Below are 243,793 nucleotides of genomic sequence, written 5' to 3'. Positions count from 1 at the left end.
GGAGAAACAGGTGACAGGGGCAGTGCTGTAAATGGGTATTAGCCCCTGTGAAGACTGAACTCCCCCTTAGTTACTTCTGTGGAGTGATGCTTCTACATTCAAAGTGCCACCCCTTTCCCTGCCTAACACCTCAAACTTTATTGTGGTTATCTGCACTTGTGGCAATCGGAGATCCAGCTGGATTTTAAAAGTAATGAATTCACAAGAGGAGACCCGTGGAATGGACATTTTTAAATAGGGATGAGTGAGAGGACAAAGTGAATTTTCTGGGGGAAGGCAGACTTGGCAATACAGACAACAGTAAAGTTCTAGGGCCCTAGAAGTGGGAGAATGGCACTAGAAAACAGGTGAGGAATGCCAGAAAGGGGAGGGTCAGGGATTTTCTTTCCAAAGGGTAAACTTATTTAGAGGTGGGGTCTTGCTCAGACTGGCCTCCAGCTCCCAGGCTGAAATGATCCTCACGTTAGCTGGGACTAGAGGTACGTGCCATCACTCCAGGCTTTTACTTCCCAAAGCTCATTTACTTCAGACTTATCCTTTATATATGTAAAGCAATTAAGATAATGGATTGCATAAAATCAAGTTGCTAGGATAAAATTTCTAATTTCATTCATGTTAAAGATTTGGATAGGCTTGGGAAAACTGTTCTAAGCCTACCTAAAGAGGGATAGCCTTATTTTATTTTCTCAAATAGGTAGCAAATAATTAAATGTATAAGAATACAATAAACATATCTCAAAAAAGAATGATACAACTTTTATTTTCCATGGATTTTCAAGATACTTTTGCTACACAGTTTATGTATTCTTATGAGATTATATTTTACCATTTGTATGAAGTTTAATCTTATACAATTTTAAGGTGATATGTTTGGTAGTGTATCTATAACCTTTAAAAAGTTTAGAGTTTTTGGAATGTACAGTATATGAGGTAAAATCAAGATTACATTAAAAATTGTTTTCTCCTCTGCACTAATTTTGCAGTGAGGCTCAAATGGCAAGTACACTATTAAATGACATTTACTATCAAAAATAGGAGTTCATTTGAATTACTATGAAAAACATAAGCCACTGTAACTTGTCACAGTGGCACATTTTACCATTTTAGACATTCAACTATATAGAAATCTCTGGGCTCTTACACTCAAACTCATTTGTACTGCCAAATGTGGCACTTTTAAGAATAAGTTTCTAGAAAACAATCGCAATTGCTGTTGTTTTGGGGGAAGGTTATTACCCTATACATAAGAGATTAAATAAAATGTAAACATACAGTATATTATAGTGACAGATCATTCTTACCACTCGGAAAGGCCAAGTTTATCCGTTTCTTTTTTGAACAAAGTTAATGTTTTTTTCTACAGCACAGATCATTTGACAAAACAGTTACAATACATGCCCATTCTATTAAGGGAAAGTCTTCAGAGATCTTCAAAGCACAAAACGTATGTTCCTTTTTTTCAAAGACTGACAGAAGTGCTTAGTAATCACTAAAATGCTAACTTCAGCAACTAAAAATTAGTGATTCACTATCCTAAAATTCAAATAATAAATTAAAAAAGCTAGTTACAGGTGTTTTACAGATAACAGATGTGATAAAACAAGAATTTTAGATAGTTTCATTACAAACTGTATTATTACTGGCAGTCATCAACATCTAAGCAAGATGTACAATGTGATACTCGACAAGATTCAATCTGATCATCCAATAACTCACAAATGCAAGCTCACAAAACATTAATGAATTATGCAATTGCAAAGTGCTCTAATGCAACATTAACCACATGCAATCAACATTTGGAACAGTATCCAAACAGACATTACACATTAAACATTAGTTTTTCAAGAAAGAAAGCAGCTTGAAGTTTACTGGTGCAAATTAATTTTGTCTTCAGATTTGGTGCCCCAAATAAAAAAGGTTAGGTTTGATTATGAATTTTGATGGTGATGGCAGTAGTTATAGGAGAAGCAGCAAAATTTATGGGAGTTCTTCAAAATTAGCCTATACCAGAGAGGTGGAAGAGATGTGTGTATATATATTTCTACACTAGGTCTGTATAGTTTATATATATGCCATATATGTATGTGTATGCCTTTACAAACCATACATATAGTCCAAAGGCTCACAAAACAAGCCGAGTACGTTTGAAATTCAGAGTTGGTTTTATGATGATTTTTTTTTTTTTAAGTTACTACCTAAAAGTCTCTTTTTCCATGTTCTCAAGACTTGAAGAGGTACTTTTGGAGTAAACATTGAAATATTTTTAGGCCAAGTAAACTGCCTGTGCTTTCTTTAAGTGACTTATCTGTGAAGCCATGAATATATACTTGTAATGAAGAACTCCACATTTATCAAACAAGAAGGTTCCTTTTCACACATATTCTTTCATCCAGTTTTTGCTAAGCCCCTCCAGTTATTCATCATAATCCCACTTACCAAATAATTAAGACAAATGAGGAGGTAGAAATATAGCACTAGATTGCTTTCACAGCATCAGACTTTAACATTTTAATATAGCACATTAGTGTAAATTCTAGTCATTCTGAATTTTTCACTTGGTAATAATCTTTATCAGGTTATCATTGTTTCGCTCATGGTGACTGGTCAAAATTATCAATTATAAATTGTTGTCTCTTAGAAAGTTTGTTTTATAAGAAGGCGTGTCAAAAAAAAAAAAAAAAAAAAAAAAAAAAAAAAGAGAGAGAGAAAAAGAGAGAGAAATAGGAGAAGTCAAAGTACCAACCAAAAGCCCACCCCAAATTGATATTTCTGTGGCTTGCATTCTAATAAAGTGCCAGCCTCTACCTAACAATATGAGCACTGAAAATGGCAAAAAATGATGTGCTATAGTTTCAATGCCAGTGCTAAATGCCATCGTTTTTGTAAAAGCGTTACAGAAATAATTTTAGTACATGACAAAATAAAATGTAATACAGTGTTAAAATAAAGTTATATTTTCACTTGATTACAAAGTACTGAATGATAAAGGCAATCAAAATGGAAAAAAAAGCAAACAGCACAAGGATGACAGCAGCACACTGCTCATCACTAAGTGTGCGCCGGGTCCGGGTGCTTTCCACAGTGTCTCTGTTGGTGCTGGCTGGTGGTTCTGTCCTCTGAGAGATGAAGAGCACCGTGGTGCTGTAGGGACCTACTAGGTCCTGGTGCCCCATAGGATCTTGGCACTGGCGAATGGCACACACTCTGAAGCGATATTCACAGTTCAGTTGGAGGCTGGAATACCGGAAGGAAGAGTCGGGACCTTTGTAAATCTGTCAATGAAATATTAAAAGGAAGAATTGTGTGGAGTTTGGCCAGAAAATGTGTTAACAATGACTAGTTTTAGAATTATTTTTGACACGAAAGCTAGTAAATATCATTGATTTTATTTTTTGCAATACTGGGGATCGAACCCAGGAGCGCTATACCACTGAACTATATGCCCAGTCCTATTTTTATACTTTGAGACAGGGTCTTTCTTGCTAACTTGCTAAGATCCTGTCTGGGAATGTGGCTCAGTGGTAAAGTGCTCCTGGGTTCAATCCCCAGTACCAAACCAATAAACAACACATAAAATAAAACAAAACAAAACAAAACAAAACAACCCCACACATCCTACCTCCAAAAAAAAAAAAAAAAAAAAAAAAAAAAAAAAAAAAAAAAAATCAGAGATCTGTCAGAAAGGAGAAATATCTTAACTATATTCATTATAGTTCATTATATTCATTATAGTTAACTATATTCATTATAGTTATGGTTAGAGCTAATTTAAGGAGGTTAATATACTTATTAATGAATATAGTTAGAAATTTAGGTAGGTTTAATGTAAGAGGGGCCACTTTAGGAGTATAACATTAAAATAGTATTAAAGGAATTCTGATCATGTTGTGTGAAGGACTGAAGGGACCTGGATAGGACATAGGCTCTTGCTGTACATAGGGCTATGACATCCTGATGTAGTCCTCCCACCCCCTTTTCTGGTACTGGGGATGGAACACTGAGTCACATCCCCAGCCCAATTTTTTAATTTTGAGGCAGGGTCTAGCTAAGTTGCCTAGATTGGTCTCAAACTTGCATTCCTCCTGCCTCAGTCTCCTGATGAACTGGGATTACAGGCATGTACTACTGATCTCAGCCTGATGTATTTTTTGTGAACCTAGAAATGACTTTTGAAAGAGCTGGGTGCAGGGGGCTGGGTGGTAGAGCGCTTGCCTCTTATGTGGGAAGCACTGGGTTTGATCCCCAGCACCACATAAAAATAATAAAGATGTGTCCACCTAGAACTAAAAATATACATATAAGAAAAAGGACATATACTATTAAAGAAAAAAAAAGAGCTGGTAGGAAAGAAAGAAAAAAGACTATATATATATATGTTATAGATGGACATAACACCTTTATTTTACTTATTTTTATGTGGTGCGAGGATGGAACCTAGTGCCTCACACATGCTAGGCAAGTGCAACCACAGTCCCAGGACCAAGATGATCTTGTCGATGCCCATGATACTAATGAAGTGAGGAAGAAGTTGGAAAAAAGAAATTAGAAAGACGATGATATCGAGTTTTCTCAATTTTGTGTTTCAAAACGTTGGGAAGATCTGAAGGGAGACATCTTCTAAATAGCTGGAGATACAGGATTAAAGAGAACCGATTAACTTGCTAGAGCTAATTTAAGGAGGTTAATATACTTAAGAGAAGCGATTCAAATAAGCCTCATGCTTGAGATGAGCTGGGTTGTATTTTAAAATGAGAAGTAAAAATTAAAATGAATAACACCACTTCTATCCTTCCCCCCTCATTACACGTTTGACCTTAAAAGAGAAAATAAAAATTTGAAATTCAAAAATTTTTTGGTTGTTAGCTACTATTCAGATAAATTACATATAATTCAAACAACATAGCCCTTTGTATTTGTTGTGAATTTATTATCTATTCACAGATAGAATGAGGCAAATATTAACATAGATTTACAGTTAAGGGAATACCAAGTAAGAGATTACCTGGTAATTAACTTTGCATTTTAATAGGGAACTACAGATTAAAATGTAAGCTTATGAAGTTTGTACGTGTCCAGTTAGCCAAGAACTTTCAAACAGTATGCCAAGTGCAATTGAACTTTACAGGGAAACCTTCAAAGAAATTTAAAATTTCATAAATTGATATCTATTTTAGTATCATAAATATTTTGTACTATAAAGAAAATAACAATTGAAGAATTAGGATCAAGAAAAATGAATCTGGTATCTTACCTGATTTTATCTATCTCTACATTCTAAAAACCCATTTCATTGGCTAAACTTAATTTACCAAGTACTCATACTAAAATTCAAAATAGTTATCTTCTGAAGACAAGTGCATGTGTTTATCATCAAAGGTATCAGCTTTTGAGGCTGTTTTTAAACAGAGGAACAGATTTTAACTACCACTACTTCCTGTGTGTATTACATAGCCATATCTGGTTTTGCAGTGAATCATATGCACAATAAATATTATAGTTTAAGACAATAAGTTTAGCAACATATTACTTCTGAATTGAGTACAACTTAAGTCATCCCTTAACATATATTATGTATTTGATTAATCAAAAATAATTATAAGAACATATATGGCACATGTTGTCATATAATGATACATACAGTTACATGTGATTCTTGTTTAATTTGTTAAATTATAATTGTAAATAATTGTTTCATGGTGAGCAATACATTAAAACAGTAAAAATCCTCATAACTAAATACAGAAAAATAACCAGCAGCTTGTCTATCTTCTGTCTCCTTTATTACTGAGAAGGGAACTGTAAGCAGAGTCTTTTGAGCAGTTATAAAATTTACCATGCATGAATTCTAAAGTTTTTTGTGATAGGAACCATGTGAAACTTAAAACAAAACAAAACAAAACAAAACAGAATTATGCACTGGATTAGGCAAAGGAGAATGAAGGGGAAGGGAGGGAGGATGGAAACAGGAAAGAGAGTATAATGAATGGGACAGAACTTTCCTATGTTCATATATGAATACACGACCAGAGTAACTCCACATCATGTACAACCACAGAAATGGGAAGTTATACTCCATGTGTATGTCAAAATACATTCTACTGTCATGTGTAACTAAAAGAACAAATAAAAAATATAAAAAATAAATAAAGCAAAACCACTCCCCCAAAACAAAAAACAAACAAAAACATAATCAGAATTGTGGGCTCCATTCTCAGATAGTCAGTCATTAGGTCTGTAAGCCACTCTGAGAACCCAGGTCCTGACAATCTGAATTTGGAAGCTTATGAAAGGAAGAAGTAGATTCTGTATGAATCCACGGTGTCAACAATTTTTCCTGCTATGATAGCATGTGCTAACTTGACTGGGCTAAGGGGATGCCCAGACAGTAGGAGAACACCGCTTCAGAGTATGTTTGTGAGGGCCTTTCTGAAACAGATTAGGCTATGAATTGGTTCAGTGAGTAAAGAAGGTAGTTTCCATCAAGGTGTTTGGAATCATCCAATCTTTAAATAGAACAAAAAGGCAAGTATGTTCTCTCTGGTTGGCTGGAACACCATTTTTCCTGTTCTTGGACTCTGGTGTTCATAGTCCTTGGGCCTTTGGATTCTTAGGAATTAGGGTTTGAACTGCAACTATACTACTGGCTTTCCTCAGCCCCAGGCTTACAGATGACAGACTGTGGAACTTAGCAGCCTCTGTAATTGAGCAAACCAATCCATCAAAATAAAATCATTTCTGAGATACTTCTATCTAAAGGGCCTGTTGGTTCTATTTAGACCCCTCACCTACCAATACCAAAAGTGCTCTAATTTTTGAAAGGGGTGTCAAACTCTCTCCACTACTCAAGTCCATGTACAAGGAGAGGCTGGCCTCATTCTTAGCTCCAAAGGTGGACTCTGGTTGGTTTAAGCCCTAGCATAGTCATTGGTCTTTGAAATTTTAGTGCTTTCTTTAAGTGCATGAGTCAAATTCTCTACTGCTAGGTGAAGACACTGAAGACAGTGAGAGAAACCAAGTCCCTGATGATTTCATTCAGTTATTGGAGCAACCAAGTCTGCCTACCTTTTTGGTTTTTCCCTATGAGGATTTACACTTAGTTGCTCAAACGCCAGCTCTTAGTTTTCCTGGTACTTGCAAAACTCCCAGCTTGTTGATCAGCTTTGAAAGTGGCTCTATTGCCTTCCAAACTTTCCACACCACCTTGTTACACCATCTAAAATGCCGTTTTTGGTTAGAAAGCATTTGCTTTTAAAAACGAATACACTTATGAGAAGCTTAAAGAGTCAGTAGATATTTGACACATAAATTTCCCAAAGTGTGTTTCTCCTAATAACTAGTAAGGTCAGTTATATATGTATATAGGAATTAGCATGTATGTGAGGGAGGAAGGGAAGAGTACAGATCATGGAGAACTGGGGCAATTCCAGATGAAGTGCTATTGACAGGCACAGGGCAAGAAGACACCACAGGTTTGGAGGAAAGTCATTGATGAAAAATGGATGAAGAAAGGTAAGAAAGTAAAGCAATCGATTTGTTTCTAAGCTTGGCTCAGGGTCATAGATACTTGCTGCCAGGCTAATTTCTCCACCTTAAAGATATCAACAATTCTTACTGCTAAAGAATGAAGACCCATCCATACCTGGCTTTTTCCACAACATACTCCATCCTTGAGCCTCCTGAAGTCACACTTTAAAGTTCATGGTTCCCTTTAAGTACTCCAGTCCCTGGAGTATTAGTTATATGACACTACTTTTGGAAATATTCCAAAGTCCAGCTGGAATTAATTATTATTCTTTGTAAAACAAGTTTTATATTTATTATGACCTTTCACTGGTTAAGTAAAATGTTATTGTAAAATTTCTGCATGCTTGCTAGAATCTAAATGATTTTCTTAAAATTAAAATGGTTAGGGGCTAGAGTTGTGGCTCAGTGGTACAGCACTTGCCTAGCATGTGTGAGACACTGGGTTCAATTCTCAGTACATATATATATAAATAAAATAAAGATCCATTGACAACTGAAAAAAAATAAACCAGTTAATATGGTCTCCCTATAATTCCTTGTACTTAACATTTTATGTGTTGAATATCAAATAAATTATAAATAAAATGCTAAACTCCATAAAATAAACTGGCCTCTTAAATGGCTTTTAAACTTCTGGAATACAAGTTGTAAGTTGTAAAATTTTATAAATTTTTAAAGAGATTTAGATGAGCATCTATAGGATGAAGTTCTAAGGAAATCTTAAGTTTTACAATGTATAATCTAAAGTAAGTTTAGTGAAGAAAGGGTTAATTTAGCTTTTAAGTTATATTAGAATTAGCACTGGTGTTTCATGTAGTGACATTAACTCATTAAAATTCATATACTACTCAAATGTGGGGTCCCTATTTCCTTTAAACATGATAATAAAATTATATTTTCTTTAATATTAATTTTGCTTCCTCCTTGGAAGGAAACTTGCTTATCTGAAAATTACATTTCAAATCTAATTACTGTGTAAATTTGCAGATGGCTTAATAAAGAAAAACAATCATGTGCTGAATTTAATCTAACTCTTTGGACCTTTCGTAATCCTAGTTAAGATGTTATGTGTCTATATTTAACACAATTTGAAAGAAAAATATATACTAAAAATTCTATTAATAATTAGAACAGCACAGGATGGAATAAAACAGATGGCTGATTTTCTAGTGGGAAAATAAAATATAAGATACAGTACATTTAAAACAGCCCACATTAAGAGTTCTCAAAAATGAAGGTTGACAGCAAAAAAGGACAGTAAGATGAAATGCTTACAGACATTGTCAGAGTCATATTTATTTTAAATCAGAATGGACAGAATGCCCTTATTTATTTTTATGTGATGCTAAGGATCTAACCCAGTGCTTCATACTGCTAGGCAAGTGCTCTGCCACTGAGCTACGGCCTGAGCCCACGAGTCATATATATATATTTTTTTATAACACTGACAACTCCCCACTCTACCTAGGAAGTTATCTTCAAAATTTCTCCGCTAAGAAGGCAACACTTCCTCTAGATTTCCATTAACAACTGTTTTACTGCTATATTTAAGCACTATATAATAATGATGATTATTACTATTATTGTAAAAGCCTCCTTATTGGTCTCCTGCTTCTGCCCCTGTCCCGCTCCAGTTTCAACACTATATTCTGGTCAAAATCCTCCACTTGCTTCTGAAATCACATGGAGTTAAAGTTACTCTATAGCCTTTAATGTCTGTCCTACATGACATTCCTATAATCTTCACATCACATTGGCTTCCTTATAGTTCATTTTCCAAAAGGAGCGTCATTTAACTGTCTTTAGAGCTTGAAGTGCTTAGGAGGGACCCTGAATTCTTAAGTGTGGCTTCAGTAAGGCTCAAGAAGGGAGTAAGTAACTGAGGAGGCAGGTCTTGGTAGGTCTTTATTCTCTAGCAGTAGCAAAACTGTTGACTACCATTAGCCACCAGACTTCATCAGCAATTCTCTCTAGGGTTCCCTCTGTCTCACTCATATTGGCCTTCTTATTGTTCGTCAAATTTAACAAACATGTTCTTGCCTCAGAGCTTATTCTTGGAACACTTTTCTCCTCGGTTTCTCTTGGATCCTTCTCCCTGTGGTACTATTTCTTTTACCCTATTTTATTTTTTCTCCAATGCTCTTAGAACTGTCTGACATACTATATATACTGATGGTGTTTATTTGCCTTTAATATGTCTTCCTCCAAAAGAATGTAAACTCCATGGACTAAAGACTTTTTGTTCAGTGCTATACACTGACAGTTTAGCAGAATTCAATGAAGAGTTGTAGAATAAATGAATAACCTGTTCTAGTGAAGCTCATGTCCCAAATATTCTGAATCCTAAGATCTTTGGAACATACTCTATATTGAAAAATATTTCTAAATCAAAATGGTAAAGATGGTCAAATCTTGTACTGAAAATACATAAAAATGAAAAAAAGATAAAATAGATATCCATGAAATTGTATCTTGACACATACCTGTTTGAAATCTGAATCTTTTCCCATCATAACTTGAAGACTGTAAATAACTGGATCACCTTTCATTGGCTGTAAACATTCCCAAGTAATTTCACAAATGTGATCATTTAATTTCTCTATTTTGGGGGCTATAGGGAAGAAATATAAATAAGATGTGCTGATCCATTTATTTTTTAAAAAATATTTTTATTTGTAGATGGACATAATACTTTTATTTATTTTTATGCGGTTCTGAGGATTGAACCCCACTGCCTCACACATGCCAGGCAAGCACTCTACCACTGAGCTACAACCCCACCCACTTGATTTTTAACTTCATATATCATACTTGCTTTAATAAACATAAACAAACCTATAAAACCCAATAAACAAAATAAATATCAGTAAATTTTTGGTATCTGCATACAAAGAAGTTAAGAAAATCAGTATGTTTTTTCTTTTCTGTGGTATTGGGATTTTAACCCAGGGGTGCTCTACCACTGAGCTACATACACCCCAATCCTTTTATACATTTATTTTGATACAGGGTCTTGCTAAGTTGTTGAGGGTGGTCTTGAAGTATCTGAAATCCTTCTGCCTCAGCTTCATGAACTGCTGGGATTATAGGCATGCACCAACAAACCTGGCTAAAATCAACACTAAACTGGATGAGGGAACAGAATAATATTCCCAGTGAAACTCATCAAAATTATTAGAAAGACTATTCAAGAAGAATCCCGTTAATTCTAGATCTGCTTAACAAATGAGCTCTTGATGATCCAGGATACTGTCCTAGAAGTCTTTGTGATGAGTCCTTGGAGTTCAAAGAACTTAAGTATTTTGGCTAAATGCACAAAATGCAATCCTTGCAAGGCTCATTTTAAAAAGAGTACTTTGAAATTAGATTTATGTATACACAAATGTGTGTGTATATGTGTACATGTTTGTGTATAAATCTGATTGAAAAATCCAAGCAAAGCAAGTAAAAATTTGTTTTACTTAGCAGAAGACTTGCCTCTCCCTCTGAATGATCTGAATGAATAAAACAGCCATGATTTAAAACAATCATATTATGCTTTTCTTCCCTTAAGTAACAAAAGCAGAAACAGAAAACGAGCCTATTAGAAAACTAGTCTATTCAGGTTAGCATTTTTAATTGTTAAAGTGACCAGTGACAAAATCCAGTACTTGTTTAAGTATTAACGTGTCAGATAAAATAGCCTTTATTATTGAAGAAAACTCCCGGTAGGTAGGCTTGTCTGTGTTAGACATATACTCAGTACTAAGTTTTAATAAAAGTAAACAAAACACTTTATGAAAATGTAAAATTGATTTATTATTAAAGAAAAGAACAGCAAGATGTATAACTTACCTTTCAAAGCAGCTGGGACAGATTTTGGAGTAGTGAAAATATATTCTTGGGAGAAGGGGCCTTCTCCAGCTTCATTACAAGCTTGAATACAGAATTTATAGGATGTTGACTCAGTAAGTCTTTGTACTTTATATGTATGACATGGTCCTCTGTACAAGGATACAAACCTAAAATGGAAATAACTCTTTATTAAATAAACAGACTTTTATAAAAATGTTTTCAAAATTACTAAAAAAGTACAGTTGGGTACATTATTTAGAAATAAGAAGTTACTGCAAAAATTTAAAGCCAGAATTGTTTGTCACTCCAAACATATCATCTTTTTTGTTTTTCATCATCATCAGATGAAAATCACAGATTGATAGATTCCCAATTTGACTGAAAGTCTCTTACTAAATTTCATGTCCAACTACTCTTTTTTTTCGTTACTGGGGATTGAACCCAGGAGTGCTTAACCACTGAGCAATATCCCCAGCCTTTTTATTTTGTATTTTGAGACAGGGTCTTGTTAAGCTGCTCAAGGCTGCACTAAGTTGCTGAGGGTGACTTTGAACTTGTGATCCTCCTGCCTCAGCCTCCTGAGTGGCTGGGATTACAGGTGTGTGTCGCTGTGCCCAGCTGTGTCCAACCATTCTAAATTGGTTTTTCCTCAGGCATCTGGTAACCATGACTTTGTTTCTGATTGTAGTCTTCTAATATATACTTCCACAACATGTTTCTATTTTTATTTTTCTTGTCTTTAACTGGGAAAAAACAGAACACTTAATTTCTAGGCAAAATTTTAGTTGATTTACATTTTCTGGAGATTTATAATAATTTGAGAAAATATGAAATTTCAAATAAATTATACACTTGGAATTGTTTGGTGGAAGTTTAATATTACATATTCTAATATTTTATCTATAAGCCAAGTGTTTCCCAATATTTTTGATTGTCTATTTCTAAAATTTTTGGAAGTTGGGGAACAAATAATGAATGCTTTTATAGTGCTAACAGTATGAAAATTGTAGTCAGGTTAAAAATGAAGAAACATTTAACGACCTGAAGTAACAGTATTTCCAAGCAGCAATTATTAGATAAGTTTTGTCTTTTTTTGAAAGGACTGGCTATTTTTTACTTTTGCAGCATGGAACTTAGAATGTCTAGATTCATGACTGGACATTCATCTTGCCAAACCAACAAATTAGCCACACTGCTATATGGCCAGCTTTTTAAATGCAGCTTACATAGGCTTCATTTTGCTATCTTTGTCTCAATCTTTTGCTAAATTTTAGCACTCTGCTCTTAGAACAGAATGTAAATATTTTATTCGTTCTTTTGTAACGCTTAAAAAAACCCTGTAAGATTAAAGTCGATACCCTTTAAAAAGAAAAGGAAAAAATTTGAGATAAAAAGCTTGAGCTAAACTGGGCATGATGGTGCATGCCTGTAATTCCAACTGCTTAGGAGACTGAAGCAGGAGGATCACAAGTTCAAAGCCAGCCTTAGCAATTTAGTGAGGCCTTAAGCAACGTAGGGAGTCCCTGTCTCTAAATGAAATATAAAAAAAAGAGCTGGGGTAGCTCAGTGATAGAGCACCCCTGGGTTCAATTCCCAGTACAAAAAAGACAAAATTCTAATAAACTGAGTGAAAAGTAAAAAACCAAAATTCAAAAGTCTTAAAATATTATAATAGCTGTGGAGGGTATATGACATTGTTTATATGGGGTAAAAACGTGAACAAGCAACCCTAAATTGGTATTTGAATAATAACTATTACAAATATTTTCAATAACATTATAACTCAAACGCAGGGTTTAGCTGGGCAGCATATATGGTATAACTGGAAATAGTATAACATGTACATGAAAATGTAAAAGACAGAAACCCATATAAGAACCAGAATGAAAGGGAGAATAGCAAAGAGACTAGATTAATCACAGGATTTACCCAAGACTGAACAGTAAGGAGCTGAACTGTGTTCACCTAGCGTGTAGGTCCTTCTGTCAGGAATGTGGAGGAGAGTAAGACATAATCCCTGCCCTTTAGGATCTCAGAGATCTTAAAGTAAATCACAGTCAGTTGCTGTGAAATTATGCCCTGCTGAAAATAACTTCAGAGTTATTTTGTAGACAAGATTACATTTTATGAAGCAAGTAAATGGGTTGGAGAAGAGATCCAAAGGAAAGCCCACTTAATTTTTTTCTAATTTAGCATTCCACTCAAATTATGAAGTTATCTTCTAATATTCTGTTTTATTTTTAATTTTTTTTTTTAGTTATTGATGGACCTTTATTTTATTCATTTATTTATATGTGGTGCTGAGAATCGAACCCAGTGACTCACACATGCTAGGCAAGTGCTCTACCACTGAGCCACAATCCCAGCTCTCTTCCAATATTCTGAACACAGTACACTTAAAAAGGATTTCTTATGATAACTGCAACTGTTTCTGCAACCTTATTTACTTCTATAATTTATAAAAATTTATATATACTTAAAACCTAAAAAAACTATATTAAAAAAGTTAACGACCTACCTTCCATTCTTATCCTCCATCTGAAGGTGATACTGGATAGAATCTGTTGACAATGTCTTTGGGGTTCCTTCTCCCCATTTCAGCTTAAGGTTCTGGTGGTTAAAGGCAACACATTCCAGACGAGGTGGGTCAGGAGGGAGGGGCTTAGTTTTCAATTTTATCATATGGCTGAAAGGACCAGCTCCAAGGCTATTCAAGGCTTGAATTCGTATTCTAAGTTCCACATTAAAAAAAAAGAAAAAATTAAGTTTATGATCACTTTATTTAAAGTGTTTCTCTGGTCTAGGCAAAAATGAACATCTTTTAGAGTGTACCTGTATGTTGTATCTGGTTGTAAATTGTGTATTACATAGCTTGTAATCTTTCCCACTGTCAAGGGCTGTTTATCTCCAAAGTCTATGCTGTAGGCAAGGATTTCTGAACCATGATCACAAGGCTTTTCCCAGCTTATTGCAAGGGATGTAGAAGGTGAATAATGGAGATTTTCTATATCATCATCACTTATTTCTTGAAGACAAGTCACAATGGCAGGAACTGATGGTGGAGTCACACAAGCTACTACTTCACTGAAAGGGCCTGCACCCACAACACTCAGAGCCTACAAAGCAACAAAGCCTCCAGGTTAACAAAGACACAACCATGAAAATGCTCATGAAACAGAAAACTCTGGACGGAGTACAGGACAAGGAACCAATCACTTTTACCTGGACTCTGCAATAATAGGTGGTTGCTGGTGAAAGTCCCTTTAATTCATAACTGAGGCCAGGCCCACAATAACATATCTGCATACTTCCTTCAACTCCGCCCCACTCCAAACGATACTCGGTGACATCGGTTCCATTACTCAAAGGAATCTAAGTTAAGAAAAAGTATAAAGTTCTTAGCCTTTATATTGGCTAAATAACTTTTGGGCAAAAATGTTCTTTCCCTAAGCATATTAAAAACTCAATTATTTTTTAATTATTTAAGGAGTTAATTGAATTTTTCTTTGTTCTAATTAGGTATACATGACAGTAGAATGCATTTTGACACATCATACATAAATGGAGTATAACTTCTCATTCTTCTGGTTGCACATGATGTACAGTTACACGGGTCCTGTAATCACATACGCACATAGGGTAAGGTCTGATTCATTCTACTATCATTTATTTTTTAACTTATTTAAAACATTCAAACACAATCAAAACTTCATTTATATATTCTTATTTATTGAAACTCTGAATTTAAGACTGGTCAAAATTATAACTTGAATTAGAAGTAGAAATATGATCAGGAGTCACTTTAGAAAGAGTATTTTAAGGTAAATATATTTCAAATAATTATATTAGGTAATATAAAATGTTAAACCACATACTAACATTTTTCTTGTTACATTTCAAAGGAAACTGCAGATATGTTTATCATTACTGATTAATACTATGTACAATAAAATACCCTAGAGATAACCAATATAGGAGAAATAGCATTATACCAATTCCTATGAATGTTTGTTCTGAACATTAAGTTCACTACTGGCTGAAGTAGTTCAGCACTGAGACAAAGCCTTTCATAAAAATATAAAGCACATCATGAACAAGAGTCCAAAAACTTGAAGATATACCTACTCAAATGTTTCAAAGAGGAAGCAAAATTCACTTCGTATCATATGAATTTAACTAGAACTAATTATGTGTAATAATTTAGGAGGCAAAAAAGAATTATTCTTTTATGTAAACTATTCATTGCACTCATTTAGGAAAGTAAACATGTGTCAATGGAAATTACAATACCTCCCAATTCACTTGTGCACAAGTAGCAGATCTGCATGTTACTTGCGGGGGTTTGCATTGATCTGGTGGTCCAGGGGCTGTAGTAATATCACATTTTTCTGAAAATGGTCCAAACTAGAAAAACAACATAACCAGCATTTTTATTTTTCACCCTTTAATGTCTACTGATTACACAGAATTCCTTATTTAAGGATTCACTAATAATTAAGTTCATCTTCCCTGCCTTTCAAGATTAATTTGGTCATAACATAAATCTACAAGTAATCACAGAAAGTAAAAAGATTTAATAATCATGAAGTGAAGGAGTGGGGAATTTTAAAGTTTCATTCACTATACTTTCTTCTGTCCCTCATTCACTCCATGAATTTGTTGTTGTTTATTTTTTTGAGGTGCTGAGGCTCAAACCCAGCGCCTCTCAAGTGCTAGGCAAGTGCTCTACCACTTAGCCACGACCTCAGCCCCTCATGAATTAGTTTTTGTAAGCAGGGCAAGGCATTAAGGAATTCAGCAGGTGAAAATAAGAAGGAATTATGTAAGGGATGAAGAAATGGATATCAACTAAAGGCATGGGGGATGGTAAGCATAAATTACATCTTAAAATCTGGAATAGCTCTAGAAGGGTCAAAAATGTATATTCTTTGGAAATATAGAAAGCAAATACATAATTTTTTATATTTATTTTTAGATGTTGATAGACCTTTATTTTATTCATTTATTTATATGTGGTGCTGAGTATCAAACCCAGTGCCTCACAAATGCTAGGCAATAGCTCTATCACTGAGCCACAACCCCAGCCCCTAGAAGGCATAAATTAAGATACATAAAACATAAATTAAGATATTAGTATTAAACATGCTATCACAAGATGCCCTTCATATAGAAAAGAATGACATTAAGAACTGCCCACAAAGTCTATAAATTTGTCATGGAAGAAATTTAAAAATGAGTTAACAGAGATAAATACAGAACTCAGTTGGAGCTAGGATATGAAATGTAGTACAGCCCACTAAAATCCGAAATGGGGAAAGGAGACTTGTCATTTAATTTGTAAAGTTTTAATTACTAAATAGTTCACAAAGACAGTGTCACCCCTTTAAGTAAGAAATTATTGCTTTGTCCTTAGGGAAAAACTGCCTTAATGAATAGAGAGAAGAAGTGCCATACTTTTTGTTTTTTTTGGTACTGGGGACTGAACCCAAGGACATTTTACCACAGAGCTACATCCCCAGTTCTTTTTATTTGAGACAGGGTCTCACCAAGTTGCTTAGGGCCTTGCTACTTTGCTGAGGCTGGCCTTGAACTAGTGATCCTCCTGCCTCAACCTCCTAAGTCACTGGGATTACAGGTGTGTGCCACTGCATTTGTTAAGAAGTATCATACTTGGGTAGAAAGACCTTTGGCTCTGGAGTCTGACAAGCCTGGGTTTGTAGCTCACTCTGTTATTTGTGTGTGTGATTATGGGCAAGGTACTTGTGAGCTATGGAGGTTATCACAACTTTTGTTCATTTTATAAAACTATATAGACACATAGGTAATATTTTAAAAATAATTCACACAAAACTAGAAATGCTTAAAATATAAGACCCCACCCTTAGGCAAAATATAAATCACAACTGTTTTCAATTTGAAGTAAATGCTGTGTATAATCAGCCTATGGATGAAGTAACCTTATTGGCATTGGCCTGAAAGGTAAACTTTAACACCACTGAAGAAGTCCCAAGTGTCACAATTCTTTTAAAAAACAAAACAAAACAAAAAAAAACCCTTTATTTAGTATTGACAGTTATTATTATTATGTGGGCTAAGGACTGAACCCAGTGTATCACATGTGCTAGGCAAGTGCTCTACCACTGAGCCCGAGCCCCCAGCCCCAGTTCCCCAAGTATAATTCTAAGTGAGGTCTGAAAATAATAATTCCCTAACAAGTTACAGGGACATAATACATTTTTCTTATTATCATACAGTATTATTAAAAACTGTAAAATTTAGAGTCATGTTGAAATTGAAATTGCAAAATAATGGGTGGGTTGATACTGATAAAATGAAAACACTATTATAATTAGGATTCAGTCAACATGGTCTTCTCACCCCCATTTTGTTAGCTGCACGCAGTCTAAAGCTGTACATCTTTCCAGGAAGAAGGCCGCTCACTGTACATTCCAATTCAGAGCCTTGGTACACTTCTCTGGGTTCATCTTTTTCTGGAGAAGACATTTCCACACCATAATAGGAAATAGGTGATCCACCATCAGCTAGAGGGGGTCCTAAGTGTGGAAAGATTTATGCAATTTATGTGATTTAACAAGATGAACACTTAAAGTGCTAACAATTGTAATTTACTACCAAAATGAAAATTACCCCATCGTAACTGTATTTCTTTTGCTTTGGGTCTACCCTGTAATCTTGGAGGGAGGCATGGGCCGGGAGGTACAGCTGGAGTCTGCACAAGTAAAGATTCAGAGACCTGCCAAAACAAAAGCAAAACAAAAACAAAAATGCCACAAACCAAATAACCAGACTGCTTTGATAAATGAAAAGAACACAAACATAAAGACCATAACCAATAATTTGAAATAATACTTGACTATCAAACGAAAAGGATGAACGTTCTGCATGAAATAAAATTTAATGATCAAAATCACCAAAACCAAAATTTTATATACAAAGACAGGTACCATGTGACTACTATACCCAAAGCAAGTTACTGGAAAAACCCACCAATAAACCCTTCCTTGCTTTATCTAGTTAAAAAACAGTAGGGTTATGGTGGTATATGCTGTAATTCCAGTTACTTTGGAGACTGAAGCAGGAGAATCTCAAGTTTGAGGCCAGTGCTGTCAAAACCCTGACTCAAAAATTAAAATAAAAAGGTCCCGGGATGCACATAGATGGCAGAGCACTTGCCTACCATGTTGAGGGCCCTGAGTTTAATCCCTGGTACTGCAAACCAAAAACAAAAACAACAAACAACCATAAAAACCCAACAAAAAACAAACTACCCAAAACAAACCAAAACAAAACCCACAGATATAAATAAGCAAGTTTTTATTCTGTTGAAAAGGATTCACAAAATCTCTTCTAAGGAGAGGATGTTTTGAATGTTCTCTAAATGCTGCCTGTCTTATTTTCAGGAGGTTTAGACTCTAACAGCTCCTATATTTTAACTTAAATGCTAGTTTATTTATTAAAAACAAAAATCAAAAACTTCCTTTATTTCCACCTAAAAATAATTATAAAATCAGATAAAACTATCTAGGTATTGGAATCTTTCTAGGTATTGCTTTCAGTTTCTATTCCATATACGTACTTGAAAGTCTTAGTTTATTTTATTTATTATTTTTTGTTTTTCAGTCTTTTAATCAGGAAAGAAGTCACTTTGGTCCTAATGAACTTGAAATCTTGATACTTCAATACACAGAGGGCTGTTTTCAGTATTGCTACCACCAAGCCTTTAAACACCCATGTCACAAGGAACTAGAAATGAACTTTATATGAGTACAAAATAGGGAAAATAAAATTGATGACCACTTGACATTAGTCGTTTAGGCATGACCTTTAGAAGTAAAAGGTAAAGGAGGAATTATAATATATTTACGAAGGTAATTTTCTTTAGCTAATATTTTGGGGATACAAGAGGAAATCTCCTTTTGTTGTTCTTGCCACTTGAGTATATTTTCTGCCAGTTCTTCTGTCTCAGTCACCAAAGTATCCATCTTGAAAAAGTCGTGGCCTCATTTTCTTCAGATTTGCATCTAAACGAGGATAATTCTAATTGTTTTCAAGACGGGTTTCCAATCCCTCAATGAAAGTCACAGCCAGCTCCAGCAAATGTACCAAACATCTGTGATAAAAAGCTTCCATAGCTAAGTTTTCCTGGCACATGGGTTTCAACAGTCCTTTGCCTGAGGGACCTCTTCTCTCTTAGCACAGCTCTAGATGATTATTCATACTTTGTAGATCATGATACTTTGAACCAAATAGAAAGGATGAACAATGCTCGCATCTTTTTCTAGTTTTAGAAGTTCAATTTTCAGGCTTTGTTAGATTTCAGCTTGAATATTTGCTGATATGCTGTAGTCTAGAGAATTTCTCAAGCAAGGAGCTGTTTTCCTTTAGATATATTTAACATATCCTCAGTGACATGAAGTGGCTCAACTTCAGCCCTTCCGAGTTTGGCATGGAAGCTGGATCCCATGGGCTGGCAGCAGTCATGGCTCTGACACACTTCCCCGCTTGGCACTGGGAGTGAGCTTGTCTTAGTTTTATTTTAAAAAATATTCTCTTAAAAAGACTTTTATAAATTCAGTGCCACATTCCTTAATTCTGCCATATTAAGGTTTACACAACATTTTTAAACATAAAATATTTGGTTATTGCTTTATTCAAAAAGTCATCCTTACGTAAGAATACTATGATGCTGGAGCTGGGGTTGTCGCTCAGTAGTAGAGCACTTGCCTAGCACACGGGAGGCACTGGGTTGGATTCTTAGCACCACATATAAGTAAAATAAAGGTCCATCAACAACTACAAAAATTTATAAAAAAAAAAAAGAGTGCTATAATTCTGTATTAGCATAACAGGATTTACTGTGTGTATGTGTTTTTGTAAAACTAAGGCGATTTTCTTTCTTTTTTTCCTTTGCAGTGCTGGGAATTGAACCCAGGGCCACAGGTGTGGCTCTACCTTTGAACTACACCTCCAGCCTCAGGGAGATTTTTTTACTGGATTAAATGAAGCAACTGGATCACAAGCCTACTGGGCAGGACTCACACTCAATTTCACAATACTCACATTTTATTTCTTTAGTCTTTTTTTGTGAGGGTAGGGGCGAAGGCAGGTACTGGGGATTGAACCCAGGGATGCTTGACCACTGAGCTGCATCCCTAAATCTTTTTTGAGACAAGATCTTGCTAAATTTCACGGGCTGGCCTTGATCTTAAGATCCTTTTGCCTCAGCGTCTGGAGTTTCTGGAACCACAGGCATGTGCCACTGTACCATGCTTACAATATTCACATTTTCAACAAAATGATCATAATTTGTTCTTTTTTTAGAAGAGCACTTCGTGTTAAATTCCATTTGAAAAATAATAATTATATATAAATGCTCCAAGAAATTATTCTTGGTTAAATTCATTTCAAAAATCATTCTTATTTTTAAAAAAAGTACCTCTCCAGAATAGTGTAAGTTTCTTATATATAATCAATGCACATTTAAATCCACTTTGGTTACTGGGTCTCTAAAATAAAATGGTCAACTTTCCTGAAATAAGTGAAATATTATAACATGTAATATAATAACATTAAATGATACTTAATGGTTTTCCCTGACACACAGTTTATAGGGCAGTAAATCAGTGTACAATTATTTTATTTCTATTTCTGCTTGGTATGGTTATTGAGCATCATCCTAAAATTTAGCTTTATAAAATTTCTTTCAGTGTTCTCATAGCTAAACACCAATGAGACAATAGAAAAGCATTACCGCACTCTGTCCTCCATCACTAATGCAGTAAACTCGTAAACGATAGTAACAGCCTGGATTCAGCCGATCACAAAGATGTTCCCTAGTAGCGCCACTGTATATCATATCCCATTTGTTTCCTGTAAGATGAAGAATTGTGTTCACACACCTACGAGGTAATGTTTAACACTGTGGTATCATGGACACGGCAGGTATCCTAGTTTTACTAAATAAGTGTTTATGTAATTTGACAGAACAATTTAAGCTTGTTACGAATTTCCTGGAAATGATCTAATTGTCTTTATGTGTGCAGCTTCCTAGACAAATATGCATGGCTTTGTTGGAAGTAAAATATCTCTGTAACTGTACAGACTTTGACTTAGATTGATAACTTGCTTTTAATTGAGCATTTTAAATGTGTTTACTGGCCCAGTAATAACGTTATAACAAACAAAACGTAGAAAGAATCAATATCATAGGAAGTTCAGTCTTAATTAAAATATATTCTCATTTTGGGCAGGAAATAGGTCATTTCATAGAAGTAAAAACTATTAAATGTGTGATTCAAGAAACTAAAATAATGTGAGTTAAATTTTAGAAGGAAAATTTTCTCTGGTCCTTATGGGTATAAATCTAACTGAATAATCTTTAGAAGACATCATATCATAGTATCTAATGACTTAAGTCTGGGTATTCTGGAACTGAGCAATGTAAACAAGTGAGAAAAAAAGATAAGAAAATGTAAACATAATATAGGTAATACAGCAGTCTTACATTTGATTTACTGTATTTCTGGAGATCACAATTTGAAGTGGGTGATTAACATGCAAAATCCTAACTGCTAACAACAAATAAACAAACAATCAAGGACAGTCCACAGTGACTGAAGTATCTTTCCAAGGAAGCAAATGAAAAGTAAGAGAAAAGATATAAAATGTAAAATCATGACAAGTAGAGACAAACTAGAATAAATCTATCAATTTTTAATAGCTTTTCTTACCATTAGAACCTTCTGCCATCTCCACTACATACTTATTGATGGGTGCTCCTCCATTGTCTTTTGGTGGATCTATCCAAAGAAACAAGTGGTGTCAGGCAAAGTTCAATACAATGTAAAAATGACAGAAAACCCTATTAAGCAGAATACCAAACTCAAGATTGTTTAAAAAGAAATGAAGTTTTATTATTAATACCTATACCTCATTACTGTATGCTATTGTCTCCTGCTTTTCAGTTAATTTACCATATTTTCCCATGGTTATAAATTTGGCTCTCTATAAGAATTTTGATTTACTATTTATTTATTTTGTGGTACTGGAGATTAAATCTAGAAGACTTTGTTCCTAAGAGACAGCCTCAGCCTTGTTTATTTTCTGAGAGAGGGTCTTGCTAAATAGCCCAGGCTGGACTTGAACTTGTGATCCTCCTGTTTTAGCTTCCCAAATTGCTGGGATTACAGGCATGCATGGGAGATTATATTAGAATTATTGAATTTATGATTATGCTTTCTGTGAGGAAATAGGAATTCAGGAAATTGTGTAGATTATTAGTGTTGTTTTCTATTATTATTCTTGTTATTGCTATTATTTGTAGTGCTGGGGATCAAAACCAGGACCATGTGAATGACAGGCAAATGCTCCATCACTACGAGTCTTTGATGTTGCTTTCTTCTTATTTTTAGAATGTAAGAATGTTTTTATTAAAACTTTTTTTACCGGTATATTATTATCATATATATTAGTGGGCTTTGTTGTTTCATATTCATACATATATACACCATATTTGGTCAGTTTCATTCCCCAAGTGTTGCTTCTGAATGAACAATGTTCTATGAGTCTGGCCTTTCCTCCTACAGGCTGGTACAACACCGTTAAACCACATGAAGAACCACAGTCAGTCTGAGCTTGGCTGAAAACCATGGTCTTCTTGTGGCAATGTGGACACTATACATCTGTAACATAAGAATTTAGACTCTGAATTAGTTGTTTTATCTTCTCTCTAGCCGAAGTTAAAAGACCAACCCATCTAGATAACTTTCAAATATCTTGTTATCTTCATATTCAAATTATTTTATTCAAATATAAAAGCAATAATATTATGTACAAATATGCATAATATCTTACCCCAAGTTATTTTAAAACTGTGTGAATGTATCTTTCCTTTAACTGAAGGTTTTACAGGTACTCCTGGTTTATCAGGGCAGGTAGTAAATTCTACCACTTCACTCGGATTACTTTTACCTTCTGGTTATAAGCAATAACCTGTGATGATGAACATAAAGACTTAAAATGACATGTTTGTATTCTAATGATACTGGTTTAATGAACACAAATAAAAAAGTTTCCATTAAATGATAAATAAAACACATTTTCAGAGTGTTGATAGTTTGTTTCTTGAGAACTGCTTGTCAAATAGGAATTGGGACACAAAGAATATGCAAGTGTACTTCCCCCTTAGAGTCAGTATGGGAATACAAGTGCAATTTTAACATTTTGATGCTAAAACAACAGTCATCAAAGGAACAAGCTGTAACGGATGATTCTTGAAGTGCTTTAGGCATGTGTACTTATTTTTTGATGCTTTAAAAGATGCCCCACAAATTTGAATATTCTTTCTTCAAAAGGTGAAAGCTCATTCCCCTTTCCTTGGGTGTGATGAGTACTTAGTGACCCCCTGTAACAAAAAGAATGTAGCAAAAATGACAGTGTGCCTTTGGATGACTATAATCCCAGTTATGTATTAACTACAATCTCCTGGACATCAGACATATTCACCCAACTAAACTGGTTCTGAATTCCTGACTTGTAGAAATCAAGATAAAGCAATATTCGTTTTTATCAAGTTATGGGGTAATTTGTTATACAGCGATAGTGAAATGTAATTAACATCTAGATTTCATTTATATGGCTTTAGAAATTCATTTACACTTATATTTTTACCTCATATAGGCAGGAACTATGATAGTATACCTAGAGATGAGGATTTACTTAGTACATCTACCACTCCAATAACTCATGCAGCCCATGAGAACTAGTAAATTAAAAATTTAGTTCAATTTTTCAATTTTGCTTAGGCTTCTTCAGCTTTTCACATGGTCAGATGGATTTTTCAGGATTTATTTTCTCACTCTGCTGCTTTACAAATGAGACTAAAGGGGTTTTAAAACACTCCTCAATGTTGTGGCAGAGTGTCTACCTAAACTTAAACTTTAAGAACAGTATCCCTAAAAGACATAAAGATCATATAATTATTTTTTAAATACCTCTATATATTTCATCATTGACCCTTTTATTGTAGGGCACCTTTTCAATTAGCCACTAAGGCAATTAAAGGCAAGAAATCATAATCTTTTTTTTCTCCCTAATTTTACAAATAATCAGAACATTCATTTAGTGCTTACCACATAGGGAGCCTTTGCAATGAATTGTAGGTGTGATAATCCTTATCTTTAACGAGTTGAGAATATTTTTTTTTTTTTTTTTCATCTTTTGAGACAGGGGTCTTGCTATGTTGCCCAGGCTGGCCTTAAAACTCCTGGGCTGAGGTGACCCTCTTGCCTCAGGCTCCCAGAGCATCTGGGACTACTGGCATGAGTTGCTGCACCTGGCTCTGCTTTTTGACTATTATGAATAATGCTATGAATATTTGTGTACTTTTTTTTCTTCCAGTGCTAGTGACTTAATCAAGGGCCTTGCACCTACTGGTCAAGTTCTGCCCTAGCTAAAGAGTTAGTTAGAATCTTTATGTAGCAGATAGCAATACACATATTAAATAAATGGGAGGAGAACAGATTGCTGAAGAGTTCATGAGGTGCTCAAGGCAAACGCAATGAAAGAGAAGTTTGGGTAAGAGAGGACAGAAAGCCCTTAGCATCAAGAGGTAGAAGTGAAGAGTAAACAGTTAGGTCTACTCAGGGAAGGATGAGTAGTTCTACTCAATCTGGTGAGGTAGCCGGTCTAAGTAAAATCGAAGCCAGTAAATTTTAAAAGGATAATCTCATGTTGAACTACAGGAATGAAAGTAGTAAGTTTTAAAAATGGATAATTTTATGTTGAACTAAGGGACTTAGGGAAACCTATTTTTCAGAAGATTAGGTATAGAATAAAACTGTGATGGGAAGGTGAGAGAAGTAGTTACATATGAAATATGTTTGGAGATTCAGTACTCCTCAGTTCAGAAGTTACAGCTGGCATAAGGCAAAGAGATGACACATGAAAGTGAGAAAGCACTTAAAGAGTTAAGGCCTTAGCTGAGGGCACACTTCAATTAGGGCAGAGGAAAAAGGGAAGAGATTATAAATTGACCCTAGACAAGATGAGAAATAGAAAGGGAACATGATTATGTATTGTCACACATGTTGACATAATACAGGAACAGGCCACTTGCCTCAAAAGCCTTTCATGCTTCTTGTGAAAATTAGGAAATAATAGTAAAATTAAGACCCTTATACCTTCATCTAGTTTGAAAAATGTAGCATTTTCTTATTGTATTCTTTAAACCTTTTTATTTTTCCTGGGTTTTTTCTTTTTCCCTTAATAAATGAGACATATAATGGGGGCAGAGGGAAGGGCTGTCCTTCTTTTTAAAAAAATCTGGATACCAGGTCCCCATTCAGTGTCTAGTGTACCATTTGATAATTAGACTTGTTGTTTATCACTCTCAATTTTAGAATTCTGATTGCTTTGTTATGTTTTAAAATTGTATTTTCATTCATCTTTTGGACTTAAATTTTTTCATTGTCCCTAATTTTTAGTATCTTGAACATCCTAGGTTACCTTCAATGTAGAACCCTGAACTCTAGTATTTGGCTAATATGAGAAATTCATTTTCTGTTAATCATATTCTTATTGTCTCTTAGGAATAATATGCTATCTAGTCATTACTTCCTGGAGTATATTTTTAATATTTCTGCTTAGTGTTGTAAGATTTTTATAAATATTAAAATTTATTTTGATAGATTGCTTGAAAGAAGATTCTGCAATGCCAAGTTAAAAAAGGAAGACTAAGACATGACAATGGGATTTAATGATTTGAAACTACCTCAGCATGGTTCTTATGGCTGAGCTCTAAATAAATGTCTGAACTCTCAGAATTTCATAAAGGTATCATTTCTTATTTTCTGCACCCCCATTTCTATATTAGTGGATCTCAAATTTTAGCAAGCATCAGAATATACTAGACGTATCCTACAACACAGATAGGCCTCTAGAAATTTCTGATTTAGTTGGCTGGAATGAGGACTGAGAACTTAAAAACTTCCACAAGTTCCCAGATAATGCTGATAGAATGATCTGTAGAGCTTATCACTATTTTAATTTGTTACTTAATAAGCCTTTCTATAATTGAGTGATGTGTGAAGAGGTGGTTTATAGATGTGTATGCCCACTCTTGACCCTGTATTTGGAGTGGGCTTTTGAGAACTGCTGTCTGTCTCCTTGGAGATTCTGATTCCTTTCCTCCCTGCAATTTGAGATTGACTTCTATACTGAAACAGCAATCTGATTTGCTTACAGTGAATCAGTAAAACGACACATATTTATGTGTATGTGGTGTGTTGTGTATTCAGTGGCAATGACATCTTGGTGTCACATGGTAAAACTTAACAAATTATAAGACATAATCAAATTCCTGCTTAGAAGACCTGTTGGGCAAGATAATCATTACTAAACCAAAAATACAATTTAACATCACCATAAAAACTAAACTGAAAGTGTGTATTCCCAAGTATTTTATGAATTTTTGCAAATATAAAAACTGCATTTGGAAATTAAAATGAACTAGTCATATAAAATAAAGCATAATGAATGTGATTATTATGCACTATGTAATTAAATTTCCCACTATTAAGGTTATTTGTAAGATTCTCAAGGGGTACTAAAATTTATCCTTGATTTTTAATAATGAACATAATTTACAGTGGCCTCTATTATTTGAAATGATAAGCACTGCTAAGAAAATTTAGATGTTGAATCCATCAACTAATAAGCATCCTATTATGTTCTTGGGAAAATTTCTGTATAATATTTAGGCTCACTTATATTATCTTGTATATTAACTAGTTCAAGTACTGTCTGCCAAGAAATAGCAATGTATTTATTGCTAGTACCCTAGAATGATGCCATAGTAGCAAAGATAAATTTTAGAAGTCTCCACAGAAGAATCTTCAAAGTCTGCCACTGCCTCAAATGACAAGAATAATATAAACAAAGAATTATAAAATTAAAAAATCATTAGTTGGCACCATCAATTATAGTAATTCCTGATTCAGGTGGGACAATTAATGGGTACTAAAACTAGTATGAAAATTTGATAAGGAGTAAGATGTTTACAATAGTACATAGTACTTACAAAACATTTATTACAAAAGGAAAAAGGAAAATTTTACAGTGAAGAAACATGATAGGTATTGTCTCCCTCAAATGATTATCAGATGGGACAAACTGAAATTGTGTACCACTCTGTATGATGCACTGAGCATTACCTTTTTGATATCACTGTCCGAAAAGCATGTTAAGTATATTTTAAGAACATTATATTTAAAACATGTTTGTTCACATTATGCAAGTAAGAGTTCCCCCAAAACATTGAAACTTGTTTTGAATTTATATATATATAAAGTTTGAGAAGCATTATGATGTAATACAAAAGTAAACAAAAAAGCTCTTTAGAATACCTCAATTATTTATGATTTAAAACCAAAGGAATGAAGTATGTACTTAAGAACAATAAAAACAAGAAACAAATTTTAAGGGCTTTGAAAGCTTACCTTAAATGCAAATTTGCTAAAATGAAACCTGTTATTCTGTATGATCAACATACACTTATTAAAAAAAAGCCTACCTTAAATTTATACTTTGTACTACGTCTGAGATTTTTCACAGTGTAAGCAAGATCTTCTCCGTCATACTTAGGCTTAAAACCATATCCCTAGAAGAGGAAAACAAACCTTCATCAGCTGTCTCACAGCAGAAATACAGGGAATAACAAATATGTGAAAAGGACCCAGGTTTCTCTTCATTTCCTGTTAGGTGCAATGTGATTCATGCTCTGTTGAGTGTAATTCTCATGTCGATGCTTCTACCCTGAGTGGATGACCCAGAAATGCTACTGGACTGTTGCAGAATGATCAAGGCGATTACTTATTTCAATAAATACAGCAGCTAAGAGAAGACATTGTGTTGAGGAAAAAAAGGGGTCAAAGGCAACTTTGCCATCAGTTATTTATCCCAAGAACTATAGGAAATTTTGCAGATGTTACAAGAGTTAATCGGCCTACAACTATTTCATAGTTTAATTTGCCCTGATGTATTGTGTTCAGGTGAATAAATCAATGGTTGGTTTAACTGGCAGGGTGAGGATACTACTCAGGTTTAAGACTGCTATTTACAGTTTTTTTTTTTTTTTTATTGTAAACAAATGGGATACATGTTGTTTCTCTGTTTGTACATGGCATAAAGGCATACCATTTGTGTAATCATAAATTTACATAGAGTAATGTTGTTTGATTCATTCTGTTATTTTTTCCCTTTCCCCCACCCCTATTTACAGTTTTAGTGACAATGCTGATGCTACCATGTTTAAGATTTTTAAGAACTGACATAAAATTCACATATAAAATTCCACCATTTCATAGTAATATAATTCAAAGGTGGACAAGATTGTGTAGCCATTACCTAATCCCTAATTCCAGAATGAAGCCTGTCCTTTTTTGGTTAGCAGTTATTTTCCCATCTTTTCATCCATTTTCTGCCTCCATCAATTTATCAATATTTATATAAGTGGAATCACACAGTATTTGGTCTTTTGTGACTAGCTTCTTTTACTTAGTATAATGATTTGAAGACTCATTCCTGTTGTGGTATGTCATCAGTATTCCCTTTTTATGGCTGAATGATATTTCACTGCACTGGGTATACCACATTTTTTTATTCATTTATCTACTTATGGACATGAGTTGCTTCCACTTCCTATTTTTGTTTTTTGAGATGGGGTCTTGCTACATTGTCTAGGTAACTTTAAACGCTTGGGCTCAACCAAAACGCCTATCTCACCCTCCAGAGTAGCTGGGACCATAGAGGTGAGCCACTGTTCCTGGCTCTGCTTCAGTTTTTGGCTAGCGTGAAAAATGCTATGAACATTTATGTACTTGTTATTATTTTTTTTGTAGTGATAAGGATAAAACCCAGGGCCTCATGCATGGTAGGCAAGAACTCTACTATTGTGCTATACACCTTATCCTGTGTACAAATTTTTGTTATCAACATGTGTTTTTGGATTTCCCCGAGTATATATATATGGAGTGCACTATTGCTATTTTTGACTCATATTGTTTCAAAGTAGTTTTGAAATAACAGAAGATACCCTAACTCTCACTTACTCAGCAAGGTTCTAACTCACATAAGATGAGCAATAAGTATCTATTTGGGCTACACTACTGGTCTCATGTGGGACTCTTAAATCTTCTGTGGCACTTTGAGAAGCAGTATGCAATTACTAGCTGCCTAGTAGGAGGTTGTGATCTTCCCCTATCCCCAAACTATTTCTCCCCAAATGGATATATTTTCTTGTTCTTTTTTTGAAGTGCATGCTAGGTAAGTGCTCTACCATTGAGCTATAATCCCAGCTGCCAAATGAATACATTTAATCTATGTTTTTTTCCAGACATATACACTCACAAAAAAACAAATGTCTTTTTACATTTGAGGAAAACAAGACTGAGTTCTCCCTCATTCCCAATCCCTCCCAAACAATAATAAACCAAGGCCTGAAGGGACCTGGGGAAGGAGCTAACTACTGTATGACAATATTTACTTATCTGAAGGAATGCTACACCAAAATGTTGTCGATACCCTATTTAAAATATTTATTCATACTTACTGAAGTTTCTTCTTCCATCTCTAAAATATAAGAAATTCCTTCATCTGATGGTGTTCCTGAGGGTTTACTCCACTGTAAGGACAACCAAGTAACTCCAGCTTTTGCTAATACAGGACTCGCTGGCATAGAAGGGCACAGCCTGAGGTGTAATATAAAACTTCTTCACTAAACCACTGTTGAAACAAACGGATTTAAAAAAGAATAAAAAGAATCATTTTTACCACTAGGGAAACAAATTTTTGACTAATGTTATTGTTTTGAAAATAAATTTTTTTTTTGCAGTGTTGGGGGGGGAGGGTCAAGCCCAGAGCCTTGAACATACTAGCAAGCACCCAACCCCAGAAAATAAAAAGTTTTGATAATTATAATCCAAATAATTTATCTTGGATTTGATAATATTCTTAAGGTAACTAGTTTAAATATCAGAAAGTGAATTAGTATTCTTTAAAAAATGCAGTGTTAGAGCTGGCTGTGGTGATGCATGTGGTAATTCCAGTGACTTGGGAACATGAGGCAGGAGGATCCCAAGTTCGAGGCCAGCCTTAGCAACTTAGTGAGACCCTAAGCAACTTAGCAAGATTCTGTCTCAAAATAAATAAAAAGAGCTGGGAGGTAGTGCCACGGTAATGCCCGAGTTCAATCCCCATTATCAAGGGTTCAGGGGAGGCAATGTTAGCTGGGTATGGTAGTGGAAGCTATAATCTCAGCTATTTAGGAAGCTGAAGCAAGAGAATCTAAAGTTCAAGGTAGCCTGGGCAACTCAGCAAGACACTGTCTAAATAAAAAGAAAGGGGCAATAGCTCAGAGCTTGCCTCACAAGAGGCCTTGCGTTCAATTTCCAATATTACCAAAAAACCAAAATCAAAATCAAAACCAAAACCAAAACACGCCCCCCGCAAAAAAAAAAAAAAAAAACCAGAAAAAACAAAAACCAATAACAAATTACAGTACTTTCAGAATTTTTAAGCTTTTCTAATTTTTTTTTTTTTTTTTGTGGTGCTAGGCATTGAACTCAGGGCCTCAGTATGCTAGGCAAATGCACTACTGCTGCGTTACATCCCCAACCCAAGACTGTATCTTAATTATCCAGTCAGTGAGAAATACACAAATTACCTTATATGAAAGGTATGAACTTAGTAATAGCCTTTTATTGGTATAAACATACTTTCATATAATGCCATTTATACAAAACAAAAAATGCAAATTCTTGGTATGTAATTAAACATACCTGACCTCATAAAGATGAGCAAGGTTATCTCTAGAATAAAGGTAATTTCAATATGACTCTTGAAAGGTTTTGTATTTAAATCATATATTCTCTTGAAATTTACCAGACTTTAAACAATGAAAGCACATATGCTGAGGATTAATACAAAAACTGCTTAGTCACAGGTAAATGTTTAATTTATATTTGAAATTGGAAAAGTTGCTAACTTTAAACTTTCCTGTGGTACTTCACAAAACTAAGAAAGTCTCTTATAGCTTTTGCTAATATGGTAACTACTAAGTATTATTATGGTAACAACAAAGTACAGCAGAATTTCTAGTTGATAACTTGGACTGAATAAGCAAGCATCTGAAGCTGACTAGAATCTTCAATATTTACATTATTTTATAAAATGTGTCTTACCTTGTACCATAGTCATTTTTGGCTGACAGTCTAAATTTACAACCCATTGCTGGTGACAGTTTAGTAATTTTAAATTGCTTCTGTAAACCCATGTAACACTGACAAAATTCTCCATTTCCTTTTCCCTAAAAGAAATGGCTAATTATTATACATCCTGCACATTACTTTAGAAAAAGGCAAATCCACATCAATTCCTTCTAATATTAGCTAGTACACATTAAAAATTATTTATTACATGTAAGTTGTGGATCTTAAGTAAAGGTTGAGATATCACACACACACACACACACACACACACACACACACACACATCATACATACTTCATTTAGTGTAAAATCAAAGAATTAGAAAGTAGGTATATTTGTATAGCTTTTTGACTTATGTACCATGTTTTAGACAATGCTAAAATTAGTCATAATAAGAGAAACTGTCTCTAGGTATGGACCTTACAATCTTCATAGGGGCCTGGTAATAGTGAAACAGCATGGCAATTAAACTGGCAGCTTTCCTTTTCTTTAACCTATGAAAAGTTCTATGCAAACAGGCCCCCGCCTCCCACCTTCTTGGCACTGAAGAATGAACCCAGGAGCACTTTATGACTGAGCTACATCCCCAGCATGCCCCCACCCCCAGTCTCCCACCTTAAAAACATTTTTTTTTTTTTTTTTTTTAAATTTTGAGACAGGGTCTCACTATGTGGCTTAGGACCTTGCTTAGTTGCTGAGGCTGGCTTTGAACTTGTAATCCTCCTGCCTTAGTTGTTTGGATCACAGGCAAGCATAACCAGGTTTGGTGAATGCAAACAGCTTGAAGAAAAGGTCTCTACTTATCCCCAAACCTCATCCTAGATACTGCTAAGTACTTTTAAATAAAGATTTGGAGGTGCTACTGATTATAGACTTAGCACTGAAAAAAATCCTAGCAACACTGAAGAAAGAGTAGTTCAATTAAAGGCAATAAAGAAGGAAGAAATATCAGGCTCAGGACAAGAGTTTTACAAACTTATCGTACTGAATAAAATAACAAGTTTCTTGTTCTCTACCCATTTTTCTTTATTGGGTTAATGGAGGTAAATAGTGGCTAGGATGACTCTTAAAAACTTTAGTCTATACCTAGCTGTTTTACAGAACTCTCTTATTAGTTTTAATGGTACTTAGTTAAGTCTACTGAGTGGTGTAAGTAGAAAATCATCTTTACATGATAATTTTGCTTCCCAGAACAGATACTGTGGCTGTAACCTCCTGTTTTAGTTTCAAGTCATACAGCATCAACTATCATTTCCTGAATAATGTTAAATACAGTTGTGGATAACTGGAAACTTTGACTTGTTTTTGCTTTGACCAGAAATACTTTACTGATTAGTGATGGCAAAAAAATTATCAAATTAGGAATTACTTTTCTATTTCTACTGGGTGTTAAATTTTACCAAATACTTTTTCATCATTTATCATGACAATATGGTTTCCCTTCCATATTAATGTGATTCTGTTAATGTTAACCGAAGTTCAAATTCTGGAATAAAAACTTTCTTGATTGTGTTTTATTAATCTTTAATTATAACTGTTGTAGTCCCAAATTATCAGTGGTATTTCTTTTTCTCTTCTGACCCCTTCTCTTGGCTTGGTATAAGCAACAGGAAAAGAGAGAACAGGATCATCAAGAGCAAAACAATGTACTTAACAATAAAGCCAAATATGCTTGCTGTGCTGGGCTGAATTATGGCTTCCAAAGATATACAGGTCCTAATCCCTAGAACCTGTGAATGTTATCCTTATGATGGTGACAGGACTGAACAATGTGACTAAGTTAAGAATCTTGAGATGGGAGATGATCCTAGATTATCTGGGTAGACCATACATGGAATCACAAATGATCTTGTAAGAGGGAGGCAGAGAGAGAGACGAAGGCAGACGATGGAGAGGGTGAAGTGACAGTGGACGCATGGGGAGAATAAGCAAAGATATCTGGCTATGAATCAAGTCATGAGGATAGTTTCCAGAAGCTGGTCAAAACGAAGATGTGGAATCTATGCTAGAGACTCTGGAGGCCACAGCTAGGCTGACAATTTCCTTTTGGCCCAGTGAAACCCACTTTAGATTTCTGATCTCCCAAACTGTAAGAGAATATATGCGGTTTCAAGTCATCAAGTTACACGTTTTACTGTAACAGAAGACATTCTATTAGTCTGTTAGAGCAGTTGTAGGAAATGAATGTCCTTGTCATTAAGGCTGATATGGGGGAAAATGCCTTTATCAAGGTAATTCCATGACAGTTTTGATGGTGATTCAGTTAAAACAAAAGGGACAGGTTTAGTTAGTAATGTTTTCTAAGAACACTATCAATCCACTCATGTACCACATAAAATCATTCATATTGTTTCTAAGAAAAAAATTAGTAAAAACAGACACATAATTTTAACTAAAAAGATTCAATTTACTTACCTCATCCCATTCTAAAATAAAGCTTTGGATTTTAGAACCATTGTCACTAGGTGCCTACAACAAACACCAAAACAACAACAAAAAGAATATAAATTAATACTTTCATAAATGATACTGTGATCTAATCTAAGGGATGTATTTTATGTTGCAGATATACTTACTCTGTGACTTAGTCCTAGAAAAATATCCATAGAAAAACAAAACAAGAGGCTTTTCAAGTTTTCGTGAACACTGAATAATCTTTTAGCAAGAACTATCTGAATATTTATAATCCTTAAAAAAAGGTCACTTTGACCTTCTTTCAGGTGTTCTTAGTTTTCAGTTCCTTTTGCTCAATCACATCATTTTAACAAAAAAGCACCCTAAAATCTATATGGAATACTGTATAATATACCAAAGAGTGAAGAACTAGGGTGCTGAAAGGAACTGAGAGGAACTCTGGATACCTACGCCTAGATTAAAAAAGCCCATCACCTAAGATCAACCACATAGTAATCTGCTTATTTTTAGGGAGTTAAAACTAGAGTCTCCATTGGCATTGTACTGCAGTATTTAATTGCTCTTGAAATTAAGAATCTCAACCGTATTTCTAACTAAGTTTAAGTTTTTGAAATGGTTCTGCAGAGAATTTACCTCTATAATCTTCTGAAATCTATCCAGTTTTTATATAATATGTCAATTATGTAAACAGCAATCAAGAATCACTAAATTTTTATTAGTGATAAACATGGTGGTCTAAATTATTATATTAACACAGACCTTTCATTTAAAAAATTTAAGCATACTATATAATTTAAAGCAATATTCAACTCACTGGTACAGCACTTAAAGGTGAATAAAATGAGAAGGGGGCAAAGAAAGGGTTGTTGGGAGACTCGTAACTTTTACATAGCAGAGAAAAAGAATTCAAGGAGACTGCAAGGCTCAGCAGGAAAAGAGGGGTGTAAAACTACATTTCCCAAGAGTTAATGACTGCAAGTTGCTCTTGTCTATAGTTGTTAAAAGTCTCACATTTACCTTTTACTTTAAAAACAAATTTTTTTTGGTAAGGCTACTAAAATGTCTACCTTCAACAACCTGGGATCTTCCAGCTTTCTCCATGTTGGAGGAGAAACTATGTTTACCTTAACTCATTTAATCATCACAGCAACTCCAATATACTATTATCCAAACTTTACGAAAGAGGAAATGGGGACTTGAAAGAACACAAGTAAATTGTTCTAAATCACAAAAAGTCATCCGATTGAAGCAGAACTGATTTTGGTCTGTCTGACCTCCAAAACAATATTCCTACCAAACAGTATTCCAGAGGCTGAGCAGATTAGCCTAGCTCCTGGAAATTAAGAGAGTAAGAGCCCAACCTCAGTTTTTATAGTCACCACAATGGCAATTCTAAACATCAGTGGATAAAATACTTCTTTCAACCGCTACCCTGAGTGTCAATTCATGTTGCTGTTCTTACTCCACGTTAATTTCCATTGAAATGGTTTTAGATTATGCAAGGCAGCAGAGTCAAAAGACAGTATAGTCAAGTTGCTAACCTAATCAAATTTTCTTCATCTTTAAAATTAAACAAAAACAATAGCATTATGCTATTTGTATTTTTAAGGCATAACAAAACATAACAAATTATCAGTTTAATCCTCTCAGCAACTCTGAGGTATATAATGTTATGCCCAATAATAGTAACAATGACAGCTCTTTCCTCAACAACCCAGATTACGGTTTATTTATTTACAGGGCCATTTCTAGGAGAGTCCAAGTCTGTTTAACTTGAACAAGAAAGCACTTGCTGCTTGCATAGGGCTGTTGGTATATTGGTAAAGGTAGACATTTCAGAACTGATCTGAATTGTCATCTTCAGAATAAAGAGTAGTAAAGGGCATGAAGCTTCCCCAAATGCCATACCAATTGGCAGGGCCTAAGCATATTTGTAAGTAAAAGGTTTTGCTACTGATAAAATGATATGGAATAAAGTCAGTTATACTTTTTATTACAATGGAAATGTGTATATATTTGATTTGCATATACTTTAGTATTTTTTTTTTTTTTTACTCCACAAAGCATTAAATATCCTCAGAACTAGGGGTGAACAAAGCTACTAATCCAGTAGTAAGACACAAATTCTCAAAACTTTCAGAGGAAAATTATCAGTGAGTTTTGTTCTAGTGTTAAGAGTAGATAATTAAATCATGGTAAGTGTTATAGCTCACTGCAAATCAATGGTTGCTAACGGGGGTATTTCCTTGTAGAGGGTGTTTTGGAAATTTGTAGGGGAGGTGTCTAACCTGATAACAATATGCAGGGGGAATAGGGGCTGATAGTTGCAGAGTACTAAGAGTGCTGTAGGATGTTGGGCAAATCAGACCAATAAAGAATTACTTGCTCCTTTCCTCTAGCACTTCTGGATGTCCTGTTAGATGCCCACGTAGGTGAAATATCTGACTGTAATTATCAGAGTATAGAATCTAATTACATTTGTTAAGGTATTTTTTGTACAGTTTAAAGAGACCCTGACTTTCCCCAACATGCAACTACTATGCACTTTGGGAGAGACTATTTAATTTTATTCTGAAATTTACCAAGACCTGCACACTATATATAAGAAAATCATGTCACAAATGACAGTGCTGCTTGTGGTATCTGAATAATCAATTCCACATATACGTGTTTGTCTATATTATCTTTGTGTGTAGTTGGGCCCAAACACTGATATATTAGAACACGCAGTATCTTAAAGAATAACTTTGTTTCTCCCTTTAAGGCATCACACTGATATTTAAAAAACTGAGTCCAGTTACTATGAATCTGATTTAGGATAATATTTAGGATATAAAGGTATCATTATAAACTATCATAAACAGGAGGAGTAAAGAATTATTGCTACGAATCTCAGTGTCATCACATGTACAAATAATAGAAAAAACCTGTAAGAGAATTATCTGAAGGTATTATGTCTATTTCTTACATTTAAAGAGCAAGTTAGTTTAAAGATCTTTCAGTCTTCAAAAACAATTGACATTTCATACCGCGGGCCAAGGGCAAAATATACAGTTAGAACTACTTTACAAAATATTCTTACCTTCCATTGCAAAGTAAGTGAATTTTTGGTTCGATTGGCTATCCTTGGTGGATTAGGTACATCAGGTTCACAGCTTAAGGTAGTAAAGCTTTCAGCTTCTGAAGGAGTTCCCTTTATAGAATTGGACTCTGCCTGTACTCTAAGGTGATAAAATAGTTTTACTCCATGAAATCACTGTATTTTATTTTCAAAAACATAATTTTAAAGTATTTTCAAGTTAATAAGGCAGTTTCTAAATGGTCTATCAAGAAAATATGAAGGGATGGTCCTTAAAAAAACATTACAGACCAGTGGTTTTTATTTTACTGCAACCCAAAGAAATACATTTTAAATTGAGACATACCTGTGTTTGTAAGAAGAGTTTCTTAAAATAATAGTTTTCTGGAACAACATTATTAATATACTGATATTTTTTATTCCATTTGATTCTATTTTTTTAAAAAAAATGTTGGATATAACCCACAAAATTAAATTCATGACTTAATAATGGTGGCAATCCATAGTTTGAAAAATGTTTGGCTGGACAATACTTTGGGTTTAACCATGGAAAATTTACTTGAAGATGTATCAGTTTAATAGGAATAATCCCAACCACAAAAGACTTTAAAAACTAAATGATTAACTAAAAGTTATATTGGGCCCTAGATGGGGAAGCCCTAGAATTTATAAAATTTTGGCAATATATATTGGAAGAACTGTAAAACATTATCTGAGTTACTCTAATTAAATTTCAGATTCTGTGATTTATTATTTTATACTCTTTCCAAAATGCAATGTAGTAAAGTATGTAAGAATAAACCAAGTATTATTTGGTTCTGTTAACAAAAATTTTGAAAGCTGGGACAATTCTCCAGTACCAAATTAGATATTGTAGCTATATTCTACAGATGCGTTTCAAACCCTAGATACTATAAACTCATTAATTAAATCTTTCCTTACTATAACACTAAAGTTAAATGCTTTTGGTTATTTTGGGAAAAATGTTGATAGTTGTGCCAAAAGAAAAAAAAACAGTCCACGTTTTTAGTCCAAAATTAATAAATCACATTCTATACTTATAAGAAAACAGTTTAAAACAAAAAACCCAAACCATAATTCTGCTTTATATCAAAAAGGCAACATGCAGGAGTTCCTTACTTTGCATGGTAATCTGTAGCTGGTTTGAGATCATTTAAAGTGACACTTGTTTCTTCTCCTCTGGGGGTGGAAGAAGAATAATATTTCAGTGTTTGACAAATAAAGCATTTCCAAAGGATGTGCATTATAATGTTCCTTTCTTTTTGGTACCAGGGATTGAACCAAGTGGGGCTTTAACCACTAAGCCACATTCTCAGCCCTTTTTATTTTGACACCGGTCTCCCTAAATTGCTTAGGGCCTCACACTAAAGTGCTCTGAACTTGCAATCCTCCTGCCTCAGCCTCCCAAGTTCCTGGGATTACAGGTATGCCCCATGGTGCCCAGCCTACTCTTGCTTTCTTTACCAACTAAAATCATATTCAGATATCACTAATATAGAATGATTACTATTTTAAAAAAAGAAAGTATGTTAAGCAAATCAAATGTGTACACTGGACTTTTTTTTGATGTAGAGTTAGAAGACATTTAACTTACTGAGGAAATGGAATCATTACTAAAGAATTTATTACTAAAAAGTCCATTTTGTACACAAAATACCAAATAAAATGTGCTACTGAAAGGAAAACTGCCAGATTTTTACAAAGAATTGATCACCATATTTCATTTTATTAGAAAATAACATGACTTTATTTACATATATCACAGTTAAGTTTAATGAGTAGATAAGAAAAAAAAGTGAATTGCAATTTAAAGTAAAGCATTTTCTGTGTCCACTATTATACTATTATACAGCAGCATATATCCTAAAATAATCATTTGCTAAAGCCTGTTCTCCATTTTTGACTCCTTCCTTCCTTTTTTTTTTTTTGTAGAGCTGGGGATGGAACCCAAGGTTTGGCACAAGCTAGGTAAGGGTTTTACCACGGAGTTATACCCCCCAGCCCTATCTCTCCTGGAAATCACTGTTCCCAGGGGCTGGGATTGTGGCTCAGTGGTAGAGTGCTTGCATAGAGTGTGAGGCACTGGGTGCGATCCTCAGCACCACATAAAAATAAATAAATAAAATAAAGGTATTGTGTATATCTACAACTAAAAAGAAATAATTTTAAATAATATTGGGTGTGGTGGCAAACACCTGAGTGACTCTGGAGGCTAAGGCAGGAGGATCATAAGTTCCAGACCAGCCAGGCCAGCTTAGGAAACTTAGAGAGACCCTGTCTTAAAATTTAAAAAGTCTGGGGATATAGCTCAGTGGTACAGTGAACCTAGGTTCAACCTTGGAACTGCCAAAAACAAGCAAAACAAAACAAAACAAAACAAAAAACATGTTACCTATTTCATTTCTTTCAACCAAATCTCTCCTATTTTACAGATTTCTTTCCCACCCTATGCCTCTCAGTTAACCTGTTTCTTAAATCAAAACCAATAAATATGATGAAAAATAATGTCTTATCAAAGTATATTTTAATAAACTGGGCAATGATAGTAGCATCCTCAGAAAAAGACTTTAAGGGTGTAGGATAGTGGAGATTACTATTGTGTTCCCTGACTAGGAACACTACAAATGGAAATAAATCCTTCTTAGTAAACAGTCATATCTAACTAGAAACAATCATTAATACCAAATTAGAACTAAACACAAGAAAATCTAGAGAGGAGGCAGGACATTTTATAGTTGTATGTGATGAAATGACATACTTTCTTCTTACCAGCTACTTTTTGAAAAAAAGATACCAAGGCGGATGATGTCAGTGTTCCTGGTCATGATCATTTAAATGACTAACCACCTCCTTAATCATCTTTATGGTGCTTAAATTGTAAGATATAATTGGCTTTGGGTTGGGGTTATGGCTCAGTGGTAAAGTTCTTGCCTAGCATGTATGAGGAACTGGGTTCGATCCTCAGTACCACATATAAATAAATAAAATAAAAAAATACATTGACAACTAAAAAAGAAATAATTGACTTTACCTTTCATATTTTCCATTAGAATAAACACTTTCTATATTAAAAAGGGAGAAAAGTAATTTCTGATACTAAGTTCATTTTATAATAGATTGTATGTGTAAAAGACTTAAATCGAAGTCCACAGAGGAGCAACGTAATATCTCCTGAGTTCACAATTCAAAGTTCTCCATTTCTAGGTCCTGGGTTCTATACTACATATAATAATTTATATTTAACGCATCAAGAATATATGAACTTCAGACATCTATTAGGGAGCTGATGGGGGACAAGATGAATGTGGCCAATGAAAAAGATAGTTCTGAGGGAGTATAGACAGAAATGTGTATCAGCCTTCATTAGAATACAGCGAAATCACTATTGCTGGCCAACTTAAAGATCAAAATAAAAACATGAAGAGGGAAAATAGAACCAAATAAGAAATAACCTATTTATGATCAACCATTGACATAATGTGAGGGAACAAAACTAACAAATACCTACACGTAAAGACTTTTGTATTTCCCATCTTTTCCAGTACTTGAGACAAGAATTTCGTAACTGTAGGGCTCTGGCACAGTAGCCTCATCTGCTTCCCCGTTAATGAAGCTTGAAGGTGGTGACCAGGTAAGTACTACTGTCCTTGCCTGAATGTCAGAGGCCTGCAAAAACACAACGTGCCACATTCAGTGATTTTCAACTGTTGGTCACTGTTTGTAATACTGTCTGTGAACTACCATCCCCTGTTCACAAAGCCCAATGCACAACTTTTCCTTTAAATTTTAGTTCATTCATCCTTGCCTAGGAAAATTTCCCTAACATTCCTGCCGATGTTTAATTCTCCTATTACACACTGACAACACTCTCTTTGGCACTTCAGTTATAATTTTACATTTACTGCATGACGCTGTCCATGAAACTAAGCTCTGAGTCAGGGGCCATGTTTGTGCTCTCCATTCTATCACAGTGGCATTATAAAGGACAGATATACACAAACAACTGGAAAGAGGACTGGAAGAAAACTCAAACTGTTAAGCATAAGGAAGCTGAAGGAGTGGGTGATAGGAGATTTATTTTTATTCTATATATTTCTATATTATATCTTTCACCATAAGACTTAACATACTAGTAGTAAACATTCAGGATTCAATCTAAATCACCGGCACTTCTGTGACCTTGCTTTCAAAATGGAGTGAAGTTATAGCTCTTTAAAAAGTAGAGAAAAAAAAAAGATTAATCAGAACAATTACTGTGGTAGTTTGGTATTTTCCTGTCTAGTCATTTCTTAAATTCCTTATAGACAGACTATAATTATGGTGTTCAAACAGTATGGTCCTCAGTGTTCCTTTTTCCTGACTTCTATAAGAACATCTTCAAATATTTCTGAATTATTATTGTCATATTTTTTAACAGCTCTATCATTTTGTCCAGTAAAAAAATGCCATGATTTAATTATACTTTCCTTTAGTTGTCTCACTTTTTGCTAATGTTAATGATGCTTTTTTTTTTGTTGTTGCTTGTGTAGCTTTTTATGGAGAAATGGGACCTCACACAATATCAGAGGAGACTGTTTGTGTTTCTCTTGATTATCAATGAAGAATCCTTTGTACTCTTAATGGGTTTAAAAAATTCAATTTGAGCCAGATGTACTGATACATGCCTATAATCCTAACTACCTGAGAGGGTGAGGTAGGACTGCAAGTTTGAGGCCAGCTTGGGTAATTTAGCAAGACTGTGTCTCTAAATAAAAACACAAAGGACTGGGATATAGCTCAGTAGTGGAGTGTTTGCCTAGCATGTGTGAGACCCTGGGTTCAATATTCAATACTACGAAAAAAAGGTCAACTGTATGAACACTTAATATTAATCTTCTGTCATACCTGATGTAAATATTTTCCTTAGTAGGTTATAGTCTTTATTTTTCATTAGTTCATTATAATTATACATATATGGGGTTCATTTTGACATATTCATAAATGCAAATAACATAGATTGCTTCACTTCAATTCCCAGTACTTTTTTCCTCCCCTCTTTCCTTCCCGATTCCCTTCCTTTACTCTATTGGTCTTCCTTCTATTATTTATTTATTTGGTACCAGGGATTGGACCCAGGGTGGTTAGCCACTGAGTCACATGCCTAACTCTATTTTTTATTTTGTCAGGGTCTTACTAAAGCTTAGGGTTTATAAGTTGCTGAAGCTGGCTTTGAACTTGCAATCCTCCTGCTTCAGCCTCCTGAGCCTCTGGAATTACAGACATGTGCCATTGCACCTGGCTCTTCATTTATTTTTCAATTTTTATTTTCATTATGGCTATATAAAAAATTAGAATGCATTGTGATCTACTCATACATGCAGAAAGCATAATTTGGTCAGTTTCATTCCTCTTTCCCTCCTGTTTCCACTCTACTGATCTCCCTTCTATTCTTGCAAGATCTCCTTTTTTAAAATTCCTTTTTTCTCTCCAGTTTCCACATGAGGAAAAACATTCACCCCTTGATTTTCTCATTTTGGCTTATTTCACTTAGTATGATGTTCTCTAGTTCTATCTACTTACCAGCATGACCCACAGTTTCATTCTTCTTTATGGTTGAGTAGAACTCAATTGTATATGTACGTCACATTTTATTTATCCATTTGTTGGTTGACAGGGACCTAGGCTGGTCCTATAACTTGGCTACTATGAATTGTGCTGTAATCACTGGTATGCATGTATCACTACAGCATGCTAATTTTAGTTCTTCTGGATAAATACTGAGGATTGGGATAGCTGGGTCATATGGTAGGCAGGTTCTGTCTTTATAAAGACTATTTTAAATGTGTATAGATAATTTTATGTAAGCCACACATTTTTCTGATTTATTATATCTATACTTGTAAAGAGCTGGGAAATACTGTCTTTTAGCTTTTCTATTATTTGATTTTAACTCATTTTGCTTCTAAAGTTAACTGGATATACTTTATGTGGAAATAATATAAATGGATTAAAGCTGTGATACTCAATGTACTCACATTATCAGATCTATGCCTATTCCAATGATGTGTCATATCATTTAGTAAACATTGTATCCTTGTTTAAAAACTGAATGCTTCTCTCAATATTCTGCTTCACTAATCAATGTTATTTTTCCTTAGGTCAAATCCATGATGACACATTACTGACCTCACATTTCTTTTAAGTTTTAAATAAAGCCTGAATGAAAGTATAACAAATCAAACTCACCCTATATATATGTATGTCAAGAAAATATGAGATACTCACCACCGGTTTAATAATGTTGGAAAGAAGTGCTTCAAATGCTTTAGTTTCTTCATCTTTTTCTTAAAATAAAACAAGATAAAATAAAATAAACTTAAATTCAATTCTTTCTTCTCTCAAATATATCTTCTGAAACTAGGATGGTACTTGAGATTGTTTTCTATTTCAAAAAAATTTTTTTAGTTGTAGATGGACACAATGCCTTTATTTTATGTGTTTATTTTTATGTGGTGTTGAGGATCAAACCCAGTGCCTCACACATGCTAGGCAAGTGCTCTACCACTGAGCTACAATCCCAGCCCCCTTATTCTCCAGTTTTTATACTTAGTTTTATACAGAGCATTTGTAGTCCTTTAGTATTTGGCTACTTCAATTTCTATTTTAAGTTTAACCACGATTATTAATTATATACATATATTTACACATATTATCTACGAAGTATATATACACACACAAAACACGCATATACACATACATATGTGAACAGTAAGCATTTCTTATAAAAATATATTTCTATTTCAAAGTATAAAAAATACTCTCTTCTTCAGGAAGTTTTCATTTGCCAATCTTGAACCTCTTAATAAATTAACTAACAATTTTTTGTGCCATGCCATAACTGTGGTTTCCCTAAATAAGAATATAATTTGCTTGACCATAACTTACTGATACCATTAGCATACATGAAACTTTAGCTTAACTCTTTTGAAACATCTATGCTGAAAAGAATAATCAGGAAGTCTCAAAAGTGAAGAACATTTTTGTAGATGTTATTAATATATAGGCCATTATTTAAAATTTGTTAGTGAGGAATGAAAATCTTAAGGAAAAGGAAGATAGGATGAGTTAACAAGGCTAGTATTTTGAAATTTCCCTCAAAGCTGAAAGCATCTGAGCTCTAGTCAAATATTAGCTACATTATTTGATAATTCAACATACTAAGAATTAGGAGTGTAAGTTTAGATAAACATATTCAAGAACTGAGAGAATTGTGGTATTAGTATTTATGAAGGGGCATGTTAGTATGCGTCATCGTGTCTGATGAAACCGTTTTAAATCTTGGCCTGATATACCAGTAGAAATGAAAGGAGATACAGTCAGTGTCAAAGAAACCCCAAAGAACATACATACAGGAACTCCAGAAGTCAAGACAAATAGTAGAGAGGATTAATTTTATAGTTAAAAGTACTTGGGTACTAACTTGATGTTGTAGGCATAATGGAAGACAGGGTATTTGCTAATCCAGTTTATATTTAGCTTATAGAGATCAAGTCTAGTATGTATAAAAAGTAGTGCTCAGAGTTCATATGGTGGAGGTCACAGACTAGGGGAAGGATGGAAGGTAAAGGGTATTTTAAAAGAAAAAAACTTTTGAAAGAAAGGAATGGAGAATAACTATGTAGAAGAATTGGCTAAGGACATAACTAGTTAATATTGGGGATTTACACATAAAGAAGTTGGGAGAAATAAAATTTTGATAAAAACCAAGATAACCTTATCAAAGATCTAGAAACAGAAGAAATGGAACCTGGGTTAATGTTATCTGAGTTTGCTTATCAATCAGTAAATTTTTTTTTTTTTTTTTTAGTCCAGCTATAGGAAATTACATTGGTAATTCTAGGAATAAAACTTTCTAGGGAAATTATATGGTCTGTTGGCTAGTCTTAACCTAGTTTCTTTTTTATCTTTATTTTTATGTATATATATGATTACATGAATGATGTGAATCTACATTGTGTACAACCATAGAAATGAAAAGTTGTACTCCATTTGTGTACAATGAATCAAAAAAGTCTGTAAAAATAAAAAAAATATTTTAATAACAAAATCAATCAGTAAAATTTATGATACATGTGAAATTACTGAGATTTCCAAATTGTCAAAAACAGCAGTCTGGTAACAATTCAGGTTCTAAAACCTTTCTCATATTTGGGAAAAGTTAGGAGTATGAATCTAGTTTACTTGGACCAGGACAAAATGACTGAAAGGTTAGAATATATTTTTAGTAGGTTAATCAGTGATATAAAGTATCAATGACAATGCCTGAGTATTTTAAATCCTTACCTTCTATTTCTGTATCCACTTGTGCACCACCTTTCACTTTTCCTGATTTGTTTTTTGCTGATCCTGTGTTTACACCACTGGCATTCTGCCCTTTTACAAGCCCATTATGTTCATTTATGGGAGAAGGGCATTTCTGGGGTGATGATGGCGGACTGTTCATCTTATCTTTCTGTGTTCCTTGGCGATCCTTTAATTTTTTCTGCAAACGTTCATACGTTTTGCTAGATCTTTCATCTCTAAAGTTGGATCTTCCATGTGTAGAGTGACCGTCTAGGAAGAAATAGAGCCAATGTTAAGATCACTTTCCCCCCAAAAATTTATGATATGAGAACAGATTGGAAAATGTCTATTATGTAAAGCTTATAAAATATTATGAAGAATAATTTTGTAAAACAAAGCTATTTCTATGTCACCACTGGTTGAAAAATAAAGCTTTATGACTTGATTATAATTATAATTATATACATCAAGTAAATTTATACAGACATTCCTTTCTTTCATTATTCCCAACTACTGATCATAGAAACAGCTTGGTGGTATGCTATGATTATCACAGGTGAAAAATGAGACTTGAACGTACATGTTCGCAATTATTTGTCTTTTACTCTTCTGTAAGCAGTTGCTTTTTGTGTCTCTTTAAATTTCAAACATATAAAATAAGTAAAAACACTGCCTGACTAAACTCCCTTGTGACCAGAAATCATCACTGAAAAAGATTTAGAGTTAGCAAAAAGAAAAAAGTTGAACTGTTTAATAACAATCTACATAAAGTATTACAACCTCAGATCCCTACATCACCCACATACTATAATTAGCTCAAACAAGTCGAGGGCCCAAATGTAAGAACTAAAACTATAAAACTCTTAGAAGGAAACAAAGGTCTGCTTGATTTATTTTGGACTAGGCAACAGTTTAGTTTCTTAGATAAGAACCGAAATAAGAGCAAACAAAACAATAAATTGGAATTTATCAAAATTAAAAACTTTTCTTTATCAAAGGCTGCCATGAGGAAAATGAAAAGATGAAAGGAGAGAAAATACCTACAAATCATGTATCTGATAAGAAACTGTATCTAGAATATGTAAAGCAAAATTCAATAATAAAAACAGTATGAAAAAACACTAGTAAAGAGCCAGGCGTGATGGCACACGCCTGCAATATCAAGTTACTTGGGAGGATAAAGCAGAACGATCCCAGGTTTGAGACAGCCTGGGCAACTTAGTGAGACCTTGTCTTTAAAAAAAAAAAAAAGGACTGAGGGGGTGTAGTTCAGTGGTAAAGCACCTGTGGGTTCAACTCCCAGTGCCAAAAAGAAAGGAGAGAAGGGGGGGGGAGAGGGAGGGAGGAAGGGAAAGGGAGAGAGAGGGAGAGAGAGGAAGAGAGAGGGAAAGAGAGAGGGAGAGGGAGAGGGAAAGAGAGAGGGAGAGGGAGAGAGAGAGAGAGAGAGAAAAGATGGGGGTGAAGAACAGTGAACTTTCTCTGCAGAAGACACAAATGGCCAGTGAGCACAAAAAAGATGTTCAACATCAGTAGTCATTAGGGAAAAGCAAATCAAAACTATAATGAGATAAAACTTCACTTGTGAACAGGTTGGCTATAAACAAAATTTGAGACAATAACAAGTTTTGTCAAGGATGTGGAGAAATTTGAATCCTCATATACTCCTAGTGGGGAATACTAATGATGCAATTGCTGAGGGAAAGTATGCTTGTTTCACAATTAGTTGAAAACAATTGACACATGATCCAGAAATTTCATGCTAAGGTATATACTCAGAAGTGAAAACAAGTCAATACAAAATACTGTTCACAAAAACTGAAAATAATCCAAATGTCCATCAACTAAAGAATGAATAAACAAAATGTGCTGCATCCACTTAACGCAATATATACTGAAATATAAGGAGTGAAAAAATACTTTGTGATAATACAAACAAACATCAAAAATATGTTAAGTGAAAAAACCTAGACACAAAAGAAACCACATAGTATATAAGCATTTTTTTTTTTTTTTTGTGCTGGGAATTAAACCCAGGGGTGCTCTACCACTGAACTACATCCCCAGCTCTTTTTATTTTTAGACAGGATATTATTACATTGCTAAGCGTTTTGTTAACTTACTGAGGCTAGCCATGAACTTGAGATCTTCCTGCCTTAGTCTCCATAGTCACTGGAATTATACCCAGGCACGCACCACCAAGCCTTACCGGCTGTGTGAACATTTTAATGAAAATTTCATATGCAATACATATATTGTATATACATTTAAATGACACATTACAAAAGACACAAATCCATAGATTTTTAGGTTGGGAGGGAAAGAGAAAATGGGACAATTGATAGGTATAAAGTTTCTTTTGGGGATGAAAAAAATGTTCTAGAATGAGATAGTGGTAGTGAATGTAGTATACTGACTATCCTTAATTCAAAAATCTGAAATCTGAAATGCTCCAAAATCTGGAACTTGGAGTGTTGATCAAGACACCACAAGTGGAAAATTCCACACCTGACTTCATGGATGCGTTGCACAAAATTATTATGGTATTGTATAAAAAAAATCACCTTCAAATTATGTATATAAGGTATACATGAAACAGGTGAATTTTCTGTTTAGCGTTGGGTCCCGTTCCCAAGACATCTCATTATATATATGAAAATATTCCAGAATCTGAAATACTTCTGGTCCCAAGCATTTTGAATATGGAATACTCAACTTGAAGAGTCTATGCTAAAAACCACTGAAATGTACAGTTTAAAATGGTAAACTCTGTTATGTGAATAAGACTTAAAAATGTAATCAATTAGTATATACATTTAAATTGTGGTTATTCAAATGCTTTACATTTTATTTCTCAAGAAACAAAAATGTTACAGTGGTAGAGCACGAATTTTATTGTCAAACAGATCTAAGATGGTTGAAATTCTCAGTAACTAACTTGTATGACCTTGTAAAAATTATTTAGCATTTCTCAATCTCAGTTTTCTCTTCTGTTTTTGCAGAATTTTGAGGATTAAGTGAGATAAATTTAAAATAATAATAATATGCTCATAATAAATTTATGAGCATACTGCCTAGCTAAGTTCAGGCTTGATAATGGTATGACTGACAAAGAAATGTTCCTTCAGGTCTCACTTTACGAATTCACACAAAATGTGCACAGAAAAGGGATTCTCTGGCTAGGAAACCAGCACCATCAGTTATCAGGATCCAGTGGTAGATTTCCTGGTTTATAAACGTAAATACAATAAGAATCTTGCCTTCCACCATTGGATGATTGGTTAGGGATTTTAACAATGCAAAATACTAATAACTGTGATATCCAGTTATCCTTTTTTTTTTCCCCCTCAAACACATTTAAAAATTGTCAAAATTAACAATACAGAGAAAAGGATGGGACTTATTTGTAGCATAAACTCTTGCTACTGTAAAGTATGTTTGGGGTTGGGGGCATAACTCAGTGGTACAGCACTTGCTTAACATTCATGAGGCCCTGGGTTCCATCCTCAGCACCAGGTGTGTTGGGGGGAGATGTCAAAAGTATATTTGTTGGACCACCACATGAGCACAACTTGGGAGGTTGTTAGAAATGTAGAATCTCATGCCCCATCTAGACTTACTGGATCAATCTGCATTAGGTGGGCAATGGATAGGTTTGGGAAAAAAAATACAATGTATCCATTACTTACAGGCTGTGTTGCATAACTTAAATTTTTATTTAGAGTTATTTTCTCTACAAATTTACTGAGCATAAGTGGCAGGCACTGAACAACACTGATTGATAAACCAGACTGAAGTCTTAGGGAGTTTATAGTCAAATAAAGGAAACAAGACATACAAATTGACAAAAACAAAAACAAACAAAAAAACCCCAAACAAACAAACAAAAAAAAAATAAAGAAAAGAAAATAGAAATTGTCTTTAAGCTCTGTGAATTCTGTGAAAGAAATAAATAGATTTCAGTGCTAGAGACTGACAACGTAAGGTTAGGGAGGATACCCTGGAAAGCTGAAGTTTAAAAGAAAAGGGGAAACCTAAAGAAAATGGGAAAGACCATTCTTGGCATAGAGGACACAATGTGCAGAGATCCTGAGGCAAGAAAGGGCTTTAAGGTTTTGAAAAACTGAAAAAATGGGGGGGGCGGGCAATAATAGAATAAGACAGGGGCCACGGGGCCAGGGGACAAATGGCAAGATCGGGAGACAATTTTAGATGTTAAAATGGGACATAGGGAATGTGCTGAAGCTGTGTCCTACTGTGATCTAGTGGATAAAGCTCAGGGAGCCTACTAAACCTGCTACCATGTGCAGTTTTGTTCCCCTCAACAAAGACTTATCTGTTTCAAAACATCGATGGCAACCCTGATCTAGGGGAAGGGTTTGGAATACAATGGGAAGTCGCCGAAATGTTTTAAATAGGATATGATCAAGTTAATACTTAAAAAGGGGTTACTGTTGCTGAAGTGAATTATTAGGGGTAAGAATAAAAACAAAAACCAAAAAAACTGAGTGGAAGAATGCTACTTCAGTTGTCCTGGAAAGAACTAATGGTGGACTGGATTTGAGTAGCAGTAGAGAAGAAGTAGATAATTTGGCAGTCTTTCAAAAACAAAAGAGATACTAATTCATCTGACCATCAGGCTTTAATTTTAGCAAACTGGTTAGTGATACCATCTACTGAGATGAATAAGACAGAGGAAAAACAGATTCTGGGGTCCAAAACTGAGAATGATATCACATACACTATAGCTGTCATACAGGAGACATCCAAGTGGGGTTATCAAAATGGTAGCAAAACTGGGACTGGGGTTGTGGCTCAGTGGTAGAGAGCTTGCCTAGCACATGTGAGGCACTGGGTTCAATCCTCAGCACCACATAAAAATAAATAAGTAAAATAAAGATATAGGGTCTATCTACAACTAAAAAAAAATTAAATATTAAAAAAAAAAAAAAGACAGTAGCAAGAAATGGATGTCTGGGGCTCAGAGGAGAATTTTTTTTTTTTGGTACTGGGGATTGAACTGCAGAGCACACAACCACTGAGCCACAACCCAGCCCATTTTGTATTTTATTTAGAAATAGTGTCTCACTGAGTTGCTTAGAACCTTGTGCTATTGCAGAGGCTGGCTTTGAACTCACAATCCTCCTGTCTCAGCCTCCCTAGCTGCTGGGATTACAGGAGGAATTTTGATTGAAAATAAACATTTGAGAGCTGTCAGTATACATAAGTGGTGTTTAAAGTCGTAAGAAGGAATAAAATTATTACTTCATATGTGTGTGGTAGTCTACTGTTCCCAACAATCTATTAACTCCCCCAGAGAAGAAGTTATGGATCATTCTGGCTTTTTTTCAATCACTCAAGGAACTTAATAACTTTGTGTAGTAGCATCATAGACTTCAGAATTTATCAATGATATGACCATTCCTGGTTGAAAATTTCCACAGAGTCTGCACTGCAGGACACTGGCAAAGACCTCTTGTTTGATGTGATCCCATTAAATATTGTTGTATGATATAATTACTTCTCTTGATTTTCTGTTTACTCATCTGCCTTAAAGGGTGATCATGAGAATGAAGCATTTAACATACTGCTTGGGCAACAGAATTGTGTTATCTTTACTATGTGTTGTTTCTTTTATACAATATGATGATCACAATCTCTTATATCTGAGCAAAGAATATCCAACTCAATAAAGTAGGGTTTTTTAAGATGTCTTACCTACATCTCCATAAACTTGTGAAGACTGATATTGTGGCATATACTGTGTTGCCATGTCTCCAGCGCCAGTCACTGGTGAGTACATATGGCGTGGTGGAGGGGGCATCATGGTTGGGACAGGAATGAAACCAGGCAGAGGAGGATGTGGAGAACGGTGGATGACTGTGTGACCACCAGGGTGAAACTCTGGTGCCTGAGGAACCACAACAACTCTTCGGACACCATTGTCTTCAATAACCTACAAAATGAATTATTAGATTAAAAGCAGGATATGAGCAATTCTTTTCAAATATGTTAGAGTAAGAACTTTTATATGACTAGAAGTCAAATATAAATTTTAGAGGGTCAATATGAAAACATTTATTAAATACATTTAGGTACGTATGAATTAACATAATAACATAAAACAATTTTTGTTATATAATTCAATATAAATCTTAAAATACTGATTAGAATGGCCCAAAATTATAAATGATAAGCAATAATACCAGGTGTTAAGTGTTACATGCACCTAGTTATGCAGTAATTTTGGTTTAGACATAACAGGGTCAGGAATTTCCTTTTCCACATTACGGCATAGGGTGGAGGAAAAACAAATTGTAGAAAGATCAAAAAGAAAAAAAACCCTGGATCTGGATTTCTAAAGATTTAACTGTATATCAGAGTTTAGGGACAAAACTCTATGACTATAACAAGGACAATTTAAACAGTTTATCATTTCAAGTAAAGCAAACACCAAATATTAACTCCCAGTTTAAAAAAAAAATCTGTTGCTTTGACGCTTAGAAATTATGCTTTTTTCCCTTTTAAACAGGAATACAACTGAAGGAATTTTTTTTTCTTCAAATGAGAGATTACCCTTTGAACCTCACTGGTGCTATAAGGACACGTAGGAAAGCCTCAAATGCCATAAGATTTGATCTCAAAATTAGGAATCCCTCCACTATGGTAAGGCCCTTACTCTTAAGCTGAAATGATAACTATCAAAGTAGAATAAATGGCTAACAATATCTTTCTCCATGAAACAAAAAGATTACAATGTAAACTGCTAATTTAAATAGCAGTTTACAAATCTTCTTTATTATGCATAAGGATGGCAAATTTTGTATGTTTGTATATATACAAATCTATATTATATATGTTTGGTAGGTATATTAAAAACACTTATTTGGGTATAGATAAATCTAAATTACAGGACCAGGTGTGGTGCCGCATGTCTGTTATCCCAGTGGCTTGGGAAGTTGAGGCAGGAGGATCCCAAGTCAAAGCCAGCCTCAGTAATTTAGTGAGGCCCTTGCAACTTAGCAAAACCCTGACTCGGAATTAAAAAGCCTGGGGATGTGCAGTTAAGCACTCCTGGGTTGAAGCCCCAGTCCACAAACCATCAAAAAATACCTAAATTACAAATATTAATAAGATTATATTAAACTCATCTACTGGAGAGTGATATGACTGTTCTGTAACATGGGACTGAAAAACCAAATGAATACCTGTTTATATATGTCAGGTCTAGCACCACAATGCCTTGTTTCGAGTAAAATGGATGTCTCATTCTCTGACCTTTTCCCTACTTAACTTGGTTTTGAATTTAAGTCTTAAGCATGCGCAAAGAGTTGATGGAAACTGAATCACATCTGGAACCCTACTGAAAGGAATCTACAAAGTATTTACAGGTTTTTATCTCAAAACTACAGGAAAGGACATTAGAAGTTTGGAATGGATTTTGAATGAGCTAAACCCTGGTATCTGTCACAATACCACTTTAACCTTTATCAATGATTGACAAATCTTCAGACTTCTCATTTCTGATAGGATTATAGTTCATATTCATTCAATCTGGTTCCAACCTACCTTCTTAGTCATATCTTTCTTCTGTACCAAATCCTGAACCCCTAACTGCAGTCAGACTGGTATACTAAAAAAAAACCTGTCTTTGCACTGACCTATACCTTTCTGTATCTGGTATATTTGTTTCCATTATTTTTCTCTTCATTTTGCTTCCCCTTAATCTATAAGCATGCAAATTCTATCTATCCTAAATCTAGCTGACTAGTCCTTTTCCAATGATTAAAAAAAATTGTTTTTGAACAAATAAAAATAATTTAAAAGAGAGGAAAAAACCTTAGAAGTATTATATATGTGAGGGCCTCATACTAACACAACAAAAAGAACAAACACAAGAAAAGTGAATTACTAATCATGTTACAAGATGACAAATTTTCTGAATAAAAGTACTGCAGGTAAGGGTGCTTTTACATATGGGAGGGTCATAGGTTGCAGAGTAAAAGAGAGATCAGAATAAGTTATATTGGTAAAGCAAATTTGAGCAGAGACTTGAAGGAAGTAGATGAATTAACCACACAGAAATACAGAATGCTATTCTGGGTAGAGGGAACAGTTATTTCTGAGTTCCTAATGTAGAAGTGCGTGTGACTATATGCAAGGAATGGAAGGAAGCCAGTGTGACCAAATGAGCATTTACAGAAGTGAAAGGGCAGCAGACAGGTCATAGAGAGAAACGGGATATAGGATGTTAGTGTCAGGCAGAGCCATACAGCCAAGTAAGGACTAGGACTTCAGGATTTACTCTCAGTGAAATGGGAGTCATCAGAATTTTGGGCAGAAGAATGATGTAAACTACTATTTCCCAAACCAGGGGTGACTATGCCTCCTAGAAGACATTTGATTGTGTCTTGGAGGCATTTTTGGCTTGGAAACTGTCACAACTCAGTGGCACCTAGTGGGCAGAGTGAGGCCAGGATGCTGCTAAACATTCTGTAAGAATGACAAACTCCTGCAACAAAAATTATCTGGTCCAAAATGTCTATAGTAGCAAGGCTGAAAAATCCTGATATAATCTTGTATTTGACAGACTTAACTTTGGGGAACGAGACAAGGGCAAAAGCAAGGAAACTATTCAGAAAGCCACTGCATAATGTAGTTGCATTGACCTGGAGTGCTAGTAGTGAAGGTGGTTAGACCATGATCCACTTTCTGCATGCATTTAAAGGTAGAACAAAAAGCTTAGTTGACGATTCCACGTGGAAAGTAAGAAAAAGTATTTGTGGAGGGATGGTGTTTTATAAACTGTAACAGGGAAAGCTGAAGGGTAGAAAAAATGCGGGGGGGGGGGAGATGGATTTGAAGTTTCAGGTTGCAGACATTTGAGTTTCATAAGTTTATGAGACACTGAAGTGGAAATGTTGAGCAGATTGATTATATCAGTCTGTAGTTTCAGAAAGATAAAGAAAGGACATCTAAGTGCGGTAGGTGGAAAACCAAGTATGCAGTCTGAAAGCTGGGTGAAGTTGGGTATTAAGGAGGAAGGATCAACTGTGTTAAAAGCTGCTGATATATCAAGTAAGATGAAGGTAAAGAAATGACCATGCATTTAGCAAAGTGGACATCACTGTGACCTTGATGAGAACAGTTTTGGTATAATCACAGATGTAAAGCCTAACTGGGGTAGGTTTTAAGAAAGAAAATGGGAGATTTACAGAAAGATAATAGCACAATTTTGGGAAGTTTTATTGTAAAGGAGAATAATGAAATAGGGTATGGCTGGTAGTGGAATCAAGAAAACATCTATTTGTGTTTTGTTTTTGTTTTTAGTGAGAGCAATTACTACATATGATATACTAATAAGGGTGATCCACTTGAGTAAGAAAATGATGATGTATCAGAGGAAAAATGCTAACGTAAAACCCTTGAACATGCAAAGAGGATGGGCTCCAGTACTCCAGTAGAGGTACATATGAGGAAGCAGAGTTTGTGGGTCATGTAACTGCAGGTGATGACAGAGATATGGGTATCCTTCTGACTGCTCCTCCATGGATATTTTCTGAGCATTATAATCTACTGGTGATCTGTTCTTCCTGTAATTTCTGTTCCATTTACTCTAAGTAACTTGTTTGTTAACACTGCAGTGTTTGGTAATTTTTTCTGATGCGTATGTCTTATTCTAAAATAAAACTATTTCTCAAGGAATCAGTATGAACTAATACTACAAAAAGGTATTATTGTTATTTCTATTTTTAGATAGGAAACTGAGGCATACAGATGGTGAATAACTTGCCCAGGGTCATACAGGTAGCAAGAACAGGAACTAGAATTTGAACTCAGGTCTGGTTTTAGATTCCATGCTCTTGTCCACTTTATGAATATGGACTTCACAGGTCTTTTACTCTTGTTTTACAATACAAGTTAATATCTCGTTTGGTTAAAGGAGAAATGGCTAAATAACTTATGGAATTAGTATTTCTGCTAAGAATGAACATTTAAAACAGGGGAGGGGAGTTAGAGGAGGAAAGCTGGACACAGTGGTGCACATCTGTAATCCCAGGGCTCGGGAGACTGAGGCAGGAGGATCACAAGTTCAAGGTCAGTCTCATCAACTTAGCATGGCCCTAAGCAAAGTAGTGAGACCCTGTCTCAAAATGAAAAACAAAAAAAGGGCTGGGAATGTGGCTCAGTGGTTTAAGTGTTCCTGGGTTCAATCTCTGGTACCAAAAAAAAAAAAAAAAAAAAAAAAGAAAAAGGAGGGAGAATGAGGAGTTATTGGTTCACAGATTCAGTTTTCAGCAAGGTGAAGGGTTCTTTGGATAGATGGCGGTGACAGTAGTAAAACAATGTCAACATATTCATTCAATACTGATTTGTCGACATGAACATGGTCAAGAAGGTAAATTTTATGCTATGTGTATGTTACATTTTCAGCACTCCATCCCCCCTCCCCCAAAAAACCCTAAGATGTACAGGAGGAGGAAAAAAAAAAAAAAAAAAAAAAAAAAAAGAGCCAGACTTTACCACTTCAAGTAATGGTCTAAGCAGCCAGTAACTTTAGCCAGAGACCTCAAGTCTTGGCTAAGACTAGTTCCTCTACTTACTACCTGTGTGACCCTGGGCAATTTATTCAACATTTTTTTGCCTTTGTTTCCCCATCTAAAATGGAGACAGTAACAATACCTACTTGCAGTATTATGAAGAGTCAATAGTTAATATTGGTTCCCTGAGAAATATTTAAGTTGTAGAGTAAAACATATGCATATGAAAAATTAACAAACACTATGGTGTTAAATAGAAATATCTATTAAGTCTTCAGAGGCCTAGCTGCTAAGAAGTAGTCAAACAGAGACACCAGGGCCGGGGATATAGCTCAGTTGGTAGAGTGTTTGCCTTGCAAGCACAAGGCTTTGGGTTCAATCCCCAGTACCGCCAAAAACAAAACAAAACAACAAAAAACATGGAGACATCGAATTTCATACCAACAGGGTATTCTAATGGTGACGACTAAAATAAAATCAAGTTGTGAAAAAAAAAAAAAAAAGATGAAATACAATTCAATTTCATCTGTTAATAAAAATTAAAACAAACAAAACAGTGAAAAATGTATCAATGTGTCTGATTCCTTAACCACAAATGCCACCTAATTTCTAATTAGGCAAAGTCCTGCTTTGTTTCCTTTACTGAATGCAGAAATAAAACTAAGCAAAACTGCAGAGAGAGGAGTCTGTGTTTACAACCTGACATTTTATATTGTTTGTGTGTCTTCCCCACCAGAATGTAAGTCCTATGATAAATCTGTTTTGCTGTTTTCTTTTCAGTATCTGAAACAATATTTAAGTTATGGAAGATGCTACAAAAGTATTTGTTGAATGACCAGAAATGTATGTATTCTTAGTTCCAATAGTATGTAACATTCTTCTCTTCCCTCTTAACATCACAAAAGTATTAGGTTCTGTGATTTGCCTCAATTCCTACAACTATTTCTATTGCCTAAATCTAGAACTACTCCAACTTTAAGATTTTAATACAGCTATTTCTAACTATTCATGCAACAAATAATTTAATATAGTCAACCACATACACATGATGTCAGTAAGCAAGCACAACCATCTTTTTCCCTAGCTCTTACTATACTACTTTACTACTTCATGTTCATCTGAACCTTAGTCTCCCACCTACCTTCCAGTTTCCCAAACCCCTTGCCTCTTCCTTTTGGCTGTTTAACCCCAAGAGAGACAGAGAAAAGATTGACATCAGATTGGTTTACAAAATCTTAAAAAAAAAAAAATGCACTGACCTTACCACTGGGTGAGAACATAAGGCAAAGTGAAATAGGAAACAAAGCTCAAAGGTATAATACAAACCTTTTCTTTAAATTGATACAAGCCTTTTCCCCACATTTTGAGATTTACAATCCCCTTCCTGTTAGGACTCTCTCATCTCCATAAAAACCCGCATTCCATAAAAAAGCAGTTTATGAAGCCATTACAAGAAAGACAGCAAGACTTCTGATGTTGTCTTTCAGGAGTCCCGTTCAGATAATTTATAAACTTTGATAAGCCATTAACTTCATCACTAAACTATCAAATGTGAATTCTACCTTGCAAAGCAATGTTCTTAGGGACTACCAGTACTTTGGCAGTGAATTAAAGTTCCTTCCACTCTTGTCACCATTTGCTTTCTATGTCATTATTTGCTTTGTGTTCATATTTCACAATTTACTCTTTCATTTCTCCATTTGACAGCTTAATTGGCATATATTTCTGCCTCGATGTAGTATGTCTATCTCTCACAACCTTCCCTTTCTTCCTATTTAGCAATAATAAACCTTATTAACATTATGCCTAGAGAAAGAAGGGCCAGGCCCCAGAAATGGCTATGGAACTTATCTAAAAGTGAAGTGCATAACCTTGGTTTACAGACTATATACAATCTTTTCTAAATAGTTTGTTATCTCTCAGAGCTTTTCCTCCCCACTATTCTTAAAAAACAAACATACCTGGAATGTAACAATTGAGGTTTCTGATTAAATACAAGTAGAAAAAAAGTCTGACGATAGGTGAAATGATGTTATTTAGAAGTTGCTAAAAATTCCAGTAATTTTAAAAAGAGGATATGTGTGATAAAGTAACAATGGCAATCTGTTGATAATTGTTAAGTTGGTTCATGGGTACAAGACAGGTTAATGATACTACTCATTCATTCTACTTCTGTATAAGTTTGAAAATGTCCATCATAAAGAAGAAATTATATATATAAGAAAGTAACAGTAATTTATATATACTAATAATTAATATTGGAGAGGTTAAAGCCAACTGTTACACATTTTGTGGGAATGTAAAACTGATATGAACTTCACTTGAAAGGATGTTATTATGTATCCAAAACTTTAAAAAGTTCAAATACTTTGAATTAATAATGCCATTTCCAAAAATTTCTTCTAAGGAAATAAGAAACGATACCAAGATTTGTGCATGTATTCACTGTACCTTTATAATCACAAAAGAAAAACCAGGAGTCTAATCACATAATACAAATAATCAAAGATATTGATACAATGGATTATACAGCTTCTAAAACTTTTATAGTTTTGAAACACATTAATGACATAAGGAAATGATCATATCAAGTATAAACATCATACATATTTAAGATTTATAATTTGTAATTGGATAAAAGGGAAATATCCTAATTTACCTTTTGCATATTTTCCAAGTTTATATAAGTAGGATCATAAAAACAAGTATACTGCTATATTTGTTCTTTATTACTAAATATTTTTTCTATACTTTTGTTTGCAAAAGTAATATTTCTTTAAATTTAAGCCTGTGGTGAGCAATTTCACTTCTTTCAGCATATCATTTTAATTAGTTTTAGGTCTCCCTATTTTGTTGGATGGCATCTTACACAATGTCATGTTTAATAATTTTTTTCTTATAACAATGATTTTTAAAAAGATAATCTATTTTTGATCCAACAACTAAAGCCATGTACGTAACTGAAGAATTAAGCATATTTTTACTGTTTAAAAGCTGTTACTATTCACAAATAGAAAAGGTTAAAATAGTCCCTAGAAGCCCTATCAAAAATCATTCTATACCTACATAATATCTACTTTCTCTTCAAGACCAAAGGTCAACAGAACAATCTATTTTCCCATTACTACTGAGTATAATACTAAAGTATCAGAACAATAAGGCACGAAGATTACAAACAAGAAACATCACAGAATTCTTGAATAAGAATGTAAAGGCAGGGGCTGGGGTTGTAGCTCAGTGATAGAACACTTGCCTAGCATGTGTGAGGCACTGGGTTTGATCCTCAGCACCAAATAAAAATAAATAAGACAAAGGTATTGTGTCCATCTACAACTTAAAAAAAATGTAAAGGCAGTGTAATGTAATAAGTAGCTTGTATGGGTTTTGAACCTTTCAAAGGAGAAAAAAATAAAACCAATTACTCCCAAAGTAATTCAATATCTGATGCCTGGCTATCTAATGTTACTCTTAAATATGAACTGAAAAAGAAGAGAGAGATGGGTATAGTGATGCTTGCCTATAATCCCAGTGACTTTGGAGGTTGAGGACAGGAGGACTCCAAGTTTGAGGTCAGCCTCAGTAACTGTGAGATCAAGTACCCCAAAAAAGGATGAGAAGAGTGAGTTCATGTTTGAAGTATCTGTAAACTTAATAGGGATATGAAATTGGTACCAACATGATAAATTTGAAGGTTAATATATACTGCATAAATCATGTTTTCATCATGTGTTTCTCCTAAAAGTACTTTCAATTAATCTTTATCTTATGGGGGGTTGGGTAGGGAAGAATGAAGGAACTTTGGAATATGCAGAGGGGAGTGAGGAAAGGGGTGGAGTGGTAGGGATGGGGAAAAAAAAAATCTTCATCTAAAATCAAGATCTATCTGCCTGATATGGTGGTGGTACATGCCTGTAAACCCAGTGACTTGGGAGGCTGAGGCAGAAGGATCAAAATTTTAAGGCTAGTCTCAGCAACTAAATCAGATCCCTGTCACCAAATTAAAAAAAAAAAAAAAAAAAAAAAAAAAAAATATATATATATATATATATATATATAAAGGGCTGGGGATGTAGCTCAACGATATAGCACCCTTTGGTTTAATCCCCAGTACCAAAAAAAAAAAAAAAAAGAAAGAAAAGAAAAAAAGAAAGAAAAAGCAAACAAACAAACAAACAAACAAAAACCCAAACTAAAAAGATCTATCTTCTGGTTCTTTTACTTTTCTGTCACAAAATGCTCTTAGGTAGCATTCTCATTTCCTCAGTGGTGGATTGAAGTGGTCCCAACACTGAATTTTAATTTTTGCAGTTCTTGCTTGCTTGAGCCAACCTGTTAGGACACACAAATTTGCTGAACTGTTAGTATACACTGAATTGTTACAAACACGATGACACAGCAAAACCTTTCTTAGGTTACTAGCCTTAAATGACATATGTGTAAGAGCAAGGGATGGATGTTATAAAACTTCTTGCTATGTGGGGAGAATCAAGTGTATAAAAGTCTAAAAGGAAACTAGATAATAGCTATTCAAGTGTGTGCTCTTGGATCTTGCTGAGCCAAATACAACTTGTATATTATTAAAGCCATCTATATATTTTAATCTTGGTTAAACTCATAGCTTCTTGATTGCCAACATTATGATTGTGTGTCAAGTTTTGGACAATGTGTCAAGTGTTAACTCAGCTGTACTGAGAACTTGGATTTTTTTGTGTGTGGGATTGAAACCAGGGGCACTTCATCACTGAGCCACATCCCCAGGCCTTTTTAATATTAAATTTAGAGACAGGGTCTTGCTAAGTTACTTAGTGCCTTGCTAGGTTGCTGAGGCTGGTTTTGAACTTGTGACCCTCCTACCTTGGCTTCCTGAGCCGGGTGAGCCACTGCGCCTGACCTAGAAGTTGGATTTTAATGATAAATGTTTACCAACAGAAACTGTGTGTATTAGGGAATGGAGTTGTTTTGACAGTGATGTGAAAATGTAAGAATATAGTCTTATATACTGGGTAGTTAAATTATTTAAATAATGATGAGACTAAACTTTTATCTTTAAATTATTCCATGTGCTTGGAAGTAATACATTTCTTGAGATAATCTTGATTTAAAGATTAATAACAGGTCTGCTAGCCTTATATATCCCATCTAAATATGATTGCAGTTTAAATTAATTAATTTATTTGACAACTATTTATGGGACACCTACTACAATTGAGTTACCACAAGAATGCAAAAATAATTAAAAGGCTACTCCTATCTTTGAGGAACCTAAATCCTACAGGAATTTAAAGCACACACAATTATAATATTTGGTGGTATGTACTACAACCAAAAAGTGGTATAAATAACTTGGTCTAGGTCCTTAAGGACAGATAAAATTTCAGAAGGCCAAAAAGGGGGAATGAATAACATTCCCTAAATAAGAGCTTTTACAAAACAATGGAGAAAGGAAAAGACCATGTGAGCACTTGAGAAGTCATGCAAAAATGGATACATGATGGAAGTTATGAAGAGAACAAGGGTGTAAAGGCCAACTAAGACAGAACTATGTAAGGCCTTAAATGTCAAGACAACTATACTTTATCGAATGAACAAGTCAACTAAAGGTTGTTTATGTCCAAAGAAGTGAGAAGATCAAAAAATGTTATGAGAAAGTTATTTAGTGATTCTTTTCTAAAGATGATAGTACCTCAATCTAGATGATTATTTCCTTGTTTGTAAATATGTATTGAGCTCCTACTATGCAGCCACTGTACATAGAACTAAGGATAAAATAAGAACAGAAAGTCCTACACATGATCGAGTCCAGTTAACTCTTTGACCACATTCTCTACTGTTATTCTGTCCTGACAACTCACTGTTCTCACGTATGGAGCATGTTCTCATTTTAGGCCATTTGCACTATTTCTAGAACCCTCCTTCTTCAGATAAATGCAAGGTGAATCCCACTTATCTTTCAAGAGTTGGTTCAAATGTCTCCTTTCAATGAGGTCTGTCCTAACATCCTATTTTAAAATGTAACCAGCTCTATCCCCCCCGCAACATCACTTCCACCTAATATTAATCTAGCTGTTGATTATGCTTTGTTTTCCTCTCCCTCAAGAATGTAAACTTCAGAAGGAACAAGAGTCTATGTCTCTTTTACTTATACATGTATCCCAAGCACTCAAGAGTACTCAACACATATTTGTGTGGAACATTGATAAATATAGTGTTTAAGAAGTCATAATCTTCCTAGGAAAGACAATTAGTTAACAAACTGATAAATGCATTAAGACACACACACACACACACACACACACACACACACATTATATACTAAGAGAGTCCAAAAGGAGAGGTAACCTGGAAAGGCCTAGAGGAAACCTGCTTCTAGAAGTTATTGAATGAAATGAGATGGGAAGAGTTTGTTATAAACATAAAACGAAAAGGTATTATAAGATGAGACTATCAGATGCCCTATAATGGAAATAATGTCTTAATCATCTTTTGTGTCTCTTGTACCCAGCACAGATTTTGGCACAAGACACCACTCAATAAATGTTGAACTTAATGCTAGAGAACAGTCTTTGTGTAACTGAACAAAGTTCTGAAGAGCTACCACAGAGAAGAAGTACAAAAAATAAAAACATACAAGAAAATCTGGGATAAAATCATATCAATGGTGTCAGATTTTTAGAGGTCAGAGAATCAGGCTGGAAAAAAGTCCTTTAGATATGGTATACGGTAGGGAGAAAGGTAATATAGGCAGAACGCAGACTGTAATAAATTGAGGAGTCAAAGTGTTAAAAGTAGAGATACCAAGCAGAGACTATTCTAAAAGATTACAATGTACTTCATTTTAAAATATTATTTGATTGGTTCTTATTAGTTATACATGATAGTAAATCCATTTTGATAAAATTATATAACCATAGGGGATGTATTATTTTAATTGGGACCCCATTCGTGGTAATTTCATGTGCACAAAGGAATCTTATGTTAGATTTATTCTTTATGTCTTTCCTAGTCCTATCCCCACCTCCCTTCCCTTCATTCCCCTTTGTCTAATTAACTGAACTTCTCTTCTTCCTCTCCCCAGTTTATTATGGTTTAGCTTCCACATATACCAGTGAAGACATATGACCTTTGTTTTATGGGGACTGGCTTATTTCACTTAGCATGACAGTCTCTAGATCCATCCATTTACTGGCAAATGTGATAAAGTCATTCTTCTTTATGGCTGAGTAATAGTCTATTGTGTATATATACCACAATTTCTTTATCCATTCATCTGTTGATGGGCATCTAGGTTGGTTCCATAGCTTATCTATTGTGAACTGTGCTGCTATAAAAACTGATGTGGCAGTGTCACTGTTGTATGATTTTTTAAAATCTTTTGGATACATTCTGATGAGTGGGATAATTGGGTCAAGTGGTGGTTTCATTTCTAGTTTTCTGAGGAATCTCCACACTGCTTTCCAGAGGAGCTGCACCTATTTGCAGTTCCACCAGCAATGTACAAGCATACCCTTTTCCCCACATCCTCGCCAAGATTTGTTGTTACTTGTATTCTTGGTAACTGCCATTCTGACTGGAGTGAGATGGAATCTTAATGTAGTTTTAATATGCATTTCTCTAATTGCTAGAGATACTGAATTTTTATTTTTTATATATTGTTGATCATTCTTATTTGTTTTGAGAAGGGTCTGTTCAGTTCCTTTGCTCACTGTACTTTGAACTGTGTTATCTCATGTTATCATCTTATCTTACAATAAGGGCACTGAGATTCAAGGAAGGTGATTTGTCCAAGGTCTGGCAGACAGCAAGTGTTTGAAGATATGGATCCACTTTTCTGACTCTCAATTTCAGATTTACTTCCCTTCTCCCCACCAGCAACTACTTTTTATTTTTTTCTTTCTGTTGTTCATATAGTGGTGTGCTTCATGGAATAAGCCAAGAATCTACCACAATATCTTACCAATATTCTGCCATGATTAGGGAGGCAAAAAAAGAGAGGGTCTGAACAAAACTGAAATGTAAATTCAGTGCTAGGAAGAGAAAGTGAGTCTTTTTCAAAAGGGACCCAAGGCAATAAATGCAGACTAGATAGAATCTCAGTACTCAATACTTGGCAAATCTATAGTTTAATTCAGTTTGCTGTGTATGTAACTTAACTATACTTGATTATTCTTTTTTTTTTAACCAGTGTCTTTCTTTTTTGTGGTGCTGGGGACTAAACCTGGGTTTCATGCATCCTAGGCAAGTGTTCTACCACTGAGACACATCCCAGCCCCATATTTCATTCTTTAAGACAGAGCTTGCCAATACGTGAGCAGATAAGGATTATAGTTGGGCAGTAATATTGATCCCTTTGGCCCTTAGGGTTGCAGATTTAAATTCTATTTACCACAGTATGCCACATAATTGCTATCAGTATCTGAAAGTCACTGTATAAACAAGGTTAGAAATACTGTCTTGGCTTACTTCTAAGCAAATGATTAATTAAAAAAAAAATATGACAGCAGAGGCACCTCGACAGCTCAAATAATTATTAACATTAGTTACATACTCAGGGAGATAAAAACTTCCAAATGAATTTTCTTTTGTAATTCAATACCTAAAGATAAGACCAAATGGTGAGCATTGCCAATATGCTTTTTTTCTCTTTTCCAAATGTACTGAAGTACTTGATATATGGATTTATCAAAGATGTGTCAGCACTTACATTATATTTTTCCCCCATGAGATCCAGTTAAAAAGAGTAACATTACTGGGGATATGAGTGTAGCTTAGTGGCACAGCCTCATGCAAGAGACCCTGGGTTCAATCCCAAGCAATGTACTCCCTCCCTGGAAAAGAGAGTAACATCATCACTATTATATATAAATAAAAAGAAAAATATCATAAAAACATACCTGTGGGGCATATCCAGGAGGCACATAAATAGGAGGCACAGAACCATTTGGGGACATCATTGGAACCTGAGCAGGACCTAGATGAGTTAGAGAAATGATTCATTAATACATGACTGTGTAGCAAGCAAAGTTGAAAACAACTACCTATTTCATCTAAACACTAAAGCCAACAGTAACTATATTACTATAAAAAGAAACCTAGGTGACTAACTTGTTATAAATGTTTACCTCATAAAATGCACCTTTTACCTATACTTGCATTTCTCAAGTGATAACAGTCACTTGGGAACTTATTAAAACATAATATTAACAGTCTCTCCTAGAGATTCTTATTGGTATGCCTACAATCCTGAATCATTATATTTACTTTATAAATATTCCAGGTGACTCTCATGATTGTGCAAGCTGGAAACACTGACTGAGAAAAACAAACAGAATTGTGTATATACATATAAAAAAAAAAATCAATAAAAGACAAAAGTCAAATTCTCAAAAATAACAGGGGAAAAAAATCAAGAAAAAGGGAAGAGAAGAATAGTTAAAAGAGAAGTGTGCTTTATTAAAGACTCTTGTGTAATATATATGTCATGTCTGGGGTGCTGAAGAACAAAGAGAAATGCCATATATGGATATTTACCCCTAAGTATTTGTTTTTTTATGCCAAGTTCGTGTTATGCTTTCCAAGTAAGTTTTATAAATATTATCACTTGTTTACCTTCTCACCTTTGTGGGAGAAATATAAGCATTTTTGGAAGTGGTTTGTTCTTTATAGAAATTCAAATCTTACTTGCTTTATGTAACTTTTTAGAAAAGTATCTCACTTTCAGATTGTTTCTTTTTGTAACTTTAGACTACAGCATCCTTTTACTTACCAGTTTTAATCACTTGAAATGAAACCTTTTCAAAGAGTTTGATGAAGAATGTAATGGGGAAAGGATCATTTTTTACATGCAGAAGTTAAATCTACCAGTGAATGTTACCACAGGTAACATTATACATACAATAAAGAGCATGGAGGTTCCAGCAAATCCAGATTCCAGCCTTTCTAGGGAAGGGGGAGGGGTGAGGACAAAACAATACAGTGGTGATGGGGGAGGGGAGGGTTGAGGAAGAGGTAGGCAGGAAAAGAGAGAATGTAAAAAGGGGGTGCAAGAGGTGAAATGCTGAGCAGTGGTGAGAAGGCGGTGGGGACAGAAGGAAAGGGAAGGAGAGGAGAGAGGCAAGAGGGGAAAGGAAGAGAAAGGTAAGAAGAGAAAGGGGAGGGATAAGGGAGGCTCCTGGAGGAACAGTGAAGAGGAAGGCTGGGAGGGAAGATGGAGGGGAAAACAGAAGGGATAGAGAGGGAGAAAAAGGAAAAGGGCAGAAGAATAGAATAGAAGGAAGGGGTAGAAGAAAGGAAAATAAATACTGAAGTGGTTAAGATAAAGTAAGAAGGGGCAAGGAATGTATACTACCGAATTATACTACATAATATCTGGCTATGAAAATAACTTCTCAACAAAATACTTCTCTGAACCAAAACAAGCTCACCAAATACCTAAAGATGTTCAGAATATCTTAATTGTATGCAGCTAATACTAACATACTATATGCCAGGCCTTTTATATAGTTTTTCTTCTCATAATCATTTTATCAGAGAAATATTATTACCACCACCCTCATTTTCCAGATGTGGAAAATGAGGCACAGAAAAGTTATGCTTGTTCAAGTGATAGAACTGGGATTCAAGACAGTTTCTTTTTTTCTTCTTCTTTTGCAGTACTGGGGATCAAATTCAGGTCTGCATGTGTGCTAAGCAAGCACTCTATCAATAAGCTACATTCCTGGCCCTTTTAAAAAAAATACAAAAACTTTTATTTACAGACAGAGTTCTTCTACATTGCCCAAGCTAGCCGTGTTTATTTTCTTTTCCTTTTTTTTTTTTCTTCTTCCTTTTTGTGGTGCTGGGGATTGAACCTAGGACCTTGTGCATGGAAGGAAAGCACTCTACCAACTGAGCTATATCCCCAGCCCAGATAGCCTTGAACTTGGGATCCTCCTCTCAGTAGCTGGGATTACAGGTGTGTGTCAACATGTGTGGCTCAGTTTCATTTCTGAGGATATAATCTCTACTACATAAATTTTAAAATACCATGCATATTGGCAATTGATGTAATTTAAGTCTTAAAAGCTAGGCTCCAATGTCTCGAAGGGGAATGTAAGGCTGACTTTGTTATATTTCCTTGATAAACATGAGAGAACAAAATTTTCTAAGTTTAACCAAGTATTACTTATTAATTTACTACATAAAACTCATGAGCTGCTTTACACCTCTATGCAGAAAGGTTTCTTTCAAAATACACCTTTTGGATGGGTGCCAGGGAATCTGGAGACTGAGGCAAAAGGACTCCAAATTTGAGGTCAGCCTCAGCAACTTAGCAAGATCCTGTCCCAAAATAAAAAGGGGACAGATACAGCTCAGATATAAAGAGTCCCTTAGTTCTATCCCCAGTAGAAAAACAACTGTAAGAAAGAAAAAAAAAAGAAACAACAACAACAATAACAACAACCCCCCTCCCCCCAAAAAGCAACCTTTCAAGTTCTATATTCTGGGCTCAAAAGAAGTAAAGTTTTATTCTACTGCTTATTTACTTCAATTGGTTAATTTATAGAAATTATTATCAATTAGTTTTCTAAATCCTAAGAGCTGGCTTAGTTATTCACAATGTGTGAAAGTTAGCAGAAAACCAGAAAAATAATTTATTGAAAACCGTAAGCGGGCGAATAGCTCACCCAGTAGAGTGCTTGCTGAGTGTGTGCACAGGCCCGGGGTTAGAATCCCCGGCACCTTGGAAGAAAGCAAAAAGTGAAAACTTATTTACAATCTGAATAAAGGAAATTAGTATCTTTTGAGATTTTAACCATATGAATCCTGGACTGTGGGCTCTTCCAAATGTTGTCAAGTTAACTTATGTCCAGTCATTAGGTCAGGTGGTTGTTTTTTGGAGGGGATTTGGGGTAATTTATCACTAAGATACATCTCTAGTTCTTTTTATTTTTTAATTAAGGTCTCATCACTAAGTTGCTTCAGTCCTGCTAAATTGATGAGTCTGGCCTTGAACTCCTCCTGTCTCAGCCTCCTAAGCTGCTGGGATTACACAGAGTGCCACTGTGTCTGGTGGTGTTTTTGTTTTTATTTAGCCATGAGAGTAATGTTATTGCTGATAACATTTAAAATGGTAAAACTGCATAACTGCATTGTTACCCTCCTTTAAGAGAAACATGACTATAGAAATACTTGTAACTATAATTCAAACCATGTTACTTTTGATAGCACCTAAAATGGTTTATGATTTTAATTATATTTAAGTGTGATACTGAAAACAGAACAAACTTAACCTAAAGTAAACCAATAGTAGTGAGGAATAATACTGATTAACTCACTTCTCTATGAAGTAATCATTTCACCCTAGCAAGTATATTTTCTTATTCTGAGGCAGAAATGATACATGATTAAGTTTTTTAAAAATGCAATTTCATCAGTACCATATTTAATATTTAAAACACTAGTGTGAAATATCATTCAACACCAAACATGTAAACCCCCAATAAATATAGTAAATATGAGTACTGATGTTCAGAACAATTATTTACAGCACCATTTTTGTTGCTATTACTGTGTTTATGGTAGTAAAACCCTAGATAAGGACTTGCATATTTAACAATGCAAATGTTTGACTGCTTCCTTTGTTCCAACAATGTTTTTTTAATTTAGGAAGTTCTAAAAGACAACTACACATTGACATAAATTTGTCTGCAGCAAGGGAGATTTGGCCCCATGGAAGAAGCTAAATATAATATAGACTGTACCATTAAATGCACACCTCACACAAGAAGAGCAAGGTATACTGAAACAACTGTGGATACACTGAACAGCTCCTTCAGATTCTACCTGTTTTGAGCAAATTACAGAGTTAATCATTATTTTTTAGGGGTACATTGCCTATCCTAAAAACCAGGAGAAGAGAAAACAACTGCATTCACCAATGCCTTAAATTTGGGAAGCTCCCCACCCCAATTTTAAAAGTGCCACCAATGATTTAATACATAAGGTATTTCTTCTATAAGTAAAATTCTTCTTTATTTTTCCTTGTTAATATACATTCATATTTAAGTTTTTTTTTTTTAAAAAACTCCGAATTTGTCAAAGCGTTTAAATTCTTAAAATGCAACGGGCTGCTGACGTGCTACACATTCTCTTTACAAGCAAGCTTTCACAATGGCTTCCAAATAATCTGATGCCAATTTTCATATTTTTGTTTTAAAAGGAAAAACCTAGTAAAATAAAGGGTCCAGAATGGGTTATTCTATGGAATATAAAATAAGCCTAACTCTATATAGAGTCTAATCTGTTTAAAACTACATAGCAACAATTTAAAATATTTTATAGCGATTATATTTGGCATCTATTTTAAAAACCAAGCCGCGAGACTTTAGATTAATACAATGTCTTTTTATATTTTAAAATAAAAGCAAAATTTTCAAAACCAGCAAATCTTACCACTCATTTTGTTTTTACAGTAGCAGCAGAGAACAAGAAAATCCAACAAGGAAACAGCGTAGTACACGTTAACAGCTTTAATTGGAGAACGGCTTCACTTTTTTTTTTTTTTAAAAGCTCCAAGAGGAAAAGATCCTTTGACCGAGTCACGTGATAGATGTCACGTGATCTCCTGTGCCGGGAGAGCAAAAGGGAATGGGGGAGGAAACATTCCTTCTAGCACCGTTTCTGACACAGAAAATTATTCAATGATTTTTACTTTGCCGTTCCCCTGAGTGTGACCATCTTTCAGAATTCCTTATGAAACAATTTAAAAGCTCATCAAAATATACCTTACAGAAATAAATATTTAATGTAAAGCAGTGCTCTTGTATTCACTGATAATAGCCTGAAGGCATGATTTTCTACTTTATTCATCCATCCTGCTGCTGGTTTTCACTTACTAAGTTTGGGATAAATGTAACTATTTATTGATTTAAAGGATTTTGTCTAAAATGCCATTGTGTAACTTAATCCACTCTACATATTCAATCCTTAAGGAATGTCAACAACACACAAAGAATTGTATACAGAATATAGGCCTGACTGGCATGTTCCTCAAAGGTGGGATTTATATATTGCAGGCTGGTATTTGAGTCTCTCTCTACCAAAGGCTTTTATTGTTTGTCTTTCTTTCTCCTTTTTCTGTTTTTTAAACATTTAACCCGGATATTAAAATAGATAATTTGTAGGTGGCATTCTCACCCCTGTAGATGGCATTCTCATCCCAATAAGTAGAGACGAGGAAGGAGACTAATATTTAGCTGCAAGAAAAGAAGACTGTAAGAACTTTTAGGATGATTTTTACTACTTTATGGTATTGTAAGTTCAGAGGAAATTTATTAGCTAAAACAAATATACAAGTAATGCTTGTGATTTATAATAAATTGCACAGTGGAAGAAAATGGATTTTGGTATCAAAACAAATATTTTAGTAACAGCTTTAATATTTATTACCAAGACTACTTATTGCTCTTCTTTGGATCTTAGTTTCTTTCTGTGAAAAGATTAGAATAACCAACCTCACACCATTGTGAGAATGCAGTTGGATAAATTTAAGCACCAAGTACACTGGATGGTGCCACTCAATAAAGGATAGTTCTAATAGATAAAGAATGATCATCATATGTTTTCAAAAAATGATAATTATATAATGCTGAATATGTGCCAGGCATCATTTAGAGTGCTTTGCTTATGTCTGCGAACTTAATCTTCACGACTGAAGTAGGCATCACTAACAGGTAGGAAGCAAACTTAAGTAACTTGGCAAAGGCACACAGTGAGGGAAAGGCGCACTTATCTAATGATAAGATTATATTTTAAAAAGGGTATGTCAAGGGCCCTGTCTCCTAAAAAGGTGGAAAAAACCGTGAGGAGATAACTTGGAGGAATAGGTAGAGAGCTCCCAGAGGAGATAGAGACCACAATAGACTATTTTTTACAAATGGGGAAGGGTAATTGTTAACTTCCAAGTTCCCAATGAATGGTAGGGCTGCCCTAAGAGGAAGACTATGGAGCAGTTTCATAATCAAAGTTAGACCAAGACTCTGTAAATCTAACCATGCCTCTGACCACCCACTCCTAAAACAAGACACAAGCTTCTGGAGTCCACTTTCTCATTTTGGCTCACATTCACACAGCTACATTTTCATTTCTTGAATCTCTTCAGCTGATAATATCTTTCTCAATTCTTCCCACTGTGCTCACTGGAACCCTTTCCCCCACTACAAATAAATTCCCTTGTAACCTTTACCTTAATACAGACCATCATCCCTGTGCTGCCTTTATGAAACCTGGCTGCCCCAGCACACTTTCCCCAGCAGCTTCCTATCCTCTCCTGAGGAAGAGGCGGCAGCTTCCAGATAGAGGCTGCTTCTCATTACCATTATTCCTGTTTTAGGCTAAAGTCTCTTTTCCCTTGCAATCCCTGAATGTGTGTATGCCACCTTCTTTCCATTTTCGCAGCTGTCATACTCAGTCTAGTTTATTGAGAACTTTGACAATGAGTTAAGTTTTTTTTCTCTATTTCAACTTGCCCATCAAAACAATGACTATAATGCTCAAAAAGGGAGCTTAAGGGGGAGGGGGAGGGGATAGAAAGGGGAAATACTGGGCAATGATATTGGTCAAATTATATTGCTATATTGTGTGCATGTACAAATATGTAACAACTTATCTCCCCACTATTTACAACTCTAATGCACCAATTAAAAAAATGGGACCCCTTCCCAGGTTCTGGACTAGGGATGTGACTGTGATAGAGTGCTACTTGTCTGAAATGCATGAGGACTTGGATTTGATTCCCAGCACCACAAAACAAATGAATAAACAAACAAAAACAAACAAGATTCCCTTCAACAACAAAAACCCTATGCTTAAAACTTCTTGAACTCAGTTCTTTCATGTTTTTAGTAAGTTATGTTCAAAGACATATCTTGGAACTTATTACTTAGAATTCCATCATCTCATCTTTAAAATCAGACTGTCATGTTTTACAGTTTCAGGTCACATTATCTTTCATCTCTGTGGTTCTCTTTCTTTTATAACTTTTATTCTTCCTCATAATGATCTCCTCTTTTCTCCTGGTAACATTGCCTTTACAACCTGCTGGCTTCCTTTCCCATTCATGTCTTCCTTTCACCACTTCTCTCCACAAAATTTCCAATCTTAATCAGTCTCATAAGTACCTTCTCTTTTCTAAAACCTGAACTACAGAAATAAAATGTTATTCAGATTGGCATATTTGTTAATTTGGCATCTTCAACCTTATCGTACTGCTTGAGAATCATTTCAGCAATCTATCCCTGGTCCCTATCTTGTTTTCTAGGGTGTTTATTAGAAATCTTCACTACTCTTGAAGATCTCCCCATCTGACCTCAACCATATCTCTCAACATGTAACTGAACTCTTTCAAGGTTATTTAAAAACTTTTCTTATCTCTTTCCTCTATTTTCAAAAGTGTTGTCCTTTTATTAGATCAAAGGTATCTCCCTACTTCTACTTTTATCTGATCCTGTGCTACATCCCTGGTCTCTGTTGGGTCCTACATTTTCACTTTCTCCTGCTCAACTTCTCTATGCCCACAAAAAGATAAAGTTTCAAATATACACTACCCATCTCCAACAAATAGCACTTTTTTCCTCTGCCCTGTGATACCATCAGCTACTACTCTTCATCTTACTTTTTTTTTTTTTTTTTGGTAGCAGGGATTGAAGCCAGGGGTGCTTACACACTGAACCACACTCTCAGCCCTTTTTATATTTTATTTTGAGACACTGTCTCACTAAGTTACTTAGGGCCTCACTAAATTGCTGAGGCTGGTTTTAAACTTGTAATGCTCCTGCCTCAGATTCTCAAGTCTCTAGAATTACAGATGTGTACCACTGCCACCCAGCTTTAATCAACCTTCTAAAAATTAAGATGAACAGATTTTATTTTCTGACCTTATATTCACATTAATAACATTTTATTTCTGACCTTATATTCACATTTATATTCACATTAATAACATTTTATTTGATATATACAAAGAAAATAATGGAAGTCATTAGACACATTAAAGTGACTACCTGATACCTACTATCCAAGCCAAAAAACAGACCACACAGTGTTGTGTCCATTTACTCCTTCCCCAGTTATTCACTTTGTGCAGTCTCCACTATTCTGAATTATTATTTTTATTATTACCTTTCTTTTACAAATAGTTTTCTATGTTAGGGGTATGGTTAAATGGTAGAATGCTTACCTAGCACGCATGATGCTCTGGGTTTGAGCCCCAAGGGGGAAAATTTCTAAAAAGAAATCATGTATACCTCTAAACAATGTTAATTTGCTTGCTTTTGAGTCATATAAAAATTAAATAGTATAGTCTTCAGTAACTTGCTTTTTTATACAATATTATATTCCTAAGATTTATTCATGTAAGGTCATATAGTTGTAGTTTCCTCACTTTCATTTTCTACTTCATGTAAATAACTATAATTTCTTTATTGTACCACTAACTTTTGGGATTTTTCCAGTTTTAAGAAAAATTTTGTTGTTTGTTGTCATTCACTTACTGTTCATCAACAAACACATAGAATGTCTACAATGTGCCAGATACTGTTTTGTATACTTTGGATATGTCAAGTGAAAAAGGACAAAAATCCCTGCCCTTGTAGAGTTTACACTGGGGGAAGAAAATAATTAATACCATGATAAATAAATAAATCATATCCAAGTAAATCATATATGTTCAAGAAACATGTATGTTGTTAACATGTTTGAAGGTGATAAAGCTATGAAGTGGGGGGGGGAGACCAGGGTGAACATGACTGTGAGTACCAAGATAAGCTGGTGGTGATGGGGGAGACTGAGAATTGCAACTTAAAATATAGATATCAGTTGAAGTTTCACTGAGAAGGGAAGGTGACTTTTAAGTAGACTAGAAAGAAGAGTGGGAGGGAATGAGTCATGTGAATGTCTGAAGGAAGATTATTCTATACAGTGGGTGCAAACCAGTGCAAAGGCTCTAAGGTGGGAGCATGAAGTAGCATGTTCAAGCCATAGCACCAACACCAGTGTCACGAGAGCAGAATAACGGAAGAGGAAAAAAGGAGTACGGTAATACTGGGAAAGATGGAAGCGAATGAGATTCTATCAGGCCCTTATAGGTTACTGTGAGGACTTTGAAATGGGTAGCCATGGCTGAATTTTAAAACATTATCTAAATTATATTTTTAAAAAATTCACCTGACTCATACATAGTGCTGGTGGCAATAAAGTACAATATTTGGGAAAATTGGCAGAGTTGAACGAATGCATGCCTTATACTTCTACTAAGTATACAGGCAATGAAAATGCTTACACATATCACCAAAAGATAGGATTTAGAATGTTCATGGTATTATTATTTGTAAAAGCACCAAACTGAATGAAACAGACTGGGGAAAAATCAGGTGTTCAGATTTGGATGTGCTACATTTGAAATGTCTAGTAGGCATCTAAATGGAGATCTCCTGTAGCAGGTTGTGGGTTTAATTGTTTGAAAATCCAAGGAGATGCCTGGTATGGAGATATAAATTCCAGTCTTTGGCAGATGGGCTTTTAACCCATGATACTTAATGACATCACTAAAGAAGTAAAAGAGAGGAAGAGAAGAATCTAATGCTTTAGACAGAAGATTGCTGCTATTTCTGTATATCTCTTAGCCCATGTTTAAGGTACTCTGTATACCTAGGAGGAGAAATGCTGGGTCTTAGCATAATGGGAATATTAATTTTCATAAGACAGTGTCAAATAATTTTACTGAGTATATCAATTTATATTCCCATTAGTCAACTATGTATAACAGGTTCTACTGATTCAGTCTCACCACTACTTGATTTAAAAATTTACTAAAATTTAAATCTACTCAGATTTTAAAATTTTTCCAATCTCATTTTGGTCTTATTTTACATTACCTCATCCATTTTTTTTTTTTACATTTAAAAAATTTTTCTTTAGTTGTAGATGGACACAATATCTTTATTTTTTATTTATTTTTATGTGGTGCTAAGGATTTAACCCAGTGCCTCACATGTGCAAGACAAGGGCTCTACCACTCAGCCACAACCCCAGCCCCCAGTCCATGTTTATAATCCATTTTTTCTATTCTTTTAAAAATAGACTGGTAAGTTTTTGTGTTTTCTGGGTATCCATTTTTTTTTGGGTTAAACTGGCTGCAAGTATGTTCTTTCTACTTTACACTTTGTTTTTCATATTTTATGATGTACAGAAATTCTTAATTGTAATGGAATCAAACATACTAATATTTTAATAGCATTGTGTCTGTGTCTAAAGAAATCTCTCTGTATTCCATAATAAGATAATCTCCTTTTAAAAAAGTTATTATTATTTATTTATTTGGTATTGGGAATTGAACCTAGGGATGCTTTGTCACCAAGCCATATTCCCAGTCTTTTCTATTTTTTGAGACACAGTCTTGCTAAATTGCTGAGACTGGCCTTGAACCTGTGATCCTCCTATCTCAGGCTCCTGAATCACTGGGATTACATGAATGCATTACCATGCCAGGCTTCCTTTGTTACTATTTTTACATTTACTCTTTCATATGTAATTCTTCAAGAACTGACTTTTGGTAAGGTCTAAGGAAAGGGTCTGATTCCATTTTAATCAAAATGGATCACCAATTGACTCAGCAAATTATTTCATGTTCCCCAACTCTTGGGATGAGCTTCTTTCTTCTTGTGGGCAAAGCAATGCAATTAAAATTATCTTATGGAAGATCTTGTTTTATAGAAGATTTCCCAGAGCATCCAGTCTACCAATGAAACGGAAATCTTCAAATCACATGTCAACCAACTGCAATCAGGCCCAGAACACTCTGAGATTATAGTTGTGAAGGCGACAAAGATAGAATTCTTACTTGCCAAATTCAATTGTCATTGATGACAACTCTCAAATGATTCCTCCTTAACATTTGAAATACTAGTCTTTCCTTTTGATCACACCCCTTTCAACTCCTTAATGACTTCTTGTCCTCTGTTCTTTAAGTTTTGGTTTTCCTGGGAGCTTTGTTTTAGGCTTGCTTCTTCTGTTACTCTACATGATCTCTCAAGATGACCTCATTTACTCTCCTGAAAATGTATAGTTCTGTATCTCATTCAGACCTTTCTCATGAGCTTTAGGTCTGTGAACAATCAGTCCATATGAAACTCAAAAAGTTATTCTTCCACCAATATTCATTTTGCTATTTTTTTTAAATGATAAGGTTAAAGTTTTACCTCAACACAGAAACTTGAGAGTTCCTAAACTTTTATTTCCCCCTCACTTTCCATAGCAGCGGATTGGAAGTTCTCATGGTCTTCCAAATATTTTTCAAATCCCTGTTTTCTTATTCTATTGCTAGTGTCTTAGCAACACTCATGTCTTTCTAGAACTATTCTAGCATTCTCCCAATGAAGTTCTTAACCCCAGTCCCTAGCAATCAATACATCTCACATTAGTGCTAAAGTGATCTAAAAAACAAATCTGTTTTCAGCTCTGCTTAAAACACACAACTAATTCTTTATTATTTATGAGACAAAGTCTAAGCAACTGACTATGGCCTGGCTAAAGTTGCCATGAACCAGGTGGTGTCACTTAAGCTGGTAAAATACTAGCCTATACTTGTCAATACTGAGTGAATCACATTTTTTTCACTTGCATCATAATATTTTCAAGTGAATTTTGGTATTACTGTGCTATTTTACCATTCATTTTACTATAATTTGTAATATTTGTTATATCCTCAACAACAGAAGCAGCATAAGAAATGGTGAGAAGCATGAACTTCTGAGCTAGCTCATTTAACTCTAACGACAGCTTATGGCTATGAGACCTTGCAAATTACTTGATCTTTTTGTATTTTAGTTTCCTCACCTGTGAAGTGGAATAAGATATATTATAGTTATCTATAATTATATATTATATATAATAGTCATATATATTCATAATAATATAATGCAGACTGAATGTTCTCTTATTTGTAAAGTAACCAGAGTGCTTAGTACACAATTGAGTGTATAAGCAATGTTACCCAAGAACAGTGTTAGTGCTTGTCTTGACAAGTCTACCTGAAAATCAATAGTTCAAGGAACTGTGATCAATGTGCCAAAGTATATGAAAAAGTTCAAACAACTGCTATGATATATTACACTATTAATAAAAGTCTCTGCAAAATACTTGAGACAATGTTATGAAAATAAAAAGCAGGTACATTTTTTATATTAATTTTCTCTTTAATCTGTCATCAATTGTGTTTTGTGTTTTTCCTGCCTTTTGGTTTTGCTATGTGTACCTCTTCAGTTACCTTTCAGAACAAGTTTGGCCATTAAGAAATTCACTGCTTATGAATTACTGAAGTTTGCTACAATTGTCATAATCAGACAAGAATGAGAAAATGAAAAATATGCAACCATAAGGTTCTCAATGCATCCTCTAAGATTTTTCCTATAGGAAAATTGCTGGATGCAGTTATTTAATTAACAAGGCCTTAGGGAAAAAAAAAAAAACATACAATTACATTTTCCTTAGTATTACTGAAAGGTCCACTGAAGTCGGGACCTTGTCAGTAATACTGAGTATTAGAGCTCACTGGTAACTGTAAAAATAGGGAAGGTACAGAGGTAAGTTTTGTTAGAATGGTACAGAAGGTAGGCACAAGTCCTAGAACACATGAAGCACACTAAAAGTCCTGCCATTTGGATAAAAGATCCAACACAATTCACCTCAAATATATGTCAGCTACATATAATTATAACAAAGCAAAATGTACCCAAATATGTCTCACTGAAACTGTTGTAAAGAAAGAGTCTAAATTTCTAATAAGAAAAATATGTATGGAAATGATATAGTATGGAAAATAGTCAATGAATTACTTAATGGCCAAATTTTTCTCGAAGACACTGAAGGTGACACTTAAGGGATACAGCACCAAACCAAAAAGCACAAAACATAATTGATGACAAATTAAAAGGGAAACTTAACATAGAAAAAATAATAAAAATAAGAAGTGAGGTGGGTCTTATGCCATAACTAGAACTGGTCTATAAATGTACTCTGGTTTGTGTGAGATGAAATGCTTTGATTAAAATTAAATGCACTGTCAAACTAGTCCTCTGCAGATCAAATATGGCTCACATTGCCATAGAGCATGACCCTAATGGCTTGGCTGGGGAAAAAAAAAAAACAAAACTAAAGTGGGAAAAATTCAGTAAAGCATTAATTAATGTCCAACACTTTAAGCAATGTACCCTCCAAAAGAGTTGCAAAATAAACATCTACGAGTCAAATTAGGTGACTTGCAGAAACAACTGTTAAAAAGTTGAAATGATTTTTTTTCCTGGCAATAAGTAAACAAGATCAGCTACTTATTACGGCTGCACTTTAACTGTAATACAAAGTCTCACTCATCTGCATGTCAGAAAATTTAAGCAGGAGACTCATACAGTTTAGAAAAGAATAACTTTGGATGAATAAGATATAAAAGGGCAGGGATGTAAAATGCATCCCTCTTTCTCCTCTACTGATTTTCATCTGATCCTTCAAAGGACTGACTCTATTACCATGACCCTGATTCTTGAGGCAGCATTAAGGTGTAATTTCTGCGTTATGTATTTAAACAACATGTGTTAAGGTCAAGCAGCTCGGACCATAACTGATGCATGTTTAAAGAGCCAAAGTACCAAGAGAGGCCACTGAATACTACTAACCAAGTGCTCCATGGGAGGATGTCTATTGCTGGGAGATGAATGACAATGATAATGACTTCAGGAAGATAAAGAGAGCAAAGGATAAGAACCTATAATTTTGTCCTTGGGCACAAACCAAATCTTGTTCCTTGTCCTTTTAAATCTTTGCCATGTTTTTCCTCTTTTTGCCTTTCAGGGTCCTTAGTCTCCTTGCAGATCTGGCCTCATAGTTTCTTTCCCTATAATCTTCTCCTTTACTTAAATTATACTAAAGTATTAATTTAATAAAATTTTTACTTTATATACCAACAGAAAGCTAAAGTGAGAATCATTCTAAAGCCAGATACATTATAGATGAAATGGGGGATGAGGGAGGCTAGATGAGGTTAGGAGACTAGGTATTAACTAGAGAATTGTCAATACAGATGGCTATCTTCTAATGTACTATGTCCTAGGCATTGATTTTTTTTCCAGTGAAAATTTCAAAATGAAGTCTAGCAAATCATCAATCACTTTTTAAAATTAGGCCAAGTAAAGATATTAAAAGGAAAGAAGAAATCAAACAGAAGGGAGTCTATCCTGTTTATACCACATCACCTCACAATGAGAGAATATTTTAACTTCAAATATTGTAGCTTCAGGATGTATTTAACTTCAGAATTAAAAAAAAAAAAAAGACTTTTAAGTTGAAGAAATTTTGCTTAATGAAAAAGATCACATTATCCTTATTTTTCCCATTTCTTAGACTGATGAGATTTCCCCAAATTTATGGACAAAGATTTGGGAATAACTCCTTAAAGGAAAAAGAGGAATTTATTCTAATGGCTTATTGAGCTCTGGTGATGGGGAGAGAGGAAATAGACCAGAGTTGGATAATGGTTACCACTCTAGTTCAATTTGGGACACTTCTGAAAGGAAAATAGGAAGCTAAAAATCATTAAAATTATGTAATTTCAGCTATTACCTTACTGATTTTTATTTTATTTTATTAAGATATGTGAAAAATAATTCTATTAAAAATACTTTAAAAATGCTTTATTAAAAAACATGCAAATATATTAAACAGCATTCAAAGGATGTCTATGCATTGAGTGTATGAATTTTTTAGAGTATATGAATACTAAAAGTAACATAACTCTTTACACATATTCAAATTTAATCAACTTACCTCTGTTTAATACCTGATATGTAAATATCAGTGACAACTGGTATTTAACTGAAAAATTTCTTCTTTCAGTATAGCCTTTATATTTTTTTCATAAAACTGTCCATACTGTGGTATCTTATGGTTAATAAATTTGAACTGCTGATACTTCAACTGAATCTTCAATATTTTAAGATTATAATGTTTATATTGAAAATATTTTTGTTTCTGAGGTGCTGTCTGGTAAGCCTGGAATAAATTCTAAGTGGAGGATATTATCATTGCTAATTTTTTCTTACTGAAATGCACAAATATTTAGGTCTGAACATTTCCGGTCTACCCCACGGACAATAAAATACCTTCAACTATTTTTACAAACAAATTTCAGTGACCTTTTTTTTTTTTTGGTAAAGTTTTTACTGGCATCATAATTATACATAGTAGCGGGATTCGTTGTTACATATTCATACATGCACACAACATAATTCAGTCAATTTAATTCCCTAGTGCTTAATTTAGTTATGATTCTTTTAAGAATTTCACCAAGTTTAGACCTGTTTTTTGGAGCTCATTATTGCCCAAAGTGTTCACTGCAAAATAATAAAGCACTATCAAGTAATATAATCATGGATTTATAAAATAAATGAAAAAACATTCAGAACTTTTTATATAACCATGGCAGGAGTATTTAGATTTATTTCTTGCATGTAGTTCACATTCTTGTAACGTATGATTTCCACCCGTTTCTCCAGTGTCTACTGACACCAAGTGGCCAACAGGGGCAGCGGCATCAAATACTTCTGCAACTACTACCATGAGACTGAATGAAGTTCCTGGGACTTCTTTCTATCTCAGTGCTAAGGTTTCAAACTGTCCCCTTAAAATTTATGTGTTTGAAATTTAATCTCCAAATTCATATGTTGATGGCACTTGGAGGTGGGGTCTTTGGGAGGTAAATAGGAATAGATGAAGCCATGAGGGTAGGCTCCCCAGGATGGGACTATGGTTTTTAAAAAAAGAGAAAACCCTGAGCTGGCATGACAGTCTCTTGCCATGTGATGGTTGATGGTGGTGCCATCCACCATGATACGATGCTGAAAGAAGGCCTTCATTGGATGCAGACACTCAACCATGGACTTCAAAGACTCCAGAAAAAATAATGTATATTTTTTATTTCTACATTACTCTAGTCTGAGGTACTGAGTAACAAAAAATGGGCTAAGACACGCACTTTAATTGCTATCTTTGACATTCTTCTGCAAGGATCAGGAAAAGAGATTTATCCTGGTTGTCTTTAAGATTTAACCACAAGTTAAAGCGAACACTCAAAAGATAGAAGAACTATTTACTAGATGAGGATAAGGCAGAAGCTGAACCTTCAAAATGGTGGTCAACCTAATCTATGACAGTTTATCTTAATGGAATTACTAATAATTCTGTTAAAAACAACAAATCTGAGACAAATGTTAAACCAGTCAGATAACAAGATGAGAGGTATAAACCAGAACTGTTCTAGATAAACTGGAACACACGGTCACTTTATTAATAGGGGATGCTTATTTATTAATAAGGTTATATAACAACTGGCAACATTTATTCACATGTGACAGGCCATTAGTACAGGCCTCCAGCCTAGGAATTAACAACATAGTGACTACAATTGGGAGTAGAATGAGGCAGGAAGTTATTGAAGAGAGAGAAAAAAAATCAAGATTATTATTTATGCTTACATGTTTAGAGGCTTTTCTTTACCTTAGGGAAAAAAATTACTCTTTAATAAATTACTAGTCAGAGTGTAATTCAGAATTATGGATAATTTCATCTACATACAGGTAACTGAAAATGTCTATAATTAGATTGTGCATTTGGATGTATTAGACATCTAAATATGTGATAAACACATTATGTAGAGTAAGTCTGAAGAATGTTTATCATATTATGGTTAAAATCTACTGTTGGCATTAAACTGAACTGCATATAAATAGAGAATTTGAAGTAGGAGACGTGTTTACCAAGCACCTGCTTATAAACACGAAGTTAACTTTATTGTTCTTGTTGGAAATCTGCAGGCTGTGATATTGATGTGCATGGATGAGCAGGCAGGTTGTGAATACTACTATTTTTAGTGCCAGTCTAATGTGAAAAAAAGATGAATCATTCTTTGTTATTCTAGTAGGAAACAGTACTTGGGATTTACTGCAGCACATTAGGTTAACCATGTTTCAATAACTAAACACCCACACGTTGACATCACACAGCAGCGATATGGATCAATGACGCAAATCCTGTCAGGATCAAACATTAAGGCCAGAGAGGTTAGAAAAAAAAAAAGTGCCCAAGTGACAGGGCAAACCAGTCACTGCACCAAGCAGACTGCATTAAATCAATATGGCTAGTCTCGAAAGGGTTGTGCTTGGTTCTTTTTTTAACATAATAGCTAAGCTATTTTAATTACAGATTTTCTATATAACAAACTCTATGTTTAAGGCTCTTCATAGCTACTGCGGTTTAAGGTCTGGACCTTTAAAAACATGTCTTAACGGCTGAGCAGTCAAATGAATTATATGGCAAATGGTCTTTTAGCCAGATTTTTTTTTTTTTTTTTTGACACTCCTGTGCAGAAGAGTCACCATTTATTAAGCATTTTATATAACATATTGTTCTTGACAATAACATTTAGATTCAGATTTGGCGCACTACACTAGGACCTCACAATTCATTGCAATCTAGGGGTCTTCTTTTCATGATCTTCTTTTTAGGGTCTTTATGATTTCAGTTTTAGTATTTTTGGATATCAAAATATTCACTTTTTAAAAGGCTACAGTTAGATTAGAGTAGTGGTTTATGAGAAATCACATACGTTTTACAATATTTCAACACACCAACGGAGTATTGGAAATCTCCTGTAACAGGAACAGAAACTACTCCTGGAGGGTTGCACAGAATGTTCATATCCTATGTAGGTTCCCCTGAAAAGAAACTATGCCTGTACACTTAAAATATTATCCCTTCCTTTCATCTTATTTTCTCCTCAAAGACTTTTACTTCCCAGAAGAACTGGAAAGCCAAAGGGAGATGAGAGCCGGAGGTGTCAACATGCCAAGAACCATTTGCCATACCCTCAGGCACTTGCTTTGGTGTTGTTTCTTTTAACCAGGGCTGTTTCTTATAAAAATTGTTGTTGTTTTTTAAACGGTAAAAAGCAAAGGCGGTTCCTCATTCTAAAGTTCCTTTCTCTTTTTTTTTGAACTGCTAATCATCTGAAAGAAATATCTGCAAAATGTAAGAACTGCTGAGACAGATGTCTTCATAGTTTTGAGGGATAATTTTTAAATTTAGATTTTCCATAGCAGAAACCAAATAGTATTTCACAGAAACATTGAAAAACATTCTATACTCTTTCACTGTATGCCAACTTTCATCAGAAGTTTGGATTAAAGACCTTAATATTCTCTTAATATGATTTTATATATTTTGATCATCTGTTGTTGCTCCTTATTTTGGCCTACTCACTCCAACCTCTTCAGGATAAGTCACTACCACCTAGGATGGTCTTAAAATGGGAAAAAACTGTGTCAAATGTATGGTAAAAATTGAGAGGAGCCGGGTACGGTGATGCACACATCTTTTAATCCCAGCAACTCAGGAGGCTGTGGGCAGGAGGATTCCAAGTTTGAGACCAACTTCAGCAACTTAGCAAGGCCCTGTCTCAAAATAAAACATTAAAAAAAAGGGCTATACCAAAAACAAACAAACAAACAAAACAAAACTCAAAACCCAAAACAACAACAAAACTGAGCAGAGGTAGGACAAAATACAAAATCCCACAAAGGCTAACAGAGGATTCTCTTCCTTTCATTCTCTTCAATTTCAAACATTACCAGACTAGGAAGCAGAACTTTATGTGGATCATCTATGATTAGATTAAACAGAGAAAGATAAAGGACAGAACTTTTTTCCAGGCTTTTTGCTTGGGGTTATGAGATATTTAGGAGATATTCTAATTAGAAGTTTGAGTCTTTCCTTTACAACTTGGTCCCCTAGTTATATAGTTTCCCTCTCAAAGGCAACCATTCTTTTTTTGTCTCTTCTAAATCTTTTAGAGATATTTTATGAATTTTAAAGCAATGTATATATTTCTTTAAAAAATACAAGCAGTGTTCTGTATCTTAATATATCTTAAACATCTTTCCCTACTGGTACATACAGATATGCTACAGTCTCAATAGCTGCACAGTATTCCTGTTAAGAATATACCATAACTTAGTGATTCCCCTATTGATACTCACATTTTCAACCTTTTGCTATTACAATACTGCAATAAATATCACTGTACAAAAAAATGTCACATTGGTGTATCTGCAGGAGAAATTACTACAAATGGAACTGTTGTGTCAAAGAGAATTTACAGTTTTTGTATTACTGAATCTCTAGAGTATTTGTACTTATATATATCCTCATCTACATACACCCTCAATAGTTAACAATCTTTTTGATAAATGCTAATCTGAAAGGTGAAAACAGTATACCACTGTAGATTAAGTGTATTTTTTTTTATTTTTTATTTTTTATTTTTTTTATTTTTTATTTTTTTGTGGTGCTGGGAATCGAACCCAGGGCCTTGTGCTTGCAAGGCAAGCACTCTACCGACTGAGCTATCTCCCCAGCCCAGTATACCACTGTACTTCAGTTTGCATTTTCTTTTTTATCTGTGGTGTTGAGAATTGAAGACAGGATCTTGTGCACACTAGGCAAGTGGTCTACTATGAAGCCACACCCTCAACCCCTGCATTTTCTTTCTTCTTTTGGTATGTGGGATTGAACCCAGGGGCACTTAACCACTGAGTCACATCCCCATTTATTATTTTGAGATAGGGTCTCTCTAAATTGCTTAGGGCCTCACTAAGTTGCTGACGCTGGCTTTGAACTGACTATCCTCCTCCTGCCTCAACTTCCCAATAAATTTTCTTTTAAGTAAGGTTGACTATCTGTATGTTTAAGAGCCATTTATTTTTCCTTTTCTTGATTTGTCTGTTCCTAGCCCTTGCCCATTTTTGTATTGGATTTGCAGGGGTTCTTTATACATTTTAGAAGGTAGATCTCTGTGGTATGCTGCAAATATTTCTATTTCTTTGTCTTTTACCTAAGTTGTTCTTTTCCTTCTCTCCCTAGAGTAAAGTGATGTATATCTATATGTTTATTTTTGGATGCTAAGAAGGTGGGTTAGTGATGAGTCTCAAAACATTAGAAGTTGGGCCGGACATGGTGATATATGCCTGTAATTCCAGCAATTTGAGAAGGTGAAGCAGAAACATCACAAGTTCAAAGCCAGCTTCAGCAATTCAGAGCCTGTCTCAAAATAAAAAATAAAAAGGGTTGGGAATGTAGTTCAGTGGTGAAGTACCCCTGAGTTCAATCTCTATTACTGTGAAAAACAAAAACACCCCATCAAAACAAAACCTCACAAAAAACATTAGAAATGGAAGCTGAAACTTCAGAGAATTTGCTCAAGGATATGATTTCTGAAAATGTGTTCTATAAAATTTGGTTTTATAATGTGCTTCTGGAAAAAGGTTCCAAACTCTTATGAATATACTACCAATGATGACCACTTTTTTTTTTTTTTTTTTGTTCTGGGGATTGAACTCAGGGGCACTCGACCCCTGAACCACATCTCTAGTCCTATTTTGTGTTTTATTTAGAGACAGGGTCTCAATGAGTTGCTTAGCACCTCACTTTTGCTGAGGCTGCCTTTGAACTTGAGATCCTCCTGAGCCACCGGACTACAGGTGTGCGCCGCCCAGCAACAACCACTTCTTGAAAATTCGTAATGAGTATCTGCAAGTTAAAGTCATTGGTAAGGCCTATAGCAAATCTTTTGTGTTTTCCTTAACACCCAACTTATGGGCCTTCCCCCTCCTATAATATCTACGAACATTCTATTGTACCCGTTGTACTGTCCTACCCACAGAAGGACTGAAAAAGGAGTCCTGCATGTTTCCCTATGTGCACCCTTTTTTCCTATCCCTTAAATAATTCTCTCATGACCCCAACTCCAATCTTTACCTTTGTACTCCACATTTTTTCTTGGAAAAGTATATTCATATTTCATGACTTCAAATTACATATTAATGAATTGGTATTTCCATTCCAAGTCTTTCTAATGAGTAAGGCCAATAAATTAAAAGGTATTTAAAACCTAATATGTTCAGAAAATCATTTATAGCTAACCTTTTCTTACCTAACATTGATTCTTTTCTTTCTCCTGTATTCTTTTCTTTTCTTTTTTTTAGGGTACTGGGGATTGAATTCAGGGGCACTCAACCACTGAGCCTTACTCTGTATTTCATTTAGAGACAGGGTCTCACTAAATTGCTTAGTGCCTCACGTTTGCTGAGGCTGGCTTTGAATTCGTGATTCTCCTATCTCAGCCTCCTAAGCAGCTGGAATTAAGGCATGCACCATGGCACCCAGCTCTTTTTTTATTTTTTTGAGCGGTGATCTCACTAAGTTGCCAAGGATGGATCTCAGTAAGTTGCTAGGTAGCATGGAATTTATAAAACTCCTGCCTCAGTCTCAAGTAGCTGGGATTACAGGTGTGCACCACCACACCCAGCTCTCCTGTATTCTTTAGCATAGTGAGAGTCACCATCATTTATCTTTCTACCAAAATAACTATTGAATTTGTAAATTCCTATCTTGTTCTCAACTTCCACAGTGAGTTCCCAAGGCTCATTCTTATTACTATTGTTTTGGTTATTTCTTTGCTTAAAATCCTTCAGTAATTCCCTGTTCCTTTTAGGATAAAATCTGAAGCCTCCCTCCCTCCCTTCCTTCCTACTGGGGATGGAACCCAGGGGCACTTAACCACTAAGTTACATCCCAGGCTGTTTTTATTTTTAAAATTTTGAGACAGGGTCTTGAAAAATTGCAGAAACTGGCAATTAAAATCCAAAAAAAATTTATTTATTTATTTATTTATTTATTTATATTTTTGGTGCGAATGAATGAACTCAGGGTCTCACACATGCTAGGAAAGCACTCTACTGAAGTTATACCTGCAGCCCCAAATATAAAATCTTTAGCATAAACTATATTGTATTTGGAATATAGCCTATATTTTCATTTGTAATCTAACTTTCAGTCATCCCCTTAGCCCCCCTATCCTCCTCTCTAATGGTAACTTTTCAGCCTCCTCTAATCTCTGTGTAGTCCACCTTTGAACATCCTACTCCTTCTGCCTCAAAGATTGTTCTTTATTTTTCCCATCTAGTTAACTACTTCTTTTTCTTTAAACGCCATCCTTTCCTGAAGTACTGAATGACTTCCCCTTGCTGGCTTAGGTGTTACGGACACTGACCTCCTATGTGTACCTAGGCACATCTAATTCCATCATAGTTTTTTATCAATGCCTGTTTTAACTGTAGGTTACCTGCTTATTTCCCTAATTGGTGTAAGGCAGGGCCTAAGTCTTTCAAGTAACTGTTAAAAGTGAGTTAACCTTCAGGATAGGAAAAGAGATTTTAGGGCAAAGAAAAGTGCATGCATTTAGCAATGGAGTTTCAAGTGTTCTGACAAGTGCCAGAAACTGGGTACAAAAAGGAATTTCAACACACCGAGACTAAAAATGTTCAAATATTGAAAATAAGATGGCATTTCATTGAAATAATAAAGGACTTTCCAAAAAATGTGTAAGAATTTTATAATATAATGAAACGGAAGGGGTTGTCAAAGATAGAAAACTTTATTAAACCACAAAGAATGAAAACTATATTTGATTAAAATTTAACCCTCTTAAAAGTGAACTGACATCTTTAAATAATATTGTGCTGGTTTGGGGATCAAAGGGCCCTGTGTTAAAATTATAACTCTCAAAGAGCCATAGAGAAATGCATACATACCTGGGAGGAAATCCTCTCCTGCCACCATTATTATGTTTTGTGACTCTTATGGTTAATGGGGGCATGTTTGGATGTGCCTTAATACAAGATTATAACCACAGTCAGGAGTACAAGTAACCCTCTGTAGACAACAGGAAAAGGGTTTTTTGAGAGAAGTTGGGAAATGACTTTTCCACCTCTATGTATATGGGTAGGAACTAAAAATCACATCCAACATTTTGCTATACAAAGAAAGGAACCAGGAAAGATTTTTGTTTCCTGGGACATTCCCTGCCGACAGTACAAGGTTAACTTCATGGTAGCTTCTTTATGACTTTATATAAATAATCTCTGAACATCTTAGCCTTATACCAGCTATGCTTTCACAAATAAATTGTATGTCTGGGCTAGATTACTTAATTAGTACTTTCCTGAGTCCAAAAAATATGGTACCCCTTACTACAGGCTAACCTAAGGTAAACCTTTGTATTTATGATTTATTACTCCTCTCATCAGGAGATTATTCTACTGAAGCTAACTTCGGAAAGTCCATTTTTATTTTTAATAAAGAAGATTATCTTTTTGGGTATTCTTTCATAGGGTTAAGAAAATGTACATAAAGCACAAAGTAGGTTTGTAGTAAATAGAGGTTTATTTTCCCAGCATTCCTTCACAGAATGATTTGATTAAACAGAAAAAAATTCAAACAAATTTATCTTTAATAAATACAGTCTGGTTTATATTAACTCTTTTCTGGGTCAACAAAATCCTCAATGTCTCCTCAGATTCTATGCCCTGGGTTTCTTATCTGTTCCTTCTCATCAGATTTTTTTGTGCTACTTCTATATTATAATATTAAACATCACTTTTTTTTATCTCCTTGATGTTCAGAAAATTGATGCACTATTATTATGTACTTAAAAGTTTGGTATGTTCCTTTTCCTAGGTTTTACTAGTTTAAAAATCCATGTATCTGCACTCAAAATATGGTATTCAATCTATACTCGAAATACCATTTTCCTAACTGGGCTCAGGGTCTAAATTTTAAAGAAAAAAAAAAACTAATATTTTATGAAATAAAGTCAAATTAAACAATATAAAAGGGGTAAAACATTAATGACTTACACAATTCACACTTGTCAAAGTTATGAGATTATATAGAAAGCAAAAAGAAAAAACTATAGTCCTGCCACACGCTTCAATGAAATATACCAAACTGATTTCTATGCATCTTCATTCATGACAAGTAAGTTTTTCTTCCCTCATAAAGAGTTAATTGTCAGGGCTGGGGTTGTGGCTCAGTGGTAGAGCGTTTGCCTAGCACACTGAGGCACTGGGTTTGATACCCAGCACCACCACATAAAACTAAATAAACCAAATAAAGGTATTGTGTTCATCTGCAACTAAAAATATATATTAAAAGTTAATTGTGTTGATATCATTAATAATGTAAGTAAATCAATGGTCCTGATTAAATAAAGATTTCAATTTAACAAAATTTTTAATCTTTCCTTTTTTTCTTTTTGGAACCAGGGCTTGAACCCAGGGGCACTTCACCACTGAGCCGAATCCCCAGTCCTTTTTTTTTTTTTTTTTTGAGATAGGGTTTCACTAAGTTGTTGAGGTTGGCTTTGAACTTGAAATCCTCCTGCCTCAGCCTCCGGAGTCACTGGGATTACAGTTGTGCACTACTGCACCCAGCTAATCTTCCATTTTTAAAAGTATACATATTTTTAAAGAATTTAACCTTTATTTTATTTATTTATTTTTATATGGTGCTGAGGATTGAACCAAGCGCCTTACCTGTGCTAGGCAAGCGCTGTACCACTGACCTACAACCTCAGCCCTAATCTTCCATTTTTGAGAGGAAAAAAGTAGAAGGCTCATTCTTTGAGTGTCCTCCAGGAAGTGTGTCCTAGTTCTGGCCTGGTTTGGCTACTCCTGTGACAGATAAGCTTGCATAGCTCCCTTCCTGTTCTTTTTCAATCACTGTACTTTTCTCATTTCACTGAATTCCTAAATCTCCTGTCTTTCCTGGGAGAACAGAAACTTCATGGGAGTCAGGGATAGAACTATGTTGCTCACTGCTAAATCTCCAGTGTTTCAGAATAGTACATGCATATATTAAATTAATTATTTAAACAAAAGAAAGGGTTAAGCAACCTCTAGGCCATATTTTAATCTAGACTTAATAATCTATTCGACTCAATCTTCTATACAACCTACAACTATAGTATAATCAGTATTGGTAGTTATACTCAGTATTGGTAGTTACTGGGGACCTAGAAGACTGAGTTATTTTCATATATTCTGTTTACCACGACTGAATTTAAGTGTTGTTTTGAAAATGTTTTTAGTAAAAGGAGTTGGAAAAAGGCGTCCTGGTTTTCAGTCAATCAGAAAGGTATTTCATAAGCATACCTTGCAGATAGATTCATTACTATACTAAAACAAACCAGAAAACCTTGCCTTCTGCATTTTGTGTAGCATAGAACCCTTAGTCTAATTTTGTAGGCACCTCCTCCCCTTATTCCAATCTTCCTACATTGAATTCCAGAAATCTCCTACTACTCCAGATATTCCAGGCTTACTAGATACTCTAGAATATTTCTTGCAGACATCTCCTTCATACCTTTGTTCACATTGTTCTTTCTTAGAAAACTCACACACAGGTACGCCCATGTGAACATACACACAGACTTTCTGAATCTTTCTAACCCTTGAAAGCCCAATACTAGCTATATCTATTTTGAGACTCACTTTCTGGCCACCCCAATGTTAAAAAGTGCTCCTTAATTTCCTGTTGTATATAAGGTCTGGCCTATACATCTAAACTGGCATATGTTATTTATTGGTCTATATTTTTACTTATCATTTTTTCTGTCTTAAGTTCATCATTAATAATATATGTTCATTATCTACAAGGATTATGCTGTAAGGATTGCATTAATTTTATTTAAACCTTGAATGAGGAACTTAAGTCTCATAGTTAGTTACTGGTGATCTGGGACTCAAATGAGAAAAGGCAGAGGGAATGACTGCAACTTAATTAGCACATATGATACTAGCTAATGGCTATTGAACAATCATTCTACCAATTACTAGAGTAAGCACGCTGCATGTAATTAACCTATTTAACCTTCCAACTACCATGAGAGATAGCTATTTTCTTCATTTTATATAAAGAAAATTGAAACACAGGTTAGCAATTTGTCCAGTTACCAGGTACTGAGAGGCTCAGTTGGGACCTGAACTTACCAGTCTGGTTGCAGAGGACACACTTAAAAAGAAAAAGAAAAGAAAAAAAAAAAGATTTAAATCATTAATTTGCTGAGGCTGTCCCTAAACTTGCAATTGCCATGCGCAGCCTCCCAAGTTGCTGGAATTATAGGTATGCAGCACCACGCCTGGCTTCACACTTTTAACAGTTATTGTCCAGTCATTTCCCAAATACATAATACCTAAGATGATGTTCAACAACTATATACTGTCTCCCTGAAATGTTTTAATAAAAATACTTCAAGGTCATTTAAAATTATATACTAGAAACTAGAGTATTTTAAACCAACTACTATAAACCAAGAACTACACTCACAAATGCATCCTTAAATCCTAGGATGACTTGGTTAACTAAGCTATAGCTCAGGATTAGACATGGGACCATCTCATTTTAGGTACTATATGAATATAGGCAAAATGAATTTCCCTATAATTTTCCTTTTTAACATAAATGTTGTAATTTTCTTTTAACTAAGTCATACGTAACATAGTTTCTCTTGAAAAGTAACATTTAATAGCTTAGAGGGACAACCTGGGACTATAACCGGAAATACCCAGGAAGAGCCAGTCATTTTCCTAGGCTAAAATGGGCTAAATTTATGAATGGATGATTTGTTACAATTCATTTGCACAACCATGACTTATTAAAGTTTCAAAACTAGTTTTTTGGGCCTCTCTAATGAAATTGATGTTTTCATCAGGAGGGGAAATATAAAGAGTAAATTTTTAAATACAATAACATGATTTCCACCAGTATGAGAAATAGTTACTGATGTTTTAAGGCTGTTAAGATTTTCTAAGTAACATATAAAGGATATAACTTCTCCACAGTTTTGCTAATTATGAAAAAAGTTAATAACGCCTACTCATGGGAACGAATATCACCACACTGTTTTAAGTCAAGTTACTTATTATTTCAGTAGAACCTAAAAAATTAATCAAGTTCAGTCAAATTTCTGAAAAAAAGTCAGTGGACAAAAGACAGGGGACTTGAAAACATTCTTTAGAATATCGAGTTCCCTATTATTAAAACAAATTTAAGATATGATAAAATTATCATAGTTATGAATTTTGTAAATATCTAAGGGCTAATGAGCGGTAGCTAATTACCACTGGCCATCCTTATTTCATATATGTATAAAACAATGACTGAATTTAAGTAATCTACCTAAGGCAACAGAATTACATTATTTCAGGCTTGTGAAGAAGCTTTATAGGCATCAACTAGAGCTATTCACTCAAAAAGAAAGAGCCAGAATATGCACTTATTCAGATGGACAAGGAACTGATTACTCCTAACCCTCTTTTACAGATCTGTTTATTACAAAGTTCTTCCTTATGCTCAGTTAAAATCTATTTTTTTCCCCTAACTCCCACCCACTGGTTCTAGAATACAGGTCAACTTATTTATTCCTAGATTTGGGCCTTTAACAATACACCGTTAATTCCATCACATATTTTGCTATTTCTTTAAAGTTTTATTGTTGTGTGACTTTAGGATGAAAAATTATATGGGTGTGTTGTATATGTATGTGTGCATATATGTACATATGTACGTAATATTTCATCCTTCTAGGTATAGTAACTACAGCAAAAAGTTGTGGCCATGATATATACAACAATAGACAATGAACTACTGATAAACTTCAGAGTTTATTTTTTGTTACTGTTTGGTACCGGGGATTGAACCACTGAGTCACATTTCCAGCCACTATATTAATATACATTATATATATTATATATATATAATATATATATATATATACACATATTATTTAGAGACAGGGTCTCACTGAGTTGCTTAGGGCTTCGCTAAGTTGCTGAGGCTGGCTTTGAACTTGGGATCCTCCTGCCTCAGCCTCCTGAGCCACGGGATTACAGGCATACACTGCCATCTCACCTGGCTCAGAATTATTTTTAATATTAAAGCCCTGATACACCAAACAAGGGTCGTGGGATTCTAGAATATCACAGTAGATGACTAGAAGTTTTACTTGTATGAAGATTCTGAATCCTTCTTTTGTCCCCCACAGAGATATCCTGGGAGAAGATGGGTTTGATTAGATTTTATGGGCATAAAGACTCAGACATAAAAAAAGAAAAAAAAAAAAAAAAAAAAAAAAAAAAAGGACAACACTAGGAGCTCCAACTTTTGTGGGTAAAAGAACTCACTCCAAGGCAATAGAGTTGAGATTAACAGAACATGGGGCTTATGAGTATTTAACAAAATACTGACAGATCTCAAAAGTCATCTGGCTTAGTCTAGGGGACTTGCTAAAAAATGCTCTGCAAAGGAGACAGCAAGGAAATGACAAATATGAAAGAGCGGAAAAACCATGGAGAGGGAGAATGGCTATCTGGTCATACTCACCATGATCCCAGAACACACAGAAAGTGAGAAAATGGTACTTACTGTTTGAAACGAACTTTCCCTTCCTTTCAAAAACTGCAGTAATGGAGGGAAAGTCAAGATGAAGTACTTGAAGAGATAATATCAGAGAGCAGAAAAACACTGATGAATAGATGTAGCAGTGAAGAGAAGAAAAATGGGAACAAAAGGGCTGAAAATTAACCACAGTTCTTGAAAGGGGGGCAGTAAAAGAAGGGCCAACTAGACCCCCACTGGCAGAATGGAAAACCATACCAGCAGCAACATGATGAAAAAAAATAATAATTGATGAGAAGCAGGTCTGAGCCACTTGGAACCAAAACAGAAAGTAACAGGTGGGGGTTAATGTTATTCTAACTCTAGACGGTGATCACCACCAACATACTCTGGGATTGTTAAATAGGTTCTTGGGTTCCCTAAGGCAAACTATGAGGAAACCAAGGAGATCTGGCAAGGCAAATGTGAATTCACCTTGATACTTTTTCTATACATAAGAGTCAAATCACAGAAAATAAGCAGAAATTCAGGATTTTCTGTTAAATGGGCAACATTCAGGTGATTATCAATAGCTCACTATTCACACACTAAAATTATTATTTCCAAATAGCTGCAGAATCTTAACTGGTGCTCATACTGAAGACTGATATTGAGATTCTACAATATCCCAAGTATGAAAAGACTATTTTTTTGGTATAGAGAAGTTATCATCAAGAGAAATGAATACCCACTACACTTTAAGATATTTTAGCAGTTCATTTTATATATCAACGGAATACCTGCTAAGCAAGCAAATGGCATTATTCTAGCACAAAGAATCAGATGAAAAGAGATAATTTCTGTTGTTAAGGAAACAAAATGGGAGATAACATTTCTGAAACACTTTAGTTAAATAAGGTTTTATGTACCATGATAAAGAGCATAATTGTTCCTGCCCCTAAAAGATTCAGAAGTTTAGTGCAAGTTTCTCTTTCAATTGCCCATCACTATTATGTATTAGTAAATTAACTACCTGGCATTCTGTTTATAGGTCTATTATGAGCAATAACCATTCACTAGCTCAATTACTTTATGAACTGTGTCTGTGCCCAACTGTAATTGTTAAATTTAAGATTCTCATTCATAGTACTCATTCCCACAATTTATTAAAGAGATTTCAGTTTAATTAACAGATTATTCTAGAATCAAAGAATCTTATAATGAATGCTAGAATTCATCTAATCAAACTTCTCTTCCTATGCAGAAATTGCGTTAGTACCATCCAAAAAGTGCATGAATACATATAATAAACGATGATTCCATTTATATACATTCATATCTGTTATAGTTTTTCCCTGAGTCAAAATCTGCTTCCTTTAATTTCACCTACTGGTGTAAATTCTGCCCTCCAGAGAAACGTGGAACAATGTCTTCCTAGTCACAGTTCTTTTTTCTAGGTTAAACATCCTTCATGTGTTTCTATAGTCTTTTAAAAGAATAATTTCACGCTTCTATTCTCTGCTGACTACCTTCTCTGGGACAACCCAAGTTTGCCAATACTTCTTTTTTAAACATGCTAACAAAACCATCTAACCCACACACACCATCATCTATTTTGTACTTTATTTCTGCAATCCAAGATTTAATTTGTTTTCTCTTCAGCAAATTAGATTCAATAGACAATTCATATTTAACTCTAATTCTGCTAAACTGAGTTCTATTTATAAAGTTAAGGTCTCCTCTCTTTACACTGTAGTGGACACTGTCATTTGTTTTGGTCACAGGATCTCAAGTTCCTTTGTGGGTTTGAGGAGTCAACCTAGTAAAGACTATCACTCCTATAGGTGCTGATAATCTAGTAGGCACTGGTGGGAAGCTATAAAATTCCTGTTACAGAACTGGTCTATGTGTTGGAAGCAAGTAATATTGAATTTTTTAGTGAAGAACTGGCAGAAGTACCATCATGGTATTAATGATCATTTCCTAATTAGATCACTTCTTTGTGAATGCCTTTTTTAAACCCCACTTGGGTTCTGATTATCCACTCCACAAAACCCCATCATATGGGTGGTCTGAATGTGCTGGAGCTTCTATAACCCAACTTCACTCTTGCCTGAGCTCCATGCTGGACCACCCTACGGTGTCAATGGGTTTGTCAACCTACTCAGGTTCTTACACCACATACTATGCTATGCCTTTCAGCCTACTTAGACTCTGACTCTGCACCAGGATGCCTTACTGTATGAATTCTCTCCTTATTCTGCTTGGGTCTGTCTTCCTCAACTTGGTTCTTCTCCTGTGTAATGTGCTTCTCATTCAATTTGGGTATTGAATCCCACTCTGAGGAACTGCATCTTGCCTCTCTCATTCCACTGGAATACTGCCTATAGTCTCTACCCCAACTAAGGGCTTCAGGATTGAACTGTCAGGGAGGAAAGAGAATCTTAATAAACTTTTGTGTTAATAGGCAAGAGTCAGCTTCATTAAAAGAAATGTAGAACTTTATTACTTCTATTAAATTTCATCCTATTTATTTTGACTTATTTCAAGATGTTCTGATTTTTTTGAGCTTGACATTTACTTAATGTTTTAAGTTATCCTTTGTAACTTTCTGACTTAAAAATTTCATGAACATCTTTTATTTTTGTCAAAGCTACTAATTAAAAATGATCAAAAAAGCCCTAGAAAACAAAGCCCTAGATAACACAATGAGATAAAACTGTTTTTTGGCAATCGTCTGGTGAACAAATTTCATTTTGCCTTTACACAAAGATGTAAGGCAAATACGTGGAGTTTAAGAGTACTAGCTTATTCATTTTTGTCTCTTGCTGAATACTGAATGAATGAATGGATAAAGAATATAAGATAATTCTAGATGGAGAAAAATGGAAAGCATTCCCTCTAAAAACTGGAATAAGACAAGGATGCCCTCTTTCACCACATTTACTCAACACTGTCCTTGAAATTCTAGCCAGAGCCATCAGACAGACAAAAAGAAATTTAAGGTATACAAATAGGTAAAGAAGAACTCAAACTATCACTATTTGCTAATGACATGATTCTATATTTAGAAGATCCAAAAAATCTACTGAAAAACTTCTATAACTAATAAATGAATTCAGCAAAGTAACAGGATATAAAATCAATACCCATAAATCAAACACATTCCTATATATCAGTACTGAATCCACTGACAGAGAAAGAAAACTATCTCATTCGCAGTAGCCTCAAAAACAACAACAACAAGAACGAAAAAAAAAAAAAAAAAAACCTGGGGATCAATCTAATAAGAGGCGAAAGACCTCTCATGCTCTTGGATAAGCAGAATTAATACTGTCAAAATGGCCATACTACCACAAAAACGTTATACAAATTTGATGCAATTCCTATTAAAATCCCAATGGTATTCTTCATAGAATTAGAAAAAGCGTCATGAAATTAATTTGGAAAAATAAGAGACCCAGAATAGCCAAAGCAATCCTTAGCAAGAAAATTGAAGTAGGAGGCGTCACAATACCAGATCTCAAACTATACTACAGAGCAACAGTAACAAAAACAGTATGGAACTGGCATCAAAACAGACATGTAGACCAATGGTACAGAACAGAAGACACAAAGACAAACCCACATATAAATACAGTTATCTCATACTAGACAAAGGCACCAAAAACATACATTGGAGAAAAAATAAACTATTCAACAAATGGTGCAATGAAAAATGAAAATCCATATGTAACAAAATGAAATTAAACCTCTATCTCTTACCCTGCACAAAACTAACTCAAAGTGGATCAAAGACTTAGGCACTAGAACAAAGACCCTTGTAGGTACTAGAAGAAAAAGCAGGCCCAAGTCTTCACTCTGTTGCCCTAGGATCTGACTTCCTTAACAAGACCTCTAAAGCGCAAAAAGTTAAAATCAAGAATCAATAAATGGGAAGAATTCAAACTAAAAAGGTTCTTCTCAGCAAAAACAAAAAAACTGAGAAAAACAAAAACAACAAGAAAAAACAATCAATAATGTGAAGAGAGCCTACAGAATAGGAAAAAATCTTTACCACATGCACCTCAGAAAGAGCATTAATCTTCAGGATATATAAAGAACTAAAAAAACTTAACACCAAAAAAACAAACACCCCAACTAAAATATGGGCTAAGGAACTCAGCAGACACTTCACAGAAGAAGATATACAATTGATCAACAAATAAATGAAAAAACATCACTAGTAATTAGAGAAATGTAAATCAAAACTATTCTAAGATTTCATCTCACTCCAGTCAGAATGGCAATTATCAAGAATATAAGCAACAATAAATGTTGGTGAGGATGTGGGGAAAAAGGTACACTCATAATTACTGGTGGGAATGCAAATGGGTGCAACCACTATGGAAAGCAGTATGGAGATTCCTAAGAAAACTTGGAATGGACTCACCATTTGACCTAGTCATCCCACTCCTTGGTTTATATCCAAAGGACTTAAAATCAGCATACTACAGTAATGCAGCCACATCAATGTTTATAGCAGCTCAACTCACAATAGCTAAACTATGGAAGCAACCTAGATGACCTTCAACAGACGAATGGATAAGGAAAATGTGATTCATATGATAGAATATTACACATTTATATATGATGGAATATTACTCAGCTTTAAAGAAGAATGAAATTATGGTATTTGCTGGTAAATGGATGGAATTGGAGAATAACATGCTAAGTGAAATAAGCCAAACCCAAACAACCAAAGGCTGAATGTTTTCTCTGACATGCAGATGCTAATTCACAATAAGGAGGAGGGCTAGGGAAGAACAGAGTTACTTCATATTAGATAGAGTAGGAAGGGAGGGAAGGGGTATAAGTGCAGGAAAGTAATAAAGAGTGAAACAGACGTGAAACAGACATTATAACTTCATGTACATATATGACTGCATGACGGACATGATCCTAAATATGTATAATCAGGAAAATGAGAAATTATACCTTAATTATGTATGGTTTATCAAGATGTATAAATGTATTCTACTGTCATGCACAACTAATTAGAACAAATAACAAAATTAAACTAAAAAAAGAATATAAGGTTCTCATTTTTGCTGAAATGCAATTGTAGCACCTATGTTGTAAAAAAATAATAATGTAGATCTTGTGAATTCATGATCAACATAATTAGGGGCTACTTATCTGACATATGTCTTGGGTCGTATGGTGCCACAGACATAAACAACATGTCCAAAGAAGCAGAAATGTTATAAAATGCAAAACTACTAAATATTTAATTGACATTCTTTTTCTTTAGTCCCATTTATTATTTTTTGAGATGTCACGGAAAAGAGAAAAATAAAGCTGTATCTACCTCTCACTAAGGAGGATATTTAGTGAAAATTATTTGTCTACATAGATTCCATTTGCTTGACACATAGAAATGCTCACGAAATGTTTTCTTCGTCATTCAACTTAAACATTTATTGAGCATTCTCTATACGCTGGGTCCTATAAAAGGCTTCTGACAGATATAAATATTTGTAAAACTTAAATCCTGACTTCAGTTTTTTTTTATAGGTATACCCAAGGCTAAAAGAGGAGAGAAACTGAAGTAAGCACTTCAAAGAACAGATGATATCTATATGTGGGTACCAATTTATCAGCTGGAGAATCAACTGTATGACATAGATCTTAATAGTTTATCACATACTCTCTATGGAATATGCCTCTATAACTTTTCTAGTAATCAAATTTAGAAACTGCCTAAGTTCCTCTTCTGCTTACCTTTCCACCAGAAAAAAAAAGAGAGAGAGAGAGAGAGAGAAGGTCAGTCTTTAATATGTTACAAAGATTTGTTAATTCTAAACCAAAAACTGTACTCATTTAATAAATGTTTACTTTCTTAGGTACACGTGACCAAGCAAAAAAGATCTTAAATTTCACAGTATATATATCATCATAGAAGACAATCTGTTAACATGCTAATAAAAGCATTTCACTACAAAAAAAAAAAAGAAAGAAAGAAAAAAGAAAACCCATGAAATTGTTAGATTGGTTTCAAAATACAAGAAATATTTTAGAATAGAAAAAAACTGAGACAGATTCATGGTAATATTCTCATTCAAAAAATAATGATGTATTTGTGCTGAAACCAATGATTTGCAACTAAAAAAAAGATAGTAAAAATGAAGTACTGAAGCTGGGGATACAGCAGTGACAGCATGCTTGCATTGGTTTGAACCCAGGTTCTGAGGCCCTACTTTCAATCCCCCAGCACTGTTTAAAAAAAAAAAAAAGTATGGGTCCAAATTAGGCAGTATAAATAAACCTAACCAAAGAACATAAGGGCAAACTGGAAAGTGGTCAATGGCACTGAACTTTTACATAAGTAAGAGTGGAACAAGGTAAAGTTCTAAAGGATGACAGAATTCATCAATGAGAACTCAGAAAGAATGGTATGAGACAATAAAAATCATCAAATCAAATGAACAGAGTATATATTTTTACTTTTTTCACTCTGTTTCTTGTTTTGGGCAGTGAAGGGGATACAAAGAAATTCAGCCATGTATTTAAAAGACTTTGTTATATTTTATTGAACATCTCTAGATGTTTACAGTCGGAAGATTTATGGGCCAACAGACACCAAATATTAATAGAACAAAAAGTGTCATTAGGATACAAGATGGTGGACTGAAGGGAGCCTGCGTTCCTTGTCGCTCCGTAATTCCAGTTTGAAGCAGAGGATATCTGTTTCTTGGTGAGGCAGTTTTTGCTGCTTATCGATCCCCTGCTGTTTACCCCATTTGTCTGCTGTGATCACCTGCAGTCTGCCAGCATATTGATGCCTTTTTTGAATGCAGATTGCTCACTGTCAGGCACCCATCATCCGCCATTTGCCTGCCTCTTGCCTGTCCATCATCCACCACATGAGGTTCACCTCCCGATCGTTCGACAACAGTCAGCAAACTGACTGCAGACGGCCAGTGGAGCGCCAGCTACCTGCTGTTGCCTGGAGTTGTGTCACAGTACCTGCAGGTGTGATTACACGTGGCTGCCGCCATTTTGAGACAACAGCCAGGCCCCGTAGGACCCCTGGCCGTCTCTAGGAGCCCTCAGCCCAACCAATCACTTCCTGCCTCCGGGGCCCTCGCATCGACTGACTGCTCCCTGCTGCCAGGACCCCAGACCAACTGACTGCACCCTATCACTGGGACCCTAGACCGACTGATTGCACCTGGCATCCAGGATCCCACAATTACACCAAACACACCCGACCTCCAGGACCTCTGCCTGACCAACCGCACCCCGCCTCCAGGACCTCCAGCCCACCACGTCCACATCCCGAGCTGCAGCTCGCCATTTGCCAACACATTTGAAAGCCAGAGTGGCCATCTTGGATAATCCTGGAAGCCTTAGCTCTGATCTTTAGGTGGGGCAAATCCCATCCTGAGACTCCTGCTGGAGACTTGAAGCTCATTGTCAGCTACCTCTCATGCATCAGGCTACTGAAGACTGGGAGGTTTCATTACTATATGACTGTTATACTGTAGAATTTATTTTTTCTTCTCTTTGAAAAAATTTAAATTTTTTATTTCTTTACTTTTCTTACTCTCTTTTCCTTTTGTTTATCTGTTCCCTCAGAGTCACTTTCTCCCTTTTTTGCATGCTAACATCCAATTTCTTTTGATTACACTCTCAACCTTTCTATTATCTAGAACTTGTGTATATTCTTTTCTTATCCCATTAACAGCCAGATTCTATATCCCTCTGCATCCTCTTTGTCCTCCATTAGAAACTGCAGACCTTATTGCAAATCTGTTTGTTTTACTGAAGATAATATTTGAACTCATTCTGTTTATTATGACAATTTTGTTATTGTCCTCATAGGGGCTATTTGGTCTAGGATTGCATAGTGTCTGAATTGGGCACTGCTAATATTGATCTCCCCTTAAAGAAAAGGTTTTGGAAACCTACAGGGCCACTATAAGCCTATAGGGGGAAATCTGCAATACCCCAGATCTGCACTGCTAGAGGGGAAGATACGTGAACAACATGAAAAAACAAGGGAAGAAAATGATCCAAACAAACCTAGATTCTATATTAATAGAATCCAGTGACAGTATGCTATAAGAAATGTCAGAAAAGGACTTCAGATTATACATGATTAAGATGATTTGCAAAGCAAAGGATGAGATAAGAGAGCAAATGCAGGCAACGAATGATAATACCAATAAGCTGAAAAAGCAACTGCAGGAAGCAAAAGGTCATTTCAACAAAGAGACAGAGATTCTCAAAAAAAAAAAAAAACCAAACGGAAATCCTTGAAATGAAGGAAACAATAAACCAAATAAAAAACTCAATGGAAAGCATCACCAAAAGACTAGACCACTTGCAAGACAGAACCTCAGACAATGAAGACAAAATATTTAATCTTGAAAATAAAGTTGCCCAAACAGAGAAGATGGTAAGAAATCATGAACAGAATCTCCAAGAACTATGGGACATCATGAAAAGACCAAATTTAAGAATTATTGGGATTGAGGAAGGCACAGAGATACAAACCAAAGGAATGAACAACCTATTCAATGAAATAATATCAGAAAATTTCCCAAACCTGAAGAAGGAAATGGAAAATCAAATACAAGAGGCTTACAGAACACCAAATGAACAAAATCACAACAGATCCACACCAAGGCACATTATAATGAAAATGCCTAACATTCAAAATAAAGATAGGATTTTGAAGACCGCGAGAGAAAAGCATCAGATTACATATAGGGGAAAACCAATACGGATAGCAACAGACTTCTCAACCCAGACTCTAAAAGCTAGAAGGGCCTGAAACAATATATTTCAAGCTCTGAAAGAACATGGTTGCCAACCAAAAATCCTATACCCAGTAAAACTAACCTTCAGATTTGAAGATGAAATAAAATCCTCCCATGATAAATGAAAGTTAAAAGAATTTACAAATAAAAAGCCTGTGCTACAGAATGTTCTCAACAAAACATTCCATGAGGAGGAAATAAAAAACAACAATGTAGATCAGCAAAGGGAAGAACTACCTTAGAGAAAAACCACTCAAAGGAGAAACCAAGCCAACTTAAAAACGAAAAATAAGCCCAAATGACTGGGAATACAAATCATATCTCAATAATAACCCTGAACGTTAATGGCCTAAACTCATCAAACAAAAGACATAGACTGGCAGAATGGATTAAAAAGAAAGACCCAACAATATGCTGCCTGCAAGAGACTCATCTCATAGAAAAAGACATTCACAGACTAAAGGTGAAAGGATGGGAAAAACCTACCACGCACATGGACTCAGTAAAAAAGCGGGGGTTTCCATCCTTATATCAGATAAAGTGGACTTCAAGCCAAAGTTAGTCAGAAGGAATAAAGAAGGACATTTCATACTGTTTAAGGGAATCACAAATCAGGAAGACATAACGATAGTAAATATTTATGTCCCAAACAATGGTGCACCCATGTACATCAAACAAATCCTTCTCAATGCCAGAAATCAAACAGACCACAACACAATAATTTTGGTTGACTTTAACGTATCGCTATCACCACTAGATATATTTTCCAAAACAAAATCCAACCAAAGAAACCAGAGAACTCAATAACACAATCAATAACCTAGACTTAATAGACATATATAGAATATTCCATCCACAACAAGCGGATTCACTTTCTTCTCAGCAGCACATGGAACCTTCTCGAAAACAGACCATATGTTATGCCACAAAGCAGCCCTTAGGAAATGCAAAAAAACAGAGATAATGCCTTGTGTTCTATCAGATCATAATGGACTGAGAATAGAAATCAATGACAAAATAAAAAACAGAAATTACTCCAACACCTGGAGACTGAATAATATGCTACTGAATGAAACATGGATAACAGAAAACATCAGGGAGGAGATAAAAAAATTCTTAGAGGTCAACGAGAATGACAATACAACATATCAAAATCTCTGGGACACTATGAAAGCGATACTAGGAGGAAAATTCATTGCATGGAGTGCATTCCACAAAAGAATCAAAAGTCAACAACTAAATGACCTAACATTACAGCACAAAGCCCTAGAAAAAGAAGAACAGAATAACAGCAAAAGTAGTAGAAGACAGGAAAGAATTAAAATCAGAGCTGAAATCAATGAAATTGAAACAAAAGAAACAATTCAAAAATTTAGAAAAAAGTTGGTTCTTCAAAAAAGTAAACAAAATAGACAAACCCTTAGTCACACTAACAAAGAGAAGGAGAGAGAAAACTCAAATTACTAAACTTCGTGATGAAAAAGGAAATATCACGACAGACATCACTGAGTACATAACATAATGAGAAGCTACTATGAAAATCTGTATTCCAACAAAACAAACTACCGAAGACATTGACAAATTTCTAGAGACATATGCTCCTCCCAAACTGAACCAGGAGGACATACACAATTTAAACAGATCAATATCAAGCAATGAAATAGAAGAAGCCATTAAAAACCTACCATCCAAGAAAAGCCCAGGACCAGATGGATTCTCAGCCGAGTTCTACAACACCTTCAAAGAAGAACTCATTCCAATACTTCTCAAAGTATTCTAGGAAATAGAAAAGGAGGGTATCCTACCAAACTCATTCTATGAAGCTAATATCACCCTCATACCCAAACCAGGCAAAGACACATCAAGGAAAGAAAATTTTAGACCAATATCCTTGATGAATATAGATGCAAAGATCCTTAACAAAACATTTGGCAAACCGTATCCAAAAACATATTAAGAAAAGCGTGCACCACGATCAAGTGGGGTTCATCCCTGGAATGCAAGGATGGTTTAAAATCTGAAAATCAATAAATGTAATCCATCATGTCAATAGACTTAAGGATAAGAATCATATGGTTACTTCAATAGATGGAGAAAAAGTGTTTGACAAAATACAACACCCCTTCACGCTCAAAACACTAGAAAAAATAGGGATAGTAGGAACATATCTGAACATTGTAAAGGCTATTTATGCTGAGCCCATGGCCAACATCATTCTTAATGGAGAAAAACTGAAAGCATTCCCTTTAAAAATGGGAACAAGACAGGGATGTCCTCTTTCACCACTTCTATTCAACACTGTCCTCGAAACTCTAGCCAGAGCAATTAGACAGACTAAAGAAATTAAAGGGATACGAATAGGAAAAGAGGAACTTTAGCTGTCACTATTTGCGGATGACATGATGCTATATTTAGAGGATCCAAAAACCTCCTCCAGAAAACTTCTAGACCTCATCAATGAATTCAGCAAAATAGCAGGCTATAAAATCAATACGCATAAATCTAAAGCATTTTTATACACAAGTGATGAAACATCTGAAAGGGAGATGAGGAAAACAACTCCATTTGCAACAGCCTCAAAAAAAGTAAAATACTTGGGAATCAATCTAACCAAAGAGGTAAAAGATCTCTACAATTAAAACTACAAAACCCTGAAGAAAGAAACTGAGGAAGACCTTAGAAGACGGAAAGTTCTCCCATGTTCTTGGATAGGCAGAATTAATATTGTCAAAATGGCCATACTACCAAAAGTGCTATCCAGATTCAATGCAATTCCAATTAAAATCCCAATGACGTACCTTACAGAAATAGAGCAAGCAATCATGAAATTCATCTGGAAGAATAAGAAACCCAGAGTAGCTAAAGCAATCCTTAGCAGAAGAATGAAACAGGGGGTATTGCAATACCAGAACTTCAACTATACTACAAAGCAATAGTAACAAAAACGGCATGGTATTGGTACCAAAATAGACAGGTAGATCAATGGTACAGAATAGAGGACATGGATACAAACCCAAATAAATACAATTTTCTCATACTAGACAAAGGTGCCAAAAATATGCAATGGAGAAAAGATAGCCTCTTCAACAAATGGTGCTGGGAAAACTAGAAATCCATATGCAACAGAATGAAACTAAACCCCTATCTCTCACCCTGCACAAAACTCAACTCGAAAAGGATCAAGGACCTCAGAATCAGACCAGAGACCCTTCATCTTATAGAAGAAAAAGTAGATCCAAATCTTCAACATGTCAACTTAGGATCAGACTTCCTTAAGAGGATTCCCACAGCACAAGAAATAAGAGCAAGAATCAATAACTGGGACAGCTTCAAAATAATTGGTTTCTCTCAGCAAAGGAAACTGTCAGCAATGTGAAAAGAGAACCTACAGAGTAGAAGAAAATCTTTGCCACGCATACTTCAGATAAGGCACTAATTTCCAGAATATACAAAGAACTCAAAAAACTACACCAAGAATACAAATAATCCAATCAACAAATGGGCTAAGGAAATGAACAAACACTTCACAGAAGAAGATATACAAGCAATCAACAGATATATGAAAAAATGTTCAACATCTCTCGTAATAAGAGAAATGCAAATCAAAACCACCCGAAGATTCCATCTCACCCCAATTAGAATGGTGATTATGAAGAATACAAGCAATAACAGGTGTTGGTGAGGATGTGGGGAAAAAGGTACACTCATACATTGCTGGTGGGGTTGCAAATTAGTGCAGCCACTCTGGAAAGCAGTGTGGAGATTCCTCAGAAAGCTTGGAATGGAACCACCCTTTGACCCAGCTATCCCACTCCTAGGCCTATACCCAAAGGACTTAAAATCAGCATACTACAGAGATACAGGCACAACAATGTTCATAGCTGCTCAATTCACAATAGCCAGATTGTGGAACCAACCTAGATGTCCTTCAATTGATGAATGGATAAAGAAACCGTGGCGTATATATACAATGGAATATTACTCAGCTATAAAGAATAGTAAAATTACGGCATTTGCTGGCAAATGGATGAAATTGGAGAATATCATGCTAAGTGAGATAAGCCAATCTCAAAAAACCAAAGGACGAATGATCTCACTGATTAGCAGATGATGACAGATAAAGGGGGGTGGGAGGGGGGCAATAATGGAGAAAGGAGGGACTGTGTAGAGGGAAAAGTGGGGTGGGAGGGGTGGGGAAGAAGGAAAAAATAACAGAACGAGTCAAACACCATTACCCTATGTAAATGTATGATTACACAAATGGTATGCCTTTACTTCATGTACAAACAGAAACAACATGTATCCCATTTGTTTACAATAAAAATAAATTAAAAAAAAAAAAAAAAGAAAAAAAAGTGTCACTAATCTTTTCAAACTGTCAATTAGATGTTTATTTCCCTGTAACATGTTCCATTCCTGGGTCTTCCACATCCTCACAATAAAGTTAAATTTCTTAGTGTGCTGCTCAAGCCATTTTAAGATCTATCTATGTTTCTGAGATTCATTTCTAGCCACACCCCCTTTCATATAACTTTTTAGCAATTCCAATCTCTGTATTATTCAAATAATTCATTTTTTCCTTCAGCTGCGTTTGAACATTGTTTCCTCCCTCTCTAAAATGCTTTAATATTCTTTGTCCATCTGACCAACTGCTATTTTCCTTAAAAAGAGCTGATGTTTCACCTCTTCTGGGAACATTTTTTTCCCCTTACTTACTACTTTGTGTTACAGTCTCATTCTCTGTTCTCATAATACCCCATTACACATGTCTAATGGTTCTCTTTTTCTGTAAATTATTGCTATTTCCTCCCTTTTCTTCCCTACTATACTGTGTTCTTGAATGGCAGGAACTGTTTTGGTTCTCTCAATTCCCAACAACTAGCACAGTACACCTCAGTAGACAGTAAAGTCACAGAAAAAATGACTATCAACTTGTCTCTCCAGGAAGTATGTTATAGTAGAAAAGGTACTACATTAAGCACTACTCAAAACTACCTGTAACTCAAAAATTCTGAACCTGTAATAAAGGAAGGCGATTATATAGACCTCTAAAGTTCTCTGTAACTTTGCTTTTGTTTTTATAAATTCTTGATAACAAAAGTATTTTAAAAAGAATGACCTTTAATTCAAATGCTTATTAATTTACACTGGATTTATCTCAATTCTTTAGGTTTTATTATAGAGACATTCTATGATAAGTACAGTGGCTATCCAAGAACAGTTTTTCTAACTTGATGATCTTAGACCTCCTTTTCTTTAAAAAAATTTAAAATTAATTTACTTGTTTATTTTTATTGGTGCCTTATAATTATAAGTAATAGTAGGATTCACTGTGCTATATCCATACATGCACATAATATAATTAGATTAATCTCATTCCATAGTATGTTCCCCTTCCCTGATCCACTTACTCTACAGTACTGATCTTCAATTATTACTTTAGTGTGCTATAATTACATTTGTGTATACATATATGTATACATACATACAAACATGAGATTCACGATGGTATACTTATATGTGGATATATATAATTTGGTACATTTCATTTCCCAGTACTTCCCCATGCCCACCCCTTCCTTTTTCCCCTACTCTTCTCTATTGATCTAAGGATCTCCTTTTTTTCTCAGCCCTCCTTGAGACTTTCTCTTTCTCCTTTTTACCTTTTGCTTCCCTTCTATTCCTGCTCTCACTTTTTACCCACCTCCAGAATTGGCCAGGAAAGGTTTGCTACGTGACAGTAACTAGTGATGACAAAAGGGAGGAGAAGAATTCTAGTAGTCATATAATTTTTTTGTATTCTCTTACTTGGAGTGAGGGCACACTGGTCTTTACAAAGACTTCAACCCCAGTCCCTCACTCACTACTATTCCTTCCACCCATCTTGTAATTTTGGACAAACAAACATAATAGAGGGGAAAGCCTTTTTGCTTCATGGCTAGTTCCCTTTTTCCTTTCCAGTGTTTTAAATAATTATGTCCAATAATTTTGAGAGTTTCCATTCTTAAAATCTGTCATATAGAGAAAGAAGCTTCTGTTTTCCACTGAAGCAGAGAAATCTGTCCCTATTTGAAAACGTCTTCATGTGGTAGTTTCTAACATTAGGATACTGTTAGTACTATCCACAGGTTATAAATTAGGTATGTGCCACCATGCTTAGTTTGCCAATGTGCTTGAAAAGATCAATGCTATATTAATTAAAATGTTTCCAAAACAGACAGTATTTATTGAAAACAATTTGAAAAAAGATACAAAAATAAATCAAGTCTATGTGCTCTATTAGAAATTTACATTCTATGAAACATATAGTAAAAGATGAGCTTATTTTCATTTAGGTAATGAAATGTATGCTATGTATAGCTTTGGTAAGATGGGGGAGAGGGAAGTACCATAAATCTTGGTTTACACTAGTCATGGAGTAATTACAAAAGTTCTTTCATTCTCAAGAGTATCCAGTTTGGATGATGGTAATGAATATGGTCACCCTACCTATAATGTACTCTTACTGGGGATTGAACTCAGGGGCACTCGACCACTGAGCCACATCCCAGGCCTATTTTGTATTTTTTTTTTTTTTTAGGTACAGGATCTTGTTGAGTTGCTTAGTGCCTCACTTTTGCTGAGGCTGTCTTTGAACTCTCGATCATTCTGCCTTAGCCTCCTGAGCTGCTGGGATTATAGATGGGTGCCACTGTGCCCCACCTAATGAACACTTTTAAACTAAACTATTAGGTTTGAAGGAATAAAAAGAAATATGAGATGTTATCTGCTCTCAATGCTTACACTTTAGTTGGAGAGACTGAATAAACTTTTCAAGTCGAATAATAAAAAACAAATAATTAACAGGGAAAAATACTAGAAGAACTACAAAATTGCACATTGTTATCTGGTAAATTAATGGCACAGTAATTGGTATTATAGGGTTTCAGAGGAGATGGAGATCGATTTCTATTAGCACCACCACCACAGAACTCAATACCACCATTTATTGAGTACCTTACTTGTGCCATGTCCGGTACGGAGTACATTATACGTATATTAATCAAACCTCACAATTATCCTATTAGGTATACTATTCTTGGAGGGGATGGCAATTTTATTGAGGAGAAATGTATTTACAGAGGGTTAAATAACATGTGCCAGATCATATGGCTAGTATGAGGCAAGAGTTGAGATTTAAATTCATGTTCTAATTCCACAGCCAGTGACTTTTTTTTTCCCCCCACTTAGAACAGAAATTTATTGTCTCACAGATTTGGAGCTTAGAAGTGAAATCTTAAGGTTTGGGAAGGTTGGTTCCTTCTGACGGATTTAAGGTAGAATCTGCTCTAAGCTTTTCTCCTAGCTTATGATGGTTTGCTGGTGATCTTTTGACATTCCTTGGTTTGTACATCTCTGCCTTCATCTTCACAAAAGACTCCATATGTATGTCTGTGTATAATTTACTCCTTTTCATAAGGATACCAGTCATACTGGATTAGGGGCCTGTCTTAGCCATTAATTTTTCTATTGCTTTCCTCTTTACATATGAAAGCAATTTGCATGAACTGGGGACAATTTTGCCAACCAAGGGTATTTGGTGATATCTGGAGACATTTCTGTTTGTCTAAATGGGGGTACAGAGAAGTGGCTTGTGGGTAGAGGCCATGGACTCTGCTAAACACAATTCACAGGATAGTCCTCCACAGCAAGAATTACCCAGCCCAAAAATGCTAAGAGGATGCTCAGTGAAGGAAGGTTACAAAAATTTTGTTAAAGGTTAAGATCTAAGTTCAGTCTGAAAGCACTAGTAGGATTTGTACAGGCTGGAGTAGTGATTATAGAGGATGAAATCTAGATTAAAAAAAAAGTACTGACAGTACAACACAGATTTGAAAGACAGTAATTCAGATGACTTTGAAAGATTAAAGGGAAGCAAAGTTGGGAGGGAAGTGGGAACAAGACTAGAAAACTGAAGTTTTCTTTTTGAAACACTAAGGAACCTTGAATAGATTACTGATGATTTCTAAGCAGGGAAGTAACATGAACAATAAGATTAATCAAGAAACCAGGTCAAAGAGTTTAGTTAGGATATTACTGCATTAGTTAAATACAGTATTCAGAGTTTGTGCTTTTGTATGGTGGTAATGAGGAAGACAGGAAGAAACCATAAGCATTATATACTACTATGTATCATAATTGTTTGGTCACAAATGATAATAAATTGCCATTCTTACCTGTAATGCACTGAAACTGTCCATCTTCTCTTCTTATTGTAAATGCTTCCCCAGGATTAACTTGTACCAGAATAACCTTAAAATGAGGGGGGGAAAGTATTACTCAAAACAATAAGAATAAATCAGTATATAAAAATACCAACATGATTACATGAATGGTATGAATCTACATTGTGTACAACCACAGAAATGAAAAGTTGTATACTTGTGTACAATGCATCAAAATGCAGTCTGTAAAAAAAAATTAATTAAAAAAATACTAACTGTTGACAATAAGAGAGCAGATACGAGTTATTTAACTTTATGACACTAAGAAGGAAAACTTTATGACACTAAGAAGGAAACAGCATTTATAATGCTGTTTGTTTAAAAAAAAAAAAGTATTATTTCACTTTCCTGGAAGCCAGACATAAGCTAGAAGTAAAGGGAATAAAAAAAGAATATAGAGGCAAACTTTTATTAGACGGTTAAGAAACTACTCAGAAACAAAGATGGAGTCAAATCCCAAATATGTGGATTATTTATGGGAATTCATCAGTAGTTAAGTATTGTGCTTTTCTGAAGAAAAAATTGATAGGTAGAGCATGAGTTGTACAACATCTGAAGTTATAGCTGAGAATGCGTTAAGTTAATCATACCTTTTTTTTTTTTTTTTTTTTTTTTTGGTGCTGGGGATTGAACCCAGGGCCTTGTGCTTGCAAGGCAAGCACTCTACTGACTGAGCTATCTCCCCAGCCTAATCATACCATGTTAAGTAGTTTTTTTACTTATCAAAAAAGGTAAAATACAGTCTAGTTTCATGACATTCAGAAAACTGAGAAAAACAGAAAACTGGAAAAAAAAATCTTTCTATCCCAAGACAATGTTAATATTCTGAAAAAGTTCTTAAGTCTAGATTTAATTCTGTATCTTTTTTGAGTTCACTATTATAAAAGATTTCCATGTTAAATTATTCAAAGTATTTCATTAAGTGATTAAACCATAAACTACTTAACCATTCCTTTAATGCAAGGAATTTATGTATTTTTCATTATTATGAACAATGCCAAAGTGACCATTCACATATGTATTTTTTTGCCATGGTTAGTATTGTTTCCTTATTATTCCCAGAAAAGGAATTCTGGTACCTGCTGCTAAATTGCCCTTTAAAAGGGTTTTATTACTTTATAGTCCCTCTCAATACTATAAGAACATCCTTTTACTGTTTTCTGTGTAATCCTGAAAATTATAGTTTTATAACCCCTACTGCTTCAACAGATAAAAATAAAATACTACTATTGTTTTAATTAGAATCTCCCTCCTGCCCAGCCCCACTGTGCTAGGGACTGAACCCAGGGCCTCACACAAGCTAAGCAAGGACTCTATACTGAGCGACACATCCAAATTTGTACTTCTTTATTGTTATGTTTTATCCTGTTTCTTCGGTAAATTGTCTGTTTATGTCAGCTTACTATTTATTTTCTGGGCTTTTAAGAGTTCTCAGTGACTTGACTGAATTGTCTGTTAAGAATACTGTACTATACTGTACGGATATTGTACTGTTAATGCTGCAAATGCTTTCTCCTTTTACTTTATTTTTCTAGTCAGTTACCATTTTTTTCCTTATGATACCTTCTATTTCTTTATAGTCTGCTGCCAAGTAACAGCAGCCAATATCAAACACTTGAAATGTGGCTTATGTGTACTGAGATGTGCTCTAAATGTGAAATAAACACCAGATTTCAAAGGCTTTCTGTCGTCATCATCCTATTCATTGGCATATTTCTATACTGCGGCTATTACTGTTGCATTAATCTTATTCCAGTACTCATAACTTCTTGTTTCTCTTATAGACCACCCATCTCTCAAATGACCCTCCAGCCTATTGCTTCTCAATCAGTCTTTTACCATGAACCCCTGGACCACCAGATTTCTAAACAGGAAGGGCCCATGCCACCTTCTTCCAGCTCAAAGCAGCCAGAGTGGTCTTTGTTCCATTTCCTATAGCAGTAGGGAGTCCCTAAAATTAGAAAGGGGAATGAAGCCAGAATTAAAGACAGGCCATTAGTGTAGAATAGGTAATTGGGTTGAATGGAGCAAACAGAAGCCAGTTTGGATCTGGGAAGTTGGAAACCATCCCTGGGAGACTGGAATGTTCATGTCTCCAGAGCCCTTGGATACCACTCCTCCCAAAAGGGTTTTTAATGAAGCAACTCCTGAGTAGACAGAGAGCTATCAATCCATGCCCTCTGGGCTGCTGCTCCCTTCTTACCTAACACTACCCTTTGGCCATCCCAGCCCACCTACTCACCCGCGGGACATTCCATCTACATCTCCCAGTCATTATACAGGATCAGGGAATTGAACAAGAAAAAGGAGAAGAATGCAGGAGAACAAAGGAAACTTTAGATGTATAAAAAGGATAAGACTTCCTCATCATACTGTTTCTGTCTTTGGGTCCCCTTCTTCCACTTGGGAGAAGTCTGTTTTACTATCTTTTAATAAAGCTTCTTTCTTCTCTAAACTTGCCTCAGTGTGCTTCTCTGGTGTTATACTTCAACATCTGAGGAAGCAGTACTCGTCAAGATAATTGATAACCAATGGAATCACAAAACACCTAACAATGTAAAACACTAATTAATTTTTATATTGATTGCATGTTGAAATAATATTCTGGACATACTGGGTTAAATAAAACATTACAGTTAACTTTGCCCATTTTAATTTTTTAAGGTACCTATTTAAAAATTTAATTTTATGTGGCTTGTATTGTGTTTCCATGGGACAATGTCAAAAAATTTTAAAAATTGGTGCCTTATAATTATACATAATAGTGAAATATGTTGCTACATATTTGTACATGTACACAATATATAATGCCAATCTAGAGATTTAACAAGTATTAGTTTCTATTTTCTTCTAGTTTTTGGATAATTTAAGTGTTTATGTTTCTTTGATGTACCTAAAATTCATCTTGAGAAGATTTAAACATATTTGTTTTTTCCCAGAGATCTAACGAATATAATTTGCTAAATATAAGATACCTCTTTTAGCACACAGTCTAATCTTCTATACTCATTCATATTTATTCTAGCAAAAGTAGCTTTGGAAAAATGTTTAATAATTTTAAGCAATGTAACTTTAGATTTCTGATAGTGCACCTCCATTACTACTCTTATTAAATATTTCTTTGATATTGACTGATGAGAATATCAGAGTACAAAAGACTCAAACACATATGCACATGTGTACTTAATAGCTTTATAGAGAATACAAGATTTAAGCAGAGTCCTGAAGACGAGTAATAATTAGCTAAGCAAAACAGTGGGAAGGCCTTTCAGGTCCACAGAAGAATATATGCAAAGCTCAAGGACTGGAAATGTCACGAGAATTTTATCGTGTTCACTAAACCAAAGGAACAGGTTGGAGCAGGTTGGTTGGAGCAGGGGGAGAGGGGATAGTGGTATGTCAGAACAAACGGGCATGGTGAGAAACACAGGGAGAAAGTGGATGGGAGCCAGGTTAGGAAGAGTCTTGTGAGTCAGCTTAAGGGCAATTTGAAGAATTTTATTTATACAGGCATGGTGTCATGGAGAAATAATATGCCATAGCATAGCAGCTGTATCTATGAAGATATATTAGGAGGGTAAAGCAGCTAGGTAGGTTTCTTTCAAAGCATTCATTTCTAATTTTAAAATTTATTATTTCCTTTCTTTCATTTTCCTTAGGTTTATTTTGTTGTTTTCTAACCTATCCAGCTGAATACTCTTTTTGTTCTCTCTTTAGTAATGGATGTGTATGGATATAACAGTAAATTTTACTTAACTCAGTGTAACCACACAGAGTACTTTCATTATTATTTTTCAGATATTTTTGCTGTTTTGTTCTTGATCTCCTCTGTAGTCCAAGAATTTTTTAAAAAATTTGAAAGTGGGCTGGATTTTAGTTTTGCTATTACTTCCAACACATTTTTAGCAATCTCAACAAATCCATTGTTCTTTAAAAATTTTTTAATGTATCCTTTTAAAAAATAACTGTTTATATTACGTGTGTGTGTGTGTGTGTGTGTGTGTGTGTGTGTGTGTGTGTAGATTTTTTAATGTGGTGCTGAGGACTGAACCCAGTGACTTAAAACATGCTAGGCAAGCACTCTACCACTGAACTACAATCCCAGGCCCCACACGTTCTATCTTATCCACTTCTTTTCTCATTAGTTTAGAATTTGACAGTGGTGGTGAACTGCTGATGGATGCCACCCAAGAGATGTAGTTTAGTGGTAAGTACTAAACTACCAGCATACCCCTCCAAAACAAACAAAAAAGAATCTAGTCATTGAGACACTTAATATACTTGTAGAACTGTATATTCAATAAAATACTATTATACTGGCTAGACACACTAACATCATTTTTCCAAGCTTACTTGTCTTGTCCTCTAATTTTACTATAATTTTTTAAAAATTTACAAAAATTAAAATGCTTCTCATATCTTACTATATGTTTTCTACATTATAAAACTAGAATACATTCAGGGAATACATAATGTAAATGAAATTCCCCTTATTCCCTCTTAAGTATAGTTCCTAGTTAATAAAATATTTATCTCTCCAGAAATTTATTACGTATGTGGAAATACATGCCTCCCCTAACATGTACCATTTTATTTTACACAAGCTAACTAGGTCTTACTGGACACATTCATTCAATAAAATTTACTGAATTCCATCAATGTACCCCCAGTTCTGGACTAATACAAAAGTGAACAAAATTGGCAGAATCCATGCCTTTGTGGAGTTTATACTCCAACGGAAGCCACTGGCAATTAAAACAAAAACTCAGTTAGGTAAGGAAGTGTGTTTATAGTGGTGGACCCCAATGAACCACACCTCTTAGCATTACATCTTGTGTAGTCCTCAATGCTGACTTTGGGCTTGATCACGTCACTTGGTTTTCCTAAGTATTTAAGGTACTGGGCCTTGTGACTACTGAATAGTTCCTTCCTGGATTCCTAAGCTACCATGAGGAGGTCCAGATACTCTGCTGAAGATGACCCCTGGAAAATGGAAAGAGAGTGTTCCCGATCAGCCCATTATAGATTTCCAGCACCATTTGAATATTAGGTGATGGCAAGTCTATGAGTGCCTATTGGTGAGACCAGTGGAAAAACTGCCCAGTGAGCCCTGACCAAAAGCAGAAATTGGAGCAAACTGAATGCTTGTCGAATCAAGGCATTAGGGTATGCATTGCTTTGTTACACAGTGACAGAAAAAGTGATTGAGAAATTGAGAAGTATGATGAATTTTTAAAAAATTTATATAACATTTAACAGCAGTATATATACCTTATACATTTGAGCATATTTCTATTTCCACAAACTACATTTTATTGTCCTTTACTTGTTTTTCAGTTGGGTTTTTGTCTACTGATTTTTAAGTACTTAGTATGTCAAGGAAATTTATTTTCCTATTTTTTTAAATAAAAATTTTGTCTTGCTACACCAAAGGTTTTTATGTAGAGAAATTATTATATCATTTTTTCCTTTAGAGTTTCTAGGTTCCATTTTGGACTAAAAGAGACTTTTTACTACATGATTACTTTAAAAAACTGATCCATGTTATAGTACATTTATGGCTTCTTTAAAAAATGCTTAAATCTCTGCTAAATCCTGAAATTTTCTGTAAGATTTGGCTTCAATGTTAAAAAACATTAGCTAATCGTGTAAACAATTTATCAAGAATGTTATACCCATAATATTCTCCCACAGTACCTAGTATATGAATATAGTATGTTAAGCAAGAATTGTTCATATTTACTGGATCAAAACCTGTTGAATACCTTTTATGTACTGGTTATACTATGGAGTTTACAAAACACTAATAGTTCTCAGAATAAAATCATCTACTATATAGCTGGGAAAAAGAAAGAAAACCAAACGACATATATAAAACTAGTATGTTCTGACATTAAGTAAAAAATAAAACAAACATCTATTTTAAATCATATGAACTATAGGAAAAGTAGGAGGTGAAATTTATTCATTTCTCTAAAAATAATTTATTGAACACCTACTCATGGCACACATTCTGATAGCTACTGCAAACATGAAAAATAAATCCAAGTCCTCAAGTAGTTCATAGTCTAATAAGGGAGATAAGCAGAACTGTCATTTAACTTTAGAGTGTATAAGTGGACTAACAGGCATGTAAACAATGCATTTTCGGTACCCTCTCAGCTCAGGATAATCAGAGAAGATTACTGGAGGAGATGACTAACTACAAAGAATTCAGAGGTCAATTAGAAATTAACAAAATCAAGACAGGGAAAGACTATTTCAAGGACAGAACACACAGCATTGTGTGAGGTCATAATAGGAAGAGAGAACATGGATAATTTGAACAAGGAGAAGTATAATAGTTTAAATTAGTTTGAGAAAAATAATGGAAAAAATCAGATTGCAAAGATAAGCGGTGAGGGATCAAACAGATCCTTTAAGAATTAGGCTAATGAGTTTGAACAGTTAAGTTTAAGTAAGGCTATCAAATAGGAAAGGCTCATATCCAAATTTCATGTTTATCCCACCTTCTTATTTTTGAAAATTATGTTTATCCCACCTTCTTATTTTTGAAAATTTCAAACTTACAGAAAAAAATTCAAACTTACAGAAATTCTTATTTCTGTAAGAATAGGTCAATGAACACCTATATACATACCCTTCACCCAGATTTACTGATTATTGTGTTGCCACATTTGTTCATTCTTACACAAGCTGTTTTTTGCTAAATTGTTTTGGAATACCTGAATGGTGTCTCATCACTTGGTTAAGGTGATGTTAGGTGTCTCTATTATAAAGGTTCTGTTTCCCTTAAAAAATTTTTAAGTATCAGTATGGACTCATGGATTCTTTTAGAAACCGATGTTATAATCAATTCCTGTAACTATTAAAAATGTTATCTAAGTGAAAGTCACATAAAATTAAGCATATTAAGGTGTATAATTTGGTGGCATCTAGTATGTTCCCAAGGTTGTGTAACCACCATCCCTAATTCCAAAACATTTTCATTACTCAAAAGAAAAAACCTTACTCATTAAACAGTGTACATTCTTCCCTCCTTCAAGTCCCTGGTAACCACTGGTTGGTTTTGTCTCAGGTTTCTATTTTGGATTTTTCATACTAAGAGAATAACATAATGTGCAACTGGCATGTTTTTGATTTTCATCCAGGTTGTAGTACTGCATCAGTATTTCAATTCCATTTCACTGTATGAATGAATGTACCACAATTTATCCAATCAAACATTGATGGACATTTGGGCTGTGTTCAGCTTTGGTTATTGAGATTAGTGCTGCTACATACATGAATATGTACAAGTTTTCATATTAAAAACCTGTTTTCAATTCTTTTGGTATATCTAGTAGAATTGCTAGGTCATATGGTAATTTTATGCTCAGCTTTCTGAGGAACCACAAACTTTTCCCTTGTGTCCATATCATTTTACATACCTACCAGTGATATATATATGAGGGTACCAATTTCTCTATTCTTGCCAATGCTTGTTATTCCATTTTTTATTATAGCCAATTGGGTAGTCATGGAGTTGTATCTCATGGTTTTGATTTGCATTTTCCTCATGACTAAAACATTTGGGTATCTTTTTATGCGTTTTGTACACAATTATTTGGAGAAATTTTTTCAAGTCATTTGCCTAATTTTAACTGTGCTGTCATTTTTGTAAGTTGTAAAGATTCTTTATGTTATGGTTACTCTGCCTTTGAAGATAAAGGATTTGAAAATATTCTCTACCATTTTGTAGGTTGTCTTTTGTTCTCCTGATAATGTTCTTTGAAGTGCAAACATTTTTAAACCAGTAATAATCAAAGATAACTAAGAGAAAAAATGCAAGTGGAAAAAGTAGTTACTTTTTTTGCCTTACAAGATTTTCAACTCTTGGAGAATTTGGGGCAAGTAGTCGGCTTTAAAATGAATTTTAAAAATACCTCTCTATGCAAGTTTTATTTAGGGCAATATTAAAATTATGGTTCTTCTCCCAGATCTTCACAAGGATGGCTCTATCAATACTCTGGTATCTCAAATAACACCTCCTCAAAGAGTCCTTCCCTGACTGCCAAATTGTACAGTATACATCTGCTTCATATTGATGTATTTTATTTTTTAACCTAGTACTTATTACTATTTAAAATTACTTTGTACAATTATTTAGTTAGTTTTATACTGAGCAGTTTCTATTCAAATAGAATGAAAATTCACTACGAAAGTAAACACCTTGAACCTGTAATTCCAGTAACTAGGGAGGCTGAGACAGGAGGATCTCAAGTTCAAGGCCAGCCAGGACAACTTGGTGAGACTATGTCTCAAAATAGAAAATAAAAAACGCTGGGTATGTAGTTCAGAGATAGAGTGCCCTTGGGTTCAATCCAAGGTACTGCCAAAACAACAAAAAACTATACCCTAAGAATCCAGGTTAATAAACCTTTGTTCCATGAATAAGCAGCTGAACAAGGAGGACTGGGAGGTATGTAGATTCATTCATTCATTCAACAAACATTTACTGATGTCTTATTACAGTGAGGCTTATTTCTAGATAATTGGGCCAGAGTAGTAAACAAAACAGACAAAATTACCTACTTTCAAGGTATGGCAGAGAAAGTTTTAAGTTCAAGTTATGTCACCAATACTAATGAGGCAGTTATTTCTAAAAGACTAAATTGAAAATGTGTAGTCAGAAGAAATAACATATATAGATTATGTGTGGTTGAGAATCACTTCACTGTTGACAGCATCACAGATCAAAGGAGGGTTATCTTTGAATAAAGGTTCCTGCCTAAATCGTAAGCCACTCAGATTTCCAATAAAAAATCAACAGATTTTTGTTCAAAATGTACAATTCCAAAATATAGTTCCAAAATGTAGAATTCATATCTTTAACTACATGGATTTTAATGACATTTTACATTTATCTGCCACAAATGTAGAATTTTCCAGAATTTCATTACATAAAATAATACAATGTGATGAATGGAGAAAAAGAGAACTACACATGACAGATTATTTTACCTGGGACAAAATAGCCAAAAAATCATATCCAGCATAATTATACATGAGTTAGTACAACATCTCAATATATATTACCTAATTCAATGACCAAAAAAATCTTGTAAACAAAGTAACTCTCAGAAATGTGACAGGTGAGAAACCCTGGCAAATTATTCATCATTTTATGACTCATATTACTGATGTTTCTAATAGCATATGGGGTATATTTTAAAACTACAATATCATGAAATGATTGGGTAGTACTTTATTGGATTTTTAACAACTAAATTCTTCAATATCATCAAATTTAACAGAAAAACCATGCTCTTAAGTCTACTTATCTCAAATGTACTCCTGATCGTCTAACTCCAACTACTTCAAAGAATCAGAATTCAAACCTGATGGTTCCATTACACTATTTGTAAAAGTTCAAGATTTAGTAAATGATGTAAAGTTAGTGCAAATATTTTAGAATCTCTAAAGGAAAAAAACAGAAAATAACAAATAGTTTTAAGTAATATGTTCTGTATGGTTAACAAAAATTTAACTTTTTGAACTTAGTAATTTAAAAGTTTGTTTCTACACCACTCAATTGAAATTTTTATTAGGATATTTACCTAATTATAAAATATTTAATTATGTATTGGCTTCTAAAAATGTCAGCTATATTTTTATAAAAAATGGTCTATGAAACAAAAAAACACCCATTCAAAGGACACACAACTTACATTCTCCACTGACACTGTTAGGTCTAAAGAGAATAAACAGTCACTGAAACTGCAGGTTAATCAGAACAAGAAATCAACCAGAATTCGAAAATACATATTCATGTTTCCAGTATTTAGAAATGAATTATCTTGGATATTATATTAGTTTGTTAGGGTTGTCATAACAAAGAACAATAGAAATTTATATTTTCACAATTGGGGGGGTGGGAATCAAGGTCTTGGCAGGATTCCCCCCCCTCCCCCCACTGAGGTCCCTGGCTTTCAAAATGCTGTTTTCTTCCATGTCTTACATGTTCTTACCTCTGGCATGTGTCTGTGGTAATTTCCTCTTGTTATAAGGACACTATAGTCATCCTGGATTAGGACCCTCCCTAATGAACTCATTTTAATTTTGTTTGGGTTTTTAAAAATTCTATCTCCAAATACAGTCACAGTCTGAAGTACTAAGGGAAAGACTTCAAAATATGAATGGGGGGACATAATTCAGCCCCTAAAAGTAACAACTCATTACAGAAAGCACATAAACACTTGGAAAGCCTAATCCTCTTAACCCCTTCTTATCCAACTGCTTGTTTATGCCAACTGCTTCCCAAAGAAGTTGAAAATAATAAGGGAAAAATCCTTTGGGCCTGTATGCCTGAATAGTTGATAACATACCCTTAGGAATGATTAGCTAACTAAACCATTCACTCCTTCAATCCTTGATGAAGACCATGAAATTAACTGAGTACTCAAGAGTGTTGATGTGATGCTGAAATGAGTTAATGTATTTTAAGTGTTTAGGACAGTGAGTGGTATACAGTAAGCATTACCTATATACATATTAACTGTGACTGTAAACACTACATGAGCAAATCATTTAATCAGTATACATCTGTGTCACTTTAAGGACTTTTCCCTAGCCTACCAGTTTACAAGAGAGAATAGTCCAGGAACACAAAATTTATGAGATTTCCCCTGAATTGGCTCAGTAGCTATATTCCCATTACTTTACATATTTTTCCTTACTGATATTTTAGCTATCCATCCGTTATCTTCCTTTCAATGTAGTATTGCAATGGTCAATTTTAGCTTCATCTTCATTTCCTGGTATGTGACTGACTTACTATTCTCTCATTTTTTAATATGAAGGACAATTCTCTAACTCGACAGATTAATTAATTAATTAATTTGGACTTGATTTCTACTAACTGAAATTTTCCTATGCTGAATTGGGGTGTCTTGACCCCTCTGAGAACTAAGGCTGTGAACAAAGAACTTCTTCTTCAGGAAATTCTACTCATCCTTCAAGGCTCTAATACCCTAAACTAGAATTAGATTATTCCTACTCTTAGGTCCATGGCATTTTGTATACCCTTCCATTATAACACTTAGCACTGAATTGTATTCGGGTGTTTACATGTTGTCATATCTGCTATAACATGAACCTTTCATAAGACTTCAATCAGTTTATTTTTCTTAGCAAGAGAGAGGGAAGTGGCACATCTCTAAATGGCCTAAATCTTTTCCTCTGGCTTCCACACCGGTGCTCACAGAACTGTGATGATGAAATTGTTCTTTATTTGTGCTGTTGTAATGATAGCCTCTAGCCACATGTGGCTATTCTGCACTTGAACAATAACTAGTGAAAATGAGGAAGAGAGTTTGTTTAACTTTACTTAACTTTAATTAGTTTAAATAGTCACATGTGGTTAATGTCTCTGCATTGGACAATGTACTCTGGACAACGCAAATTTCCAAATTTCATTTCTAATTACTTTTACTTGCCTTAAGAAACTGCAACAGTACTATGTCTAAATTTGAGCTCATCACCTGAATTTACTAAGAAAATAAGGCGGGAAATTCATTACATTTGAATATACTATTAATTCACAAACAAGTCTATTTTTTATACATTAAAGTGCTATTAAAATGATTTGATTACAAGAACTCTGAAATCAAGCTTTAGCTGCAATTGACTATCTTGTCAATCTGTGAGCTGACTGATGTAACATACTTCAGTTTAAATCCAAATATAGATTAAGGTTTGAAAATAAAATAAAGGAAAATTATCAAATGAATGACTTTATTTATTTATTTATTTATTTATTTATTTATTTATTTATTTATTTATTTATTGGTGTAGTGCTGGGATTGAACCTAGGGCTTCACGTATTCGAGTTATAGAACTCTACCACTGATCCACATCATATCCCCACAGTCTTCAAAACTAATGAATCTGAACTTGTTTTTTAATATGAAGGCTAATGAACTTAAGAATATGTTTGATGTCAATAATTAGACAAACAACTAAGATCAGTCAACCACCCACTCTCATTTAAGTCATTTTTGACAATGAGCTTACTGCATGTTAGGCACTCTTAAGGATTCAGGGATACAAAGATAAATTAGTAAGGGAGACAGTAATAGTCAATTACAATGTTAAGATAGAAGAGTACAGGGTATAATATGCAATAATTAGAAAACACCTGAGTCCCTTCTGTGTTGTTTAGGTTCATTTGTCTTTGTAATCATTTTTTAGAAATAAAGTCACTATGAGAGAAAATAAAATGTATTTTGAGTGGGATAATTCTGTGTTCAAATCCTACTCAGTTATTTATGATGTGCAATTACTAGGCAAATTATTTAAACTCTGTGAACCTTAGTATTCTTTCCAAAAATGGAAGTAACAATATTTATGTGTTTCTGAAGGATTAAGGAAACACTGTATGTGTAACACCAGCACAGAGCTTGACACATACAGTATACTCTAAGATAGTATTAATACTTCTTTCCAAACCAATACAAATTAATTATCCAAACTTTGTGGAATAATTCATTTTCTGAAAATGGTAGAAAAATTATTTTCTGATACTTACAAATATACAATGTGTGCATGTATGTGTGTATACAAGTATGTACCTGCATACACTTACATGTGTGTACATATACAAAGGATTTATGTTCTTTCCTATTTCAGAATGGCTTATAAATACTTTTCCTTATTCATTTACTTAGCCTACTAAAAAAGGGTTATAACTGCACAAGAGTGCCACATATCTCACTGAACATGAATACACACACACACACACATATAAGTAAAATGAGGGTTGGTAACAATTAAATCTTTAGTTTATGAAGTCAGTTTTATCAGAAGGTCATTATTAAAATGTTCCCCTTTTAAATAAGAAGAAATTAAAGGAAACTTATAAGATTGCACAATAACCATAATATTGGGTCAATTCAAATTTCCAGGTGTCATTTGGGTCTGCAAGTTTTTTAACCATTCTAATACTACTCTTTATTAACTGGCATTCAAAATAAGTGCAGGTATCAAGATTGCCCAGAGAATAATGAAAATATCATTACCTTAAAGCAGTGTTTTATTTTATTGTTAATAAAAGCATTTTTATACTCATTTATTTTGCCCATTTTAGGACTGAGTTTAAAATATTAATTCACAGTTCATACAGATTGTATCTGAACATTAACATGTACTCCTTTAACATGGAACATTTCCAGTTCAGTTTCACATGAATTGCCTACATTTGAAAATAAACTATCTTTAAAATAAAATTTATGCTTATATTAATAACAGTTTACCTTAAATGCTGACAGTCTTCTCACAGAAGAATAAATTTCTTACATAAATTTCATCAATATAATAAAAGCAATTAATTATGGCTGCTAACTTGCAAGTTTTTATATTGAGATTTAGAACTAAATGAGAAATACTGAGACTATCTAATATCTGACAACATAATAGGACTGGATCAAAATAAGTTATTGAGTAATTAAAAATAAGTTATTGAAGTTTCAAAAGTTTTATGACAAAGTTATATGAATGACAAATACTGTTAGGTTATTTTGCATTTCACAAATTATCTAAACAAAAGTATATACAGTGAAAGCCATTTCAGCTATATTAACAAGCTAAAACATAATTACTGAGAACACTTTTGAATGATAATTAGTGCCTGTAAAATAGCTGTTTATTTCAGGTGTCTTATAGCAGTTTGTCATAGTTTTCCTTTTCTCCTAATATAGCTTTGAAAATCTTCACATTTATAACTTCACAGAGTGTAGCCAGACTGATCATTCTTAATAGATTTGTGAACTGTGAAATTCTATACTAAATTATAAAGATTTAAAATAGATTAGAAAAACAGCTGTTTTAAAGATACCACAAATTTCAACCTAGAGATAAATGTTAAAATATAATTATCTTGGCTGGGCATGGTGAAGCACACCTATAATCCCCAGTGGCTTGGGAGGCTGAGGCAGGAGGATCATGAGTTCAAAACCAGACTCAGCGGGGCTGGGGATATAGCTTAGTTGGTAGAGTGCTCGCCCTGCAAACACTAAGACACTGGGTTCAAATCCCCAGCACCGCAAAAACAAAACAAAACAAAACAAAAAAACCAGACTCAGCAACTTAACATGACCCTGTCCCTAAATATAAAAAGGGCTGGAGATATGGCTTAGTGGTTAAGTACCCCTGGGTTCAATCTCTGGTACAAAAAAACAAAAAAAAAGGAAATATACACACGTATATATAAAATTATTTTACAATTAATATAAGACACAGGCTAAAACAACCTCATTTATACAAATAATTTACATGTTTAAAGTATTAGTGTTCCAATAGTTTTAACTACAAAGTTATTCTTAAGACTTAAAAAATTTAAACCACAGTATTTTCTAAAATATAGTTAACTATGGATTTAACAAAATTTTAGTGAAAACATTCAATAGTTTTAATAGTCTAAAATTGGCAAATTTGTGATTTTTATTCCCTAACAGAGCCTACATTAAAAAATATATCATGATCTTACTTATACATAAACATATAAGATTTAGATACAAATTATAAAATCTGATTGAAGTGCTAAATCATAAACATGTAGTAAAACCACTTCTAAAATCTTAGCACTTTACTTACAGTTGCTTGCATCCTCTTTAATTTTCTCATTCAACTGCTGCTATCACAGTTACCAATGGCTGCTATAAGATTCAATAGTTTCTGCTCCAGATGTTCCAATTTGTTCTAATTCACTAAATAATGAGGTAATCTTCATTGGCAAGCTGGACTTCATATTACCTTTAGTCTAATAAGGTAACATTTAGAAACCATTTCGGTAGCATCTTATACCATTAGAGCTATCCAGTGAAAATGCATGTAAAAGCAGGATGTTAAAGGAATAACCAATTATCAGTATTCTCATCAATAGCAACCTCCAACCTCACTATCAAATTAGCCAATGTTCAGTAAGCTTCCTATTGTACAGTAATGTATCTGGTCACCATAGCAACTAAATCAACAAAGAGCTGTAGTAGCATCTGTTTCTGTATCATTCAATGTCAGTTAACAATTAAGAATTTGAGTATACTGTTTCCAAATGTGTTCTGTTTTAAAGCTATATATCTAGTTATTTTACCTTTGCTCTCTGATTTTGGAGTATGTCAATATATTTATAGTTAACATATGCTGTATGGAGCTATATATGTAAGAAAATAGTGCCAGTGTGCCTACTATTAAACACCATGTATCTAGGAATTATAATCTATTAATGCTTTAACTTTGAAACGGATTCCACAACTTTAATCCACTTATCAAAGTAAGACTGGTAACAATAAAAAATAACTAATTTATGGACCATTAATAATCACATTTAAATCATATGAACACATATCTAAAATGTAAATGAATTTAAAAAATACCTTTATTGAGACAATCTCAAAATCTTTATAGGATAAAAATCTTTACAGTTCTAGAGAGTACAATACAGTGGTTTTTTAGCATACAGAGTTGTACATCTAACACCATAGAACATTTTAGAACACGTTCACTAACTCAAAAAGAGTTGGCTTCTTTCCTCTGGCTGGCTTCTTTCATTTAGTATAATGTTTCCAGGTTCATCCAGGTTGTATACTGAAGTATTTCCTTGCCAGTTGATGGCTGAGTAATATTCCATTGTACAGATACATCACATTTTGTTTATCCATTTGTCTATAAGTGGATTTTAGGAATGCTTTCACATTTTGTCTATTTGAATGCAGTCGTATAACTTTTTTTTTTTTTTTTTTTTGGGCATGGGATTGTTTTTATTTCTCCTACAAGTGGAATTGCTGGGTCATATGGTAATTCTATGCTTAACAGAGGAAATGCAAGACTGTATGAGGGTTTTAATTTTCCACATCCTTGCCAGCATTGTTCTGTATTTATTTATTTTTTACAGTACTGGGGATTGAACTTAGGGGTGCTCTACCACTGAGCTACATCCCCACTCCTTTCTATGTTTTGAGACAATGATCTCACTAAATTTTCCAGGCTGATCTCAATCTTAACGATACTCCTGCCTCAACCACCTGAGTCTCTGGGATTACAGGCATGCACCACTACAAATGGCTTTCTCCTTTTTTATGCTAGTCACCCTACTGGGTGAGAAGGAGTATCACATTGTGGTTTTGATTTGCATTACCTGATGAGTAATGTTGCTAAGAATCTTTCCATTTGCTTACTGGATATAAATAATTGAAAAACAACTTCTCAAATCCTTTGTCCACTTTTTAATTAGGTTGTCTTTTCATTTGAGTTGTACTACTTATATATACTGAGTACAAGCCTATTATCAGATACATGGCTTGCAAACATTTTCTCCAATTTTTGGGGATTTTTCAGTTTCTTGATAGTGTCTTTTATCACAAAAAAACATTCAATTTTGAGGAAGTACACTGTATTTTCTTATTCTTTTCTTATGCTTTGGGTGTCTTACCTAGAAACCATTCTATAATTCAAAATCATGGAGATGAATACCTGTGTTTTAATTTTAGAGTCTTGAGTTTAGCCCTTATTTTAGGTTTTTGACTCATTTTTTAGTTAATTTTGTATATGGGATGGTAAGGCTGACTTCGTGTTTCTTCATGTGAATAATGAGTTATGTCAACTTCACTTGTTAAAAAGATTATTCTTTTCCCATTGCTTCAATGAGGCACCTTTGTCAAAAAAAAAAAAAAAATCAACTGACCATAAATGTAAATTTTTTTTTCTAAAACATGAATTCTATTCCAGTGATTTATGTCTATCCTATGCTAGTATCACAATGTTAGTTTTCATTACTGTAAGTTTGTAGTTAAATTTTAAAACTGGGAAATGTTGAATTCTCCAACTGCTGCTTTCCAAGGTTGTTCTTGTTACTCTGGATGCCTTTCCATATGAATTTTAGGCTCAACTTGTCAATTTCTGCAAAGAAATAAACTGAGATTTTGGTGGGTAATATGCTGAGTATGTACACTTTAGAGAGTACTGCCATCTTAAGTCTTCAGATCTTTGATCATGGGATGTTTCTCCATTTCTTTGGTAATTTCTTCTAATGATGTTTTACAGATTTCAGAGTGTAAGTCGTGTACTTATTTTGTTAGATTTATTCCTATTTTATTCTTTTTGACTCTATTGTAAATGAAAATGTTTTCTTAATTTCATTTTCACACTGTTGTATTTGGAGATACAACAGATATTTTGAAATTGAACTTGTATCCCACGACCTTGCTGAATTTATTAGTTCTAATAGTCTTTAGTGGATTCTTCAGGATTTTCTTTTTATAAGATCAAGTTATCTTTAATAGAGTTTTATTCCTTTTCCAGTCTAGAGGCCTTTCATTTCTTTACTTATTTGCCGTCTGTAATTTCCAGTACAAATGTTGAAGAGAATGGGTGAGAGGACACCCATGTCTTGATCCTAATATAGGAGAAAAGCATTCCCCTTTTTCATAACTAAATATAATGTATTTGTGTGTGTGTGCATGTGCTTGTGCTTTGCAGATGCCTTTCATGAGGTTGAGGAAGTTTCTTCCTGCTCCTTATTTACTGAATATTTTTTCTTCTTCTTTTTCTTCTTTTTTTTTTTTTTTTTTTAAGTCAAATGATGTTGAGTTCAAACGTTTCCTCTGAGCAGCCTACTGAGATGACTGGGTGGTTTTTGTCCTTCTGCTATTATGTGGTAAAGTACAATGATTATTTTACGTACACTGAACCAATTTTGCATTCCTGCACTAGGTCCCACTTAGCTAAAGTGTATAATTATTTTACAAGTCACTGGATTTGGTTTGTTAGTATTTTGTTGAAGATTTTATATTTATATTTACAAGGGACAACGATCTATAGTTTTCTTGTGATGGCTTTGCTGGTTTAGGTTTGTTAATTCTTCCTTAAATGTTTGGGAGAATTCACCAGAGAAGTCATTTGGGTCTGACTTTTCAATGTGGACAGTTTCTGGGTGCAAATTCAATCTCTTTATTTGCTTCAGCTATATTCAGATTTTTATATTTATTCTTTGGATTTAGATTTGGTTATTTCATGCCTTCTAGATATTCATCCAGTTCATCTAGGTTATCTCTTTGTTGACATTCAATGGTTTGTACTATTTTCTAATAATCCCTTTTGTTTCTGGAAGATCTGTCGTGACGTCTCCTCTTCATTGCATTTAGTTTGCTCTTTTCTTTCTAATTGCTCAAGGTGGAAGGCTGGATTATTGATCTGAGTTTTTTTTTTTTTTTTAACACAGGCTTTTGCCTGTGTTAAAAGCAGTGCTTTAAATGCAACTCATAGTTTTGTATTTTATATTTTTGTTTCCATTCATCTAAAAGTATCATCTAATTTCTCCTGTGATTTCTTCATTGGCCAATTAGTTATTTATGAATATATTGTTTAATTTATATTATATGCGATTTCTCCAAATCTTTATGTGTAACTGAGTTCTAATTTCATGCCATTGTGTTTGGAGAGTGTGTTATTTCTAGCTTTTAAAATTTACTGAGGTTGGTTTGTTTTGTGGCCCACTGTTATGGTTTGAATATGAGGTGTCCCTAAGTGTATGTTTGAGACAAGGCAAGAATAGTCAAATGAAATGAATGGATTATGGGAGTCCTTAACCTCATCTTAATTAGGATTAATTCACTGATCTGGATTAACTGGGTGGTAAGTGTTGGCGAATAGGGTGCAGTTGGAGGTGGTTGATCAATGGGGAGTAACTTTGGGATTTATATTTAGTTCCTGGTAAGCAGAACCCTACTTCCTGTGCCATGTCCTGAACTGCTTTCCTTTGCCATGCCCTTCTGCCATGATGCTCTGCCTCATCTTGGGCCCAGAGCTATGGAGTCAGCCAACCATGAACTGAATTTCTGAAAACTGTGAACCCCACATAAACTTTCCTTTAATTATTCTTGTTCTTTTGGTCACAGCAAGGAAAAAGATAACTAAAACACCTAGCATAAAACTACCATGAATAATAATCCATGTGGATTTGAAAATATTATATATGTTCCTGTTGTTGGGTGATATGTTCCACAGATAGATGTCTGTTAGGTTTATAGTGTTGACACTTCCTACTTCCTTGCTGATCTTCTGCTTAGTTTTATTCATTATTGAAAGCAGAGTCTCCAGGTATACTGTTTAATTGTCTTATTTCTTCTTTTAAATCTCTCAATTATCACTTCATGTATTTGGGGAGGTCTTTTATTAGGTAGACTGGCCTTTTATCATAATAAAATCAATCATGCCTCTGGTAATGTTTTTTTGACTTAAACGTGTACTTCTTTGATCTCAGTACAGCTTCCTTAATATAGAGACTTTCATTTCTAGTTTGGTTTTAGTTAGGATGGTATATTTTTCTATGCATATATTTTTTCATCCTTTAATTTCAATCAGTTTGTATCTTTGACTTAAAAGTTGATAGTTTTTGACTTGATAGTTGGATCATGAATTTTTACCTAATGCCAATAACTGTATTTTCACTTGCATACTTAATATACCCATAGTTGATTGATTAATTACTGATGAGGTAGGATTTACATCTGCCATGTTCCTATTTGCTTTTTGTATATATTACGTCTTTTTTGTTCCTCAATTCCTGTTACTGACTTTTTTGTATGTATACTAAACATTTCCTAATGTTCTAATTAGAATTCTGTTGCTTCTTTTACTATATTCTTTTATATTCTTATTAGATACCTTGATTACAATTAACTTCTTAAATTTATAACGATGTTGTATCTCAGTGCCAAATGTTTGTAAAACTTACTTTACAGCTGTCCCTTTCCCATCCTTTGTGCTATTATTAATCTAATACTAACCATATCTTTATATATTGTAAGTCAATCAACAGTTTTGTAATTTATTGCTTTCTGAAAATTTCTCTTAAATTAGAAATATTAAAACATATATATCTGCCTAGTTACTTTTACTGATACCCTATTTCTTCATATGGATTCAGTTATTGTCTTATGATCAGTCCTAGTAAATACAAGGAGACAATATTGAAAAAGCATTCATTAACCACCACTATAAGCTAGGTGCTGCCATTTTTTAATTACTTTATTAGTATCAACTGAACTATTATTTACTTAGAACCAAATGTTTTCAAATTTTGAATTTAAGCTCAATTTCCTTTCTTACTTCAAAGTGACTGAGACTAGGGATCAGAAGACCTAGATTCTGGTCTTGATGTTGCCATTCAGTGTGTAACCTAGGACAAGGTCATTAGTTGTGAAGTTTAGTTTTTCTATCTGTAAAAATGTAAGTTAGACTATTTTTCTGTATTCCTTTACAGTTTTGAAATTCTGTAATTTTATACTCATTCTCTCTCTTAAAGAAAGAAAGAAAGAAATAAAAAAAGAAAGAAAGAAAGAAAGAAAGAAACACCAGTCCCTTTGTTTCCATTACCTCAGCTGATATCCTCTGAAAGATCTGCATTACTTTGAAGGGAGACCAGTAGAGGAAAGGGACCCAAGGGGAGGGAGGAAGAGAGGGGAAGGACAAATACTGAGGAATGATATTGGCCAAATTATATTGTTATATTGTGTGCATGCACTAATATGTAACAATGAATTCCACCATTATGTATATTAAAATGCACCAAAATATATGGGGAAAAAAATCTGCATTACTTTATGTGAGAGTGAGAGTGGACAGTGAAGCCAATCAATTCTTCTGATAGATTTGAGAATAGATTTCATTCCATTTCATTTAATGATGTAGTTACCCATTAGCCAGAATTTCTTTTTTTTTTTTTTTTTTTTTTTGTGGTGCTGGGGATCGAACCCAGGGCCTTGTGCTTGCAAGGCAAGCACTCTACCAACTGAACTATCTCCCCAGCCCCCAGAATAATTTTTTTTATAAAGAATTAAATTAAATACATATTGAACAAATGCAGAGTAAATTAACTAAGGGTATTTTAATCTGTAGATACAATAAACAACCTCAACTATTCAGAGGGTTGTCACATAAGGGATGAAAAACTTATCTAGTACTCCTACAAAAGGCACAACTTGAACCAAGGGATAAAGAAAAGCAACCAATAGGCTGCAGGAAGTTGTACAAAGTGTATCATTTTGTAATAGCATCTTTCCACACATAATACATTCCACACTACCATTCTTTGGAAAAGTGATACTAGAATTTAATATTTTACATGAACATCTTAAGTTGTATTTTCATACAAGCCCTTCACTGCCAGCAATGGATGCATTTTGTGATAAATCTAAAATTAACAAACTGACATACTAAGGAAACGATCTATTTATTCCTCAGCTATATTTCTGTATTCTACATTAAGACTCGGGAGGTAGGGAAAAAATAAAGCATATTCACCAGAGTGTAATTTACAATCTCAGCAATTCAGATAGTGCCCCTAAGGGCAATCATCCTCAAACTCCAAATGGATCATCATGACTATCAATCAATGGTACAGAGTGTGGTATATGCTACAGTAGGGGTGACAAATAATAACCAATGTTCTACAAGAAGCAGGGGAGCTTATTTTATGAGTCACTATGGAAATAAACTAACCACATAATACTGATGGCTCCAACCGAATTATATTACAAAATGAGAATTGTTTAAGAACAAAATATATTCTGTATATTTTATATATGTATTTCACATACTTAGTAAGGAATGCTGAGTTATTTAAACCCCAATAAACTGAAAATAAAAAAATTTCATTTCCATATGTGTTAGTATACACAATTCTGAATGGATCTTCAACTCACAATTAACCAATTTTTAAGGAAAGCCATGTAATTGGGCCATCGGGCTAACTGCTATTTATTGGGGATTGGTGGAGCGGGCAGGCTCTGATAAGGGAATAAACTTATTAAAGGAAACATCTAGGTTGACAACTGGCTTTATGGGAAGAGTGCTTTTTGTGATGGAGTTGGACTTGCCATCCTTGCTATAATGTACCTTTCACTGCCACTTCTACACAAGTCCAACAAAGGTTACAAAAATCACTGTTATTGAGGTACCAGGGCCAATGCTTGTCTCCTTGTTGCATCTTTAAGTGCTACCATTGTTGGCTGGGTGGTTTTTTTCAAGTATAATCAAGTATTAAGTACTTTTGGTGTTTACTTGCTTATGGTATTATGTGTGGTAGGGAGTATGCACATACACAATTATAAATTTTTAGGAACAGAAATTATCTTATACTTAATGTATTCTTTGTTCAACTTAACTTAGCAGTAGTTACTTTAGTAAATGCTTATGAAATTGAATCGTATTTCAGTTCCTAAAAAACACATTGAGAATCATCACAGCTAACCAATGTAAAATCTGATGATTTATGGCTTGCCACACAGTCCTAATTCCTACCTATCTACGGGAAGCAGTCACAGGAAGATATTTAGGAGAAAATTTAAAATACTGAAAAAAACAGTAGTGGCAATAAAATATTTTTTTCTAATTGTATTTTGTGGCAAAGAAAAAAATGGAAAAAACATGAACTACTATTATTTAAAATAATAATTATTAAACAACAAAGCATCAGTGTGAATGGATTGGCTAATTTTGGATTCATCCAAACCAAATATTTTAAAAATTAACACATGGAGAAGCTCCTCCTCATATCCCTCACAAAAACAAAAACAGAAAATAAAACTTAGAAAATGTTCTTACTCATTATTATTCAAATTTATTTTCATTTACACAGGAAGTACATGAATAGTCTCTCTAAAATTCCAATAAAACAAACATTTACCATAATAGCTAAATGAAAAGGACTGACAATTCTAAATGTTGGTTTGGCTACAGATCAACTGTCAACAATATAGTGCTGAGGGGAGTATAAACTGGTATAGTTTCTTTGGGAAATTACCTAGAGATGGGCAGTGGAGATTTTGGAGGAATAAGAAGAAATACTTTTGTTGGTGTTTGAGGGAATCTGAAAAGGAACTCAAGTGATTTTTAGGTGTTCTGGAATAAGTAGAGATAATAAAATAAAATCCAGCTCTCATTCAAATAAACTTATTTCCAATGATCCCTGCATTCCACTATCAGCTGTATGCCCAAAAGAAATGCATGCACATGTATAACCAAAGTCAATTGCGATAATGTTCTTGAAGTATTATTTGTGACAGCCCCAAACCGAAAATAACCCAAATTTTCATCAACAATAGAATGACTAAAGAAACTAGGACATATTCATTTAATGGAATATTAAAAGCAGCAAATACTATGCTACAGGTAGTAACATGTGTGAATCCCATACATGCAATGCTGACCAAAAAATGTACACACACAAAATAATATTCTATAATTTTATTTACATAAAATTAAAAACAAAACTAATCTTTAGTTTGAAGTGGAAGAAGGAAAGTTTTCTGCATCAAGAGTTTTCTATAATGTATATGTACATTTGAAATTTCATGCTTTTTCCTTTTTTCAATTGCTAGGGCTTTTGAAAACTGAATAGAGTAATAAATTAACAAGAAAAAATGTTAAAAGGACAAAAGGGAATATGGATCAATTGTAAACCCTTCTTTCTGAGATCAGTCCCTGTTTATAATTTCTTATATGTTTCCTGTTATGTGTTTTTATGTGTCTACATGCCTTTTATTTTCAAAATGTTCAAAATGTGATTTGAAAAAAGAAATCACAGAAATGCAGAATTTTAGGAATCTGAATTTTGAGTTTTTATCTGATGGTAAAAAGATATACAACAGTGTTTTGAACATACAATCATTATAGTTTATCAATGAAAAGGGAATGAAAAGAATTGAAAAGAACTCAACTTCCATTTCTATAACATCTGTACTCTTTTTTATAAAAAATTATATTTATATTTTTATTTTACTAGGGGCACTCTTGTGCTGAGCTACATCCTCAGATCTTTTTATTTTTTATTTTTGTCTTGCTAAGTTGCTTGGACCTTGCTAAATTGCTGAGGCTGGCCCTGAACTTGCAATCCTCCTGTCTCAGTCTCCTGAGCTGCTAATATTACAGGCCTGTGCCACCACACCCAGCTAAAAGCACCTTACTTTACATATAGTTCATGTAAGAACCCAAAAACTCATGGGAAATATTTTTGTAAGATTTCTTCTTTTCATTTATAATTTATTATTAAAAGCTTATAATCAACTTATTTTATAGAATTTTCAGCTCTTTATAGATAATTTTTAGCTGAATGCATGTATTCAGTATTGCTTTCAAGTTATTTTTTATTTCTTCCACACATTAGGTTGAACTATATTTCTTGTAAGTTGATAATTTCCATAAGACTCCAGGGTACAGGAGTTGATAAACTATAGAGTCACTTAAAAAGAGAGTTAGGAATTATTTAAAATATAGGAGTTAACAGAATATCAATGTTTTTGTTGATCAATCCAAAAATCTACCAAAATTTCAGGACCATAGTTCATTTAAGATGTTTCTTTAGAGTCTGATGATTCTTTCCTAAGTCTTGAAAAATATTTTATTAAAATGCTATTAATCACTTATAATCTTATCATACTAGCTTGAATTACATGAAAACATTTCACTGTTAACAATTTAAATGAAATAATTTATCAATCAAGCACTTAATTAGCTAATTTTTATTTCCTTTGAAATATTTACTTTAACAATGAACAAATTAAAAGATATTGTCTCAGTCATTCCATAAGAATACTAATATTATTTTGTTCCCAGTATAAAATTAAATTCTAGTTTATATTCTTTGGAACTTTATTCCCCTTTGGACACCTTAAAATTTATACTCAAATTGTATGTCTCATTTTCTTATTATCTAGAACAAGAATTAGCACAATATTTTATACAGAGATAGTATTTGAACATATGTGAAATTAATATTTTTTGGATCAGCATATCTGAATCTTTATTATAAAGTTATTTTAAAAAATATGTACTTATTTAAAAACAACAACAACCCAATAAAGGGCTGGGGAGGTAGAGCAGTAGAGTGCTTGCCTAGCATGTGTGAGACCCTGGGCTCAATCCCCAATATCAGTACCCCCCCCCAAAAAAAGCAGATTATCATATCTTTTCATAGGTTTTAATGTCGAAGGAAAGTTAATAAATAAAACTACAATTCTGAAGTATTTGATCTTCCCATGAAACGCCACAGGAAGTGGTACGGCACAGGCAAAACAAACTAATGGAAAAGAGAAGACTGGTTTAATATTTAAATTCTAGTTTTTCAAGTTAGCAAACGGTTATTTTATTTGCCAGGCAAAACTACTGTGGTGAGAAGAAATAAATTTGGGCTGTGAAATCTAAAACTGAGAGTTTGGATTAGAATTTGAGGGCACAAAATTTTTGTCACAAAATTGTAAGTTACTGTCTTTTAGAGCCCCAATAATCTCACCCTTAAGGTTTATAGCTTTGTATGAAGGTATCAGGTTTTTAAAATGTATATTTTTACAAATTATAACTTAATTAAAAATTAAAACGGACCACTTTTAAAAGTTATTTTATCTGATTTTTCATTATTAGTGAAAATTTTCCTTCTCTCAATTAAAACAAACATAGCTTTCATGGAGAGGACCAATATCATTAGGCAAAAGCAAATTTGAGAGAGGAATCATTTAAGATTTGTTTTAGGTAGTATATTGAAGCACCTTTACTTTTCCTTGCTCTGCTTTTTTCATTTCCTCTTGACAGAAAGGTTGAATATTTTGATATCTAAACTTTGGAATATAAAAAGCTTATTATTTACCAATGAATATTTTGGGGACAATTCTCAATCAAGTGTCCAACCAAAGAGACTATTCTACATAAAAACTTATCACATATCAACAAAAATGACACAGGTCCCACGGTAGGGAAATTCAGTGACTTGTGAAATGGTCTGAAATTCTGAAGTAAAGATCTGAGTCAGAAAACATACCTTCTTTTTATAATTATTCATCCAGCAGTCTTTGAATGGTTTTATTCTATATATGCAGTCATGTATTTATATAAGGTGGGAACTGATTATATTGCAGACATTGGTAATAACCACTTTGTAGTCCAAAGTTTAGATGTCAATAAATAAACTAAAATGACACTAGAAATATGTTATATTCTGTAACTTCAATCTCAAAAAAACCAAAAGCCAAATATTTTCTCTGATATGCGGATGCTAATTCACAATAACGGGGAAAGCAAGGGAAGAAAAAAGTTACTTTGGATTCGGCAGTGAAGGGAAGGGAGGGGGTGTAGGGGTAGGAAGGGTGGTAGAATGAATCTGATATGATTACCCTATTTGCGTATATGACTATACGACTAGTTTAATTCTACATCATGTATAACCAAAGAATGAGTAAATTATACTCCATTTGTGTATGATGCATCAAAATCATTCTACTGTTATGTATAACTAATTAGAACAAATAAAAAAACAAAAACAAAACCTACTTTGTGATGATTTTGCATTTTTATTCTATTAAAACCCCATTTGGATGATGTCCCAGGGAATGATAGAGTATGAACCTCCAAATATCTACCGTTACCATAATGGCAGTGAGAACACAGGTAAAATGGTCAAAAATCAACTTTTCAGAACTGTGGAAATTAATCAAAGGCTTGCAACAACAGCTGAATCCTTGTATGAACGGTGAGCATTGTACCATTTTAATTTGCTACATTTCCTTTTCCCTCTACCTAGCTTCCTGGTAACCTTGAAAACTAATAGCCTCAAAATCAGAGTAGCAGTGAAAACCAGCAGATCACCAGCCACTGGAGCAGACAGAATGGTTTGGAGCTCCATAAATTTCCTTTCCAAGAACTGTCATTATCTGACCTATCCCACAGTTCTTTGGAAATTCCCAGTAGCAAGGTTTGTCTATCCAACCGGATTCAGAACTCCCTCATTGCAAACAGCTGTCCCCTTGTGAGTCTGTCTAAAACAATCCTGGCAGTTCATTAACATCATAGTTGCCTGAGGTGCTATCAACAAATGGGAAAATAAGTGGCTCACCAAAAACCTTGAAAAGGAAAAACTGGGAAGTAAGATGTCCATAGGCAGCTTTGAACAGCTCCAACATGTTCAAGGCAAGGTACAGTTTCATTTTGGCATCACAGGGCTACTTATTCGGGTGCTATATCAAAAATTATGAACACTTCTCCCACCCTGCCATTCTCAGTACAAATAATCTCATTCACACCTATGGCTTTGTTATCCTTAGTATTTTGATAATTTCTACATCTCTGGTTTAAATAATGTATTTTTTAAGAAATCTAAACTCTATTTGTGCAGCAATTAAGACCATATTACATGATTAGGGAATCTTTCACTTAGCTTTGAATCCTGGTTTTTGCCTTTCAGAAGCTCTATTAATTAACCTAGTAACTGAACATTCCTCTAATTCTTAGTTTTATAAAGTGAAAACATTCGAGCTAGTTCTTAGGACACTATGATATCTAAATGTAAAGGGCCTGACTGTATCTGGTACATGGTAAGAACTCAAATGGTATCTATTATTTTTATTATCTTTTTAATTATATCAAATACCTCAAAATCAAATGAAGTTCTTATATTCCCTTCAAATCTCAAACATGCTGTTACTTCCATTATCTTAATTATAGAACTCAATTTTTACCAAATATTTGTTGCCTCTCCCTAAAGTAAGATTTTCCTTAGCCCACCGATGGCAGGTTTGTGGTAAATGCAGTGAGTGGAGGTCAGAATATTGTTCACCATGATACCAGCAACACCTACACAGAGGCCAAATCTCAAATGAATGTTATGTGGGCTTAGCCACACTAATTTGTGGAGGACATGCAATATGAATGATAAACCTTTGAGATTTAGGCTGTCTGTTACCATAAAAATAATCTTGCGGCCAGGCAGGGTGGTGCATACCTGTAAGCCGAGTGGCTTAGAAGGCTGAGGCAGGAGGATCCAAAGTTCAAAGCCAGCCTCAGCAAATTAGCGAGGCCCTGAACAACATCAAGACCCTGTCTCAAAATACAAAGTAAAAAGGGCTGGGATAATGGTCAGTGCTTAAGTGCCCCTGGGTTAATCTTGGTTTCAGACAAAAACAAAACAAAAACCCATAACAACAAAATTATCTTGCTTCTCATGACTGATAAGATTCATCTTAGTGAATGGTCTTGTTATCTACCTGAACTTTCAAAGAAAATGCCTGGGGAAATTTTTATTGTCTCAAGCTTTGTTCTACGAATTGTTTATTAATTATACCTCTGTAATATTTCTCAAATTGTACATTATTAACGAGACCATAACTCAGGTTTTGAAAACTTACTATGATACTTTCTTTCCCCAGCTTTGTGCTCTTTAAACATTTCAATCTGCCTGGGAAAAACCCCCCCACCCCCCCCCCCCCCCCCCCATAGCTCTTTTTTTTTTTTTTTTTTTTTTTTCTTTTGGTACCAGAGATTGAACTCATGGGTGCTTCTTAACCACTTAACCATTGAGCCACATCCCCAGTCCTTTTTTGTATTTTATTTAGAGACAGGGTCTCACTGAGTTGGGCCTTGCTAAATTGCTTAGAGTGGCTTTGAACTCCCAATCCTCCTGCCTCGGCTTCCTGAGTTGCTTAAATTACAGGCGTGCACCACCTCTCCTGGTGACATAAATAATCTTAAACAGTCAACTATAACAAAATTAATTTGATCCAAGAGGTAGAATAGAAATCATCCCACATAGTATAATATTCCCAAGAAAGTAAATACAAGAGGTGAAATATCTGTTGTTCTGAATTTCAAAAAATAAAAAAAAAATTTTTTTTTAGCTGTTGATGGACCTTTATTTATTTATATGTGGTGATGAGAATGGAACCCAGTGCCTCATACATGCTAGGCAAGCACTTTACCACTGCGTTACAACCCCAGCCCATTCTGAATTTTTAACATCAGTCTTATGCATGACACTTTTCTCTATTTGTAACTGTTTTTCAGTTTAATCCAGCATCAACCACATGTTGTGTCTCCACAGGCAAACTCTAACTTGGCATATTCTTGAGTTAAGATAAAGGAATGTCAACTGTCAAGTTTATTGTATTTCTACCTCTAATTGTCATCTATCTTTGTTTAGTTTCTTATACATTCTACATGGCTATTGGTACATGCTTTCAGATTTATAGTTTTGTATGCATCCTTCATAATTATCTTTCTAGTTTTCTAATCTACTATTCACTATTTCTATTGATTTAAATCCGCATATTGATAGTTTCTTTAGTTTTTAAAACATTTGAGGGCTTTAATTGGATCCAGCAAACATTTCTGAACTCCTTAAGACTTATTTCACACTCATAGCTACAGCTACACTAAGATACTACTTCCTTTTTTTTTAAAGAGTAAACATACAGGGAGAAGTTAAAATTTTTTGGCTTAGGTCACCTGAATCAAATCTATCAACTAAATCCAGTGCTCTTTCCATTCATCTTTAGCTCTTTTCCTGCTAATTACAACACAAGGATTTTCTCTGCTTCCTGAAATTTGTTTTTTTGTTTTGTTTTACTCTACCCAAAATCTTATCTTCTAGAACTTCTGGTCCCACTTAATCCTTTAAATCTTACTTCAGCGGATTCTTCCATTCCCAGATCCTTTCTCTATATCCATTTACACCACCTACAGCTATATGATGCCCAAGGTGCCCTCAAATTTTCAAGAAAATTCTGCCAACAGATTATCTTTTTGAAAGAAATGAGAGAAAGAAGTCTTGAAAGCACTGTGGTGTTTCAGCCTGGCGTACTTTCTCAACAGAATATACAACATAGCAATCACATCAATGTATTGTAACTTGCTGCTTAATAGATGTGTTTTTTTTTTCTTTTTAAATTATTTTTAGCTGTAGATGGATACAATATCTCTATTTTTTTATGTGGTACTGAGTATCGAAACCAGTGCCTCACACATACCAGGCAAGTGTTCTATCACTGAGCCACAACCCCAGCCCTTAGATGTGTTTTTCAATACAGTAGACAATCAACAACTTGAAACCAGTGACTGTGCCTGAAGCAAAAAGTGATAACAGAAAACACTCCAAGAGTTTCATAAAAGTAAATCAGTATCGGCCACACATATTATTTTTGTGTGGAAAAAAAAAAAAAAATCTGAACAGACTTAAATTGACCATGAAAAGCAAGTCAGGGAAATGAAATTGCTGCTAGAAACTGAGCACATGTAAAAATTAAAATCAGGATAAGATGCTTTTTCTCATGCTTATATAAAACATTTAGAATCCAAGCCAACCGCTAATGATTTTTTAATAGCAAAGTTAAGATAGTAGCCCCTAATTTTGTCAGAAATTTTAACTGTCTGTATAGATATAAAACTATGACTTAAAAAAAAAAAAAAAGCTTCCCAAGGCGGCAGTATCAATAACAGGAATACAAGCTTTCTATGATCTTGTTCAAGTGTTAGCCATTCTGAAACTCATTTTCTTTCATTTGCAAAAATAAGAACAGGTATACACACCTACCTCACAGGATTGCTACGAGAACTAAAATTTACATGATACCTGTTATATAATAAGTACCCAAACTATTCCTTTTCCTCCTCATTATCATTTGTAATATCCTTAGTCTTTGTTTCTTCACCTATCATTAAAATACCTAGCATATAAGGTAGTTGTGAAAATTAAGCACATTGCCTAAAGGTACTTATGAAAATCCATCATTCCCATCCCTTTAAGACACTGGGGAAATGAGTCAGTGCAAACATAGAAAAAAGCCCTGTGTTGGGAAAACATATTAGCTTTTTAGGAACTGAGTATTTGCTTTTGGAAGGTGGGGTCTGGTGATGGGCAGATATGGGAAGAAAAAGAAGATAAATTTTATTATTTTATTATGTAGGGGGTGACTTAATTGTATCATTACGTCATAACTTCATAATGAGTTGAAGGAAGAACTTATAATAATCATTAAGGTACAAGGATTAGTAAATTGTTTATCTAAAGGAAAACAAAAATAAACTTGGTGGCAACTAAATATACACATGAGAAATCTGACCATTAATTAGTGAAACACTTCAGAAGCAACTTCAGAGACAGTCTCATTATTTTACCATCTTAAAAATGAATCAATATTTTGAATTAGAGTTCAAAACATGAATTAGCAGAAACCAATTACTGTAAAGTTTAATTCTGTGTTAAATGTTGCACTTTTATGGAAGAAGTAGATGTGTACTAGCCATAAGGAAATAAACACTTCAGTTTCCTTACCTGCTGTGTTCCATCTGCACTTACAATAGGGGCAGATAGAAGAGAAATATCACTACTTAAAATCTGAGTTGTATCCAGTAGCGGTGGATGTTCGGCCATTATCAATAAGACATTAATATGCTGGATAGCCCTCCAACTCTGAAAAACAAAAAACATACAGTCATCTTAAAATATAATACATTTAAGATATGTCTCATTCTTTAGTATAAAGGGATATTATTATTATTTTTTGTACTGGGGTTGAACTCAGGGGCACTTAACCACTGAGCTACATCCTCAACCCTTTTTTATATTTTATTTAGAGACAGGGTCTCTCTGAGTTGCTTAGTGCCTCACTAAATTGCTAAGGTTGGCTTCAAACTCACAATCCTCCTGCTTCAGCCGCTATAACTGCTGGGATTATAGACATATGCCAATGAACCCAGAAAGGTTTTATTACTCTTGGTGTCTACTTTACAATAAATCTAATCATTTCAGTGATGAAAGTACATACATTTAGAAATCTTTATAGACACAATATGACTCATATAAAAAGAAAACATGTGTCACAGGCAATATTAGTCTATTTTATATAATGCCCACCAATAAAACAATAGTGAATTACATTTCAAGATGAGCAAATTGAAAACTGGGCACAATCATAAATAATAAACAATTCCATCGAATATATTCTGAAAGGCAAAAACAAACATTTTGGGGTGACTATAGTATTCTATCATTCAGTGATAAGGGTCAACATATTTCATTTTTATGAGAATGAATTCATGTTATTAAATCTTCAATTTTTGCAGAAACTCTTACACAAATTGATTTAACTTGAAAATAATTTTCCATTTAGATATATAAAAACTGCTCTAAGACTTTTAAAAAATTAAATACTGGTATCTATTTAAAGATTTCACACTTAAAACCACTGTATGGAACATTTTATATTTCTTAACTGTCTCATAAAAATACATGTCACTTAACCATAGTGTTTATTTATGTATACCTGTGTGTATATATGTCTCTGTGTGTATTATGAGCAAATTAACTTCTGGCATAATCTGCATTGCTAAATTACCTCAAGTCCAGTAAAAATGCTGTATTTTAAATTTTGTCAAAGAATTTCTTTTTGAAATATTTGAAGAATTGTGAGATAGGAAAGAATCAATGTATTTTTTTCCCTCTTGCACGTCACATAATGTGGTGTAAGAAGAAACATCCAGGAAGTTAACACATTTTTGTAAGTAATTCAGCTTTCCTTTTCTTTTCTTTTTTTTTCTATTTCTTCTTTTGTGGGGGGCAGTTCTGGGGATTGAATTCAGGGGCACTTGACCACTGAGCCACATCCCCAGCCCTATTTTGTATTTTATTTAGAGACAGGGTCTGAGTTGCTCAACACCTCGCTTTTTGCTGAACCTGGCTTTGAACTTGCGATCCTCCTGCCTCAGTCTCCTGAGTGGCTATGCCTGGCTCTGTTTCTTTTATTGCTACATTATAGTTGTACATAATAGTAGAATTGTTAAATATTTGTACATGCACACAATAATATATTTTGGCCAATATTATTCATGATTCCATGTTCTTTGTCTTTTTTTTTTTTTTTTGCGAGCGTGTTGCTGGGGAATATATATATTTTTTCCTAATTAAGAGATAGTGTCTCACTACGTTATCCAGGCTGGCCTCAGACTCCTAGCCTCATGTAATCCTACTTCAGCCTTCTAAGTAGCTGGACTACAGGCATGTACCACCATATCTTGCTCATTGTTCTAATATTTATTAAAAAATTTAAAAATCCATTTTTAAATTTTATCATTGTATTATATTTGTAATATTCCATATGTTTAACTAAGACTGCAGACCATTATTGTTACTTATATTTTACAATGTAATATTGAGAACAGAACCATAGTTGGGTTTTAAGAGCTGGACTACAAGTTTTACACACAGAAATACAGATTTCTTCTGATTCTTCAAGTTAATTCTAAGAATAGTAAGTGCTATGAAAGCCTGAATATGAAGCCACATGCTATGCTAATTTAATATTACCATTCTACTTACGGTATTATCCTTAATTTTATTCTTTTATAAACTACAAAACACCAAAGTTTCATTTATAAACTTTTTGTTGTTGTTGTTGACCATTACACTCCATGTAAAGTAGTTGGTTTTATTTAAGCTTAAAAATGGGAAACTTCAGCCCTGCAACTTATGTGCAGCATTTAATAAACTAGAAATTCCTTTCATTCTTTGTGTAGAGAGTAGTATCAGCCTCTTCTTTCAATCCATTTCTTCTAATTTTGTTACTACTCACTTTCTACATTTTCATTTTATCTTGTAACCATGGACAGTCTTTTGGTTTTAATTATGCATATTTTATTCTTTATAATGTACTATTTAATATATGGGAAAAAAAAGAGTAGGATGATTTGTAGTGTTTTGTTAATATCCATGGGATAAATACCCCACCCAAGCTAAAAGTGAAAATACTTTATGCTCTAACTCATAATGTAGAACATATACTGGTTTAAAAGATGATCTAAAATTTATGAATTTTTAACAACTTTTGTATACAATTAAAGATGGCTCTAGCATATCTATATATCAACAACAAACTACAGTGAAGTAAAAAAACTAACATTTGGGAATCTGGGTGAAGAAAACCTGGATATCTTTGTACTATATTCTTGCAAATTTTCTCTAAATTTGAAATTTTAGTGCTAAATTAAACATTATTTTAAAAATAACTATGCCAGATAGATTACAGATCTTAATGTAAAGGGTAACAACATACTTATAAAAGATAACACAGAATATCTTTTTAACCATGGGACAGAAAAAGATTTCTTATAGGATATGTGTTTCTTAAGTTGCAAAGAAAAAATAATATATTTGAACTACATTTAAATATCTTTAAGAGAATGAAATGTAAACCAGACTGAGAGAAGATAATGACAAACACATTTAATTAACAAAGAACACATTTATAGGCTTTCTACAAATTGATTAAAAAGAAAACAATAGAAAAATAACAACAGATTTGAATATGCTCTTCATAAAAGTAGAAATTCAAGTGGCCAATAAACATGAAAGTATTGTCATTAATTAGTAGGAAAACATTAATTAAAAATCATAATGTCATTATGCATCCAATATTAAAATGATAAAAATGAAAAAGACCAACAATATCAAATGGCAGTAAAGGTATGGGATAACTGCAAACCTACCAAGGGTTAGAAATGAAAACTCAAGAAATCACTTTGGAAATTTTTATATTATCTACTGAAGGCGAACAAATGCATACTCTGTGAACCAGATATGATTCAGCTATTTTTTTATTATTCTATTTTTCATTAGTTGTTGGTATTAATCTCTCACTGTGCCTAGTTTATAATTTAAACTTTATCATAGGTAAGTATATATAGGAATAAACATAGTGTATACAGGGTAAATCTTTTTTTTTTTTTTTTTTTTTTTTTCTTTTTTGCGGTGCTGGGTATTGAACCCAGGGCCTTGTGCTTGCAAGGCAAGCACTTTACCAACTGAGTTACATCTCCAGCTGATTCACCTATTAGACTCCTAGTGTATACTAAAAAAAAAATGCATGCACATGTGGACCAAATGACAAGCATAAGAAGGTACACATGAGCATGATTTGTTAATAGCATAAAAGCGTATGCAACCTAAATGTCCCTTAAAAATCAACTGTGGTTGATTTATTCCATGGACTACATACAATAAAAATTAACAAACTGGTGACACAGGGAATAACATGGATACATTTCACAAATAAAATGCAAGTGAAAAATATGCACAGAATAATATATACTACACAACTTTAAGGCTCAAAAAACAAGGTCAGGACAGTGGTTGTCTTTGGGAAGGAAGACAGAATGAGGACAGGAGAGAGGCATGATGGCAGTTTCTGTGGTGATGGTACTATTCTGTCTTGATCTGGAGACTATTATGTGGTCATTACCACTGAATTATTAACTGAGCTGCATACTGATTACATATGTACTTCTCTGTGTATATTATTCTTCAAAAAAAGAATGTTTTAAAAAAAATGGCCATGTGATAATCTCAATTGATGTTGAAAAAGCATTTGGCAAATTCGACACCCTTTTATGGAAAAAAACAAACTAGGAATAGAAAGACTCTATCTCAAAATAAAGGTGCTATATGAAAAAACCCACAGGGAAGATCACACTCAATGATAAAAGCTTTTCCTCTAAGATCAGGAATAGGCAAGGATGCTCACTTTTGCAACTTTTTCAACATAGTGATGGAAGTTCTAGCCAAAGCCGTTGGGCAAGAAAAAAGAAATAAAAGGTTGTTTCAAATGTAAACTAAAATGATCTGTTTACAGATATTATATGTAGAAACCCTAAAGATTAGAATTAACAAATTCAGTGAAGTTTCATATTATAGAATCAATATACAAAAATCAGTTGTGTTTACTACATATAGCAATGAACAAACTGAAAAAGAAATCAAGAAGATTCCACTTATAGCACCAAAAGAATAAAATACTTAGGATAAACTTAACCAAGAAGGTGAAAGGTACACTAAAACTACAAGACACTGCTGAAAGAAACTGAAGATACAAATAAGTAGAAAGATATCCAATGTTCACATACTGAAAAACTTCACACTGTGAAAATGTTCACACTACTCACAATGACCTATAGATTCAATGTAATTCTTACAAAATCCCAACAAAACTCTTTTTGCAGGAACAGAAAAATATTCATCCTAAAATTCATATGACCACAAGGGACCTTAAATATCCAAAACAATTTTGAAAAACGAGATGGAAGACACACTTTCTGATTTCTAAACATATCATAAAGCCACAGTAATCAAAATTGGGTGGTACTGGCATAAAATAAGACAAATAGACCAATGAAATAGAGAGCTCAGAAATAAACTCCCACATATAAAGTCAAATGATCTCCAACAAGAGTACAATGACCATTCATGAGGGCAAGGACAGTAACTTCAACAAACAGTGTCTTGAAAACTGGATTTTCACAAGTAAAAGAATGAAGTTGGACTCTTAACTTATACCACATACAAAAATTACTGGAAATGGCTTAAAGATCTAAAATGGTACAAACCAAGACTAAAACTCCTTAAGGAGAAAACAGTGGAAAACCTGCATTACACTGGAGTTGGCAATGACTTCTTAGAAATGACAGCAAAAACACACACAACAAAAGCAAAAAATAAACAGGACTTCATCAAACTTAAAAATTTTGCACATCAGAGGACAAAACTGACAAGAGTAAAAAGGCAACCTTCAGAATGGGAGATAACATTTGTAAACTGTCTCAAACAGGTTGTTGTATCAAAACACCACACAATGGATGGCTTAAAATACATCTCTCTCAGTTGAGGCTGAGAAGTCTAAGATCAAGGTTCTGGCAGAAAGGGGTTTCTGTAAGGGTCCTCTTCCTGGTTTCAGATGGGTCTCTTCTTACTGTATTCTCACATGAGAGACAGAAGTACTTCTGGTGTTTCTTCCTCTTCTTATAACAACATTTACTACATCATGGGGGCTTCACCTTCATGACTTCATCTTAATTATCTCCAAAGAACTCACCTATAATACCATCACATTTGGGGATGTGAATTTTGGGGACACACACACATTCACACTCCTATACACCAATACAATCCAGCAATATTTTGCCCCTTTATAACAATGATCATCTTTTCTCCACTATCCAATGTCGCTGGCTCTTTGCGGTACAAAATCCGTGGATATTTGTCACTGCTTGCAGCAACAACTTGCACGGGTCTTATGGGTGGTGGAGTGGAAACTGAGGCACTTCTATCTTTCTCTTTAGTGCGCTGCTTTCTTGCTTATTTATAGAGGATAGAGGAAATGAGGTTTTCTTGCTTTGAGAGGAGAGAGAGAGACTTTGCTTATCAGAGATGTTGAGAGAAGGACAGGCTTTGCTTAGAGCTTAGAAGAAGAGACTTGCTACGTCTTAAAGTCCTGCATCCTGTGAACTAAGGGTACATCTACCTAAGGTGCCCTAGTGATGCGTCTCAGTTCTCTGTTCTGCGATCTGCCTTCCACCGCTGCCTGCTAGCTGCTGTGCCCCTTTTCCCTACTAGCTGCCATCGCGCATTTCCTAGCTGCTTTCATGTTTGAGTCTTCTTCTACTGCTTTTCTGCTAATGGCTGCTGTGGCATGTTTTTCCCTCTGGCTGCTGCCCCGCGTGTGTCTTCTTCTACTGCTTTTCTGCTAATGGCTGCTATATCTCTGTCTCACTCCGCCTACGCTTATATCACCTCCAGGAGGCGGGGAGCAGGGCCACGCCTCGCAAAGATCAGACACAATTAGGAGTGCTCGAGAACACATGCGCATACATTGTGCGCGTGGACGATAAAATCCCATGAGTGTTCTTATGTCAATTAACCTCCTCGCTGCCGATGTGATCAGGCGCCATCCCGGCACCGCCAACATGGCACAGCCCCCAACAATCCAAAAACATGTTTCTCATTTCCACCTGAGATGTCATTAGAACATCCTTTATCACCCATGTTTCTACTAAAATTTCATTCAGCATTATTTTAGTGTCCTCTAAGAAGATGGAGGCTTTATCTCTAGCTCTCCTCTTTTCTTTGAGTCCCTTAACAGAACTGTCTTTAACAGTTCTTCCTTACAATCTCAGCTTTTTCTACCATGTACCTGAACACATTTCCAGCCTTTACTCAGTACTCATTTCCAAAATTGCTTCCACATTTTTATGTATATGTTACAGCAATACTCTAGCTCCCTGGTACCAACTACCATCTTACTCTGGGCCTACTATAACAAAAAACCAGTGTCTGGGTGGCTTAAAAAACAGGCACTAGCTGGACATGGTGGCATATGTCTGTAAAGCCAGCAGTTCTAGAGGCAGAGGCAGGAGGACTGCAAGTTCAAAGCCGGCCTCAGCAACTTAGTGAGGCCCTAAGCAACTTAGCAAGACTGTCTCAAAATAAAAAATTAAAAGGGCTAAGGATGTGGCTCAGTGGTTAAGTGCTCCTGAGCTCAATCCATTATATCAAAACAACAACAAATGAACAACAAAAACAAGAGACACTATTTCTAACAGGTCTGGAGGTTGAGAAATCCAAGATCAGGGTGACAGCATGGTTGGATTTTGGGGGATCTTTTTCTGGCTCTCTCTGAATTCTCACATGGTAAAAAGGAAAGGTCTCTTCCTCTTCTTATTAGGACACTAATCCCCTCATGGGGTCTCACTCTCATGACCTCACTGAAACCAAATTATCTCCCAAAAGTCTCACCACCAAATATCATCACACTGGGGGCTAAGGCTCAATGTATGAATTTTTCTTTTTCTTTTTTTTTTTTTTGGCACTGGGGATTGAACTCAGGAGCACTCAACTACTGAGCCATATCTCCAGCCCTATTTTGTATTTTATTTAGAAATAGGGTCTCACTGAGTTGCTTAGGGCCTCACATTTTCTGAGGCTGGCTTTGAACTTTGATCTTCCTGCCTCAGCCTCCTGAGCCACTGGGATTACAGGTGTGTGCCACCACACTGGGCTCAACAACTGACTTTTGTGAGGATGCAACAAACGTTAGCTGTAGAAACAGTACTGTGTTTCCTCAGTCACTGTCATAAATAAATCTGCCCTAGTTTTCTTATTCATGTTCTGACCATTTTTCTTCTTTAGGGTCATTATATTCCTATAGGGGGGAAACTGCAATACCCCAGATCTGCACTGCTAGAAGGGAAGATACATGAACAACATAAAAAAACAAGGGAAGAAAATGATCCAAACAAACCTAGATCCTATATTAATAGAACCCAATGACAGTATGGTAGAAGAAATGTCAGAAAAGGAGTTCAGAATATACATAATTAAAATGACTTGTGAAGCAAAGGATGAGATAAGAGCAAATGCAGGCAATGAATGATCACTCCAATAAGCAGTTGAAAGAGCAACTGCAGGAAGCAAAGGATCATTTCAACAAAGAGACAGAGATTCTCAAAAAAATCCAAATTGAAATCCTTGAAATGAAGGAAACAATAAACCAAATTTAAAAACTCAGTGGAGAGCATCACCAACAGACTAGACCACTTGGAAGACAGAACCTCAGACAATGAAGACAAAATATTTAATCACGAAAATAAAGTTGCCCAAACAGAGAAGATGGTAAGAAATCATGAATAGGACCTCCAAGAACTATGGGACATCATGAAAAGACCAAATTTAAGAATTATCGGGATTGAGGAAGGCACAGAGATACAAACCAAAGGAATGAACAACCTATTCAATGAAATAATATCAGAAAATTTCCCAAACCTGAAGAAGGAAATGGAAAATCAAATACAAGAGGCTTACAGAACAAAATCACAACAGATCCACACCAAGGCACATTATAATGAAAATGCCTAACATTCAAAATAAAGATAGGATTTTGAAGGCCGCGAGAGAAAAGCATCAGATTACATATAGGGGGAAATCAATATGGATATCAGCAGATTTCTCAACCCAGAGTCTAAAAGCTAGAAGGGCCTGGAACAACATATTTCAAGCTCTGAAAGAACATGGTTGCCAACCAAAAATCCTATACCCAGTAAAACTAACCTTCAGATTTGAAGATGAAATAAAATCCTTCCATGATAAATGAAAGTTAACGGAATTTACAAACAAAAAGCTTGTGCTACAGAATATTCCCAACAAAATATTCCATGAGGAGGAAATGAAAAACAACAATGTAGGTCAGCAAAGGGAGGAACTACCTTAATGGAAAAACCAATCAAAGGAGAAACCAAGTCAAGTTAAAAGCCAAAAATAAGCCAAATGACTGGGAATACAAATCACATCTCAATAATAACCCTGAATGCTAATGGCCTAAACTCATCAATCAAAAGACATAGACTGGCAGAATGGATTAAAAAGAAAGACCCAACAATATGCTGCCTGCAAGAGACTCATCTCATAGAAAAAGACATTCACAGACTAAAGGTGAAAGGATGGGAAAAAACCTACCACGCACATGGACTCAGTAAAAAAGCGGGGGTTTCCATCCTTATATCAGATAAAGTGGACTTCAAGCCAAAGTTAGTCAGAAGGGATAAAGGAGGACATTTCATACTGCTTAAGGGAACCACAAATCAGGAAGACATAACAATAGTAAATATTTATGCCCCAAACAATGGTGCACCCATTTACATCAAACAAATCCTTCTCAATTCCAGAAATCAAATAGACCACAACACAATAATTCTCAGTGGATTTAACACACCACTGTCACCACTGGATAAATCTTCCAAACAAAAACTAAACAAAGAAACCATAAAACTCAATAACACAATCAATAATTTCGACTTAACATAGAATATTCCATCTACAACAAGCAAATTCACTTTCTTCTCAGCAGCACATGGAAACTTCTCAACAATAGAACATATGTTATGCCACAAAGCAGCCCTTAGGAAATGCAAAAAAAATACTACCTTGTGTTCTATCAGATCATAATGGAATGAAATTAGAAATCAATGACAAAATAAAAAACAGAAATTACTCCAACACCTGGAGACTAAATAATATGCTACTGAATGAAGCATGCATAACAGAAATATCAGGGAGGAGATAAAAAAATTCTGAGAGGTAAATGAGAATGACGATACAACATATCAAAATCTCTGGAACACTATGAAAGCAGTACTAAGAGGAAAATTCATTGCATGGAGCTCATTCAAGAAAAGAACAAAAAGTCAACAACCAAATGACCTAATATTACAGCTCAAAGCCCTAGAAAAAGAACAGAACAGAACAATACCAAAAGTAGTAGAAGACAGGAAATAATTAAAATCAGAGCTGAAATTGATGAAATTGAAACAAAAGAAACAATTCAAAAATTTAGAAAAAAGTTGGTTCTTTGAAAAAGTAAACAAAATAGACAAACCCTTAGCCACACTAACAAAGAGAAGGAGAGAGAAAACTCAAATTACTAAAATTTGTGATGAAAAAGGAAATATCACGACAGACACCACTGAAATACATAAAACATAATGAGAAGCTACTTTGAAAATCTATATTCCAACGAAATAAAAAATACCAAAGACATCAACAAATTTCTAGAGACATACGATCCACCCAAACTGAACCAGGAGGATATACACAATTTAAACAGATCAATATCAAGCACTGAAACAGAAGAAGCCATCAAAAGCCTACCAACCAAGAAAAGCCCAGGACCAGACGGATTCTCAGCCAAGTTCTACAAGACCCTCAAAGAAGAACTCATTCCAATACTTCTCAAAGTATTCTAGGAAATAGAAAAGGAGAGTACCTTACCAAACTCATTCTATGAAGCTAATATCACCCTCATACCCAAACCAGACAAAGACAGAGTGGGAAAGAAAATTCTAGACCAATATCTTTGATGAATATAGATGCAAAAATCCTTAATAAAATATTGTCAAACCGTATCCAAAAACATATTAAGAAGATAGTGGACCACGATCAAGTGGGGTTCATCCCGGGAATGCAAGGTTGGTTCAACATCCGTAAATCAATAAATGTAATCCATCATGTCAATAGACTTAAGGATAAGAATCATATGGTTATTTCAATAGACGGAGATAAAGCGTTCGACAAAATACAACATCCCTTCATGCTTAAAACACTAGGAAAAATAGGGATAGTAGGAACATACCTCAACATTGTAAAGGCTATTTATGCTAAGCCCACGGCCAACATCATTCAGCATTCCCTTTAAAAATTGGAACAAGACAGGGATGCCCTCTTTCATCACTTCTATTCAACATCATCCTTGAAATACTAGCTAGAGCAATTAGACAGACTAAAAAAATTAAAAGGATACGAATAGGAGAAGAGGAACTCAAGCTGTCCCTATTTGCTGATAACAAGATTCTCTATTTAGAGGATCCAAAAAACTCCATGAGAAAACTTCTAGACCTCATAAATGAATTCATCAAAATAGCAGGATATAAAATCAACATGCATGAACCTTGGCCTGGGGATATAGCTCAGTTGGTAGAGTGCTTGCCTTGCAAGCCTAAGGCCCTGGGTTCGATCCCCAGCACCGCAAAAAAAAAAAAAAAAAAAAAAAAAAAAAATGCATAAACCTAAAACATGTTTATACATAAGTGAAACATCTGAAAGGCAAATGAGGAAAACAATTCCATTCACAATAGCCTCAAAAAAAATAAAATACTTGGGAATCAATCTAACCAAAGAGGTGAAAGACCTCTACAATGAAAACTACAAAACATTCAAGAAAGAAACTGAAGAAGACCTTAGAAGAAGGAAAGTTCTCCCATGTTCTTGGATAGGCAGAATTAATATTATCAAAATGGCCATACTTTCAAAGGCACTATACAGATTTAACGCAATTCCATTTAAAATCCCTATGACATTTCTCATAGAAACAGAAAAAGCAATCATGAAATTCATCTGGAAAAAGAAAAGACCCAGAATAGCCAAAGTAATCCTGGGCAGGAAGAGTGATGCAGGAGGTATCAGGAGGTATCACAATACCAGACCTTAAACTCTACTATAGAGCAATAGTAACAAAAATGGCATGATATTGGCACTAAAATAGACAGGTAAACCAATGGTACAGGATAGAAGACTCTGAGACATACCCATATAAGTACAGTTATCTCATACTAGACAAAGGTGCCAAAAACTTACAATGGAGAAAAGATAGCCTCTTCAACAAATGATGCTGGCAAAACTGGAAATCCATATGCAGTAAAATGAAATTAAACCTCTATCTCTCACCCTGTACAAAACTCATCTCAAAATGGATCAAGGATCTAGGAATTAGACCTGAAACCCTTCACCAAATAGAAGAAAAACGAGGTCCAAATCTCCATCACATTGGCTTAGGATGAGAATTCTTTAACAAGACCCCCATAGCATAAGAAATAAAAGCAAGAGTCAACAAATGGGATAGATTCAAACTAAAAAGTTTTTTCTCAGCACAGGAAACAATCAATAATGTGAAGAGAGAGCCTACAGAGTGGGAGGAAATCATTTCCACACACACTTCAGACAGAGCACTCATCTCCAAAGTTTATAAAGAACTTAAAAAACTTTACACCCAAAATACAAAGAACCCAATCACTAAATGGGCTAAGGAAATGGACAATTCACAGAAGATATACAGGAGGTCAACAAATATATGAAAAAGTGCTCATCATCCCTAGTAATTAGAGAAATGCAAATTAAAACCACCCTAAGATTTCATCTATCTACTATCAGAATGGCTATTATCAAGAATGCAAGCAATAATAAGTGTTGGCGTGGATGTGGGGGAAAAAGGCACACTCATACATTGCTGGTGGGGTTGCAAATTGGTGCAGCCACTCTGGAAAGCAGTAGGGAGATTCCTCAGAAAGTTTGGAATGGACCCACATTTGACCCAGCTATGCCACTCCTTAGTTTATACCCAAAGGTCTTAAAATCAGCATAACTACAGTGATGCAGCCACATCAATATTCACAGCAGTTCAATTCACAATAGCTAGATCGTGGAACCAACCTTGATGCCCTTCAATTGATGAATGGATAAAGAAACTGTGGTATATATACACGATGGAATATTACTCAGCCATTAAGAAGAATAAAATTATAGCATTTGCTGGTAATGGATGAAGTTGGAAAATATCATGCTAAGTGAAATAGGCCAAGCCCAAAAAACCTGATAAATGCATGACAATATATAACGGGGGGGGGGGGTGGTGGCAGGGGGAAGAGAAGAATGAAGGAATTTTGGATGGTGTAGAGGAAAATGGAGTGGAAGTGGGTGGAGGACAGAAAGATAGTAGAATGAAACAGACAGTATTACCCTATGTATATGTATGATTACATGAATGGTATGCATCTACATTGTGTACAACCAAAGAAATGAAAGTGGTACCCCATTTGTGTAACAAGGAATCAAAATGCAGTCTATAAAACTAAAAAAGATTTTAATAAAAAACAAACAAACAAAAAACTAAATAAAACAGTACAGGAGAGGGAAGGGAACAGGGACAAGGAAGAGGGCAAGGAAAAGAGTAGTACTGGAAACTGGTTAGAGAAAATTATAATCTAGGCTTTTATAATTAAGTCAAAATGAGTCCTAATATTATATATAACTAAAAAGAACCAATGATTTTTTAAAATTTTTATCATTTCAAAAATAAAATGTTTTAAAAATCACAAAATTGTACATGTCTTTAAAACTGACATTAACTTGGTCACATTTAACTGATAAACCTTTTCAGGTTGAAATATCAGGTCAATGAATGAAGGTTATTTAAATATTAGTGACATCACATTTTAATATCCAATTTGACTAGAAAAATCTCAATTTCTAAGATTAATAAATCTATTGATATGGTGAAGCCAGGTCTTATATATCTTTATTCATAACTGCTATTAAGATAACTAACCAGTCATCATTAATATTTTGTCTAGGAGCGTATTCTGGGACATTTCACTCTCTAATTAAAAATAAAAAAAAAAACCCAAAAGACTAAAGTTGTGTGAGGATTTGTATTTTATTATAAAAAAATTTAAGCCTATGGGAAAGCTGAAATAAATGAACAGTGAACACTCATATTTGCCATATAGGTTCTACACTGACATTTTCTTTTATCACATATATTCTTCTTTTTTAAAAATGCAGTTCGAAGTTGCAAATATCAGTATATTTCATCCCTTATCACTTCTGTATGTCTCAGTAATTAGAATTCAATATCTGTTTAGTTCTTTTTTTAAAGGTAAAATGGACATATGAAATGCACAAATTTTAAGAGTACTACTTTTCAGAACAAATTCCACACCTACTAGTATCTTAAGCATCTATAAAATTCTACTGTCGCTGTAAGATCATAGGTTTAAAACTTTGGCATGTATCAGAATCACCTGCAGGTAGTTTATTAAAACAGAATGCTGGTCTAACATTCAGAGTTTCTGATTCAATAGGTGTAAGGTAGGGCTCTAAAATACAAATTTCTAACTAGTTTTCCACTAAGCTCATTATGCTAGTCCCAAGATAATGCAGATCTAAGATAAACTAATTTTTACATAAGTAGTAATCTATAATAAAGATGTCAAGTTGATAACAACATAAGGTGTAGCTCATTCTTGAAGGCCCCATTCCAGATGTGAATACATTCTTAACCTCAATTAGAAACAATCTAAAACTAAAATTAAACGTCATTAGAAAGTATTTGTAAAGTAATCAAGTTTAATGAGATTTTGAAAATACCTTTGGAGATTTCAGCCCAATCAATATACTAGGAGAGTACTCTATATTCTCAGATTGAAATTGCTATTTCTATAGGTTATAAAAACAATGTTCTTGGAAAATGGCAGTTATGAGATAAACGTTATTAAACATTGAATATTTACAAAGTGCCAACTACTGGATTTTTAAAGTAGCCTCACTTAAGTAGAACTGACACACATCAAACTCATGTTTTAAAAATGCACAATGTGGGCTGGGGCTATAGCTCAGTGGCAGAGCACTTCCTTAGCACTTGTGAGGTGCTGGGTTCAACCTTTAGTACCACACAAAAATAATAAATAAAATACATTCTATCCATCTACAACTACAAAAGAAATTTTTTAAGTGTACAATGGGATAAATTTTGATACACAAATACAACTTTGAAACCATTACAATATCAAGGTAACAAATCTACCCATTTTCAATCAGTCTTAGATTTTCCATACTGACTAAAGATGTTGAACTTGTTTTCATATGTTCATGGTTATTCACATAATTTTTTGGTTTAACATCAATTCGTTCTGCCCATTTTGTTACTGGATTGTTTGTTTTCTTGAGTTTTGATAGAGCTTTATACACACACACACATATAGAGAGAGCGAGCGAGTTTTATATATATCCTGGACATTAGCTTTATCTGGTAGCTGATTTGCAAAGCTTTTCCTCTCAGTCTGGCTTGTTTTTGTATTACTGTCTTTTGAAGAGCAGAAGTTTAAAATTAGGAAGTTCAATTCATCAATTCATTTTAATCGATGATGCCTTTGACACTGTATCCAGAAAATATTTGCTTAATTCAAGAAAATCTAAAGGATTTCTGTTTATAAGAAATGTTAACATTTTAGGTGTTAGTCTACTTGTTTTGAGAAATGGGTACTAAAATATCTGCTAAAATGGCATACTTACGTATTTCTTTTTAATTATCACATATCTTGAAGTTCTTTTATTAGATGCATAATAATTAAGGATTGTATGTTTTCTTAATGAATTAATCCCTTTAAAATTATGAGAAAACCCCCAGTATTCCTGGCAATACTCTTATTTCAGTCATCTAACTGATTATCTAACACAGTGATTCTAGTTTTCTTTTGGGTAGTGTTAGCACAGTGTATCTTTTTCAATCATTTTATCACGTGTCTTTATACTTAAAGTGAATTTCTTACAGATGTCATAGAAGTGGGCTTGATTTTTAGAATTCTAATCCAAAAATCTCTACCTTTTAATTGTTTTGACTATTTACATGTAATGTAACTGTTAATGTTAGGATTTGTCTCTACTCTCTTGCTATTTGTTTTCTATTTGTCTCATTCTCCTTCTTTATCTCTTTGCTTTGGATCATTTCTTATTATACCTTGTCTGTCTTGTTGGCTTACATGCTAACTCTGTTGTAACCTGAGTAGTTGCTTCCGTGTTTGTAACATGCATCTTTACTTATCACAATCTACGTTTAAGTTACACTATTTTAGATATAAGTATTCAAACCTCATAATAAGACATCTCCAACCTCTCCCCTTTTGTTGTTGATTTTCACAATTGTTATTGTGCATTTTACTTTTACATGTTACAAAATCCACAATCATTGTGCTTATTTTTGCTCAACTATCAATGATCTTTTAAGGAAATCTAAATAATAATAAAAAACTTATACCTATTCCCATAATTTCCGTTAGCTCCTTGTGCAGGTGTTAGGTTTCCATGTGGTTTCATTTTCCTTTTGCTTGAAGTACTCCAATTAACATTTCTTTTAGAACAGGACTGAAGAGGATAAATCCTTTCAGTTTTTGAACGTTTGAAATCTTTATTTTACCTTTGATTTTAAAGACAATTTTAATGTCTAAAGAACACTAGGTTGATAGGTATTTCTTTTTTCATTTTGTTTTAGTTGTGGGTGGACATAATACCTTTATTTTATTATTATGTGGTGCTGAGGATCAAACCCAGGGCCTCATGCATGCCAGGTGAGTACTCTACCACTGAGCCACAACCCCAGCTCTGATAGGTTTTTCTTTTAGCATTTTAAAGCTGCTGCTCCAATTGTGTTTCATCTTCCATTATTTCTGATAAGAAATTTGATGTTATTCTTATCTTTGTTCTGTTTTTCTCTGGCTGCTTTAAGATCTGTTTTCTTTTTACAACTTATTATAACTGATTTGATTATTATGTTCCTTCATGTAGTTTTAGTTATCTTTCTTTTGTTTATTGTGTTTTCTTGGATATTTTTATCTCATTTGGAAAAATTCTCATCATTTCTTCAAATACTTTATAGTTCATTAAAAAAAAACTTTTGTTAGATGATTTCTATTGCTATATCTTCACATCTACTACTTTTCTTTGGCAATGTCTAAACACACCATTAATTCCATCCAGTGTATCTTATTTCTGACACTGTAATTTTAATCTAGGAGAGATCGCTACTTAAAATGTTCAGTCTTTCCAACAGTCAAAACTGTTTTAATGACCATTAAATTCATCATCTTTGTCATCTGGGTGCCTGATTTTTCTCCTAATTATGGTTTGTATTTTCCTGCTTCTTTGTAGACTCAGTAATTAATTGTATTGAATGTCAGGCATGTGAATTTTACCTTGTGTACTGCTAGATTCTTTTTTATTCCTACAAATAATCTAGAGCTTTGCTCTAGATGTGGTTAAGTGACTAGGAAATAGTTTGATCCTTTGGGTCTTATTTTTGCAGGCCCAGAGTTGCTTTTAGTCTAGGATTAATTTATTTCCACCTCTAAGGCAAGATCCTTTGCAATACTTCAAATGCTGTGTGAATGAGGTTTTTGATGGCTGGTGTGAAAAGGCACTTTTTCTGGTTCTGCATGAACTTGGATATTGTTTGGCGGCTCTTTTCTCAGATGTATGTAAATGTATAAATTTATCAGTACTTTGCTGACTACTTAAAAGGAAACCCTTCACCCTATCTCTAAAGTTTTTTTTTTTTCCCCCTATGCAGCTCTCTCCTCAGCAAACTATTCCCTTGGATTCCTGGGAATGCTAGTGTTATTTCTTCAAATGAGGCAGTCTGCCAAGACTTAACTGGGTTCCCCTCCCTATGTTATGCCCTGGTAACTTTCCCCAGGAAGCTGAACCAATCACAAGGCTTGCCTTATTTTCTCTTATCTGTTGCTCAATGCCTAATGGCTGAAGTGCTACTGTCCCATGTAATTTGGCCAGTTTTTTGACCAGGCAGAAAAGTAAATTCAGTCTTTTACTCCTTCTTGACAGGGGATCTAAATTTGCTACTCTTAATTTTTAATGTATCCAGCAGATAGTACAAAAGTGAATGTATTTATCAAAAGTAGGACCCAAATAGCTATGCCTTAGATTATAATTACTAGCACATATTATTTGGATAAATTAATGGGTTTCATTGTGACATTTCCATATATGCATATAACACGCTTTGGTCTTATCTACCTTCTCTACTACAGTCTACTCCCCCTTCCCCATTCCACTTACTCTTCTACTTCCCTTTCCCTAATAGTCCCTCTTCTACTTTCAGGTCACCTTCTGTCATTCTTTCTAGTTACCACATAGAAAGTATGATACTTGTCTTTCTGTGTCTGGCTAATTTCACTTAACAGGGTGACCTCTATGAGTTTTTTAAAAGTATGATCCAATGAGGGAGGGAGGAGGAAAGGGCAAGGGGAAGCACTAGGGAAAAAAAAAAAAAAACTACCAAATTAAGCTATGTCCAGCTGCAAATCCTGAGTTTATATATGTACACACATACTTGCACATATATATAAAATTATATACATATAATTGTAGTACACCAATTAAAATAGTAATAATAATAGAAGGGAGATCAGTATAGGAGAGCAAGTGATTTGGGGGAGGGCTGATAGAAGGGAAAGGAAAGGTACAAAAGAATGAGATTGATCAAATTATTTTATGTGCACGTACAAACATGGCATAACGAATCCCACTATTATGTATAACTATAATGGACCGATAAAAATAAACTATAAAGAGTAAAAAAAAAAAAATGATCCACAGTTCACCACTTATTAAAGTCAATGTACTCTAGATATGCCCAGAACTAAAAGAAAAACCAAAGTTATTGATTTTTAAGAAAATAACACACAATTCCTTAGCTCTTATTTTCTGTGTAAGACCTTGGGTACTTACTAGCAACCTGCAGAATGAATTCTAACTTAAAAGTGTCATCCACAAACTTAAATACATACAATTCTAGGGTTTATTAGAGTCACTAATTCAGGATTCTACTAAGACTAATTGATAAGCAAGGTGATGGGATCCCTACAATTTGTGGGGAAGAATACTTTGTTATCTGTAGATCTATCATCACTGCTTTCTTTAACTGGTAATAGTTTTTGTGGTATCTTCAACTGGTCTGACAATTTCAGGCCTGAGTGACAGCTTCTTATAAATTATTACAGGTTTTTAATTATAAATTACTATATCTTTTAGTTCCACCATTCTCACACTCAATTTAGTTTTTGGAGAAAGTTGTTTAACACTATAGTGTACAATGATGCATATCTGCAGTTAACAATATTTTTGATTTACTACTTTTATCCTTTTAGAAGTAGGTGTCCAATTTCACTTATATGGTGACATTTCATCAGTCATGTGCTATTTATGAATTTACACTATTTAAATAACAATGTATTTTCATGATATGTATAATAGTATTTTTATGTATAGGGCAGTGACTGTAATCATAGTTTTATAATAGGCTGAACCATATGAAATTGACATTTAAAGTCAAAAACTTTAAAATAACTATTTCATAAGGTTTAATCTAATATAAGCAAGTATATGTAATCATATTCTTGTAAGAGAAAGGCTAGTTTACGTAGATTATTAGCAAATTTATTATAACTAATGTATTGTATTCATATTCAATTCCTTGTCCACTGGAAAGGTGGAAGAAGTACAATGGGTAAGACGGGTAAACCTCACCCCTAAGTGAACAGAGGACTAATAAAAGGGGGAGGGCTTCAGAACCACTGTCATTACCTAATGCATTAAATATTATATAATTTTAGGCATTCATGAGATACACCCTCTGCTTTTTCACCATAAAATCACTTTAATAGTTATTAAAATGAAAATCTGATTCAAATAAATTCCAAAAGAACTGTTAATGAAAAAGATTTAACAAAGATACTTCTAGTCAGAAAACTATGGCAACAAGAGCAAAAGCTGTTTCCAAATCAACGCCAACCCATTAAAAAATTGATAGTGTACACCTAAGACCAGCTGATTGTTCTTTAAATGACATCTTGAATTCCATATACAGCTCTAACATCTGGAGAATTTGGACTATCTTTAGTGTCAAAGATAAATACCTGAGACAATTCTATTTTCACCTACAAATATTTTATGCCCTTTCTAGAAGTACTATTTTTATATTAAAGACTGCTTACTTCAGTCTTAGAATTTCACATTCTTGATTATACCAATCAGAGTGACTTCGGACGTACGACTAAACCAGCAGTTTCTAAATATTTTCTGCCCACAGCAACAGGTTTTGAATTCCTATGTAAAATCTGCACTACTGTTTCCTTCATTAAATCTTTACAAATAGAGAATTCTATCATAAGAAAATCAATAAACACTTTTTATTTTCCATTAGAAGACACACTTGTTTGTAGAACTCAGTCCTTTATGAGTCAATCAAATTATCTATTTAAAAATCCTTTGTTTATAAAGGCCTGGGTTAAAAAAAAAATAGTTGCCTCTGAACACACACATCTTCTCCCATTTTATTTATTCATTTATTTATTTCTTGCAGTACTAGGGAATGAACACAATGGCACTCTACCATTAAGCCACATGTCCGCGGCACAGTGATAGTGGTAAAAATTTTTAAATTTTCTGACAGATCTTGCTAAATTACCTACGCTGGCCTCAAACTTGTGATCCTGTTGCCCCAGACTCTGGAATAACCAGGATTACAGATGTGCATAACTGTGCCTAAACCTCATCTTATTTAAAAAAAAAATATTCCTTCTCTTTACTCCGTCTTTCTCTCAAGCTGTTGACTTGTCTCCTGACTTTTAGCACCAATTTTCTTAAAATACTAGGTTCTGGGGCTGCAGGTGTACCACAACAGAGCACTTGCCTTGCATGTGAAAAGCCTTGGGTTTGATTCCAACATGACACACACACACACACACACACACACACACACACACACACAAGAAGAAAGAAAAAAATTAGTTTCTGATACTAGCAGGAGGGGAATCAAAATATCCAGGCATATGGAGAACAAATCTATATTGATAATCACAATTTCTTTTTGGTAGCGCTGGGACTGGACACCAGGGCCTCACACATATGAAGCAAGCACTCTACTGAGTTATTTTCCTGGTCCCATGATTTTAAAAAAGAAAAAATGCTTTTATAATAGAAACTCAGAAAATAAACTGCAACATTGTCTGGATTGGCGGGTATGTTTATAAAGATTATGGATCACTAGTAAATTCTCACTTCTTTAACCCACTTTATCACAGTTTCAAATTTGAAACTGTGATTTCTAAGAGCACCAATGACTTTAGATGCCAACTGGAAAGGCTTTGCAAGTGAAAGGAGGTGCTATTAAAAATTACGCAGAAAAATAGACATGAACCAAGGCCGTCCAATTAGAAGGTATGATGAAAGAAGGACCTATCATAATCACTGAAGTCAAATCTTCATATTTTTATTACATTTGTTATATCACAACCTGCTTATACTTAGAAAAGTACACATCAACATTAAACTTTTTCTTTCCCCCAAAATTCAAGTTCCTTTTCTGTAGCCACCAACTATTGTATGTACCCTTACAGACTTTTGTGCTGTACTTACCTGTGTATATGAAGTGTTCTGGCAGTAATTGTTAGGTAAATAAAATCACATATGTTGGTCAGTGTCTTGTTTTTTTCGTATGATATATCTTCATTTTTTAAAACAGTCTTATTGATGTTTTAAGTTTCTCAGGTTACTGATGTAGATGAGCATCTCTTCAAACTTTTACAGGCTATCTATATTTCTATTTCTATGTATGTACTGATTATATTCTTTCCCATTTTCTACAAGGTTGTCTTTTTAATATTGATTTATAGGCAAATCTTATGAACTCTGAATTTATTAATTTTATCTATTACATGTCAAATATTTTATCCTAGTCTCTTGACTGCATTTTAAACTGGTATCTAATGACTCACTTGAAAAGGCCATCATCTCAAAACTTTTTAAAAGCTATGCTTCTAAAACTTTTGCCATTTTTTAAAAAGAGATATTTAGTTCATTTGGAAGTTAGTTTTGCAAGTGCCAAAAAGTGGGTACCTATCTATCTTTACCCCAACTGGATGGCCAATTTTTCCACACCAAGTATAGAATAGTGCTTCCATTACTCAACCATTTGTCATCTTTTTCTTCTTATTTGTGGATCTTCCCCTCTGATCAACATGCTTATCCCTATTCCAAATAATTATTTTAATAACTGTACTTTACAATAATGTTTTGATCTTCAGTGGGTATATTTCCTTTTGTTATACTTTTTGAAATTTTGTTTGCCATTCTTGTACATTTCCCCTTCTTAATTTTGAACCATCAAGTTTGGCAAATTCTATTTTTAAAACCCTACTGAATTTATGATTAGACCTATAATGACTTTCTAAACTAATCTAGTGTAAACTGCCATTTTTATATTATTAAGTTATCACATTTAGGAATGTAGTATTTCTCCATTCATTCAGATCTTCTTGGTTCTTCATATAGTTACTATGCATTTTACAAATTCCTTAAGTATTCTGTAATTTAGACTGCTTTTTCTTAATGTATTCCATAGTCTGTTATTGCTGGTATATAAGAAAGTGATGTTTACTTTATGGTTAGTCACATAACAAACCTTTTATTAATTTCATTAATTTTCAGCTGATAGTCTTGTATTACCTAAGTAAGCAGTCATATCAACTATAAATAACAAAGGTGGCATATTTCTCTCCCATTATCTAAAAGTTAATCATTTTTCAGGTTTCTTACTGCACTAGCTAAGACTTCTGGACCAATGTTATATTCCTATCTTTCAACAGAAGTGCTTCTAATATTACACTATCAGAGTATAAGGTTATTTCTTGTTGAGTAAGAATCTTTGTAAGGTTATTTCTTGTTGAGTGAGAGTTATTAGAATGGACAATTTAATTTTAGGAATGATATTTTTAGCACCAAAGAGATAAGTTTCCCCTTAAATCTATTAACACAGTAAATTACACTAATGTTTCCTGATACAGAATCATCATTACACTCCTAGATTTGATGTATTAGAAATGGTACGATTTAACAATTAAATGGAATCAGAAAGCCTGGATTCAAATCCCAGATTTTCACCTACTAGTTGTATGATCTTTGGCATGTTATTTAATGTGCTTCAGTTTTCTCATTTTTAAAATGGTGATAAAAGCATCTACCTCAGTTGTTTTAAGAATTAAGAGATGCATGTAAAATTATGTGGACCAGCACCCAGAACATACAAAGTGTTTAATACGTATTGGTTATGTTATTTACTGAGTACCCTGTATTTGCCAAGCATTGGGTATATAGCACTTCAACAGTCAGCAAACTAAGGCCTGTGGGTCAAATCTGGCTTGCCTGCCCATTTCTATAAATAAAGTTTAATTAGAATACAGTTACACCCATTGTTTGTAATTTATCTATGGCTGCTTTTGTGCTCGTATAGCTCAGCTTAATTAGATATAAAAGCCCATATTGCCAACAATGCCTGAAATACTACTACTTGCTCTTTAAGAACTGCCAAGCCCAGCAGTAATGTTCAAACCCAAGTAGCTCATGTTCTAATAGTTGAGTCAGACAAGTTAAAAAAAAAAAAAAAATATATATATATATATATATAATGCTACATCAGGATACACAATTATGACATTCTGTGAGTAATATGCAAATGCACAGCAATTCAGTATTAAAGGTATGGATTTACAAGGAAAAAGAAGACAAGTATTCTATTTTTTAAAATTATTTAAAAATATGTAATTATTTACATGTCTTTATCTCTTATCCTAGTCTGTGAATTTCTAGAGAGAAGAGAGTAAGACATTCATTTTTGTGACATTCATATTCTAAGTATCTAGGACATTTAAAGTTTTCAATAAATAACAGACAATGAAAATAAGAATAGGATACCTGGATAATAATGATTAGACATGTCTGCTTAAGTTCTAGATAAAAATATTCTATGGCAATCATTGTATTTGCCTTTTTAACTGGGCTCTCTCTTAATCCTTGTAACAATGTATTCTGAGAGACAGGTACTATAATTACTCCACTGTAAAATGAAGAAATCAAGGCTCATAAAGTATTATGTTTATATGAAGCCAGGGAGAAGACAACAAACCTATGTCTTTGCCTAAAGCGAAATGTACATATGTTCTTTACACTATATTATGAAATTGGGAAGTGGAGGGGAATGATGATATAGTCATAGCATATCAACAGAATGTGAATTCTCAAAAAGACAAGAGAGATTTTAATTGAAGTAGCAGAAATAGTGATACCAGGGCTGGGGTTGTAGCTGAGTGGTACAGCACTTGCCTAGCATGTGTGAGGCACTGGGTTCAATTCTCAGCACTGCATATAAATAAAATTAAGGTCCACTGACAACTAAAAAAAATGTAAAAAAAGAAAGCAATATGATTTTATTTCTAAAATTGAGGAATGATTTGAATAAGTTCACGTTTCTGAAATATTAGTCAGGAAGAACACTAAAAGATGGCTGAAGGAAAAGAAAATTGCCCCATGTTTTAACCAGACCACTCTATTACACACAGGCCAGTTTTTCCAAGGCTCAAGTAATGGACAAAAAATAAATCTGTCATACTATGGTACTTAAAGAATAGTACTGGTAGAAATAGCTGGTTCTAAGAGTTACTAAAGAAACAAAGGTTTGTACGTCAAACTATTATACTAATGTAAAAAAAATTGCAAATGAAAATATTTCATGAAAAATTAAATTTTATGAACGAAGACATAATTAAGAATGGCTATCTTAAGAAACCCAAACAATTCAGAAAATTTAATCCTAATGAAATCACAAATTATAAATTCTCACTTTTTTCATTTAAGCAAATTTTAGGAAAAACTTACTTTGTGGAAAATGAAATGACTACACCCTCATGCTATATCTTAACCAAAGAGTTGTTGTATATGACATTTTGTAAAGCAAATTCCATAATACACAAGTAGAATATCCCTTACCCGAAATGTCTGGAAACATAAGTGTTTCAATTTCAGATTTTAGGATATTTGCATTTACCATGAAATGAGATATCTTGAGGATGGGGCACACCTCTAAACACAAAATTCATTTATGGTTCACATACACCTTATATACCTAGCCCGAAGGTAATTTTATACAATATTTTTAGTGCGCCTGCATTTTGACTGCAACCCATCACATGAAGTCAGGGATGGAATTTTCCACTTGTGGCATCATGATGGCAGTCAAAGTTTCATACTGTGAGGCATTTTGTATTTTTAGATTAGGGATGCTCAACCTGTAATAACTTTAAAGTTATTTTAAATGTTTTAAAATAACTTTAAAGTTATTTTAAAAAAGTGAAGTCTTAACTATGATTTCAAATGTACTTACGAAACGTTTGGAACCTCCAGTAGGAAGATTTTTCCCTTCCAAATTCTGTGGCTGCAGGTTTACTTAAGAAAACTATATACACAAATCAATTAAAATAATTCCTCACTGGGGAAGTAGACAGTGAAGGAATAATATAACTTTAAAAAATCATTCTGTTCAAATATGTATTAAAATGTGGATTCTCAAGAAGAAAAATGAAAAACAAAACAACTCTTTTCAACATTTCTGACAGGCTGATTAATACATACATCTATAAGATTTAACTTTTATGTTAAGGTTTATTACAAAGCATACATACTTTGTATTTCTAACAAAAAGCATATAAAGAGTCTCAAGAAGTTGAGGGAAGAGATAAGTCAAGTCAGAATTAAAATTAAATTTGTAAAATCAGAGTACCACTATATACCTGGCAGGTTCGTGTAGGATTTAAAAAATTAACTAGTATAGGCCCTAAAATCCAAAGAGATCTCAACAATGGATTTAAAAAACGAAAGCCATAAGGAATTCACTTTTTGCAGTTTTAACCTCACTTTGTAAAGAACATCTGAGGTTATCTGGAACAGAAGATCAGTATTCCTTTGCAAAAAGGGACAAAGGCACACTGGATATGGACTATACTGAAAGATTAATAAGAATGGTAAATTTTTCTATGTATTCTCTTTGCCAAGAAAGCAGTTAAAACTTTAGAGTAAAGTAAATATTAACTGGAAACATACTATGTTTACAGAACTTAGAAGGATAAAACTTAGACTTAAGATTTCTGGTCTTATTAAAAAAAGGGGGGGGGGCATTTTTGTCCGATACAGTAGTATTAACGTAAGCACTTAAATGGTACAACATTGGGTCCTCACAATATTTATAAGGAAAACAAGATAGCTTTAATTTTCTCTACTTTAAGAACTGAAAAACAAAGATAAGAAACCTAACCTGAAACCAATAGGGCTGATGAATGGTGAAGGTGGAACTAAGATTTAGATCTGAGTCATCATCCAAGGCATTTTATCTTCTACTTAGGAAATGAAAACAGCAGGAACGGGGAAGCTGTTTCAAGCACTGACAAAAGTTGGGGTAGGAGGGAGTAAATTATTAATTTCTTCTTAAAACCAAAGTCAAACTTTCATTAGGTACCAATTTATGAAGGTTAAAACTTAGTTCAAAGGGTTTGCATTGCCTTAAAATTCAAGACATTTACCAAGGATGGAAAAATGTTACATAAAAAATTAACTTAAGTCTTTCAGTTTTGCCTGGTTTTAATGTTTTTAACAGGAAAAAACCCCACCACTGATTCTATCCAGGTAGCACCCATCTAAAAACATTTTTATTTTTCCCAGCACCTAATATCAACCCTAATATATGGAACCTATTTACTAATGCCTATTGAATGAAAGCATGCTCTTATGCTACATTCTTTATCTCCTGATACAATAACATATAGAGTAACCTTAGCTAATTGATTCATGAAGCTCTAACCAGAGGCACCACTACTAACCTGGTAATAAGACAGGAAACAGGAGGTTGAGAGAACAGCACCGCCTTAGAAATATGCTCTACATATTTAGAAACTTCAAACAGATGTTTCACGTAAATGAATTTTCAAATAACTAATACTTATCCTTTAAATCATCACAGCTTATCTTAAAATAATTTTAATGGAAATATTTTAAAAGAGGGCTAGATCTTCTTTCTCTGCTTTAATTTGTACCATATAACTTTTCTTGATGACTCAAGCTCATAATGTAAATATCAAATTACACTGTCCCACACAGTGACTTCTTGGAGTTAATACAGGATCTCCAACTGTTTGTTCTTTCACTAAGTTACCCTAGACTACTTTTAAAAACTAGGTTCCCTACTGCCTGCTCCTCTGTTGTCACTTACAAGTCACCAGTACCCTAGCCAAGGTTTTTGAAACACCAGTTTAGTTTTTAAAAAATGTTAAACCATCAGTCAGTTAATATACTTAACCTTATACAAATTCTATGAAATCACTGTGTAGCTATTTTCACTGCTGTAAGGCCGAGCTCAAAGGCTTTTCTTTTTTCACTTCCTAGTTCTGAGACCTATTCCAGGACCTTGCTAGAAGTTTGGCTACAAAATACCAATTACAGTACTACTTATTTAGCATTATTTTCTTTACTTTTAGTATACCATATAGAAAAACACATAAAGCATAGTTAAAAACACACCAAACAACCATGTAGGCAAAATAAGATACTTCATAGTATGTGCTCTATGGATAATGACTTAGCCAATTATTAGCTAGCAGTCTGCAAACCAGGTCCAACAGCCAAATCCGGCCCACAGACAACTTTATTTTTAATGTGGCCCTTGAGCTAAGCAAACAAACAAACAAGAATATTCCAGAGAGACTATAAATACCTTGGAAGACCAAAAGTAACCATCCAGTACTCTACAAAAAGTTTGCTGACCTTTGACCTAAGCTATACAAACACACACATATAGCTACCAGCTATACATGAAGGTTAACTATCAATGTACCAAACAGGATGCTTAATTCTTTCATTGATGGGTTCCTAATGATATAGCCAAACTGTTTTGCCCAATTATTTCCTACTTTCTGATCACAGTCTTTGGCTTAGCTAAAATCTCTACTTAACCTTTCTAATACTTGTCCTTGGATGCTCTCAGACTGGTCTCCTTGCTACTACTTCCAACTCTGCCTGTCAATCTCTTTTGAAATGACAATTCCTTTGATATAAATCCTTCCTAAGTTTCAAGTTTGACTTCCTCCAAATGCCAGGATTGTTCTACCTCTGTGCTTTAAATTACAGTTGGTATCACACACTTTAATAGTACTACCGTATAGGTTTTGCTAATGATCTGTATAAGTCTAGTATCCCCAATGCTTTTGTAACTACTTGAAGGCACATATCACACTGCTTTTCTATCCTCATTTTGATATTTCATTACCCTCTGGGCACATGCCATCTCCCAAGTGTATTCTTCTATCTTGGAGAAAAAAATAGTCTGAGAACATATAATGGGTGAAAAGAAATGGAAAACATCAAAAGATGACACCTATACAGGAACCTGAAAGATCAGAGGCTATACTGCAAACTTAGAAAATAAATATTAAAGACCAGCAAAACCATAATAGTGGAAGGATAGAAAGTTAAGAATCAATACATAAAAAGAGACCACTGTAAAATATTCTGAAATAAAGACCAAAGTATTAAGAATATTATAAAAACTCATAATACATGTAAAAGAACAAAATTTGCCTTTCAATGTTACTGGTCACAAATTTTCTTTTAAAAAGTTGTTGTTGACACTGATACACTGGAGAGCCACATTTCTTGTTTTGCAATATGACAGAAAAAAAAAAAGACTCAATAGACTAGGTATATACAGTAATCTAAATCCAGAGATTAAGAATTTATTTGAAGTCTTTTAGAGATTGCTGAAAAGAAGAAGAAAAACAAACAAAAACCCCATTAATCACTTATCTTTTGACTACCTGGGTAATAAATTTGAAAATCATGTGCATATCCTTCATCTCTAAGATACAATCTAGACTCATTGTATGGAAAAAATGCACCAAGAATGTTTTATTTAAAAAAAAAAAAGCCTGTTTTGGATACATCAAATTATAGTAGAGTATTGCAAAACTATATCACCGAATTGTATTTAAAATATAGGCAAAATATCAGGTGCACAAGCCTTGCTATATGAACACTTTAAAAACACAAATGTTTTAAAATAAGCATTACTATTACCCATAAGTCTAAACTAAATTATAAATTAAATGTCCTTTGCCTAAGTAATTACCAAAAAACCATCAAGTCTTATTAATTATGCATTCCCTCTTTTTTTCCCCCCTGAGTTTTACAGAATCTCTCAACCCTTCACCTGCCTGGCCAGGGAAGGAGAAATTTTTTTCTTAATCAATAATAAGATATGCTTAATACTATACTGTAGAAATATAACAAGTAAAAGGGATCATTAAATGCATGGTAAAATAAATCAGCTTTCAATTACAATGAAGAAGTGATGACACAAATCTGACCAAAAAAAATCTGCTCCCCCCCATGCATATCATTAATTTTGGAAAAAGCAAACTACCCTTATAATCATGCTTGACTGAGTTGAGTGTTAACCAAGAGCTAATTTTTCCTGAACATTCCATGATTTGGAGGATTCAGACAAAAGAATGGGGAGTTAACAGAAGCATACAAGTGGCTGAGGGTAGACAGCCTGGGATAAAAATTTTCACTTAACCTACACATAGAAAACGGAGAGACGATCTGTAAAGGGGAAGAAGAAAACAGTAATTTTAATAGTACTGCAATTTTTAAGTATGAAATTTAACATAGAAATTTTAACAAGATTGTTTTCCTGTCAAGTCATCATCCCGTCTTCCCACAATGGGTGTTATTAGTGATAGCAAGAATTACCAGTGGGCTAAAATGCTAAAAATAAAATTTTAGGTTATAGTTTATAAAAGATATGTTAAAAATCTTTACCAATGCTTTCTGGTAGGCCCATCATCTATCTCAGTGGATACTTTAACTCCTTACTTGAGATAAATTAATTCAAAAAAGAAAACATTAAGGCAGTAAGGGACTCATTTATCTTTAACATTTTAAGGTGTTTTAAACAAAACTTACTAGATGGCAAGAATTACAGACTTAGCTAATACACAAAAACTAAATATTTATCCAAATACAAAATCAGAGCCACAAAACTCAATTTGTTTCTGCCTAACATATGGCTCCAACTCCTGAGTGGCATATGGTTAGTGCTGGTGCTGGTAAAAGCATATGATAAAATACTACAGAAAGAGTTCAACTGTTATTTCATTCTTATAATACAAACACACACACACACACATACACTTTGGTTCAAGAACTAAAAATACAGACCACAGTAAGAAGCAAAATTATGAGGCTCAGTTTTAAAAGTCCACAGTGAACACATAATTAGAATAGCGCTGTAAAAAGAAAACGAAAATCCTCCCAGTTTGTTAATCTTAATAGATGGTCAGCCACAAAGGTGTCCAAAGGAATTTACATAAAATCTCAAAAGAATCTAATTCTCGATCCCTAGCACACTAGCAACCGTCACACCCCCACCCCCAAATATCCCAAGGCTGTTTTAAAGCCAGCAGTTTAATAAAAGAATTAACGACCACACTTATTAAATCATCCACCGTTCTGCTCGCAATTTGACGTCGAAATTATTTATTCATCTTCCTTTACCTAACACAAAGCCGTGTCAAAAGTTCAAAGATCCAGGCTGTTAAACAGGGCGAGGGCTGCAGCCTCCGGTCCACCTCCCGACTGAACAGGTGGTTAACTCACCTGGGGAGAGGAGCCGCCAGGTACAGGCAGCAGCCACACCGGATCAAACAAGGGCGGGTTTTCGAGGTTTTAACCCCCAGGGGAGCGGGGAAAACGCTCTTCGAAAAGCGTTCAAGTTCCGCGGCTGTTGGGCGGCCAAAGCCGCAGGAGCGGCGGGCGCAGGGTGATCTCTCCCGAGGGCTGCGCGCCCGCCCCCTGCCCTCCGGAGCCGCGACGCTCGCCGCGGGCCGCCGGAGAGGGGGCGGGGAACGGAGGGGAGGGCGGCCGCGCCCCCGCGAGAGCGTCCGGGCGAGACTCGGCCCCGGCAGGTGCGGAGCAAGTCGACCGGTCCAGTGCCCCGCCCGCTCCCCTCTACGCAGCGCGCGCCCGGGATGGGGTGGGGCGGCCGGGCCCCTCGACGGGCCGAGCCTTGCTGGCGTCCCGGCCCTGAGCCACAGCCTAACGGTTTCCGCGGCGCCTGCTCCGGGGCGGGACGGATCGGGGTCCCCCGCCTTCTCGGAGGGAGTGCCCGCTCTCTCACCTCCGAGTCACGCCGCTCTGAGGCGGAGGAAGGCGGCTCCCCTGGCGCCCCTTCTTCGGGTTCCTGATCGTTCTCTCTGCCTCAGCGGCAGAGTTAGCTCTCGGGGGCCGCCGCGGCCGCTGGCGCTCTGACTATTGAGGTTGTTTTCCGGTAGTGACGGCGCCGCCTCAGCCCCGCTCTTCGCTCCCTCTCCGCGTAGCTCCCGCTTTCTGTTTCACCCGAGGGACCACGAACGCCGCCGCCGCCATGCTTACTACGGAGCCGGGAGGAGGAGCCGGAGTCGGCGCGCCCAGTGCGGCTGCGCGAGTTCCGCCGACGGCGCCCCCGGCCGGTCGGGACCCCGAGCCCCAGCCCGCGTCCGCGCCGGGGGCTCTCCCCCAGCGTGAAGCCCCGCGGGGCCCCGGCGTGTGGCGTCCGAGCGCCCGCGCGCCTCTGCCCGAGCGCCGCCGCCCACCCGGCCCGGGCACTCCCGAGGCCCGGCTGCGCCTGGCTGGTCGTAGCCTCCGCCGCGGCCAGGCTCGAGCCACACTCGGGAAACGTGGAGTTAATTGACGTTCCCAGGGTCACACACTCAAGTCGCAGTACACATTTTAAAAAAGCTCCCCGAGACGCACCGGGTCGGCCCCTCTCCGAAAACACCAGAACTTAACGTCGGCAGGTGCTTTTAGAGACACTCCCCCAAGGACTAGGAAGCCAACTGAAGTGGGCTCGGAGGTTTCCAGTCCCGAACATCTGGAGCCCGGGATCTCGACAGCGCCCCAAAATATTTACGGATTTACTTCAGGTGACAATAAAGGGGTTGGTTTCTTGGTCTCTTAACCGGCCAAATCTCATGGAAACCCATTACCTTAATTTTTACAACCGCTCGAAGACAAGTGAACGCGGCAGCGATTTCCTTAAACCTCAAGCAATGGGGGGCGCTGCAATAATGCCTAAGGGCCGACCGGCGGTGCTGACTTTCGAGTTTCCACCGGAAGGCTTGGGGAGGGGGCAGTCTTTGGGACCCGGAGTCCTACCCCAGGCTCTGACCTTTCAGAAGTGGTGACGGATGAAACCAAGCTCCACGACTTGGTTTATTATTTAAATATACTAATTGTGCCTCCATTGAAAATGGCCATCCTAAACAAACAAAAAAAAAAATATTTTTTTTACAGAAATCTGTTAAAAATGTACGTGTTCACTGCATCCTTAGCATACCATGGTTAATGGAATCCTTTGTTGGTGACTCGCCATAAGTTAAGGTCCCCGGGGATTGCAGAGGGATAGAGTCCCTGCTTCGTTGCCTTTTTTTTTTTTTTTTTTTCTCTCTCTTTGAAATGTTCTCATCACCTTTTCTAAGATCTGTCACTTCTTCTCATTTCCTCATCTGCCTCTTTATCCACTTTGATCCGTCCTCTCATTCTTTCTAATTTACTGTTTATTTTTCACTCTTTTTCTTCTTTTCTCTGATGCTTTTCTCTATGGCTCCCGTTGATGATTGATTGGATATTTATATCTACAGCCAGTTAATAAGAGGTCTCTTTTCTTCCCGTCAGTAAATAGGCGAGTGACTCCATATCAAATGGTATCTTGAGATATTTTCATTGCTGTTCATTATCAAAAGTTCTTTCCCTGAGAGAGATGTTTCCTTTTCTTAACTTCTAGATATGGCCCTTTTCCAGACAAAATTGCTGGAAAGCTGATCATGGAATAACTGAAGTGTAATTGTCTATTGTTTTAAAATACAAGGATGTAGTAGAGTGTGGGTGAGTTTCTCCATACAGCTGCTTAGCTCTGTTTGATCTGAGACTTAGCTAGTGGTTTCCACACTTGAGATAGTAATTTCCAAAGCTTCCTACTGAGGAGCTTTTTAAAAATGCAAAATCCTACAATCCACCCCTCAGGATTGGTTTAGCAGGGCGTTTAAGAAATGACATTAGAAATAAACTGATATTTTAAAAAATTGTGTTTGGAGCATACCTACATGAATAGGCAGAGCAAGAAAGAACAACTATATTGAAGGAGACGAAAGGCATATAATTAAAAAATACCATTGAAATAGACGTAGAGATTGTGGTATGATATATAGTGCTGTAAGGTGGAGCCAAGCCAAGTGAACTTGGAGCTTTATCTTCTGTAGAAAGAATGAAACACACACGTATTACCCTAGCCTGGGCTCCAGAATGAGTAGGTACTCTGGGAACACAGAGAGGGACAAAAATTTATGTTGACTTCAGACAAGTTGCTTCTCTTCTCAGTGCTTTATTCTCCTTATCAATAAAATAAGAGCCATTTTCAACCTTTATCTTTATTGAACTCTCAACAACACTCACTACGTTGACCACTGTTCTTCCTTGTACATTTCTTCTTCCTTTGGTACTGTATTTTCTTGGTTTTCCTCTTACTTTTCTGGGCACTGCTTCTCTAATTCCTTGTGGATTCTTGTTCCTCTCCATAGCTATTAAAGAGAAGCTTGGAATTCAATTTTAGGTTCTTTTCTGTTTTTGTTTTTGTTTTTGTTTTTTTTTAATGGTCTTTTTGTCCACTCAGTATCACCCATACCCATGGCTTTAGTTATCATCTATTTGTCAGTGATTTCCGTGTAGGTGTCTTTGCTCCAGACTCTTCCCCCTAAAGTCCAAATCTGATTGCAACTGCTTTACTGACATATCCTCTTAATGTCTCAGAATTGCAAAGTTTGGACTGAATTAATGAACTCTTCTTGCTTTCCTTTTCACTTATGTATTTAATTGTTCAAATCAAACATCTAGTAGTCATCCCTAATGTCCCCCTCACCTTCATTCTCAGTATTTGTTGCAGCACCAGCCTCCAGAATTTTTATCTCCAGAGTCTTTCTAATAAGTCCACTTCTTTCCATTACCACCACTCTAATTTGGTCTAACTGTAATTAATCTAGGCCTCTTCATTTGTTTCCCACTTTGCAGCCAAAATGGTCATTTCAAAATTCAAGTAGGATTATGTCACTTTTTACATGAAAAGTTTAAACAGCTTGTCATTGTTCTAGAATAAGACAAGAATTCTTAAAGTGGCCTATAAAACCTTTGACAGTCTCATTCATATCACTCTCCCCTTACTTCCTAGGCAGAAGACTTTCTGGCTTTTTTTTTTTTTTTTTTTAATTTTTTAGTTGTGGATGGACACAATACCTTTATTTTATTTATTTTTATGTGGTACTGAAGATCAAACTCAGTGCCTTACATATGCTAGGCAAGTGCTCTACCACTGAGCTACAACCCCAGCCCCTGGCCTTTTAGTTTCTCAAGTGTACTATGATTCCCAACAGTTGCAGGATTGCTATTTCTTCCCTTCTCCTCTCTTTTAACTGCCTTATCTCTTACTCACCTTTCAGGTCTCAGCTTGAAAGGGACATCCTTGAGAAAAACATTTCTGACTTCTTAGACAAGTTAAAGATCCCTAGTTGATGTCAATTCTCCTATGACCAATTCTTTTACCTCTTAAGATTTACCAGTTTGTGGGTCTGGGGTTGTGGCTCAGTGGTAGAGCACTTGCCTAGCACATGTGAGGCATTGAGTTTGATCCTCAGCACTGCATATAAGAAAAAAAAATAAAATGAATAAGAATAAAGATCTATCAACATCTAAAAAAATTTTTAAAAAAAGATTTACCAGTTTGTAGTTACGTCTTGGTATGTGTGAATACTATGTCTTTTCATGGGGACAAAGGATCATGTCTATTGTGACTTGCATAGTTCCTGGCAAATAGAAGTTGTCCAATAATATTTTTTGAATGATTGAAGATTGTTCTTTAAGGTTCATTTCAGGATTCTATTTTATTTTATTTTTCATTCCAGGATTCTAGAAGGTTAGTAAATTATAAAACGAGTAAATTATTAGTCACATTCAAGAGGGCAGTCTTATGTATGAGAGGTGCAGGAATGTATTGTGAGACAATTATCCATGGGACTTATATTTCCGTATGTCTTGTTAGCAAATGCGTTAACAACTCTTATTCTAGACTATCTTTTCAATTATTGTTGTTTGGCAAACAACTTTTGAAAATAGACATAGTGTCTCTGGCCAGAACACAGGGTACATTTGTTTATCATCCACTATAATAAAGACATTATCTCCTTCTGGAATCCAGGTCGAGCAAGTTCTCTTGCAGACCATTATGAAAGATTGGGGTTTCCTAAGCTTAGGGTTCCTCAGCTGAGACCTAAACACCTCATTGCTTTGCTTAAGACCTAGGAGGCAAAGGAACTGATTGAATATGACAGGAGTGCCGCCTGCTATGCCAAGAGTAATGTAGTCCTTTGACCCCAAAGCTCCATGCCTTTTGTCAGCATCCAAGATACCATGGCAGATTAAGTTAATAGTTTGTTTGCAAGGAGTATAAAATCTCAGACCCTTCACATTTCTTGACAAGGCATAGCAGGTGGAAGAGATAGAGAGGGACATGAAGGCGGCAAACAGCAAGTGAAGACTTGTCTTTTTAGAAGTTTGAAAGTAAAAAGCTTTGCCGATGAAGAAGAAAGAGGAAGAACAGCAGATTGAGGTGGGAGAGTTGTGTTAACTAAATTCTCAGAACAAAATTGAGGGTCCTAACTGAGACAACCAGAGACAACACTATTACCATTGCCCCTGTCTTTGGGTGCAAGACTAAAAGAGGAAGAAGCAGTTGACTTGGAGTTACACCAATTAAAGCCGAGGAAGCTTTTGTTTTTCTCTGAGGAGTATGATATGACATGGGGAAGGAGGGACAGGTTTGGGAGTCAGGTTTGGGCTTGACTTCCAGCTCTGTTATTAAATAATTGATTAATCTTAGGCATATTATCCAGGCTTTTTGAGATTCAGTTCCTCATCTGTATACTAATGGTCAGATACCGACTTTGCAGGATTAAGAAGCATAATGCATTAAAATGCCTGGTATATGCTTGATGCTCAAGAAATAAACAATAGCCATGTGATTAGGATGCCCTGGCTAATTGTGTTCCGGGGAGGTTAGGGAAACCCAGAAACTTCTTCCACATTGCCAGGGACAATTGGGAAGGAAGCTGGCTAAGGTCAACACTGACTCTAAATTCCTGATCCCTTTGCTATGATTTCCCATGGATGGAATAGCATCTTCCTAAAAGCAAAGGAAACAAAGCACAACTTGACAAGAAGCAGCTTGACATTGATGTTGGCCATCCCCATCACAAGGAGTTTTTTCATTGGTCATCATTCTCCTCACACCCTACCCTACCACTCTTTTGCTATGATACCTTACTTTAACAAGAACCTTTTCCCACGTTTTTCTAAATTCTTAGGGCCCCTATAACCACCTCCCTTTAAAAGCAACCTGGGACAATTCCCAAATTCTTTTTTAACTTTTATTACTTAAAGCAATTTGTCTCTTTGTTTTTTGTCCTCACTTTTATCCAGAATAGCTTTGGAAGCCTTACCTCTGTTTCAGAACTAAGAAAGTTCATAAAAGTGATTTCCTAGGGCTGGGGTATAGCTCAGTGGTAGAGTGCTTGCCTAGCACAGGTGAGGCACCAAGTTCAATTCCCAGCACCACAAAGAAAGTGACTTCCTAAACTAAAAAGTAACTCTGGCCTAGAGAAGTAGTCCTTTTAACATAAATAAATATCACCCCAGGTGATTGTTTAAGAAATAATGATTCCAACCCATGCCTCTTCCCACCCACAGATTTGGATTCAGGAATCTGTATTTTATAAACACTCCAGGAGATTCTAATGATGGCAGTTCATGGCCCATACTTTGAGCATCTGAAAGCAATGAGCTCAAAGAACAGTCTACTTTCACAAGATTTTTTTTTTTTCTCTGTGACGTAGAATTAAAGAAGGATTGATTGAGTTGTTTGAAAAAATTTTTGTCTATGGTTCAAAGTTTATTTTTAAAATTGTTTCTTCTTTATAGAGAAACTAAGAAAGACCAAGAATTCCTTAATCACAAAATGATAATCCTGATAGTCCAAATTTGTCAGTGTTAATGATATGGTTTCATAGTATTCTATGGGGGACAGTCTTACTTGCAAAAGGGGAACAGACTTATCTGGTTGCTGACCAGGACTTATTGAATAGCTTTCCTATTGAAGGGACTATACAATAATAGACAGATTATAAGGATTTTCACTAGGCTGAAAAAATAAAGTTTCTATGTCTGTCTTTGGGACTGTCAACAGCTCTTTGATGTTTTGTACAGCTTTAGGAGACTCTTATAGAAGCCTTGGGGTTGAACACATCATGATCATTATCCAGCATAACCAGATGACATATGAATCAATTTTAAAGACAGAAAGAGGAGATAAGCATCTATAAGGATAATAAGGCAGAAGATGACTTGGAATTTAAAAAACTATTCTCAAACTACCTGGCTTTTTCCTTTAAAAAAAAAAAAAAAAAAAAAAAGCAAATTTCAAAACTAGAGCCAAACTTTACCAAGATAGCAATGAGATTTTAATATAAAAAATTTAAATGACTTAGGAAATGAAAATTCAGATAATCTAATGTCAATTGTAATTTGCCAAACTTAAGAGAGCTCTTCTTCTCAATTTAACACAAAATAAAGATAAAATAATGACATGTTTCCTATGAAGGAAACTAAAAATTCATGTTTCAGTTGGTTTTTTCACTCTTTTGGATTATTCTAGTTTTACAGTAATCAGGCCTTTTTAATTTTACTAGAAATAAATCTAGTAATCTTTTCTAGTAAAATAAATCTAGTAATCTAGAAACCTTTTCTTCAACTTTCAGATCTAAATATTTAAACAAAAATTTCACTTTAAAACTACCAAACCAATTATCTACAGTACATAGTAGTAAGCACATAAATCTTCATAAAATAACTTATCTTTGTTATTTTTTAATATAATGTAAATATGAGATAGTCATCTCGTAAATAAGGACAGAGATGTATAGTAATGGGGAAAACTAGGGAAAGCATAAAATTGAAGACTTAAAGGAATAAGTTGAAATGCAAATTTTATTTATTTCAAATTTTTATCTGTAAAGTTTTTAATATCAAGACACTTCTGAATTTTGATATTTTTTTTCTCTTTACATAAAGTCATAAACCCAGTACTATCAATGTTGAAGACAAAGCTAAAATTAATTAATACTAATAATTTCTATTACTGAAAGAGACTGAAGAAGCCCTTACATAAAAAATAATGAAAGACAACTTTACCAAATAAACATTAAGCTTCAAATTAGAGAAGCTAATGGCCTAAGACATTAGAAATTTAAATGTAGCCTATTTTCCCAAACTCTAGTCGACTAAGAGTAAAAATAGTTATAGTACAAGTCTCAAAGAGTCAAATTTCTTCCAGATGATTCTAAGAATCCCCAGAGATTTGCACAGGTGCACTGTAAGAATCAGTCTTCTGTGACACTCCATGACATTGACCATCTTCCTCCCCTGAGTCATGGAAGCGTTTTCTCCTACTACTTCCAAGACCAACAAAGCTCCCCAACTGCAGTGTATCTGGGCCTGTGCTGAGGCTACCAACCCCTGACTAAAGGGCACAGATGCCTCTACCAAGATAGAGGTTTCCTGGTACAACTTCCTATTGCTATTGTCTTCAGCTCCCAAACTACTATGTACATCATAATGAAGCATTTAATCATACACTTGTTATGGTTTGAATCGGTTTTGTCCCCTCAAAACTCATTCTGGTGTTTAATTCCCATTGAAAGGGAATTAAGAGGATGAAAGATTAATTTGACTGTGCTAGTTAGAGATGAGGCCTTTGGGAGGTGCTAAGAATTCGATAAACTCATCAAGATGGAGCCCCCATGACTGAATCCTGGTGGATCTCTAAGAATGAGAGATCGAAACCATACATATACACCTTGCATGCTCTCTGTCTCTTGCTGTGGGATACCCTGAATGACCTAGGAATTCTACCTGGCAAGAAGGCCATCACCAGATGAAAACCCTTGATTTTGCACTGGAACTATGAGTCAAAGTAAACCTTTTTTCTTTTTTCCTTTTGCAGTGTTGGGGATCAAACCCAGAGCTTCTTATCAGCTAGACTAGCACTCTACCATCTACCCTAGTCCATCCTTTTTTCCTATATATGATACTGTGTTATTAGCAACAGAAAATGGACTAATTCAGTACTGTAACTTGTTTGCAGTTCTAGGACTTGGGATTAAGCTCATGGAATGGACCACATATTCCACCAAGCCTTTACTGCTAATGCTAGCACTAACTTCACTTATCTCTATTCACATAGGATGTGTTTTTCTCTTCCTCTGTAAATAGGCTTGCTCTCTGAATTCTACAGACATGTCCAAATCAAGTTCAAATCCTAAGGTAAGAAATCAAAAACAAACATAGCTTAAGCTTAAGCTGTGACTCCAGCTACAAAATCGATTAGGTACTTTAGGTGAGGGTTTGTATATTAATGAAATGATTTACTATACTAATTTCCTTAGTAACAGTATCTATTGCACATTGATATTATTCTAAGCATCTTACTCAACATAAGAGTTAACTCCTTTCTAGTAAGAATCTATTTTAAATTGATAATCCAGATTTGCTTCTAAGAAGGGTCTATTGCAAGGGGAAAAATCAATCAACAACCAAGAAATATTTATAGAATACTTTTCTAGACAAAAACAAATGCCCTGATCTTAAAGATTTCCTTTTTGTGCTGATCATTTTCTGAGCTCAAGTCCACCCTATCATACCTAGGTATCTAGGTCTGGAAACTACATTTCCCAAATTTCCTTACTAGATCCTTTCTGCTAGTATCTGCAAATGAGATGTTGTAGTAATTCAAGAGTGATTAGAAAAGAGGTAAAAGAGAAACAGGACTTATTTTCTATTGCAATGCTTGTCAGTGTTGTTCCTTCAAATGATAACAGCTTCAGAAAAAGTCTTGGTGTCTTTTGGCATGCTTAACACTAACTGTGCCACATTGTTTTATGGCCAAGAGAACCAACTGGGTGTGCCCCTTTGTTAGCATAAGCACCAATCAAGACACCTCCCTCAGAGAGCTGTTTAGTTCCCTGGCCTCTGCAGCCTTGGAGATGCTAACTACTTCCTCCAACATCCTCCATTTTCTCCTTCCTTACATGAAATCTCTTTATCTGGAATACCTAAAGTGGTTTCTGATTTCTGGAATCTAGCTTGAACTTTGATAGATTTTAGCCAGATAGATGAAAAATACTTGGTTAGGGAGTCAAAATATACTCATGCAAAAATCCACTTAGAGGTACAACGTTTAAATGAATAGCTGAGATAAAATTTGTAATAGGTGTTCCAAAGGGCAAACAATCAGTTGCTATGGGATGGCCAAAGACAGGCATCATACCTTTAAAGTTTAACTTCTTCTATTTCATGTTTGAATGACATTGTGATCAAAGAACTAATAGTCCCATTCCATAGATGAGAAACATTGCTCTGAGAGGTTAAACTGAAGTTCACATAAATACAACTAAGCAAGGGGCAGAGCTGGGATTCATATCAAGCTCTGTGTGAACCTTTCCATTTCTCCATGTTAGCTCAAAAGGGGTGAAATTTGAGGTGAACCTTGAATACTAGGCCTCAGATGGAATGTTCCAAGCAGAATGCTCGTAGGAACAGCAGCTTCAAAGGCAAGTAGGAAAACGCCAAGTATGTCTGGGGGTAAGAAGTTGGGACAAAAGTTTGTGATGGAGAGTATGGAGATACAGGGCAGAAAGATTAGGTTGGGGCCAGGTTAAGAAGAACTTTGAGTGGCATATGAGGAATTTAGAAACCATTTATTTTTAATCAGGGGTCAGGGAAGTGGCAAAAGTGAAAAAGCTATTTGGTATTGTTGATTAATGTCCATCACTGATATTTGTCAAGCTACTGTTGTTATCAGAGTCATTTAAAATAACTAATACATTAAAGCAAAACAAGAAAAAAAACCTTTACAGATTACTGCTGTCAAACCAAGTAATGGGAAAAGGATTTTTAACATTGCATAAATTTCCAAAAGAGCAAAATCCAGACATAAAACAATAACAAAACACCTTATAAGGAAAGAAACTGATTTTTATCACAGAGGGGAAAGAAAAAGAATCTTTCTTTCCTTCTTTCTTTAAGATAAATCAGAGTCCTAAAATAATCTCCAGAGCTATGAGAAATGAAATAAGTATTTTTTATAGAAAGGTATTATTATTTGACTAATACATCTTCAAGGGATAAAATGAAGAAATATTAAAAGGACAAGACAACAACACAAAATTAAGAGATTCTGATAAAGTGGACCACCAATCAGCCTGTCAGTGGACTATTACGTTCACTGTTACAAACCTATCGTTGAAGCAATTGGATTCAGACACATTATGGGTTAGATAGACTTTTGTGGGTAGCTTAGAGATTCAACTGTCATTTATAACTTTGTTTCCATGGCAAAATGCCTTTGCAAGTTCTAAACAGCAGACTTTCAAATTAACTTTTGGAATATAACCCATTTGCAACTTGGGGACTGCCTGTGCTTTGAATGTAGATTGTCTATTATAACAACGGTTTTCCATGGCTTTAACTCCATTGAATCGCAGAGGATTTCAAATTAGTTAGTACCTTTCTTTCAAATTCAGTACCTTATTTGGGAAAAGGAGATTTTAAAAAGTAACCCACCTGGTGTGAAGAAAAGGTGACTTCAAAAACTTTTTTCCCATTAAAGACCTGATGATTAGGAAGTGAACGTTTGTCTGCAAGAATTAGGAAGTACTTGAGTATTTATAGCATTATTAATGGAAGACAGGATTTACATACAGTTTGTCTCAATAATGCAAAGGTAAGGAAAAGAAAATCCAGATTTCTTTCTGGACCATTTATCACAGTGGCAGAATTCTCTTAAAACATCTGCCTAATATTCTTATTAATGACTTTTGGATATTGCAGGCAATGTTTTTCTAGATTAGAACTGTAAAGATTATTGTAGGAATTTCTTATTGAACAGAAAGTTGCAGGTAAAGACCTATAAATGATAACATGTGTAAGAAGTTGTCTTTCTTCAAAAGGGTGAAATGCTTATTGATCAGGGAAAGCATATAAAATGCTTGATTGCATTTCCAGTTAATTTTACTCTTTCAACTAATTTCTTATTTTCTCTTTAAAAAGACAATAATTGAAATAGATACAGCATAATAAGGAATCTCTCTTCTATCAACCCATACTTTACTGAAGACTTTAGCTAAGCTCATTACATTCAGAGCTGATTGGTTTGTGAGGCACCTCATATATTAAGTAAAGTTCCAGTTTTCCATCAAACATGCAAGGTAATGAAAGCTGGTGTTCTTAATAAAGTTCACTTCTTATTTTACACCTGGAATTTTTGTTTGTTTGTTTATTTTATAAACTAGATTTCTTTCTGGTTCTTTTATCACATAAGTGGTAGAAATAATACCATTGATTTTATACACTAAAGAAAACTTAAGTCTTTGAAACAATTTTTTTTATTATAACTCTATTTTTTGACACCTTATCTTGAAAGGTTGAAAATTTTTATCTTTAGAGTTTACCTAGTCCTTTATTTTATATTTATAGTTTTTCAAATACTCCATTTGGGTACTCCTTATAATTGCAACGTAAAGTCTTTAGTCTGAGAGTCAAAAGCCCTTGATGCTAGTTCTGTCATTCAAGTACTTCCTGAGGGCTTTATGTGTAGTGTGTTCATTGCTATTCAATTTTAGCAGTTTTTTTTAATGATTTTCTTTGTAATCCACAGAATTATTTAGGAGTACATTTTTTTCTTTTCAAACATTTTTAAATTCAAATTTATTCTTTTAGGCAAGAGAAAAGAAAGAAATGTAACGATTTTGTTTTGCTTTTTTAAAAACCACTTTGATGAGGTATGATTGACATACAAAAGCTGTACATATTTAATGTAGATAACTGATGAGCTTGAAGATAAGTATACACCCATGAGACCATTGCCACAAATCATGCTATAAAACCTTTCCATTATCTCCAAAAGTTTCACATTTTATTCTTGAGTTGTAACCTTTTTTATTCTGAACGGAGACCATGTTTTTCATAATAGCTGTTCTTTGAAGTTGTTAAACTCTCTTTTGTGATATAATATGTAGTCATTCTAAATATATCCCTTTGAAAAGAATGCATTTTCTCTATTTGGTGCAAAACTATTCTCATCTATTGAATTGAATTTGGTGATAATTTTGTAATTCAGCTCCTCATTATTCTCATTGATCATTTTGAGTTTGAGCTCTGAGTCAAAAATTTACCACTGGGATTGTCAGTTTACTAATTTCTCCTAGTAATTAAGTAAGAGATGACTTTATATATTTGGGGGACTCTGCTTAAAAGTACTTACATAGTTGAAAATTGGTATATTTTCTTGGTGGCTCACTCCTTCTTCCTTCTTAATGTTATTTACAATGTGATTTTTATCCAATTAATGGGTTTTGACTTAATTCTATTTTATCTAATCTTATTTTTGCAATTATTCTTTTTTGTCTGATCTCTCTCTCTCTCTCTCTCTCTCTCTCTCTCTCTCTCTCTCTCTCTCTCTCTCTCTCTCTCTCTCTCTCTTGTTGTGTTGTGGTGATGGTGGTGGTGGTTCTGGAGATTAAACCCAGGACTCAGGCATGCTAGATAAGTGCTCTGTCACTGAAGTACATTCCCAGTCCCAGCATATATAATTTTTGTATACCTTTATTTTTAGACTTCCTGTGTTTAAGTGTGTCATTTATAAATAACACAGACTTTATTTTTTATTCACTTTGATACTCTCTGTATTTTATAAGTGAGTATGATCTACTTAGATATATTGTGATTTCTTATTTATTTGAACTTATTTCTCTAATCTTAGTTGAATTTCCTTTATAAAATGTTTTATTTTACCTTCCTGCTTCTTATTTTCTAAAGGATTAAAGTTTTCCATGTGCTTCATAATTTTCTTTGCTGGCTTAAAATCATAGATTATTTTTCTGCTCTTTTAATGGATTTATATGTGTATGTATATTTTTGTCCTCTTGTGGAGTACAATAGCTATTTTGGTTTGCTGTTCTTATTGAATGAAACACTTCCTTAATACCTCTTTTAATGAAGTTTTGTGAAAATGTTGGACTTGATCAAATAATTTCTAACCATATCAGACCCAGACAAATCTTTTTTAATAATATAATTTAATATATAAAATTTATAAGCAATCAATACAATGCCATAACTACAACATAAGCATTAATACAATAAAAGCAAGTTAATGAAAATGATATACATTTTGATATAAAAATAAGTTCTTCAAGATGAACAAACAAGATGAATTATCCTATGCTTACATGTACTTACAATATTCAACTGAACATTATTAGTAATTTAATGTAACATTTTATTTTATTATTTATCATTTATCTCTATCACTTATTTTATATTTTACTTCATATTTGACATTTTAATAAAAAGACAAAATACAAACACACATACACGCACTTACATAGAATCTCCATGAATGCAGTAGCTACAAGGTATAGGTGTATTATTTGAGACTCAAGTTCCTTGAGTGGTTTTGCCATTGGTGACATAATTTTCCAAAATGGTGAACAACTCAGTAAAGTTTTAAAATAAAATCCAATTGTCCTTCAAATTATCCATCATCCTGGATAATTTAACATGCATTATTTTTGTGTTTCTATGTAAAATTGAGGTAGATTTCAGATTCAAATGATTACAGAGGATTTTCACCTAGATGTATATCTGGCAGGACATCAGTGAGTCATGCAGGAGACAGAAGTTTTGTTGCGTGGGACTTCCCTACCACATTGCAGGCCGTTTCTGCCTTCCTGATCTCTAAGGACCAGTGCCATCCCTTCAATTATTTTGATAACCAAAATTACCTCCTAATATTTCTCAAATGCATCATAGGGTGCAGTAGTTCCTCATTTGAGGACCCCTGAAATAGATAATCTCCTGGTTAAGGTTCTTAATATGAGGCTAAGAGACCCATATGATTTCAGGAGGTCCACAGACTTGGAAGAAAAAACTCAAAGCACATGCTTTCATGTTCAATATGACTTACGTATTGCTTTGTCAAAGGCTGCTGTTCAACGTTCTTATTACAGCTAAGCAACAATAAACTTCACATTAATATACCTCGCCTATAATTTGTATATATGTGCTTGTTACTCAGAGTATTAAAGCAGCACATAATAGTGCCCGTTTCTTTTCTTAATATGTTAACTGTATTTCAGCAAATTTTTTTTTTTTTTACTTTTATGTGTTTTATTTTATGCATTTAAAAACAAGATTCTTAGACGTGGGTATATAGGCTTTCACTTGAGGCTAAGAGATCTATCACACACAAAGTCTAAAGTGTCCCACCTTCAACAAAAATGTTGAGGCCTAAGTTGGCTCCTCAAGATGGAGTTAACATGGATCAGAATCAGGACCTCAGTGAGGAAGTATTCAGAAGGAGTGTCCCACAAGGAGTCAAATATCATCATAACTCAGAAATACAATTTGATTACATTTATGTAGGAATATAGTTAGACTGATACAAGACAGACATGATGGAAGGTATTCTAAGGTGTTGGATACAATCTCTTTGATCCATCTTCTCTTCCACAGGTTAGATCCTGGGTAGTCAAACTTTGGTGTGTATATGAATTTTGAAGAGTTTGTTGGGAAATGCTGATTCAAATCTATCAGAATTGCTGGAGGTGGAGCATTATACTTGACATGCCTATGATTTATGGACCAAACTCAAGGACCTGGGTTACACATGTACCTCTTGCACAATATGCTAAAGGAACTAGTTGGTACCTGATAGGCACTGAATTTTTCTGCTTGCTTATCTGAAAAGTCCTTCCCTTATTTTGTCCCCTTGGAACATTTTTAGCTGTTAAGCCTAAAGCATGTGTAGACTCCCTCTACATTTATTTCTTCTCACTTCTCTTATAGTCCTTTATGCATTTCTCAATGCAATAGAGATGCTTATTATATTCAAACTATTTGTTCAAACATCTGCGTCACTAGACTGAGAATGTTGAGGGCAGGGTCTATTTTTATCCATTATGATTTTTCCCTTACCACATCTTAAATATTTGTTGTCTTGAATTTAAAATGAAGAAATTCTCTTTTCACTGAGAATTCTCATAGATGTTTTTATTCTAAAACCAATCTTTTGTAGATTCAGCCTTCTTCAAAAAAGCTTTATTTTTTTTTTCTTTCTCTTAGATCACATTTCTTGGGAATATATACAGATACATACACCTACATATATAAAAATACCTCATAGTAACCCTCTCTTTCTCTCTGTCTTGGATTTATGTAGTACAATACAAACTTTGAGTGACAGTTATCTAATCAGATCAATGATTAGGGCAATAGTTAACCTATGTTAAAGTTAGCATAGGTTAATCTATGTTAGTGCAGCAGAAAACAAACAAAAGAACTGATCATTACTTAGTTGTTTATTTGACCAAAACAGAGAAAAAAACACACATATTCTGACTTCTTCATTCCTAAACTTACCTACTTAAAAACTGCAGCATTTGAATTGTTACATAACTCACTTGATAAAATAAATGATTGGCTGTATTTCATCTGAACTTTCTCTGAAATAGTCAATACCCCAAAATATTTCACTAAAAGAAATCATATTACTTTTATGGGTAAATAAGAGATTGATCATATAATTTTATGCCACATAACGATTTAATATACAGATATTTTAAAAAGGTGTTGTATATTCACGTTCATTGACATCAAAAGAACTATATGACATACTACTAAGTAAAACACAGTTATAAAGCACATATGTGTGTACATACCTTTATATAGAAATACTTATACATATACACAGGCTTCCCAAAAAGATGTTTACTATAACCTCCAATAACTAACAATGGTGGGATCTCAGAAGATTTGTACTTTATGGTTTATAATTTTACATATTGCTTGCATTTCCTACGTGGCTGTGGATTTATGATCTTTACAATATCAAAAAATAATTAAAAATTTTAAAAACCAGTAAAATGGGTGTAATAGTAAGAATGTTCTTATAAAAAATAAAACATTTCCTTCCTAAGAATACTATTTGATTAAATGACACTTCGAGGGGATGAAGCAAATAAAAACATTTTAAGTCATCCAAAATAATTTGAGTTCTTGGACTACTCCTGGATCTTTGAGCTGCCATGAAGAAGTGTTACTTGATCACTATGTGCAAAGGCACATACAGGTACGTGTCCCATCTGAGCCCAGCCTTCCAGCCATTTCTACCAAGGCATCAGGAAGTAATTGAAGTCACTTGGATTCTTGGCACCAGTCTCTTGGCTAGTAAAATGCCACCATAAGATCTCTTGGCAACTCCACATGGAACAGGAAAATTACCCAACTGAATCTGACTTAGCAGTATTATGACAAATAATAAAAGGATTACTGTTAGAAAAGTAAAAATATAAACCATATTCCCTTTCTTGGGATAGTAGCTCTACCTTGCTACCCACTTCTGAGGCAGAAAGCTGTAGGGTAGCTGTCTTTCAAGGGGTCTAAAGACTGCTTGGGCCCAGGGGCATCATCTGCCAGGTTTTTTGTCTTGTTCCTCTTGAAAGTGGCCCTCTTGAAATTTTTCTAATTAAACACAGGAAGCCACAAATTGTCAATTGGTTTGAGAAGAGGACATTGACTAAAAAATATAGGGTTTAATGTATTTCTAAAGAGAACATGTACTAAAATACACAGTTACCAGTGAACACGACCACAGCCACTGCATTGCAACTTCTGGGGGGTCTATGTAGTTGCACAATAAGGACTTGGGATGCCCTTTGGGAACATGTAATGAAACATAAGAGAGACAGCCTGCTCTTGAAGCATTTATAATCTAGCTTGGGAAGACAAATATATTCAGACATCAAGATAACCAGTCTTCTGTCCTATATGCATGTCTTAAATGTATAAAACACATGGACAACAAGTGCCAGAGGATTTTAAAGATGGGAGATATTCATTGTGGGCCAGTGTGACCCAGAAAGTTCCTGGAGAGGGTGATAACCTTTGGTCCTTGAAGGTAGGGAGAGAGTCTTACAGGTACACAATGATGTTGAAAATGCCTTCCCTGTTTCAAAGGAGTTCATTGAAGTAGAAATTCTTTACCTATTATGTACTTTACAATTGTTTTCCTACCCCATTATTTAAACAGCATTTCTCTTAGCAGCAAAATTTACACTATATGAAATATTATATATGAGGTAATTAGCTTCTCAAGAGGGTAGAAAGACTCTGGTAGTATACAAGATAAATGCATAAATTAACTTGATCTAGAATCTGTTGTGAAATGATACGTTTGTAAATGAAACAAGGGAAATCTGAGGCCTTTAAAGGTCTTTATTTTCTAAGTACTTATTTAAATCTTTCTTTCATGTTTTAATAGTACTTTCTTACAATGCTAGAAATTAGATGAGTCCAGCTCAGGAAACAAGGAGTTTTTTTTCATTAAGTATTGTTTTCAGCTCCTAGCACAAGGCTGTTCACACAGCATATTCTCATTCCATAGTTGCTGAATGAATAAATACATGAATAAAGAATAAGGAATATGCAGAGGAGAGAAAAAAGCAAAATCTGGTTAACACATTCTAGTAAATATTTGGATTGCTGAAAGTGAAATCAATCCATCTTGCTTAAGAATAGTTGGCTTTAAATTTTTAAAAAATCAAGTTTCCAGATTTAAATACTCCTTGCCATTTCTTGTTTTTTGATAGATTCAGTGCATTTTTGTAATTGTGTTGTGGAACTGCTTTAGGGTTTAAAATTCCAATATTTCACTGTGACTCACTGCATTTCTTAAAAACAAAGAATTGATAAGGGTTAGTAGCCATCATCACAATATATAAAGTAGATTAGTAATTCACTAAATTGTTTTTCCCCCTTGCCTTCCTTTTCTTTTCTTTCTTTCTTTTTTTATTTTAAAGACCATTCCTTGTCTTCATTTTCTATATTATTTTCCTGAAATGAACATATGTTCCTTTTGTATCAAGAGAAAAAGAATATTAAATTTTACTGAAAAATATAGTGAATCTTAAAGGATATGAAAGAGTTTAGGAATTTAACCAGTTGCTCACTGTGCATGGTTCAGGATGACTATGTACCGAACATTCTCTCTTTATTTTCACTGCCACCGTTCTTTAACATTTGACATCAATAATTTAGTTGGGTTTGAGGTAAAGGGCTCTCCTACCCTGTTAGGAACAGATTCTAATAGGTAGTTACTGTATTTAAAACTCTTTGAAGAGGAAAGGTGTTATTTAAGTATTAAGCATTGTTACAGACATCCTGCCTTTTAAAAGCTCAAAGGGATAGACAAGAGGACCTGTCTGTATTAGTATTCCAAATTAAACTGGGAAGGATGAATTATTTTTAAACCATCTAATCTCTCCCACATGCCCCCATCTCTGGGTTTGATTTCAGTCAAATCTGTACGAGGCGAGGTGAATCCAACCTCTAATTTTCCTTTTAGTTCTAATTAATGTGTTCACTCGAGGATTTCTCTGTGTATTTGTGCACACAAGCTTGATGGAGTTAGTTTGCTTCTGCTAATGAGGTTGAATAATATTCCCACAAGTAGTGCTACTTACTCCCTCCAAAATAAGTAGGTAATATAGGACCTGTGGCTTTTAGTTGGGAATCACAAAGCATAAGTCCTATAACTGTGATATAGTAATATAGATTATCTGGACATAATAATCATTCCTGGAAGTCATCAAACATACCTTTAGAGATTAGTTACTGGGCAGCGTTTTACACTTTTTCAGGGAATTAACATCAGTCTTAGTTCATTTGCCGGTTAAATTAACAGAATTAACAGACCCTTTGAATGAAGTCCATTTTTATGGCTGGTGTGCTTGATGATTATTGGGACCCAGGCAGCTCATGTAGCTTTTCAACTTCCTTAGTTTCAATTCCAAAGCCATTCAGCCTGAAGCTGGCCAAAGAACTCATGATTTAATGTATTGACATATTGAGGGTAGAAACTAAATTTCAAAATGATGTTAAGAAGTCACAAATAACACCTTTGAATATCTCTCACAAGTGCAATAAAAGAGAATGTCTAAAATAGATTAGAAACTCAATGGAGAGCATCATAAATTTAGACTGGATAATTAGAGGATATAATTTTTGGCCCAGGGGGATGTGTTTTGAATTCAACACCAGTTATTTTTAGTAGAAGGTAGATTCTGAATATTTCAAATGAAATGGCACTATGTTAAATTACCTGTTTTAGAGTGAGGACCTCTTCCTATTTGTGATATTCCTTTATAGAAGTAGTGTGATATCTTCAAATTTAGAAGGTTGACTAAGTTGAATGTATAAAATGCCATCTTTAATTTCTTGAGAAATCAAGGTTTTGCAAAAACATGGTTTCTCAGAGTGCTATTTTGCTTCCATGTATGTAAATGTATAGGCTTCATAAAGACCAAACTTCTTGCCTTGTTACCAGGGTAGAGTTTCTATTAAAAATATGGCTTTCTTTGGAATGTGTGAGAACTGAAAAAGTATCAATTTCAGCTAAAAGCCTGAACTCATTGTATGTGAATATTCTTGCAGTCGTAATAGCATCCTCACATTAAGTGTTCCCTCTGCCTTTCAAGAAGGATGACTCAGAAGCCGATGGCATTATTTGGGCTATCTAGGGAGATCATTATATTATGCTGTTCTCACCTGGGAGCCCTATTAAGATGATTGGGAAAACCATCTTGAGTCACTGAACTTAGTTTATTGATCGCAGAATGCAAATATAGGCTAGGTATAAGGGAATAATACCAAAGTCAATGTTAGTGTGGAAAGTCTAGTCTTAAATTTGGAAGATAAGGGCAACCTAATACTAATAGACATTCCCCTGATCTTGTTACTATACTTTGGCCTCCTCTAGGTTGTGTCAGGAATGACACTTCCATCTTCCAGTTGATGGGCATATTGGTTGCTGTCAACTCACACTGTGTTTCCCAGTGGAAATTTTCCTCTGCCACAGAGCACCACCAACACCAAGGACTACCCCTGCTATGAGGCAGCTGGTGGCAAATGACCAACTGAGAAAATGGGGATAAAAGACCTGCCTCTTTTTTTTTATTTAAGTAACTTTATTTTATATGTGGTGCTGAGGATCAAACCCAGTGCCTCACATGTGCTAGGCAAGCATTCTACTACTGAATCACAACCCATCCCAGGACCTGATCCTGTTACTTCAATTTTGGGCAATGCTGAGTGGTCATCCTAGCTCTGTTTAGGATTGATTGAGGCTTCAATTGCAACAGCTTTGTGGGTCAGCTCCTCTGCTCCCAGCTGCAATTCTCACTTCCTTAACAGGTATATATTCTGAGAGCACTCTCCATGTGAACATTTTGCAATCTGCACCTTATCTATTGAAACTGACACCTCATCTATCCCTAGTTTTAGAGAAACAATTTAAGACAGAGATTGTCATTGTAGGCTGGCTTCTTGCATTGAAAGAACAAGTGGCTTCATAGGTTGACATTCTGGTAAAAAAAAAAAAAAAAAACACACATTACTACCACCACCCTGCCTAAATGATGTTCAATCTTACCATGGTCAAACTATTGCCTTGAATTAGTCTGGAAAGCATTTGATAGTAGAAAACTTTTGCACCTTTAATTAATATGAGTTTCTTTTATTTATTAAACAAGCCCCCAAGAAGAATGCTAGTCTATTGTAAATGTAAGATTGAATAAACTATAGGGAAAGGAGAGGAGCAAAAGATCTTATGTAGTCTGATTGGGTAAAGTTCATAATGGGTTCCCTGAGCCAATGGGTATTGTATTTCTGTGTGGCTGAGGGAGGAGTGGGGGAAGGTCACATCAGGACAGTGGGCACCTGAAGCCAGGATGCTAAAAGGGAGGCAGTGGAAGGGATCTACTTGACATTTTTACTCAAGGTAACTTTAAACGAAGCTACTCTAGACCATTACTACCCATACAAATACCTTTCTCTTTTGAACCCCTTTCCCCGCTCATTTTGATGCTAAACCTTGTTTTTCTGGTGTCATTTAAATATTTAGTACAAGTATCTCTTCTCATACTTCTTTTGAATGCTTTATAATAGTAACGCAGACTTGTGCATCCAACAGGAGTTCAATTAAGTATCCATCAAATGAACATGATTAGACAATATAAGAGAGAAAGAATACCAAGTTAGGAAAAAAAAAAAAAAAAAAAAAGCATTTGTGATCCAAAGGTACTAAATCCATGGTTTCAGAAAGCATTTAAAATGTGGGATTTAACACATTTTTTTTTTACGGGAAGCAATGAATAGATATACTTTTATGTTGACTGAACCCAAATGATATTTTTTGAAATGGCAAATTGCTGATGATCTAAACATGTTGTTATAAGAGATAATACACTTTATGCAATTTCAGTACATGTCACAGCTCAGTGAGAGCAGGGACCTACTGGAAGGTTACATGTGTTATGTAAGCCTTGAGCCATAATGACTTCTTTTTGTTCGGGGAGCCTGTTACAGAAGCTCCCCTCTTCCTGGTGAACACAGAGTTCTGCCTTGTCCCAGAGAACAAAGATGCAGACTGCAGACCACTTCTGTATCTAGGAGCCTAAATGGCTGTAAAATGACTCCATTTCCAGATGAAATAACTAGGTTCCTATTTCTCTTGAACAAAGTCTTCGTACATTCCTTTCTTCCCCTAATCCCTCCTGACCAAAATACTCAGGTAAAACATTTCTAGGAATAGTCTGAAATGAGGATAATAAGCATTTCCTTTTACTAGGCTCCACTTTTCCAGGAAAAGATAATTTCTTTTATTGATGCTTATTAAAAACACTCCATGGGTATTCCTTTCTCCAAATCAAATATCCAAAACTAAAAATATTAAAACTATTCTGCAGATCATGTACACATACAAGTATGTAACAATGAATCCCACTATTATGTACAATTATAAAATACTAATAAAACTATTCTGCATATAGTCATAAAGTAAAACCTGTGAACTTAATCTTTTAGCATATGATTACCTAAAATGGATATAAATGTGAGTGGGTATAATATCGATCCAATAATGATATCTTTCTAAAAGGTTAAAACATTCATGCTTGTGTCTCCCTTCTCGTTTTGTTCTTGCCATAATCCTTGACGTGGTCTGTAATGACATTATTCATTTGAAATGGACAAACTATTTTTATAAAGGTGTATTTAAAGTCACATTCAACAGATAGATCTATGCTGAAAATTTATTAACAACTTATAATAGTAAGAGCTTAATTACCCAGAAACATCGGTTAAACTGAAATGCATTTATTGCAGTAAATAGTTAGGAAAAACAGGAAGTTACAGAAAGATATGGGAATGATAGGGACAATATCAAAAGCAACTTCCAGAGAAAACATTTTCCTCAAGAAAGAGAACATCTTTTTTTTTTAATCTGTGAACAAATGTATGATTGAAGTGCGTTAGGGATTGAAGTGCCTCAGAACTAGCTTTGAGTGGTTCCGAGTGACGGAAGTCTTTAGCATGAGTGCCATTTAATTTTAAATTTTTAATCAAATGAACAACTAACTGGTTCTATCCTAAAAGTGAACTCTTCTTTGCCAAAAATACTCAATTCTTGCTTATGCAATTGCTCAAAGTCTATTATTTTAATGATGTCAGTGAAGTTACTTCCCTTCATTATCATCTATAAAATGCCTTCCACTACTTAGCAGTTACTACCTGGGATTAGTTTTCTTCTCTGCGTGGCTCTCTTCTTCTTAAATCTGTTTGCTCTGGTCAGATGCTGTGATCTGCTGCATTGTGAGGATGGGTAGAATAATTTCTTGATTCAAGTCTGAATTGAGAACAGCTTTTCCATTAAGCAGAAACAAGGGTGCCACAGCAACTTCTGGGTCAGATTGTTTCCAATTGTAGTTACCCAGGAACATCTATGGTTAAGCACTTCATGGCCAATGTCTCTCACAAGGTTAAAACACTAAGAACCTTTCTTTTTGAAACCATATCCTGAATAATGATATCTCCAAAGCTGTGTCATTAATTGCTTCTAATGGGCAGAAACAGGACCTCCCACACTGTATTATTAGACTTACATCTTTGTAGATGATAATGAAGTTTAAACTGTATTCACTTATTAATATGAACATAATCTATACGCCATATCCTGCACCAGAAGTTGGGGACACAAAGATGGAATGGCATGTTTACCTTTTTATTGTTGATCTTTTAAAAAAATTATTTTTTTCATTTTAAATTTTTGAATGACAACTGATTTGTGCATATTAATGGGATCCCATGTGATATATATTCATATATGTGATATATGAATGCAGCATGCACTGATCAACTCTGGTTTCCCTTAATCAACCCTGTCTCTCCCTTCTCAAGCTCTAGTAATCATAATTCTATATTCAGACATTCAGGTGGATTTTTTTTTAACTTCCACATATGAGAGGGAACATAAGCATTTGTCTTTCTCTGACTTATTTCACTTGACATAATGTCCTCCATTTCCATCCATTGTAATGCAAATGACAGAATGTTATTCTTTTTTATGGTCAAATAATATTCCATTTTGTATAAACACCACATTTTCTCTATCCATTCATCCACTGATAGGTATCTAGGCTGACTCCATATCTTAGCTATTGTGAATGATACTGCAAAACATGGTGTTTAAGTATCTCTTTCATATGTTGATTTCATTTGAAAGGTATGTCTTGAGTTTTCTCTTTCAATTCCCATTTTACATGCCGCTTTGTTAACCTGACTTCCCATGGGCTTTATGAAATGAAGAGACAAGTCTGAAAGACTGATATTTGGCGATAAAAAAGGGAAGCCTCCCTCTTAAGGCAAGCATAAAGAAACTTAAAAAAAAAAGTACCATTGAAATGATATGCTTACAAATTTCTGATGGAATTGGAAAACTCTTCATTTCAGGATGATGATTATAAGGTATTAGAGGCAATTGATAAAATGTTTAATTATTTTCCCTGTACTCTATTTACTTAACAAGAAAATCATATGTCTGTAAAATCCCATGATTATCTTCTCCCAAACTTGTTCTTTCTTAGATAATGACACCAGCTTCAGATAGCACCCAACTCACCACCTCCAGAGTGGTCCTGAGTCTTGTTGATTCCAGCATCCAAACATCTTCAGAGTCTGCTGGCTCTTTTCTACCCTTACTACCACTGTGGTGGTTCCAGCCTTCATCAGCCATCTTGGACTACTGTGCACACTCATGATTTCCTAATTGGCCTCATTTATCTGCTTTCAGCCATTATCGACACAGATTTATCTTTCAGGAACACAAACACATTACTGATGGAATTAGCCCTTTATAAGCCCATCTCATTCATATATGTGTTGTGTGTGTTTGTGTGTCGAGTTCTGGGATGAAACCCAGGGCCTCGTGCATGCTAGGCAAGCACTCTACCACTGAGCTACATCCCCAACCACAACTCATCCCATTCCATCTTTCCATCTCCATTTCCCAGCTGTACTCAACAGGCAGGTTGCATAATCTGCCGTCCATATTCTTCTGCCTTTTCACTCATGACTCTATCTGGGTGGAATGGCTGTCATGCAGCTATACTTTGAGATGTTGCTCAAATGACACATTCTTTAGTTATTTTGTTGTGTTCTCCAGGCAGAGCACACTGTACTCTTCTCTTGCTTCCAGGATACTTAGTGTATATTATCTAATTTAAACTACTTTTGTTACCTTTTAACTATTTGATCCCATCTTGTTTTTCTCTTCTCCATACTAAGCTGCTAGAAGGTAGAGAATGTTTATTTATCTGCAGGTTTAGTGCATGCACTGATCCAGAGTGCCAGTCAATAAATATTTTTTAAAATTAATTAATTTCATTGGTGCATTATAATTATATTCAATAAATGTTTGATGAAGGAAAAAGTCAGTTGATACTTTCCTGCAATTTATTCATTAGGTTTGTATGAGGCACGATTGACAATGTGCTGATTATGCACACTATTGACAGCAATAACAAACTAAAATTTTCTCACTATTTTTTAATCCATAGAGGAAAGCCATGGATGTATCTCTAATTTGCTTGAATTCTGGAGATGAAGTAGTATAATTTCCCAAAATACTGGATCAGAAAATTGTACATGGCTCAGGAGAACAATGTATTCTTTGACATTAGCCATGAAAGCTTTCAAAACAAAAATATAAATTCTTCTTGCCTCTGGGCTGTTTTCCCTAGTCTCTTTCCTACAAGAGATCACATTTTTCTTTCTGTACACGTAATATTTTTAGAGCACTCTGTTGTTAGGAAGCATTCTGTAACCTCTGGTTAACCTATTTAGATCTCAGTGTTCTTATCTGTATAATGAGGCTAATGGCACTAAGCTATTCTCCCAGGGATGTTTGATTAAATATGTTTCTTGACATTGCACAGGCCCTGCATACATCAGCAAGGGTTTTCAAAATAAAATGTCCTATATGCACAGAAAATGGTTTCATTTGGCATTGTTTTAAAAGCAAGCACATTTCCAAGAGGGAACATTTGCACCATCAGCAAACATTTCAAAATAGATCTAAGGTAAAAATTGTTATGACTGCAGCGAATGTTTTATTTGGGGTTGATAAGATAGGCAAGTATTTCAAAAACATCTCCACCCATAATTTTTTAATGGGAAAAGTAAGGTTTGGTGGAATGTGAGATAATTTTTTTTGTGCTCAGTATCCTAATTGTTACAGAAGATTTTCTAATTTTTTTTTTTTTTTTTTTTTTTTTGGTCTGAAACAGTCCTGTGTCATGTTGGATCTTCTCAGAGTGATTTTTTTTTTTTTTTTGCTACTTCAAGTAGGACTAGAGCCCAGAATTCCTGAGGCAATGCCCTGCCCCAGCAGTTTCCTGTCATTTCAGGTGACAACAAGGGCTTCCTTGATCTCCCTCATAGGCAGAGCTAGCTTGGCTTAGGTGGACAGGATCTTTTTTCCCACAGTTCTCATTTTTTTATCCATCTGGCCTCTCTCTTACTTTTTATGATGGCTACCATTTTCTCTCCCAGCAATAGGTGGACCTGGACAGGCAAAGGGGAGAAACCTGCAGAAAAAGCAGGAAATTAATGGAACGCAAGAAGAAAATATAAACAAAATATATGCTGGAATGCTCCTGAGGTGCTGAAGGGTAGTAAGATGAATTTAGACTTTTTTAAAAAAAATTATGGGTTACTATTCTAACTCACACTTTCCTTTCATCTGTCTTAAACCTCGATTCGGTTGTTAATAGGCAAATTAACTAATGCTTCCTTCTGTAAATCTGCTTACAGAACTGTAAAATCCCATGATTATCTTCTCCCAAACTTGTTCTTTCTTAGATAATGACACCAGCTTCAGATAGCACCCAACTCACCTCCTCCAGAGTGGTCCTGAGTCTTGTTGATTCCAGCATCCAAGCATCTTCAGAGTCTGCTGGCTCTTTTCTACCCTTACTACCACTGTGGTGGTTCCAGCCTTCATCAGCCATCTTGGACTACTGTGCACACTCAGTGCACAGTAAATGGCAGTTTAGTCAGGGAAATAGCATATGCAAGGATTCTAAGACTGGATAGAATCAAGCCCTGGTCAAGCCTCTTTCTGCAAAGCAACAGAATCATCTGGAAATACTCTTTAACATTAAGAGCACTTTTTATTGAAGCCTAATGTACATAAAGAAAAACACTATATTACAAATGCATTTGTAAGTGTAAACTTGATGAATTTTCTCAAACTGAGCACACTTGTTAAGCATCATTTAGAGAGCTTTTAGGTTTTGATTTTAAGATTTTTCGGGAGACTTTCTCAGATTTTCTGAATGAGACACTCAGTGTTTGAGACTCAAAAATTTAAATAGTTCCTCAGGAGATTCTTTTGCCATTAGCCAGGCACCATGTTGCATTTGTGAACTTCATTTTGGAAGTTCACATCCCAGGGTGATGACTGGCATAGAGTGAGAGAGAGAAATGTAAGGGAAATCATGAGTCCTGAAGGAAGGTGGAATAGAATCCCCCTGCTTCAGGAAGAGTTCCAACAGTTATTTAAGTAAGGAACAGATGGTAAAAATCTTCCAATTGCCTCCTCATATCCATCTCTCTTTTATTATTTAGTAATAGTATCCCAATTTTCAGGGAGGCACATAGTTACCTAGAATAAAGATTAAGGGCTGCATTATAGCTCAGTGGTAGAGGGCTTGCCTTGCATGTGTGATGCAGTGGGTTCAATCCTCAGCACCACATAAAAATAATTAGATAAAATAAAGGTATTGTGTCCATGTACAACTAAAAATGATTTAAAAAATAAAGAAAAAAGATTAAATCTTGGCCTCCCTTGAGGCTAGCTGTGGCCATGTAATTAATTTTCAGACAATAGGCTGTGAGTGTGTCATGCATGACTTTTGGGAAATTTTTAAAAGGATGAGTGCAATCTTCTTGACTCTTTCCTTCTAGCTACTGGGTGAAATGTGGAAGTGTTGGTTTGGGCTTAAGCATTCATTTTGATCCAGATGGACAAAGGTCATTCATTAAGGATGGTAAAGCAGAAAACTGGAAGAAGTTTAGCTTCCTTAGGAAATCTTTATAGATTTTATACTAGTTCTGAAATACCAAATGTGAACTTTTAACAGAATAATATATTTTGTATTTGGGCTACTATTAACTTGAGTTTTTTAATGCAATAAGTGAACCACTTCCTAACTGCTACAAAGATTTCCTCTTCTATTTATGTTTGCCTGAAGGATCCCAGTAGATACTTGGTGATCTCTTAAAAACATGGTGTTGTATTGTTTACTTGCTTCTTTTTGGCCAGCAAACAATTGAGATAAAAATTGGGTGTTGATTATCAATTCTCAATCAAGATAAACTTGTTTGGTATTGTACAATAGGGGCTTGCTCTCTAAAGCTATTTATGTGGTTGGTTTCTCCATAGGCTTCATCTGGACCAGGTTTTATCTGGGTATCTGGTGCACTTTGAAGGAAATCTCCAGAGAGTGTCTTGTTCTATGCATATGGGAATCATAATGTCACAATTGTGAAGGAATTTTATGGTTTAGGGCCATACTTCCAACCAGTGCAAGGGTACTGGCTCCACCACGTAAAGAGATAAAGCTGGGAGAGGTTGGGTGTGTTATTAGGTAAAGCAAGAGTGGGTTCTTACTACAGCTCTAGTGCCAGAGAGAGAACTAGGACCTATACCAGGTTTTGGAACAGGGGTGAAGCAGAGATTAGGAAAGAGTAACAGATTAGAAGGCATCAGAATATATAGAACTAACTGACTCAGGTCTGCAGCAAGACCAACTCTAGAGCCCTCTTAACTACTGCCTGAGATTCCTAATGCATGTAGACCCTCTGTCTTTTTCAGAAATCCAACAGCGTGGACACAGGCTACTGGTAACAGACATCACAGCCTGGGCCTGAAATGGATAAGAGAACGGTCATTGTTTGACTTTTTGCAAGCTAAACTTTCCTAAGTTTCAATTTCCTTGTTTCTTAAATTGTGTCTAAGGATACCTAGCTCACAGGTATTCCATCATAAATTAAAGTAAAAAATTTATGTGCAAGGAATTTGTACATTGTCACAAGTTATACAAATGTAAATTATTATTACTATCTGGGGAGAAGGATGGCAGCAATTAACTCTAGAGCAAGTCTCCATGGCATTTAAGATGAGTTGAGTATAATTCATTAATTGAAAATGAAAGGGGATAGATTTATGGAATCAGGATATAATTAGAAGATTTGTAATCTGGTCAGGAAACTTATGTCAGGAAGAGAAATTGTATTTGAGAAAAGCACAAGTCTTCTTAAGAGATTGTGTTGTCATAGCTTTGCTTACTTTTGAATCATTTCATGGGTAACCTGGTTTATCTTAGGAAGTGATGATTCATAAAATCAGAGTTTACCATTCACCAGAATCAAGAGCAGCCATGTGAGTTATTGAACACTGTGTTGTTCACAAGACTACTATTAGGGATCAAATACAAAAGTCAGGGGTGCTTGGTTTTCACCATAAAACCAGCATTGGGGCATATAGGTTTACAACTGCATTTGTTGTAATAAACCACATTTTACAGGCAACAGGTGTAGCTGACTTCTATCCTAAACTGTGTGAAGCTGTGCTCTCAGGCTGGCTCTAAAGGGATTTGGAAAGATTTATGAGATTGAGTGACAGCCAAGATGATTCTTGAAATTGACTTTCTGAGATGCCATTTTGGTGAATGACAGGTTATCGTTACTAAAAAAAATTCTCAAAATAGTAAGGACTTTGTCTGGAAGTGGAAGTGAGGCTGTTTTAGAGAGAGAGAGAGAGAGAAAAAAGCTCATTATTAGAACGGGCTAAATTTTGAACATTCCATGAATCTAATTGGCTCTAAACATGTGGCCTGACTTCCTCAGCCATTCAGATTTACTTCTGGCTCCAGCCAAAGGCCTCAGGTTTCTTAGAACAGGGTTGAAATGTATGCATACTGTTTAAAGCAGAATTCGTGCTTAATTAATGTCTTTCCTAACTATTGCAATTAATTTGATGGCAAAGAAAGAGAGGGAGGAGGAAAACAATTACAAAGGAGAAAAATTTATTCTGCATACTTGTGCAATGAGCTTCTTCTCGTTCGTTGGCCTCCTCTTTACAGTGATCCTGCCCGAGGCCCCATGCTTGCTTCTCTCCCATTGGTAGATCCTTTAATCTCTACACTCCTCTCCCATTTCAGACCGGCCAACTTCTCTTGCAAAGGCTGTCAACTTGAGAACTTAGCAGTTTGGGGGGAATAAGAAACATCTCTCTCTCTCTGATTTTTATTTTATGTTCAGTATACTATTGTATTAACTATAAAGAAAAATTTGGTGGGAGGAAGGTCTACAATTCTTCTTGATTGTTTCTTTGTGCTTTCATTGTTATCAATTTATTTGCTTATCTGACAAACATTTACTGAGAGACTACTATATATCAGGCTCTATTCTCAACATGGGGGCTTAGTGGGAAACAACCCTGCCATCAAGAGATCTTCAGTTCAATGTGGGGATTTAGAAAATGAACAAATAAATATTATGTCAGACAGAGTTAGGTTTGAAGGGTGGGAAATAAAATGGGTTAAGTTTTGGGAATGTGGGTGTTGGTGGAGGAGCTGTTAATTTCTATCTTCCCAACACGTATGGTCTTACCAATAAAACATGTATTCTTCCCTCAGAAAAATGCAAACAAATAAAGCAACAACAAAAACCTAAACATGCAACAATAAAAACAAACAAAAGAACAAACCAAAAAGCCAACCCATACATGCACATTCAGTGATATGGTCTGAACTGAACTTCATTTTTTCATAGCATTCGTGACATTTAATGTAACTGATACTAACCAGAGGCTTGTGTTAATTCTTAAATGAAGAAAATTCGAGGAAGTAAGCATAGAATGGTAAGAAAGCATCAAATAAGAAAGTAAATTGACAAAGAGGAGAACAAATTCTAGTCATTAGAATGTTTGCACTCAGATATTAAACTTTGAAAATTTTGAACAAGATCAGATTAGGGTAAAGAACCTCTGAGATTAAAACTGGGAATGGAACCACCATTTGATCCAGTTATCCCACTCCTTGGTATATACCCAAAGGACTTAAAATCAGCACACTACAGTGATGCAGTCACATCAATATTTATAGTAACTCAATTCACAATAGCTAAACAATGGAACCAATCTAGGTGCCCTTCAACAGATGAATGGATAAAGAAAATGTGGTATAGATACACAATGGAATATTACTCAACTATAAAGAGAAATGAAATTATGGCATTTGCCAGTAAATGGATGGAACTGGAGACTATCATGCTAAGTGAAATAAGCCAATCCCCCCAAAACCAAAGGCTGAATATTCTCTTTGATATATGGATGTTAATGCACAATAAGTTGGGGGTGGAGAGCAGAAGTTCATTGAATTAGACAAAGGGGAATGAAGAGAAGGGAGTAGGAGATGGCAATAGGGAAGACAATGAATTGGACATGACTTTCCTATGTTCATATATGTACACACGACTGTGAAACTCCATGTCATGTACAAACACAAGAATGGGATCCTAATTAGAATAAGTTATATTCCATGTATGTAAAATATGTTAAAATACATTCTACTGCCATCTGCATCTAAACAGAACAAATAAAAAAAAAAGAAACTCTGAGATAAATAGAGACAAATCAAGTTAGATTAAAAGCAGTTTATTATTTCAGAGTTAATTCTCTTAGCCAACCTGTGCATCATTGATTCTGTTTTTGGAAGGAACAATGTTTTATTTGCAGTGCTGGGGATTTGAACCCAAGGCCTTGTGCTTACCAACTGAGCTATATCTCCAGCCTTGATTCTGTTTTTGAATAAATCTCCTGGGTTCCTTCTTTTATTCTTTTGTCTTAGAAAACAGGTAAAGATTTATAAATGAGAAGTCCTGCCTCCCTAGAGATGACAGGACTGCTAGCAATGCGAGAGATGGAGAAACATCTTAATTATGAATCAGAGGATAGTAAGTTCTGATTTTAGCTCTATCAAGAGACTACTTGGAGTTGGAAATGGGTGGTTCAATTCTTTCATCCCCTTGGAAAAACAAGGGTGCTTACATATGACTACTTCTTATAAAGATAATGGCTTGACTCATTACTTGTGAAATTTGAGAGGCTCATTTACTTTGGGAACCTGTGTAGACCAGCAGAATGAGCTCAGATGGGCAGTTCTGAGAGTACTGGAGACAGATCAGGATTTGAAGTCTAGCTCTACCAGGTATATGTTACGACTTTAGACAACTCAATTTCCTTGTGTCTATTTCCTAGCTGATGGTATATTTTTGGTGTTTAAAACTGTATGTAGTATATTCTAGGGACTAACCTTGAGTTAGATTCAGCTACACGAAATTGCCATTTTGTAGCTCAGACATTAAGGTATCAGCAATTGCACGTGGCACAGCTTGGTATATAGTGGGTGTCACATAAATGGTAGCCATCAGCATTGCCATGTTCATTTAATATTTTAAAGATTTTTAAACTTGAAAATGTAAGAACATTTATACAATGACAAAAATCTTTAGATGTACAAAGGATGATCATATAAAGTGCTTTATTATTTTCTTTTAAAGAATATTAGCTTTATTGAGATGTAATTCATATTTCATAAAATTGATCCTTTCAAAGTATGCAATGTAGTGGTTTTTATTATATTTAGAGAATTGTGCCACGATTACCACTAATTTTAAGGTATTTTCATCACTCTTAAAAGAAACTCTGTGTCCATTAGTAATCATTCCCTGTTCTTCCCTCCCTTAAGCTCCTGGCAATGACTAATCTTTCTGTGTCTACAGATTTGCTTATACTGGGCATTTCATAAAAATGGAATTAGACAATATGTGGCCTTTCTTGGTGAAACTCTTTTGCTTCAACTAAATTTTTCAAGGTTTGTACATGTTATTCCTTTTTACAGTTGAGTACTATTTCATTGTATAGGTATACTAGACTTTGTTTCTCCATTCATAATTTGGTGAAATTATGAACTGTTTCTACTTTTTGGCTCACATTAATGTTGTTGTAAACACTCACATACAAGTTTTTGTGTAGACATATCTTCAGTTCTCTTAGGAATGAATTTGCTGAGTCATGTGGTAACTGTTAAAAACTCTAACAAACTTTCCTTTGTTAGAAATAGCTAAAAAGTGGGTTATTTCTGAGATAAAATACAGCATGTACTCAGGGCATCTCTTCCAGAAAGCAAGGAAGTGCTAAGAACATCAAGAATGGAAGTATGTCAAAGGCACATAGGAGCCATCCCAAAAAAGCTGCTGATAGCCCAAATTGGAACCATTTGAGCAATAAAGGAAATAGCATGGTATTAAATTACCACCTGGAGTATGAAATAAATATGCATTAGTTGATACTGATGTAAATGCATGATGGAATAAGCAAATAAATGAAGAAGAGACCAATATTCCTTAAAAAAGAATTTCAAATAATAGACGTGGGTACTTCCTCCTCTAGGAACTTAATTCCCTTGAGTGTGGGCTGATCTTAGTGACTTACTTTCAAAAAATAGAATTATGGGGAGGGAAAAAAATGTAACTTTATAGAGAAACTTGGCAATGCTCCCTTGACCCAGTGATCAAGATTAACACCACCAATTATAAGACATATCGATATCATGTATCTCTGATATGATATGATGAGAAGGGAACTTCTTTCCCAAGACCCATAACTCCAATTAAATGATGAGAAAACATCATATAAATGCACATTGAAGGGCATACTACAAAATATGTCACCAGTACTCTTCAAAAACTGTTAAGATTACGAAAAAATAAGGAAAGACTGAATAACTGTCACAGAGCAAAGGAGATTCAGAAGACTTGAAAACTAAATGCAACATGGCATCCTGGGTGAATTCTTGGAGCACAAGAAGAATATCAGTGGAAGAACTGGTGAAATCCAAACAACGCCTGGAATGTAGTTAATAGTACTAGTACTAATAGTAACAGTGCCAATATTGGTTTTAAAATTTTGACAAAGTTACTATTGTAATATGCAATGTTGATATTAGGGCAAACTGGATGAGGGGTATTCTGGAACTCTCTGCTATCTTTATAATCTTACTATGAATCTAAAATCATTCTGAAATAAAAAGTTTAACTTAAAAGAAGAAACCCATTACAAAATAAATAACACATTTTAATTGAAATGCAACTATATTTATCAAAACAAAATTATTTGGTGACTAAAAATTTGTGGACATATAAATGGTTTTCCAGGTAGTTCAGATAAAAGAATTGTTATTGAGAATGAATGTTGAGATTGATCTGAACTAATGATCTACAGGGATTAAGTTTACCAGGGAATTACTTATCTTTCTATCGGACTATCTACAGTTACAAGGTTGGTTGGCTAAAGCAACAACAGCTTCTATAGCAATGAAGATTTATTTGGCATTTGATCCCCAGAATTGAGCACTTAGGGCACAGTTCTCTTGCCTTTTTTGTGGATTACTTTATCTCTTTTCTTAAGTACTATGGGCATTTACCAAATTAGTGAGTTAGTGTTACACCCAAGAAGGTATTAATTTACCCTGGCCTCCTTTACCTGGTCTTGCTAAAACACACTTTACACATGCTTGCAGGTCGATCTCATTCCCAGTCCAGGACTCAACTCTCACATCAACAGTGATGACTCCCAAATCTGTATTCTCACCCTCCTCTCTCGAGTTTCAATCTTGCATATCCGATTCTCCTTTTAGACATAAACTGTCTGTCCCATTGGTGCCGCAATGGGAAAGATCCCAAAGTCAAACTCACTCTCTTTCTGCCTTTCATTCCTGTTCAAATTGTTCCCCCACCTATGTTCCCTTCCTCCATTTTAACAACCACCTATCATTCAGGGTCAAAAAAAAAACAAAAAACAAAAAACAACAACAACAACAAAAAAACCGAGTGACTTCAATGTCTTCTTACAATAGACATTGGTGGTTCAAACTTTGCCTTGTTTTTAGGTTGCGAATGAAACCCGCTGTCTGCTGATTGATGTTGACCATGATTCTACTTTTGTTTTGCTCAGTCTTCCATGGAAGTAGGTACAATTATTGGAATTGTCAATATAAAAATGATTGTTTAAACCAAGGGTCAATAATTTTTTTTTTTGTCAAGGGCCAGATAATAAACAAGCACAGAATCTGGAGAAGCATCAATGTGAAAGGAGTTGACTTGGGAAGAGAACTCAATGAGAAGTTGGGAAGAAATTAGGGTATAAATGTATCCAAGAAATCAAAGCAGCAGTGTATTTCCATCATTCTTAAATGCTGTAGAGAGATGAAGTAGGATGTGCTGAAATTTGAGTGAGTTTGGACATAAGCCATCCTGAGACTGTGGTGCTTTATGACAGAAGTGGACAGAAAACTGGAACTAGGGTAACCTAAGCTGAAGTCGGATCTTGAGGTCCAGGTCATTCAAGGAAGATTAAGGATAGACTGAGGAAGAGTGAAGTTCTTTGGCCAAAACAAAAACAAAAACAAAAACAAAACCCAAGGATTGCTCAGGATCACAAAATTCCACTTCTGGATGGCAAGTTTTCTGTGTTTAGGAGTGGTGGGATTGTGAACTTAATGACCTTACTCTAATACAGAAATGTGGGTACATGTCCTGAAAGACATATGAACGTTGACCTCTCAGTAGTTTACATCTCATTACCTGCTGTCCAGTGAGGAAACTGCGAATAGAAATAGAAATTCTGAAAAGTTTGACATTATAGATAAAACCAACCAACCAACCAACCAACAACCCGTCTCTAACTCTACCCCTCTCTTCTTTCCCCAGCCCTGCATTTGTGGGTAAGAAGGGTAATTAGGCAATTTTAGAATAATTTGATTCCATGCATTATATATAAAAAACATTTTCTGTTGTCACCATTTAAAATCAGAAAAAATATTTGGCATTTACAATTAGATAGTTTATAACAACATTCAGTCACTGAATTTATTTTTAAAATTTCAAATTTTTTGATAATGTAAATACATTGTTCATCCTCAATGTATAAATCTCACAATTAATGGTTTTGTATAAAAATCTTTTTTTTTTTTTTTTTGGTACTGGGGATTTAACCCAGGGGCACTTCACCACTGAACTACATCCATAATCCTTTTTATTTTTTATTTTGAGAGCAGGTCTTGCTAAGTTGCTGAGGCTAGCATCGAACTTGCAATCCTCTTGCTTCAGCCTCCAGAGTTGTGGGATTATAGGTATGTGCCACTGTGTCCAGCTAAAATCTTTCTTAACATAGACTTTAGAAAGGATTTTTTATTTTTATGGTTTTGCTGTGCTGGGAATTGAATCCAGAGCCTTGCTCAAGGTGGGCAGGTACTCTATCACTGAGCTACATCTCCAGCCCTAGAAATGATTTTTAAAAGAAAGAATTGATGTCATTCACTAGAAATACCTCATATGCCTTATTCATCATTGGAATTACCACATTTTTTTAGTTAAAAATACCTGCAGTGGAAGTCTTGCTCATTCTTTCCTTTTTTTTTCCATGCCTGTATCCTTCTGGGACACAGGCTTGAAAGACTAACCACCTGAGAAATATCCTGGGGCTCAAATCACATTAAATGACAAAGAAAACCCCATGACCCTAATCTCTTCTTGTTCTAGGAGTTCTGTTAGTGAGTTCTTGGAAAACATGAGAAGTAGATTAGCATTAGAGTCCAAAGTTTACAGAGACACTGGGAGAGGACTCTGACTGCTAATTTTGCCTTTGATGAAGGGCAGTGACTGATTTCACATCATTAGTGGGGCTCTTGACCACACCTCTCTCTTTAATTCTTTCCTGAGTGAATTTGTAATTTGCCTTTGGTTTCCGTGTTAAAACAACAGATTGTGAAGGATCAAAGAGGATAATGACAAGGAGGAAGTGGCAAGTTAGTGACATCTTTGTAGGAGAAATAGTAACTATACACAGTGTGATTACATAGAAGTAGTTTTCTGAGAAATGATTTTAGAATAAATTTCAGTATAAAACACTTCAAGGTATTGTGCAAGTATCACATTTATTCTTTAATTCTCAGCCATTAACATTTATTGAGCAGCCACTATACTTTACATAATTTTCACACATATATTTTAGACATCTCTCATAATACTTTACACACTCTAGCTAAGATTTAGTAAAAAGAGAAGAGTAGAATAATGGATAAGAGTTAGACCTTTGAATCCTGGTTCTACCATTCACTAACTGTAGCTAGTTGAATTGTGGCCTCCCCCCACATATGTCCACCCCAAATCTCAGAATGTGACTTCACTTGGAATAAGTCTCTCCAGATGCTATTAATGTCTCTTGAGATGAGATCATTCTGACTTAGTTGGGCCCTAAATCCAATAATGAGGATTGTAATAAGAGAGAGAAAAGGAGAAGACATGGAAACAGGAAAAGGTCATGTGAAGATAGAGGCAGAGATTAGTTATACAATCCTAAGTAAAGGACGGTCAGGGGTTGCCGATAGCCACCTGAAGCTAGGAGAGCGGCATGGAACAGATTCTCCCTCAGAACCAAATCTGCCAATATTTGATTTTTGGACCTCTAGCCTCCAGGACCATGAGAGAATATTAAGCTCCAAATTTTGTGGTAATTTATTACAATAGTCCAACTAATATCCTAGCCGTGTGGTTTTTGGTTAACTAACTCTTTATGTCCATTCTATCTATGTTATATGAAGAGAATAACGTTACCTGCTCGTAGAGTAATTGCGAAGAGGCGTTGTGTGTATTAGGAGATAATGCATGTAAAGTGCTTAGCATAAGAACTGTGACAGTAAGGGCTTAATAAATATCAATAATTATTATTAAACTTGGGTAATATTTATGGGTCAAGCATCTATGGGGTAGGTACCTCTAGGTCAGGGCGAATTTCTAACTTACCAATATTGTGATTACTTGAATAATTATCTCAACTGCTTGCGGGGAGAGGGTTGGGGGATCTTTTTATCTTTAAAAGAGAAAGAAGAAAGAAGAAAAAGTGATATCATGTAGATGAATTGATTCTCACACTATTTCATATTCAAAAATCATGTGAACTACTGAACCTCTGCTCCCATGACAAGGACACAGTACACATTTTTTGAGGAGCTGCTGAAGACAGAGTAGAAAGGACTTGTACATGCTGTTTATAGACTCTAATGCACTGTTCTGAACTGGGTCATTTATGTCTCCAAATTTATAGGAATTCCATTAGATTCCATTAGTCCTCCAGGAAATAGACGTGTACAGTGAAGAGACAAAAAAAAAAACCCTGAATATATTTATTTTTAAAATTGTGCTTGGGTAACTACTTATCATCTTCAATACCTTGTCAAAATTTTCTCTTCAAAGTTCTTACAGATTTTTGTTAAAAATTTCTTCTCAAATAACTTATTCTCTTATTGTAGTTTATTCCTATTTTCAAACTGTTTTCTGGTTTGTTCAAAACATTTTTTAAATAAATGGGTAGTTGATCTTATCAAATTATTTTAGTGCATCTATTAAGCTGATTGCATGTGATTTTTCAATCAGTTAATGTGGTGAAATACATTTCTCCATTTATTATTGTTAAACCACCCATGAATTCCTAGAATGTAATTAATTTAGTCATTTGTTCATTTGAATAATAAGATTGGATGCCTGTTATGTTCCAGTCTGTACTTAAAGTGTTAAGATACAGTAATGAAAAACAAATATCCAGAGATCAGTACCATGGAGTTCACGTGCTAACATTTTACATATCACTGATTTCAGTTTGCTAAATAATTTCTGCTTCTATGCTTTTAAGTAAAGTTTGCCTACAACTTTGCTTTCTTGTATTTTCCTTGTGTGCACAGTAGGATTCTATTGTATATGCTGGGCTGTAAAATCTCAATGAAGGTGCAGCTTGCACATCAGTCTGAATTTGCTTTAAAGCTTCTCTTATCTCTGATCTCCACTCAAACCTGATAGTCTTATATGCATTTGGCAAACGAGTTGAAGTAGCACGCTGGAAAGCGATAAAAGTTGCTTCCAAAATCCAAAAGCAGGCCTGTCCAGCATCGTGCCACTTTCTTGGTGGCAGGTGGTGCAAGATGCAGCAACTTCTTTTTCTTCTTGAAGGGAAAATCTCCACATGTTCCAGATCATTGAGTTGCAGAAACTTTAATGAGGTGATGGGTTCTTGGATTTTCTTGGGGTTTATCTTCCACCACCTGATTTGCATGCTCACATATTTTCTCCACATATAATTGGCAAATTTTGCACTTAATTTTTTTTAACCCACTCTCTCCCAGATCAGACTAAGTGTTCTTTCCCTTTGAGCATAATGAGATTTGATCTTCATTATGAATCTGTGGAGACAAGGAACATTCAGGTAAGTCTTCAGAAGAATAAGTATCACCTTGTTTGGCAACTGCTTTTGATGAAGTTATTATGATGTAATCAGGTAAGGAACATATCTTCTAAGACATGAGAATTTCAGAGTAATAGGGGAGGGAAAAGGCTTAAGATTCTCAATGTCTTCTGAACCCAAGTAGATACCCCCCTTCTAAGTTTCACTTCTCCTCCTTACCTAATTGATGGCCTTACTTCCATAAGAGAGTTAGAGAGGCTGTGAATTCAATTTATGTTGTAATTTCGCAACCAATGTAGTTACATGTTGTGTTTGGTTTTCAATGATATTGGTCCTGTGGTTATAAAAAAATAAGAAATTATTTTGGGATATAATAGATGTTTTTTAATACTCTGTAAGCTGAGTGTATAAAGATCTGAGCTTGTAATTTTCATTCTGTAAGTACTCCTGGGAGTCAGAAGACTTTATTCAATGTCACAGTCCTTGAGGTTAACATCACTTCATTAATGATCAAGTACAGCAATCCCTTGTTTCCTTAAGGTACTTAATTCATTAAAAACTTTATCATAACCAACCACAAGTATAATGTGATTAACTATAATGCCAATACATGGATCACTAATGTCCCATGTTCCATTGCCAAGGAATGTAACACTGCATTCAAGTCTGAGGATACAGCCAAACCAATACACAAATGACAAATTTTAAACGTTGTTGCTGTTATTGTTGTTGTTGGAACTATTCCAGATACTAATTCGTGTATCATTGGTGTCCACTCAGGAAACAGAAATCACACCAGTTATTTTCACAGAGATATTTTAACACAGAGAATTATTATCTGGGTATTAAATTGCTAATTAGGTAACTGAAAAAGCAGAAAGAATTCATTAATGTATCATGAAGTTACCAACAGCAGGAAGAGCTCCCATCCTTATGACTGGGGGAATCAAAGGGAAGATGTTGGAATTATTAAAACTTTCAAGTCTGGAGGAAAGTCCCCACAGAGCTGGAACGCAGACCTTGGGGAAGGCATAGCTTGACTGGTGACTCTCTGAACGTGAAGGAAGCTCTGTGGGGCTGAGACTCTGAGGTGGTGACACTGGCCAGTTGGTGCTGGTGTTTCTGAGGCAGGATAATGAAGCTGGGCCCTGCAAGTGTTGGAAAGACTGCAAACTGGATTCGACTGTCAGTTCGGAGAGGGATGGAGATTGACATGGAGCTAGGAACCGGAAGTGGACGAAGAGGCAATGGAGGAAGCCCTCCCCACCCTCCAGCCCTGTGGTCTCCCTCTACTGCAAAACCTTTTGGCAAAGTCTGACAGGAGCCAGCTAGCAAAGCAAAAATGTGGGTTGCAGGGTCCTGGCACCAGCATCACAAAGCAGAGAGTGGAAGGGTGGGTTTGACCCTCTTTCCTCCAATTTCCTTATAACTCCAAGTCTTTGAGAAAGTAAAGTAATGAGAACATTTAAAAAACATTTATTTATGAACCATTAGAAATAATTCTTATGTTGGTAAGCATAGTCATTTACTCAGAAATTAAATGTTAAAAAACAAAAAGCCTGAGATTCAAGATGGCGGACTAGAGGGAGGCTTCCTTCCTTGTCCCTCCGTAACTCTGGTTTCAAGCGGAGGATATCTGTTTCTTGATTGCTCACTGTCAGGCGCCTATCATCCACCATTTGCCTGCCTCTCGCCTGTCCACCATCTGCCTTACACCTATCCATCACCCAACGCTCGAGGTTCACCTTCTGATCATCTGACAACAGTCAGCAAACTGATCGCAGACCGCCAGTGGAGCACCAGCTGCCTGCTGTTGCCTTGAAGTTCACTGTGAGAGTATCAGCCGGACTGATCACTCCCTGCCACTGGGGCCCTCACATCAACTGACTGCTCCCTGCCGCCAGGATCCCCAGACCAACTGACTGCGCCCTATCACTGGAACCCCAGACCGACTGATTGCACCTGGCCTCCAGGATCCCATAACCACACCAAACACACCCGACCTCCAGGATCCCTGCCTGACCAACCACACACTGCCTCCAGGACTTCCAGCTGACCACGTTCACACCCTGAGCTGCAGCTCCCCATTTGCCAATACATTTGGAAGCCAGAATGGCCATCTTGGATAATCCTGGAAGCAGTAGCTCCGATCTTTAGGTGGGGCAAAACCCATCTTGAGACGCCTGCCGGAGGCTTGAAGCTCATTGTCAGGTACCTCTCATGCATCAGGCCACTGAACTCTGGGAGGTTTCATTACTATAAAAAACAAAAAGCCTTTGAAGACTTTTTTTTTTTTTAACTACTTCTCAGCACTGGACTTCTTATTCCAGTGATGGAAATAATGAAATCTGGAAAAAGGCGTGATAGGATGTTTTAATTAGCAGGGAAAATAATAAAGGAAAATGCAACTTGGAATTTAGTTTAAACATAGAATTTAGTTTTGCCCTTAGTCTATACTTTGCAGACATTTGACATTCTACTGATTTCAAGTAAAATCTTGACACTCATAGTGATAAAATTCTTTTAGAAAGCAAAGTTCAAACTTAATTGATACTTTATTAGTTACAGGAGGCTCTCTTTCTTTTTAACTTAAGATACATTTATTCCAATGCAATGATTCATAATAGATTCATGGCGAACGAAGTTGACCTTAATAAATAAGACATAAAATATGGAAACATTTTAGTCAGGGTTTAGTTTTCTACAGGGTCTAATTGCAAAGATTCTCTGTAATTAAATAGTTCTGAATATTGGCTTAAGTTTTAATAAACTGGTGTCTAACTTTCCCATGATTGTCCTCATGCAAAACAAATCAGACTTAGGAAATATATTTTTTCCCCAAATTGCAATGCATTTCACAGCAGATATACTTAAAATGCATTCAAATAATAGAATGTAGTACCAAATGCTACATTTAGCCCTTAACGTATTTAGTATTTCCAAAGCAGTTTAACGGCCTCTCTCTTTATCATTGTCATAAATCATAACAGATGGTGTTTCTTGATATCTTTCAGTCAGATTTCAGTCCTGTGCCACCGAGGCATCCTGTATCAATATGGCTTTTTGGTAGATGGCTTCATTTTGCTGTTGAAAAGACTGATATAAACAAGTTGTGTAATTTACTCTGCTATCAAATAAATCACATGTGAACATTTAACTCTGCTAGCCTGATAGTCTGGCAAGTGTTTTTTTGTCTGCATGAAGAATATTTGACATTTAAACTCAATCCAGACAAATATAAAAAACAAAAACAAAAACAAAAACAAACCTCAAGCTTATTCTCCTATGTCTGAGAGGAGGCTTTGTGTGCAAGCAAAAGGTAGTTTAATTATGACCATGAAGGGGATTAAAGAGGTATTCTTTTTTTTTTTTAATAAAAGTTTTCTTGGAGAAAAATAGAACCATCATGTACACAGGGAAAAGAGCACAGAAATTCAACAGATTCAGAAAAACTGAAAGTCACAATTATCCAATGTAGTCTGCAATTACTTTTTAGTTTCTTAAACAACTCTCCTTAATTTTTAATAGTCTTGCTCATTTTTAAGCTGAAACAGCTTCAAGTTTTTGAAGAATTAAGAACTTCAAGGAAGGGACCCACTTTCAAAGATGGAAGGTGACATCAAGAGTCTCCTCCTAATAGGACCAACTCTTTCTAAAACTTGCTCGAGAGTAACTAGTGAGTCTGGTGTAATGGTCTACATATTTCAGAGACCATCATGGATGAGTGAGAAAACTGATGTAGATGGTCCCGTATGCAGAGAGGGCAAACAAAATAGTCACATTCCCTTGTCAGATGAGTTCCTGTAAGGAAACCAGGGAGGAGCTGAGAAAATATAGGCAATGGCTGCTCAAAAAGAATTAAGAATTCTAAAATACTATATGCGGTTAGACAACGGTGTGCATCCTTTTGAAGGGTCTTTCTAGAAAAGTTGTTATGAAAGTCATCAGGAGACTTCTCTTGGTAACCAGTAAATGAAGTCATAGGGTGAATTATTTTTTTATTGTAAACAAATGGGATACATGTTGTTTCTCTGTTTGTACATGGAGTAAAGGCATACCATTTGTATAATCATAAATTTACATAGAGTAATGTTGTTTGATTCATTCTGTTATTTTTCCCTCCCCCCCACCCCTCACACCCCTCTTTTCCCTCTAAACAGTCCTTCCTTCCTCCATTCTTGCCACTCTCCCTAACCCTAACCCTAAACCTAACCCTAACCCTAACACTAACCCCTCCCACCCCCCATTATGTGTCATCATCTGCTTATCAGAGAGGTCATTCGTCCTTTGGTTTTTTGAGATTGGCTTATCTCACTTAGTATGATATTTTCCAATTTCATCCATTTGCCTGCAAATGCCATAATTTTATCATTCTTTATGGCTGACTAATATTCCATTGTATATATACACCACAGTTTCTTTATCCATTCATCAATTGAAGGACATCTAGGTTGGTTCCACAATCTGGCTATTGTGAATTGAGCAGCTATGAACATTGATGTGGCTGCTTCTCTGTAGTATGCTGATTTTAAGTCCTTTGGGTATAGGCCAAGGAGTGGGATTGCTGGGTCAAATGGTGGTTCCATTCCAAGCTTTCTGAGGAATCCCCACACTGCTTTCCAGAGTGGCTGCACTAATTTGCAGCCCCACTAGCAATGTATAAGTGTACCTTTTCCCCCAACAACATAGGGTGAATTTGATATAAGCCAGAGTCTGTGATCAAAATCTAAGAATTCCTGGTTCCATACTAGTGTACATTATCAATTTTGATCTTCTTCTGCAATGAGTTAAGCCCCTCTGGGGGATAGAAGAGGCATAGGATTCTGTACTCATTGTTTCCTATACTATTGAGAACTGATTTTATCTCCCTCTGTTTTTCAGATTCTAAGGCAATGGTTGATATGGCGAGTGGGCGAGGACACAAGAAAAGATGCTCACCATCCTTAGTCACTAGAAATGCAAAAACCATAATATGATAATACTTCATACTAACTAGGTTGACTATAATGAAAAAGGAGCCAAAAACCAAATGTTGGTGAGAATTAATAGAATTTGGAATTGTCAAACATTGCTGGTGATAAAATGCTGCTTTGGGAATATGGTTGGCATTTCCTAAAGAAATTATACATACAGTTTCTATATGACCCAGCAATTCTACACTTAGGTATGTACCTAAGAGAATGAAAACAAATGTCCACACAAAAACTTGTACATAAATGTTCATAGCAGCATTATTTATAATAACCTCAAAATACAAACAACACAAATGTTAATTAACTTATGAATGGATAAGCCAATGGCATATTTATACAATGGAATATTATTCAGCAATAATGAGGAATGAAATATTGATATGAGCTTCAACATGGACCTACCTCTAGAACATTTTGACAAATAAAAGAAACCACATGTATTGTCTGAATTCATTTATGTGAAATGTCCAGGTGGGCAAATCTATAAAGATTGAAAACATTAGTGGTTGCCTAGGAATTTGGGAGTGTGGAAGGATAGTTACTGCTAATGGGCATGGGGTTTCTTTTGGGGGTAATTCAAATGTCATGAATTAGATAACAGTGATAGATGCACAACTTTGTGAATATATTAAGTACGAAAGTCCAAACTTTAAAGGATGAGCTTTATGGAATGTGAGCGATATCTTAATAAAGCTATTATTTAAGATAAAAATGTAAGGTTTTTTTTCAAGATGGTGGTCTGGAGGGTGGCTGCATTTCATGTTGCTCCAGGACTCAGGATTCAAGAGGAGATATTGAGAGACTTGGGACCAACTCAAAGCCGTGGGGGTGAGGCTCCCAGGCCCAGGAGGAAGGTCCGGGCCCCTGGGAACATTGCAGAGGAAGGCTGCCCAGCCCAGGTGGTAGTTGTGGATTGAGGGGAACCTCTAGGAGGGCAACTGACCAGTGAGACCTCCCCACCGGGTGAGTCTTCCCTGCCGGGTGAGGTTTTCCCACAAGGACGATAAAACCAGAGACACAGGCCCAAACAGGCCTTGCCTTAGCCTGCAGCCTAGTTCCCCTTTGGATGACCATTGGTCAACAAGTGGAGGCAACTCTGCCCACTAGCAGGGAGTATACACCACCTCAAGGCCACTACCCCTAGAGAGGCAGCTTCCTTGTGGAGCACTGCATTATCAACTTCCTCCAAGACTTCAGGCTACTGAAGGATAGGAGGGGATATACTAGAAATCTTCAGGGACATTATAAGTCAATAGAGGAAATCTGCAATATCTCAGCGGTCCACTGATACCTGAACAATATGAGAAAACAAGGGAAGAAAATGCCCCAAACAAATCTAGATGTTACATCAATAAAATTCAATGATAGCATGGCCCAAGAAATGACAGAAAGGGAGTTCAGAATGTACATAATTAAAATGATCAGGGAAGCAAACAATGAGATGAAAGAGCAAATGCAGGCATTGAATTATCGCACCAATTGACAGTTAAAAGAGCAAATATAGGAAGTAAAAGATCATTTCAATAAGTTGGAGATATTGAAAAAAACCAAACAGAAATCCTTGGAATGAAGGAAACAATAAACCAAATTAAGAACTCCATAGAAAGCATAACCAATAGGACAGAACACCCGGAAGACAGAACGTCAGATATTGAAGACAAAATATTTAATCTTGAAAACAAAGTTGACCAAACAGAGAAGATGGTAAGAAATCATGAACAGAATCTATAAGAATTATGGGATATCATGAAAAGGCCAAATTTAAGAATTATTGGGATTGAGGAAGGCTTAGAGAAACAAACCAAAGGAATGAACAATCTATTCAATGAAATAATATCAGAAAATTTCCCAAATCTGAAGAATGAAATGGAAAATCAAGTTCAAGAGGCTTATAGGACTCCAAATACACAAAATTACAACAGACCCACACCAAGGCACATTATAATGAAAATACCTAACATACAAAATAAAGACAGAATTTTAAAGGCTGCAAGAGAAAAGAACCAAATTACATTCAGGGGGAAACCAATACGGATATCAGCAGATTTTTCAATCCAGACCCTAAAAGCTAGAAGGGCCTGGAACAACATTTTTCAAGCCCTGAAAGAAAATGGATGCCAACCAAGAATCTTATACCCAGCAAAACTTACCTTTAGATTTGACAATGAAATGAAATCCTTCCATGATAAACAAAAGCTAAAAGAATTTACAAAAAGAAAGCCAGCATTACCGAACATTCTCAGCAAAATATTCCATGAGGAAGAGATGAAAAACAAAGATGCAAATCAGCAAAGGGAGGAGCTATCCTAAAGGAATTGTCAAATAAAGGAGAAACCAAGTCATGTAAAAAAAAAAAATGAGCCAAATGACCGGGAATACAAATCATATCACAATAATAACCCTGAATATTAATGACCTGAACTCATCAATCAAAAGACATAGACTAGCTGATTGGATTAAAAAGAAAGATCCAACAACATGTTGCCTGCAAGAGACTTACCTCATAGAAAGAGATACCCATAGACTAAAGGTGAAAGGATGGGGAAAAACATACCATGCACATGGACTCAGCAAAAAAGTTGGGGTATCCATCCTCATTTCAGATAATGTGGACTTCAAGCCAAAACTAGTCAGAAGGGATAAAGAAGGACATTTCCTACTGCTTAAGGGAAGCATAAATCAGCAAGACATAACAATCATAAATATCTATGCCCCAAACAGTGGCTCATCCATGTATGTCAAACAAATCCTTCTCAATTTCAGAAACCAAATAGACCACAACACAATAATACTAGGCGATTTTAACACACCTCTCTCACCACTGGACAGATCCTCCAAACAAAAATTGAACAAAGAAACCATAGATCTCAATAACACAATAATTTAGACTTAACAGACATTTATAGAATATACCATCCAACAAAGAGTGAATACACTTTGTTCTCAGCAGCACATGGATCCTTCTCTAAAATAGACCATATATTATGTCACAAAGCTAATATTAGCAAATACAAGAAGATAGAGACACTACCTTGTATTCTATCAGATCATAATGGATTGAAATTAGAAATAAATGACAGAGTAAAAAACAGAAACTACTCCAACACCTGGAGATTAAACAATATGCTCTTATATGAAGAATGGATAACAGAAGATATTAGGAAGGAAATTAAAAAGTTCTTAGAGGTAAATGAGAACAAAGAAACATCATATCAAAATCTCTGGGACACTATGAAAGCAGTACTTAGAGGAAAATTTATTTCATGGATTGCATTCAATAAATGAAGGAAAAACTCAACAAATAAATGACCTAACACTACAGCTCAAAGCCCTAGAAAAAGAAGAACAGACCAACACCAAAAGTAGTAGAAGACAGGAAATAGTTAAAATTAGAGCTGAAATCAATGAAATTGAAACAAATGAACAATAGAAAAAATTGACAAAATAAATAGTTGGTTCTTTGAAAAAATAAACAAAATTGATAAACCCTTAGCCACACTAACAAAGAGAAGAAGAGAGAAAACCCAAATCATTGAAATTCAGAATGAACAAGGAAATATCACAACAGACACAATTGAAATACAAAACATAATTAGAAGCTATTTTGAAAATCTATACTCCAACAAAATAGAAAATTTCGAAGATATCAACAGGTTTCTAGAGACATATGAATTGCCTAAACTGAATGAGGAGGACATACACAATTTGAATAGACCAATTTCAAGTACTGAAATAGAAGAAGTCATCAAAAGCCTACCAACAAAGAAAAGTCCAGGACCAGATGGGTTCTCCCCCGAGTTCTACAAAACCTTTAAAGAAGAGCTCATTCCAATACTTCTCAAAATATTCCATGAAATAGAAGAGGAGGGAACCCTCCCAAACTCATTCTATGAAGCCAATATTACCGTGATACCTAAACCAGACAGAGACTCATCAAGGAAAGAAAATTTCAGACCAATATCTTTAATGAACATCGATGCAAAAATTCACAACAAAATTTTAGTAAATCGCATACAAAAAATATTAAAAAGATAGTGCACCATGATCAAGTGGGTTTCATCCCAGGGATGCAAGGTTGGTTCAACATCAGGAAATCAATAAATGTAATTCACCATATCAACAGGCTTAAAGTCAAGAATCACATGATTATTTCAATAGATGCAGAAAAAGCATTTGATAAAATACAGCACCCCTTCATGCTCAAAACACTAGAAAAAATAGGGATAGTGGGAACATTCCTTAACATTATAAGGGCTATCTATGCTAAGCCCATGGTTAATATCATTCTAAATGGTGAAAAACTGAAAGCATTCTCCCTAAAAACTGGAACAAGGCAGGGATGCCCTCTTTCACCACTTCTATTCAACATTGTCCTTGAAACTCTAGCCAGAGCAATTAGACACACCAAGGAAATTAAAGGAATACGAATAGGAAAAGAAGAACTCAAACTATCCCTATTTGCTGATGACATGATTATATACTTAGAGGAACCAGGAAATTCCACCAGAAAACTTTTAGAACTCATAAGTGAATTCAGTAAAGTAGCAGGATATAAGATCAATGCTCATAAATCTAATGCATTTTTATATATAAATGATGAATCTTTGGAAAGAAAAATTAGGAAAACTACCCCATTCACAATAGCCTCAAAAAAAATAAAATACTTGGGAATCAATCTCACAAAAGAGGTGAAAGACCTCTACAATGAAAACTACAGAACACTAAAGAAAGAAATGAAAGAAAACCTTAGAAGATTGAAAGATCTCCCATGTTCTTGGATGGGCAGAATTAATATTATCAAAATGGCCATACTACCTAAAGTGCTATACAGATTCAATGCAATTTCAATTAAAATCCCAATGACGTACCTTACAGAAATAGAGCAAGCAATCATGAAATTCATCTGGAAGAATAAGAAACCCAGAATAGCTAAAGCAATCCTTTGCAGGAAAAATGAAGCTGGGGGTATCACAATACCAGAACTTCAACTCTACTACAAAGCAATAGTAACAAAAACGGCATGGTATTGGTACCAAAATAGACAGGTAGATCAATGATACAGAATAGAGGACATGGACACAAACCCAAATAAATACAATTTTCTCATACTAGACAAAGGTGCCAAAAATATGCAATGGAGAAAAGATAGCCTCTTCAACAAATGATGCTGGGAAAATTGGAAATCAATATGCAACAGAATGAAACTAAACCCATATCTCTCACCCTGCACGAAACTCAACTCAAAATGGATAAGGACCTCGGAATCAGACCAGAAACCCTGCAGATTATAAGAAAAAGTAGGTCCAGATCTTCAACATGTCAGCTTAGGATCAGACTTCCTCAACAGGACTCCCATAGCACAAGAAATAAAAGCAAGAATCAATAACTGGGATAGATTCAAACTAAAAACCTTTCTCTCAGCAAAGGAAACTAAACTATCAGCAATGTGAAGAAAGAGCCTACAGAGTGGGAGAAAATCTTTGCCAGTCAGTGTTCAGATAGAGCACTAATTTCCAGAATCTATAAAGAACTCAAAAAACTCTACCCCAAGAATACAAACAACCCAATCAACAAACGGGCTAAGGAAATGAACACACACTTCGCAGAAGAAGATCTACAAAAAATCAACAGACATATGAAAAATGTTCAACATCTCTAGTAATAAGCGAAATGCAAATCAAAACCACCCGAAGATTCCATCTCACCCCAGTTAGAATGACAATCATCAAGAATACAAGCAACGATAGGTATTGGCGAGGATGTAGAGAAAAAGGTACACTCATACATTGCTGGTGGGGCTGCAAATTAGCCACTCTGGAAAGCATTCCGTAGAAAGCTTGGAATGGAACCACCATTTAACCCAGCAATCCCATTCCTTGGCCTATACCCAAAGGACTTAAAATCAGCATACTACAGAGATACAGGCACATCAATGTTCATAGCTGCTCAATTCACCATAGCCAGATTGTGGAACCAACCTAGATGCCCTTCAGTTGATGAATGGATAAAGAAACTGTGGTGTATATATACAATGGAATATTACTCAGCTATAAAGAATAGTAAAATTACGGCATTTGCTGGCAAATGGATGAAATTGGAGAATATCACGCTAAGTGAGATAAGCCAATCTCAAAAAACCAAAGGACGAATGATCTCACTGATAAGCAGATGATGACAGATAAAGGGGGGTGGGAGGGGGGCAATAATGGAGAAAGGAGGGACTGTATAGAGGGAAAAGTGGGGTGGGAGGGGTGGGGAAGAAGGAAAAAATAACAGAATGAATCAAACACTATTATCCTATGTAAAAGTATGATTACACAAATGGTATGCCTTTACTTCATGTACAAACAGAGAAACAGTATGTATCCCATTTGTGTACAATAAAAATAAATTTAAAAAAATGTAAGCATGCTTTCATTCTCAAGTGTTGATTCTGTACTTGAATGAGTCTAAGAGGAACTGCTTCATTAAATTTTGACCCTTGAGGGGCAGGTGTTGTAGCTCAGTGGTAGAGTGCTTGCCTAGCACATGTGAGGCACTAGGTTCAATCCTCAGCACCACATAAAAATAAATACATAATAAATAAAATAAAGGTTAATTAAAAAAAAATTAATCCTTAAGTACCTGGCTTGCCTTACCCTAATCCAGGTCTTACATTGTGGTGCTCTACCAATGATTGGGCCTTATGCTTCATTTGCATACATTGCTTCATTTTTAAAACTCCTGTTCTTCACGTTGGTATCCATTAACGGATTCTACCCAAGAACCTATGTCCCCACCTTGCTGACCCCAATCGAAACAGGAAGGCAGGGTTTATCTCTGCGTGTCTTGTTCTGAGGTAGCCACAGAGTGCCTGGTATGGAGTAGGTGCTCTAATATCTAGTGAATAAATGCCCTTTTCTCAGGAAATATCACCCAATTACTTCCCATTGCTTTTAAGTTAAAATCTCAACTCCTTCCTGCATGAAATGTAAGGCCCTTTGTGACTGTACAATTATTGACCTGTCTCTTCCTATTTAGAGCTCTCGCCAGGATGCTCCCATTTTTCTGAACCATCTGCAGATCATGAAATGTTTCATGGCAGAAGAAGACATACAGGCAATTAACAAATATATGAAAAGGTGTTCAACATCTCTAGTAATTAGAGAAATGCAAACTAAAACAACTCTTAAGATTTCATCTTATTCCAATTAGAATGACTATTATCAAGCACACAAACAATAATAGATGTTGGCGTGGATGTGGGGAAAAAGGCACACTTTTACATTGCTGGTGGAGTTGCAAATTGGTGCAGCCATTCTGGAAACCAATATGGAGAATCCTCAGAGAACTTGGAATGGACCCACCTTTTGACCCAATTATCCCACTCCTCAGTTTATACCCAAATGACTTAAAATTAGCATGCTACAATAATACAACTACATCAATGTTTATAGCAGCTCAATTCGCAATAGCTACATTGTGGAACCAACCTAGATGCCCTTCAGCACATGAATAGATAAAGAAATTGGTATATGTACATAATGGAATATTATTCAGCCCTAAAGAAAAATAATATTATGGCATTTGCAGATAAATGGATGGAATTGGAGAATATCATGTTAAGTGAAATAGGCCAATCACAAAAAACCAAAGGTTGAATGTTTTCTCTGATAAGTGGATGACCATATAGAATGGGGTTGCGAGGGTAAGAGAAGAATGGAGGAACTTTAGATTATGCAGAGGGAAATGAGAGGGAGGAGAGGTATGAAAAATGGTGGAATGAGACAGTCATCATTACCCTATGTACGTGTATGATTACACAAATGGTATGAATCTACATCATGTACAACCATAGAAATGAAATGGTGTACCTATTTGTGTACAATAAATCAAAATGCAGTTCATAAAAAATAAAAATAAAAAATAATAAGAAGAAAAGAAATGTTTCACCAGTGCTTTTCTCTTCTCTGACTTTGTATTTTTCCCTTCTTTCTTGGATATAGCATGATCCTACTCAATCCTTCCTTCCTCCTGTCCTTCACAGGTGTCAGCCTACATCATAGTCTGAAGGTTCTCTTGACTTTCTCTGACTCCCTCATCTTTATCCTTCATTGGAATTTCCCCCAACAAATCTCTTGCACTTCTAAACCTTTCTTGGCATCTACTTCTCTATGGATAGGAACCAACAGTTACACAGTTATTTTTATTCCCTCAGTGTTTTTTACTCCAGAAATCACATAATGAGTCTTAGCTTATTTAAATATAAAGTAAATGCTTTTACTTTCTTTCTAAACAAAACAAAGACTTTAAATACTTGAACTGTATTTGTTAATTCTTCGGACCAATGTGTTGCCAGGGAAAAATATTTTAATCCTTTCTTGCTTTGTTTAAAGCATTTTATGATAAAAACGATAGTTTTATAAGTTCACTTAAATTTACCCATGCATTTCACCTTCATTGATCTTCATTTCTTCTATTTGCAGTCCCTTCTCTTTCATCCGAAGTACAGACTTTATAATTTCCTTGAATGAGAAAGCTGTTCTCTCAGATTTTGTTTATAGAAAGTTGTCTTCATTTTGACCTCAACCTTGACAGACAATTTCGCTAGGTATAGAATTGTAGGATGATAGTTATTTTCAATGACACAAATATGGTAGCAACTGGACAGCTAGAAAAGGTGCAGATATTGTCCAACTTTAATTTATCACCTTTTCGTTTGCTCAGTAGACATAGGTGTGCTCTAAACAGAGTGAAGATGTAAAAGATAAATCAGTTTACTTAGTAAAAGATCATGTAGAAGATCATCTTTGTGACTCAAAAATACCTAAGCCATGAGGCAGGCATCTGATAGCTTTGGCTATTTAAAAAGCAAAGATTTCTATTTAACACAGGTCACTGCCAGATTTAACAGACAGACACCAAACCAAGAGAAGGCAGTTGCAATGTCAGAAATCATCAAAGTGTTATACTTTGCTAATCCATAAGAAAAACAGTTGAAAAGTAGACAAAAGACACCAACAGAAAGGGACATGCAAATGGATGACAAATTCACGAGGAAGGGCTCAATCTCATTAGTGATGACAAAAATGCATTTTAAACGACAAAAAAATACTGCCTTTCATTTAATTTTTCTGGAAAAAAAAGAGTGAGTGGGTGAATGGATTTTATTAGGAGATTGCTACCTATCCTTAGAGTAAGAAGACGAGAGCCTCATCCCATTTAAGGAACCTACCAAGCTCACAGACCTCATCACCTGGATCTTAGCCAGAGACATTGCTGCAGAAATCTGCTCCCTTCTCTAATGCATCATCAATTTTTTCCTCTCCCTTGGATGATTCTCAATAGCACACAAAGAAGTGACAGCGCTTTCTATCTTTAAATAATCCTGCCGTGACCTCCACGTACCCTTCAACCACCAGGGCTCTTCCCTCTGCTCCCGTTTTCAGTACAACTGTTTGGCAGAGTTACTCAGTCTCTCTTTTTTCTTCCTTCTCTCTCCTGAATTCATTAAAACAACCTTTCCAGTGCCACTGGAAAAATGCTTATGAAGGCCAAATCTGTAGGCTCATTCTCTGTTTTTACATATTCTCTCAGCAACATTTGAAAAGCAGCATTCCTTCCTCCTTGAAAGAGTTTTTTGGTGACTTCCAGCAGGCTCTTTCCTTGGTTCTGTTCAAAACTTCCCTTTAAGTGGCTAACTGGGCATTTCACACTTAAAATGTACAAACTTATCTTCTGGTTCCTACCCCCAAACTCAATCTTTCTTCGTTCTCACACCCCACGTCCCCTTCAGCAAATCCCACTGATGCCACCTTCCAAGTAACAGCACAAACAACCACATCTCTAACTCATTCCCCTTCCAGAGAAAGGTCTAAGTTACTACTGTAGGTACTAAGAATAGACAAAATAAGGTCTGGTGAAGGGAGAGAAGCAAACATAGGAGTCTGGTGAATCCATTAATGAAAAAAATTGAGTCTTCCAACCTGCATGTTCCTATCTATCTATGAGACAAATCCTTCCTCCACAACCAGTCTCTTCTTTTATTTTTAAAACATATTTTTCTTTTAGTTGTAGATGGACACAATACCTTTATTTTATTTATTCTTTATGTGGTGCTGAGGATTGAACCCAGGGCCTCACACACACTAGGCAAGCACTCTACCACTGAGCCACAACTCCAGCCCCAGTCTCTTCCTTTCGAAGATCTTTGGATGGTACATTAGTCAGAGAAATAGAACAAATAGTATAAATAGTATACACACACACACACACACACACATATATCCTATTTGTTCATATATTTATGTACATATATGTATATATATGAACATATATATGTATATACACGGGGGTGGGGACTAATGTGATTATGAGTGCTGAGAAGTCCCATGATAAGCATTTTGCAAGCTGAAGAACCAGGAAAATCAGTGGTATAATCCAGTCTGAAGCAGAAGGCCTGAGAACTGGAGGGGCCTCTGGAGTAACTCTTCGAGTCTGAGGCCTCAAGAACCAGAAACTCTGATGTCTGAGGGGTAGAGAACATGGCTACACCCACTCAAGAAGATATAGTGAATTCATTCTTCCTCTATTTTTTGAAATTCTTTTTAGATTTTCAATGGATTGGTGATGTCTATTCACATTGGTGGGGTGGATCTTCTTAATTTAGTCTACTGATTCAAATGCTAATCTCTTCTGGAAATGCCTAAATAAGCACACCCAGAAATAACATTTTAACAGATACCGGACATCCCTTAGCGCAGCCAATTTGACACAAAATTAGCCATCACTGATGGCTTTTGGGATCTGGGCAGAACAAGTGGCTAAGTGTGTTCTAGACTTACTTGTCCTGCCCTTTCTCTGTTGTGCTCTGTTTTGAAGGGGGATGTCTTCAGGTTCCCTTCCCCAGGCTTTCTAATTAGTGGTGGCGGGGTTTCTGGTTGGGTTTGACCAGTAGGAAGCAGTGATGCCGAATAGAAGAGAAAAAGGGAGGGAGATGCATAGGTATTTCTCCCTTCTTTCTGTGTCTGGATAGTGTTTCCACCAGAGGCTACATCCATCCAGTTCCCACAGGACAGGACGGGTGGGACCCCGGTTTCCAATGGCCTCAAGCTCTGGGAACACCATCTGCTCCTTTGGTTCCTCTAGCCTAGAGGTGGTCTTCCTGTTTTTGTTCATCTCTGGTTGCTTCAGAGTTCCGTGGTGGGATTCCTAGCATCCTTCACCACTTGTTAACCAATTTTATGCATCAATTTCCTTTCATTTCTCTGTTTCCTGTTTGGACCTGAATGATATAGTTACTATTTTCTTTCATGTATATATACATACATACATATATATATATATATATATATATATATATATATATATATATATATTATTCCCTGTTTTTAACAGTAAGGATGAAGTGCCCAAATGGTGGGCACTACTTGGGTGAGCCAAGAGTGACAAGAGTGACACACAAAGGGATATTTTAAGATATGAGAGAAAATTGTAGAAAATAAGCACAAAAGCAAGACTGTCAAGTCAGAAGTTTCTTAATAGAAGCTTCTCCCCTCCTCTTTTTGTCTTTTTTTTTTGTATCCTTCTCCATCATCCTTCCCAACTGCTTTGAGTACCTGGCTGTTCTCTCTCCATTCACCTCTCTTGTTATTCTCTCCAATTCCCCACACCCTGCACGCTGGCCTGCCTCATTCCCTAATGTTATCCTTGGGGCCTGGGAACGCAGCAGAAGGGGACAGGGTACAGAGCCATACTGTTAACTGATGGGGGAAGTAACTAGTAAAATTCAACCCTTTGACCTCTTTTCTCTGTGCTTCCTGGCCTGTCTTCTGATGTTTCATTGTGAACTTTATTGTTTCTTCTGAAGTCTTTCAGTCATCTTAAGGTTAACATTTTAAAAGAGGAGCTTGCCTACAGAACTCAATTTGGTAACTGTGTACTAAGCATTTACTACTACCAGGCAGTCTACAGTGTAGAGTGAGGTTATAAAAGGAGAAAGAGGTCGTACCTTTGGAGAACGTGTGGGTGGTGGGAGAGACCACTTCTGTGCTTCCGTCCAACCTCCTTCAGAATGTGCCTTTCTGTAAGTGTACTATTTTAAAGTGATGGTGCATAAAATCTTACATTTGTAGATAATTTTTATTTTACAAGTTGTTCATATTCTGATTATCTTATCACACCTTCAAATCTTTTTAAAAATAAGCTAGGCATAAATCCATGTTCACCAGATCTGCAGCTTCTTGAATCCTGGGGTAAAGTGTGTTTGGCTCAGAGATCTTTAGGGAACGTGTTGGCCTCACAGTGCTGATGTCATTATGGGAACAAGCATATATAGCATACGATATAAATCCAGCTTAAATAGGTGTATTTTACCTAGTGAAAAATTCCTTAAGCTTTTGCAACATTTTCAGTTTCCTTAGTTTCTTCTCTTTCCCCCACTTCTGCTTCATCACCATAACAATGAAAAGGAAGATTCTGAGCAAAACCATTTAGGAAGCGTATACTGTTTACTTTTAGAGAAGGTTCTCACAAAAAAGGTTCTAGAAGGATCAGCTCATTGAATTAAAAAAAAAAAATACAAATATTTAAGGGGAAAAAGCCACAGTTGTGTTTAGGGCTCAAGATTAGAAAATTTATCTCACAATTATCTATAAAGGTTGTGATATATTACATCAGTCATAGAGCTGTACCATTTAAATCTCCCTTTATAGGAGAATCTTCTATGAAAACAGTAGTTAGTGGACAGCTTCCTGCTTTGTCACACCTTTGGAACCTGCCACACCTTCATATCCAGGCCATATCTCCCTGGGTTGACCCTGGCCAATGACTGAGCATTGACTCTAAAGGATGATCTTTTTTGAAGTTCCCCAAGGCCTAGCTGAGACATTTCCCTAGCTGTTTGGAAGCCTGAAGCTCTTTGTACACAATGCTTCTTCCTTCCCCTCCTCCATTTGTACAATATCAGACCCATATTTTGGTCTGAAGGCTCTTCTAGCCCCTGATGTTGGTTTCTTGCCCCTTAATCCTTCACAAGCATTTCCCACCATAAATATTTGCACCTCTAATTCTTTCTTAACATCTGTTTCCAGAAAACCAAACTGACATCGATATCTTCAGATACTAGCATTACAAATGTCAGAGCTGAACTTTTTTCAGAGTTCATGGGCAGATGCTGAATGTGCCAAGAAAATAAAATTATGATCCTGAATAAAACTGTATTAGTTTCCTTTAGCTGCTGTAACACATTGTTGCAAACTTAATGATATTATTTTGTTAAATGAAAGACTGAAATTTTCATTTATTTGGGAGGCTGCAACTCGATAAGGTGGCCTACTTTTTTATTTTTGGTTTATCTCAGGTGTTTTGTTTATTTTTCCTCTGACTACAGCTCATGTTGTATGCACATAAACATAAAGCTGTGGGACACAGAGTTATTTCTACTTTCATTCAAATTATAAAAGGCTAAATTATGAAAAGACATTAGAGGAGAAAACACGCCAGGTAGAGGCTGAAGTTCTTTGTGGTAGGCAGAAAAAAAATAGCCCTGCAAAGATAAACATATAAGTCTTGAAACGTGAGAATCGTTACTTTACATGGTAAAAGGTGTCTTGAAAATGTTATTAGTTAGGAACATCACCTTTACATCTGAGACGAGATTCCCTAAACTTCCCTTAATGTGCCTAGACAGCCCAGGAGCCCTACCACCCTGGTATTCAGGGGAGCTTAAGGTAATCATAAGGGTCCTTATAGAATGGAGGCAGAAAGGTCAGTCAGAAGAGAAATATAAATATGCTATGGTGTCATTTTTGAAGATGGAGAAAATGGCCACAGCCAAGGAATGGTAGCCCTTCGAAGTGGAAAAGGTTAGGAAATAGATTTATCCCTGAACCTCCAGAAGGAATACAGCCCTGTACTGATGTTAGCCCAGAGGAAGTGATTTTGGATTTCTAATCTCCAGAACTTTAAGATAATAAATTCTATTACACAAATGGTATGCCTCTACTTCATGTACAAACAGAGAAACAAGATGTATCCCATTTGTTTACAATAAAAATGAATTTTAAAAAAAAGATAATATAATTCTTGTTGTTTTAAGTCAGTAACTTTGTGGCAATGCGTTACAGCAACAGGAAACTCATGCAGTCTTCTTCAGAATTGTAATTTTATTTTCTTGGCACATGCCGACATTCAGCATCTGCCCTTGGGCTCTGAAAAAATTCATACCAAGGTTATCATCTGGGCCCATCTCTATGTCTTCAGTTCATTCATTTACTACCAACTTGAGGCATAGTGATTAAGAATCAGACCCAAGAACCAGGTTGGAATCCTGATTCTGTCACTTACCAGCTCTGTGATCTTGGGCAGGTGATTTAACTTCCCTGGGTTTCCCATCTTTTAACTAGAACTGTGATCAGCAAACTATAGGCTTTGTGCCAAACCCAGCCTGCTGTCTTTTTTTTGACAAATAGTTTAATTGGAACACAGCCAAGATATTTATTTACATATTATCTATGGTTGCTTTTGCACTACCACAGCAGAGTTCTGTCGTTGTGATAGAGACCATAGTTTGCAAAGTTTAAAATATTTACTATTTCATCCTTTACAGAAAAAAAAAAAAAATCTGTGGATCTCTGAAATAGGATAATAACCTATTTGATGGAATTTTTATGAAAATAAACAGAATACTCAGAAGAGAGTTTGGCATAGAGTGGGGGATTTAACAAATGTTAACTATTATTGTTATTATTATCATTTTGATATAATTTGTTACAATTGTTATTTTTAGTTAATTCATCTCATCAATACAGTCATTGTGGGCGTCCATGGTCTCTGCTGTCACTTCCAGGAGACTCCTTTGTGAGCCTGAATTATAAGACTCATTCTTCCCAGGGCATGCCAGTGACCATTCCTGGGTTTGGGCAACCTTGAGTCCAGGTCAGGAGAAACTTTTGGGAGAAAATGATAAATTCACTATGGATTTGATGGTACTTTGAAATTCATTTTTTTCTTCACTCTGCCCACTATTATTTGATTTCCAGAGTCCTCCAACAGCAACCCATGCACTATGTCATTGCATTCTATGGAAGAGACAACTGAAGTGTGCTTACACCATCTTACCTGGAACCGGAAACTCTCAATACACTTTAGTATTACGGAACTTCAAGGCAGGATGCTAAGTACTGGTACTGTAAGATTTTAAAGAATAACATGACTTGGTCCCTCCCTTAAACAAGTGTGGTAGAAAGTAGAGAAAGTCAGGGTGATTCCCACATGTCAGAATTTGATCTTTTCCACACATGTATTATGTGGGGGAGGGCAAATGGTAACCTGACACTCCAAGCATTCTGGGGTCTTGGCTAAATAACACTCACTGGTGGGGACCAGGTTAAAGCAGGGCCAGGAGAAAATGGGGTGAAAGATCTGAAAATTTTCTTGGTGGTGGTGGTAGGCATCCTGGGGCTGTCTAGGCACATTAATGGAAGTTTAGGGAATCTAGTCTCAGATCTAAAGGTGATGTTCTAGGATCTTGAGTTATAGGCATGTGTCAGCACGGGAGAAATTATGAAAAGGTGGAATGTTTGGGAGTTAGGCAGATTGCGTGATATGAATTTGAAAGATAAGTACATAGGGTTAGCATGCCAGATAGGTGTTAGGAACTGTTCCTCAAGAGAGTTGGGGTTCAGAGGGATGCATCCGCCCTGGAATGAAGTGGAGTATGAGACAGGGCAAGAAGGGGTACCAAGAGGAGAGAGGTTTGGTTAAGAAGTCTGGTTGTTTGGATAAACTAACCTGGTAGTAGGGAAAACTGCAAATCCGGAAACTACTTAAAGCACATGAAATATTCCTGAATGCTTAGCAGGAAGAAAGACAGGTCAGTGGGTCTTGACATGATTCTGACTGGACCACTTGATCTAGAAAATACAATTTAAACTCTACCAACAGAACTTTGATTTTCAAAGTTAATGAACATAGAAAGCATCTGAGGAAGCTACTTAAAAAATGCAGATTCCCGGAATCTACTCTCCTGGTAAGTCCTACTGGAGTGAGGCCCAGAGATTTGCACTTTTAGGTGATTTTGATGTGGCTTATCCACACCCCACAGAAGTTTGATATTTCTGAACTTCAGGTGAGGCGCCTCTCAGTTGTCATCTGTGATGAGTGTGTGACTGGAGGATGAGAAAAGGGGCCGCGCAGGAGTTATTGTGTTTTTTCCAGGATGCTGGGATTTGGAGCCCCATTTTTCTCACTCTTTACATTTTCTTCTCAGGAGACAGCATTTCCCAGGCAATTCCCAAAATATTGCTTATTAACACTGGCAAAGGCGTCCAATACTCTTCAAAGCACAGTTCTCCAGTAAAAGGCTGTATTTTACAATGTAGTTTAGGACAGGAAGGACCAACAAGGTTTTGGATTAATTTCTGCTGGAGCATAAAATGGGAGAGCCTGAGGCTACCTGGAATAGAGAATAATGCACCTGAGAGAGGCCTCCACCTGACTGCCCCACAGACAAACCTTACAGGCCACCTTACACTCAGGTATAGCAAGGGCAGAAGAAAGAGGGCAGGTCCTTTGTCTTCTATTAAGCACTGTAAGCCTGCCCAGTAGTAATACACAGACCAATCAGAATTGAGTCTCTAACCTTATTGGCATTGCTCCTTTCCTTGGGGAGAAGCTTGTAGTTCACTAGGGAGAAGAATAAGAAAGGTGATCCAATCGTCCTTCTATGCTAGAACTGCCTTCCCTAAAGAAGTTGATTTTGAAAGGAAGAACTCTTAAAAAATATTCACTCATGATAAGATGTCCTAGATTTATGGCAGTAGAACACATAAAAGAATGTCTTGTCCTCCAGGCAACTTTGTATAGAGTCCCAAAACATCATCTCTACTACTTGTGCTTGCTACAGGAAGTTTTTACAGAGAGTAAGAGAATTGATCCCTTGATCAATTTCTCAAAAGCCCTCAAGTGACCTTCAGACTTCCACATAGGCTCCTCAGAGGTAAGTGGGGGAACGCTCAAGTTCTTCTGGAGCTCCCTAGAGCCAAATCTGTGACCATTCAAGTAATAAATAATGATGATAATGGATTATAATCCATAAAATAAAATAATTATCAGAGTCCACATTAATTTAAAAAATAATTGAATAAATAAGAGAGAAGGGACCGTTCAAATTTATAGTAGAATGTCAACTGAAAAATGTAGAATAAATGATGGAAATAGAAATTCACTCTTTGGCAAACATTACCACAATAATTATTTTAGGAAAGTACCATCAATGAATGCTAAAATTAGTGGATGATGGTATCATGAGGCACAAGTATTTGTATAGTTTTAAAATATATACTCCTCTAAGATATTCATAATTACAAAAGGAAAATAGACATTTTGTAATGGAGAAACCCAGCAGACATCCCCTTGGTGGTCAAAGTTAACATCATCATAAGGACATATAGATATCATATACCTCCTGCTGCGAAATGCCAACATCATACTTCTATGGTGCTCCTGCCAAAATGTATAACCTCCAGCTAATAGTGAGAAAACAGGAAAAATCCAAACTGATGGGCATGCTACAAAAGCTGGTTTATACTTTTCACAAGAGACCGTTACGAGTTTGAGAGACAGAGGAGACATGAGAATGATACGTAATGTGAGATCTTGGACCAGAAAAAGGACATTAATAGAACAACTGGTGAAATCCAGATAAGGTCTGTGGATTAGTTAATTTTATTGCATGAATGTCAGTTTTCTGGTTTCAATAATTATACTATGGTTGTATATTAGAGGAACCTGTGAGAGGGCATGTGGGACTCCATGCAGCATTTTTGCGAATTTTTGGAGATCTAAGATGGTTTCAAAAAAAAAAGTTAGGAAATGAAAGAAAGAACCTGTCTGGATTCTATGAAGGGATTCCTTCATCTTCAGATTTATGCAATGAAATAAGGAAGAAATTATGCAGACGATAAAAACTTGGCATATGAGATTAAATATTTCGTAGCATATATTATGTGTTAATTCATATTCAACTAAATGTAGTCTTAAGGTCCGTTTTAATAAAAAGTTGAACATTGAACATTTGATTGAGAATTTAATGCCCTAATATGACTTTAAATCTGTGGGAAAATAATTTCCAACTTACATAATTTTGACTTATGGCACCTTTTCTAGAAAAGCAATCCTCCACAGAAGTGAGACTGCTTCGCAAACTAATCACATTTCTCAAAGAGACCAAACAGATTAATAGAAACTGACTTTCAGGGAGGTGTTCTTACTATCTTGATTTTTTTTTCTGATTGCAAATCATCATTGATATAAATGGATAAATTTAATTGAGGTTTAAATGTAGTCATCATACTGAAGGGCCTTTTGGCATATATCATCATTCAAGAATGGATTGATTAAAAATAATAGAAAAGAAAGACATGACCTAATTCAATTCTGGATTCTGAGAATGACTTTCAATCTTGAAGTCTCAGAATCAACAGGGACATTCTTTGGGCAAATTCATTACCTGAAAGGACAATTTTGTTCATTCAGAAGCCTGTATTACAGAACCAAGGAAGATGTATGAGAACACACCTGACTCTCCAAAAGGAAATGAAATTAGGTGCAGATGCAATACCGTTCAGATTAGGTGATGGATGTATTCCCACCTTCCATGCTATAGAATACCAATACACTGATTTTGGAAAGCACAGAGGTTTCACTACTGGGAAACAAGAGTCGAGATGGTGAGATTTTTAGAGTGATATCAGTGTTTGCAGGTGTAATTCTCTTGCAAAGGTTCAAGTTAATATATGGCTTTTGTAAAAAAAAAAAAAATAACCTGGTTATTATTCTTTGGTAATGTACTTTAAGATAGGTAGAAGCTAACATTTATTTCTTTATTTATTTATTTATTTATTTAATTTTAGTGGGGTTTAATTTTGGTACTGGGAATTGAACCCAAGGGTGCTTAACCACCGAGTAACATCTCCCTCTTTTAATTTTTAAATTTTGAGACAGGGTCTTACTAAGTTGCTTAGCGTCATGCTAAGTAGCTGAGGCTGGCTTTGACCTTGTCATCCTCCTGCCTCAGCCTCCTGAGTATCTGGAATTAAAGGTGTGCACCACTATGCCCCACAGAAACTAACATTTAAAGAGAAATTGTTATATGTTAGATTCTGATCTACATGTTTGATTCATTAATTCTGATCTACATGTTTGCTACATTAATTATAGTGATAATAGTGTAATTATCACTATAACCTCAGAGGTAGGTATTAATTATAATCTCCACTTTTCATATAAGGAAACTGAGGCATAGAGCTAACTTAACTTGCCCAAGAGTCTAGTTAAGTGACTGAGATTATCCAAATCTGGGCAATCTGGCTCCAGGGTTATGCTTTTAACTACTATAATATATTTAGCATCATTTAGAATTTGCTTCCTTATTGTATTATGTTCACTTATCTTCTGGACACGTGCCATCAATTTTCTGGATACATAGTAATTACAGTCAACATTTCATAAGCACTTTATATGTGTGAATTTTAATGTTTCCGCTTTGTTTGCAAACTGAGGTTAAATAACAGTCCTAGGTCAGACAGCTAATTATTAGGCAAGGTGGAAGTCAATGATGGAGAGCCCTGAGCTCCTGTTCCTATACACTGTATTCTATGCTAACTTTGAAGGATTGGCATTTTCCCTCCTAATCTGTCTTCCCCTTCTCCCATGTCATGGAGTTTTCAGTTCCTACAAGACTACCCTGTTTGAACTCCATTTCCCAGAATGCCCTTGAAGCTAGATTTGGCCAGTAATCTAAGCTGGAATGAATGGAATGTGATCAGGAGGAAACAATAAAACTTCTACCAAGAAAATTGCTTACCTTGGCCTTCTCTTCTTCCAGTGGGGTAAGACAGAGGTGCCACAATGGCTTGGACCTGCCAGGCTGTGATATCACAGGATAAGTCATAGTTCTTAAACACTTGCTCTTTCCTACCCCACTGGAAGTGGTCTGATGACAGGAATGTGTCCTGTGTTCTGCCAAAAGATTTTGTTGTTGTTAGAGCAGCTTGTCTTCCACCATAATACCAACTGGCTTGTGTACCAGGACCAATTAGAATTTTCCAAGTGATCATTTGTACTACTAGTTCAGGATTGAAACATTCTGAAAACAACCAACAATGTTCTAGGTGCATTAGTTTATGAACAGAAATATTGCTGTTTGCTCAACTGATTTTCCAATGATCTATATAACTTTTCTAATTCCTCCATTAAAAATATAGTATTTAACGACACAAAAGGAAAGATATTTGTATTTTTAAGAGCAAAAAGTGCCTTGCCAAATGGTAAAATGTATCCCTGTCTTGTAATAGTAGATATTATTATGTTGAGTAATTATAGATTTTTATTTCCCTTTTCTTTTCTTTCCCTTCACCTGATTGCCTTTCTTTTTTCTTTTCCTTTCCCTTTCTTTCTTCCTTCCTTCCTTCCTTCCTTCCTTTCTTCCTTCCTTCCTTCCTTTCTCTCTCTTTCTTTCTTTCTTTCTTTCTTTCTTTCTTTCTTTCTTTCTTTCTTTCTTTCTTTCTTTCTTTCTTTCTTTCTCTCTTTCTCTCTTTTTCTTTGTTTCCTTATCTGCATGTGATATTTTTCCCCAATGAATTTGTATTATTTTTAATAAACTTTTTAAAAAGATGAAATAAGAATAGTACACATATACAAATCACATCGACTGCTCTAACAAATAAAACTAAAAAACATGTAGTGGCTTAGAGAACTAGAGGTTAGTTCTTACTCATGTAACAGAGCCAGTGTAGGAGCCAGTTTTGTTGGTGGTGGCTCTACTCCACACAGACATTCAGGGTCCCAGGCTGACTGAGGTTTTGCCATATTGAACAAGTAGCTTCCAGTTACCACCATCATCTTTTATTTCCATTGGCAGGAATGAAGAAAGCACATGGAGGAATATGTATGGCAGGTATTTTAGAGCCAGATCTGGAAGAAGTACACATTCTACTAACATTCCATTGTCAAGAACTGTCTTGCCACACCTAATGGCATACCATCATGATTAGCCTATGAGGTAATATCATTGTTCCCAGCTGTTCATTCAGGTTATACAAATGCTTGAACAATATGACTATTTAGTTTTAATTCTTAGGCTATTTTTCGGTTTAACCTTAGTGCTGCTAAAAGATAACATATCAATTTTCCTGTTGAAAACTTTTCATAAGAAGCAGGTAGTTGAAAATCTCCTCTCCCCAAAGATTCAGGACGTGGCCTCCTATTTTTCAGCTTTGTAAAGATCATATTGATTCACTTTATTATGCTCTTAACTAAGCTTCATTTCTGAGCAAGTGGCACCTATTATTTATAGGTCAGGAAGAGAGTTGACATTCAGTCTTGTCTCTTGGGTGAAGCTAATGAATTATAAGATTGTTTCATGGTGAATAAATTAGTTTTGGAACCATGGAATTTAGAAGTTTGGTATTTCTTTCTTTATATCCCAAATTGCTCTCTGTGACTCCCTGCTGTTTGCCTTTGATTTCATAGATCACAAAATAATCTCTTTGCTTCCCCTTCTCTACGGCCTTCCTTTCTATCCTTTTGTCAAGTGAAGGAGTAATTTGTTAAATACTGAATACAGTCCAAAGAATGTGTGAAACTTATTTCTTCTGGAGATAGTAATAACAACTTTCTTCTGATCAAGGATAAATCACCAGTCCTGAAACAAGTGCTCCCTCCCACCCAGTGTGAAATGCTCTGATGACAGAAGTATTTCCTGCGTTCTGACTGTATTATTCTGATGAAAACAGAGAGAGCTGGCTAGGAGTCTCAGAGTTCTGAGTCAGCAGAGTGGGAGTGATGGGAGGATAGCCTTGAAGCTTTAGGGCTTAGGGTTAGGAAAAACAAGATTATGAACAATGTTCTGAAGGCTAATAGCATCTCAGAGAGCAGAAGCAAGAAAGGAAACCAGATTCTGAAATGTGCAGCTTAAACAGAAAAGTTGGCAAGAGCCTATTAAATCTCATTCTCTGTCTCAGCACATTCTCTCCATCATTCACATGTTCTTTTTCTCTCCCTCCTCTCTGCTTTCCCCTTCCCTAACTTTTTTGCCTGTTCCTTTTTCTCACCTCTTTTTTTCTCCCCTAGTAGCATCCTCAGCTAATCCATGTGTCTTTCCTACTCCCTAAGGTGGCCATGAAATGGAATATTCTTAAATGAACACATGAATTTAATCACAAATCTTTGAAGCACTACATATAATCCCTCTGTTGGGTCTGGGGTGTCCAAAGATGAACAAGAGGTACTCTCGGCTCATAGTTTCTTTGGTCAGACATTTTTGCTCTTTGGGATCATGAAGGGCAGACATGACAATTTTGCCAGGGAGGGTCAAGCAAGATGGCCCCCAAAAAAGTGACACTTGAATTTCTGTCTTCAAAGGTATGTTGGATTTCGCCAGGTAGAGAAGGAGGGAAAGACCTTCTAGACAGAGGAAACAGTGTGTAAACTACTTTCCCCCTTAAAAACAGATTTCTCAATACTAAATGGACGTCATCAAGAATTATCAGTGAGAAAGCATTTCCTTCCTTATCCATCATAAGACATATTACATTGACTAAAGATGTCAAGAGTAAGCCTTTTCTACGTAGAATCCAGTTATCTAGCATTCTCATCATTTTGAAAACATAACTGAGCACCAAGTAATAAATAAACAAAGTTTCTGAGTAACGAAAGGTATGTGGCAAAGTCTCTGCTTTTTGAAGAAGACCCATTCATCCTCTCAGTCTGAGCCTTTTGCTGCGTAGCACGAACATCATTTCCACAAAGCAAATCAGAGGCAGCCATATGGATGGCAGTAGGGAAGGTGTTACAGTTTGGGGATATTTCAGGAGGGCTTACTAGGAGTTAAATGAGGCAATGGTTGGAGTCCCAAGAGTTTGGAAGGAGCCAGATAAACTAGAAATGGACTTAGAAGCTTCAATCATAGTAGTCTGGGGACATGGGGAGAAAAGGCAAAGAAGTTGATAGGCCTTGGCCAGTTCTGCTCAGTAAACTAATTGTGTTGAAGTCTATAATAATCGTAGTGGGTTATTTGCCAAGGAATTCAGTTGAATTAAGTGTGCTCTTAGAAGGTAGTTTGTAATTAATTTTAGAAAGATTGCCATCTAACAAAATGGAAAATTTCTTAGAAGTTTCTTTGGTTTTATTAATATTACTTAAAAATCATTACTACCTTATATTTTGCCTTTTAAAAAGCTCTTTTAATTGCCTTATCAACTCAGGCAATTAGCTGGCAGGACCAGGAAAAGATACATGCATTCAGTCCTTTGTCCTGTCCATTTGCACTGTCTCCAAGCTTGGGGCTAAGGTGACACAGGGTGAGCTGGGTATGCTGCCTGAGAGTGGGACAATGTTCAATGGGAAGAATCATACTTAACAAGACAGTTTCACATTTAATTTTACATGAAAAGTTAAAGCCTTTCAAAGCCCTGTTTACTTTGCACCCAACTACCATTTGCTTATGTAACAGAGTCATTGCTAATGTGAAATATCTCACTGGCAAGCAGTATCTTCAATCAGAGTGAATCACTGAAGCCTTGGCTTGGGTAATAGAACAAATTGCAGTAAAACGTGGTATTTGGAGAACTACACTTGGAAAAGTGCTTTCAACTGAATGATATTAAGTGTTGGTGACCAAGTGGGTGTAAAAAAAACTGCTGGTGGGAGAGTACACTGGTAAAGACCATTCCCATCATGTACAACCACAACAGTGGGATCCTAATTATAATAAGTTATACTCCATGTATAAAGACCATTCTGTATAGAATGAGGTTTTGACTTTAGGTATTCATTAGGATCCTTGGGAGCTTTTAAAATTCCTGTGTCCAGGCCCTACTCAGCTCAACTATATTAGAATCTCTGTAAGTGGAACCCAGGAAGCACTATTTTTTTTTTTTAAAGCTCATTGAATGATTCTGATTTTCAGCCCATGTTGCTAACTATTGCTGATGTGCAAGCTGGCAACACTTGTTCTCTTGGAAGTATGCACCTTGCCTCATATGATATCTAACTTAACATCAACAATTAATGCTATTAACAATTAGTGGGGTACTCTGGGTAAGTGGGGATATATACTGACCCTGCTTAAAACCCTGTCACTTTTTCTTCTGGGGATATTTCGGAGAAATTTTTACATAAGTTTAATCAGTGTGTGGGAATGTTCTCTGCGACAATATTTGTGATGAGATGGAAGTGATCTAAGCATCTATACCTGGAAGAACGAATGGGTAAGATGAACCAACATGGATTCATCTTAAAATGTGGTGCTAAGTGAGAAAAAGTAAGAAACAGAAGACAATCCTTAGCACACTACCACTTCATTAAATTGAAAATCCATAGATAGAAAGCAACAATACAAATTTTATTTAAAAGTACACAAATATGGGGAGACAAGGAGAGACATGAGAACAAGTGAATGGGAATAAATGAGAATGAAGAAATACTTCACTAATCACAGAAATCGGGGCGCAACCTAGCTACGATGAATGATACTAGTGCGCCATGCACTAAGGAGTATGGCAAGCTCAACCTCTCTGCCTTGGTAGCCTAGATCTATACCCCCTCTCCTCCAATAATAAAAGTTCAAAGAACTCTCATAACCAACAGGCCACCATGTTGTGGGGGCATGCAAGGACACATGACCCCACCACATCTACCTGGACTAACTGCTGTGTCAGACAAAGGTTCCCACGTGGACTCATTCCCTCACACATTGTGCTTCATCTTGACTCCACAGTCCTGAAGGAAGTGCTATCTACTGAGATCACTAAAGTCCAATTGGTTTAAATAACTTGGTCCATATAACAGAGTGAGTAAGCTGCACAGCTGACTCTCCCCCGTGGCTTCCACCCTCATGACATTGTGGTTTACTGGGCCCAGAACCACCTTTGTCACCTCTTTCTGCATGGTTCCCCTTTGCTCCGTGTTTTGTTGTGACTAATTTAAGGCCACGCGACTGATAAATACTTTTTGGGAAAAACATTCTAGGAATTTGGGAACAGAGACGGAAAAGGCTTTGTTTTGCCCCTCAAATAATTTGATGAAGAGAAAAGGGTATTTTCAGAAAATTCAGCATGGGGTATAATGTGAAGAGTGTGCTATAAGCTACAAACAAGATGGTATGGGAATAGTTGATGGAGTGAGGTTATTTTTAGCAGTCAGTGGTTTAGGGGTTGAGTCAGGGAAGAGTGTGAAGAAAAAGTATTGAAGGTGGGATATGAGGGTAGGTTTGACTCTGCAGGGAAAGATTGATAGGGAAGTCTGCTCCTGGTAGAAAGCACAGATCTGGAGTGCACAAGGGTTGGGAGGGATGTTACTGGGTGGAACATCTGGAAGGGTAAGTAGAGGCAAGGCCTCTGTGGCTCTTCAGTGTTGTGCTTTAGGGCATCACTGTGTGAATACTGAGCATTGGGGAGAACCAACGTGTGGTTCCTGATTGTAACTCCACGTGGCTGAAAAAAGGAGCCCTGGGAACCAGGATTTGCAGGGACTTCCCTCCCCTCTCTGAGGTGGCAGTTGCAGGGACCCCTGGCTGATAACCCTGCTGGTCTGGGTGATTTCGTATGGTCTGTGCTGAGCTGGCATGATGCCTCTTCTACATCACCTTGTCCCTTCTTGAACCATGGGGTACATCATCTTCATTCTTGAACCCCAGTAGTCCCGTATAACCGTTCTGCTCTTTTGGGGCTTCTTGCTTAATGAGAAAACTTTCTGGCCCCCTGAGTTAGGTTATCAATTCCTTGAAGCCATGAGTCGATTCTTACACTTCTTTTATTTACCGCCCCCCCCATACTATGATACATAGTAGTCTTGTTTAAAAAAAAAAAAAAAAAAAACAACTTATGAAATATGTGATCCTACCCCTTCCCACAAAATGGCTGAATAAAGAACATTAATATAGCAAACTGCTTAATCCTTTAAAAAAAGATTCTTAAGAAGCAAGTTCTAAGTAGTCAAATACTTAGATGTTGTCTTTAAATTAGCATAATTGGTTTCATGAGTATTTTTAGCTGCTAACAAGGTACAGAAATCTCCAGAGTGCTAGTGGCTGCTTACACCCACATCTTGGCCAATATTTTACCAGGACCTGAGTCATAGCCTTGAAATCAATTCTGCCCTTTACTGCAAAATCATTACAGGGCCAGGAAAAATGATCCTTGTTGTTTAATCAGTGGGGGCGCTGGAAAATCAAAAGACATTGATACTGTGCTTGTGTGATAAGGGTGTGACTGAAGAATGCCAAGCAGAGACATTAGAGAATGTGATCGTGTTCAGTTCTGAGCCTGGCTCAGGAGGCGGCTCAGGGAGAGGGATGTTCTAGTGCACTCTTTGTAATTCACAGAATCATGAAATTTTTGCACATTCAATTCCTCATAGAGTATTTTAAATCTCTTTCCAATAAAAAACATTCTAAAGTGAAACATTTTTGATATAAGAAACTGAATCTAGGTATAAACTGAGGTCAATCCATTCTCAATTTTTTGTGTTAGCCTCCTTACTTGAAAAAATAGTTCAAGTTCAAGAAAATGATGAGAGAGAACAAAGAGAAAATATTTACCCTGTGATCAGAAAATGCACAGGATTAAGGTGAACCCGGTAAGAAGATGTCACTGTTCTTCTTGCCATATAAATGCCAAGGAATGTAAGAATATGGCATCCTGAAAGAAGAGAATTCAAGAGCTATGGGGTGGAAATGAGGCTTTAAAAAAAGTTTTATTTTATTTTTAATTAAAAATAAAATTTTACATATCTGTGGGGTAAATTTTTATGTTTTTATACTTGCATACATTGTGTAACAATCAAATCAGGGCAATTAGCACATACATCATGCCAACATTTTTCGTTCTATCTATTTTGAAATATATATTACTATTCATCTGATGGGGGCTAATATTCAAAATAAACAAGGAATTCAAACTACTCAATAGCAGGAAATAACCTGATTTTAAAAATGGACAAAGGACTTGGATAGACATTTCTCATTAGAATACATACAAATGGCAATAGATACATGAAAAAATACTCAGCATCTCTAGTTATTGGAAAAATGCAAATTAAAACCACAATGAGACATCACTTCACATGTGCTAGATTGGTTATTATGAAAAAGACGAAAGATACCAGCCTTTGGCAAGGATGTGTAGAAAAGAGTACTCTTAAGCACTGTTGGTGGTACTGTAAATTAGTTACAACGGTTTTGGAAAACAATATGGAGATTCCTCAAAAAACTAAACACTGTGGGGAGGGAAGATAGGCAGAGGTCCATGGGTACAATGTTACAATTAGATAGGAGGAATAAGTTCTTAGGGTGACTATAAATTAAAAGGAACTGTGTATTTCAAAATAGCTGAGAGGATTCTGAATGTTCTCATGACAAAGAAATAATGCACGTTGAGAGTGATAGATGTGTTTGTTACTCTCCTTTGATCATTACACCATGTATAATTGTATTGAAACATCACATTGTACCCCATAAATATGTCCACAATATAATACACAATATTATGTGTTTATCAAAAATAAAATAAAGCCTTAAAAAACCCTAAAAATAAAATTACCAAAAGATCTAGCGAATTCTACTACTTGGGTATATACCAAGAAGAGTTTAAATCAATTTGCTGAAGAGGGTCTTTCTTTTGTTATTGTTTTGTTTTGGTTTTCTTTTTCCAAAGTCTCCAAATGTGGTGCCTTCAGTAGAGGCTATCACCAATGGGTCACTTTCCTGCTCATTTGTAT

General features: G+C 35.2%; 1 protein-coding gene and 1 pseudogene across 2 annotated transcripts; both read right to left on the bottom strand.

Moving 5' to 3' along the window:
* Window positions 1–735: 735 nt before the first annotated feature.
* FNDC3A (fibronectin type III domain containing 3A) lies at window positions 736–172,565 on the bottom strand. Its single transcript, XM_079137696.1, is given in 29 exon segments — window positions 736–3,272; window positions 10,008–10,135; window positions 11,359–11,525; window positions 13,877–14,089; window positions 14,191–14,474; window positions 14,581–14,730; window positions 15,649–15,762; window positions 17,737–17,912; window positions 18,007–18,112; window positions 21,131–21,249; window positions 22,110–22,178; window positions 23,233–23,355; window positions 23,358–23,370; window positions 27,950–28,036; window positions 29,987–30,120; window positions 30,123–30,155; window positions 30,158–30,159; window positions 31,617–31,741; window positions 34,059–34,112; window positions 37,141–37,279; window positions 38,278–38,337; window positions 40,667–40,824; window positions 43,423–43,481; window positions 45,481–45,750; window positions 51,196–51,433; window positions 64,910–64,986; window positions 110,392–110,467; window positions 141,566–141,703; window positions 172,290–172,565. Coding segments are annotated over 28 exon segments (3,588 nt in total). The 5' UTR covers window positions 141,665–141,703; window positions 172,290–172,565; the 3' UTR covers window positions 736–2,957.
* LOC306659853 (HAUS augmin-like complex subunit 2) lies at window positions 18,119–21,124 on the bottom strand (annotated as a pseudogene). Its single transcript has one exon. The product of its transcript is annotated as an HAUS augmin-like complex subunit 2 (transcript).
* Window positions 172,566–243,793: the final 71,228 nt, after the last annotated feature.

The sequence above is a fragment of the Sciurus vulgaris genome, assembly GCF_902686455.1.
Source record: "Sciurus vulgaris genome assembly, chromosome: 4".
Lineage (NCBI taxonomy): Eukaryota > Metazoa > Chordata > Mammalia > Rodentia > Sciuridae > Sciurus > Sciurus vulgaris.
This window is presented reverse-complemented; position numbering and strand designations above follow the sequence as displayed.